The 256511-nt window shown below is 49.4% G+C and overlaps 12 protein-coding genes across 29 annotated transcripts in view; 6 read left to right on the top strand and 6 right to left on the bottom strand.

The window, feature by feature from the left end:
* Window positions 1-251: 251 nt before the first annotated feature.
* TWNK (twinkle mtDNA helicase) lies at window positions 252-3858 on the bottom strand. 2 transcript variants are annotated; one of them, XM_042818350.1, is made up of 5 exons: window positions 2604-3858; window positions 2043-2283; window positions 1688-1795; window positions 1206-1347; window positions 252-929 (listed from the first exon to the last, which is right to left on the bottom strand). In XM_042818350.1, exons 1-5 carry the CDS (start codon window positions 3856-3858, stop codon window positions 672-674), a joined length of 2004 nt encoding a protein of 667 aa, XP_042674284.1. In that variant the 3' UTR covers window positions 252-671. The 2 variants fall into 2 exon arrangements, with proteins under 2 accessions (XP_042674284.1, XP_042674285.1); XM_042818351.1 differs by having other exon boundaries at window positions 252-893; window positions 2604-3487.
* Window positions 3859-4005: 147 nt separating this feature from the next.
* On the top strand, window positions 4006-4660 carry MRPL43 (mitochondrial ribosomal protein L43). Its single transcript, XM_042818581.1, has 3 exons — window positions 4006-4151; window positions 4224-4330; window positions 4413-4660. Exons 1-3 carry the CDS (start codon window positions 4021-4023, stop codon window positions 4625-4627), a joined length of 453 nt encoding a protein of 150 aa, XP_042674515.1. The 5' UTR covers window positions 4006-4020; the 3' UTR covers window positions 4628-4660.
* SEMA4G (semaphorin 4G) lies at window positions 4649-13737 on the bottom strand. Of its 3 annotated transcripts, none has more exons than XM_042818580.1 (16): window positions 10047-13737; window positions 9816-9964; window positions 9670-9732; window positions 9487-9585; window positions 8960-9053; window positions 8647-8760; window positions 8345-8511; window positions 8001-8170; window positions 7788-7932; window positions 7481-7703; window positions 7292-7407; window positions 7058-7209; window positions 6924-6985; window positions 5433-6696; window positions 5254-5352; window positions 4649-5171 (listed from the first exon to the last, which is right to left on the bottom strand). In XM_042818580.1, exons 1-14 carry the CDS (start codon window positions 10165-10167, stop codon window positions 5843-5845), a joined length of 2529 nt encoding a protein of 842 aa, XP_042674514.1. In that variant the 5' UTR covers window positions 10168-13737; the 3' UTR covers window positions 4649-5171; window positions 5254-5352; window positions 5433-5842. The 3 variants fall into 3 exon arrangements, with proteins under 3 accessions (XP_042674514.1, XP_042674513.1, XP_042674512.1); XM_042818579.1 differs by having other exon boundaries at window positions 5254-6696; window positions 10047-10253; window positions 10913-13737; XM_042818578.1 differs by having other exon boundaries at window positions 5254-6696.
* Window positions 13738-23534: 9797 nt separating this feature from the next.
* SLF2 (SMC5-SMC6 complex localization factor 2) lies at window positions 23535-51122 on the bottom strand. Of its 2 annotated transcripts, XM_042818370.1 has the most exons (21): window positions 50926-51122; window positions 49776-49826; window positions 47895-47938; window positions 46723-47429; window positions 45734-45788; window positions 43236-44329; window positions 40737-40819; window positions 40031-40144; window positions 39590-39757; window positions 37280-37379; window positions 35817-35892; window positions 34381-34522; window positions 33978-34086; window positions 33476-33652; window positions 32833-32930; window positions 32087-32174; window positions 31460-31591; window positions 30920-30997; window positions 28389-28475; window positions 27011-27079; window positions 23535-26207 (listed from the first exon to the last, which is right to left on the bottom strand). In XM_042818370.1, the coding sequence occupies exons 1-21, from the start codon at window positions 51030-51032 to the stop codon at window positions 26172-26174; spliced, it is 3615 nt and encodes a 1204-aa protein (XP_042674304.1). In that variant the 5' UTR covers window positions 51033-51122; the 3' UTR covers window positions 23535-26171. The 2 variants fall into 2 exon arrangements, with proteins under 2 accessions (XP_042674304.1, XP_042674305.1); XM_042818371.1 differs by lacking the exon at window positions 49776-49826 and having other exon boundaries at window positions 50926-51121.
* A 9073-nt stretch (window positions 51123-60195) lies between these two features.
* On the bottom strand, window positions 60196-70457 carry CUNH10orf95 (chromosome unknown C10orf95 homolog). 4 transcript variants are annotated; one of them, XM_042818343.1, is made up of 2 exons: window positions 69910-70457; window positions 60196-61671 (listed from the first exon to the last, which is right to left on the bottom strand). In XM_042818343.1, the coding sequence occupies exon 2, from the start codon at window positions 61606-61608 to the stop codon at window positions 60937-60939; it is 672 nt and encodes a 223-aa protein (XP_042674277.1). In that variant the 5' UTR covers window positions 61609-61671; window positions 69910-70457; the 3' UTR covers window positions 60196-60936. The 4 variants fall into 4 exon arrangements, with proteins under 4 accessions (XP_042674277.1, XP_042674280.1, XP_042674278.1 ...); XM_042818346.1 differs by lacking the exon at window positions 69910-70457 and adding an exon at window positions 69565-69630; XM_042818344.1 differs by lacking the exon at window positions 69910-70457 and adding an exon at window positions 68167-68206.
* A 169-nt stretch (window positions 70458-70626) lies between these two features.
* On the top strand, window positions 70627-83045 carry MFSD13A (major facilitator superfamily domain containing 13A). 6 transcript variants are annotated; one of them, XM_042817799.1, is made up of 9 exons: window positions 70627-70695; window positions 75635-75704; window positions 76340-76419; window positions 76893-77342; window positions 78237-78354; window positions 79326-79422; window positions 80203-80374; window positions 80948-81141; window positions 81333-83045. In XM_042817799.1, the coding sequence occupies exons 2-9, from the start codon at window positions 75687-75689 to the stop codon at window positions 81572-81574; spliced, it is 1371 nt and encodes a 456-aa protein (XP_042673733.1). In that variant the 5' UTR covers window positions 70627-70695; window positions 75635-75686; the 3' UTR covers window positions 81575-83045. The 6 variants fall into 6 exon arrangements, with proteins under 6 accessions (XP_042673733.1, XP_042673729.1, XP_042673734.1 ...); XM_042817795.1 differs by having other exon boundaries at window positions 70667-70695; window positions 75635-75903; XM_042817800.1 differs by lacking the exon at window positions 70627-70695 and adding an exon at window positions 70765-70913.
* A 1864-nt stretch (window positions 83046-84909) lies between these two features.
* On the bottom strand, window positions 84910-98097 carry ACTR1A (actin related protein 1A). Its single transcript, XM_042817802.1, has 11 exons — window positions 97981-98097; window positions 93548-93612; window positions 92664-92739; window positions 91759-91884; window positions 90836-90960; window positions 90486-90702; window positions 88586-88678; window positions 87724-87898; window positions 87320-87381; window positions 86923-86963; window positions 84910-86266 (listed from the first exon to the last, which is right to left on the bottom strand). The coding sequence occupies exons 1-11, from the start codon at window positions 98026-98028 to the stop codon at window positions 86164-86166; spliced, it is 1131 nt and encodes a 376-aa protein (XP_042673736.1). The 5' UTR covers window positions 98029-98097; the 3' UTR covers window positions 84910-86163.
* A 622-nt stretch (window positions 98098-98719) lies between these two features.
* On the top strand, window positions 98720-180633 carry SUFU (SUFU negative regulator of hedgehog signaling). Its single transcript, XM_042818430.1, has 12 exons — window positions 98720-98895; window positions 103307-103441; window positions 121830-121966; window positions 141248-141390; window positions 143832-143917; window positions 145794-145866; window positions 150169-150322; window positions 151824-151935; window positions 162618-162752; window positions 164217-164355; window positions 176693-176761; window positions 180140-180633. The coding sequence occupies exons 1-12, from the start codon at window positions 98720-98722 to the stop codon at window positions 180227-180229; spliced, it is 1449 nt and encodes a 482-aa protein (XP_042674364.1). The 3' UTR covers window positions 180230-180633.
* An 11693-nt stretch (window positions 180634-192326) lies between these two features.
* TRIM8 (tripartite motif containing 8) lies at window positions 192327-212757 on the top strand. Its single transcript, XM_042818409.1, has 7 exons — window positions 192327-193225; window positions 193656-194304; window positions 209517-209612; window positions 209736-209969; window positions 210456-210487; window positions 210802-210917; window positions 211187-212757. The coding sequence occupies exons 2-7, from the start codon at window positions 193735-193737 to the stop codon at window positions 211792-211794; spliced, it is 1656 nt and encodes a 551-aa protein (XP_042674343.1). The 5' UTR covers window positions 192327-193225; window positions 193656-193734; the 3' UTR covers window positions 211795-212757.
* A 4776-nt stretch (window positions 212758-217533) lies between these two features.
* On the bottom strand, window positions 217534-245200 carry ARL3 (ADP ribosylation factor like GTPase 3). The gene is made up of 6 exons (XM_042818143.1): window positions 245104-245200; window positions 236375-236518; window positions 235445-235561; window positions 231011-231061; window positions 228828-229013; window positions 217534-220889 (listed from the first exon to the last, which is right to left on the bottom strand). Exons 1-6 carry the CDS (start codon window positions 245104-245106, stop codon window positions 220842-220844), a joined length of 549 nt encoding a protein of 182 aa, XP_042674077.1. The 5' UTR covers window positions 245107-245200; the 3' UTR covers window positions 217534-220841.
* A 237-nt stretch (window positions 245201-245437) lies between these two features.
* On the top strand, window positions 245438-249476 carry SFXN2 (sideroflexin 2). Its single transcript, XM_042818142.1, has 11 exons — window positions 245438-246296; window positions 246563-246733; window positions 247138-247236; window positions 247376-247451; window positions 247526-247611; window positions 247937-247997; window positions 248081-248147; window positions 248268-248317; window positions 248392-248441; window positions 248633-248680; window positions 248801-249476. Exons 1-11 carry the CDS (start codon window positions 246136-246138, stop codon window positions 248898-248900), a joined length of 969 nt encoding a protein of 322 aa, XP_042674076.1. The 5' UTR covers window positions 245438-246135; the 3' UTR covers window positions 248901-249476.
* Window positions 249477-251653: 2177 nt separating this feature from the next.
* WBP1L (WW domain binding protein 1 like) overlaps window positions 251654-256511 on the top strand; it is a 49384-nt gene continuing 44526 nt past the window's right edge. For 2 of the 6 annotated variants that reach the window (XM_042818038.1, XM_042818037.1), the window contains exon 1: window positions 251654-251756. In XM_042818038.1, the coding sequence (XP_042673972.1) occupies window positions 251670-251756 (87 nt within the window). In that variant the 5' untranslated portion in view covers window positions 251654-251669. The remainder of the gene's footprint in view (window positions 251757-256511) is intronic. The other 4 variants (XM_042818042.1, XM_042818043.1, XM_042818045.1 and 1 more) reach the window with 2 other exon arrangements.

The following is a 256511-nucleotide window of genomic DNA, read 5'->3' as shown; positions in this document are numbered from 1 at the left end:
CTTCTCCCGGCCCCACGCGTGTGGGGTGCGGGTGGCGAACCCGCGCGTGGGTGCCGTGGGGCGCGGTGGCGGGGAGGTGCCCGGCGCTGGGTCGGCGCTGGGGCGGGAGGTGTGTACGCGTGGGGCCGTGTGACCCGCAGTGCCGTCCTGCCCCGCAGCCCGAGCACGGTCAGAGCCCGTGGCAGAAGGGGACCCAAAGGTGGAGGGATGGGGAATGGGAGCGCGAGGTTAGCAGCGAAGGACAAACGGCATTCATACTTCTGCTTTAATAAAAGTGTAGAGAAAACAGCACGGGGCCAAAAGGCAACCCGGGGCTCCCCACGATGGGGAGGACGGGCTCAGACACAGTGTTTTGCCACGAGAGGCTCCGAGGAGCCCGGGGCTGAGACCCCGAGGCCTTGCTGCTGCTGGTGGTGGTACCCCATGGCTGGGGAGACTGTGGTCAGAGCTGGCAGAGCTGTACCAGCACCATACCATGTGAGAGGTAAACCTGGGCCGTAGCCTCCACTTAGCAACCATATAATGGCCTGCTCAGGGTCCAGAGACCCCAAAGTCTGCACATCTTCTCCCGCTCCTCTCATATTTCTGAGGAATGTGAGGATGCTCTGACAGGAGGAGCACAGCCGCATGGCACATGGTGTGCCCTAGTGCCAAGGCTGTCCCTGCCATGCTCAGGACTTGCTGGAGCCACCCACACCTCCATTGGGACCCTTCTTGGGTGAAGGCGCCTTCTCCTCCTTCACCTTCTTCAGCTTGGCCTTGCTTTTGCCATAGGAGGAGAAGGTGAGCGAGGCCTTGCTGAACTCCAGTGGGAAGACGCCTACATCGCCATCAAAGCGGTTCTTGGACACCTGCAGGTAGCGCTTCCCGGGACCCGTCGTGAGCTTGCGGTCCTGCAGGATGAGGACGTTGTCGGCCTCCTGGCTGGCCTGGGGGAGGAGAACATCTCCAGGGGGTGCTACAGGGCATGGGGCACCCCCACATCCAGCGAGCTGTGGGGAACCGAGCGCTCGGAGGGTGAACCCAGCATCCTCCACCCTACTCCCATGGAGCAACTCATGCCACATCCAACCCACAACCAATAAGCATCAATCAGCTGTGTGCCACCAGGTAACAGGGGACACCCAGCCCCACCACGGCACGTTTTGGGTCATGGTGTGCCGATGTCCCCACCCTGTCCCCGCCTGAGGGCCAGGAGGAGCCACCTTGGCAGAGCCGAAGATGGAGGCGGTCTGCAGCTCCTTCTCGTCGTCCTCCTTGCGCGGGTGGATGACCAGCGTGATGTGGCACGTGTTGTCGGTGGCAAACTTGCGGAAGGCGCCGATGATGAAGTCCTGTGCTGCCAACCTGCAGGGGACACCAAGGGGACACAATGGGGGCAGTGCCACAACCCCATGGGTGTCAGTGCTCCGTGGGGGTGACTGTCCCAAAATGGGGTAGGTTGGATATTAGGAAACATTCTTCTCAGAGAGCAGTGAGGGACTGGAACAGGCTGGTGGTGAACTGAACTCTCCATGGAGGTGTAAAAGAAAGATGTGGCACTGAGGGACGTGGCTTAGTGGGCACAGCAGGGCTTGGGGTTGGACTCAATGATCTTAGAGGTATTTTCCATTCTTAATGATTCTAATGTGTGTTCCCACACCAGACAGGACACCCAGATGATGTCAAACCCCTATAGAAGCATTACCTGTCTGCAGAGAGCTGCTCATGGCCCATCATGAATTGCAGGTTGTCCACCACCACGTGGGTGATGTCATACATGTAGACGGCGTGCTGCATGGTGTCGAGCACTGTCCTGCAAGGGGAACACCAGGAGCACTGGAAACACCCAGCCAGGTACAGGGGGAGCTGGCGGCACCACAGTGCCTGTTCCCCTCCCTCCTTTTTCCTCCACCCCTCTCCACCAGACGGATGCCACTGTGCAGCCCTGTGAGTCACACTTTGCAACCCCCACCACCACAGTGTGATCAGCCCCACATATACTCCATTGAGCCGCAGCACACAGGAGAACACCATTAAGGGACGAAGGGATGGTGCCATACTTGATGTTCTGTTGGCCATGGAAGGTCATGAAGTAGAGTGGCAGGTCCTCAAAGCGGTCGGCCCACTCGTCATACAGCTCCAGCTGGTCCTCCAGGCGCCGGGTGGCAAACTGGGTCAGCATGATCTTGGCCAGGCGGATGTTGTTGATCTCAAAGCTGCCCCACAGCGTGCACACCCCTTGTGTGCACAGGTCCAGTGCATACTCACTAATGAATGTCGTCTTTCCGCTGCCTGTCGGACCTGGAAGTAAACAGGGAAATGAGTGCAATGGTGACAATCATACTAAAGGGTAGTTGGAAAAGAATTCAACAGGAGCAATCCAAGCTTGGGATGAGCTGGGAAGCAAGCTGGGGAAGAATGCGCAATGGCAATGATCATACCAAGAAGAAGAACCAGAAGAAGAACCCAATGAGAGTAACCCAAGCTTGGGATGAACTGGGAAGCGAGCTGGGAGAGAATGCACAATGGCAATAGTCATACCAAAAAGAACAACCCAATAACAGCAACCCAAGCATGGGATGAGCAGCATCCCACGCCAGACTTTGGGTGGAGACCCTCACCGGTGAAGACGGTGAGCTCGCCTCTGCGGTGCCCCTTGAGCAGCTTGTTGAGCTCAGGGAAGCGCGCCCACTTGACACCAGCCACCTGCTCGCTGTTGGCCAGCTCCCCAAACACCTCCTCGCGCAGCTGTCGGAAGGAGACAATGGCTTTGTGTCCAGCAGGCAGGGCGGCACGCAGGATCTTGGTGAGGTTCAGCCCCCGGTTCAAAGCCTCCAAAGGCCGTGGCTGGAGGTCTCCGGGCTGCACCAGCGAGCAGCGCTTGGGGTTCAGCTTGCGGGCAAAGAGCTTGGCGGCTTCCCAGGAGCGCAGGTCGTCACCCAGCCACAGCGTAACACGCCTGAACTGCTCCAGGTAGGGCAGCAGGGCAGGCGGCAGGATGGTGGCCCCGCGCGGCAATGCCAGGCAGGGCACGCCAGTGGCCTGGTGCAGGGCCAGAGCGTCCAGCTCCCTTCCGGTCAGCACCACCTCGGTGTCACGACGGCCGATCAGCGGCAGCCCAAAGAGGTTGCGATAAGCGTCGAAGCGGGGAAACGTCTCCTCCGTGTAGCTCACGGCATCACCTTGCTGCTCTGCCACCAGCAGCTTCAGGCCCCGCAGCGCCGCATCGCGTGGGGCGAACCAAGGGAACACCAGGGCCTTGGCCGCCCGCAGGTAGCGCACCCCGAAGCGCTTCAGCGTGCTGTCAGCCAGCGGGACGATGCCGAAGGCCGCCTTGGTGGTCTGCGTCTCCTCTTCGTCCAGCAGCTCTCCCAGCGGCAGCGCCCGCTCCCAGATGCGCCGCGCATCCTCGCGCATCCTCCTTGCCTCTGCCTCCTCCTCGTGCTCTCCTTCCTCAAGGCCGGGTGCCGGGACCCCGCGGTGCCGCAGCTCCACGGCAGCCTGCAGGTCCTGCCAGCCGCCCTCGGCTAACGTGGCGGTGCAGAGGAAGCTGCCCGTCGTCTTGTCGATGAACAGCGTGAAGGGCGGCGCGGCGGCGGTCGGCAGCTCTGGCCCGAACAGGCTGGGGGCGTGCAGGCAGCTGTAGCCGTCCTGGAACGGGATGCCCTGCGCGCGGAGGTACCGCCGGATCTCGGTGACGGAAACGGCGGGCGCGGCGCCGCCGGGCTCAGGCAGCACGTCCTTCTTGTACCGCCGCTGCGCCACCCGGCCCGGCCCCGCCGCCCACGGGGAGGCCCCGCGGCTCCGCGCCCCGCCGCGCAGCAGCGGCAGGAACCGCCCGGAGGCCCTGCAGGGCCTCAGCGGCACCGCCGCCATCCCGCCCGCGCATCGGCCCGGCTCAGGCCGCCCCCCCCACGTGGAGCCCCGCGGGCGCCGCCATGTCTCCCGCGTTCGCCGTCACTACCGGCGCGCGGCGCAGCCGGACGCTCTCTCCCTTTCCCCTCCTCGCGGAGCGCCGTTCCGCTTCCGGGAGGCGAGATGACGAGCCGCGGGACGGCCAGCCGCTTCTTGACGGCCGTGCTGCACAACGGCGTGGGCCGCTACGTGCGGCAGCTGCAGCGGCTGCAGGTGGTGTTCAGCCCCGCCGCTCCCGACGCCCGCGGAGCCAGGTGAGCCCTCCGCCCGCCGCCCCGCCGCGTGGCCTCTGAGCCCTGACCTCGGATCCCTCCTCCGTCCCGCAGGCAGTTCGTGGAGGAGGAGGCGGTGGACTTCGCCCGGCGGCACCCGGACGTGGTGGTGTACGTGCGGCCGTGCGACTGCCCCGCGCCCGTGCTGCAGGCCGAGTACCGTGAGTCCGGGGCGGGGAGGGGAACGGCGGGAGGCGCCGCGGGGACGGCGTGGCCACACCGAGCGTCCGTCTTGTCCCGCAGTGAACGGCACGGTGCGGGAGGAGGTGATCGCCAGCAAGACGAGCGAGGAGATCGTGCAGCTGGCCGCCAAGCTGGCCTCCCAGTCCGGCCTGGACATCGTGCGCATCCGCAAACCCTTCCACACCGCCAACCCCAGCATACAGGGCCAGTGGCACCCCCTCACCAACAAACCCTCCGCCCTTACCGTGCGCGGCCCCCGCAGGGCACCGCAATAAAGCCGCACGCTGAAGCACCGCTGCTTCCACGCAGAGCCGTCGCCTTTATTGCCCTGGGGCCGTACCGGGGGAATGCGATGTGCCCTTGGGGTAGCTCGTCCACCCCAGAGAAGGAAGAGAATGCCCGGTGGGGAGGGGGCTGCGCTCTGGGCAATGCCCTCAGTCCAGGGGGTGACAGAGGGGGACATGGAGGGACAGAGCTGGGGTGCCCCTCTTGTTCCCAGGGTGAGGGAGCAGAGGTAGATGAGGGTGGAGAGAGTTAGGGCCAGCAGGGCCACAGGGAGCTGGAGGCCCCACAGGAAGAAAGCCTGGGGCAGGGCTCCTCAGCATGCGAGGGGACAGTCCGTGGCATGGGGGCAGTGGCCAAGATCCCAGCATCTGCTGGCAATGCATGAGGATGCAAAAGTGCATCGTGTCCACTCTGCAGGGCAAGGATGCCGAGAGGATGCTGGTCCAGTCCCACACTGCATGGCGAAGATGCAGACAAGCCAACTGGCGTGCATGGCCCTCACGCACGGAGAGCAGTCCTGCTGCCAGCAGCACCCTGTGGTGGGAAGGCAACATGCTGTCAGGGTCCGGCTCCCCACAGTGGTATCCCTCCCCATAGCACTCATCCCGCATCTCACCCTGGGCTGATGGCAGGCACAGGCAATTTCATCCCACTTACGGGGACAACTATCCTCTTCTTCGCTGTCCCTCGCTGAGCATCTGTCCTGCAGGCAGCCCTGGGGAGCAGATGTGCAGCAGGCAGCAGCTGGTGGCCCTGCAGCACAGCCCCAAGCCCACAGTCCCGCTCTGCACCCACCTCTCAGTGCCTGGGCACCCAGGGCTGGGGATGCCCAATGGGGTGGGCCAGGTCCACACATCCAGGGCAGGGTCTTGCCTGTCTGGATGGACAGATGGACATAAGCCCTCCCTCCCCATGTCCACCGTCAGCTGTGCTCCAGCTCCTGCCTCCAGCTTGTGGTCGCCATCGGTGGGTTTTATACATAAATAGAGCTCCCATATTTAAATAGATTCTTCTTTGGGGGATTTTTCCCTTTCTTTTCCCATTGTTTTTTTTTTTTTTCTGTACATCAAGTCTCAAAAGTGAGTGAAAAGCCAAAGGGATGGCCGAGCCCGGGCCCAGCCCGGCGCTGTGGTCCCAGAGGTAGTTTTGCTGAGTCTGTAACACTGCTGGCAGGGGTGGGAGAAAGGACTGGTGGGACCCCGGTCCTACACGGAACTCTCATCCAGCTTCTCCACTAGCTGCATGTGTTTCCGCTTCTCCAGGATCTTGCTGAGCTCCTCGGTGAAGGACGCGCTGTAGAGCGGTGAGGCCAGCGGCTCGTCCTGCTGCTGCAGCAGCATGTAGCTGTTGCCGTTCATCTTGCGGAGGACGCTGGGCAGGGAGCCCACCCCGTTGGTGAGCTCGGTGGGCAGCGGTGGCGGCGGAGGGGGGGGCACGGCCACCGGCAGCTCCTTGGCTGGGGACACGATGGCCGTGGGTGCTTCACCAGGGATGATGCGCAGGCAGGGATAAGCCAGATCCTCCTCATCCTCCTCCTCCTCATCCTCCCCGTGGGCCTTGCGCAGGCAGCTGGCCGACACCGTCTGCAGCTCAGGACTCACAGCCCGCGGCTCCCCCAGCACGTACTTCCCCCTGCGCTTCTCCAGGCAGGACACGTAGAGCAGGACGGTACCCAGCACAGCACACAGCACCACCAGCACCACGATAGCAGACACATAGACCACCTTGGTGTCTCCAGAAGCCTGGCTGGCCGCTATGGGCCCAGAGGTGGTGGTGATGGTGGCACGAGGCAGCTGGGGCAGCACGGTGAGGCTGTAGGCAGCCAGCAGCGTGCGCAGCCCACGCTCCTCACCATAGCAGCGGTACTCGCCGCTGTGTCCTGGCAGTGTGTTGGTCACCAGCAGCCCATCCACCCCAACGCGCAGCTGCTCCTGCCCAGTGCCTGGCACCTCGCTGCCATTCAGCAGCCAGACAGCCCGTGCCAAATTGGAGCGCTGGTCACAGGGCAGCAGCACATCATCCCCACGCAGCACCGTGCGGTTCTTCCACGGCAGGGAGCCTGGGGGGACAGATGTCAGAAGGAAATTCATCACTTGAGGGAGGTGAGGCCCTGGCACAGGCTGCCCCAGAGCGCTGCGGGTGTCCCCCACATGGAGGTGTTCAAGGCCAGGTTGGATGGGATCCTGGGCATCCTGACCTTCCAACTCCCCACGGCGGGGGTTGAAACTGGATGGGCTTTGGGGTCCCCTTCCAACCCAACCACTCTGTTATTCTTTGATGACTTACCACGCCCAGAGCCGCTCCGGCATCCCACATTGCCACTCTGCACATCCTGCACCAGCCCTGTGCTGTGAGACACTGGGGTTCAGCACGTGGCCCTGCTGCTGGCCCCACAGCCACCCCATCAGCACTGCCCCTACCTGTCCCCGCTGGCTGTGTCACGGCAGGCCCCGCCATCCCAGGCGCAGTAGGGGTCCCGGGCGAGGATGCAGTCATAGCAGGAGCTGTACCTGGCGCAGGAGGCCAGGGGCACCTGCAGGACTCCACTAGCAGCCCCCACATACAGGCTCCTCTGGGATGGAAAGGCCCGGCTCGCAGTGTTGCCCCACACATGGGGTACCCCGTGCCACCCCAGCCCCATAGCCACCCCTCACCTGTCTGCGGGACACCACCAGCGTCTCCACGGGCTGCGGGTCCTGGAACACCTGCACCTCCTCGATGATGTGGAGGCTGGAGCCCAGCACTACGGCCTTGTGCAGCCAGCCGTCCCCTGCAGACGGGGCAGTGAGGGGATGCGGGACACCCAGCAGCACGCAGGGACCCGTCCCATGTCCTAGACTCACCCGTCCCCATGAAGAGCACGTCGTAGGAGCGCCCATCGAGGGCTTGTACCCGGTCCACCGCCAGGCGGCTGTATGCCACACTTCTCTTTACCAGCAGCGGCTCACCACCCGCCGGCTGCACCTCCTCAAACATCAGCGGGTGCAGCTTGACAAAGTCCAGCACGCTGTTTGGCAGGTCCTGTGATGAGTTGTAGCCCCTTTGGCGGAAGCTGTCTGTGATGCACTGCCCAGGAGGAGGACATGGCTGTCAGTGGGGGCTCACCCACCTGCGCCCCCTCCCCAAAACCCACACATCCCCAGCACTCACAGAGCCCGGCCGAGGTTCAGGCACTGCTCCATCGTAGCGGGACCACTTGCGGGAGGAGTCCTGGTACTCCATGTAGGGCCCCTCGAAGGCACGCTGCACCTCGGAGATGTCGTAGCGGCACACAGCCGAGGCCTCCATCGTCCTCCTGGGTGCAGGACCTCCTGTTATCCCCCCCCACCACCTCCACCCAGCTCCACGCCTGGCCCCACTCACCACTGCGCTGAGAGCGTGAAGGCGGCGTAGAAGACGGTGCTGGCCCAGCCACCGCTGTCCAGGCTGCAGACGCTGCGCAGCACCTCATAGTAGGGGATGTAGCACACCAGGCGTGCCTTCATGAAGGACGTCCACTTGCGCTGCAGAATCTTCTTTCCCCCCAGATCACTCTGGGAAGGTGGGCAGGGGTTCTTCGTGGGTGCACTGAGCCCGGCACCCCCAGTGCAGAGCCAGTCCCCATCCTCACAGTCCCCATTCCCCATTAGGGGAACCCCTCAGAGCACACAACTAAGTCTGCCCCCAGGTGCATGCCTGGATCCCCTGCTCCTCAGGGACAGCCTTACCTTGCACACACGGGCCACCCGGGCCACCCGAGCCACCTGGCTCTTATCGAAGAAGGATGTGGTCTCCTCGCCTGCTCGCTCCATGAAGAAGTAATAGATTTTGTCATCGTCACCCACAGGACTGTCCTTGCTTTCCTGGACCAGCATGGAGGCCACAAACTCGGCATCTGGGGGAAATGGAGCGAGACGTAGCAATTGAGAACTCACCAGGTCCCCAGTCCCTCCCTGCCTCAGCTTTCCCCTGCAGTACAGCACTCTGGACAAGCCCAGACACCAATCCCAGGGGACAGAGACATCTTTACCATTCAGCCAGTGCAGAGGAGACTCCTCTGTCTTCAGCGGCCGCTGGTGCAGGTTCCTCCGGATATCAGGGAGGCTCCGAAACTCATAGCGTGTGGCTGTGTACAATCCACCATCTGCACAGGGCAGGCACCCGTCAGCATGGCCACCATACCCCAGGGACTGTGGGGACAGCCCCAAAAGCCACCACATCCACGTGCCCCAGGCAGAGGAGGAGGATACCCAATCTCACTGCACCCTCCACAAGCACAGTCCATGTGGTTGACCGCCCCCATAGTGGCCCAAAGTGTCCTGACCTGGTGAAGTATCACTTACCCACAATGAGGCCAGTGTAGCCACGGGAGGGGTCGTACGGACACTTCTCTTTGCCTTCCTCGAAGCGGGAGGGCAGTGTGAACTTGTCAGCATCCTGCAGGACCGGGGGCATCAGCACGGGGGACAGCCCTGTGCCCATTAGGGCAGGGACAAAGCCACACCCACGGCCATCCCCTCCAGGCAGGATGAGTTCCCAACAAAACACCACCACCCGATGCTGTCCTCAGCCGGGCTGGGTCCTCCCTGCAATATCTGTGTCCCCATAGGAGTTATTTTCTTTGAGGGTTGTAGTTCAAAGCACTTTAAATAATGATGGAGCCAAGTGTGGTGGCACCTCTAGTGGCTGGAGACAAACCAGGCTGGCAGTACAGCTGGGGACATGGGGACACACATCATGGCTGTGGGAGGGATGCGGGACATGCAGGAGCCCACATGGCCATCAGGGACCCGTGGCATCAGTGTGACAGCGACTGTGCCCAGGTAGCTGCCACCCCAAAGCCACGCCGGATGGGGACAGGAGGACTCACAATGGAAGCACAGAGCGGGTGAAAGGCGTAGGTGCCACAGGCGTAGAGGTGCGTGGTGTTTAGCCTCTGTAGGAGCCGCACGTGGTTGAAGCACTCGGTCTACGGTGGACAGGACGCACATTACTGCCTGGGGACACAGCCTCGGGACACCACGGGACCCTCACTGCCCGGTAATGGCCGTACCTTGTTGTTCCTGCCCTTCTGCAGGCAGTCCAGCCGCTTTTCCGGAGATGCTTCCCAACGGATCTGTACAGGGAGAAGTGCCATCACAGCATGAAACCCCACACCAAAAGCTTGGAGGCTGCTTGGGAATGGGGACAGCAGCTCACCATGCGGTGCGAGCCATCGGCCACATTGCTGGCATTGAGAGCAAAGATGGCCCCCCTGGCGCCCACATACAGCATACCCCGCTCGTCCTCCAGCAGCAGTGTGGTGTAGTTCAGGCTGTGCCCGCTGAACCGCCGCACACCTGACAGCTCTGTGGAGAAAAATGGTTTTCACAGTGAAACGCTCCCAAACAGAGTGAGCTTCCTTCCTGTTCCCTCCCCGAGCCCTCTTACCGTCAAAGGTGACTGTCATCCTGGGGGTGGCATCCAGGTCGGTGGCAGAGCGCCGGTTGGGGTAGCCCATGGCCGCGGCCACCAGCAGGGCGGTCAGCAGCCGCACCGCGTCTCCACACATCTTCAATCCCTGGTGCCCAGCAAGGGCAGCCCCTGGCTGGAGGAGCCGGCACAGCTGCTGCTGGGGATGGGCTGCCCCGGAACCTTCTGGAACAGAGAGCCAAGGTCAGAGGGGCTGCTGGGCACAAGAGTTCGGTGGTCCCCAGGTTACCCATGTGCAAAGAAGGCAACAGGGCAGCCGGTGTGACCTGAAAACCAAAGGGCTCTGTTCCTTCCCCAGAGCCAAGCCAGGAGCTGGCAGGAAGTAAAGGAAACCCCAAACGTGTAGAGAGCTGACTGGGACTGCTGAGGACAAAGGGCTGGGGGGGGGGTGCTCCAGGCACATGCAGCACAGGGTAAAGCGAAGGCAATACAAAGTCACTTGGTATCTCCACCATGTGTTTTCAAGCAAGACTGTGTTCTTTTCCCCCCAGTGTTTTTCCACTATATTTCAGTTTCCCTTTTATCAACAGCTGCCTCGAAGCTCAGCATCTTCAGCTCCCAGCCAAGAAGCAAATCCTGGCTAAGAAACCACCACAGGGAGGCATGGAGCTGAGTGGCCACACGGGGACACCAACGTCCACAGGGACTGAAACTGTGACAGGAGGATGGGGAGACATGGGGGAGATGAGGATAGGGATCCCAGCACCCCATAGCTGCCTGCCGAGGACAGAGACCATAGGATATCTCCACACAGGAGACCTCCCCGCAAAGCAGCTGGCATTAACCTGTTTGCTTAGGGCTTTTTTTATATATACACTAAATACCTGGCCCTCCAGCGAAGCTGTTCAAACACGCCTGCTGCAGACAGATTCCCTAAAGCAAATACCGCACCGGGCTTTGGGCAGAGGGGAGGGAGAAGGGAAACAACAGGAAACCAGCAGGGCACAGAAACGAGCAAGCAGGCACACAGCATCTCCTGCCCATGTCACATCTCAGCGCTACGAGCTCAGCACAGCCCAAACACCACCGGGAACAAACACAGCACGGCCACGCGCATGGACCGCACCTCCTGCGTGCACACCCTGCCCTCGTCACACCGCCGCCGGACTTTACCCGGGAGAGCCCAGGCAGTGCTGGGGCTGGGCACGTTGTGCCGTTCTAGCCCAGCGGCTGCGCCCATGTACGAAGGCTCCTTCACCCCCACGTCAGATCAACTTTGTCCTGAAGGAAATGAAGCAGCTCGCTCCAAGAGCTCGTTAATGTTTTACCCGAAGGAAAGAGCTGCTCTGAGCTTCTCTTTTCTATTTATTTATTTTTGTGTGTGGTTTTTTTTTTTAGTTTTGTTTTTTTTCTAATACCTACAGAATGGGGGAAGGAGCGGTAGGAAAATGAAAGCATCCCTAGTCCAACTCAGATCAGAGTACTGCTGTGCTCTCCATGCCACAATGACCTGGGCACTCCATGTCCACTCCCCACACTGCTCCCAGTCTGAACCCAGAGCATTGGACGAGCTGGGGAGCACCCAGAGCTCCCCCAGTTATCAGCATCCCTAAGCTGCGCTCTGCAAAGCTGTGCATGCACCTGAGCCACACAGCTATGGGCTTAGGGAGGCAGGGAGATGAGGGAAAGCCAAGCAAAATGACAATCCTCATTTAGGGTCATGCAGCTCCAGCAGCCCTCGGTTTTGGAAAGGCAGCGAAATCCTGCGAGATCCCGCGGTACCCAGCGAGCAGAGGTGGGATGAGGGTTGCCAGGCAACTTTCTGCAGCTTTTCCCCAACTTACAGCCCTCCCATGCCTCTGCTGCAGCAGATCATAAAACATCCATGGGTGCAGCGCCAGCGAACGGCCCCAAACGGGGCGCAGCAGGGACACCCAGCTCCATTCCCACACGCCTGCGGCTGCGACCCAGGGCAGGAGGCAATCCATTCCTCAGCCAGACAGGACTTTGCCGACAGCAGCAAGAAAAACGCCAACTTGGCAAAAGTCCTCCGGGAAAAGGGGATCTGTGATGCGCTGGGTGCTGGGCCGGGGAGGGAAGGAGCGCAGTGACCTCCACCAGCACCGCTCTGCGTTTATTTTTGTTCTTTAAACAAAACCCTGCTCGACCCCGAGGCGCTTCCCAGGAGATGCACGAGATAGCGCGGCTCACGCGATGCTTCTCCTTTCCCCAAATTTGGGATGTGGGCGCAGCAGAGGGAGAGCGCCATGGGAGCCAAACAGGAACTGAGAAGTGTGCTGAGACACCGCAGTGGGCGCCGAGCTCCCCCCACCAGCACACAGGGGGGGATGAGGATGCGAGGTGCTGGACCTCCATCTTCCTGGGGGCATCACAGGGATGAGCCATCTCCACATCCCACCTCCTCCATCCTCAGCATCGCTGCCCCAGCCCCACATTTCTACTGGGAGGGAGAGGCAGGCAGTGCTGGGAAAATCTCCACCGGAAAAAAAAAACAGTTTCTCTGCTTTTTTTTTTTTCCCTGCTGTGGCAAAACAAGACTGCGTGGCCAGATGGACAGACAGACAGGCATACAGCCTTCTGTGCCCAGCAGAGCTCCCAGCAGAGGTTCCCGTGCCGGTTCTCTTGCACGCCGTGGCTCATTGTGCAGCTCAGCCTTAAAAGGATTTGTGGTCAGAGCACACTGCTTCTACAGCAGAAGCAGGAGAATAATTTTAGAATTAAACCCCCAGGAACAATTAAAAATGAAAAAAAAACAACCCAACTCAAAGCCTCAACCCTAAATTTAAAGGGACGCTGCAGAGCCAGCAGCTGCCGGTGCAGCTTCGCTCAGATTTGGGGTTTGGGACAAACTCGGGCCCATTTGCTCATCCCCATGGACGCACTGCGCTCCATCTTGCTGGGCCATTGGTCACCACGGGATTTGCTCGGAGTTTTGCCACAGGGGTTCTCCCTGGTGCTCAGGTTTCAGGCACTACTCCCATGGCTGTAAGATACGGGAAGAGGGGCCCCGGCCCATGGGGCTGCGGGCGCTCCCTGCACGCCTGTTCCTTTATGCTTTATTTATTCCAAAGATAAACTGTTTCCTTATTTCTTTTTCCCCAAAGTCCAGCAAAACTAGATGATGGCAGCTCTCTTATTGGTTCCAGCTTAACGACCTCGTCTTGTTTGTTCCAGTTTCCCTCCAAAACAACTCCAGCTTTGGGGTCAAACTGCAGCTGATGCTCTTTAAGTCTGCATCCCACTCCTGTACACCCCACGAGTGTGGGACTCGGCCTTTCCCAATGTGGTTTGCATGCAGCCACGTTCACATCAGAGCCGGGTGGATTTGCATGGGTTTGGCAGCGGTGAGATGGAGTGATCCTCAGTCCCCAGAGGAGCAGCAATGGGGCTGAGCCCAGCCAGTACCAAAGGTGCCCCAAAACCTCACCTTCCTCCTGCTGCAGCCACCCGGCTGCCCTCACCCCAAATTCACTGCCGGTATTCCTGGCGGGGAAAGCAGGGAAAGGTTCCAACAGATGGACGTTGGAGGTGGGGGGAGGAAAAGCCGCGCAGCCCTCGCTCGTGGGAGCTGAAAGGGTTGGCACTGATTTTGTGTTTTTCTTTCCCCTCCGGTTGCAACACAAAAACAAAGCGCTGATAGGGATCGCAGCACGGCGGGGGCAGCTCTGCCCCGTACCCGTCGGGCACATCCCATGGGGGGCGGCGGCAGCGTCACCACGACCGTCGGGGTGGGGGCCGCAGCCACAGAGGGGGCCGGCAGCGGGCATCACTCACAGCAACAGATCCCTGCCTCTGGGGGAGTCTGTGCTCCTCGTCCATTTTGGGCAGCCTCTTTGTCTTCACAGACGGTGCCTTGGCACCACCGGATCCCTGCCGCATCCCCCATCCCCGCCTCAGGCTCCGGGATGGAGGAGCCGCGGGCCCACCTGGGCTGCGGGCGGGGCGAGCACAGCCCCAGTAGGAGCGGGAGCAGGGCGCAATGCACTGCCCCGGCACAAGCACGGTCCCCTGCACGATGCAACCCCCCTTGCTCGGGGCGTCCCCGAGCTCCAGCGGCGCAGCCCCAAACCCTGAGCGGAACGGGCCGGGAGGATGGGCTGCACCGCCACCAGACCCGCACGTCCCTTCCTCCTCCGCAGCTGTAGTCTCCCCAAAATCCCCGCCAGGCGTCCCCCGCCTCCATCCTGCCCCGGGCCCTGCTGCCGCCGGCACCGCTCTCAGTGCCCCCCGACCCCCTATCACCTCCGTCCCGAAGCCTCTCCGCAGCCCGGCCCGGCGCACAGAACCGCACCGGCACCGGACCCGGCACCGGACCGTACCTGTGCACGCAGTGCCAGACCCGACACTCGCAGCCAGCGCACCCGGCGCCCGCACCCAGCACCCCAAATCCTGCCCGGTGATGAGCCAGCACCCCGTGCTCAGCACTCGCACCCTACGCTGGGGCACGCAGCACCTCGTCTGCGGATCCAAAGCCCCAAATCCAGTACCCGAACCCCGCACCCCACCGGTAGCTGGCCCCGATCCCATCTCCCCGGCGCTTGCCTGCGGCTCGGCTCGGTCCGGTTCCGCCCGGCGCGGCGCGGCGCTGGCTGAGCTGCCCTCCGCAGGTCGCTGTGCGCGGCCCCGCCGTGGGCCGTGCCGCGCCGCCCGCACTACGGCGCCCCCTGCCGGCCGCCCTGCGCGCCGCGCTCCGCCCCGGGTCTGTGAGGGCCACGGACCTGCGGTGCTGCGGGGGCCGGATCGCGGAGCGGCGGGAGTGCCCTCCAAGTCCCGCAGCACCCCGGCTTGAGGCCACCCCGGTCCCCGAACCCGGTGGGTGGGTGCCTGGAGCACGGCCAGCAGCCAGGTGCAGGAGCCTACACGCCCAGCTGGGCACCGTGCCCGGCCTCGAGCTGTGTGAGGGCAAAGTCCTCAATGGGGGAAACAACAGCACAACCTCATCGCACCACGGCCAGCTTGCAGCCAAAGATCCCCTGGTGTGCTGCCCTGGGGGTGCTGGCACCCTGTGCGTGGGGCGTGCTGGGAGTGCTGAGCCCCTCAGAGCCTCCTCTGCCCCACGTGGCTGAGCCCTCCTTCCTCATCCGTCACTACGACGCGAAGCTCAAGCGCAACATGCAATCTGCAGGTCGCATCTAGGGCACTGGGAAGCCGGCTGGAGCGGGAGGTGGGTGCTGTGCCTCCCTGCCGTGTTGGCAGAGCCGTGCAGCACCGCTCCCAGCGCACTGCCCTCTCCCCAGGCTGCTGGCCGCTCTCCCGCCACGCCTGCACACTCCAGCGGCTCATTGCCATTTCCTCCCGTCCTCTCCTCCACACCTCGCCTTGCCTCCTGCCCACCCCATGGAAGACAGACACCTGCGCACCGGGTTCACCGCAGCCCTGCCTGGCACAGCCAACCAGACCCAGAGCAGAGCAGGGCAGCAGCGCTGCCCACACAGCTTTTTTGGGATGGAGAATTCAGAGCGTGTAGTCCCCTGGGTTGCATCCCGACTCCACTGTGGCATGGCAGGGGGGAAACCACCTGCATGCCAGCCGTCCCTACGGGGAGGTCAAGGAGGCTCTGCTGCCTGCAATTGCCTTCCTGGTACAAGGATGGGCACAGGAGAGCTGTTTGCAAGCACCAGCCATGGTTCAACCCCTTTCTCCCCAGGTCCCATCCCATCCCGTCCTGTCCTGCAGCAGCACTCCTGTCCGCCCACGTGGCCCCAAGCCCAAATTCAGGCTGTGCTAGCTCCTGGCCTTGGAGTGGGGTAATTAGTGCATGAGCAAAGAGCAAGCTGAGCACGGTGTGCTCCACACTGCCTATTTACAGGCCTGAGCTTGCGAGGCTTTAATTAATTAACGCGAGTCATCGGCAGCTGGAAACAGATCTATTTTCAGAGCTTCCGCTTGCTCTGCTGCCCCCATGAGATTCTCCGGAGCAATGGAGGGCCCTGCTGGTGCAGACGCCGGGCCTTGCCTGCCATGTGAGGCCTTCCTGGGGCTGCAGCTGGAGCTGGGGGCCCAACACAGTGCAGTTCTGCTCCAGCCGTGCGGCGCAGTGCAGCTGGGTGGGGAGGGAGAAGAGGAGCCGCTGCAGTGCCCAGCTGTCCAGCCCAGCCTGGCTGCTCCGTAATTGCCCTTTGTGCCACTCAGAACACCCAGCTGGTTCCCAGTGAGCCTGCCTGCAGCCCGCTTTGCCCCTCTGACACCCAGCCAGCATGGTGATGGTTTCCACATCACACCACACCCCCATCCCAAGCGACACCGCTAACAAGAACACAGCCACAGTGCTCCATTTACTGTTGGGATCATCTCACAACGTGGAGAGTGCCGCTGCCCTTGGCACACAGGGTGCTCTAGGCTGCCCCCAGTTTGCTGCCTTTGGTCAGAAAGCACTTGGTGGAGAGGCCAGGCTGCTCCTGGTGCTGCTCCTCCTTCGCTCCAAGCAAGAGCAGCAAGATGCAGCCCCATTGCAGGGATTTGGCTCAGCGCCGCCAGTTACAAAACCTCCTCATGCTGGGAGCTGGGGATTTATGAAACCCTGTGAAATCCATGCTAATCCAGCATGGTGCCCACTGGCTCGAGTCCCCAAGCCTGTACTGAAAGGGGTGCAGAAAGAGCCCCTTGGTTCTGGATGAACCCAGCGCAGGAACGGCAGCAGCACTCCCCCAGCTCCCCTGCATCCCTCCAGGCACAGCACAGAGCTGGACACACGGAGCCATTGGTGCTCAGGTCATCCTGACCCGGCACAGTTCTTGTGAGCCCCGCCAAGCGCATCGGCCCTGGGATGAATGCTCCAGTAGGCGCAGAGCATGAAAGGCACAGGATCCTCTTCCATTGAAGTGTTGAGCAAAGTTTCCGAACCACCGTTCCTTGGGGCCGGGAGCCAGCAAGGAAAATTACAATTGCAGGATTTGTCTGAGAAAGCTGTAATGTGCCAGAAGCCAGGGGCATGGCCAGCCCTTGCTGCTGTGGCTCCAGCGGGCACTTAGGGCTCAGTTTCTTTTATGGATGAGACTTTTCCCTGACTCCATTCAGCAGCGCATGTCACTGCCCCCAGCCCCTGCACAATTGGATGCCACACTCCCCCCAGCCGGTGCCGACGTTTACAAGTGGAAATGGGGATGCTTTGCCCAGGTGCCGGTTGGCTGCAGGGAGCAGCAGCTGAGTCACGGCAGCCTCCGCCTGCCCTCTCCTGCCCTGCTGCCCCAGGGAAAGGCAGGGGAAGCCTTCCCAGCCGGTCCGGATGGACAGACAGCACACGGCAAGGGCAGGTCAGCAGCAGTGGGACAGGAGGGAGCAGAAACACTCCAGGGGTGAGCAGCGATGGCAGGGACGCAGCCACACACTGCCAACTGAAGGGCTGCGACCTCTCCCTCCTGCACACGGAGCCCAGGCTGCCGCCATCCGCACGATTTAAGCAGCAGCCTCGGCAGCACCGTAAATAACCTGCAAGCGCTGGCAGCCGAAGCTGAGCGCGTACATCACTCTCACGGTTTTTCTTCGCCTCTGACACTTTGATAGGGGCGAGGGGGTGGGGGAAGGAGAGGAGCTTCCAAAATTTATGAGCTGGGATTTAAAAATACATCTGCTAGAGAAGCGCTGCAGAGATGGGGAGGAGGGCGGCTGCAAGGCTGCCTTCAGGAAGGCGCAGCAGGGAGCCGGCAGAGCTGGGAGAGCTGCGTGGCTGTGTCGAAAGCAGAGTGCCCTGGGGGGACTGCACTGCAAGTGGCGCCTGTCCGTGCCGTGCATGACAAGGCTCCTGTGAAACAAGAGGTAGGGGCAACAAATCAGGTGCTAAAATCCCTCCAGCCCTATGGCAACGTCAGCTGCCATTCAGAGCCGGTCGGGCTCTCAGCTCCTCTTGCCTGCAGCTTCTCCTCTCCATCCCCAAGACGACCATCCATCCACCCTCCCATGGCTCCCGGCCTCCACTGGGCACAGAGCCTTTGTTGAGGAGGGGCGTGCAGCTGGGATGTAGCCGAGACATCTCCTCGGTGGGGAATCATGGGTCAGAAAATGAAGCCAAGCGGACGTCAGGAAGAATCACTGTGATATCCGAGTGCTCGGCCTTACAGGCACTGCCCCAGTGGGGTGCTGCACAGTGAGCGGCTGAGAAAGGCTGCCCAATCCCAAGCAACATTTAAAAGTAATTTAGACTGAGCGACAATGATGCTCAAAGCAATTATTTGTCTGCTGAGACAAAATGAGCTATTTCAGTCTCGCCTCTGATTTTAGTTTTCTTTCCAAGTCAGAGGACTGGCAAAGGCTGAGCTGAGGCCTTCCTGCACAACCTGCAGCTCCCTCACTCCTCCAGAGCAATGCTGTGAGTGCACAGGATGGTCCCAAGGATCACAGCCCCACTGAGGGTGATGCTCTGCCATGGAAACATCTCCCTCCAAACAACACATCTATCAGCATGCATCTCAAAAGCAGCCCAGCCTCTGTGACGTGGTGAATTTTGCTTCCATCTGAGGAAGATGGCAGCTGTACCCTCTGAGTGCTGTTTGTTAAAGCTCTGGGGTAACCCATGGAAGGGATGTCAGAGGAGCCTTGGGCACATGCTGTGTGGATATGCAACTTCTCAAACATAGGCTTTGCAGCTCAGTGCAGTTTTTCTGCAGCCTTTGGTCTGCATCTCACCACTACCTCTGCTGCTCAACCAAGTTAATGTATTCCAAAGCCTGATGGATTTCCCCCTACGCAGTCAGATTTTGGGAAGTTACACCGAAATGCCTCACTCACAAACAGCCTTTGTCCTAAGGTGTTTATGGACTGGGCAACATTCATCACATCCTGGTGTTCTAGCACATCTCCTATTACATGACGGTGTAAATGGGGCTTCTTAAGAGTCAGCTGAATTCCTTTGATTCATGTCCATGCATATCCATACAGCTAATTTACCTTTATAAACAACAAGGAAAAAAAAAAAAGAAAAGAGAAGAGGAGGGAGCTATTAAAGCCAGTGTCAAAGCCAGCAAAGCGCACACCGCAGGGCTGGGTTAATGAGCAGCCGGCTGGCCGGAGCCGGGCCGCTGTCCCAGCAGGACTGACTCAGCCCAGCAGCCTGAGCACGCAGCTCTGGGCACCCGCAGCCCTGGCTGCACCGAGGTGCTGGGGGCTGTGGGGCTGCATGCAGCCTGTGACACCGGGGCTTCTCGCCGCCATCGCACACGGGTGGCCCGGCCAGCCCTCCCGCTGCACTTCAGGGGAAAGAAAGCCGACCACGGATGCATTGCTATGCATATAGGAGGCATCGATTTTGTACGGCACGCCAAGGCCGCTCCGTGCACATCGCGTGACCGGCCGAGCAAGCAGCGTCCCCCTGCCTGCCAGGCAATGTCACCAGCAGCTCCCTGCAAGGACACTTCCAAGGCGAGGGAGCGGGGATCTGCCAGACACCCGTCACCATCGTTTATTCTCGTCATTTCTGACCCTCGGGGTAGGAAGAACATCAGAGCACTGCGGGCACGAAACAACAAGCTTTGTAGGTCATATCAGCGTGCTAAGCCCCATTAGGAACCGCAGCACGAAGCATGAATAATACTCCTTTTATTCCACCGTATACCTCAACGCCCTTTAAATAAATGTAAATGGTTATTTACGGACAGGGTTTGTGTGGCACGTCTGCTCACAAACTCGGGACTCCAGCGGAGCTGGAGCAATAAGTTTGCTATCTCCCCTACGTACAAGTCAGGGTAACCACAGCGCTGATAGGATTAGCGATTGCCCAAGGGATCCCTGGCAAAAGAGCAGCGGGAGAGCGCCGTAAATCTTACAAGAGCGGATTTATGTGCTGCCCATTAGCCCGGAGCTGCAGAGCAGCAGTCCTCTCATGCCACCCTCTCCGAAGGACAGCGAGGCAGCGCAAACTTCGAAAGATTGCAAGGTTGGGACCTTCAAGAAGCAACTGGGTCATTTCTGAAAAGCAGTGAGCGGGCCAACCTAGACAGCTTCCCTTAAACCCCTTCAGCAAATAACTGCATCGATTGCCAAAAATTATCTGATAAAGCAAAGCCAGGGAGAGACGCAGTGAGTCATCCCCTCCCCAGCGCGTTAATTCCCTTTCGCCTTTGCCAAGGCTGGAGCAGGCCGAGGTTGCCCCCAAGAGGCAAACCCGACACAGCAGCTATAGACGGAAATACTGAATTCTGTCCCGAAGGTATCACATGGACAAGATTTAAAATCCAGCCTCACATTCCTTTGTTTCTGCTTCTCTGCTAGCCGACATCATCTATCGGATGGGGTGGGAGATGGGATTGGGTCCCCGTCCCACACCCTGCAGGATACAGCTTGGAAGATCTCAGCCAGGGATGGCCGCTTTCACTTCACAGAGCCTGATGGATTTTTCTGCCATTTAAACATTTTTTGAACATCCCTGCTTTCAGCCTCCACAACATCCTGAGGCAAGAAGATCCCCAGCTCCACCATCTCCTTTTGAGGCTTTGAGCCTTCGTGCTAATAAAAGAACTACAGAGTCTGAAGCCAAATTACAGAGCAGCACTGAGTAACTTCACTCTATTCACCCATTTTCAGGCCATTTGACTAGAGAGCTCTCCATCCATCTCACTTTCCAACATCACAACTATTATCTATTTCCCAGCCGATGAGATGCAGCCTGCAGACGATAGCAGCTTGCTTTGTTCCTCCCCTATACGAGCACACGGGCTCCATCCCAGAGGGCTGAACCCAGACAAGGCTGTAACCTTGGCTCTGATGCAGCTGGAGCTGCTCGATGAGAGGACATGGGCAGCTGGAGCGTCCCAGCTGTGAGGGATGGGGGTTACTTACTGCTCCGTGCTGGGCTCCTGGTGGGTCCCCCTGCACCACCCCGCATCCCCAGCTTACGGTCAGCTCCGTGCCAGAGGTGACATCTCCAGAACGGCCGCCGCGCTCGCTCCTGCCAGGCTCTTAATTACGAGGAAGGCTGACACAGTTTCTCAGCAAACAGCAGCCGCGTACTGCGGGGAAAAACAGAATGAGGGCAAAGGAAAAAAAATGGGCTGATAGGAAGAGAAAATCAACTGGAATGAAAAACACGTTGAGCTGTGCAAACTTTACCATAACAATGTAGGAGCCCAAATGCTGACAAAATAGGTTAGTACACAGGGGAGGCAGGCAGTGCTCCACGGCTGCATAAGAGAAGCGATATGCGACACAGCAACTGGGTGAGCAACACCTGCCAGGCCTCCCTCTGGATGGGTGTAGGGCAAGTGGATTGAAACTCAAGTGGATTGAGTTTCCAGCATGCAGATCAGTTCTGTGAGCCTGAGGAGCCCACAGCTGCCCCGCATGATTTATGCTGCCTTTTTAAAGCCTGCAGCGTGAAGAGAGCACCAAACTTACCTCCTAGCCTTCCTCTCCCCAGCACCGGGCCTGCCAGCCTTAAGCTGTTATTTTTATTCCGGTCAGCTAGGAGGAGATGGACCTCATGCTACTGAGCTGCAGCAGCCAGGACCTCCATCTCTAAGCAGGCTTTGAGAAAAGAGCTGGAATTAAGTGGCAAAGCCCTGGAGCCTTTAAGCTGTCCCCAGCAGTCACAACCCTGGTGAAGAACCCTCACCCAGCAGTCCCAAAGCAGCAGAGATCTTATTTACCCTGCAGGACGAAAGGAGCGTGGCTCACCCGGCTTCTAGCAGCTGCAGCAGTGAGCGTCAGCCCAAAGGAAAGCACGGGGAAAAGGGTGTGTGCCAGTGGCCCCATTTGCTACGGCCAGGAGCCCTCCTCCCCACATCACATGGGGTAAGCCACCTCAGGCAGCCCCGGGCCGGTGGCAGAGCCTGGGCCGTCCCGATGACGGACACAGGAAGGATTCCAGCTGAGCCGCCACCTCCTCCCCCGTTACCTCCCTGAAGGGAGCAGGGAGGGGGCGGGGAGGCTGGAGGAGATGAGGTGCTGCTCACCGGGCTGAAGGAGACGCGCAGAGAGCTGCAAGAGCAGCTGAATGCTGCTTAAAGCCCACCTGGAAACACATCTCGACAGGCAGCGCTCACAGCAGACGTGGGGACTCGCTTTCAGCACCCACGGCAAAGGATCAAGGCAGGCAGACGGGGATGTTTTCCCTCTCTCACCACCCAGCGCCGCTTCTGATAGCAGGTAAAGCGTTCCCTTTCAAATTCCGGACTACAAAGACGAAGAAATGCCGGCTGAAAGAAGTCAGACAGAACTAAAAGCGCCTGCTAAAGACCAGCCCTTCGAGGAATTTACTTTCCCTAGGAGCCTTCCCAGCAGCAGCCCGGGCCGTTCCCCAGCACGGAAAGTCCTTTTCAACACCAGATAAAGAGGGGCCCCATCAGTTAAGCCGGCAAAACATCCACGAGGCAGAACATCAAGGCATTTGGCAGCCCAGGGGAAGACGGGAAGAATCGCAATCCGAACGTCACTGAGAGCATTCGGCTAATATAAACCACAAGGCACGAGCTAAAGCCGTCCGCGGCCGCCTGACCTCCGGGCAGCCCCTTATCCACGCCGTGCTCCATAAGCGTGGCCCTGCCCTGCCCCCCAGCAGCCCCGCGGCCGGATCGCACCGTGCAGGCTCCTGCACGCCCTGCACACCGCCTTGCTGTGCTGCGGGCTGGCTCCCTGCACCGAGTCGATCCCAGGAGCCTTTTCCCTCGAGCAGGCCAAGCAATAACCCAGCGGGCCCCTCTGGCACGGCAGGGTGGTTCCCACCAGGGAACTTTGGGCTGGAAGGGTTTGTAAGCCCATGGAACGAGTTTGCAGAAGGAATGGGAGGGCTGCCTCCAGCGAACAGCCTCAGATGCCCTTTCCAGTAGAGAAAAAAAATAATGAAACACCAAACTTGCACAACTACTGAAAAAAAAACCAAAAAAAACCACCCAAACTCAGCCCAGGAATCACGTAGAACAAACATAGGTGAGCACTGCAATGTCACACCCTCAAGTACTGCATCCTGCAGGAGAATCCCCTCAGCCCAGTGCCTGGAAGCATCAGCCCAAGCCTCCCTCTGGAGGCTCAGCCGGTGAGGGCAGTGCTGCAGCACAAGGGCAGGCACAGCCCCGTGGCTGCAGGCAGAGCTCGCCTGCCTGTGCTCAGAAAGCTACCACTGCAGTATCCATCGCTCATGAGACAAAGGTCTTCCACGTGTAAATATCACCTCTCCAATCCTATCAGGCAGCCATCTCCCCAGCTGCTCTGCCATTTAGAGCAGTGTGTTTGTTCATCACCTTTTCCCAGAGGTATTCTCAGCTCAACTCCAGGCTTTGGGGACTTCAGAGAGCTCCTGCAGCCACTGCATCAATGATGCATCCGCATCCCACTGCCCTCCAGCCAGCCCTGCCTGCAGGCCGTTCAGCACTTTGAAATCCCCTTCCATTACCAAGTTTCACAACAGCTCTGGGAGGACACGAGATGTGCAAATAGCTTTGCAGGCAGGTTTCTTCAATTTAGGAACAAACTTTTTTTTTTTTTTTTTTTAAAGCCATGGAGAAGCTTGTCAGGAGGAAAAAAAAAAGAAAGAAAGAAAATAAATCAAAGCCACAAATGTATATTTTATAGTCCACTTTTAATTTTTATCTGTGATTACTGCAATGAAGTACACCCAATTGCCCATGAGACAAGATAACACGGTTCTTAGTACAACCAACATAATATCAAAAGATAAACCTCAGTGCAAAAACGTACATCTGAAGACAACCAAAGCAGTTAAGACATGTAGTGTGCAAACAGCCTTTTTCAATGCATGTAACTTCTGGCTGGGTGAAACAAGATGGCAGCAGGTTTGCCGGGCCGTTCCTCGCAGCCCTGGAGCAGCACTCAGCTCAGCAGCCCCATTCAAGACACTGCAGCAATGCTTTGGTTTCACCTCTGCCAGGGTACTGATGAGCTCCAATTCAACCAAAGTCCAGAAGGAGCAACCAAGGGTTGGAACTCAGCTACAGACAGATGGAAGGAAGTCCAGACAAAGAAGGAGGAGGGAAAAAGCCCGAATGTATACACAGGCATGAAGCATGAAAACACAGAACTGGCAGAGCTAAGAATTACTCCAAGACTTTCTCCATTTATAGTAAGCTAATCGGCTGTGAACCTAAGCACTGCAGGAAGACCCAAATAGGACCTGCAGCCGTATTTCTGCGCAGCGGTTGATGTGGTGACTTCGTGCACAGACATCGGATTAGAAAAGTCTGGTTTTATTTCTCACTGGTCTACTGAATAAAAGTAAGTAACAAAGTGGTTATTTTGTACAGAAAAACATCCCCAGCACTTTCAAGGTGCTCCAAACTGCAACACGAGGAACAAAGAAAGACGCCGATCTAAATCTCACCCCTTTCCTTCTCCAAAATATACAGGACCACAAATTCAATTTTACATGGTAAGAAAATATATACACGTTAAAGTAAGCGTACTTTTAAAAACCGTATACAACATTAGTGAGAAAAAGATAGGAACATTAATAAAATCACATACAATATATTCAAACATAAGAAGCAACTGCAACCAGATGGAATGTTGTCCCACAGGGAGCGCTGGGCAGAGCAGAGGGCAGTGCATACCTGCATACCGACACACCATTCCTACTTTCAGCCTCAGACAGTCCTGTTGTCGGAGATTCCCTTTGAGGTAGATTCAACCGATTCCGAAGAGACACGCTGGGATTAAAAAAGGGACTTCTTTCTGCCCTCAGATAACGATGTAACACTCACCGAGACAAAGAGAAGTTAACAGTCCTGTGAAGGGTGCAGAGACTGCAGACTTCGCCTACATTTGAAAGGCAAGACAAAACACCGATTCCCCAACAGAACCCCCTCCCTGGAGCCTGCGGCCCACTCACAGCAGCTCCTTTACACACAACATGCAGACTTCAGATTTAACTTTAACGTTAACCTTACTTTACATTCCTGTCAAGCGGTAGGAAGTTTACTGTACAGGAGAAGATAGGTCAATCTACACAAATTAAAAGGAAACAAGACTATAAAACACAACTGTAGCAGTATTAAAAAAATCTGGATTTCCCATTTGGTATTCTACCCACTGTGACTTCCTGTTCACACACACACACGCACCACAGAGCCCACAGTGTACGTTTAAATTACAGCATTCACACGGAAAGCACACACACAGGGATTACATCTTCCCCCCATTACTGCAAACAGCCCACGGAGCTCTGAGCTCACGCTGTGTATGCAGCAAGACTTTGCACAAAGGAATTCACTACTCATACAGCTTTCAGTTAACGTTCACATGCACTGGCCACCTCTCCTCCAATCCTCAAACTTGATATTTTAGGAACAGCATTTTCTCCATTTAGAGAAAGCGCTTAAAGGGATTTTTCTTTAAAGAGTAGCACAAGGCCACTCGTGTAAGGGAGCTTATTTACAATAGGATCTTACAAAATCACTTCCTGTGCAGTCACATTCACTGCATAAATAACATCTGAAGATGAGGAAGTTAAAACGAATGCACTGCAGTAACAGCAAATGCTACTGTGTTATTTGTATTAAGTTCTGCTTTGTTATTTGTTAGAAGACAACAGAGCAAAGCAGCATCCACTTACATTGTATGGGCACAGCCTCTCTTCAGCTGTCTCCACCCTCAAGTGAACAAAACACCCCATCACTTGTGCACACATCACTGCCATTTTATTATTTAGAGACTGGATGGTCAGACCAATTAATCTTGCTTTGCAGACCAAGATGTGTGGGCAGCTCTGCTATTCAGATCAGTAGCGAAGCACTTCCTCACCTGCTTACAACAGAGAAGGTATAATACTGTTTCTAGACTCATTTCACATCACAGGGCAGTTCTTTTCCAGCCATCCCAAAGCAATACTTATAGGTTATAGAAAACCAATACACACAGTTTCCAAAGACGTGTCACAATTAACAGCGGAAATAAAGCTTCCTTCAACTTTCAACATGATAAAATTCAATCTAGACAGAGCTACAGAAATAGCTGCTGCTTCAGTTCACCCACTTTCAGAAGTGCCACACTGTTCACAGTAAAAGCAATGCCAATCAAATTGGATCACTGTGTTTTTTGTATTTGCTTAAACCAAGCTCAGGTTCTAATTCAGGCGGCCAGTAATTCTTGCATTCTGATCAAGGTGAAGCTCCATTCCTTCTCTACATTCCTCGGTTTCAGATTGGGTTTTTTTGCTGTTATTTCCCTGATCTAGGCAAGATCTCATGAATCTGGCTCCCAGAAGTCATGTAGCTTTCCCTGAAGAGTAGAAACAAAATAGAAAACTCAAAACAAACCAACAAACATTGAAGTAAGGAGGAGAGCAGGCAACTGCTTAGTGTAAGATCACATCAGTTTGCACATCCCTACAGTGTTATTTGGAAACACCATCCCCATACGTGAATCAAATCCAAATGTCTCTAAGAGTTGTATCCTTACCAGCTTCCATCATCTGCTAAGTAACTTCTGCAACCACATCTGCCACCTAATTCACTTCCCTTCCTGTAGCAGGAAACCTTAGATACTACAAGTGAGGTCTTTTTCTGAATACTGCTTTGACTGATCAAATATGCTTTAGAGACAAACGTTAATTACACAGTTTTTAATTGAAATCAGTAGTAAGCATATACGTATAATTTAAACTTCCTGTTAGAAATTCACCAGATTACAAAGTATTAAAGGGTTTTCCTAATCATTGCACAGAATTAGACAGATTGGAGGGGCTATGTTCATCCAGAGCTGTTAAACAGATGTGCTTAGAGCACTGGATTGGAGTAGCCTCCAAGTCAAACTGCCAGACAACAGCAGGAAGTGCCTCGCTGCATTCCTGCCCCACTCAAAAGTCCCTTCTGAAGCATCTGCTAATGACTGTAATAAGAGACAGGCCCTGCAACTTGACTCAGTGTCAGCACTTCAGGGTGTTACATAAGCCATTGGAAAGAACAGCACTTTTGAGGATCCAGGTGATATCTCTGTTATACCCAAGCGAGCAAAGACGGAGTTTTAACTCAATATAAACGGCTCTGCAATATGAAAACAAATAGGAATGTTTCCTCAGTTACCTGAGTAAGCCGGCTGTTCTGTATCAGATCTTGCCATCTGCCGTATATCCTAGCAACTAAGTCTTTCACCTGCAAATTCAGAGCGATTAGTTTAGCCCTTCTGTTAAGAAAAGTCACAAATTACAATGCCACCACCCAAACCAAAAACCCAACGCTGGAGGCTTTCTGGGAGGGAACAGTTTGACAACAGGCAGAGAGCATCACTGCCTGCACTCCAACGACATCCCCAACTCAGGTATCTACACAAACACGTGATTTTCCATGTTTAGTGTCTGTCACCACACAAGTCTCTGGCCTCCAAAAACTCTCTCAGCTCCTTTTCAGTTAGGTTTGTGACATGGGGCTTGTTTCTAACTAGAAAAGGTGCCTGACAATGCAATCACAGAAACCAAGAATGCAGCACCACGATTCCAAAATGAATTCCTTATACAGAAACCTGGTGTGGTGCTGTTTTTTTGCTCTTTTTTTTCCTCCTCAGAGCCAACCACAAGCAGGTGTGAAATACAAGAGCTGAGATTTGCTCTGCGTTCAATGTAAAACCCAGCACAGTGGTCTCTTCTGGTAGCTGCTGCAGTGCTACAGTGAAAAAACAGAAGTAGCAATAAGGAAAAACAGAGCAAGGTTATCCTCTCCCAGTGCAAGGAAAACAAACAGAATAGGGAACTGAGATTCAAAAATTCAAGGCAAGATTCATTAACTCATTGATAGATCCATGCTCTAACCCATCTGGCTGAATAAAAAACCCACAGCCTTTTTGAGAGTTATGAACACAACTGCAAACATCTGACATAAAGCTGAAGAAGGCAATGCTTTTCAACGCTGAGATTCAGCTTGCTATGACAGCATGCAGAGCACGAAAGTCAGAGTTAGGACTACCATTAGCAAGCTACATGCCACAAAGCAAATGAAAGACAATTAGCCAAGCTTGATGCTACACCACATACAGTGTTGGCATAAATACACAACGTTTTAACAACCAACTTAACTACTTTGAAAATAAAGGACACACAAGACAGTCTGGCTGGTTTCTTCTGCTCTCTGTATCCAGCTTTGCATATTGCCTCCATTCCTGAAAGTACAAGACTGATTCCTGTCAGTTATCAGAGGTTGCCACGGGAGAGAAAAGGAGCAACTCTGTTGTCTGAAAGTTGAGATGCCTTCCTAAGAGGAAGACAAGCTCACATCTTAGTGTTGCCGGCATCCTGTTGTTAGCAAAGAGTATTTTCAGTGCATTAAAACAGACCTGCATTTATGCGTACAGACAGACAGCAAAACCAGGAAAAATAAATCCACGAGGAAGTCTTGGAACTTCCAGTGTTGAGAGGAGGGAACAGCACTAGAAAAGACCAAACAAAAGTAACAAGCAAAGGGGTCTTACCTTTGTTCGATAGAACAGCCTTGCATCTTCCCTAATATCACATTTTATGTGCTTATCCAAGGTACTACAAAACTTCAGTAAGTGTTGCTAAATAAAGATAAAAAAAGAGTATGGCTATTTAAATGACCATGTTGAAACTAAAATATTTACTTCAAATATTTCTTTCAGTGTGAAAAAATACATGCTTTAACCTGAAGTTTTCTGTAAACTAGGAAGAAGGAAGGGGGAAGAAGAAAGAAAACAAGACTACAAGATCCTGTATCAGCTGTTGATATGCACCTGACTTAAAAGTTCTATGAGCTTAAATAAGCAATTGTAAAGATTCATTAGAACACAGCTACACATCACAAATGTTGAAGTTCCTGCTAACTAATCTGTAAATCCCCTCTGTTCCCAAAGTAGCAAGAAAAATACAATTCAGGTCTTTCACTGATGGAAAAAGGTTCTGAAGTTACAAGAGCTACAAATAACCTCTTCAGTAACCACGATTCAGGTAATTTCCTTTGGCAGTCCATAGGAATTAGCTGAGAAGGTAAAACATGCACAAGGTTTAAGCACTGATCTTGATACTTCTCTCTATGCTCCTGATGGCTTTAATAACAGTTTTGTAACTCCACCATCCCCAGTAACAGCTCTAAGATCTGACGTTCTGAATTTCATGATAAAATTCCTGCTCTCAGTCTCTCACTGACTTGCTGCAAAGCAGCTGCACTCTCTAAGTGAAATGCAATGAAATTCCACTTATTAACATTTTCAGGTGCCTCAGTGACAGTTCACCCCATCCAACTGCAAGGTAAGTAGAACTGAAATGACAATACCAATTTCACCCAACGTCCAACCTGCATAATATCCAGCTACTGTCCAATTCCACCCCACATCTCACATTCAAGAACAGACTATTTCTTCATCAAGAAATTCAGAAATGCAAGTGGTTTGTGTATGTAGCTGCAGGGTTTTTGATTTTTGTTTTATTTTTTAACTGAATTTTAAATCCCCGTCATAAATCTTCAGGAAGGCAGTTATAAAGATCAAATTCCAAAAGGTCACTGCAAAACAAGTTTTCTCCATACCAAAGGTGGTTTGACTTCATATTACAGCACACAACCACCTCTCTGCAATCGAGTAGGAAACTGAAGCCCTACGGCCTTCAGGGGGAGACAGGATGGGAAGACAAGGGTGTGATGCTCTCTATGAGTAAAAGCAGCTGCCTGAGGATGGATAAAGACTCCACTGAGAACTTATGGGTTGGAATTAAAGAGAGGAAAGGTAAAGGTGACATTACAGCAGTACCTGCTGCAGGCCACCTGACTGGGAAGAACAAGCAGATGAGGCCCTCTACAGACAGAAGAGCAGCTTCACATTCACAAGCTTTGATCTTAAAACGGGACTCCAACCACCTGGCTGCTTGTCAGAAAGACAGTGCAGCAGGACATCAGCCAGAAGGCTGAGAGAGGTGATCCTTTCCTCCCTGCAGCGTGGTGCCCAGTCAACACAGAGTGACACTGCAGAGAGTACAATGAAAGGCCACCAAAGCGATTAAGGGGCTACAACACCTCTCCTTTGAGAAAAGGCTGGAGGAGTTGGGACTGTTCAGCCTAATGAGAAGGTTCAGGGAGATCTTATCAATGTCTAAAAATGTCTGATGGGAGGCTGCAAAGAGGCTGTTTTAAAATAGAGGCTCCTGTGACGGAGGGGATGAGGCACAAACTGAAACACAGGTTTCATTTGAATATGAGAAAACACTTCACTGTGGAGGTGGCTGAGTACTCAAACTGGTTGCAGGAAAGGTTAGGCAGCTTCACCCTTTGGAGATACTCAAAAGCTGTCTGGCCACAGTGTTAGGCAACCTGTTCTAGGCAGCACTGCTTGAACAGAGTGGTTGGATCAGATGACCTCCAGCGGTCACTAAACCATTCTATGACTCTGTAAAATGTAAGCAAACATAATGCTTTACCAGCATCTTCACGAGATCATATGACATTTCTTAAGAGCCAGGAGTGGTTCAGTGGGACAGAAGACTTGCACAAACACCATGAAGCAAGCAACTCACAGCAAATGCTTGCAGAAATCGGAATCAAGACTACCAGAAGGCCAAACAGAAGGTCTTGGTTAACAGATATTCACTCTTTGCAAGAAGGGAAATACTGCTACAGAGAGCAGAAGAGATACAGTCCTAGCCTTCACTTGCCACACGACTGCACCCCAACACAGCTGTTATATGTTTCAGCATATTTTACTGGTTATTTTCAAAGCGTTTTTCTTCTAGATTGAAAAATTTCAGCTTCACAATAAAGTTTACACAGGTTCACTGAAGTTCTGAGAATCTGTATTAATCTCCATTTATTCTGTGAAAATTAACACATCTGCTGATCTACAGCCTTCTCTTTTTCCATAATTCCACTTGGAAAAACGCAGAAGTTTTCCTTTGCATTTACTGCAGAGAAAAGCCCTTTGCTTTGCCTCTGAGCAGAAGTTTATTAATGATAATTACTATATCAAAATCTAAAGACCTGGTCACTGAAGTTACTCACCCTTTGGTCAGCGTTTACAGTGTCAAAGAAACTAGCTTCACTGACCAGATGGAGCAGGATGTAGATGAGGTAATATACCTGTAGAGAAACAAACAGAGCTGTAGCAGCCAAAACCATCTTAACACAGAGCATCCTCACTGCTTCAATAATTTGGTGTCATGACTTCAGTGGCACCTTCAACAAACAAATAAGAGGACAGACTTTTTTGTTCCTAAATAATTGGAAGTAATACATTCATATATCATAACATTTAAAAACAATATTATGCTGTTGTAAGTTACCTAGATAGCCCACAAAGCTTTCTGGGCCTTCAGTTACAGAAAATCAAATTCACATTTGGCATCATTTTCCCCATCACCTACATCCAGACCAAAATACTTGCTAATACATTTCATAGTCTCAAATAACCAAACCAATTCTGAATTTTCAGCTGAATGGAAGTTTTCCTAAATTAGTTTACAATAAAAGATTTGTTTTCAAAATTGCAGGTGTAAAAAACACAAATGCAAAAAAAAAAAAAAAGTCCTGTTGGCTACATACCTCCTGTTCCAGCTCTGTATTAATGTGCTCTTTAATATGTTCTTCACTGACATTCTGCTGCTCATCTTTTCTCATCTTCTCTAGCAGATTAGAAGGCTTCATGTACACCAGATACTGATGCAGAAGAGACATCTATAGATACATGTGCATTTACAAGTGGGATTGTTTTACTGGCAATGGAGAATGTGAAACAGAGCACCACTATCATATTATCTAAGACAAGAACATCTATAGCAGGGACTTAATTAACATTGATGCTTTTAAGCTCTGGTTTATGAATAGTCAAGAACTGCCAAAGTGTTTACATGTTTATAAAGTGTTCACATCCTCACCAGCAGATCCCTCCTATGAAAACAAAGTGACTCCACACAGATATGTAAGAGGAGGACTGAAGAGAAGTCTGCTCTTCTTTCAGTGTTCAAAGTGAACACTTAGGCACATAAGTAATATTGCACTTGAAGTGCAGAATATACTGGTTTCACATGTCAAACACTTCCATTAGTAATCTAAACAAAAGTCAGTGACAGGCCATTCTTAAACAGGAAACTAGGCCTATGGAACCACACAAAGTACAGTCGAGCACAACGACAACAACATGGATGTTTTCTACACCCAGACGTGCAGTACCTGCTGGTCACAGTCATCAGGTATCCTCGTGTGCTTTTTGTTAAGCAGCTTTGCAATTATCACAAGGCTCAGGCGCCGCCTTACTTCCCTGAAAAACAAGCACGGGATTTTTTAAAACTCATTTCCCAGGTAACATCTCACATTCACTGCTGCTACAAAGCCTAGCAAAGCTACATTACAGAATGTTACTAACCTAGAAAGGAGGCCATTAAGACATAAACATTCTTGCCTTAATGCAGCTTTTTATGCATAATAGTGCTACATACTTGCCTCCGAAAGCAAGGGGCAAAGTCACTGTCATCTCTCAGCTACACTACAATATTTATTTCAGCACACAGAACTCATAACAGACTGACACAAAAAAATCAGATACATCACCCAAAGAACATTTAACTTTTGGTCACTCAGACAAAAACGGTGATAGATGTTTGAATCTGAAGCTGTCAATCGTTTTTCTACCATAAAGCACCAGGAAGTCTGCAGTCCATGAAATGGAAAACAACCCTTTTTCACAGAAGAGGTGATAAAGAAACGATATTCAAACAAAAACTGCACATAGAACAACCAAAATACACAAGAAAACCCAAATACTTGGTTCAGTGTTGCTTTTGCTTGTTTGGTGTTTTGGCTTTTTGCTTGTTTTGAAGTATTAAGAAAAACAACCCGAACCACCACTTCTGTAACAGCTACTGCATTTCTCAGGCTTTGGGTTTACACAAAGAAATCAGCTGTTGTAGTGCCATTACCGTCCACGTGTTATCCAGCTGGGCACCAGCTGAACCAGCCACAGCAGATTATGGTGCTGACTGGAGAGTTCGCTCACCCCCAGGCAGAGCTCAGGCATCTGCAAAAGAACAAAAACAATTCAAGAAATCCCCAGATTACCGAGTTGTGCATACAGCAGGTGTTTGTTTTATTTGCTAAGAAATACACATCTGCTCCCAAGCAAAATACACAGCATAGATGTTAACAGAAATGGGGCTAGCAAGAGATGATGCCCATGAAGAGACTCCCACTGACTCCCACTCCCTGCTGAAGAGCATTTTGCAGTAGGCTGTGATCAGGTTGCTTTTGCTCCCTGCAATCATTGGCTTCATTCTGTCAAACAGCTGTCTTTAACCAGTATCCACCCAAATCACTGCCAGCTCAGTACAACAGCCCCATGCAGAAGAGACAGGCAGAGTGTTACTGGGCAAACACTCTCCTAGTACGACCAATCACCTCCCAAATCCCACAGAGCTAAAAAGCCCTCAGTTTGTTCATGTTACATTGTCAAGCAGTTCTTTTCTACTATGCCAAGGAACAAAAAAAAAAAAATTGAAACAAGCTTCTTAAAAATTAAATTGCACTTCCATAAACTTAATACCAGAAAATGAACTCCAAAGTTACCTTTGTATCCCAGTCTTTAATACTTATTAGAAGCTTTGTGAGAAGGCACTGGAAATCTATTAAAGAGACTTGCTTTAGCTGTTTGTCCAAGCTTATTTTAAAAAGCAACAGAAGCAGCAGCAATATTTCTTGATCTGTATATCCATCTTGAATTACTGTTGTGCAGAAGTCTAAAAACTTAAAAACAAAAATAACATTAAAATCTGAAATTAGGTTCTATTAAAGGGTAATGAGAACTTAAGTTTTGCACCATCACGTTAAAATTTCCTTCAAGCAACAACTTGTCACTGTAACACTTATGTATCCATAGCTTATCTCCTAGTAATTGCCTGCATTCTATTCCCCCCCAAGCAGCTCCTGAAGGATCACCTGCTGAACATGAAGCTAGATGCTATGCTAGGGTTTTATCTACTCCAAGGACCATGCTCAAAGCTAAATTAAAGTACCAGGGTTTTTGCTTGCAAATAAAAAACCCTGTGTGCATTAAGTGGGGTTTTCTCACCTTGATGACATTCATTAGATTGCTTTCTGGTAAACAGAAGAAGGCAGGACTGGCAGAGTCGGCAAATCCTCCCGGCTGCTCTTTGCTCACTGTTCCTTGCCTCTGACTTCTAATAAAAGAGACACTAATTGGAGCAATCAGCAATTCAAATGACCACAAAGCCTTATCCGCATCAAATTGAAGGAAAAAACCCCTCATGTTTTAAGCACCTTCAAATGACAACCGTCCCCAGCTACAGAGCACACACACCTTAAACTTGTAACTCATTATTTACAGGTAGGCTACAACTCTTGCAAACCCCCCTTAGGAAGCCGTAGGGCAACAAACGACACTGACTCCAAGCAGAAGACACCAAAGGGTCATGAAGGACCTAAGCAATAGATATCAAAATGAAAACACTTACAAAATATCCCGCTCATTAAAGTTGGGCTGAAGATGTTGCAATGGAAAGAGAGACCTGAACATAATACCCATATTGACAAAAACAGTTGTGACATCAGCTAGAGAAGGGATCCACGGTTTAGACTGCTCATCACTGATGGAGGCTACAAGTAAGAGATATGGGACATATTAGTTTGAGTTATTTGCATTAACTCCTTCCCAGAAGTTTAATCATTTTAGTAGCTCTGATCTCAGAAGAATTGCTGCTACTTGCAGAACCACAGCAGGGCTACAGTAGTCTAATGCAGTATTTTACACTAAATTCTACACCTCTGTAGAATCATTAAGTCTCGAAAGACCAGGAACATCATGAAGTTCAAGCATCAAACACCCATGATGGCTCTGACCACATCACTCAGTGTGACATCCAGCTATTACTTCAAGAAAAACATCCACAAATATAAACAAATAAAACTTGAGACATTGTAGTTTCAGATCTCAGTGTTCTACTCAGTTAAAAAAAAAAATGCATCTTTAGTTTAGCAACAGAACAGAATGCCTCAGAACATCCTGGAGACTCTACAGGAGGCAACACTGTAGTTTAACAAACTTCTCAGGAATAACTGCAGGTGACTTCGTCCTGTTTCAAGAGAGATACAGAGATGTGCTGAGACCCCTCTGAGTTCTCTGAGCACTCACTGATCAGTTTCAGTGACTCCTTCCAAAACAACCTGAGCACCAACAAAGCAATAAAAGAGGCTACAATCCCTCTCATACCAAACAAGTCCTGTTTCCAGTGACATTCAGAACACATAGAAAAATTTCAATAGATCTGACCAAGTGCTTCAAAAGTGAACTTGATTACTATAATGATGTTAACTGGCAAACCGTCACAGTGACTGTGATGGATCTAAATGAAGACATGGGGAACATACAAAGGATCTTGAGTAGCAACTCAAGAAGTTTTTAGAGTACAGATGAAGGAAGGCAGAACACACAAACAAGCAACCCTTCAAGGTGTTTCTGTGCATGTATACAGTTGTGCATGCATACAGCTTCTTTCATCATTAATTTGGAAAGTGAACTATGCAGTGTTGGGTGCCACTAGGTGAAAACCATCTTGTAGTCCCCCAAACTACAAAAAGCTTTTAATGTAGAAGACAGAAAGGACTTTTGATCAAACTGGACTCCTCCTCAGGTCAATCCCATTTGTGAAAGATAGAACAAGTGCAAAAGGTTCTGTACCACATGCACAGCTAGGCAAATATACACCAGGACGACATCTTGTGGTAAAGCTTGCACACCCTTACTGAGGACCAATTCAAGACATGAGCCAGAAACTTCTGTTGCTTATGTCAGAAACACAGAACAGAACCAGTGCTTTTTTCCTCCCCCTCTGTTTAGCAGAAGAGAGATGATTTTGTTCAGTGGTAAGTTCTCCATCTCTCAAATACTCACCATTGTTTAGTGTTATTTCTATCAACTTGTCTAAAATCTGGGTGGAAACACAATAGCTAGGATGAACAGACATCATCTGTGCAGGAGAAAAAGAGAGCTGTATGTCAAATACTGAGCTGCACGACCTCAGTTTTCTTTAGTAAAATAAAAACAACAAAACAGCAAATAAATACCAAGCCCTCTTCAGCAACGAAAACAGAATAATTATGGATCATTTCAAGCAGCACACATGTTCTGCGAATACATTAGAAGCAGTTGTTTGCAGTACCAGAATGCTACAACCCCAAGTTGAATCCATCTAGTCATAAGAAGGTATTGAGGAGTAAGAGAATGGAGGTATCACATATCCTTTTGGAACCCATTTCTACCTGGGATCAAATTGAACTCTTTAAACAGAAGCGAGGGCAACTGAGAATTGACTGCATCCTTTACCAATCACGGGTAAATTGAGCATCTTCAATACTCAGCCAAAACAACAAATGCCTGACTACAAAGATACAACGGAGAAATACACATCATGCTTCCTGGTGTCTTTCACCTCATTTTGCCCCCCATGTGTTAGACAATTTTGTGCTGGCTGAGCAAACTGAGCTGCCTCACACTCCCACCTTGTCTAAAGGATGTCAGAGCTCATATAAGCAGTGCAAGGCAATCTTTCCCCAGCTGGGGAAAATGAGGTAAGAGGACAAAAATGTTCCCCTTTTGCTAGAAGCAGAAAGTTAGTCAACTGACTGGCTGCAATCCTACAGGCAGTCCAGTTTTATTTTTCATTTTAGGAATGGTTGGCAAATAGTAATAGAATGAAGATAGGACAGGGGCATTTTTGAGAGTAACAGAATGATGCAAATTCCCAACACAGACGTCTAAAAAGAAAACTGCCACACTTCCTTCGAGTGTCTCTAGACTTTTTGAGCCAACGTTTCACAAATACAAAATGCAGTACTTAGATTTGCAAGGTGATGTCTGTACAAATTGCAGAGTGCACTTTTTTTTTTGAGGGTGGAAGGAAACAAATTAATGTTTGCTTCTGATTTGCCCCACACTTGACATCCTGAAATACCTCCTCACCCAGCATGGGTTGTGCCACTTTCACACGAAATACCGTGTACAAAGACAGGCAAGGTTAGGAGGTTTTGCAGTCACTCAGGAAACGGAAAGAAAAAAAAAAAAGCCATTGCCAGTGTTTCATTTCTAGTGACAAAATATTTCAGACTGCAGGGGAAAAAATATATATATCAGAACCCATAAAAAAAGTTGTTTTGGATTAAAGAATTGCTAACCTAATGCAACAGATTCACTGGTACCAGTTATCTGTACTGTGACCAGCCTTCAGGAAGAACAGTCTATCCAGACACAATTTCTTCTCACAATTTAAAAGCAAGATTCTCATAAATAGCTAAATGCCCAATCCATTTTTCAGTAAGGTTTTCAGAAATTCTCAGTGAGAGGTTGTATGGCCTTACCTGAAAAAGCCACTTCAGAATTGGAATGGGACACACACTGCAACTGTAAGAACTCAGAAAACCATGAACAGCCAAAAAAAGCTGCTGTGTTACATCAGAACTGCAAGACAAAGTGGAGAAGAGAACAATCCATTAGTGACTGCAGCAGCAATCTCACAAAAGCACTGAGAACTTCCCCACCCCTCAGATCACCAACAGCAGATGCAGATAAGTTCATCTTATCTTCATAGTTGACCCTTCATATGCTCTTACCTGCTGTGAGATGCTGTAGCAACTGAACTTTATTCTTGACAAAATTTTTAAGTGCTAAGTGGAGAACAGCTATCATTATCTCCAAAATGCCATACCACAAGATTTGGAAACATTTTTATTATTGGAGAACAATATTAGCAAACAAACACTGATTTATATCACTGTACTGTGAACTGTTATGCCTGTCTACACAGACAGGCTGCTGGATTCCATCAGGTCAGCAAGATTACCTTTTTTCCCTTCACTGTTCAATGAAACTTGCACATTCTTTTACAGGTAAAGAAAAGAATGTTTGAAGTTGAAACAACCTCAACTGTTTTTTTTTTTTTTTTAAAAAAAGAATCTTCATTTTCAGTAATCTGGAGGTAAAAATTAAGCTACTAAAATCAAATGGTCTCGTCTTTGCCTTGTTTTGCTGAAGTGCACAAATAACTGTTGGGAGAACAGAAAATCGGTAAGATTTTGTAGTAAACTATTTTAAACTTCCTTAGAAAGTAAAGTATGCCCTAAGCAGCTGAACTAATGATACCCAATTAACAACAGCCAATTTCCCACGTACACCTCTTTAGTCTCCCCTGTTCTCAGTAACTACTGGGACTGGGAGGTCTCCTGAGAAACCCAAGTCCTGACTTCTCCATAAACCATGCACCTATCTGACTGATGAGGTGGCTAGGAAGACCTCCATTTGTCAATTGGAGAGCCAGTATGTAACAGCTGGGTGGCTTCAAAACACCTAAGCAATTCAATCATCACTGCAACGGATGATTCATTTACTTCTCATTCCTCCAGTTACTGATTTACAAGATACTTCTTGAAGCTTATAACCCTGTGATCTTTAAATCATATTAACAGATAGGCCCCAATCCAGAAGAAGGCATCACAAACACAACATCCTCAGGAGGCAAACAGAAACCTCTCTCCTCCTCACACCCACAACAGCACACACACACACACACCAAATCCTCTAGCACGTTATCAATGCTCTCAGTCTGACAGAGCCAGCTGGCAGTAAATCACCAACTGAAATCAATGGAATTCTTCAGGATTTGCACTTGAGGTATTACAGAAGAATTTGTCCATCTACCTGCAGCCTGACAGCCTCAAGAACACACCTCTTAGCAGCGTGCTAACTGCTGTACATGCGCATTATTTGCACTTTGAGCTCAGTGACTGAATTTAACTGAATGCCATAAACTGACTTCCTGCAATCTTAACTATGAGGAATCTGAGGTCCCAGGCCCATTCAGCACAGGACATTCTTAAGCAGACATAATGCAACGTTGCATAACGCAACTTCATCACTGAGGTTCTCTTTCTGCCTTGGGACAGTTAAGCTTTTGTACCCAGCACAGTAGAATCGCAGAATCACTCAGATTGGAGAAGACCTTAAAGATCATCAAGTCCAACCATGACTGAGCATACTACCCTAACTAACTACCCTCCACTAAATCATGGCCCTGAGCACCACATCCAAACAGTTTTTAAACACATCCAAGGATGGTGACTCAACCAAGTCCCTGGGGAGCCCATTCCAGTGCTTAACAACCCTGTCTGTAAAGAAGTGTTTCCTGATATCCAACCTAAACCTCCCCTGATACAACTTCAGGCCATTTCCCCTCGTCCTGTCACCAGTGAGAAGAGACCAGCCCCACTCTTGCTGTAAGCACCTTTCAGATATTGGAAGAGAGCAATAAGGTCTCCCCTAACCTCATTTTCCCCAGACTGAACAGCCCCAGTTCCTTCAGTCTCTCCTCACAGGGCATATTCTCCAAGCCCTTCACAAGCCTTGCTGCCTTCAGTATAAGCACTGAAGAGGCCAGAGCACTTCCTCACACCTCATTTAAGATGTTTTCGTAAGAATCACTGAAGAGGAAAGAAGGAAGGGTCAAGCAGCTATTCACTGTTCCATATAACTAAGCTAGAAAGGACAATTTCAGGAAACGAGTCAATCTTGCCTACAGTTCATTTGCATGCCAAGATGCTGTTTTAACTTAAGAACTGCTAACACTTGTGAAAATCCTACAACTAAACACAACAGAACAAAGAGGTTATTCTTACCTAAGAAGAAGTTTTTCCATAGGATTTTGAGGGATGAAATGGAAATTCCTCAAGTCAAGGTCATGTTGATTGAAGATTTTCCCAGAGATTGATAAATCAAATACATCTTCTCCAGGATGGTAGTCAGGTATAGCATGAGCTACTACTGAAAATCTCTTTATAAATGCCCTGTAAAATCCAAAATTGCTTTTATGAATTTGAACAAGAGGCTATTTGCTGTCTGAGACAGTCATTTTCAGATGATGAACACATCAGCCTTATGTGAAAGCTGAGTTAGGTTAATGCACAGTGACATCTGAGAAAATCCACTCAGCCCCCAAAGACGACAGAAATGGCTCATGATAGACATATTAACAACAGCTGATGAACAAGGGGCAGATTTGAGAAAAAGACTAAGAAAAAAAAAGAACTGGATTTAATTGGCTTTGGAATAGGAAGGACCTGTGTTCTTCTGAGAGGTCTCCATTCTCCACAGCATTTTCATTTTCTCCATCTGAAGAATCAATTTCCTTTCTCTGTACGTCTTCTCGCAACCGCTTTTCCAGTTCACCCAGCCTGCAATACCAGTAACAGCAAAACATATCACCATTAAGCATCACTTACTAGACTCACACCACTTAAGAAAAAGCATTTATTAGCACATACACCTGCTTACCACCAGTGACTGCCATCAGCACACACACCACGTTACATTTTTGCCCTGAAAGAGCGCTCATTAGTTCTACCCACTGAACTGCGTACCTGCGTGCAAACTGACAGTCTACACAACTTTGGAAAACAAAACTGAGCTGCAGATGACTTTGAAGAAACTTGTGTAGTCAGCCCACAGAAACAGTTTTTATTTCATGCCCAACCAGCAGCCATTAGCTGGTAGGTGACCTACAGCAAAGGCAGCAGTAAATTTAATCCAGCTCTTGCGAGAGACAGATATGTCATATATCACTCACTACTGCTTGCAGAGAGCCTGTCACTTAGCTTCTCAAGTAAAGCCATGCTGGTAGGTCCTATCAGACCTATGGCAGTAGTGCCAGGAGGCAAAGCTTAACTTGCTGTCACTCAAATCCCATCATGTTTGGGGAGACAAGGTAAGTCTGAGCTTCTACAACTCCATATTAAACTTTTGAAAGTAGCTTTAAAAACAGCAAACCTTTTAGATTGCTCCTTCTCCTTCAAGAGATGTTCTAAGCTGTTCACATACGACACCTGGGTACCAACAGGAGGCTTAGAAAGCTGCAAAGGAAATAGTAAGACATTTTAAAACTACTGCAAACTACTCTATCAGTCGCCGTAATGCTATTATGGGTGATAACAGCAGGGTGGCAAAGTCTTCAGCTGCAGCAAATGAGAATAAGCCCAAATGCAGCAGCCATCGATACAGAAATGAAGGAAAAGAGCTGCTTATCTTTGGAAGGCCTCAGGTAGGCAGGGATCTGCACTAAGAGATGCCTCCAGCTCCACTGCCAACCCTTAAATGAGGTCTGGGAAGGGATGGATCCTGGCTCCACACAATCCAGTCACTCTGCATTGCCTGCACCTGACCTCTCCTGGGCTGGCCCTGCCTTCCCACCTCAATCACTGCTTCAGGCCATCGCTCAGCATTTCTGCTCTAATCACTATTAGCCTCTTCCAATTTTAAATACACTTGACCTGAAGGTAAAATTTCAAAAGAAACCCTGAAAAGCCAAACAATTAATAGTTGGATTTCTCAGTTCCTTGACAACTTTCTGTAGTCAAATCTCTCAGTGATTAATTCAGAAATGATCGTGCTTCACAATGAATCTGAAGAGCAAAGCAAGCCTCTGTTTCTCTCCCTAAAGCCAACCTGCAGCTAAGTCTTTGTGAACAACATTTGCATCAGAAGCCTTTACTGCACAGCTTCATTGCAATCCACAGAGGCTCCAGGAATCCCCCACTCCTGTGCACAACTCAACTGAAAATGATTCAGTGCATCTGTGTTACTTTCACCATTTCCTGAAGTGCAAAACATCTCTCTGTTACATCGCCTCCTAAGTCATCAGATAAGGGAAAGCTTCAGGTGAGAATCCTAACACAGAAACAAATCAGTGGGAAAACATGGGAATGTTGAAGTCCACTTTCCTTACTTCACAGCCATTTAACATGACCAAAGTGAACAATGAGAAATCAAGAGTGTACTCCAACTTGCACATGTGCTCCTTCTTACAAAAGACAAAAATGCCAGTACATGCTGAAACCATGGTCATGGAAATTCTGGGACAGTTCTCAGTTGTTTTGTCTGTGCTGGTCACCAGTTACACAGAAGGAGGATACACCAAACGATGCAGTCACATCCACAAACACTTGACCTGGGCTGTATCTGTTTATCATTCCTGACCATTAATTACACAGCCACGTCGATTAAGATTGTGGAATATGTATGTAACCATCAAAGTCCATTCTATAATTTGCTTGCTCCATTACTCGTAAGGACAAATAAAGCAATCTGGCTGCCTAACACTTGCTTATGGAAAAACATTTTAAAAGAAACTCAGCGAAAGAAACCATTCCAGAGATTTATAGATGGGAGATGAGTAGGACAAGAGTACAGCTATTCTGCCAACAAGTTTTTTTCCTGTGGTGTAAAACCGTGGTGGGTTTCCCCCAGTCAGCAGCTAGGCAACAGAACCTGCTCACTCTTCCCTCACCATGCAGCAGGGCAGGATGAGCAAAAGCGAGCACGTTCTTGGGGTTAGATAACAGTTAAATAAGAGAAGGGAAAACAAACCAACAAGTGATGCACCTGGCATTCCCTCACCATCAGCTCCCAGAAGCAAGCCACCACCTACCTTGTCTCCAAGCAGAGCCTTAAGAGCTGCCTGCCAGAAGCTCTGCAGCACCTTTCATTTCATGGCAGTGCATGACGACGTGCCAGGATATCCATGGGCCAGCTGCAGCCAGCTGCCCTGCCTGTGCCCCACTATGGCTTCTCTCCCCCTTCTGGCCTCCTCACTTCAGGGCCACAGCACGGAGAACAGAAAGAAGCCTTCACACTGTGCCAGTACTGCTCAGCAACAGCTGAAAAACCAACGGCTTACCAACAGTGTTCTGGTCACAAACACGAAGCACATCACACTGAAACACCCGCTGCTGGGCAGAAAGTTAACACCAGCCTTGCCAGACACACTTGAGTACAGCCATTCAAACCTACATCAGCTTTGTAGGAACGCTACACCCAGCACAGGTGCAAGACTTTGCTAATGAACATTACAGTAGAGCTGCAAAGCTACAATTTATTTGACACACTGCCACTGAATAGGGTAACTTTTAAAAGACAAATCAATTCATTGCCATAATACCCTGTCATTCATCCCTCGTGAGCAGAATTCATTCCATGTTTTGAAATCCTAAAGTATTTCAGTTTCCACAAAATTCAACCTCAAGGAAAACACCAGGCAGACCAAGTACTGGACACAGATTTTTGAACCCTCTCAAGGGCAAGAAGCACCCTTACACTGACTGCATTCTGCTGCACAGCACAGGACCCTCAAGTAAGCCAAGTCCCCAGCTTTGCAGGGAAATAACTGAGTTTACACACATCAAGAACAAAGGAAGACAGTCATTGAAAAAAAAGATACTAAAAAGATACTAAAAAAGCTGACAATGCTTTTTTTTTTTTAAATCCACTTACATGATTTGTCAGAGCCGTGGTGCCCTTGAGGAGATCATCAAAACTGTCTCCTTCCAGGGCTTCTGTCTGAGGCCTGCCACTTGAAGACAGGATTTCTTGCAATGGTATGAATGTTTCATCGTCATCATCATCATCTAGAATGCACTCTAAAGTCTCATCTTCACTATCAAAACTGCTTTTTGATTTGCCATTCATATGGCACATCTCTGTACGGGTGCTTCCAACTTTTAACTCTGAGAGTTCTGAAGATACACAATCGTTGTCCTCACATCCTTGTTTAAAAGGCAATGAACACTGAACCCTTTTATCACTCTCTTCCAAGACCGTAAGCTTTTTAGAACCTTCCACTGGACAAAAATCTGAAACATCTTCTAAAGCCTTTTCTTCTGTTCTTGAAGAAGTGCTGCTGGGTGAAATACCATCAGCTCTATTGAGCGTACATCTTTTTGGTATTACCTGAGAGAAGACAGCATTCTGGAGGTGAGATTTCACATCTTTTGTGAGTACAGTATTTGTTTGTTTTACATGGTGTGGAGAAGGCAAGAGAGCACTTTTCTCCTGAGAAGGCAGGGACACGTCCAAGTAGAAGTGTGAGTTGGCCACCTGCAATTGATTCTCTTTGGTGTCTACAACAGAAACCCGGCTATTTTCATTACGACGCTGTGCAGAACATGATGCCAAGCCCCCAGAAGAGCAATTATTTTTCTCATTTTCATGGCTTGAGTCAAGGCATTCCTCTGAGTGAGGAGAATCCCGTCTGGGCAGAGCAGCAGCCTCCACGAGCTGCAGCGCATCCACGCACGGAGACTTCAGCACAATGTTTTTAACCAAAGCAGACCTCTGATTTTTCCCAGTTGCAGAGGACCTTCTCAAAGCAGGGTCACTGGAACTTGCTTCTTCGCACTGATTCGAGCTGTTTGCATACACACTCATGACAGTGCGTTTTCTCTTCCCAGAAGACATCTGGGCTCTACGGCCGACTAATGGAGCAGACTGGCTTTTCCACACACTGGCAGCTTTCTCAGGGGACATTCTCAATGAATTTGGAGAGGATACATCATGTTTTGAGTCCTGCTTGGGTTGGGATGGGTCACCTGTGGAAAAACATTCAAGAAGAAATAAACCACTACTGCTGTTCAAGAAGCTGTCAAAACTGTAACAGTTTACTCTTAAAAAAAAGGAAAAACTCAAACCCCACAACTGACTTACAACAAGCATTTCTACATCAACTACAACTGAAGCTTTTTGACCAGGAACAACAGCACATCCATTCTCCTTGAACACAAAAGACCACGCTTCAGATTTACCTGGCCACTCATCTTAACTAACCTAGAAGTGAAATACTTTGATTTTAGAAGCAGCTCAGCTCCTACAGCAGAACACCACTTCTACAAACTGCCATCAGCTCCCAGCCAGATCCTTGCAGCACTGGCCAACCTCCAGTGCTAGCATAGGTGGAAGGGATTCATGGCAGCACAGGGCCCAGTAGGTTTGCACAGCCAAGGAACCACTCCATGGCAATCCCTGGATTTTTTAGCTTATTTTAAGAACAATCATCCTGGACTGGGCCAGTAACAACGGCGTGGTTGCTTGGCAATTATTAAATCGAGCGAGGTGGGCCATGCAAGTAGAGCAAGACCTGATCCTTTCTAAGAATAATGTTGCCATTCTCAGTTAGCATTACATAGTAGAAAAATGTAGAATTTGGCACATCAAACCACAGGAACATTGCTTCAGAGCGTTATTTTTATACAGTGAAGTTACTTCACTGATCTTATACTTGTTTTATCAATCCACCTCAAGCTTGATTCACATGAGCTTTACAAACCTACTTCTACCTACCCTAGAACAAAATAACTTGGCTACAAGCAGCAAAAATCAGCAAGGATACCAACTAAACCTTACTGTTCTGTTCAGTGGGTTTGTTCTGCTGCTTTTTGTTTGTTTAAGTCAAAAGACAAAATTTGTTAACCACCACAGTGAGTACAGATTTTCCAAATGAACCTCTGAATAGTTTTATGGCCTTTAACACAAAAAGGTAATCACTAACATATAAACAATTCATTCTTCACTAAAATCCCAAATTACTTTTAAGCCTCTTCAAGCTTGCCATATATTAGAAATAGCTTGGACTACACAGCAGCAGTGATTTTTGGCAGGGACTTGATTTATTCCTTACAGGAAACTCCTATCATTTCAATAAACATACCTTGAATCTGCTTCCTCTGATGAGTTACAAACTATTTTTAATGGCTGTCACTATCACTGACATCCATACAATTGTATGCAAATTGTCCCAATCACCTGAATCCCACTACCAAAACAACCCTCTTTCTGAGACAACTTCCACATTCATTTATCTTGCACTCAACTACCATAATACATATCACAAGCTAGAGAATCTATTTTAACTACATGCATGCAATAGAAAAACATAAAGACAGTAAGCGATGAACCTGGCAGCTTAATTAATCCCATCAGAGTAGCACTGCATCTACCTGAGGCAGCCTCCCTCGAAGCAGAACGTGATATTTTTCTTGAATATCCATTTCCCTAAAAATAAAGAGGGAGAGGATAAAATGTTAATTGCACACGTTTTAAAAACAGTGTTGATGTCCTGAGCTGAGCATCGGCTCCGGAATACGTTCAGTCTCACACACTCCCAGAAATACAATAATGTACTTCACGACAAGCTTAAAATGCAGCAGCAATGGTCTCATCAAAAGGACTCTTCATCCACACCCTATTTTTTTTTTTTTCCCCCCAACTTTTCTTCAGATTGACCTGTTTCTAAATCACTGTATTGCAGTAATAATTAAGGCCATTAGCCACCTGTCTCTCTGGGCCAGCTGACCTTCCTCAACAATCCACGAGGAACTTCAACTACAAAACTGCAGTAAGCACAGACAATCAGATGCAGAATGAATGGTGCTAAGGAGAAAAAAGACAAGCTTAATCTTCTTTGTGTTCATTCATACCTTGTGGAGGCACAGTGATTTCCTAAGTAAACACCTACTCTTTAAAGGACTTTCTTGCTTGTCCAAAACAAGAATATAACTCAATTTGTATTGAAATACCACATACTTGATACGGTTACTCCCAGCTCTATCCAACCCCTGTGGCTTAAGTTCATAAATCTGAATTGATATTCACCACAGCTTCTAAAGAGCAGAAATCTGCCAGGCTGTTCCCTATGTTACAACACAAGAAAACACAACACCACTCCCAGAAGGACATCTGCTCTACGAAATAACGACCATATCAATCACACTGCATTTGCATGCTTGCAGCTACATCAGCCTTTTTATTCTCAAGCCAGAATTTCTCATTTACTGAGAAACAATTATGAACCAGCTTACTAATGGCACAACGCAACGTTTACAGAGGAAGAAAAAGCTTTGTTGCACATGCAAAAGGCAGCACTCAGAATTTCAGCCGCATGCACAGCAGTCTCCAGTTTCAATCCTAACCACCTTTCTAAACACACCTGATGTGATACACTTGTTCTTGAAAATGGCTTTAAGTGATGTGCCTTAGATTGCTTCGTTCTGCGCGTCTTCTGCTTTCCTCCTCTGTGCAGAGTTCCCAGTGCTAACCTAAACTTGGAGTCAGGTGGAGTGCACGGCAACTTCAAGAGGAGCCCTGAGCTGTGGCACAGAGATGTGCTGTTTGCATTGCTGTTATTTCTGGCGCCAGCCTTCCAAGAATCAGCTTCTGCTAAAACCCATCCATCCGAGTCTGAGCTGGTCTCTTCTGTATCCATACAGTCAGTTTTCTGCTCCCAGCTGTTTTCACAAGACTGCAGTGTTCTTGTTACATCCAGATACTTCTCACTTCTTCCCTGCTCAGGCTTGACACCTTTATCTTTTTCAGCCAACATATTCCTGGGAGATGCTGCAGTAACAAAGAGTTTCCGAATCACAACCCTTGGCCATGCTGAACCCGGTGCCTTGCATACTGCGTTGTCCTCCAATAAGTTTACAGTGCCTTTTTTCTCAATTCCTTTCCAGAAGGCATCTAATATAGGACTTGTTTTTGGTGTTGGGTCTGGCATCTTTTTCCTTCTAACTTTCTTTGCAGGAGTCGTTTGCTTCTCAAAGCATCCAGCATGTAGAACAGACAGTTCAATTCCTGCATCTTTTACGTTTCCTGTGTCTGAGGAGCACAGCACACTTCTGTCTCTATGGCCAAGGTCTGAAAGAGCAAAAGAGAAGATTTATCATTCACAACCACAATACTGGGGGGAGGGGGAAAGAGTCTTCACCATTGCTTGGTATTTCACCTCTCTCCCACACAGCCTAAAGTGAATTTACTCAATCACTTAGCATTTGTTAGTACTACACAACCTGTTTCCCGTATCAAATCACAACTGCATGATTTTTCACATGGCTGTTGTTGTTATAACCACCCAGCCTAAGCGTGATAAAAGGACTTTACTAATTACATTGCTACTTAAACGTGCTCATTTTAGCAGGAAGTTATTTATTCAGTTATGTTTTTAAGGAAGAAAAAAAGTATAAATGTGCTCATTTAGACATATTTGGCAAATTGAAGTCATTGTGCCACTGCTCCAGATTGGAAAGAGTCAGGATTTATGCAGATCTAGATAATTAAAACTCTATATTTTTTATTTTGTTAGTGGAAGACATTTATATTTACCTTGTTTTAAAACTGGTTTGAAGAACTCTGTAATAGACTGGTTTCTGAAGAGAAAAGATAAATATTATCGTCTGAAAGAACAATACCTACATGCCCACATAGCCAATAAAGCAAAAAGCTGACATTTATTTTTAGAGGGGTTTTGTGGGTTTTTTTGTTTTGCTGTTAATGCCAGCAGCTCTTATTTCAACCTGGAGTTCAGCTTTTGGACAGATCAGAACAAGCAAACCTTTACTCCTCACTAACGAAGCCGTCCTGTCAGCTTCCTCTCAAACACCACTTCTGTTATCAACCCTGTGAGCCTTAACCACCCTCCCAGCTTAAAGCCAAAGAGACCTCACCAGCACCCGGTGCCATGGCATTAACAACCTCTCCATTGCTGCTGGCAGCTCTGGCTGAAAATGCTGTGCTTTAAGGTCAGAATCACACAGACTGCTTATCCCAAGAACAAATCAGCTGCTAATTCAACTCACTATCCCACCAAATGAGTTTTGCCGTCAGATTAATGCAGTGTGTTTGAGGAGAGGCCAGAGCCAGCAAGCAGGAAGGTGTAGAGAACAGGGCCCGTCCTGGCTGCAGCCCAGCTGCGCTCATCGTGCTGTGGCAGCTCCTCAGTGGGAACAGTCTCATCAGCAGCACGGCTTCCAGCAGGAGCTGCAGGCATCTCCTGGCTCCCAACAGGGACAGCCACCTGCAGCCATCTATTTTTACACGCACACAGATCAGCGAGCACTAGCTCACAGTTCTTGAGTGCAGAGCAGTATTTCAGTATTCAGACCATACCTCACTCAGACAATCTGGTCGCTGTTAGACATGGACACCCCCTCACGGGCAATTTCAACTCAACAGAAGAATCAAAAGGCTGAAATTCCCATTTGCTTGTGGCTGCGGCTTTGCTTCCAAGCAGGGAGCACTCAGCACTTGCCTGGGGCCACTCCTGCAGCTCAGAGGCCTCGCAGTGCTCACAGCTTCAGCACTGCCCAGCTTCCCAGAACGGTCCTGGCTCCTAACCAGGCTTATATCCTTATATCCTTGGTATGTGCAATACAAACCACTTGGGCAGACCGAATCTCATCTCTAGTTACTGCACAGATTCCTTCTCTGCACTTGAAGATAAACCAAAGCCAAAGACCTTTGCTCTGCTCATCCTCTCCCCAACCACATCCCTACCTCAGTGGAATCCTTTTGCTGCCCTTCAGTTGAATGCAAGTACTTTGTAACAAGCACCGTATTTGCACCATAATCACGCAGAGCCTTGTAAATCCACAGCTGAGAGACCAGAGGTGCTATCAATAAAAAGTGGATTGTTTGTTGGTTGGTTTTTCGTTTGTTTGTTTTGCTTGGGATAGAAATTGGACTTGACTGCATTGTGATGTGATGTCTCTTGGGCACAGAAACGTACCAGAAACTTCAAGCAAATAAATGAGTTGCGAGAAGAAAGCAAGCAAGCTCATGGTACAGCAGAAGAAAAAAGATGAAAAACCATCACGCTTTCCATTCTGATCTTCGTGCTTATGAAAATACACAACTTCCCAAGAGCACAGGGCTGTAACAAGCAGCTTTCCATTACTGCTTTAATAGAAGGACAAAAACCAGCCCTAAGAAGAGGAACAACTGATGAATCAACATTAATCACTATCTACTGCTTTTTTACCTAGCAACCTTATCTTGAAAAACCTTGAAAAGTACCATCTTAATGATAAAAAAAAGCTATACAGTCATGCATAAAACCTCACAATGTTCTTTTAGAGGACTGTCACACAGCAGAATGTATTTTTTTTTCTTAGATCAAAGTTGTTTTTAAATATTCATGAGCAGCCAAACTGAACCATGTGAGTACTTTCACTTTCACCAGCAGGCAACAACAGAAGAGGAACTGACCTTCTAGCTCCACCCTCTCTTCCAGCCTTCAGGGTTACCAAAACAGAGGATCTGTGTCAACAAACAAAATAAGGCTCTGCTAACAGTGTAAGACAATTGCCACTTGCCTCATACAGCTAGAAGCAAAACCTCCTTGATCTGGCAGCCTCTGAAAAGCCTTATCAAGTCTTTAGCAGAATTAAGACTTTCAGAACACGGGCAGATTCATCAGATCTGAAGACTAACTGTGCTATTAACAAAACTTCTATGAGAGCACATTTTACAATGGGGGGCACTACCAGCGGCAACCTAAGGCTTCTCTTTACAGTACAACTGCTGAAGCCTGCAGACAGGCTTGACAGCAAGCAGTGAGAGACACGACGGGCGTGCAGGCAGCTACAGGACTCACAGATTTTGAACGATGACCTGAAAACACCACCCAGCATCAACTCCTTTTGTCACTGCCAGGCTGCTTGCCCACCACAAGGCAGCTGAGGTGGAAGGGAGTGCTGGGGCTAACCTGGGCCCAACCTTTCTGTGCAACCAGAGCCAGCAGTCACACACACAGCAGAGAAAAATCACAGAACCACGTGTAGTCCCAAGCTGGAAGGGCCACACAAGGATCACAGAACGCGTAGGAGGGGATCTTAATGGTCACCCAGCTCCACTCCAATATAGGCTGCATGCCCCACCAGCCCAGCGCCATCCAACCCAGTACCAGCACCTCCAGCAACGGGCACCCATAGCTCCGGGCAGCGGTGCAGGTGCCTCACAGCCCTCTGACGATGGATTTCCTGCTGACATCCAACCCACATCTCCCCGTCAGCTCAGGGCCGCTCCCCCTTGCCCCGCCACCGTCACCCCGCACACGACGCCGCTTCCCTCCCGCCCGCCAGCTCCCCTCAAGCACTGCAGGGCCGCGCCGAGGTGCTCCGCAGCCGTTTCCTCCGAGCCCATCTCCCTCGCCCAGCCTCCACAGGGCTCCAGCTCTCCGCGCATCCCCGTACCCTCCTCCGGACCCGCCCCAACAGCTCCACGCCCTCCCCGCGCTGAGCGCTCCCGGCCGGCACGCAGCGTTCCGGACGTCGAGACCAACTCCCGGCTCCGCACAGAACCGGCCCCGCTGCCCCCATCTCTCCCTCCGTGCGGGACCGCCGCCCCTCACCCGTACCTGCAGTCCTGGGCCGACCCCCTGCCCGCTGTCGGCCTAAAATGGCGCCCGGAGCGGGTAGAGGCCGGACTCGGTGATGACGAGCCCACGCCGAGCGGACGGGTCATGGCGCGCGGCGGCCGAACGATCCTGCGAGGAGGGGTGGAGATGTGGGATCACCGCCCTACCCCGGCACCATAGCACGGTCGCGCCCGAGACCCTCACCCGGGAGCCGCAGGCGTGAGGCGGCGGCGGTGTTAGGCTAGCTCGCCGATTGGCCGAGCGCCTGAAGGACTCGCGCCTCGCATTGGTTCTTCACCTTCGCGGGCGGGACAGGGAGACAAAGCGTAGATACGATTGGCTGCGGCGAGAGCGGGAGGTGGGACCAGCCTTCCGCGCCGAAAGAAGGGGAGAGCGGTCACCGCTCCTCCCCGCTGTCCGGCGCTCTGATTGGTGCTTGCCTGGAGGGGGCGGGCCCAGTCCTTGGCGGGAACGCGGGGCGGTGCCCTCAGCTTGGCGCTCTGGGTGCGGATACAGCTTGTGTGCGCCCTTCAGAAGGCCTTGGTTGGTGGTACATGCGCAGCAGCACTCGCTGGGCGCGCAAGTACAGCTGTCAGAATATGAACGACTTTAAACTTCTCTTAATTAGAATAACTCTTACCCCTGCAGCTACTAATTGCACTCAGGAAAGGTGGAGCCTTACTTTCCCTTCATGTCATCTGTTTGCACCAAGCAAACCAAACACTGAGAAGCTGGAAAACAGAGCCGAATTCAGAATTGCTCCATGCTTATTTGGGTGTACCGCTCCTTTCACTGCTATCGCATTTCTTCTCATCAGTCTTTTTGATTACACGTGAGCTAATCGTGCTTTTAAGCTATGCCTGGCTCTTAGCTACCAGCGCTGCAGGCTGGCTGTCCCACAGCTGTGTTCACACCCATCTTTTACCACCCTGCGTGCTCAGTGCAGTTTGGTGCCTGCACCTGCCTGCTTCTCAGCCCTGCTTCTCCGTATCCCACCTGAGCAGCTGCAGAATGAGACTTCTTTTCCTTCGAGCTTGCCTAGGATTATTTTGCTATACCTATACAGCAGTAGCAGAGGGACGAGAAGCAAAGACCAGCTCCATCTCCTTGTATGTGGCATATACGAGGATGAAACAGCAGGTAAAAGAAAACAGGTGACAGATTTGCATGTGTATATGGCAAGGAATAGACAGGAGCAGGGAATGTTTAGATTTTCCTTCTCTTCTTTTAGTTATTACTTCCCCCTTCAACTCTGCTGCTATCAGGAATAAACATGAAATCCCAGCTGACTTTCAGAAGGAACATGATTACTCCAGTAGGATGATTCATTTAGGGACTTAGCAGGCTGGGAAAGCCAACAGTTTGCAGGTCTCTTACAGCTTGCCTGTGTGTCCATCTGGAGCTATGTTTTGTGTCTAAAACCAGGGCGGCAGCAACATTTGTGGAACAGGCTGTGGAATGACTGCTCCCACCCACTGGAGCTCTGGGAGTCATCTCACGCCCACAAAATGCAGAACATCCACCTGCCTATTCCAGGCACTCATAGAGCGACGCAGAGATTCATAGCAGAAAAGCTAAAGTTGTTGTAAGAGAACCAAAACAATTAAGCAAGGGCTGGTAAGAGGCCTGCCCCAAAACTGGTTCAAAAGCTGGGCTTGGGCTGTTCACAGGATCAGCAGCATCTCATCCACTGCATCACACGAGCATTGCTGGTCAGGTAGCTCTGGCCTTGCCTTGGCATCCATGAGTGTGGGAGGATGAGCGTATGAAGCTTGTGAAAATAGGAGTGAAATAAGTTTTCTTTAAAGTAAACTTCACCCTTCCTGAGAGTTCAAGTTAAATTGTTGCGTTCATTTCCTGCAGGCACAGGGCAGCAAGCGTAGCTCACTTCCCGCCTCGCATGCTTTTCTGCACCCTCCCAGTCTAGCACTCAAGCAAGCTTTCCCGTACTGCTGGCCCATACCACAGGGCTGAAATGAGTCATAGGCTTTTCTTGGATCTACAGCCAAATTGCTGCTAGAAATACACAAAATTGGGCAATATGCAGGGTTGGCTGGAACAATTCCCACTGGAACAATTCCCACCTAAGAAAAGTCAGGCATTTCTACAGCAGTCATTGATGTTCTTCATACTGAGGATTTTCAGGCATTACAAAGCATTGTCACTACACATTAGCTCCTCATGCGTTCAAGAAAGTCCATCCTTAACACCTTTATCCGAAGTTAGCAGTGGATATGCAACACCATGGGGCTGATGCTGTATGCTCAGCACTGGCAACCATGGCCTGTGTTAACAGCAAGTGTGATGCTCTTTTGCTGGGCAACTGAGTACAGCTATGTTAATTCAGTCGCACTGTATTAATGTGACCATGTTCAGGTTCCAAGAAGGGCAGTACTGAAGTTTTAGCGTGTTTCTCAGTTTTGGCTGCAGCACCAGTGGGGGTCTCTTCATGCTCTGTTGCACGTTTTCATCTCAGAGCAGCCTCTCTCTACCACAGCCTCCTGCTTCCAGCCAAACCTGACCTTCTCAATCTCAGAGTGAGTTTGGGCAGATACCCTCAGCCTCCCACAGCTGCAGATAAGCTACCAAAGAAAGACTGCTGCCTGTACACAAACAGCCTGTTCTGATCCGCACATCAAGCCTTGAGTTAAGGGCAACTGCTGCAGTGCAGATCCCACAGCTGAGGCTTAGGTGGCAGTTTTGATGTCCAAGGACCACTGCTGCAGCTGCATCCAGCACAGGACACCTTCCATCCCATCCCATGCTGGGTTCTGCACTGCACCTCCATAGGCAAGAGGAAAGCTTACACATTTCAGTAGAGTTCCCCAACCTGCTGCTTTGCTACAGGACTGCACTGGTGTGCACCCTGCACACAAACAGCTGCTGGAGGGGGCTGGGATCTGCAGCAACAACGTTTCCCCTAGCAGGGATTGCACCAAACCCTTGCATTGCAAGTAAGAAAAAAAACACAAAAACCCAACACACCAACAGGAGATTTAACTACCATACCATATCCTGCATTTCCAACAGAAAGCAGATGCTGTACCAGAGGGCGTTTTAATTTCCTCCTGATAACTGTAAGAGGAACTCATATTTAGGAAAAAAAGCCACCACCTCAGGTACGCAGTGGATGGTTTTCCGATGTTATGCTGCTCTCTCCATCGGGTCATCGAGCCCATAGCAGAACGGCCGCTCTCTGAGTTCCTCCGACAGCAACAGCAGGAGCGTGCAGCCCCCTAGTGCCCGCTGCCGGCGTGTTCCCGTGCCCCGATGAGCCACCACTCCGTGCCCATTGCCTCAGGGCGCCCTCCCAGCTCTGCGTCCTGGAGGCTCGGTGAAGCACCATATGGCATCCCCAGGGCTCCGTGCCATGCGTGTGGGCAGCTGCAGCAGAGAACTGCTTGTCACCTCCATCCTGCCAGCACGCAGCACAGGGCTGCCCTGTAGGGTGGTTGGGACAAGCTGGGTACCCCACAGGATGCTGAGTAGGATTCAGTCCCTCCACGCCCGGCTCCTGCTTCTTCTGTTTGCCTGGAAAGGTCTGAAAACCCCCAACGATTGGTGCGTTTTCCTACCATGCACAGATGATTCACTGAACTTTCCTCTGTAACCAGTGGGTGGATCCCCGCTGGATTTCCGGGAGCAGTGTTGACCCAGTTCCCGGTCTGGGGAGTTGCAGCCCGGCACCACCAAGCGCCTGCATCCCACTGCCCCGTGCAATGCTTACAGCGGTAAGAGTACGCCAGCTCTTACCTCTCAGTGTCCCCCACGTCTAAGGAAAGATTGCGATTTGCAAAGAGCGATGCTGGCCAATCCCCAAGCCTTTATATCGTGTTGATTGCAGTGCTAGCTGTAAGGATTTGCCTAGCGATGCTGACATTTCCCTTGGCATTTCTTGTCAGATGTTTGTGAGCATGGAGTGCTGTGGGAACTGGCACACTGCATGCCCCTAACCCAGCTGTGGGACCAGGGCTCAGCGCCCAACATCCCAATGTGAGGCTGCTGATGAAGGGTCCTCCGGACTCCAGCCCAGCTCAGGGGCTGTTGCCACTAGATTCGGGTGCAGGAGCTGAGAGCTGGCACTTGGGGCTCTGGCACTGGCTGGGTCGCAGATCTGAACCTGTTGTAGGTTGGCCACACAGAACTCCTGACCCTGCTGAGGCTTCTTTCAAGCAGAAACACGGCTTTGTCCATCAGGGAAAATACCAGCCCTTCCCAGCAGGGCTGGAGGGAAAACAGGAACCTGGAGGGGAAAAACAATCCCTGAGAAACTCCCTTCCCGCTGATTGTGCTTCCAGTGCAGCAAGCGTGAGGAGGCTGCTCGTTTCCTCTATCCTGTGTGTCCCCCCAGTCATTTCCATTTCTTTGCATTCCTGTGGGCTCACGAAATGTCCCCCAGTTTCTGTCTGTGTGGCCAAAAGTTCTCCAAGGATTTGAAAATGTGACATGGGAAAGAAGTGACTCTTCAGGTGGAGGGAAGCTTAGCCCAGAGGGCTGCAGTATGAGCAGAGCCATTGCTGTGCAGGCTCTCTGAATTGGAGATGCTGGCTGCATTAGGGATCGGTGTGGTAAATCCCTTGGCTCCATCTCATGCACTCAGGTGCAAAGCAGCTGCAGGAGCCCTGCCGCCAGCAGCTAAGTAATCTCAGCCCTGCAGCCTTCCGGGTGCTTCCTGCCCTGAAACACACAGCCCCCAAAGGCACAAACGTTTGGCAATTGTTAGCAGAGCTCACGGGCACTCACAGCCCAGGCAGATAGGAGCGCTGGTGCTGCTTTCCACCCGTGTACCCTTTTCCCATATTGACGTGTTTGCCCGTTGCTGTAGGAGCACAGGGAGTGTCGGCTCAGTGCTGCGGCCCCTGCCAGCATCACGCTCTCTCTTCCAACCCAGAGGGGAGCCCTGGGGGACCTGATGTCATGTCTGAGCAGAACAATGGCGCCCGGTGGTGCAAGGGGGCAGAACAGCAGTCAGTGTCACCTTGAGGAAAAGAAGTCCCTGCAGCCCTCCCTTACCCCGCCAAAGCCAGCAGTGGCTGCAAGGGCCGCACACATCTGTGGAGCTGGAGGTGTCCCAAGTGGGTTAAAAGGCACATGCATGCCCCAATGCAGCCAGCAGTCAGGCTGAGACCAGACACCGCTCACCACACGTGTGAGTGATTCGGGTGTCACCTACAGGCTGGGAGCAGTGGGAGAGGAGGTGGCTGACCCAAGGCCGGGTGATGCTAAGGTCCCATCTGAGTCCTAGAGGGAATACCTCGTCCCCAAAGGCACAGCTGAGTGTTTCCTGAGCAGTGCCAGGGGGGCAAAGTTCAGCCAGGGCAGGAGAAGCCCCTCAGCCCCATAGCACTGGTGGTTCCTGGCTGTGCCCAAGGCAGCAGCCCGTGTTCCCACATCTGCCCTTTTCCAGGGTGTCAGAGCCTCTTGGAGGCCGCATCTCCCCACAACTGGCTCCCTGGAACGGGGATGCCGGTCGCTCCCTCCCACGGCTTCCCCTTTTCTCAGAAAGCCTGGAAACCAAAGGTGAAAGAAGTGGGTGGGAACCCCGCACGCTGCCATCCAGGAAGAGAAGTGAGTAAGACGGCTGCAGTATTTAACGGTGCCTCTGCGGCTCGGCTCACAGTCCTGCTGCCAGAGAGACAGAGCCGGGAGCTGCCGGTGAGTGCTGGGGTCGAGTGCTGTGGGGGGGCTATGCCAGAGCCAGGGTGAGGGCTGCTCCCATGCTGCTGCTCTTCCAGGAGCTGAAGCCCAGCTGTGGCTGAGGGTGAGCAGCAAGGATGCATCTTGCTGCTGTCAGGCTGATTGCTCCAACACAGGCTGCAGGGAAGGAGATGGCAGATCCACAAGTTTGAGCTTCTCCAGCTTGGCTTCAGTTCTAGCTGCAGCTTTTGGAGCAATCTGTGGAACTGGAGCCATCCCACTGACATTTAACCATGGAGGGGGGTGTTTGTGCATAACTATTTCTGCAGACTTCCTGAGAAGACAAAGCAGGACCGTCTGGATGAATGTCCTGTGCCAAGGGTGTGCAACACCCATGTGATGCTGCTGCCTGGTCCCAGGAACATCCTTTCTAATCAGTAGCTCCCATACTAACTAGCTGGCACTGCCAACACCAGGGCAGAGCTTCCTTATTAGCCTGGAGATGGGACACCGAAAGGCAGAGCTCAGAGAGGAGCCTGGCACAGGCAGCACATGGGATGCACCAGTGTCTCAGCTCCCCAAAACCCCATGTAGGAACCAGTGTCTGCCAGACGAGCCCCTGCTTCCTGCAGGTGCCTGCGGTGCCATGCCTGCGGTAGAGCCTCAGGGATGCTGCACTGTGGGGATGCAGCTTGCAGGAATAGCCACAGGCAAAATGAAGCATCTGGAGCTGTTCGTGCTTCAGTTCCCACATGCTTCCCACCATGCTCAGGGCAAACTGCCCTAGTACTGTGGGAGATGCCCAGGCCCCACAGTCAGGATGCCAAAACCAGATTGGCTGGGGCTTGCCCTGCTCCATCCAGGCATGCCAGGGCACAGGATAGGTAAGAGGTAAGAGTACACCACTAGGCATACTGTGTGGCCCCACGGCCATCGCTTCCACAGACTGCACAGAGAGGGATGGGACATCTCTTGGGACATGACAGGGAGGACATGTCAAGGCTGACCTCCCTCCTGCTTTTCTGCCTGAAACCCTTCCCTTTCCTTTGGAAATCAGCACACAGTGGAAGCCTAGAGAAAGCTTTTCCCTCTCCTTTGCCTTTCAGTCTCACAAAGCAGTGGCTGCTCACAGTGGCTGAGAGCCGGAGACAGCCTGAAAGAGCATTGCCAGGGCCCTGAGCCACCTCTCCCAACCGACACAGTGGCAGCAGAAGGCACCCAGCCAGGATGGGGGATTTGCACTGCCCCAGTTGAACTTGGGTTCCCTGCAGGCAGACTTAAATAGATGCCCAGGCAGGCTGCTTAGCCACCGCAGAGCTTGCTCCTTGTGCCAAAACCTGCTGGGCGCTTCCTCACTGAAATCTCTGCTGGTGCTTCAAGGCCATGTGTCATTTCCCATCCCGAAGCTGAGCTGTCAGAGCTGGGGGCTCGACTCCCGCATGCACCCTCCCAGCTGTGCTCCTTCCCAGTGACCGTGAGCTGCTGCCGTCAGCACTGCGTTGAGCCACAGCTGAGCCAAAACATGTCTCCCGTGCATTCGGCTGCCAGCTCCTGGTTGGGCTGAAAACAAATGTCATTTAGTGAGGACAGGCTCTGCCCCGTCTGCTGGCAGCAGCTTGGTGCTGCTCACCAGGGTCCCCTTGTCTTCCCCTTCGCTGCCCACCTGTGGCATCAGCAGCAGCACAAGCTGCAAGCAGGTACATAGACAAAATTCCTAAGGCACCTGTTCCCAACATCCACATCTACAAGAGGCAGTAATTCTCCCAGCATAATGCAGAGCTCAGGGCTGACCTGAAGCTCTGCAGCAGCTCCAAATGACAGGGTGACATGTGGAAGCACTAGGAAAAAAAAAAAAAAAAGAGCCAACTTCAGCAACATTTCCAAATAAAGCTGCAGCTCCCTGTGCTGCACCTGGGGCAGAGCAGTGCCAGAGCCCCCTCCTCGCAGCAGCTCCCCAGTGCAAAATCTGTGTCAGCTCATTGCCTGCACTGCGTCATCGGCACTGTGAGCTCTTTGCTATTTTTTCCTCCTTGCAGACGGAGACCCAGCCGCACGGGGCAGTGGGAAGTCGGCGAGGACTGGCTGCTTGGCTTTGAGAACTGAATTCCATAGGCGTTAAAGCATCCGAAAATGCCCTATGGATTCAGTTCTGCAGTTGGGCAGCTAATAAGCCTCCAGCCTTCAGGAAGAGAGAGGAGCCGAGTGCTGTGTCTGCAGAAACACACACAGAGATCCCAGCAGGGATGGAGGTGAGTTATGACCACAGCGGAAAGCCCCGCACTCAGAGCTGCTCGAGGCAGCGGTCATTTGTTGCAGGCTTCCCCAAAGGGCTAAAAAGCCCTGCTATAAAATGGTTCTTCCATCTGGAAGTGGAATGGAACTTAAGGAAATAAACGTTACTGCCTCCTGATGGTTGTAAGCCTGTGCTAAAAATACTCATTGTCAACACAGCAGCCTGGGTGTGCCTAGAAATCAGATTCCGGGCAGCGTAACCCAATAAAACATGGAGAAGACAAACAGACCAGGCTAAAGCCATGGGCCATGCCTGCTCCCTGGGCTGTCCCCAGCAGGACAGGTCATGGCAGGCTGTGGGAGCAGAGACAGGCAGTGCTCCTGCCAAGTGTTCACACAGATCAGCAGCATTATTCCATAGAAAGCTTTTCTGGACACAACTGGCTCTTTCCACCCGTCCATAGTATGACTCTGGGAGGCTTTAGCCAAGTTTGGGGAACAATTTCCATTACACCATGTTACAAAACTGTCAGCAGAAACATCCTAAATGTCTCTCTCCCAGATAACTGATGCAGATCCTGGCAATTCATGCAGCATCTGACCACCATCAGGAGGCAACCCCCTGCTCCCCTTCTGTCCCTTAGATGTGCCGCCTGCACCTGCTGCAGGAACTCACCTAACACAGCCCAGCCTCACCTGCACCAGCTCTGTGATGCTGGAGAAAACCTGCAGCACCATATCTGACTGCTGCATCGCCACACAAGGATCTGAAGTGCAAGCTTTGGGATTACTGCTTAAACTGCTGCCCTTCAGAAGGGATAACTGCCAGCCATCGGCAGAGCCAACCTCTGCCCGCTCAGCAGGCCCCACTGCTCACAGCACAGCTAGGGAGCAGCAGCAGCTTGAAGTTTCTGTAGCAGCTTTTCTGGTTCAGAGCTTTCACTGCTTCATGTAGCAGCAGAGCTCACCCATTTCAGAGAAACAAATGGAAGTTACATTAAATAAAAAGAAAAAATCCACTTGCTTTTTCTCTATAGTAATTCAAAGCCAGCAAGGGTCTCCATATGCACTCTCAGAGGCTGTCTCCATCCACATGCTGACATGGAGCACTCCTTTCTTTCCTTCCATTGGGATGCTCATCTCCCATACAGCCTGTTGGAAGAAAATTACAGGGGGAAAAGAGCTACACTTCTGGGGCACCCCACTGTTGGGAGTGGGGCTCAATTACCAGCCATCAAGGCAAGGAGACTTACGCCTGAAGGGAGCAAACCATGCAGGTCAAAATCCTGAGTTTGTAGAAAGGTTCCAGAACAGGTTGAGAGACATTCACAGTTAAAAAGCAGAAACAACTATTTGTATTCTTTTTTGAATTGTTTATTTATAATCATTTAAAAAGCACAGGTTTACAAGCAAGTCATTCTCAGACCCAGGAGAGCAGCTGCAGAGGTGCCACAGGACACAGAGCTCTGCTATCTGCAGCAAGGCAGCACCCCCAGCCAGAGCTGGGTCAGACCCAGGAGAGAGCCTCAGGCAGCCACTTCAGCCAGGACACATGGCCAGGAGGATCAAGCACAAGGTTACCAAGTGTAAGAGGATCAGGACACGGAGATCTTCTGCCAGAGTGCAGCAAAGTGCTGTGTGCGGGCATCACACCATAAGTACATAAGTGCTACATCCATAAAACAGCAGTGATGATACACAGATATTCTTTACAGTTCCAGAGCACCCCTCTCCCCTCTGGGACTTGCACTGCCTTCAACTTGAAGGAAATCCAGTTTTATCTCCTCAGGTGAGTGCCAGAAAGGGATCCAGCTCCCAGGACCTCCCCCTGGACAGTGTATGAAGAGGGCCATCTCACCAGGGGCTGCTCTCTGGGAATCCCCTCCCAGCCCATGGCCACCCAACCAAACCAGTGGATTCCAAAACCAGGACCAAAGAGCTGATCTGACAGACAGACAAGTGCCAGGTGGTTTCTTCACAGGACGGGCATTGTGCATCAAACAGGAGAAGCTACCATAAGCTTGTGAGGGACAGAGGAGTTAAAAGCCATGGGGAGCAGTGGCACCCATTGCTTGAGCTGCTTCCTAGCTTCCAGCTGACTCCCTGGAGCTGCAGAGCATGTTTATTGTGTGACCAACTACATCAACGTCTCAGTTTCTTTTTCTTCTTCCTGTTCCGGTCCTCACTGCTGTCATCTGCTTCACTGGCACTGGGGGTCAGAGCCCTCTGGATGACATTTTTCTCCACTGTGTACTCCTGCTCTCCTACCTTGGGGTCCGCTTTGACTAAGAACTCCCCTTTCCGGTAGGTGATGGAGACATTGGTCCGTGGGTAGGTGCCGTAAACCCTCCGGAGATCATCCTTCACAAATTCTGGGAGGTCTTTCCTTGGTCCAAACACCTTTGCAAGCTTCCCCCACTGAAGCTCCCCTCTCATGGTGAAGCCATCTGGCCACGTGTCTCGATAGTGGTCTGACCTGTGGTAGGCAGCATAGGGATTGTAGTTTGCATAGGGATTATACAGTGGGAGAGGGACCACAGGGGGTAAATGCCAGGTATAGTACGGATGGAAGTAGGGGTTGGAAGCACTGTACAAGTGGTGGTACTCCACCTGACTGCCCACATAGTCAGGGTAGCTGCTTCTGTCTATCACAAAGGTCATGGGGCGGCTGTAGAAGTTGTGCATGTAGATGGGAGGGAACATCGTGGAGCTGCTTGGGTCTTCCGCTCTCGCAGGGCGCAGTGGCAGGTAGGTGTGAGGAGATGGGATCATGGCTGGACAGTAGTCCCGTGGTACAAAGCTGGGCTGGTACATGGTACAGGAGCTGGGGCTTTACCCGAGGAATACTTGGCCAGAGCAGTTGCTGAGTTTCAACAGCTGTGAGGACAGGAGTGGAAGAGAAAAACTTTACATTGTTACATGCTCCCAAAACAAGCTGAATAGGGGGGTGCACCTTGCACTGTAGGCAAACCAACAGATTAATCAAAGGATCTCCCCATTCATGCAGGTTATCACACAAACAGGTAGGTCTGTGTCCACATCCACAACTCCTCTGGCAAGTCCTCATGTAGAGGCTTTTCACTTTGGTCTCACTGGCTACCATTCATGTTCAAGGGTGCGTTTACCCTGAGGAACTCCGGCCCACAGCTCAATTTGTCCCAACCCTGCCCTCAGAGGACCAGATCACCCTCCAGGGTACTGAGCAATGTCCTCCCATGACTCATTCTCTCCCCCAAGAGCAGGAAGGGAATGCACACATACAACATGCTTAGGGTTTGTGTTTGTTTTAAACAGCTTGCTGCCAGACGGGGAGAGACCATGCACATAGCAACAAGTTTTTTTTCCCCCACTGCTCAGAACCTTCACCCTTAACTACAGAGCTGCCACATGCCAGCAACTCTCACCTGAGGCAAGAGGGTAAATGAAACTTATCCCTCTGTTCAGTGCTTTCCTCCAGTCCAGCAGGAGGTTTGACAGCCCCCAGGAAATTGCTAGAAGCAATGCTGGGTGCTACACAATGGCAGCTTTTCCTTTCTAAACCAGCACAAGGTGTTCCTGTTCCCGGAAGCCCACGATCAGCATTAGCTGAAGCCTGCTTTTGCCTCAGGGCAGAACCAAAGCCCAGCCCCTGAACAGCAGAGCAGTCCTGGACCAGGCTCTGCCCCTTTCACACAGCTGCAACCCAGGAGCCAGAGCTCACCACAACTGCCAAACTCCCCAAAAAGGAACACAGGAAAAGAAGTCTACAGTACTTTGTCATAGCCCTTTAAAAATAAAGGCTCAAGCTGCTTCAATACAATAACTCCTGTATCTGCCTTGACTGAGGTTTACCCAGCACAGTAGATGTCTGGGAAGAGGAGAGCAGGCACCAGGCTCCTGGGCCTCCTGCACAAAAAGCAGCCTGAGCACTGTGAGATGGTGCTGGCAACAGGCAGGACAGCTGACAAAAAGAAGCAAACTGAAGAGATAACAGGGAAAACAAGATGGGACTGAGAGCAGATGAGAAAGCTCCAGCACAGCAATCACATGCCCAACCACAGACTTGAGGACATATCCCTGGAAGCAGATCACCCTGAGCAGGGTGCTGACAGCTGACATAACCCAAAGAGTGCTCCAGCCCCAGGGGAACCTGCAAAGCTGCCTGGGCAAGTTGCAGGGGCTGTCAATAGCTCTGCTCCACAGCAACCCAGTGCTGTCCTGTTCCTGCTCCAGCCTGTCTGCAGCCTCACACCCTCAGGGGCTGAAAATGTGGCTCATCTCACCATTGCATCAGTGTATATTGCTCACATTGACCCTCATGCTGCTCCAGTTTCCAGAGGCTGGCTTAGAAAACACAGCTGGACCAAAGTCGTGCTGTACCCTATAGAGCTGAGTGAGAATACAACAGATCAAGTGCACTCAGAACCAGTGCCAGCCTGCCCAAAATTCTCCCACGTTCATAGGGAAGTTGAGCAAGTAAGACTTCAGGGAAGGCTAGACCACCTGTAGCCAGAAGGCACCAAAAGCCAGGTGCTGAAAACTGAAATATGAATTTAAGTAGCACTCCCTGGAAGAGGGGTCCAGCCCCTATCCATCCCTCCTCTTCCTCTTCGCTGTTTCTACTTCCATTGTTGGGAAAGCATTAACTGCGGGAAGGAAGCACCCAACAGCATGCACCTCTCTCCTCTGCTCTTCAGGAGCAGTGGTGGGAGAAAGGAAAGGCAAGAAGGCTGACCTGTCTCTTCAGGCTGCTACCTGTTCCCTTCCTTCACGTTTGTGTCAAGCTCTGCAGAACCTCAGTAGAACCCTCAGGCCTGTTCCCTGGGGTTTGGAGGTCCTAAGCATGAAAGGGCAAGCTGGGCTCAGCTCTCTACTCCTGAGCCAGGAGCAGCCAGCAGCGCTCACCAGCTTCCTGCTAGCGCAGGGGAGGTGTGGAGGGGCTGGCACTGCTGCGCCCAGGAGCTGCAGTCACCTGCAGGAAGCAACAAGGAACAAACCAGTAAGAAAGGTAGCAGCAAGAAACAAGGTTCTTCCCCCTTCGAGCCCTTCCAGCTCTTCTGACCTTGCTAGAAGAGGCTTCAGCCCCACTTAGCTGGAGCTGAATGAGAAGGTTCCCGAGAAGGTCGCAGCCAGATGAACACAACCACTCTCTGGGTTTGGAGAGAGCGCCCTACTTCCGACTCTTCCCGGCTTTGCCAGAGCTGACTCCAACAACTCCTGGTGCAGCTCAAAGAGCCCAACACAACACCACAGCTTCCAAAATACTTGGTCTGCCGAGCAAAGCTTGCTTCAGTGCCAGCTGACCCAGGCAGAGCCACAACGGGGAAATTGCAAAACATTCGCAGTACAGAGCCACAGAATGCTTGGTAGCTCAAGTGCGGAGAAAACTGTTTCACTGCTGTGTTACACAGTTACTTGCTACAGGTGATGAATCAACCACTAATAACACTGAACGGCCCTACCGGCCTGCGGCATTTCTGTGTTTGTAGCAGCAGCAGTTACCTCCTAGCACCAGAGAAGCCTATGGCTTTGCTGGGCACTCCCCACAGCAGAATTTCACTGTTACCAAAGCTCGCTTGAATTCAGGGAGCTGTTCGGCTTCTTGATTCTGGGGTACAAGAAAACACAACCGTGCGAGTTGTAGAAACCCGAGGAACACAGTCAAACCCATGCCGGACTGCACGGCCTCTGAGAGAAGCGAGCCTGACAGCAGCACTGACCAACATAGAGGTTGTGCCACTGTACCACCACAGGAGCATCTGTAGCATGTCTGCAGGTTGCTTTCATCAAGGCAGATCAGGAGATTCCCTTCAGCTGCTTTTTGTCCTCAGCTGTTCCAGCACCCCAACTTTCAGACCATTCTGGCTTTCTTCCTGCCTTGATCTCCTCTCCACTTCACCAAAAAAATAAAATAAAAAAATAAAAAAAAAAATCCACAGATCTGTCACCACTTCTCTGAGGCATCCCCCAAATGTACAGGGATGAGCACAGTAAGAGCAACATTTTCCCCTAACCAAGAGGATGAAGAAGTCGTAAGTTATTTCCAGTTAATCTCTATATTTTTGAGCAGACTCTGCAAAATCTTTGCCATCTGGCAAAGTCACAGAAGCCTTGCTTGGGAGAAAAAAAAAAAAGTGAGAAAACTTAAAGGAAGCTTCAGTGTCTCTGGAAAAGAGACATTACCATCAAACCTACTCATTAATTTCAAATAGACAAGTGAAGGTTGCCTACGTGCTCCCAGCCAACAGAGCCATGCATGTTAGCATGCACCAGGACCTGAGCACGGTGCACATCAATGCACACAGGTGCAGCAGGCACTTTGCTTTCAGACTGAGCACAGCTCCAGGCAGCAGGGGCAGAGCAATCCCCATCTCCCCAGCACCCCAGGATGGGCAGCTCTGCCCTGTCCCTACAAAAGACCCACTCTGCCCAAGTGTCAAGATCAATTCAGCATCCCAGCATGCTTGGTTTTTTCCACTCGAGGGTGATCATAGCAGCTTGTTCCTGCCCAGAGGAACAGTGCACCCAGCAAGTGGGCTCAGATTTGCACTCCAAAGCTCTGGTGACAGTCTCACATGCTTATCCTGGTAGCTAGAAATAGCTTGTGAGAAAGGATTAAAGCAATGAGTCGTCTTATTTTTCCCTTGTCATTTCCTTCTCCCGCCTGCCAGAAAAGATCACTCTCTCTGGTCAAGGTCTCAGAAGAAAATCTTACTCCAGGACAGGCCTCTTGGGTGCTTCTTAGTCAGAAAGAAAGGAGAGGAAGCAGCACAGAGCCCATGCAGCACATTGCAACACTTGGCTCCTCCATCAGCAGGACCAGTTGGCAGGACAGGGCACTTGGATATCTTCCCAGAGGGAATGCTCTCACTCAGCCAGACGTGCCTGGCAGCAACACAGGAATTCCAGTAAAGCACAACAGCTTGGTACAGAGCAGGCAAGCTGGCTCTTCTGGGTCTTAATTTTTAACTAGGAGCACAAATTCCCACGCTTTCTTCATCCTGTAAGCACTTTCATATTTTGCCCCTTTTCCCAAGAGGAAAAAAAACAGCATCACAGGTTTTTTCTACACTCTCCAAGACAACAGTAAACCCGCATGGTTCCAGCAAAGCCCTCCAAGGGGCAGTAAATACTTTCCCAAGAGGTTCCCACATCATCCCTGCGGCATCACGAAGATGTACTTCTGGAAGAGATGAACTCTTGTAGCATCTTGAAAGGAATTTGGTGCAGCAGGGGAGGCAGGCACCCCAGCTGATGCAGCGCAGCAGCTGAAACCAAGCAGGCAACTCAGGAGGAGCTTGCTGCTTCAAGCTTGTGCCCTGGATATCATGTGGGCATGCAGAAATATGCACAACACATTTCCTATAAAGCCACAGTGCATGTAGCAGCAATCAGCCTCCAGGCAGCTGTTACGCAGTGCCCCTCCACACCAATTACTGTAAGATATTTCTGGACGGAAACTTGGTGGGGCAGGAGAACACAGCCTTCACTTCTCAGAAGAGGGGTGAGGCTGTTTGACACACTCCCCTGTAGTATCTGGCAGTGATGTGGGAAGGAAGAGAATTGATACTGAAAGCAGTCTGAGAACAGCCGCCAGGCATGAAAGGGCTTTGCAGAGACACACAGGTACTTGGAATGAAAGCCTAACGTTTCCCCCAGAGAGCAGTAGATCTACAGAGTGGAAAAGGTTTGAAAGATTAGATGTGACATTATTACTAGAATCAGGAGAAACCCACCAGTTCAGGCAGTTTTGCACGTTTGTTCTGAGGACCTGATCAGGATATTTTACTGGAATCTGGGTTCAAGGAGGTGGGTATTGCTGCAGCCCCTCCTTATCTCATTTTCCAAGCTGGAAGGCAGCAGACACCTTCACCTTGTCTGCAGGACAGGCAACAAGGCAGAAGATTCCTCTGAGTTCTGACCAGAAAGAGGGCTGCACCACAAAGAGGGCTCCAGCTGGTGCTGGCGGCCATGGCAATAGCAGTGAAGATGTTGGTCATCCCTTGCAAAGACCTTCTGAAGAGGAAGCAGATCTGTTTCAGCTGTTCAGAGCAGCATTCCAAGAAACGCTGAAATCTAGTATAGATCTGGCCATCTGGAGTCTGTGCAAAGCCCAGGCTCCATATGAGATCAAAGCATCAGGAAAAGTCCTCGTCACTGCACAGCAAGCCTCTTCTTGACTCCGATGATACAAGAGCCACTCCCTTGCATACCTCTGCCCATGCTAGCAGTCAAAAGGCAGCTGACTGCAGGCTAAGGGAGGTTTGGAGCAGCCACCCCCTTCCTCCTCCTCTTGCTGCAGCTGCTGGATAACAGTGTCAGAACAGCTGTACTGCCAGCACTAGAAGAAGCAAGCCACACTTCAGGGTTGCACCAGCAGAGCTCCCAGTCAGCTCTGCTTACAACCAGAGCAGTCCTAAACACTACTGCCATTCATCCCTCCACACACACACACACACACACCAACCCACTTCTCCTTCTGCACAGCTCCTTTCCCCATGGCTTGGTTTCTGGGTGGCTATAAGTCCCACCAGCAGCTTCACCTTCCCTGTAGGCACCTTTGGCATCAAAGCCATTTTCCTCAGCTGAGTTCAGGTCTCTTCACATCTCAGGATCCCAGCCTGCCTTCCTAGAAGCCACCAGTTTCTTACCCAAACCCTCTCCCAGAGGCAGCCCTGTTTCTAAAAGCTGCTTTCAAGCACTGCTTTCTTTAATCTGCACTTCATTGCATTCTTGGTCCCAAGGGTCCCCTCCAGGTTAAAGAGCAGCTGGCACACAGCACACCATCCTCCTCCTCCTCCTCCCAAAGTTCATTGCATAAAGTTCGTTTGCTGCCCATCTCCTTCATCCGCACACCTCTTCAGATAGAAGGTCTCAACATCAGTTAGTTCAAGCTTCCAAGCTGAGAGATCCTGGATGAGCCCCTTGCTGTCCCTTCTACAGGTAGCTCTCCTCATTTAGATTACAGTGCCAATAAACTGATCCAATGGACTGACTTTTACGGATTGCTCACTCCAATAAGTCAGTTGAAGAATCAATAACCTCATCAACACACTACCAGTAACTCTTTGTTATTTGTATCGTCCTGTGCACAACTAAAGACTTTATCAGAAGCTTTAACAAACCACATACTACAGACACTGAATTACAGGTGCACCTCCCTTCCCTCCCACCATCACTCCTTTGCTCTGCCCTCCCACACCAAATCTTGCCGACTGGGGCCTGACTGAGTCCAACAGGCTGTTCAAGGAGCTGGGCTATTTCTTCATCCTAGCAGGTTTGGGTCCTCAGGCTCTTCCACCATTCATAGGTGTCTGCATTCCTGCATTTAGCCAATCCTACCTTCCTTAGTTCTTTCGTCTAAGATCCAGTTTCTCTCATTTCAGTACTCACATTTTTGCCCTGCTCATGCCTCCGCTCCTCCAGAAGATCTCCTCCCAAACAATCAATCCACCCCTAAGCACTCCTTCCCCATTGGTCTCAGTGTTGCTACATCCATAACCAAGCCTACTCCTCCTGATACCGTTACCTAGGCAATCTCAGCCTTATATGGCATTACTGATATGGTCTGGTTGGCCTTTCAAGGTTCTGCCCTCTAAGAGTTTCTTCAGACTCCCCTGTAATTATCCAACCACAGCTGTTGTCTTCACATACAGCAAAACAAATCTTTCAGCTTCAGCCTTGGCTCCCTTTCCTAGCTCCAGTTACTTACAGAACCTCTTTATTGTACGTAAACAGTTTGCATAGCAGAGCAATGTGCTTTAAACACTTTTCTTTGTACTTTTGCACCATCCTGCTCTCTCAGCTGTTTGATTATGAGATTTTACCCTATAAGTCTTCTTAGGGGAGCCTTCTGGCTTGCTACAAAGGCCTGAGTCTGTTTCTCCAGAGTGACTACATGCTCACAGTAGGTCTCTGCTGCTGCATTCTAGCAACCAACCACAGCAAGCCACTTGCACTTGAGCTATGTGTGTATTGACTGCACTTGGTATTGCATTCCCTGCTTCCTACGTAGGAGTAGCATTGTTGAGACAGAAGGAAAGAGAAACTCACAGTAATGGACCCTCCATAGCATCAGTGCCCAGACAGGGAGAGAAACAGATTATCTCCGGAATTTGGAGTTGTACAACATGTCATTCTTTTAGCTCATAAAACAAGTTTCTCTTACAGAAAGATGTTTTCAGACACCCATGATATGTTTCTAGCTTAACTTCAAGCTTCTGAGATAAAGTTAGCTGTGGGAATACTGCTGTTATTGCACCCTTAGGGCAAACAGCTACAGCTTCTGCTGACCTTGGGTTCTACAGAATATACATACACCTTTTCTAACTCCCTGTTGTAAGCCTTTGGACAACCAGAACACAGTTTACAAGTAGCGCTACTGATTTTTTTTTTTTTTTTTTTTTTTTTTAAATGGAAGAGAAAACGCAGCCCTGTTTGCAAGAATACAAACATTCAGAGAGATCTATGTTACTTTCCTTAACTGAAGGGCTCATATCCTATCGCTACAATAACTTAAAGTAGCATCTTCCACAACCAGGAGGTACTCAGAAAGTTACAGGCTGGAGCAGTACCATAAATCAACATCCCCAAGCCAGCTGTACCACTGCACATGGACTTGCTTCTATTAGAGAGCAGAGGGCACACAGAAGTGAAAGGGAAATGAAAGGCAAACAAAGCTCTGACCTGCTCACTTGTATGCTCATAGCAGCAGTACTGTTTTGCCACAACAACATACTGAAGTCTTTAGTATACAGATAAGTGCAGAAATGAGATTCTGAGTGTACTCACTCCCTCAGGGAAAAAAAAACCAGCCAAGATGATGCCTTTGCTTGAATCAAGAGCCAGGAAGAGCAGGATAACCTGACCTGGGGAAGGCAGCTTCCCTCCTGCAGCCTCCTCTTAGCAGCACACTCTGTGACACACCAGGTAGAGGACTCAGGCACAGCACCACACCTTGCTGAAGCACGCAGCCGTAGCCAGGGTTGAAGCACTTGCCCTCCTCCCACACTGCATGCCCAGGTGAGGAACAAAAGGAAGCCACGGGGCTGCTAAAGCTAACAGGAGGCACACAGCTTTAAGGGAAGACCTCTATAGGTAGAAAATGGAGAGCCAGGGCTCAGCACACGTTCGTACCTCTGCTGTCCTGCGGGCCAATCTCGAGCACCTGTGCTGCCTTCACGGGCTGCAGCTGGGCTGAGCGCCTCCATGCCCCTCCCTTAGTTACAAGAACCGCAGCTAACTGCCAGCTTCCACGAGTTTATAAAAGCCGTGCGGTTAGGAAGCTGCTGGTAATCCTACTGTACAAGAGCAGCAGGAAGTAACAGGGTGCGGTGGTGCTTCTGAAAGCAGAGACTGGGGTCCTGTCTCTGTTTCGTAGAAAACAGTGCTGGGTCAGAGCAAGGGCTGCAAGGAGAGGCCAAGGCAATGTTACACCTCCGGCTCCAGAGAAAGTGCTCAAAGTTGATCTGGAATTGTAGAAGACAATTGCAGACTCTTTTTCTCTTATGCTCTGGCCAACGCAATGTAAAACGAACGTTGGAAGGTGTTCCTATGCAGCTGATGACGAAGGCGATAGGAAGGACGCACTCAGGCCAGAGCTCGCCGTTTCCATGGCGACTGGAGGCCAGGCACGCCGCGTTCCGAGCAGACATAGAGCAAACAGCGTGCCTGGCTAGAAGGGCCCTACGGAGCCCGTCCCACCGTGGAAGCCACCTCCGGGGAGGGGCTAACGCAAATGCAGCAGCGAGGCGGTCATTTCCCACTCCCCTTCCTCGAGCTGCCCTCGAACAAGATGGCGGTGGCGGGAGGGGTGGCTTCGTTCGCCAGGGCACAAGATGGCGTCGGGGTGGGGTCGAGGAGCTGCTGGGTGCGCATGCGTGGGTGTGCGGTTCGGTGGGGCGGCGCCGGTACCGAGCGCAGGTAGGCGGGAGTGGGGGGTGGCTGTGGGGTGGGGAGTGGTGCCGTGCCGTGCAGCCCCTGGCTCGACCCCGGCCCGGTGCGTGCTCGTTTGCAGTGGAGCTGGGGGTTCTCACGTCTCGTTTCTTGGCCTGTGCTTTGCAACGCGGCCGGGCCTCGCTCGGCCTCTCCGGGAGCTGCGGGGGAGATGAGCTGTGGCCGGGGTCACCGTCCGGAAAAGGGTTGGTGTGGCACCGAGGGATGTGGTTATAGCGCCCGCGGGGGGGTGGGCTGATGGTTGGACTGGATGTCCTTAGTGGTCTTTCCAACCTTAATGATTCTACAGTTCTCTGCTTGAACACGGTGCTGCTGGAACTACCAGCTGGTTTGAGATGTTAATTATCTAATTATTGTCTGCAGGGTCGTTCTGTTTACATGCATGAACTCAGAAGGAGGGATGGAAGCATCTGATGGAGGCACACAATTGCCTGTAACAAGAAGGGTGTTGTCCAAACTGTGTGTGATGTTATCTGTCATTGTTGAATTGGTAAATAGTGCTGGGAAACACCCCCACGGGGCTCATCAGAGTGGTGAGTTTCCTTGTCAGGCCCAGGAGGTGGTGAATTTGTGGCTTCATTGCTTTACCCTTTGATACCAGGCTGTTAGGAGTCTGTTGTTGGTTGGTTCTACATATCACAGTATTTTGTGCCCCATAGAGACCCACTTCTAGCAAGTGGATTATCTGAGGAAACAAGTTATTAAAATTCTAGAAGTGCCGCTGACAAACTGGTGTTGCAGATAGACCCACCTGTAACAGGGGACCTGAGGTCAGTGCTCACCGAAAGAACTTGTCACTGGCTGGTCATCCTGTCCAGGTGAAGAAGTCCATAACTGTGCTGCTTCTGGATGAAGGTGTCACCTTTCATCCTGGGGGCCTGGAAGGAGTTAATGTACCTGATGCTGTGCAGTATCAGGGCAGGGAGCAGCAGCTCCTTCATCATTCTGGTTCCAGCCTGGCTTCTTTGGGAATGGGGTTGGACCACCACCAGCAGCAGCAACCCTGGCATGTCTGACCTTAAGGAATATCTAGAAATAGTCCCCCTGGAGTTGCTTATCCCATCCGAGGGTCTTTTGTGTTGTGGGTGTGGAAAGATAGAGCTGGTCTTAGCTAGTAAGCCTCCCAAACTCCAGAATATGCAGCAGAGGCACTGTGGTGACTGCTGGAGCAAGGGCAGGCTTATTGAGATATTTACTATATTCCTGTATTGCTCACATAGTGGAGAATGCATTGGAAAGTCTTGCTGTTGCTGTGGTCAGGTCTGCAGATGGCTACTTCAGTGTACAGGAATTGTCTGGCCCTGCTTCAAAGACTGGGCTGGGCCAAGATGCCCATGCATGGTTCTGCTGCCAACTCAGTACAAGTGGCTTCAGGTGTGGCATGTGTGGCTCCAGTGCTGGAGCTGGTCTGTTCCAAGCCCAAGGGTTGCTGTTGTGGTGGGGCACAATAGCTTGTGAACCCAGCTGTGAACTGACTAGGAAGCTAAAACAGATGTAACAGCCCCAAACTGCAATGTGTTTCCAGCTGCCCTTTGTCAGCACGCTCAAACAAATGCTTTCCTGGTAGATGGTGTTCAAACATCCTCCTCAAAAAAGATAAGATCTGCAGACGTCACTGGCAGGAGCAATGCCAGATGTCAGATGCGGAGGTGGAAGCGTTCTGAAGTAAAGGCTGGTTGCTTTCTAATTTACGAGCTTGTTCCTTTATGGCTGTGCATTATTACTCCCTCTTGCAACTCCTTTCCCCCTTACTTCTTAAAGCCTAATTCTGAAAAGTTCTGAAATACTCCATGACTAATGCTCTGCCCCAAGGAAAAAAGTTATGAAAATACCACTGTGGCAAGCTTAAATAACACAGTGCTTTGGATGTAGGGACAAAATCTGCTTTTTTATGGCTACTGTAATTTGTTTCTTTTCATCTGCATGTTTTCAGATGAGGGAGTTTAAAAAAAAAAAAGCTTTAACAACTATCTCAACAAAGTGAAATGACTTACACATGTCAGCTGGCTGTGGGGGTTGCACATCTGTGGGGGAGTTACTGGGGAAAAGGACGAGAAGAAGTGGAATGTAACCTTTTTCAAACAGCACTGCATGGTACCGATGAGAAAACAAGGTGTCTCTGGAAACTTGAGCAGCTGTGGTGCGTGCAGCTTGTGCTCAGTGAAGTGCCATTCAGATGGGATGTGTGCGGAGTGCAGTGCAAGTACTGAGCCTGGCTTTGCTTTCAGACAGGATTCGAGTAGCAAAGTCGAGTCCATGTTAGTGTGCAGGTAATGGCTGTGCCATCAGAGCTGGCCGTGCTGGATCTGATGTACCGCTCGCTGTCAGTAGCACTTGAGCTTTTAGCAGGTTTGTCATATCCTTTAGCCCTGCCTCTGTCCCAGCAACAAAGCAGCTAATCACTTCTGTAAGTGTGGAAGTAGAAGAGAGAGAGAACTTTTCAGGGCTGACCAGTGAGGAGCTCAGGCTCAGCTCTGGGTGTTCGTTTCCCTGTAGTTCTGGTGTGACTGCAGAGCAGCTCCCTGCTGTTACTTTGTGAGTCTCCTGGGTGTGCACGAGGTGTGCTGGGGCACCACCAGCATGCACAGTTCTCACATGAAGGTTGCTAGAGGGGATTTCCCTGACTGTTTCCTTCCATGTATTGCATACAGCTGTTTTCCAAGAATTTGTCTAATCCTTTCAACTTGCCACCCACCCCTGCAACCTCACTTGACAGCACATCTCAGACATTTGGTACCTGCCAGTATTTCCAGGTACTCAAAACTGATTTCCTGCTAATTACTTTATCCTGGCACAGATCTGTTCCACTTTCCCTCTACCCACTCTGCTTGGGACTCTGTGTCCTGAGCTTTTTGACCCTGCTTTGATGGCTCCCAGCTGTTTAGTCTTTCCTCCAGCAGTGGCTGCTGCATCACTTCAATTGGCCTCTTCTGCTCTCCTCTCTGCAGTAACCTCATAGCTGGCTTAGATATGCATACAGTGCTAGAGATCTGGGCACACTGAGTTTTCATACAGTCCAAAATGATGTTATGTGCCTTGTGCTCAATCCTGTTCTTGCAGGTGCCCAGAACATGCTGGCATGACGTGCCCTTGAGCCAGTCCCCTGCAGAAAGTTTGTGGTGAGAGGCACAGGGCTTACGGGTGGGTCTGCTGCCCCAGCTCTGTTCTTCTTAACCTTTATCCATCACAAATTCTTGATTCCTTTTCAATTCATGACCATATGGAATGCAACTTCCTTTTGATGCTCGTCAGCATGTCTGTCTTTAATTACACCTATAACTGTTCATTGTCTGGCTGAAGTCCCTCTGGAGCAGCGTCATCCTTTTATCTGGCTGTGGGTTTTGGTGTGGTGGGATGTGGTGTGATGGCTTAGTCCCATGAGAGCTCTGCAGTTGGATCCAATTGAGTCTGTCACTTTAGCAGGGTTGATGTGCCGTTTCAATCTAGTGATGTAATTGATTGGAACAACTGCTGTGCCTGCTCCTGCTGGGCTAATTATGAGGAATTCCTTGGACCGAGCAGAGCAGACAGATATCTTTTGTTTTTCTAATCTTGCCTAGAAGTGGTCAGACTCATGGCTTCTGGGAAATGCTTGAATGGAACTGGAGTTTCATCAGTTTTCATACCCAGCTGTTCTTCCCTTGATCTGCTGTTTCTGCATGGGCTTGCTGTGGCTGATGTTGCAAGCCCAGAGGATTGACTTGGTGCGTCATTTCCTGTTCCAGACACGCTGCGTTGTGAAACAGTTCTGTGATGTGTCTGAACAGGGTGCTTGGCTCTGGAGGGCTGCATTGGCAGTTGCAAGGGTCATCAGCTCCTTTATTTTGCTTCTGGCAGCATTGAGGCAGCGACCCTGTTGTCACCTGTCATGTGAACGGAGCTTTTTGGGATAGCCCAGGCTGGGAAGCTGACTGACGCTGATTTAAGAGCCCTTCACTTCTCACCAGATACTAAATGCATCCATCCAAAGAGGTGTCCTATGTTTTGCCTTAGGTCTGTAGCAGCTGGAGTGTGAGAGGGGGCTCAGTCTGAAGAGCATGGGCCTCTGTCATGGGAAGATGTCCTGCTGTGGGGATGGGCTTCCTAGCCATGAGCTGTGGCTGGTGCTGGCTGAGCAGTCCTTCCCTCCCTTCCCCTCCTGCCTCAGCCTTTTGTGAACATACAGTGGCTTCTTCCAGGACGTGACTACTGTTTCCACTTGCTTTGCTTCCATACATATTGCTGCCTAGCTGAAGCATCTCTATTTCAGCTTCAACATTCAGGGTGTCCCAAGATGTGCTGGACAGCTGCTACTTGACTTTGGGTAGCCCTTGTTGCATGATGGCACCGTGTCTGCCGTGTGCCATCAGATTCTGATTGTGTCTCTTCCTACCACAAAGCAGCAATGCTACTTGCCATAAATACCTCCTGTCTGAGTGAGTCCAGGTGCAGTCAGCTGTGACTGCCTGGGGACAGCAGCATGCATGTGTGCGATTACATCAGAGCTGTTGTCACTTTTATTTGGCTGAAAATTTACACGGTACCTAAAAACGTCAGTGGCCAGGTCTGTTTTCTGAAGGCTGCTTTGTTTGTGCCACGTAGCTTGATTGTTCCTGCAACCTTGCCTTTAAAGAGATGGAAGGAACTAATCAGCTGACAAAGAACATTAAAGTATAAAGGACAGGGCAGGGACAGTGTGCTCACAAAGAGACAGCTGCACCCTGAGCCTGGCCTCAGCTTAATGGGACAGCTTTAGTGCAGCAGACAGCTGCATTCATAAATCCCATCCAATCCACTTTTGAACAACTCCTCAAAGCAACACTAATTCTGATCTGTGCTGGCAAAGATTTATCAATTAATTTCATTCAACTAAGTTCATGTAATAAATTGAATCTGTATTGCTTATTTCTTTTTTCCTCTTTTACAGGAGCAACGATGGATTGGCCCCAGCAAAGATGTAGCAGGTGTTGTGAGAAGACATGCCATCTGAAATGGAGGTGATCCGTGGAGTTGGATGCTGACCCCATCGTCATGGGGTTGCGGCTGCTGGCTTGTCTCTTCCATCTGCCCACTGCAGTGATCTATGGGTCCTGTTCGCTGTTTGTTTCCATTTTGCACAATGTATTTCTCCTTTACTACGTGGACACCTTTGTCTCTGTTTACAAGATTGATAAACTGTCCTTTTGGATAGGAGAGGTTAGTCTTTTGCATGGATTCCTACTCTTGTAATGCTCTCTGAAGCTCAGACTGGTTCTTGTTGTGTGCAGGGCGTTTGTTGTGATAGTTGCATTCTTCTTTGAAAAGGAAACAAGGGAGTCCTCTGAGTGCTAATCTGGGCTTTGCAGTTTTTCCTGCTTACATAAACAGAAAACAAGCTGGGATAGGAAACCTGGGGACTTTGTTCCTATGGGTACATTGGAGTGTTTTACTGGTGTGAAAAACCACTGGGTTTGCTCTGATAGTGGCTGTTGTCACAGGGGAATTAAACAGTGGTGATGGTGCAGAGGAGGTGCACGAGAGGTTCCTGTGCTCTGTTCACTGTGCAAACTCAGCACTGCTCAATTCAGTAACAGAAGTGCATCTCTCCAGGAGCTGTCTTGTGGTTTGTTTCACTGTTCTGTTTCTTTCCTAGACGGTGTTTCTGATCTGGAACAGCCTCAATGACCCTCTGTTTGGCTGGCTGAGTGACAGGGTGTTCCTTAGTACACAGCAGTAAGTTATGTTCTAAATAAAAAAAATAAGCTTGGTGGTGGGAAAGGATAATTATTTCCACCTGGGGTGCCTCAAAGTTGTTCTCAAATTCTTTGCATTATGGACCTGTTGGCCATTAGCATTTCTCATGTGCTTACTTCAAGCTTTTAATGACAATCATGGTGTGGCTTCCTGCATCTCGTGACAGTGGTTTAAGTGTTGGTTGAAATAACGCAGCACCACCTGAATTATCAGGGAGCTCCTTACTCTCTAGAGGAGGGAAAAAAACCCCAGATATTTCCTTCATGCTTCCTGCACCCATACTTTTTGTGAGTTCACAGACTAGCTGAGAAGTTATCTGATGTGGGTACTTGTTCAATGAGCAAAAGCTGTATTGATGTCTGGGCATCATAAGCAGCTTTCTGAGAGAGAAAGGATGCATGATTGTGCTCGGTTTTGTTCAAGAGTCTAAAGCTTTTTGTCTTCTGTTACAGGCCAGGAGCAGAGATTTCCTCCCCAGAAGTAGTTCTGAAGAGGCTCAGGGCACTAAGCCACAATGGCCCCCTCTTTGCCATCTCTTTTCTGGCTTTCTGGGTTGCCTGGGCTCATCCTGGTTTGCAGTTCCTTCTCTGCCTTTGCATGTATGACAGCTTTCTCACCATGGTTGACCTCCATCACAATGCCTTGCTTGCAGACTTGGCTGTTTCAGCAAAAGACAGGACTAGCCTCAACTTCTACTGCTCCTTCTTCAGTGCCATAGGCTCGCTCTCTGTCTTCATGTCATATGCAGTATGGAACAAGGAAGACTTCTTTTCCTTTCGCATATTCTGCATCGTGCTGGCTGCCTTCTCCATCGTTGGCTTTACCTTGTCCACACAGCTGCTCCGCCTGCGATTCGAGACTGATGGGAAGGCAAAAGGGGACCAGGAATCAACCTTAAAAGAGTACGTGTCATCAATTCTCCAGCAGGTGATGAAGGCTTAACTTACGTCTTTAGAGTCCTGTTATGTACTGCAGCAAACTGTAGGAAGATCCAGGGCAAGGCAGACCATTATTATTTATCTGTGGTTCTTGTCTGTTGCTACAGTTTTCAGAATCACCTCTGGCTGAGGTCACTTTGGCTTCTAAGGCCCTCTGAAAACAGGACAAAACTATCTTGTGGCACCACCGGCCCAAACTGGAGGCAGAGCCCTGACCTGCTGTGTGGTCTATCCAGTGTTTGGAACATGAAATGAGTTAATATCTAGAGCACCCACTGAGGCCTGTGAGTGGCAATATGTCAGAAGCAGCTTATCATTAAAGTATTCCTGCTTGAGCATGAGACCACTTCAATGCCCATTTCCTGTGGAGTAGGACAAGCAGATACCTCTTACCTTCTTGCTCACTTTGCCTGCCTGGTTATATTGCTGAAACCAGCTGCATCATGACTTAGTTCAGCTCCTTTGCTTTTCTTTGGGCTGCCTCACTTGTAGCTTATAACAAGAGACTAGCACTGTGTTCTGCTAACACAGCAGATCCTGATGAGATCTGCCAGGTGAGCTAACTGCAGGGATCTGGAGTAGGAGTGTAGTGGCTGATGCACAAATGCTTTTATCAACAGAAATTGTAGGATTTAATGTTATTTGGAAGATCTCTAGAGTGTTGTCCTCACATTGTTGTGGACTCTGCTGTTTTGGTCCAAGGAGAGGGAAGGTTTGAATGAGAGCTGAGGAGGGACAGCTCTGCATCTCCACAGAGGCTTTTCTATGCTTGTGGTAAAGGATTCACAGCTGTGAATTTTAGTGTTTTGTTTTTTTGTTTTTTTTTTTTTTTACTTCCTCTCATCTTTCTCACTGTAGGCTATACATTGAGAAACCCTCTGTTCCCCAGGAGAAGAGGATCACCCTGGCTGAGTATCTCCAGCAGCTCTCTCGGCATCGCAACTTCCTCTGGTTTGTCTGCATGAATCTAATCCAGGTAGGTGCAGTGGTGACGTGCTGGGATTTGGAGGATGAAGACTGGTTATGGCTGTTGGGTGATTCAAATGCATGCCAGCTTTCCAGGAAGGACGGGGAGTTTCTGATGTCTGCTTGCTTTCAGAGCCTCCTGCCCTTGCACAGTATAATCCATCAGCTACCTGGTAGCCATTATCTCTGCTTGTTCAGGAACTGTCCTCAGGTCACATTTGTGTGGTGCTCCCTCCTCTGCAGTGCAGGCTCAGTTACAGGGGACTGGTTGAGCTCTGCACAGCCCATCTGGGATGCAGAAACACCAGGCCCGGCTTGTGATGGGAAGAGTTCAGACTACAGTTGGCTGGCTTGGCTTTCCCGAGGCTCATGTCGGTGTTCTCACTACATCCAGCTGGATCTACCTCCCATCTGGCTTTTGCAATTTCTATTTTTCATTCTCTTCATCGATTACTACCAAATGCTGTCAGCCTGCCCAGCTTTCCTGAGCTTAATGTGCTGAACTCAGAGCTCCATCTCCCCATGGGTAATCGGTTCCCCTCAGGCAAGCTCTTAATGCTGGTTTGCATCTTTGTGTTTGGGCCTTATAGCCTTCTTATGGTCTCCCTCTTGGCTGCTGCTCCCACTTGCTGTGCCACTGCCTCCTTCTCCAGCAAGGTGGCCACTGTCGTCGCCTCCTTGCTGTTGCTTGCCCCATCAGTGCTGTGTACTGCATGTGTGCTCTGTGAGCTTGCTAGTGAGGAATGCTTCAGCAGCTGGGATGTGGTATTGACCCCAGGCAGCCTTGTGGTCTCAAAGCCTACCATGCCATAACCTCCATAGCCAAGCTCTTGCTCTGCTAAAGTACTTGGGGCCCATCCTGCGTGATACTTTGGCATAAGGCTCATCTCTTAAGATGAGAGTCTAGGAGGCTGTTAGCTTTTTTTGTTCAGTCTTACTACTGTTGCTGCTTATCAGTTTGTTTGTGCACTGCTTTCACAGGTTTTTCATTGCCACTTTAACAGCAACTTCTTCCCCCTGTTCCTGGAGCACCTGCTGTCAGACCAGATCTCTGTATCTACTGGATCCTTCCTCCTTGGTGAGTCTCAGAAGGGACTGGAGGGAACAGCTGAGTTAGGGTCTGGCCTGAGTCTGGATTGTCTCTTTGTAAAATTCAGCTGGGGAGAAGCGTGCTCACAAACAGGTATTTGGGCTGTAAGATTCACACATGCATACACCTCATAAGCTTCCTTGGCACTTTTGAGTCTTCTTTCCTGGGCACAATAAAACTAATGTGGAGTCTTTTTCTAGTGGTGGAGAGCGTGAGGTGCTGGATCCTGCCTAGACTCTGCAACTCCACATAGATTTTGTTCTCAGTACGACATGTCTGCAGATACAGCTCAAAGATGAGCAGGGAGCACAGCTCCTAATTTAGTGCCTCTCTATGGCATATGGAGTGCATCCAGACTGCCTCAGGTCTGTGGCAGACATCCTGTAGGGCTGTTGTCACCCTGGGAAGTTTTTGTGCGGGCCAGTTCTGGTCACACTGTCCAAGTCTCATTGCTGCTCCAAGACAGAATCCCAGCCTGTGTATGACACTGGGCAAAAACTCTTGCTTGAGTTTGGTGAAGAGGGCCTCCCTCTATAGGAAGTGTATGTGCTGTGCCACAAAAACAATTGAATGCATCTGCTACCAGCACCCCTGCTTTCTCTCTGTGTGTGTGTGTGTGTGTGTGTAGGGGGGGTGGTGGTGGTGGTTAGGTATTCTGCATCACCTGTCCTCCCATGTTGGCAAGCTTTATCCTCTCTTGGTATGGGTCCTGGGGGGATAGTGGATACTAAAACTCTCTCAAGCTTCTGTGCTGCTGTCTCTATTCAGGTGTTTCCTACATTGCCCCCCATCTCAACAACCTCTACTTCCTGTCCCTCTGCCGCCGCTGGGGTGTTTATGCTGTAGTCCGAGGACTTTTCTTCCTGAAGCTGGCTCTCAGTGTTGTCATGCTCCTGGCAGGACCTGATCAGGTGTATCTGCTCTGCATCTTCATAGCGAGGTATGCACACAGCACTTGCTTCCCTTGCTCTCTGGCAGCTGGGAAGGGAAGTGACTTGTCCCCATTTCCCAGAGGGAAGAGTAACCAGGGTCACTGTGGCTTCCAGCTCTGGTGTCTCCTTCTAGCAGCTCCCAGCTCAGGATTAGTCAGTGCTGAATCTGCAGGCTGTGCAGGCAGCAGTGAGGGAGGCAGCAATGTTCGGGCTCTGCCATGTGAGAGGACAAAGACTTGGCAGGGCTGGTGGCTGCCTGGTAGCAGCCCATGCCAGCTGCTGAGCTGAGCTCCTGTTTTTTTTTTCTGCAGCCTGCATGGAGTGATTGCCCTCAGGATGTGCTGCAGCTGCCTCTTAGTCCCAGCCCAGTGTCTCATCCCCAGGCCTCTCTGTATGGCAGGTCCAAGGCATCACTAGAAGGCACACAAGGCTGTTATTGCTAGAAGCGTTCCTCTCCAGTAACCAGGATTTCTGAAAGTGTTATTTTAAGTGTTAGGGAACCTTTCTAATCTCTCTCTCCACTTTCTCTGATCTCCTACTTACTCCTCTAACTTCTTGGTGCTTTGCCTGTTGTCCTGCAGCAACCGGGTGTTCACAGAAGGGACCTGTAAGTTGCTCAACCTGGTGGTGACTGACTTGGTGGATGAGGATCTTGTACTGAACCGCAGAAAGCAGGCAGCTTCAGCGCTGCTTTTTGGGATGGTTGCTCTGGTCACCAAGCCAGGACAGACCTTCGCCCCCCTGATAGGCACCTGGCTGCTCTCTGTGTACACAGGTAAGTGCCCTTGAGAAAGCATTGCGGTAGGAGAGGGCAGACTTGTGAGCTCAATGCCCTCCACAGTGTTTTGGGTGGATGCAGAGTCTCACTTATGAGGCTGGGACCGGTCTCCGCATCTCCAAGCCCAGTCACTGGGAGAGAGGAGCATTCCCAGTGTCCCATCTCAACAGACTGTTCTTCTACCCCAGGCCATGACATCTTCCAGCGTAACCCCTTGAGCAACGTGGTGAGCGCCCAGCCGAAGCTGGAATCTGATACAGTCTTGGAGCCAACTCTCCGCCAGGGCTGCTTTTATCTCCTCGTCTTTGTTCCCATCACATGTGCACTGCTGCAGCTCTTCAGTTGGTCTCAGTTCAGCTTGCATGGGAAGCGTCTGCAGATGGTAAAGGCTCAGCGCCAAGGCCGAGCACCAGAAATCAAAATGATCTAGGGGTGTTTGTGCTCCTGGCGGTGCTTCTGGTTCCAGGCTGGTGTGGGACTGCTGGCACAGTGAAGGGATTGCTGGCTGGGAAAGCCCCCATGTTTACAATTTAACTGTGATGTGCTGTGATGCTGATGTTTACTCATCCCAGGAGGTGGCCACGGGGAAAGCAGAGGAGTGTTGAGCATGTACTGGGCTTGGGATAGGTCACTTGGCTACAGCAGTGAGAGCATTCCGGCCTTGCTGGTCCTAGAAAGCAGAATTCTAGGGCAGGTCTGCAGCACGTGCTAGAGAGGGTTGCATCCCAGGTGTGATATTCTAACCTGGGCATACCTCTGACCCACAGCCCCTCAGGCAGAGCAGAAAGGGGGGAGCAACTGGAAGCCTTTCCTGTAGAGCCCTGTAGTTTTTGGGAATGGAGGGAGAGGTTCTTCAGGGACCAGGTAACAAAGGAGGATTAACTTCAGAAGAAGAGGTGATATGGGAAGACCCTGAAGCCCCTTCTCAGTAGCTGGAAAGACCTCTCTCACATTCAATGCCAGGTTGTTTGACCAAATCTGCTCTTAGGCTTGTTTCTGGGACAATATCTTGCACAGAACACAAGGCTCCCTCCTACGAGGCCTTGCACAGGGAGGTGCTGGGCTCAGAACCTGGATGTCTCATGGCATCTTGTTGCTGGTGTTCATCCTTTCCCTCCTTAGCCCCTTGCAGTGAGCACTGTTACAGCAGTGCTTCCCATGTTAGCTGGTAGGTTCAGATCGGGGAAGGAGCCTGTAACACAGCGGACAAAACGCTTCCCCTCCCAAGGCTGACACTGCTGCCTGCGTGAAGCAGCTCAGTGCCTTCCCTTCTTGCAGGTGGAGACTCAGCCTGGAGACAGCAGGTCATGCTTTTGTGCCTTCTATTCCATTGAGAAGCCTGTTAGACATAACATAGAGCAGTCACAGGGCTGAGATTTTACTTGTCGAGGAGAGAGACATCTTCTGTGCTTCAAAAAGTTTTCACCAGCTTCACTGGTGATAAATTCTTCTGGTTGCTGAGTGATGGAGCCAAGGAGAGGGGAAAGTTTGGACTCCTCTGTCTGGGAGCAGATGGGGCAGATGGTTACCCAGAGATCTCAAAATGAGGGAGTGTCTCCTCAGTCTTAGGGTTGCTGTGGGCAGGCAGAAATGATGTGCTGAAGTAGGATGGGTAAGCACTGCCCCGTGCTTCCTGCAGGAGGTGGAGATTCGCTCACATTACTGCTGTTATCCATTCTGTCACCTCCCAGGCCTTCTGTACCAGGTTCCCTCTGCAGACGCAGCCCACAGATCTGCTATCTTGCCTCAGGACATGGCTGCCTCCTGTCTTGGACCAAGACATTTCTCTTGTGAGGCTCCTGTTGGTCTTACTGGTTCAATCATAAGTTATTTGTGTAGATTTTAACAAAGTTTGAGAATGATTATTCATTTCATAAATTAAATACGATTTTTTTCCTGTATTGCTGTGGTCTCATTTGAATTGGCAGCCACCCCATCTGGCCTGGTGTGGGCTCAGCTAACCACACAAGGCCCCAGGTGCAGTGTCCCTTGGTGGGGTGGGAGGGAAGTAGGAGCAATGGAGTTATTTCACGATGCTGCTTGACCCATTTGCAGCTGGTAGACAGTCAGGAATGTGCTATCTAATAGTGGCAGTGTAAGTCTTAAGACAGCAATGCATGGCAGTTTTACTCTGGCCTTTGCCAGTCCGTGGCTGAGGACCAGGTCTAATGTGTTCCTGCTCAGTGACTTTCTAGCAGGTGGATCTGACATTTCTGGGTTCATGCAGTGGTAGAGGGGTGCAATCTGTAGTGCATGGGAGAAAATGAGATTAATCAAAGGAGTGGAGGGTGAAGTAGGCATCCCTTTCCAGTGAGACTGGGTGCTGGGGCTAAATCAGTTACTGCCTTTGGAGGAAGGTAAGTCACTTGTCCCTGCTGCTCTTGAAGACCCTGGGTGACAAAGGTTGGGGGGAGGTGCAGACCTGCACACTGAACCACATACCCATTCCCTCAGGCCTGTCCTGGGAGCAAAGCTTGCTGATGAGTTCTCAGCAAGCACATAGGTTAGCCACCTCTGTCCATGCCAGCAGCATCACTCCTGTTGACCTGTGCTCACTAAGGGCAGCCCTCCTTACTCTCTTACAGTTTCTCTACCCTTCAACTGTTCTGTACCTGGCTGCAGTGACAAAGACTTTGAGAATAATGGTTGTTAAGGAGAGCAGCTTTGGACCGTAAGAGGGAGACCAGTTACAGGCCAGGAATGTCCTACCTCAGCACAACAGACTGCCAGGAAGGCAGTTTTGGATCATAGATGTATTTTCATGGAGGGATTAGGCAGCAAGTTCTGTACAGGCAAGAGAAATACACACTGTTACCTCATTAAAAATGCAAATGGGGGAATATGAGGCCAGCAGGCCTGAGGTTTGTATATGAATGACTTTATTTAAGTATGCTGGGCACCACCAGGCAACATGGTTTGGACAGGGTGCAAGGGAACAGTGAGGCAGATGAACGCTAGATTGGAGACGGCACCTTTCTGTCCGGTCACTGCAGTTTACAGAATGGAGCACTGCTGCTTCTGCAAGGCCAGCAGAGGAGCTGGGGAGGGGGAAGAGATCACTGGCACTGCCTGGGGCATGTGATAAGTGAATAGAGAGGATTTTTTTCTCTCTGCATGCTGCAGCTCATCAGCAAGACTGCCACGATCTTCTGTCGGAACAAGGCTGAGCATTGACAGCTCTTCTCTCTCTGACTTGTTCTTACTTAAATACAATCTGTTCTGACAGGAGGAGGAGAGCGAGCAGTGTGGCCTCAGCTGGGAACAGACCACCAAATCTGCCTACCTCCCTCCAACTTCTCCGAGCCCAGCAGTGAGCCCTGAGAATGTGCTTCCAGCTGGAGCAGCACGCTACCTGCTTACATTCATGCCTGATGGGGCAGTGCACAGGCTTCTGCCAGGCCTCTGGAGCAGGGCTGCTGCAGCCTTCCAGCTCTTTCCCTGTCTTGGCTCTGGAGAGCGACCCCAGGGTGATGTGTGGAAATGAGGAGAAAGGAGGGGAACACAGAGGAACTGCCACCAAGCAACTCCAGGCCCACTGCTAATGCCAGGTACTGCAGAAAATCAGTGGTGAAGCAAATGAGCACCAAGTAATGCATAAGAACACTCACAACTAACAGTGCTGCAACCCAACACAAGCTGCTCTGGAGGCCTTCCAATCTCTGTAGAAACAGCAGCTACAGACGAGCAGCCAGTAGATGAGCAGAAAGGCATAAGCAGCTCAGTGGGACAGCAGAACACAGCCACTGCAACAGCTTGCTGCTCACATCACTGTACACATACTGATACAATTTATTGTCCTCTCACGTAGTGTATTCATAGAGAACAGCAAAACTTCCTAAAAAACAGTTACTGAGTGCTGTAGCAGGGCTGACTAGTTATTATGCTAAGCATGTGTGCTGTAAACAGTGTTAACATAAAACAATGGACAGCTGGATAGCAGGTATTCAAAGAAGACCCAAAGAACAAGTCCCAGGTGCTATGGTCAGTATTTGAGATATCCTCAGAGATTTCAATAAATAAAACAATTCTTACATTACAATGCACCTTTCCAACTACTATTTTGCCCCCGAATGGATGAAGTACACAAGAGTTATGCCTGGCTGGAAATACACGATTCCGTTGCCCTGACGTGGCAGAGGAGGAGGGAAGCAGCCCCAACTCCTGCAGAGAAAGAACATGAAAGCTGTAAGTCTTGGCAGGCTGAGGGAGGACACTCAAGTGCCTTCACTCCCACTCCGGGGCGCTTGCTTCCAGAGAAGAAAAGGTATTTAAAAGAAGGAACAAGAGAATAACCGTCTAGCATAATGAAAGCCGATTAGAGATTGCTTTGTTCTACTCCATGCAATACAAACTAAGTCCTGTCACCATCTTCTCCAGCTGTGGCACAGAACCCCACATCAGTCTGAGAAGTTACACACTCACACACACACACTGAAAATAGTGGGGGCAAATGGGCTTAACTGTTCAGAATGTGCTTTCTTTCAATTTAAGAAAAAACAAAAGACATTAAAAACAACTTCAAAAGTCTACTGATGGTGGAGACACTGCTGAGGAAGAAAGTAGCTATGGAGCTTCAGCTACATATTTCCAGACAATCCAGGCATTGCAGTCAGGCTGACTAAAGCCTACGTGAGCAGTTTGCAGTGGTTAGCTCCTTTCTGACTTGCTAGGCAGATTCTAAGTTGTTCCCTTCTTTTTCCTTGCTTGTTTTACAGTGGCAAATGTGATCGTAACACAGAAACTAAGGAACTGAAATGAAAAAGGAAGGGGCCATTCTGAAGAAAAGCAGACTGGTATTTCATCCTTTCCATTAAAAAAAAAAACAACCAACAAAAATAAAAAAAAAAATAAGTAGTTAGTACTAATCCAACCCTCCTGCTGCTGTTGTCTTTGCTCAGTGACGTCGGGGCATGCTGGCGCACACACACACATACAGGCAGCTCTCAGACACTCGGACTCAGAAAAGCGAGTTTAGAACTGAAGTGAGTCTTCAGAGGAGACTGAGGATAGGTCCCAGGGCTAGAAGGTTTTCCGGTGGATGGCACGAGCTCCATCTTCTTCATACTCCTTTTTTGAAACCCACATTTTCTTAAAAGTATCCAGCGAGGCCAGAATAGAGCCCCTGGGGAGAGACAGACATGATAGATTAAAGGAGAACATTGGGGACACTGTCACTACATCTCTGCAGGGAAGAGCTGTTCCTGCTGTACAACTCTTCCACACTTAAAGGTGCCAATGCTCCTGGTTGCCTACAAAAGAAATGCTCCCTAGACAGTCACCTCTCCTCCTTTTAGCCTCAAATGTGCTGGTATTACAGAGCCTATCATAAGCCACAATCTCACAAACACCATGCTGACACTGCTGTAAACCAGCAAGCTCTCCTCACATGGGATCTCACTGGTCTCACTTCCTACAGTTCTGGAGCTGAGTTTAGTTCTGATGAGCAACAAAGATGTACACAAGAGGAAAAACATACCTACTGCCTCTGCCCTATGGAATGTGTTACCAATGAGCTTGTTCTATGTTAATGTTATGAGTTATGTTCTTTGTGGATGTTAGGACTGGTTAAGACACAGAAAACAGTCTCGCAGGTGTCTTAAGGATGAAAAGAGCTATGGGGCTGACAGCATGAATGGAGGCTCACTAACCAGGCTGGGTAGCACGTGGTTGAGGAGTAATGCCCTTCTGACACACCATAATAGCAGGAACAACAGTGAAAGTGCCAACAGGCTGCAATTCTCCAGCCCTCCTCCCACAGGAAGACCCACCACCACTTACCCAATCCACGTAGAATACAATCTCTCCTGAGGAGCTGATATCTAGGAGAAGAAGAGAGTCAGTCAGGACCACCTCAAACTACAGTCTGCTCCTCCTGGCATGCTGCCCTGAATTCCCAACAGCTAACACAGGTATGATCTCTCCCACTAAAAAGACACCCAGCAGGTCCCCCACAAAATAACCACTGTGGACCAGATCCTGAACAGAAATCATGCTGTGAGAGGAGCTACCTTCTCCACAATGAAAACAAACAACTGTTTATCACAATAAGGCTGTTACTGGTTTGAACCACGTGGCAGCTACACTCTTAGCATGGCTTTTTTTTTTTTTTTTTAAGAGGGCAAAGATCACATAGCAACACACAGTATGTGATAAACACCCAAGAGAATGCTCCTACCCTTATTTTGACATCCTTTGGAGCTAGTTTCTTCACTTCACTCAACAGCCTATCTCCAAAACCTGCACAAGACAAAAAAAGCAGCAGTTTGAACCCTTCAGCAAAATCCCGAGTTCCATCTGCTAACAGTGTGAACCCGTACAGCAGAGCAGGGTTTGAATGGGAAAACTAGGACCTATCTGGATTTGTCTGCCTGTGCTTAAGGGATACCTATGTCCATAGGGACCAGATGTATGCTGTTATGACTAGGGCTCAGAAAATTCGGGAGCAGGGGTCAGTCTCCTGCTTCTCACAGTAACTACCCTGAGAACAGAGTTGGACAAGTTGGATGTTATCTCCCCTGTTTCACACGAGATGAGAAAAAGATGTAAGTTACAACCCACTGAAAAACAAGAGACAGGAACCTTTGAAAAGCGTGGAGCCACCAGACAGCACAATGTTGGAGAAAAGTGTTCGCCTCAGATCCATGTCTGACTTTTGAATGGCAAAAACGAGCACCTCGTGGAGTCCTTCACATTCTTCCCCTATCAGGTCTGGCCGGAACAAGAGCTCCGGGGCACGAAAGCGGGCAGAGCCAATCTGCAAGGAGAGAAGTCAGCACAGAGGGGAGAAGACAGCAGTGTGCTACAGTTCACTGTCTACAGCCTCCAGGTTGTGTCTTTCTCTCTGAGATAAAACTTTAGAGGAACAAAGCTTTTTTGGACATTCATGCTACATCATTAGCTCTCAAATGACCACCATCTCGACCTACAGCTTCCAGCAAAGGTGCCATTTCTATTCTGCAGATGAAAGAGATGAAGAAATTTGCTCAGCTCCATACAGCTGGGCAATGGCTGAGAAGTAAACGGATCCACCTCTGGTACTGGAGGTAAGAATTGTATTTCCTCTCTTTCAACCATTCTACAGAAGGCTCAATCTATTAAAGAATATTCCCAAGTCACTCTTCAAACCAGTAGTTTCTGTTCATCTGGGCAGAAAAAAAGCCACATACAAAACCACAGCATAATTTGCAGATACCAACCCACGCTCCACACCTGATCCACATAAAGATGTACTAGATCAGAATCTGCACTCAAACAGTTCTCAGACTCCATGGTCATGCTTTACTCTTACCCAAGAATTCCAGTAGAATTAGTAACATTTCTAATAATGCTCTCTTTCCCTAAAAGTTCTAGTGCCCCAGCTCAACAACCTGGGATGCATTTTGGTCTTTAAAATTATCCTGTCTCACCCCACATTGCACTAAATCTCCCATCTTTTACAAACCTCAATAGTGCTTCCATCTGGCAGGTAGTACTGAGCCTTCTCAGTCTCCAGAGTCTCATCCTTCTGGGGGTTTATGGACAGATAGCAGGCACGCTGAAGAAGAAGCAGAGCCAGAAAGAATGAAATGAGGAGGGTAAAGCCAAAGACCTCTGATAAATACTTTTCTCACTACAGAGACACCAATTTCAGTACTATTTTGTGTTGAGGAAAAGACATTTTGGGTTCACATCAGGAAAAATACCTTATCTGCTCTTCAAACTACGGTTTGAAGTCACTACTTTTCTAGCTTTTGTTTTTGTCTCTCACTGCTGAAGAAGTAATCTCCCTCTGCACTGGTGGGATAATGACCTTGTGAGCACTTTCAACCTTTCATAGTACAAAGCAAAGCAGGCATCTAAAACACTTTTAATGGCATTAACTACCTACAGAGGTGGGTTTAGGCAATTTAGCAAGAGATTAGGAGCTTGAACAAAGTCCCTTGTTATGTTTCAGAGGAAACAATAACTAATAGCTAGCAGCAAAAATTTCCTAGCATAGCCCAAACAGCTCAATTCCTATTGTTCACCACATTCTAAGTTACAGGAAAAAGAAAACAAACCCTTTTACTTTTCAAACTGCTCCAGCAGCCCATAATTCTTCTTACATAGGTAAGCTTTTCTATTCGAAATTGTTACCTTTTGGGGATTTAAAGTGCATCTAACAGAATCATAGAACAGTTGAGGTTGGAAGACATCTCCCTACTGGAGCAGGATCAGCCTAGAACAGGTTATCCAAAACCACATCCAATCACACTAGGAGCAATTCCACTGGGAGACAGTCTGCATCCTCTATTCTGGACAACCTGTTCCACTGTTTGGTCTCCTTCAAAGAATCTGGGCAACAGGCAGAAGAGCTCTCATTCCCCTGCACAGCCACAGTGAGCTGCAGCCGTGCAGAACAAGCAAGCTTTTTCCATCACATTTTTTTTCCCATTAGGTCACAGGCTCAAGAACAGCTCATTGATGTTCTCCAGCCTTGGCTGCTGGCACAGCCCAGAGTTCTCTGCAGCAGTTAAAGCTTGTGATGGAGGCCAACAGCATGGCAGTAACTGACAGGCATCAGCAGTACTGATCTGAGCGTTGAAGGCACAAATGCATAGCTAGCCCTAAGCTACACAAAGCCTTGCTGAAATCAGAGCGCAACCTGTCTGTATGAGAACTGTGATGCCACAAAGCCACGGTGGGCAGTCACCAGCTGAGCTACTGGTCACTGTCCCACCTCTGCCCTCTTCTCTTGGAACACAGGAGAAGCCAAGGTAACTGCTGCGTAACTACAAGGCCACTAAACACTGCATTAAAAAAGAAAGCCTTTGTAAATATGAATACCGTGAGTGAATTATTTCCACAGAGAGAGAAGAACAGCAGCAATCCATTTGCGATCCCAAACTACCAAGGATTTTCTAAAGTCTTCGCTTGAAGAGTAGGCAAATACTAGTGAAGGATATCAGAGCTGATAAAATTGCTGCTCAGTCACCCTTACATTAAAAAAAAATAAAGCTTTCCTTTACATTCAGATGGAGCCTCCTGTGCATCAGCCTGTGCCTCCCATCCTGTCACCAGACATCACTGAAATGAGTCTGGCTCTGTTTTCTTTGCTCTCTCCCTTCAGATATTAATATACAATGATGAAATCCTCCCTGAACTTCTATTCTCCAGGCTCAAAAGCCCCAGCCCCCTCAATCCCTCCTCATATGAGGGATTTTCCAGTCCCTTAGTCATCTTACATCTAGCCTCCCTTCGGTAGATAAAGGAGCGAGTTTCAGAGCTAGGTAGGCTGGCACTTCCCACTACATTTTAGGGAGCGATGACTTCCAACAAACAGAAATCTTTGTGGATAAGCACAGAAACAGACACTATGTCACCTCCTTGATGGTCTTCACAATCTCAAACTCTGAGGTTGTGTGGAAGTCGTAGCCTTCCTTGCGGAGGTAGAGACGCAGGAAGCGCGAGACATCGCGGCCTGCAATGTCGATCCTCATGATGGAGTGAGGCATGGCAAAGCCTTCATAGATGGGTACCGCGTGGGTAACACCATCCCCAGAGTCCAGCACCACTCCTGTGGTCCTCCCAGTAGCATACCTGGCAAAGGGACACGAGACAGATGTTAACGTGGTCTTTCTCAGTTCGTTTTTTTCTGTTTGTTTGTGGGGGGAAAAAGAAAAGATTTCAAGAAACATTTTGCAAGTGCACATCGAAGATGAGAGGTACTTACAGACTGAGCACAGCCTGCATGGAGATAAATAGTGCTGGAACATTGAAGGTCTCAAAAAAAACTTCAGCAGCACGTTCTCTGTTCTTACGTGGGTTCAGTGGTGCTTCCGTCAACAGCACAGGATGCTGGTAAGGAAAAAGAACCAAGCTGTAATAACCAGGATGCAGCTAGATGTATGCTCTCAAGAATGGCTACTAATTTTTCCTCTTTAGGAACCATTAGTACAACAGGACACACAGTAGGGACTGACTGCAGCTGGTGAGCTGTATTACAGCATGCATAATCTCTACCAGGTTGGAGAAGCAATAGGGCTCTGGTCTAGCCATAAAGAAATTTTAGGGAGTCCACCCTGTGAGTGAGCCTTTGCTGGGAAGGATGATCAAAATCACTTCAAAAGGAAGACAATTTGCAACAAAAACAGCAGCCTTAGAAAGGGTGAAAGCATACAGTCCATATTTTATACAGGCAGAAATATTCCTACACCAATGACACAACCTATTGCTTTCAGTCTTTTACTAACTTTTTGGCCAGCTTCTTTCAGAATGCATGACTGTCTTTCTTCCTCTTTAGACCAGATTATGTCACTGCTGAGTGGATATGCCCGATGTACAGACATAACAAGAACAGTCAGCTGCACTTGGTGTAGAGCACAATCATTAGGGAGAGGGAGTGAATAACAATTGATTTTCGGCAAGTCAGATTTTGAGTCAGGCCAAATATACAGGAGACATGAGGAGAAATTCTGCTTGGACATTTCTTGTGTAGTATCTCATAAGAGGTGAAAAGAACATAATTGAACAACAGGTGAGTTTAGAAAGAAAAACAAAGGAAGAGCCCTAGATTGCCTCTTGGAGTTCAAAGGCTCCTGCTGTTATGCACACAAAGGAAACACACCGGTGCCTCTACACAGTGAGATATCTCACCTCCTCCGAGAAAGTCTGAAGCTGATCTTTTGAATAAACGTACTGCCAAATGCGCTCCATGTCGTTCCAGTCCTTCACTATGCCATGTTCCATCGGGTATCGGATTGACAGGAGACCTCTGTGCTCCTGAGCAAATGGAAACAATACAGCATACCTGTCACAAACTAACAACTCCATTTCTAAGCATTTCGACAACAAATTAATCTGACAGACTCAATTACTGTCTGTCCCACTAAAAAGCAACACGTCTCTAACATACACTACAAAGACTGAACAATAACCACAAGCACTTTTCCAGAGAAGTATTCATGAGATTTCAGTAGGCCTTTTTATAGAAAGGAGGAACACGTTTGCAGAGCACTTTCCTAACATGTTTTGAGCCACACAGACACCTATCAAACATTATCTTTGTTCTACCAGCTCTGCCATGATGTAAAACATAGCAGGGTGATAGCAGGGAATGTAGTTCCCTGGGCTCACTGCAATTATGAGACCATGCTGACAAAAAGAAGCACTGCAGATAGCAACCTTCTTGTCCACACCAGGGAGATAAAGGGCAACCAACTGGGGTCCATTTCTAAAGTTCCCAGTCAAGAAAGTGGAGATGTAACCATACAGACTTCAAAGTAGCCTACAAAAAAAGGATAAGTACAAAAAGACTTGGGTAAGTGGATTGAAACTAAGAGAAGAGGTCTGTGATCAGCAGGCTGACACAGGAATTTTGTGAAGCTTCCCACTTCAGCTTGGACACACTTAAAAGAAGTGACAGTCTAGTCTGCTCTTCTGACCAACCCTGATACCAAGGAAGCACAGCAGTTAACATGCTTAAAGTGCAACTGCTACAGCCCCTCTAACAGCAGCACAGCAAGATGCACGGAGAGGTGAAGTGATACAGGTTTTCTTACCTCTGCCTTTGGACCAATGAAAATATCTCCTTCTAAAGCACCAGCCATAACACGAACGTGCTTTGGTCTGCCCACACTGGAACAGAGACAAGAGTATAAATGCTTCTAGAGAGACAACTCTGATACATCCAACATTTTACTAGCTTTTCTTCCTGTCAGCCCCAGTCAGCACTTTCTAACAGCAGGAACAGAGCCTGAGGGCAGTACCAAGTGTGGACAGACTCAGGTTTGCTCTGTAAACTAATCTCAGAATCGGAAGCGAAGGGAGCAAATTGCAGACATTTCTGAAATAATGGGACATGCGCCAGTTGAGTCTGGCCACACTTTCCCTGGTGATTCAGGATTCCAACACTGCCTGGAGTAAACATGGCCAGATTGAGCAGTGGTCTGAGCAGACAGACCACTCAGGTTTGCTTGACCTTACGTAGGTCAGCTGAAACAACTAGAGTCCCACACCCCACCTCACTATACAGACAAGTCTGCATTGCTCTGAATAGCTCCTGATCCAGCAGTCCTTCCAATAAACCTGGCAGAAAACTTTCAAGGAAGAATGGCAAGAATCAAGACTTCAGCCGACATGTCAAAAGGAGAGATCCACACCTCAAGACCCAACTTGGTCTTTTTTGACCCCGTGTCTCAAGACTAAAGGATCCTACAGCTTTGGTTGGGGGATGACATAAAACACACTTTATGTTTCTTTTTTTTTCCCCCAGAAAAATCTCTATGTTTAACAGTGGAGACCTTTTCTCCATAATGCTTCTGTACAGCAGGCAGAAAAAGCTAAACTTCTTTCTCCTGCTATAAAATTGGACCACCCTTTCCCTCTACATATCTAAGAATGAGTAAATGGATTGAGAACTGATCAAGACCAGCAGAGTACTTACTAGTTTGGGAAGCAGTATTTCGGTATTTGATCACCAGCGAAACCTGCTTTAATCACGCCTGAACCCTGTAGGAGAAACAAACATATGAGCTTATCATTCATTCAGAAATCTTCATAAATTTTAACAGAACAGCATTGCCAGATCCTCTCCTTTTTACTAGGAATAAAGCTTGGATAATAAATTCTACAAGCGGGGCTGGGGATGGGAAGGTGTCAGCAGACCAGCTTAGCCACTAGAGGGGAGTAACCAGCACCTTCCTGGCAGCGAGGCATCACACAAGGCACCAAGTCCCAGGACGTCCTGGCAGTAGGCTGCATGAAACAAGCTGCAGTGGAAACAGGGAAGAGAAATTCAAGCAGGGGATAAGCTAGCTGGCACTAAGGTGGCAGGTCACAGAAACCTGACCAGTAAAGACACTAAACAGGGGGGAACTAAATGGGTCTCGAGTCTGAAAGCAACAAAGACACCAGTCAGACTGCAAAAGGAAAGGCTGGAGGCTGGGAAAGTGGCTGACAGGACAGGGTTTGTTTAAAAGGGACAAAGAAGAACTTGAGATCAGGCATGGCAGTCAGAAAGGAGCAAACCCAGAAGCCTTCTGTACCACACAAAGCAGTGCAGGCTGTGGGCACGGAGTGTTAAAGCAGCTGCAGGGAGGCCCTGGCAGAGACTCAGCACCGAGAATTCGGCACCACTGCTCCCGTCCCTGCTGGCAGCACCCATGCACATCCCAGAGACCAACTGCCAGCCTGGGGCCAGGCTGAGCCTCACCCACTCCATTTCCCACCCACTCCATGCACAACAATCTCACAGCAACAAGGAGCCTGCAGGAACACGCAAGTTTAGGTACGGAGCAGATTTCCATGGATAAGGCATTTCACTGCTAATCCCAGAGTACCACAGGAGCAAGCTCTTCTGTTCAATTTTTCTTGAAAGAAGAGCGTACTGGGAGCAATGCAGGCGTACTTGCACTGAAACCAGTGACAGAAGAAGTGCCCATTCACTCTCAAGGGCCCTGCAGCAGAACTGCTCTGTTTCTGAGGATATGTGTTTTAAAATGAACAGCAATGCATTTCCTCAACTGCTTCCCCCTTCCCACCTCTTCCACGTGGGTCAATATCACTCACACGCATGGAGCTGTGCAGCTAAGCTCTGGCTGCAGGGGATGCTGAAAGCCCCAGCCATCTGCTTCATGGTGAGAGGAGTCAGCAGCCAGCACAGGCTCAGCAGAAAGGAACGTGGGGCAGCCAGCCACTGCAGTACACAGTCTAGGGCCTAATTCTCAAGCTCCTTTTGTCAGCTGGTTCAGGTGAGGCGCCCAGCTTTGCAGAGAGCAGGCATACCCTGCCACCAGAGCACAGGTGCTCCTGCCTAAAGACAGCCAGAATCAGGTTTGCAGAGATGTATCTGCAAAAAGGAATACCAGGAAAACTGGCAACTGCACATGGCTGGTTATGAAAGATGTAACAGGGATGCAGTGCTGGGACCCCAAGCTGGCACCAGTCACAGCTCCCAGCATCAGCTTTAACAGGCACAGGTGAAACAAAGAGCACTGGCCATGGTAAGAAGCCGGCCCCCCAGGCAGACACTGCCTTCCAACCAGTCACCTCAAAGCAGAGCCAGGAACAAGACAAACAATATTGTGATTTTCCATGTCACAGCTTATAAATAACATCATGCCTGGGAAATAATATCATCATAATATCATCATGATATCATCACATAACTGTGTCAAGTCTCACAGCTAAAAAAATAAAAATAATGATAATGAATCAACTGCAATAAGATAGGCACTATCAGAATATTGTGCTCATTGAATATTTTATTCCAGCTAATGCTTGATCTTACAGCCAGCACAAGTCTGCTGCTGGGAAGTGGTTTCAGGAGAACAATGATGCTCCTGTTTTAATGCAGAGAGCAAAACTTCCTTATAATAGGCCAAAAATTACTCTGCACATCCTGGTGAGCTTCCCAGCAAGTTATGCATTTTAAAATTTAAGTACTGAAGTTCAAAGACACTGAGTATGTCAGGTGCTCCAAACTCCTTCCTGGAGTTGGAGATGAAGGCTGCTCTGAGAAGTGATGGGAGGGGATCTGAGCACTGTTGTGCCTCCCAATGCCTGCAGGCAAACCGAGCACAGACGTTTTCTATCTCTGCACTACAAAGACCCGACAGCATTTTCTGGCACAGCAGGCTGGGGCCCAGGCTTGTTCACCACCTCAGTCCCCCCAGCCCCATCCTCCCTTACACACACATACACGAGACAGGAGGGCGCTCAGCCTCAAGAAGCCGCCTGCAGCTCCCCAACATGCAGCCCTGCTGATGTAACAGAAGCAGCAGCATCTTTCTGAGCAGCTCCAATTCCTATCTTGCCTGAACTCCCAAGTATAAAAATGCAATGTCACCGCAAGGCTCGGCTTGCGAGCATTAAGGGCAGATCTCATAACCATTTCATTCTGCAGTTCATTCATGGAGAGGAAGGTTCATTTACAAAGGATGCAAGCAAAGCTTTTGTAAGACCAGCTGTTAAATTAAAAGATGCAGTCAGTCTCCAGCAGCACGAGCCCTTCTTCAGGCCTGAAGCGGGGAGGGGGAAGCAATCTTAGCAATACTTAGTAGTGCTAAGTAACTAAGTCAGGATGAAACGAGACAGACTGCTATTATGTGACCCTACCACAATAAACTCATCCTCACAGTGCCTGGAAGCAACTTCAGCAGCTAGCTGGTAACAGCACCACAGCAGGTCAGCATTACTCCCCTCATTTCTATCAACAATCAGCCCGAGTTCTTCCTTTCAGTTTCCAACAATCTCCCTGCTGTGATTCCAGAAGAAGAAACAAAACTAAAGCTCAGAGAGCTCAAGTTGTAGAGAAGAATCGGATCAATGATAAAGAGGTTAACTGACTTCACCTGAAAAGATCTACAAATCATACAGCTCACAACAAATGTAAGAGAATCATACAATGTTTTAGCTTGAAAGGGACACTATCAGCTCATTCTCTCTCCAACAGACAGGGTTACCACCAACCAGATCAGTGTCCCCAGGCCCCATCCAACCTGTCCCTAAACAACTCCAGGGACAGGACAGCCACAGTTTCTTTGGGCAGCCTCCGCCAGTGCCTCAGTTCCCTCTGAGTAAAGAATTTCCTCCTGGCATCTAACCCAAATCTCCTCTCTTTTAGTTTAGTCATTCACACTTGGCCCATCACTATCAGCCCACATAAAAAGTTGGTCTCCCTCCTGTTTGTAAGCTCCCCTTAAGTACTAAAAGGCCACAGCGAGGTCACCCTGGAGCCTTTCTTTATAACAGAGGTGCTCCATCCCTCTGAGCATCTTTGTGGCCCTCCTCTGGACCCACACCAACAGCTCCACATCCTTACTGTACTGGAGGCCCCAGACCCAGCTGCAGATGGGGCCTCATGAGGGCAGAGCAGAGAACAATCACCACAGAATTCCATAGTAAGGAAGGCGATGAAGGAAGCACAAACACCAGCCCTTTTACACAGCAGAATGTGAATCAGCACCAATGGGGCCAGAAGGGAGGAGCGGCAGCTTGTGGCTCGCCGTTGTGGAGGAGGCTCCTGGGGATGTTCCACCCCTTCCCTCCTCCCACTTCTTCTGTCACCCTTCCTCCCAGAGGCTGCTACAGGGCTGCTCACGAAGGGCCCCAGGACCCCACATAACCGCTCTCATCCACCTCAACCCTGCAGGCCTGCCCCGCGCTGAGGCAGCACGCTGTTAGCGGCGGCGGCCATCTGCACCACCACACCCTGCTGTCAGACCAGTGCTGACGCAACCCGCCCTGGGAGCGGCTCCTCCGGGCGCGCCACCGGCTCGGGGCGGGGCCTGCGAGGCCGCGAAGCACTGCGCGGTCACTGCGAGGAGAGCCGAGCACGCCCGGAGCATGCCGGGAGTCAGGTCAAGCGGGGCCCGCTGCACGCCGGGAAGCAGCCCCATTGTCCCCAGGGCACAAAGCGGGGCAGCGGAGCCAGGATGCAGCCGCTGTTGACGGACGGCTCTTCCAGCCAATGGGCGCAGGTGTTCCCCGCAAGGGCGTGCCGGGAAGGGCCCCGCTCCAGCAGGTAGTGGCGGGAAATCCCGCTGACTGACAGCCGCCCCAGCCAATGGGGGCGCGCCGCCCTTCACAGCCCGCACACACCCCGGCGGCGGCGGGGGCCGCTCCCCATCAGTGAGGGGCAGCGACCCTCTGGGGGTGACAGGTGGCCGTCCCAGCCAATCGCAGGCTGCTTAACTGTGCTGGCCCCACCCCGCCCAAGGAGGCAGCGCACGGCGCTGGGCGAGGGCCTAAGGCGGCGGCCAAGCCGGGTGGGGGGGGTGGCGGGCGGGGCGCGGCCGCCCCCGATGACAAAGGGATCGCGGTCGGCTGGCCCCCCCGCCCTTCCCGGCACCGGGACTCGCGACCGCCCACACTCACGTTGTCTATCACGACGGGCTGGTTCGCTATCACGTCGTAGGACTCCATGGCGAGGACCCGCCGCAGTCACCCGTCAGGGAGCAACAGCCCAACCGGCGGCGGCGCATGTGCAAAAGGGCGGTGCGAAGCCAGCTGGGTAATGTATTCCTGCGGCCGCGGTGCGCGCTGGGAAGTGCAGTCCCGGGCCAGAGGCGGGGAGCGGGGCATGCCGGGAAGTGTAGTGCGGCGCAAACGTAAACACGGCGCAGGCGGAAGCGGCGTGACGTCAGTGCGTGTCGGCCCTGTGTCCTCCCGCCAGGAAGCGCGGCGTGCTGGGGGCGGGGCGTGGGCCTGGCTTCACCGTTTCTCATTTTACCGACGGGGGTGGGTTCGAGGGCAGTCCTTGCTCGCTTGTCAGCTTCACGTTTGTACGCGACTGCAGGACGCCCCGTGCAGCCCCGTGGCTCTGTCGGGCTCCCTCACAGCCCCGCACCCCTTCACGTCCCTCGCGGTTCCCCCGCGGCCCCTCTCCCCTTGAAGCACTGCCACTTCTCCACCGCAAGGGGGCGCGCTCACAGCGCGGCGCGGAGGCGGGGGTAGAGAGGCGCGGCCGCCTTCCGCGCCGCGCTCTGCTATTGGCGGAGCCGCGCTGCTCATCACCGTCGCCCGGGCAGCGGGGCCTGCCCCCTTCCTCCCGCAGCGCCGTTTGGGCCGGGCCGGACCGGGAGAGGAGCGGGCCGGGAGCTGCCGCCGCCGGGCCATGGAGGGCACGCGGCCTGGCGGGGCTGCACCCGCGGGCGGGGCGGGCTCCGGCACGGGCTCCGGCTCCTTCCCGTCCCTCTTTCCGCCGGGCCTGCACGGGATCTACGGCGAGTGTCGCCGCCTGTACCCCGAGCAGCCCAACCCGCTGCAGGTCACCGCCATCCTCAAGTACTGGTGAGGCAGCCTGGGGCTGGCGGAGCGGCAGGGCCCGGGGCGTTGTGTGGGGTTGGGAGATCTTCGTGTGCAGATCTGAAGTCTCGCGTGGGGTTCGGGGGCCCTTGCGTGGGGCTGGTGGGGCCTTCCGAGGAGCCGGGGGCCTCGCGTGGGGCTGAAGGGAGCGGTGGGGCTTGAGGAGTGTTGGGGAAAACGGCGGAGTCGCGAGGAACCGTTGGGGCCGAGGGCCGTATGGGGAAGCGTTGGGCCCGGAGGGGTCACGGGCAAAGAGCATTGGAGCTGAGGGCTCCGTGTGGGGTTTCAGGGGGGTTGGGGGGAGTGGACGTTGCGTGGTGTCAGAGAGAAGCGCTGGGGCAGCAGAGGGTAGGAAGGTGAGGAGGCGGGGCGTTGGGTGCTGAATTTGGGAGGAGATGCGATAGGAAGGTTTGTGCGGGCCTGGGGGTGTGATGGAATTGAGGGTGCGAGGGGCAGCGTGCTGGGTGCAGGGAGGGCTATGCTGGAGAGCTGAGATTCAGAGAAGGAACTGGAGGTGGAGGAGGTATTTCTGGGATGGTGCGGCGCTTCTCTGAGTGGGGATGGAACGAGGTAGTGGGAGAATGGAGCGTGTTTCCTCATCTCGGCAGTTCATGGGGGGGGATGGGTTTTTTTCTCCTGGGCAGAAGGCTCAAACTGTGTCTGCTGACCTGGAGCTCGAGGTGCGTGTGTGGCCCAACGCGTGCTGTGTCTGCGCCTGCAAACCTGAGAAGCAGATGCAGCTTCTCTTGGCTGTGCGTTGCCACGTGTTACCGCAGACTGAGAATCTGTTGTTTCTTCCCATCCCCGCTGACACAGTGTCTGACACAGTAACAGCAGTTGTTTATGTGAGAGAGTGGCATGAAGGAAGTACTTGGATGTTTAGCTAGATAAGTGTCTAGTATCTAGTCCTGTGGGAAGTTGTTCCTTTTGATTTTGTCCTCATTCTCTGCTCAGCCCTCTCCTGGATCAGAGGAGCACGATCAGGTGAACTGATGTCTGAGTGTCTGTCTGGTGAACCATTGACTGGTTGCCAGTCCAGCACTTTGAAATAAATTTAGTTAAAGCTCAACTTGTACACTTACAGTTCATTTTAACCCGTGTGTCTTATTTGGCTGAATCCTGAGCAGCAGAATAATATCCTCTCTGTGCTCTGCTCCGACAGCTGCATTGTTGCTGTTGTTTTTTGAAGATGTGCTTTTAATGAGCTTCAAGCAAGAAATATGTATTGGTCCATGTTGCTTAGAGCATTTTTAGTTAATCACTTGAACTGGCAGAGTGAGCTGAGGTGATTTGTTAGTCATCTGCATTGGTCAATGCTGCAGCACTGCAGTGAGGGTCTGATCAGTTTTTTTACACCTGTTTCTACTCTGGGATGGGCGAGCTCAGTGAGTTTCTAATCACTGTGGTTTGAGAGTCAGTGCTTTTCTGTCACTGTCTTGGAGCAGTACTGGCCAGTGTGATGTCAGATTGGTGTGAGACAGAGAGATGGAGGTTTGTGACAGTGACCCCGCCTGTTTGTTCCTCTCCCTTGGCCAGCCCAGGGGGCAAAACCTGGAGTTTGATGTTCATGGAGCATGGGAAAAGGGCTTCTGCTGCAGCTTGATCTCCTTTGCCAGAGCTGCGAGATAAGGGCTGGTCTAGATGAAAAGAAACTGCTGAGCAAAGTTCTGTGCCTTGAGATAAATATTGTAACGCTAATCAGCTTTATAATTATAGCTATTGGTTTCTCTATTGTTAGCAGCAATTATTTCTGTTCAGGTAGCTGAAGCTGTGTTGTTGGCATGCACAGTAGATCCTTCCTTTGTACAGCTGGAGAACCTTCAGGATCACACACCCATGGAATGAGGGCGCTCAGCTGTGTGGGATTTTTCATAGAACTAGCCTTTTTTTTTTAACATGATTTCCAGATCTTTGGAGAAAATTCCTGATTGTCATTGAAACTTCTTGCACGAGCTCCTGGCTGTATGTATTTACCAGAAACGACCCCACGTAAAGCGTTCAGGGGAAATGAACTGGAATTTTATATATATATATATTTTTCTCTTTTGGAGCTGTTTCCTCTGCCTGCTTTGGGTTTCTCCTGGACAAACACTTCAGCAACTTCTAACAGCATCCAGAGAAAGCTCTGTATGCAGATGCAAATACCACTTTTCCCCTGAGGCTGCCCTTCTTTCTCCTGAATGAGCACAATGAATGGAGAATGCAACAAATTTGTACCATACCTGCAGCTTTGAAGTTGGGTTCTCTTTAATAAATTCCTCCAACGCTTGCAGCTCTTTTGTGTGAACCCGCATACTGATATGCAGATGTGAGATGAGGTGAAGCCCTGCAGGAGCACTGTGGGCGGCAGGGCAGGACGTACCTGGGCAGGAGTTGTTGGTGCAGCAGCAAAACCTGCCCCCAAATGGGGTAAGCTTGTGCCACAGCCCTTGTGGGGCTCTTCTGCCAGGGGTGAGATGCTGGCTGTGCTGTGGGGAGGGGGCTGCCTAAAGCCAGTGCAGGGTGCTCCTGTGCTTGTATGTGTGCTGTGCCATGAAGGACAGTTTAAGGGTTTGCCCGGTGTGTTGTCGGTGTCAGAACGTGTGTGTCAGCTCCCATCTGACTCATTTGACATCTGAGGTGTTACTAAGCCCAATTTAGGAGCAGGTTTTGTGGGAGAGGGGAATGCTTGTTGCTTAGCAGGTGGGGACGTTTTCCCTTTGTTTGGGAATCCTGTGTGTCAGCTCTGAGGAGTTGCTCATGTTTTGCACTCTGTTGACTGCTGCATTGAGCACTCTTGCTCTGAAGCCTTCCTTGCATGTAGCTTTGTTTGAGCACCTGTGTGGGTCTCTCCTCAAGGGATCTGCATGCTTGTGTTGCTTGTTTCCCTCAGAAGAATGGGGCCATGTGCCTCTGCCCAGCTTGAGAACAAGATTTTAGAACCAGGCACGGGAGGAAATCAACACTTGCAGTTTCCCAGGTAGGTTTCCTTGCAAGCACTGGGCTAGGAAGATGGCCTGGACCCCATTAGCACTTCATGGGGTGCAGGGGCTCTGAAATGTGTGTGAAGATGGACCCCATATGCCATGTTTCATGGGTACTGTGGCTGTGTCCAGGCTGGGATTCCTTTGGTCTTAGTCCCATTGCTCTGGGCAAAATGCTCACTGCTTCAACCCATGCTTCTCATGGCTGCATCACCAGCCAGTCCCAGGATGCCAGAGCTAGGCTGGTGTGACTTGCAAGGAAGGGAATTGTGAGGGGCTGTCGTGCTCTGTGCCCCTTCTGTCCAAAATCAGGAGAATTGCCATTAGTGCTTTGCTGTTTGATCACCTTAGAACTCCCTTGCAGGGCAGGGTGCCTGCGTCCAGATGAGGGCGGAAGCACTTCCAGGGTCCTGGAGCGTGCTGCTGTGACTATTTCTTCCCAAGCCTGCTGTTATTTGATATGAGGCAGTAGTACTTTAATCGTGGCAGCAAACTGAGGTGTTTGTATACTTTTCATGCAGTGGTTCTGGTCCGCAGAATGAAATGCAAACCTCCAGGGCAACAGAGGGAAGTTTAGGTATGCCTTGAAACCTGCAAATGGCAGCGCTGGGATCTGTGCAGGTGCTGCAGTTGATGGTAATTAAGCCAACAGGTAGTTTGAATGAAAGTGGTGTTCTTAGTTTAGAATTTCTCATTTTGAGCAGTTGGGAGTGTTTTACTCGAGGAGAATTGGGTACAGAAGGCAGTTTTGCTTCTCTCCTGTTCCATGGCTGCGGGGCACTGAGCAAGTCGAGCACTGGGCTTTGCTGGCAGGGCCACCACGTCCCCATGTCCCTGGGTAGCAGGTGGCTGCCAGGCTCTGCTGGTGGCCGAGTCACCAGCCTTGTGCTGCAGCAGAGCCTGCGCTCACCTTTTGCTCCTTGATTTACGCAGCTCACACATTATACAGGTGCTGGTACTGTCTCTAAATCAGTGTTTTCTCTGCTCTTTTAACTGCCGTGTCTGCGTTCAGAGCTATGGATTACTTTCTTCAGAACTTAGGTGTTTCAAATTGTGCTTTGAGGAATAGCGTGTTGTTTTTCAGTGAGGAATGTACCTCTGGCCTGAATTAAGAGCTTTCAGTGTACATACAGCTATTGCTCTTTTACTGCTATAATTTTGTGATTGTTTTGAGGAGGTTTTGCTATGATTTTCCAAAGGCTTTCATGCTTTAATGTTAAAAACATTGTAGTATGTTGCACACATGCACTTTGCCTTCCTGTACTTGGAGCTTTCTGGACTTAACCCAACCTTTTTTTTAAGAGTAATTTGACCATGCAAATCTTATTTTTGTCACTAGTTGTGATTTAAAGCAGGTCCCTTAGAGCACCTATGCAGACTTCTTTGTCTTGAATAAACTGATTTACCTAAGAATCTTTCTGATTTTAATGCAGGCTGGGGGGACCCGATCCTCTGGACTACGTTAGCATGTACAGAAACGTAGGAAACCCAGCGCTGAACGTTCCTGAGCACTGGCACTATGTCAGTTTTGGGTTAAGTGACTTGTATGGAGACAACAGAGTACATGAGTAAGTATTATCCGAGTTCTGTTGCTGTGCTGAGTTCTGTGTCACATTTGGGGAATGTAGGTAAAACCCTGGCCTGCTGTTTATATTATTTGAACAGCTGTTTTTCAGCTGAGAATACTGTAGGCCGTGGTAAGGGTGACGTGTGCCTGTTCTTGGATGTAGAAGAGTTACTGTGCTCCCCTCTCTGGACTTTGCATGCAATATATTTCCTTGTTAGTGTTAAAAAGTTGAGTGATTTCTGCATGTTTGTGTTGTTTCATTATTTTTTTTTTAATTCATAGGGAAGCTTTTTTTTTTTCCCCTTAAACTGAAAGTCTTGTGTTTTCCACTCTTGGTAACCTGCTATGTTTATATGCTTAAATTCTGCTCCCTCCCTGTGCATGCTTAATGACTTACTCTGCAAAACTGCTGTCAGGGCATTTTTCCTATTGCTGGCACAGCAGTGTTACTGTCAGCAAGTGAACTGCCACCCCAGTGGCTACTCTATGAAGTGTGAGTCTGTCATGACAGAAGTATAATCAAGTCATTATCTTAACCTGTTGATATGAGCCGTCTTTATCAGGTGTTCTGTGTTAGATCAAGCAGTCAACATGATCTAACCTTACCCCTGTCTTTCTTTTGCTGACTTTGCTCCTTAACTCCAGTAAAGTGAGTGGTAGTCACCATGCTTTTGCCGTCTCGGGCCATAACTTTTAACCAGGCAGAAATGTCAGAAGGTTTATTCTGTTAATGTTTAGTTAAACTGTCTTGTGCTGTTTGGCAGTTGCAGGCTGAATATCCACCTTAAATGGTGCAACGAAAGTCCAGATTTGTTCATCCAAGCTTTTCCTCTTCTGCTCATTTTAGTTAAGTTTCAGCCAGCAGGTTGTGTTCTGTTTACCTGGGTGCTTCTATTGCAACATAAACAGTCAAGCAGTTCTTTAACCATACCTATGTCCTCAAGGCAGTTTCTCCCATTTGTGGATACAGGTCTGCTTTTCAGAAATCAAGTCTTTTAAGACTGGAGTTCACACAGAAACCTTGTGTCACTGAGACCTTCGTGGGGCGTTTTAACCAAAACATCTGGCAACAAACTCCATTCGTTACTTTCTGGGGCGGAGAAAGGGTAGAGCAAATGAAAGAAATGAAGTTAAAGGTTTCCTTCCCTTGCTTTCACAAGAATGTAGCCATGAACATGCAGGCTTTCATGTGATGCCTTTGTTCTCAAGTTGTGAGATTTCATCTTTACCACTGAAAATGTGAGGTTGCCAAGATTAGGCAACCTGTGTTTTCCAGCCTCATTTTACTGGAAGTTAATTTTGGAGGGCGTAAGTGCTGTGCTGACTTCCTCTTTTTGGTGGCTTGTCAGCCTGAAGATTTCTCATCATGAGACTCTTCTCTTTGATCGGGCCGGGTTTGCAGAGAGAGCAGCAACAGGCCGTGGGAGTCTCTGCTGAAGGTATGAAGAGTGAGGAATGGCTTAATGTGTGTTTAGGAATGAGAAAGCAAGTTAGGTAAGGACATAGCCTCTTGTGGCACATGCTTTGGTTTCTCAGTCCCAGGCCGCTCTCTGCTGGACTATAGCCTGTTGTTCTGACGTGGAGGACTTGGGAGTGAAAGTGTTACACAGGTACGTAACAACCTTGAAAAGCTTATAGGAATGAGGCCACCAAACTCTTCATGCTGTTGTATAACTTGGTCTGGAAGTTCAGGCTGAGATAATGGAAGATGCCTTGTGCTGGTTGCAGTGTCTGGGAATTTAAAAAAAAAACAACTATTCTGGACATGGGTACCACGCTCCGTGCCAGGGGTGAGCTGGAGCTTTTCCCCCTGCTTTGGCAGGAGCCTGTCAAGCACAGAGCCACTGGTCACTGTCAGTGCTTTCTGTGCCCTGTGTACAACGAGTGCATTTCTGTTTTCTCTGTGGGCTGGAGAAAGGTGTCTTTGTGTCAGTTGTCCTGTGAGGTTCAGCTGGCTGCTGTTTGTCACCTTTAGTTTAGCCTCAATCTTGGAGCTAGGAAACTGGATGTTGCATGTGCTGTCAAGAAGACAGCCTCTGCCTTTGTTACAGACAATCTTACTGCACAATTATGGATGTGGTAAAGCTGTCGAAACCTACACATCTCTTGAATGCTGAGCCTGAAATTACCAGCTGGTGGGTGAGCACTGAGGGTGGATGAACAGAGCTCAGCACCCACCAGTAATTCTTGTTCCCAGCAGCAGTCTCTGCCACCTGCTCACAAAACACGACCGCTGCATGGACTGCATGCCACTCATGCCACTGATTACAGGACTGTGGTGGTTTTTGTGTGTGCTCAAGAAGCTCTCCTTTTTCAGGAGGAAATTTACTGAAGCCCATGTTTAAAACTGTGGGTAATGGTCTCTGTTGCTCAAAGGACTTTGGAGTTCTGCTGTCTCAGGTAAAAGCATCCTGCAGGATGGTTGGCAACAGAGCAAGGTGACAGGCACATCATTTTAGTCTTCACAGGATTTCTTTGAAAGCTGATGGGATGCTGAGCTCTGTTCAGCTGCACTGGCCACTGGAGATAGCTGATGGTTTGTGGCTCCTTATTTGTTTTCCAACTCTCTGAAAGAATGCTGGACCTGCTTACGACAGACAGAAGGACTGTGGCAACAGAGGCACGTTTCCATAACCTCACTGCCTTTCATCCTTTAGAAGGGGACAGATAGTGCACTGCCAAGTGCCTCGTTCTTCTCCTGCTTGACTTTGGATAACACATGGCTTCTTTCTTGTGGACCTCTTCTGGCAATACAGGACAATCTAAACCAATTACAGTGAGTGTTAAATGAGAACGACTTTCTGATGATTATTTTGAGTGAACTGGGGCTGAGTTGGAGGCCCCTATATTTTTATTTATAATGAAATAGCAAACAGATGTAGCGTGTAACATGAAAATGTTGACTTTAATTTATATTTTTAATAAGAACCTGAAAAGTCTGAAGTGGAGCTCTCCTTGTGCCTCCTTGTTGACAGATTTATTTTCAGTTAAAACAGCACTATTTCCTGCTCTGCTTAAATGTCAGCTATGCTCTGCTTATAGAACTCTGGCCTGTTCTTAAGAGTCCGCAGAATAGCATGGAAGAAATCTACAAATTTCAAGTGGGGGGAGCCTTTTTCATTTAAAAACACTCAGTGTTTCATGGTATAATGGCAACCATGACACCAGCTGTGCTGAGCTGATTGCTCTAAAAATCCTGAATCATGACATCATGACAGCACTGGGGAACTGCAGGCCTTACCGTGGGATTTCATGCCAAGCTGTCTGCATGGCAATAAGTCTCTCCATTCAAGCATGCTACACAAGTTGAGTGGCAGCAGAAATCCTTCTGGGATATTTCTGCAAGTTGTTTCTCTCTCTCTCTCTCTCTTTTTTTTTTTTTTTCTTCCCCGAAGTTCTTCTATCTACTTTAAAATCAAAACTGGGATGTAAGTTCTTGAATCCATTCAGCAGGGTTAGAGTACAGCTTTTGCTTTTTCCTGACTGTTTTTGCTTTCTGAAAGAGATCCTTCACTGCAGTGACCAGTGAGTGGGTAAGGTGTGAAGTCACAGATTGGCTGGGTCCTGCTCCGTTTGCATCCTGTCTGGCAGCAACTGCCCTGCAGCAGAGCTAACAGCAGGGGACCTGTCTCTGTGCATTGGGAACGTGGTGCTTCCCACAGCTTCCGATCCTGACAGTGACTTCTGGCTGTGTGGAGAACAGGCATCAGAGGAAATTGGCTTCAGTAATTGGAAGTGGATTCAGGCTCTATTGATGGCATCGCCAGCTTTGGCTGCTGTGGTGCCATGCCATGTGCTGGCAGAAGTTATCAGTGCATCCCAGGGAGCACAAAAGCTGTGTGTTTTTTCACCAGTCTGCCTTCTGTCTCTATTTTACAGGTCAAGGTTGAATCTCCAGTTAACTATTCCTGTAGTTCCACAAGCACTCATTCTTCTTGTTAATGATTTTTGAAGTGCACGGAATGTTAGAATCGCGATGATATGATGACTGAAAAACCTCAAATAGCCTTATTTGTATTAAAATTGCAAGGTTGTAACTCAGAGCCACAACAGAAAGCAAAACTGAAATTGTGGCTAGGTTATGAGATAAGGTTTGTACTTGCAGCCTTCCCACATCCTGGGAAGAAACATGCCAGCTGTGTTTTGATGTTCAGCCTTTTGTGTAAATCCCAATAATTGAGTTTCCTGATCTACACAAACTTCATATCGACACTGTGCTTTTTCTTTTTTTTTTCTTTCTGGCAGCTTGTTAGGAGGCTGAGTGCAGTGTTCCATTTGCATAAAGCCAGAAAGATTACAGCTGCCTTCATCTCTGATGCAGATGCGTGGTACCACCTGCCGAGACAACAGGTTCCAGCTTGCTGTGGCCCTTTTGATTTACGCTGCTTCCCGTTGGGATGGGGAAGGAGCGGTGCATGCCGGGGAGAGCGTGTTGTCTCTGTGGGTGGTGCCTCCCTATTAAAGGTAAGGGTAAGCATGAGCCTTTCATGATCTCCCATCCAGCTTGTGTTCTGCTGGCGTGTATAGATCCTCTGAATGACCTTAACTTGTAAAGGGGCAAGGATGCTTGTTAGAGCCGGGAGGAAGAAAAAGGAGTGCAAAACTGGATTGGGTAACAAATGCGAGGCTTGCAGAGGGGTGGATGTTTTCTGGAAGGCTTTTTCCAAGTATGAAAAGAGTTTGAAAAGAGTATTTAGAAAATAGCCTGAAAGTTGGAACGAGAGCTCTCTTTCTTTGAGTGCGTGCAGGCTTCTCTTTTGAGCCTGCATGAATATAGGATGGAGTGGTGCTGACAGCTGTCACTTTAGTGGCCTCTTAGTTCTGTAGCCTTTCATAAATCCAAAAGCTTACTGCCCCCAGCCTGCCAGCCTTTAGCCTTAAATTTTGGTATTTAATGGGCCCGTAAGTGCTTTATAAACCACGTGCCCAAAGCACCTCTGAAATATTACACCAAAGTCCGAGGTGACTGTGAACTTCTTAAAAATGGTGGAGATGACTCTGCCCTTCTTTGTTTTCATGAAAATGCAGTAAAATAAAGGACTTTTCAGAAGACAGTGAATTAGAGGTGGGTGGTGGTGGTTGTTATGCATTGGTATTTCAGAGAATGTTTTGAAGCAACTCTTGTAGGGTACAGCATATCTAAGAGGAGAAATAAAAGATCAGATCACACTGGGAGCTGAGCCTGAAATTCCAGGAAAATTATTAAAAACCCAAGGTTTTCTTCCATCTTTCATGACATCCAGTTTCTTTTCTGTGTGCATACTTCACATAGAGGAACCTCAGGACTTGTTCTGAAAAACAGCAGAGTGGTGCAAGCCCCCTCTCCTCATCCTCACCTTGCTTCCCTAGGCTGTTAGCTCTGAAGGAAAATGATACCTGCTCAGTAAGGGCTGACTGCTTGGTACCACTTCAGCACATGGAAGAGGGAAGCAAGATTGAGTTCTGGGGACAGATCTTCAAGTTGAGGACCTTCTGGGTACTGTTCCTGGAGATAGAGCATCTGCCCCAACTAAAGGGAGTGATGTGGGAGATGGCACTGGTAAGCTTCAGTGGAAGGAGCTACAAGAGTTAAGGCTGGAGGAGGGAGAGCTCAAGGTGGGCACTGAGCTCTTAGTGTTCTTTTTCTTCCTGATTCTGTTTGTCTGGCAGAGTCTGACCCCAGATGTAATGCTTGCTTTTCTGTTTAGTCGTCTTTCTGAGATAGCGGAGAGAGGAAGTTTCATGGCAGAGTAAGAAGGGAGAGGGCACAGAATTGCAGAGCTCTACGGCCAGCAAAAAAAATGTTTCCTTTTAGTAATAGCATCTTATATAAGATGCCATTAGAGTTGAAATGAGTAATTTGAGCTGCAGGGGGTCAATAAGTCCATATTTTGGTGAATTTGTCTTGTGCTCAGATTTTTTACATGCCCACAAACATATGAACTAGTCTGAGCTTTTTCCGGAATTCCAAAATACTTGTAGCAGCTCTCTCTCACTTTTGTGCATCTCAGGTGTGTGGACGTGTAGCTGTGCTTCCACTGCTGGATCTATAGATCCATTTTTCTGTTATTTCTGCCTGCACATGGTGGTATTGGGACATGTCTTATTTTGAAGAGCCTGGAGTGTGAGTAATGAGATGAACACTTGGGAGACGTGAAAATGCGCGAGTGTGACCATGAAGGGTTCAAATCCAGATCTCCCAGGCCAAAGCCAGTGAAACCAAGCCTGTTCACACATCCCATTGGCCACGTCCCTCTGATGGTGGAGGCAGTGCAGTAGGACGAGGAGTTGTTTTTCAGCTGGAGGCAGACCTCCCTTGAAGCAGCGGTCACCATGGGGAAACCTATTTTTCTCTCCTCCCAGGCGGAGTGCGCTTGGCTTCCAAATGCCGTTTGCTGGAGGTGGTCAGCAGCGTTAATAATGTGGATGATGCAGGCCACCTACAGAGAGGTCTGCTTTGTGCTGCTGTGTATCTGCGTGTGGAGCTCGTGGGACCAGAGCACGCTTGAACTGTGCTAGATTTGGAAATAGTTTTTTGAAGCATCGAAGGAAATTCGTTTAACGTTTACAGCAAAGTAGTTGAATTTACAAGGACGACTGTTTTCAATAAAAAAAGAAAAGGTTGGATGTAAGCTTACAGCTGCGCGTTGTTGAAGCCCAGTTTTCTGTGCAGTAGCACATCTGTGTGTGCATCCTGTGAAGCTGAGCCCCCGCTGCCATGTGGGGATGGGGCACAGTGCTGGAACGGGACGGCTCCTTGCTGTCAGCAGCACTGCATTTATGGGCTGGTGTATGGGAGGAGAGCTGGCCCCTCTCATCCCACAGCTGGCTTAGTGCGGAGCGCGGCAGGAGGGCTCTCGCGCTTGGCCTGCTGGGAAGGGGAGCGACTGGGGATCAAGCCTGGGTCTTCCTGTGTGAGATTGTTTAATTTGATAAGGATTGTTTTAGGATGTTCTAAAAAGCAGTAATTGAGAGATAGGCTTGTTTTTTCTCTGTGGGATGTGGAGGTAAAAGCGTTTCATAAACCGTGTGGCCAGTCCAGCTGTGAGATCAAAGGAATTTGACTTTTTTTTATCCTCTTGCTTGCTGGAATAATGATACCAACAAAACGAATGTTTGAAGAGATGCATCTAAACGTTGTTATTCAGACCTAATCCCCCTTTTTCCTCAGTGCAGACTCCACTTTGGGAACATGCGTTGCTAACTGCCACAATGCTAGGATATTCTGTCTGCATCCTGATGGGACAGTTTGATTACCAGATTTATTTTAGAAGTTGATCAGCATTTCTCTCCTCTAAGCTGCACAGTGGTTACTAAACTCGTCTGCTTTTCTACTGTCATCTCAATTTTGAATTGAGCCCCAACAGGCAGTGACACCAGGCTAACAAAAGCGGGCCGTAAATCTTTGGTGGTCTCCATTCACATGGCGTTCCCTTCCCTGGACAAAGGGGTGGCCGGGGCTCCCGAGTGCCACGCTGCCTCCAGGGATGGTGAACAAGGGCTGGATGTCTTGGGGGAGGCATCTGGGACAAAGCTATTTGGGTAGATGGGATGCCACCTGACAAAGGGGCTGAGGTTTAAAGAGGGATTCTGCTAGGGCTCTTAAGAACAAAAAGCACACCAAAAGAAACCACAACTGAAAACTATTTTTGCAGGATGTGACCAGGGTGGGAGGAGGTGAAGGGGGACTCGGCCATTCTAGGGGAGCTCTGATTTAAATCCAGAGGGCAGAAACAAGGGAAGGAGGGAAGGATGCACAGATGGCTCATTGTTTTGTCTCTCTTGGCATTCTTGCACTGCCAAAGCAAAGGGCAATTGTTTTAAAATCCCTGTTGTAAAGGAAGCTGTTTACTTTTCAGCTTTTGCTCATCCCTGAAGATACAAACTGTGAACCAGTGGGGCTAGACATTGTCACTCCCTTGTTTTGGAGGGCAGTGCTCTGGCCAAGGGCATGGAGCAGCTGTCAGGCAGCATCACTGTGGGGGATCAGTAAGGAGCTGCAGCAGCCAGGGAGTGCGCGGGGCGAGGGGATGCGCAACGGGGACTGGTGCAGAGCAGCACACCCAGCTGATGAAACGTATGTGGCATAAACCTGCAGCCATACCCAGCACACAGTATAGTCCTCTTACAGCATTGTATTTTCTGTAGCAGATGATTTGTTAGTGCAGAGCAGCATTCTGCCATTCCTGAACTGTTATTCTCTCTACTGGTGCTGCTCCTTCCCCCGCCTCCCCTGTGGATTGTTGTGGCCTTTCTGGAGCAGGGGCCTTTTTTGGCATAGTCGACAAAAATAAACCATAAAGGCTGCTGTTGTTATGAATAAGGCTCAACGGGGGAATTTTAGCAGTAGAACTACAGCAATATAATTATACTGGTAGACTGGTTACAGTAAATTTCCTCATGAAGACAAGCCTTAAGTTGACATTTCCTAGCTAAGTTGAATCCATATGTATAATGTTATTACACAAAAAATAATGTGTCTCTGGGCCTTGAATTCTTTTTTTACCCAGAAGAGTAACGTTAAGCAGAAAAGCAAAGAGGTTTGTGTTCAGAGATGGATGGGGATTTTCTGTAACAGAACTGCTGTGATGAGTTGGATGCTGAGCTTTGTTTTACTGAGTAGGTTATTCCTTGGAAATGAAGCAGGAGCATAAAGAGTGCTTGTGCATCTTGTACCAAAACCTAAGTGGTACTGAAGTATGCAGTAAGTTAATATCTCTCTCCTAGCTTCACTCCTGTTAGTAAGAGAAACTGATTCAGTGTGCAGTTTCCATAACTGGTTTGGCTGAGAGGCACAGTAGTTTACCTTTAGGTGTAATCCTGCACTCACTATGAAATGAGGAGGGGAAAAAATGTTTTTTTCTTCCCTTGCTTCTTTTAAAGAGGCCAAGATTTATTTTATCCTCTTGTGTTTGTTTTGGTTTTAATCTTGCAGCAGCTGGAGTATGTGTAGTATTTTTGTAAGTCAGGTATTTATTTCTAAAACTCAAAAATACCAGCCTTAAATGTCTGCCTCTGGAAGGTTCTGAGTTTCTAAACTTCCAAAGGAATGATGGTCTTTCAGGAGAAGCTTAACACTTAATGGCAGATTAATAAAAAAATAATAAGAATACAGTGGACTTTTCCTTGCAGCTGTCTCTTTTTTTCTTTTTTTCCCCCCTTTTGGGAACCTTTCATCAGTGATGTGGGATGTTCTTGTCCCTGGAATTACGGTTCATCCCCCAAGGTTGTTTCCATACTGTTGAGTTGGTTAAAACTTCTGATGGTGCTCATTAGTGTGATTTTTAATGCACTCTTTGCAATGAAGTAAGACCAGATACCACTTCAGCAAATAAGGAAGCATCTTAATTTCTGCAGCTAATGAAGTAAAGTATAAAGGCTTGGGTCTCAGATCCAGTAGGTAACGGCTATTTAATCTCCAGTTGAAATTTGGCCTTCAGTCTCCTCAGAGCTCCTGAATACCTTTTGTGCCTTAAGCTCGTTGGTTGCACTGCTGAGAACTTAATCGTACAGGAATCCTAAAATGTGCTGAGGGCTCTGATGAAGTTGTTTCCTGTGTTTTTCTTTTTACCTCTGCTCTTAAACCAGTGGCAAAGCAACGGGAGTAATGCTGTGGAATGTTTATACTCTACATAACCTGTTGGAGCCTGAGACTTCTAGGCAGCGCTACAAACAGCGAACTAGCTGTAGCTGTCAGTGTAGTTTCTAGCTTTGGGTTTTTCTCTTATTCTTTCCACCCTCCCGTACTGCTTTTGAAAGCCTCCTTTGTTATGCGAATGGATTCCTCCCAGCAGCTGCAGGACTTTCCACAGTAGGAGCTAGGAAGGAGCCAGCAGACGCTGCGAGGAAAGTCGGTGCCCTTTTTGCAGCTGCTCGCAGCAGTGCTGTCCTCCCCAGCCACGCTGACCAGCGCTGGCCTTTCACTTATGTCTTCTCAGAGCCCAGCCACTGGGTGAAGTTTTTGAGATGGTTTGCAGTTTATTTTTTTTTAGCTAGCTATTCTGCCCAGCCCTCTAATCACTTGATTTCATATGGGTATTTTTTTTGAATGCATGTTTTGGAAACAGAAGGGTGAAATGATTCGGTCTTATTAGTCCAACTGGTGGGGCAGCATCCTTGTGCCACAGTACAGAAAATAAGAAGAGTGCTGCCCTCACGTAGACATCTTTTTGCTGGGGTAAAGGGTGACGTATTCCACGCAGCCTCCTGTTTCATATTTTGGTGTTTTAGTCATTTCCCACTTTCAGTATTTGTTCGTGCTGTGTAGAATATGGAGTTAATTTCCCAGCTTTTCTGTGACCTTTACAGCCAGAATATACAAGCAGTTACTATATCATCAGTGTGTCACATTACCATCTGAAGTGGGGAAACAGTGTTATTTACTTTACATCTGAGAATGAAATTCTGAAGGAACTCAAAGGAACTTGTGGAGGATAACAGGGTGGTTGCACTACAGGAGGGATTCATACTTATATCACCCAGATGCTGTTTCTGGACTGCAGAAGTATTGTGCAGTTCCTTGCTTAGTGCTAATAACTAAGCAGATCTCTTTGGCACTGACAGAGCCATTACAGCCTTCTGCCCTTAATCTGCACGCATACTGTTTGTGCAGGTATGGCTGTGTGCTGGCACTCTCCAGAATGAGGGGATAATGCTTCCAAGCCCCTATGGCTCAAAGAGATTAACTCCAGCAGTGAAGCAGAATCTTGTCCTTCCTTCAGATACCACTGCTTTCATGGCAGGGACAGCTGAACCTCAAGAAGCAACCCCTAAGTTGCTTTCATTTGCAGCTGAGCACATTAAAGTGGACCTGAAAACTGACAGAGGTTTACTTTAACATGCTGGGCAGGAGACAGCCTAGTTCTGGGGCTGGTTCACATGTGAGTGGGTAGGAGCTGATAGCGGCAACTGCTTCTGTCACAACAAGTTTAGCATGTGTGTGAATTATCAACTGTGGGTCCTGTTGGTTTGGGTTTGGATGTGATGCCAGTAGTGAAAGTTCCTACCGGTGTTCTTGGCCGTGACGTTTTGCTTTATTGCTTTTTCTCTGGTTAACACCTGCTTGGAGGGGTGGCTTCCACAGCCTCGCAGCATCCAGCTCCTGGGTTTGATTGCTGTCATTGTTTTCCATCATACCACTGCTGAATGGTAGATCAATGAAGCAGAGCTGTGTTTTCATCCTCACCGGCAACAAAGCAATTCACAAACTTCCCTCAGAAAATGTGTACTTGGGTAGGTGTAAGTGGGTCCTACAGGAGTATTTCAGAAAGCTGAGAAACCTGCTTGCAAAGAGTTACACGTGTTTGGATTTAGATGTCAGAATAATTCTCTAAGAACAACTGCAGTTGTTGTTTCTAGAAAGGTTTTCCTTTTAACTGATGGCACACATTTGAAGGGGCTCACTGCGAAAGCCATCTCCAAACAGCAGCCCTGGGATAGCTGTTGCCGGACATCTTGAGCCATGTGTTGCTTACTGCCTGACCTTGATTTTACATTAATAGAAGTCTTTGAGTGTGTGTTCTTTTCGCATTCATGTTTTCCCTTTTTCTGTGGGAAGCATTTTCTTTAAGCAAGGTAGAAAAGAGTCCAGTAAAGCTCTCTGTGCGCAGGTTCAGGGCAGTGAAAACTTGTGGAATTTCCTGCTGAGCACTCTGAAGAGATAACCATCTGATGGCCAGATAAAAACATCTGACAAATGCAGGGACAATTGTTTTTCTTCAAAATTGATGCTTTCTTGATGCTAGGAGACAATCTGGGAGAATATGGGAATAAGCAGGTGTGTTTGGGCTGGAACTTTTCTGGGTGCTTTTTAAGCCTTTTGTGTTGGGGGGATGCTGTGCATACCATCAAGGCTCTCAAATGAAACTTTTATGTGGTTTGACAGCTGAATTAAAAACAACCATTTCCTGTTAGGCAAGATGGTGGAAGTACTGGGAGAATAGTTTCTTTTTCCCTTAAATTCTGGAATCTGTGAATGATTTGCTTGTGGTGGTGGGACATGGTGCAAGTGCCTGGGGTCTAAATTCAGGAGACTGAGTCTGAGCAATCTTACCTGGGGCACAGCAACCAGTGCCCTAGCCTGGAGATGAGATGTTGTTCCAGGCTTCTGCTTGGGTTTCAGGCAGAAGACCACCCTTTGTGATGCTGTTCATAGCCAGATGTGAGCAGCAGAAGAGAAGTGGCCTCTATTTTTCTCAGGCAAAACCTGTGAAGTCTGTCACGTCAGCTCACTTGTTAAATGCCCCGGTGCTTTTCTGTTGCTCCATGTTGCTAACAGTAATATCCTCACTGGCTGATAGGAGATCCCCTGGGATGGTGCTCTGCTGTCATAGAGCCATGGGCCTGTCTGCTTGGGTTTATCCAGCTTTTCCAATGACCCAATGCTCTGGCAGGGCTGATCCCTACTGCTCAGACCACAGAAGCACAATTGCTGGAACTTCGTTTTTGAGGTAGCTTTAGGACTACGATGAAAATAACAGCAGCTCTTACTGATATCAGAGTTAGAAATGTTAGCGGTATTGTATTTCTGCAGCCTTCAAAACAACAGCAGAGGGGCTCACAAACAGCAGAGCAGGAGGCTTTGTCTCAGTAGAAGATGTTAAGAAATGCAACGGAGGAGTCAAAGCCAGAGATAGCATGAGAGTTTCCCAAAAGTAGCCGTGATGGAGCTGAAAACTGAAGCTGGGCTCACTGAGTGGTGCACCGTGAGCCTGCCCTCACTTCCCTTCCCAGAGAAACACCTTCCATCTCACTGCAGTTGCTGGGAGCAGGGTTGTAACTTCTGAAAGCTCATTCCTAACTATTCTCACAGACTCTGAAAGAGCTTTCTTGTTGTTTCCTGGCTGAGATAAATGTAGAGAAGGGCCAGTGTTACCCTATGCAAACTCCCATTCTGGGGGCTTGTACGTGTAATATATTTATATATGCTTACTCTTACACTCTCGAAAAATAAACACTCAGTACACTCTGCTCCTTGTCCAGTGCTGTGTTGCTTTTCGAAGCAGCATTTCAGAAATACTGCCATTTCACACTGCAACAAAGCAAATCTTTTCTAGTTCCTTGCAAAGGAGAGAATGAAAATGCTTTGGCAAATAGCTTCGATTTAAACTGAAAAGCCTCTGGCTTTCAGATCTGCCTTTAAAGCAAAGGGCTAGTTTGGCTTTTGATCCTCTTAAGCTGGCTTATTTGATGTGAAAAATGCCCTGGGTACTGCTGCAGAGGGAAGTAGCCTTTCAGTTCTCTGTGTGTGGCTTCAGGAGGGGGCTGGCAGCGTGGAGGGGGGGGGGCTCGAGAGGCTGCTGGCGCAGCTCTGTAAATAAAGGGGCCTCTATTTCTTTGGATTCTTTTGCTGGAACTAAATATCATGGTCAGTGAAACTCTTACCTCATTAAAGGAACAAGCCAGACGTCTTCAGCCTGTGTGCAGCGCTGCACTGGGGTCTGTTCTGTAGATTTGCCGAATAGATAAAGAGTTCTAAACCAAAGAACGGCGTGCAATGTATATGACTTTGGCTTTCAAACGGTTTGTTTTTGTTCATGTGACAAAAAAAGGTTTTGATATTAAGTGTAGGGTTGGATTTGACTTGGCAGATACCAGAGCCTTCCATTACCACTGTAGCCATAATATAAAACTATCTGATGGGTGCAGTGGGCAGCAGCAAGCCAAGAATTTCTCCATCACTGTTTGTTTTTGTGAAAGCTCACATGGCTGCTGCAGAGCTGGGCTGTTGGTAGAGGTGATGCCCTCTCTTGTCGGAAGGGCAAAGCAGTGGCTGGCAGAACTCAACCCAGGCTGTCTCCTTGTGTTTAGTGTCTTTGGGGGAAGACGAGGATTTTTTTTCTCTTAGTGTTGGGGGATGGTTTAAAATAAAAAACAACAAAGCCCTTTCACTCGAAAGTGCAGGGCTCAGCAGAAGCCAGGCATAGAGCAAACTATGTGAAATATTCAGATGTGTTAGTGCAGAAACTCAATGCTGTGTTGCAACTTTCAGTTTATGTACCTGGGGCTATGCGTGAATACAAAACATGCTTTTTGAATTTTCTTTCTGGCACATGTGCTGTCAGTGCGTTGGTTGGTTTGGCACTGTGGTATTCCTGTAGAGCTGAGACACTTTGGGACTATTGTATTGAAACTGTATTGCTGAAGAAACGGTGCGTGATGCCCTTCAGGGTTGGGGTGGAGAACTGAGCTCCAGCCAAAGCTTAAATTGGCTGTTGGATGAACTGGACACCTTCAGATTCAGAAGGAGAAAAGCAATAATAATAAAAATGCAGAACCCAACCAAAATAAAGGAAAAGAAACTTCAAAACCAACCCCCCAGTTTCCATGTCCCTTGTTCACAGAGAAACCAGCAACAAGAGAACTGAGGGCTTGCCAATGTAGAGCCAAAGCCTGTAATAAAGAGGTATTACCTGCAGGGTTTACACAGGAGCTGGGGTCAGGCTAACCTGGGATCAGCATGGGTGCTTTCCTGTCCGCTTGGAAAGAAGAAACAAGGAGGGAGTGCTGTGCCTCTGGGTGAATGGGAAGGGCCGTGAGCACTGCTCACTTCTGTGTGCCCTAGCAGGATGCCTGGAGACTGTTTTGCAGGGCTGTGCATTCAAAACCACTGTGCACAACAGCTGGGAGGAGTGTTAATTACTTTTTGGGTTATCTTCTCCCCCTTCACCCCAATTTTCTGTGGGCTTGAGGCTTATTCAGTCTCTGTCTTTTGGAGGAACAATTTGTGTTTTTCTTGCTGGTTGATGGTGGCCAGCCTGAAGAAGCTCAGTGATGGAGTTTCTTGGAAGTTTTGTGAAAACTGGGAGCTGGGGTTTGGAACTTGAGTTTGAATATCTGCAAGATGCAATGCCTTTTAGCGTGGTTGCTCAACATCCTGCATGTCCCTGGGATACCCTGCGAGCAGGGGCAGTGCTGGGAGTCCTGCATTTCCATGTGGAAGTGATGCAGTGTCCTAGTGTGCATTAACTTGTTTATGGGTCTCACATGATGAGCTCCCCTGCTGCAGATAGGTTTTGTGTCTGGGATGGGTGCACCATTTGTCTCGTTGGTAAGGTTTGAACCAAAAGGAAAATGGGTGATTTGGGGAAAGAGCAGCTGCCCACTGTGCAGATAGGAAGGAACGGTCTTCTTACCTTTGTGTGGGATCAAATGCTGTTTCCTTGGCCTTCCGCTCTTAAGGTGCACATGTCTAATGGCCTTTAGCTTATAATAAGGCGTTCTGGGACCTGAGGCTGCTAGAGTATCCATCGTGTTGGATTCCTGCCATCCTCTTGTCTCAGCTTCTGGCGAATTCAGGATTTATTCCAGGCTGCTTTGTAATTGAACTGAGCTTCTGTAGGAAAGGCGACCCCAGAGTCAGCAGCTGGGCATAAAATTGACTTCATATATGGTGTGGCTGGATCCTGGGATTGAGGGATTTATGGACAGTTGTTCACTGAGAGATTTTATGATAGCTGTTTGAACTTTTTTTGACTAATTTTCAAATAATATACTTTTTTGGAAGAATAAAAGCAAAAGCTTTGGCAAAAAACACTGGCTGAAGTTGACTACCCTCGCTGCATTCTGAAGGTGAATATTTCATTCTGTGGAAGACTTGTCTGAGTTAAACAGAAATGATTTTTCTTTAAATGATCACAGGTTTTTAAAGTCACCTGCCACAAATTTTCAAAACCAAATAACTAAACTGAAATGGGCTCATATCGAAGGCTTTATTGATGAATTGCTTAGAACAACTGTACAATGCAGGGGAATTGCATGTATTTAAAATTTCGTCCTAACAAAGCAGTGTCATGTCAACAGCCTGTGACCACTGACTGTTCTAAAAACATTTAAAGCCAACTCTTCAGGGATTCTTAAGATCTTAGAAGGAAACTGATTTACTGTTCATTTACTTATCTTTTACTCTATGTATCTTCTTGCAGTTCTTCTCTTTTAAGGCTCTTGTGTTGTGTATGAAACAAAAATCTGTGTGAGTAACGTTGCCTGTCAATTTTGCCATTTTGCAGTTATTGGTGTGTTGCTGGCCAGCCTTGTTCCCGTAGCTCATTTTGCTTTAAATTTGCTGGAAACCCACCTGAACACCTCTATTACTCAGTAACTCGCTTATGGATCAATATAAAACACGTGTGGTCTTCTGTTAAGTGGTTATTTCTGCCTACCCCTGAAGCAGGGAATCTGTGGAGTTTAAAAAAACAAAACAAAACACAAAAGCAAAAGTTATTCAAAATGAGAGTGTTGTTTCAGAACTTGCCTTGAAAGGAGGAAATTCAATAGGGAGCCATCTTACTTTCCAAAAAAATTAACTGTGTAAGTTCAGCTGGAAGGCTTTTTGTTAACTTTGATCCTTTCAAAAACTGACCCATTCATAATGCATTGCAGTTTATGGTGAATGCTTTTTCCTGGAATCAGTCCCTGAATATTACCCGCTTTGAAGCATTTTTGTTTCTCCCTCTATGAAATACTTCTGTTTTTCTTTTGCTAACCGATACGTGAAACTAATAAAACACAACAGGGGTGCTTAATGTAAAAAGTACAGCTTTGAATTTACAAGGCCATCACCACCCTGTACCAATCTTCTTGGCACAGCTGCAAGCAGGATCGCAGCACGCAGGTTTTGCTGCCCATCCAAATTCCACTCTGAGATCCCTGGCAGTCCAGTTATTCAGTAAGCTCTTGTTTTATTGTAGAACCAAATGTAATTATTTGGCTTATTGCTTCAAAGTACGTTCGTTTCCTAGAAGAGGTTTTATGTGTACCAAATGACCACTATAAAATGTGTTACCTGCTGTATTTTTGGAGCGTTTGCTTCTGTAGTACATAAAATTCAAATTCTTTTTTGAGGATTATATACACAGAAACAAAAATAGGCACACTTGCATATATACACAAATCAGTCTTTATTCGCTATATTGTTTTCTTCCCCTTCTGTTGTGTCTGACTTTCCCTACCAGCCCTCTTGCTTCCAGGCACAGCTGTTCAGTTATCTCTGTGGGCTGTTCACAGCTGGGCTCTGTCCTTGGATGTATTACTTAACTTTCTTGCCTTATCTTCAAGTCTACCACAAAATTTTCCTTGAAGAGTCTTCATATTAAAGCTGCATTGAATCATGAAGGAGGTGCATTGATGCTTAAATTTGATCGATTTTAGCACTTGCCATTAGTCAGCGTTGCTATAAAGCACGTCTGCTCCAAACAGCCTTGTTGCTGTTGGAACGCTCCTCCCAGCACTTGGAAGCGGTCATGGCACTGCTAGTGATCTGTGTTTTTCAAATGGAAAATGCTCTCATCGCTTTTCTGACTGCTCCATTTGCCTGCTTTTACTGGAGGCACAATGTTAACACTTTTGTGCATTGTATCTTCTATGTGTGTCAGCAAGGTACCAGCATCCAAGACATTCACAGAGTTTCTCCAGAGAATTTGCCGATGCTGGACAAATAGATTTGAGTTTGTAGAACAATGCTGGCTTATGAAAGTTTCTGTGAGGTGTCTTTATGCCCAGCATAAATCCTTTTCTTTTTCAGATCTGCTTTCTTGGAACACTTACGACAAATGAGATGGGGGTGTGGTGACAGTGCTAAGAAGAAAACTGGTGTCCCTACCTTGCTTTTGAGTTTGTGAGCCTAGATATTTGCCCATGAAGTTTCTCATATTCACAGACTAAACGCAGTAGTTTTAGCTGTTGGGGACTTAGATCTTTCCTGTATGTAGGAATGTCAAATACTGGATTGTAAAGGACTAGATTTGTTGAAACAGAGTAATATGCAGCATCCTTTATTTGCTCCTTTTTTGTTGTTTTCCTGATGCTCCTAATATGAATTTATTCTCCTGGGGAGACCTTGTCAGACCAAACCAAATAAACTGACATCTGCCTCCATCAACTTGGGGAAATGGCCAAATGTCCTGATTTATGAGCTGTAGTTATCACGTTCAATGCTTTTCCTCTGTTGTCCTCCTAGATACAGAAAGAGAAGGTGTACAAGCATATTGGTTTTAAAATAAGGTTGCAGCCCACTTGTGAATATGCAGAAATTTGAGTTCAGGAGAATGGAATAGCATTTTCTGTTGGGTACTTTCTTTGGTGCTCCCATTTCAGCAAGTGTAATTAGGGCAGCTATCTGTGCAAATTTTGCAACTTTCTTTTAAAAACAAAATCAGGCTGCTAGAAATCACACTTGTCACCCAGAAGAAGTTAACATTTCACAACGTGATTCTGTCTGAAAACATTACTATGGTTGTTACCTTTGAAATTATTACGTCTGCTAAACTATCCATATTACGCCATTTGAGCTAGCGTAGACTGAAATAAGAGAACGTGAAAAGGACGTTCAGCCTTTTTCCACAGTGCTAATATTGTAGACTGTTCTCACTAACAAAAATATGTTCTGACTCTTCATTTTTCGCTCCTTGCAGGTTTACGGGAACAGACGGACCAAGTGGTTTTGGATTTGAGTTGACGTTTCGACTAAAGAGAGAAACGGGGGAGTCGGCTCCACCTACCTGGCCAGCAGAGTTAATGCAAGGCTTAGCGAGATACGTCTTCCAGTCAGGTACTGCAGGGTTCAATCTGTTACTGCACGTCTTGTTGCTTTCATTCAGAAGGACTGCATCTGTCATACGGTGCTACGGTCGGGTCTCCCGGTTGCTCTGTCAAATCTTGAGTTTTTTTTGTGTGTGAACATTTGGCCAAAAACATTGGGTTTCTTCCATCAAGCCCTCTTGTTGGGTACAAAATCCAGCTGCTGTTTGGATAACTTAAGGTCGTTGATATTGGGAAACTGAAGGTACAGAACAGTTAGTGATTATGGGAAAGGAACGGTACAGGGACTGGCACTCTTCTTATGGTGTTCATTTCAGCTCTCCCGTGGTGAGAGAGCATAATGTAAGTATCGCGCTTGTTTATCTTGAAATGGCTGAGGGGCACACATCTGATAAGGTCTCATTTCTCAGTAGAAGGGCTATAACTTCTGAAACAGTTGGTTTCACTGATCTGTGCAGCGGAGTAGTGCTAGTGTGTGTAAATAAGAAGATGGGAATGACATAAAAGTTATTATAGATGCCAGGGCTGGGAAGGCTAAAGAATTGGCACTGAAGAATCAGCTGTGCTTATGGAGACTTACCAGAAAGTTAAGAACCATCCAACTATTTTGTTGTGCCAGTCACTTGGATATTAGTTTGTATGGTGAGAAGGTGAAGATCTGTGGAGTGGCTGAGTGCATAATGTACTTGAAAGGCTGTCACAAAATCTGCATAAAAATATAAGAACTTTTTTTTTTTTTTTTTTTTTTTAACCGAGCTTGAGGTCCTTTACATTTAAAGTACCTTCCAAAGAAATGATTATTGAATTTGTAGCATTTGGCTGGTTAATAAATTGCTGAGTAACTCCTGATTCCACTGCTGGTTTTCAGCCAGCTGGCTGACTCTCAAAAGGGAGAGGTCCAGGCGCAAACGGGATTGCTCTGGTAACTTGTCATATACTGGTAAGGCAGGGGTAACTCTTGTGAGGTTTTTTTTCCAAATATTGACTGACAGAGACCAATGTCAGCATGGGTTATTGCTTGTCTTCGTACTGGGAATGTCTTTTGTTGAAGTTTAAAATAGTATAATAATTTTTGTAACCTTTGTGGTGCAGCTATCTTCTCCAATTGCCATTTATGTTTGGGCTCACCTGTTGTAGTGGTAATGCTGAGTCACGGCCTGAAGCAGTGATTGAGCACTTGGTGGGAAGGTGGGGCCAACCCAGAGAAGCTCAGGTGCAGGCAATGCAGCTGAGTGACTGGAAGGAGTGGAGCCAGGATCCACCCCTTCCCAGGCCCCATTTAAGGGTTGGCAGTGGAGGTGTGGGCATCTCTTGCTGGAGATCCCTGCCTACCTTAGGCCTTTCAAAGGTAAGCAGCTCTTTTCTTTCACTTCTGCATCTGTAGCTGCTGTACTTTGGCTTGTTCTCCTTTGCTGCAGCCAAAGACTTTGCCACCCTGCTATTATCGTGGTGCTTTCCACTCATCGTAGCATTACAGCTGTAATCTTTTCTGTCTTGGTTTTTTGCTGCTCTTCAGCATCTGAGTTCACATTACTTTAATGGCTCTTACCATTGTTTGAGGTTCTTATCCTGCCTAAATTGTTCAGGGCGTTAACTTTTTAGTACTTGACATGCATGCTCTTATTTTCTGTGTCTGGACTGTAGGATCTGGGCAAAAGCATCTGACTCTAAGGTTTCCCTTCAGGTATAGCATACAATAAGTTATGTATTAAACTGTATTACATATAGGACTCTTCATGTAGCCTTTAACGTTATCTGGTTTGGTATAGTCTCTGCTACGGTCACGTCAGCACCTCATATTTGCATGTTAAACAATCTCCAGTAGTGCAGTTGCTTGTCTCAACCTTTCTGTGAGAAGATGTGTGTGGAGTGAAATGAGATTTAGCAGGACAAAACGTAGGATGAAAGTCTCAGTCTGAGCTGGTGCTGAGGGCAGAAACTTCCCTGGTTTGTGCAGCAGCCCTGGAACAGCTCTTCCTGGTAGATGAGGTACCACTTTCTGCTTCTTGGTATTGTTGAGCCAGGGAAAGTGTTAAAATGCTGCTTAAAGGAGTTTTACCAAGCAAAGGATTGTTGTGCTGGAAGATTTCTCAAGTTTCCTGCACCAATGCTGTCTCTGCTTTCTGACCTCGAAGCAAACTGTTTTTAGACTGGAAGGAGCAATTGATTGTACCCATGTGTGTTAGGCTCTGTCATGAACTCTTAAGTGCCTTCAGTATTATTCTCTGCTTATCCATGCTGATTTTGATTATCTACTATGACTTTTTAAAGGCACTGCTCAAATATACTTAATAGTTTCTAGCCTCTGGGTATTTTGCTCTCAACTTACATTATTAAAAGAAACCCAGAGTATGTATGAATCATAAATCGACCCCTTTGAATATGAAATTGAGTATGAGCCAACAGTATGCTCATCATGCAGCAGGCAAACCACATACTGGGTTACACTGAGAAGAGCGTGACCAGCAGAATGGGGGAAGTTATTACCTCTTCCACTTGGCACTTGGAAGGCCTGGCTTAAAATACTGGGTCTGGTTTGGGGCCTCGCAGTGTGAGGGGTTGAGAAACCAGAGTCCTGTAGAGCAGGGAGGCAAGAGTGTGTAAGCTGGGAGGAGTGCTGGCTTGGCATGGGAAGGTGATGGTTGGTCTAGCAGGATCAACAGCTGTTGGAAAGGTAGTTACAAGATGGAGGGCTCATTTTTGGTTTTAGCTTGGTCTTTCACACGACTTCATTGCTCAGGTGTTAAAACTTGAATGCTGCCAGGTGGTTGGAGGGGTGGTGTTTCCAAAACCCAATCAGCATTAAGCAGGGTGCAGTGCTATTGCACTGTTTAATTTGATGAAAGGTACTTTTTGCTCAAGTTCTTCCGGCGGTGCCATTTGGAGCAATTGTCAAATGCAACATCAACAAGCACTGTTTGACTCCAGTGTACCTATACCTCATTGGTCACTTGTTTAAAAATCTGTGGTGACTCTTTAGTGCTTCAGATAGCCTTAAAAATACTTGATGAACCAACACAACTTGAGTAATGCTTGTTAATCCACTCATAACAAGCAAGAAAAAAAACAACAACAACAACAACAAAAACTGGCAGGAACTTTTTGGGTAGTTTCCAGGCACTTTGGCTTGTCAAAGGGTTGTTTACTTTGAATGCTGAGAGCTTAACTCTTATCTCTTGTGTAACAAGCCAACATTTTGGTTATCATAGATGTGCTTTGCTGAGTCCAGTTGTAGTTATGGGAGGATAAGATGTAGTTAAGCTCTTGCTGAGCCTGAGCATTTTCAGCTGGTGGTGATTGAGCTGAAGACTAATCTAGCAGCTACTGCTGTCTTAAACCTTGTTACTGTGAACTAGCATTTCAAAATGTATGTGGTTGCAGGCGATGTATTTTTGTTACAAAGGCTGTTAAGCAAATGAATGTTATTTAGTTGTTTCCATCTCTCCCTCTCTGTGGCTGTACTTGAGTGTCTTCTGCACTGGATTTCAGATCTCCTTGAGCCTTGGCTGCCCTGTTCACTGTAAGGAACACTTGATGCTTTGTGCTTTTGATTAAATGGCAGTTTCTCCTCCTTCAAGAAAACCAAGTTTGCAAATCTCAAAAGTTTTTGTGGCTTTATCTGTTCTTAATTTTATCACTGTTTGACCATGACCACAAATTCCAACTCTGTTATTTTTAGTTTGCAAAAAGAAACAATCCTACAAACCTTGAAAATGAAACTTTGCACAATTCAGTGACCTTAACTTGTCATGGTTTGTGAGTATACCGGGAATGTCTGTTGGTGGAACCAATTATGCTTACACTTGTTAACTCTTTAGGCCCTGCAGAATTAGAGTGCTTGATTGGTATAGAATGGCCTTGGGTTTTATTTCCCTGAAATTGAAATCTATGAATTTTTTCTCTCTGTGGTGAAGTTTGTTCTCAAATGTATGCATTGTGAGGGCAAAACACGGATGATGCGTGGAAACAAATGCATTGTTTGTATGAGATCTTGCTGCTGTTGTGTTTCCTCGGCTGAAAGAGAAATCTACTGCTGTAAGGTACGGATTTTGGAGAACTTGTCCAAAAAACAAAGGCACGAGATTTATTATTGGTCAATTAGACTTTAGCACCTAAGCAACCAGTAGGAAGACATTAAGGGAATAATGGAAGTTCCTGTCTGGATTTATCAAGAATAAGTGGAAATAAACTAATTTGTATCATAGTAATGGGTGCTATAGGAAACAAAGAATGTTAGTTACCTTGGGAGCAGTGAGACTTCAGACATAGTCTCATGTAACAGGTACGTGAGCAAGCCAAGAAAACATGATCTTGATAAAAAGAAGGGGATGCAATACTGATTAGATGTCTTGACTTAAGTAGTTGTCTATGCGTTGTCATCAACCACAGAAGGTAGGTAGATTTGGGATTCCTCTGAAGTCTGTACGAGGGCTGATGCAATTTGGGATTGACCAGGATGGTAAGGTCATAGAAGTGCAAAGTATCCTGACAAAACTTGCAGCAAAGCACTGTATTGCTTGGGGTGGAGTTCAGAGTGAACTTAGCAAAGTGAGGAGACGATCTGGAATGCGTGTGTGCAGGAAGCTCAGTAGGGTGCAACAAGTGCAAGTTCCCATGCTTCTTCAGGAATAACCCAGTGCAGTTACTGGCTGGGGACAGACAGGGTAGGGCAGCAGTTTTGCAAGGAGAAGAAAACAATTCGGAGTTGGTTCACCAATGAGCTGTACCTAAACCACCACTGTTCAGTCTGAGAGGGAGGCAGAACTGTCCTAATGCATGAATAGAACTGTTCTGTATTTTGCTTGGGGTACGTACAATACACTGCTGTCAGCACATCAAGAGGAAACATACAACATTGGCTCCAGTTCGGGGCAAAAGGCTTCAATTCAGATACATCCCAGTAAAGTTTGCAAGAGGACAGTAAGAATGATCTGGAAGTCTGGAAAATATGACCTAAGGAGGAATGATCAAAAGAACTGCATTTGTTTAGTCTAGGGAAGAGAAAATGGAGGGAAGATGGGAGAACAGTCTTCAAATATGCAAAAGACTGCTGTAGGGAACGAAGTAATATTTTTCTCTGTGTGCCAGCAGGATAGGAGACACCTGTCACTGCTGATGTTTCTGTAAGGTAGGCTCACAGCTTGTCGTTAGGAAAATCTTTCACTAGGTCTGTAGTAGGGAGTTGCTCGTGTCTGGGGAACTGCAGAATGTAGTAACGAAATATACAGGCAAAGGAAGTGTGTCAGGTGCAGTTTCCATTTAGATGATGATTTAATGGAGATTTCAGCCAATTACTTCTGGAGAAAGTTGCTTACATGCAGTAGAGGCAGTTGTCAGACCTTAGATAACCTTGACTAAACTATTCCCTAGCAAAGCTTATTACACCTTTTGAAAAGTGTGTTGGACAGATCTGATTCCAGCAGATGCACGGCAAGTTACACGTGTTGATAGCAGTGTGTCAGCACAGTGACCGAACCAGCAATAGATTATGGGTTATTTTCTTTACAAGCACCTCTCTTGGCATGGCTGACTCTCTGCACTTCACTATGAGGGATTCTCTTTCCAAAGGATTAGGTATGAAATGTCTTGTCCTCAATTTATTACTGTGAAACCTGTAGGAACTCAGTATCTCTGAACTCCTGTCCTGTTCTTTGTGGTTCGAGTCCGTGGGTCAACTTTCCAAAGTTACTAGAAGGGGAAGGATGCACAAAAGCACCCAATGCACTGCAGGTTTATAAGCCTTCAGAAGCCAGGCTGCAAAGCAAGCCCACACTGAGGTATATCTAGCTTTCTGTAGTTACCTCTGACAGACAGTGATTTTTTTCAGGTAGAAATTCCTGTCTGATGGATAGTTTGTAGTTTGAGGAAACCCATATGCTGTTCCTGCCTGTCATTATTGCACTGAATCAATGTGAGTGTATTATACCAGCTTCGCTGCCTCAGTTTCCCTTCTGGCAAATGAGCATGATTATGAGAGCGGTAAGGACTGCAGCTGAAGATGCTCAGATTCAAGTTAGTTTAATCCCAGCCACAGAGGCACTTTGCACTTGACAGGCAGTATAACTTTTACACTGAAAATGAGACTCAGTAGGATTAAGTGATTTGGCTGAGGTCGTGGACCTGAAGCCATTACACTAGCGAATGCTTTGACACCTGTTGCCCTTGCTTAACCACTAAACCTCATCTTCAGCTCTTCAGGGGTTTAGCAGGCTTCAATGCATAGCCTCAATGACTCTTTCCTTGCTGACATGTTTTCAAACACTCTCAACGCTGGCCAATTTCTGTGTGTAAAAACAAAACAAACTCCTCGCTTCCTTGAATACAAATGAGGCTTGTTTAGCTTGTTTGTCCAAGTTTATTTCTTCCCAATAGGGTAACTAAAGCCAAATAAAATCTTCCAGTAATTCATAGATTTTTTTATTATTTTTTCCCCCCTTGACTGTGCCTTTATATGTTTTTAATCCTAGGCTGATTTATTGTTCTCTTCTGGTTGCTATGGCTCTGTAAAATATATATATTTTTTTATCATCTGTTTGTAATATTGACCAGTTTCCAGTGTGGAGCTGGCCTTGGTTTCTCTCTTGTATTCCAGGATTTTAGATTAAAAATGGGCGGATTAACTGTGTTTTTTACTCCACAAAGTAGTATAAATCAACATGAATTTCATTTCAGCAGAACCCATTGCACAATGAACTCTGTGCAGACACAGCAGTGCAGTGCCATTGTAGAGCAGCACCCAGCCTGCTGCTGCCCATTGGTGAGTAGAACACAGCTGGGCACGCAGGTTGTGTGCCTTGGTTCTGCACTGGGGCATGGAAACATGCTGTTCCTGGTTCCAATTTAACCTAAGTTTGTTGTGGCCAAAAGCTCTCATCATCTGATAGTTATTCAGTGGTCCATGAGAAATTGGTTGGGTTTTAGCCTAATTCCTCTTAGACGTTTCCCATAAAACAAGCTGTTCTGTGAGCAAAGCGCACATCCTTTACGTATTTGCATCCTCGCTCCTCCCTGTCCCGCAGCGCTGCAATAAATCCAGTTCTCTGTGTGCTGCTGCCCATGAGCTCACCTCCCCGATATTTCCCACTCCCTATCTCCAAAACTAAGCCCAGCACGTCCCCCATCCTCCAGCTGGGAGCTGCGTGCTGTGGCCGGCACCGTGCACTGTGCTGACTGCTGGGACCAGGCAGCCCCGCGCGAGTCCTCAGCAAGGTGCCTGGTGGGATGGGCAGAGTTTTGTCCTGCTGGGTGTCACAGCAAAGCACTGGCTGTAGAGCGACCCAGACTCTTAACAGCAACTCTGCTGTTAAGCCAGAGAAGCAGCTGATCAGTCACTTCACTCTGAATAGACCTCATGGAAAATAGTTTAATCTGTAGAAAAGATACCTCTAAGAGGAGACAGTGTGTAGGAGTGTAAGTACATGTTCTTTTGAAATACTGTCCCAGGATTGCACAGAGAAAACATTAAAGCTGAGACCACATTTATTCTTACCTTCTTATTTCTCTTCCTGCTCAGGTTGTTCAAGGTCTGAAATGTGTGGGCTGGCACTTAAGTGTTCACTGTGCCCAGCAGCCAAACAGTGCAGTACAGGTGCTGCCAGACACAGCTGGTAGAACTCGCTCCCTTTGCCTGTGTGCTCCCATTAACTGGCCCAGAGCAGCGCCAACTGCAGGAAACCCTCCTTCTGCTGCCTGTGAGACATCAGCTTGCCCTGACTGCGCTCAGCCTGTGCATGCAGTTGTAAGCCACCAGAATTTGTACCTGAGCTCTTGGAGCCAGGCACCTGCCCGCTTTCCTGATACGGCATCTCTCCAGCAAATTCCAAGAAGCCTTCTCACTAATCAGACTTTGGCATCAAACTTCTTTCTCTGATCTGTTTTGGCTGGTTTTTTTTTTGTTTGTTTGTTTTTGTGACTATTCTGGGTTCGATCCAGCAGGATCTATTGAAACTGTAGTATAGCTGCTCTTTTCCATTCTCAAAGAAATATCCAGTACCCTTGGTTGCTTTTTCTTAATGTCATGAATCTTGCCATCTAGCAGGACTGTAGAGGAAGTGTAGTGGCACTAATTGCACAGTGTCTGTGATGTTCAGTACAGGAAAAGAGGAAGAGGATGGATCCTGGCATTGAGGCTGGCACATGGGTCAGCATGCAGAGGTGCATCCTTCTCTAACAGATCTAAGTGTAATTTCCTCTTTCCAGACTTCCACAGCTTAATGTTGTTTGTCATTTTGTGTGGCTGTGATTTTGGGCACCTTTTGAGCGCAGCGCCTTTCCCCCTGCTTGTGAGGCATGGTGCTGCTGAGTGCTGAGGGAGGAAGGAGGCTGCAGCTGTTATGGAGGAGCTGTGGTGCCTACCTGGCAGTGAGCTGACATGCACCTGGCTGCCAGTTGTTCCTGCAAGTCTTGTCTGGGCCAGAGAAGTGGTTTCAGATCTTGGTGTTAAATTTCAGATCTTGGAGAGCAGGAAGTGATGAAGCAGAGCTGCTGGTGTGACAGCTGTGCAGCGCTGCTGTCACCACATGGCTGGTATGCTCACTTGCACACTGCCCTACTCTCATTCTTCTTACAGCATAAACGGAACGGCCTGACCTCAGGTTTTGGATGGCTGACTGTACTTGACTTCTCTTTTCTGCTCAGAATGGCAGGATGCTGCCTCTGTGCAGTACTGCAGATGTCACAGCACAGGGCTCCATCCTGCCTATTGCCACTCCTCCCACTGCTGCTGGGACCAAGCAACGCTTCCATTTAGTGCTTGCTGCTTTTGTTGAGTAACATCTCCCTGTGCTTTGCTTGGAAGTTGCACCAAATTGCTTTTTTTGCACTGATGCAAAACTCCCAGTAACCCTCTAGCCAGGTTTGAAAAGCGCTGTATGCTTTCTCATGGACTAGAAGGAGGGGATCTGCAGCACTGCTGTGTGATACTGCTTTTTGCTTTGTCAGCACAGGGGGAGATCAGCCTGGGCTGGGCAGGAGGATCAACAACTTCCTCACAAGATCAGGAAGGGTCCTTCTGAGCCTTGCCAGGGAGCTGTTGTTGTCTCAGTGTGTAAATCCCAGCTGAACACAGGTCTATGACCTTCCTGTGCCCTAAAGGCTGCACTGACACTAAAGCATGGGGAGACTTTGTGCCAGGAGCAGAGGCACAGAAACTCTTTGTTCCTTATAAAAGACTGTTGAAATAGAGGAAAAGCAATCTTCCTTCTGCCTGTGTAGCATTTCCAGGCAGTAAGCAAGGGATCTCAGCAGCGTGTGAAAGGAGAGGCTTGTTTTTAGCTAATGCTGCAATTTAGATAAAGCAGGTTTAGGCCCAGTTTGTGTTGGCTGGATTTCAGCTGGTGCTGTCCCTTTTAATTCTGTCAACCCCTGTACCCCTGTCCTGTTGCAGCCTGGGGATTGAACTTGGCTCATTACTTTTCAGCTGTTCAATACAGTTCATTCAGCTGGTTTATTTAAAAAAAAAAAAAAAAAAAAAAAAAAGTTAAAAGGATCTGTCTTCTCTGTGCTCTGCATCAATCCATGTGTTATAGACTGCTCTCAAATGTCATGGATAGACAGAGCAGTGGCACTTATAAATGCAACCATACATCAGATTTGCAAGTGCATGAGTTACTTCAGCCTGTGTACTGCAAGTGGGCTCCCTCTGGAAGGGGAGGGGGGGGGGGGAAAGAAACAGGAGTGGATACCCAGAGAAGCCTTGATGCGTCTTGTGACAGCTGAAGAATGGAAGGGCAGCCAGCAAGCTTCATGCCCTGGGGACCCCAGGATGCTGGCTTCTGGCAATTGTTTATCAAGAGAGGTCATAGTTCAGGATCAGAACCAATCTCGCCTGTTTTCTAGGTAGAGGGAAGCCTTTTCTCCATTCTACACAGAGCATCCCTGCTACAAAAGGCTGAAAAGCACAGGTACTGGGGACCAGAAGAGTAGTTCTGACTCCTGGGGTAAGGAAGCAAGGCAGAAGCTGCACATGTTCCATCCAGCCTTGGACAAAGGCTCTAACCCTGTGCTGTGGCAGGAATGCGAGACAAAGGGCATGGCTCAGGGAATGCAGAAAACCCCCTCCTGCTGATGTGAGGTCCTCTGGCCTCTTACATATGAGGTCTTTGTCCCACTCAGCCTTTTCTGGGAAACGGAAGCAGCCACTCTAATAGTTAAGGGCTTCTGCATAGAATAGTGCTGCCTCCCCCTGTCAAGGAGCTGAAAGCCACAAAACAGGGATTGTTTTGCAGTCGTAGGAGCATCCTCTTTTACTGCCTGTACAGTCATTTGGGATGCACAGAGGAGAGAGTGAAGATTGCACAAACTGAGTAGTCTTACAAAAAGGACTCATTTTTTTTCCTTGACAGCTACCAGCCTACGTTAGATGAAACTGCAGAGGAGAGCAGGCAGAGCTGGAAGTTGGCTTTGCTGTTACATATATCCTTCTTACACTTTCTATTGAAGATCTGTGAAGCAAGTGGTACTGAAATGGTGTGCTCTGCCTAACCTGCTCTGCACTCTGTCTGCCAGTGCTGTGATATGCTGGGCTCATTACAGACCATCTTCTGACAGCTTTACATGCAAAGAACCTTTACAGCAGCCCACTCAGCCAGGAGGCAGCAAATGGGCGCAGCAGGGAAAGTGTTTTGTTCTTGGTGGGGAAGGGAACTGGGAGAGTGGATTCAGAGACTGCAGGCAGCCCAGAGCCTGTGGGAAGTGGACTCTTTTCCTTTTTCTTTGAAAACCTGAGGCTTAAAGGAATTGTATTGGAACATGTGGAATGGAGTTTCAAAAGGCGATCCAGAAACAGGCTAATCATTTTGCATCTGAACCGTAATTATAGCTCTTGGACAGAGTTTGTGTTTCTCTTGCGTTATTGTAATGAGCTTGTGGAGCTCATCTAATATTTCTAATACTTTGTATAAATGTGTGTGAATGCAAGGTTCCTTTGCTTCCCACCTTTCAGCCTCCTGCTTTGCCAAAATTAAAAGAAAGGTTTGGTCCATGCAAGCTTTAAATTTCTGAAAAGTTAAAAGCAACCACTGAGAAACAGCACCATGGTGCTCTCTAAGCTGTCCCATTGCTTTCCATTAGGAGACTCACAACCAGTGTCAGGATAACTGAGTAACTTTTCCTGGGAGATTGATGTGATTACTGTACAGGTGTTTGTGCACAGGCTATCCTCCCTTTCCTGCCTTTTCTGTTGAGTAACTTTTACTTAAAGAGAAATCTTGGAGCAGTCTTGCAGTCTGTATGTGAGACCTCTTTCAGGCTGGGCGTTAAAGCTGTGTGTGTCATCTTTGGCTCCTTCAGAGCAGGATAGTGCCTTAGTTTTTCAAACCCTTAAAAAGTTCTTTAACAGAAATCTCTGAAGTACCTAGGGATGATCACGAGTGGCAGCAGTCTTGTAGTGCTCCTGTATCCACCTAAATGTACACTCATCTTGAGAGCTTCCACATGCATGAATGTGTAAAAGGTCCCACAACACAGAGTGTTTCTCTCGCACTGCATTTCTCCTCCCTTGCAGAGGACACCTGAGAGGTTGTTAGGTGCTGTTGTACATGTATTTGTTCTAGCTGCACCTAGCTGAAGCATTCATGTGGTTGTAAAATATTCTGACTTTTGTCTGTCCCAACACAGGATAGCGTCCTTAAATAACAGGCAAGCTTCTCTTCCAATTGGCTCTGTGTGGGACCATGCAATCTGTAAATAAATTGTCATTAAATACCTATTTTGAGCCAGCCCTTAATCTGCAGAAAACCCTGCTGTATAACATCCTCTCTTGCCTGGGTCTCCACCCCATCCTGAGGCTATTCTATTACAGAAGCTACTGAAGGCGTAATTGTGATCCTTTGAAGAACTACTGTAAAACACATCTTGCTCAGGTGAGAGATGCAGGAAGCTGGTGACAGCTCTGCTGGGCAGAGCTAGTAGGGTCCATCTGGTAAAAATGTGTGCAAGGAGTGGGCTCTGGGAGGCTGCTGCCACAGGGTCTCTGGGCTTCTCCTCACAGGCAGGAATGATGCTAAGGGGGAGGCTTTATCCACAGGGTTGGGACTGTCCCCCCAGGTTCAGTGCTTGGCAGGTGCATCAGTCCTGCTCCTCTGGGGATGCTTGGCTGGGAGATGCAGGAGGCAGGATGCGGGTGTGCCACTAGTGTTGGAGAAAAGGAGAGCACACCAGCCATGCAGAACCTGGGGCAGATGGTCATGGGTGATGAGGTGTAGAGAAATAAGAGCTTGAAGCAGGAGAGTTCTGTGGGGCTGTGAAAGAGCAGTTCACGCATGTTTGTTTTCTTTCTCTTTACGATGCCATGCAGCCATACATTGCCTCCCTGTAGGTGAACACCATGCAGACAGATCAGGCAGGTAAGAGCTGTGCTGTTCTGAAAGCATCACTAGGAATGCATCTGCTACAGTGTTTCTGCAGCGAGGTGCCCGTGTGCTGCAGGAGGCTGCAAGGAGCAATGGGCAGCTTGGAGCTGGGGGAGGCTGCAGGAAGGCGTAGGAGAAGGGGGCTGGAAGAAGTCAGAGAGAGGATGGGGCCCCCAGCTCCCAGAGGGTGGGAGTGTGCCCTGGGCATGGGAGTCACTAGCTGGGAGCCTGTGAGAAATTCTCAGAGGCTGCAGTAATGGAAACTGTGCGTGTAGAGTTGGGCAGGGAGAGGGAGCCAGGCACACAGATGTGGAGGGGATGGGAAAGAATTGTCCTGGGAAACAGAAGGGGTAGAGGAGGCCCAGAGTTGTTGCATGATAATAATTTAGCTGCTAAAATACTGTGCTCTCCAGTGTCACGTAAAGCATATGGGATCTGCATTGTGATATGAAAACTGGTGTTTGTAACTCCATCAGGGGAAACTGTGGCACAAAGAGACGCGTTTGCCACCACCTCGGTGTGAGGGGATGGGTGGCAGTTCTGAGCAGTGAGGGGATGGGTGGCAGTTTGAGCAGTGAGGGGATGGGTAGCAGTTTGAGCAGTGAGGAGTCCTCTTTGTTCTGCTGGGATTACGGTGGGTTCTGCTTCTGGCCCCTCCACCTGACTTTCAGTCCAGGACTCTAAAGGGATCAGATAAGTTATATCCAAGTGTGTAAATTGATGAGTGCTTTTCAGAGGATCATTCCTTTTCCATATTTAACCACCAGGATTTAAAAAATAATGAAATACTTTCCACCTGCTGATCAACTTAAAAAAATAAAAACGAAAAATCTGCTTTGCTCTTCTGTTTTCTGAACTCAGTCTTCAAACTTCAGAGGTCAAGGAGTCCTTACAGGGCTGATAATCTGTTTTTTCTCCTCACCCTTTTTTAAAGAACCGTTTGCCTAGGCCCCTTGTTTATAAAAGCCCAATTTGAATCCCTGCAGTGGAGCCATTGTTTAATTGTGCTCCGGGGATTGAATTCTTCCCAAGGCATCTTGTCTGTGCTGTATGTCTGCAGCAGGCAGCAGCCCCGTGTGAATCTGTGCTGGGGCTGTTCTTCTTTCCCAGGCAGAGATAAGGGGCAGCAAAACTGAACTGTGCAGCACAAACTTGGAAAAAGGGCTTTTTTTTTTTTTTTTAATGTAGTACAAATATATCATGGCTTGGACTCGAATAATTTCTTCTGTGTTCTTGAAACATTCTGCCTGAGCTAAAAATGAAATTACAAACTAATACTGCCAGCTGGTACCCCAGATTATATCACAGTTGTTTTTCTCCTTTACCAATCTATTTGTGCAATCCTCTGTAGGTTAGGAAAGGAAGCAGACACTGAATTTAGCATTAATTTGGTTTTCACTGGATTATCTTAATTTAACATGACTGGTAAATGAGTCTGAATGAGCTCTTTCTTTATATGCTGTTTTTTGTGCTTTTTTTTTGAATTTGTGTCTGTATGATGAGTTGCAATAGCAGTATTGCTTTGAGATTTTTAGACTCTTTTCATGTTTAGTCTCATGCAGCTACATATTTGCACGCATAGTCGTATCCATTAGCGAGCTAATTAGAAATATATTAAGTAGCTCTGGTGAAAAGCATAGCTAATGCATTTCGACATTGGACTCTGTGTTTGCCCCTTGTTTCTCGTAATTAATTTTAGCTGTTCCATCTGCAAGGTGGTACTGAAATGCAGCATCAAATCTTTCTTGTGACAGATTGCCAGACTACCTTCAAAAAAAAAAAAAACCAAAAAAAACCCACCAGACTGAATATTAAAAATGTGTTGGGGAAAATGCACTTACAATAAATTATACGAGCTGTGCATGGGCTAACGGCAATGCAATAAATTACATGATTTCTGCAAGTATTGGATAAGCTGTATTCAATTTAAATGTCTAGCTGCATCACTGTCTTGCTGGTCAGGAGCTCACTGAGGGCCTCTGTAGCATTCCTGTTCCCAACGCTTTGGACTCGAAATCTTTCTCTGCTTTGCTTTGCCCTCAGCTACAGAATTTCTGAGTGCTGCTGTCTGTTTGTTGCTGCCGACAGCTCAGCTGAGCAGTTGCTGTTGGACACAACCTGAAAGCTCATGTAAGTGTTCAAGCTGCTGAGCAGTGCAGGTAGCATAAGGTCTGCCTTGCGTGAGGAATGTGGTCACCTTGCTTGCGTGCCAGTGTACCCACTGCCATGCTCTGCTGTGAATTTATTAGATGTGTTTTTTAGACCAAGCTAGCACAGAAGTGACAGGAGTTGTGCCAAGCATCATGAAAGCTTGGAGGGCAGCGACCCAGGTAACTGCTGCTGTCACAGGAGGACAAGCAGGATTGTTCCTTTTAGGAGCATCTCACACAGCTCAGAAAAAAAGGGACCTTGTAACCACAGCCTGGCTTTCTGCAGAGATGAGAGGAATGCAGAGACTTGCTTTAGAAGAATACGAGTGCAGCAGAACAGCTGTTTGCCCCAAATCAAGCCAGCTTAAAGTCAAAGGACCAGGCTCAGGCTGTGTGCCAGGCTGGGCATGGGCAGAAGAGGTGCTCTGAGTTCCCTTTCTGTCTCCTCGCTGGTGGAACAGCCTTAGCTCTGTTTTCCTCCATGCTGTTCCCTGTGTGCATTCAGGAGGAGATATTTGCCTCCCAGGTGCCCAAACCTGCTATGTGTACAGGGCAGCAAGCTGGTGGGGAGCATCTCTTGGGCTAGGTTCAGCCTGGGGCAGCTTTGAGATGGAGCGCTGTTAGCTCCCAGTGCTTGTCTCAGTGTGCTGTCTTTTTCCACTTTCTCCCTGCAGTTATTCAGGGGATTTAGGGCTCTTAAACAGATGTAAAAATGGCAGATTTAAAAAAGACATGGAAAATATAATGGGAAAAAAGCTGTTTCTCTGCAGAGCTAGCCAATGCCTCCTGAGCATGGATTGCACGCTCTATGCTGTTCATAAAGCATCTTGAGGCCAGGAATATGACTTGTATTTATTTCTTTAGGCATTAACTGTGTTTAGTCAAATTGAATACAGGGGAAGTGCACTTTAAGAAAATACATGAGCACTGCTGCACAAAGAATTTACTGGTCCACAGTGGGGTGGTTCTCTGAGTTATTTCCCCAGTTCTCATTATGGAGCAATTGGGGAGTAAAGCTGGGAGAGATCGCACAGCTGAGTTATGGCCATGGCTGCAGGAAGGAGCTTCACCTGCTTTGTGCAGCCTGTTAAAGAGAATGGATAATGACATTTTAAAGACTTCAAAATATGGGAGGCTTTATAGAGTAGAGTGGTGTAGCTGTCTTATGGATGCTGCTTTTGCATATTAGAATGACACAAGAGCTGGTCTGTGGGAAATTTAGTCTCCTCAGTTCTGTGGAGCTAGAGTGATGCTTCTGATTTGCTGTTATAAAATACGAAGGAAAGCAGTAAATTTGAAATGAAATGTTTTAATGATTTCCTTGTTGAGCCCTTAAGAAATCAATACCTGCCTGTGGTGTGTTTCAATTCTGTGGCATTGGAGTTCCCTGCAGAATGGAATAATTCAGGAGTTTTTGTTAAAACACCGTTCTATAAATTTGTGCAGGTGGGTGACATTACCACATTAGGTTTAAATCCCAGACTGATTGCTGCCTTATTTGATGATAGGGAAGTGCTGGGTCATGAACAGCCCCACAGCTGTGGCAGAAAGCCATCTTACCTTCTCCTGGATTCAGGGCTGAAGTGCTGCTGAGACTATGAAGTTTCAGGTTTACTAAACCAAGATGAATTGCAAAGGAACATTCTTATCTGAAAGGAGAGTTGTGGTTTGTCCTAATCCTAGCAATTGCTTTGGGATGCAGATGGCATTGTGGACATTAGGAATCTTGGACTCAATCACTGTCCTGTGGGCTTGAGCTCCTTCCTGTAATCTTTTGATTTTTTTTTTTTTTTTTTTTTTTTTTTTACATCAAACTTTTATTTCACATTATTAAAATACCCATTTTCATGTCTACATTTTCGAGTTTTTCACATCTGAGTGGCTTCCAGCACAAGTACAGGTGTCTCATTTGATCTCTGCAGTAAGAGAAGCTTTGGACCCGTATTGTTGTCATCACTGAAGGTTCTGATTCTATCCTGCGTTGTCAGCAGTGCAGAACAGCTCCTAGATATTAATCTGGAGGTGGAAGACTGCTTCTACAGGCAGTCTGCATAGTTTGGGAGAAGTGGGAACACTGTGGGCACATCTCAGAGAAGTATGTTGCTCAAAAGGTGTTTGTGCCTTTGCTGTACCTGGGATAAGTGCGTGCATCCTGCTCTGACTCCCCTTGTTTTTATGGAAATAAATAGAATCATAGAATGGCTTAGATTGGAGGGGACCTTGAAGATCATCTAGTTCCTGCCCCCTGTGGTGGGCTAGGGGCCCCACTCCAGCTCAGGGCTCGGGGCTCCATCCAACCTGGCACTGGGACGTCTAAGAGTGGGGTACCCACCACTTTGGGCAGCAATGCCAGTGCCTCGCCTCCCTGTGAGTGGTGAATTTCTTCCTGACATCTAACATACATCTCCCCTCTTTTAGTTTAAAGTCCTATCTCTGTTAGACCATGTAATCAGTCAGTCCCCCTCCTGCTTAGAAACTTCCTTTAAATACTGGAGGGCCACACTGAGGTCATCCTGGAGCCTCCTCTTTTCCAGGGCAAACAAGCCCAACTTCCTCAACCTGTCTTCATAGGAGAGGTGCTCCAGCCCTCTGAGCATCTTTGTGGCTCTCCTCTAGATGCACTCCAACTGCTCCACAAATATGTACACGTAGGAGATATTAGCATGCTGTACATGTCTTTAGAGTTTATCCAGTGTTGTACATTCTAACTCAGCATTCATCAAAACCAGAAACGTAGCTGTAAATTTACATTTATGGGAACTTCAGCACTTTGGATAAAAACATAAAGATTTTGGTGGGTTGGTTTGCAAGCCAGGTGTGAGAGGTGGGAATGGAGGATCTGCATCCCAGTTTCTGCATGGGTGCAAGTGGCTATCCAGTGCTTTGTTCCTGCAATTCCTCAGCTCAAACCCTGCACTTCGAGCTCTCCTCCGTGTTGCAATGGTCTCTATGCAGGGGCTGATCTTACATTCTGGTTGGGTTACAATAAGTGAGCATAGAGCTGAGTTTCAAGCTGTAATTCTGATTTTTCTGCACTCTTACAGATTTTAATTGGACTCTGTCTTATTTGCAGAATGTTTTGTGTGTGTGTGTGTGTGTGTGTGTGTGTTCGTGATTTAATTGAATAGGCAGTGTGAATTTTGTGGCATTCGTGTGCATGCAAGAAAGAGGGAGATTTTCTAAGTGTTCAGTGTTCACATGGTCAGAAACAGGTGGATTTCCAGCAGAGACATTTGCATTTGAAAACCTGCTCTAAACGGGCTGGGATTTCCCAGGAGAAGCAGCAGCAGCAGTGAAATGCAGCGATCGATCAGCATAGAATTGTGTGAGCATTTGATGGGCAAAATGTTGTGGTATAGAGACAGGAGCCAAGAATAAGTTCTTTGTGGTTTTGTTTCATTCCTAAAAACTGTGACTGAGGGGCTTTTATCATTTAAAAAACAAAACTAATCAGCCACGTTTTGGCTAACCTGCAGAATACCAGCAAGATCCTTTGCAGTTCTGCCTGTTTTGTCTATTTGTTTAATCCCATTTTGATATAAGAAAACTTTAAAATCATATTTTTCATTTGTCTCTTTCATTGTATGTCCCAACTCTGAAAGCAAAGTAATACTACGAGCTGTTCCTCTCAGTCACACTGCTGGAAGTGTGTAATTCATTGTACGTACAGATAAACTTTTTTTCTTTGAGCAGCTCCATTTGACGTGTTTCTGTTGTTGTATCTTAGTTGTAACGAAATCTTAGTTGTAACGAAGGAAAACGTTTCCTTACTTATCGCAACACTTCTGTCCCGTTCCTCGTTTTTGGGGCTAAGCTTCTTATGGAATTTGGAGTTATTTTAATTCTTCCTTAATCTACTGAGCTGTCAGAGAAATTTGTCTGAAAACCCGTGTGTAGTAAGTGTTCAAACCAACGCCGATGGGGACACCTGGTGGAGGAACCGTGAGTTGCCCAAGGTGCTGTGGTTTAAACCCCCAGTGGTGTAGGTGTAGGTTAGCTCATCACTGGGGTGACTTTTCAGATGCGCTGTGCTGCAACCAGAGTGAAAATGGTTGCTTTACTTCTAGTTCATCCACAGAGCAAGTATTGGGGGCAGTGCTATGTGTAGAGTTTCTGCTGTACCCTCTGGTTTGCAGTTGGGATGCAGGGTTGTCTGGGGACGGTTTGTCTTTCTGAGGAGAAGGAAGAGAATGGAATTCTTACAGTTGTGAAGAAGGAAGAATAATTTCTATCTCTTTGTTTAGATGGAGGCCGTTCTGACTTAAAATGAAATTTATAGCCAACTGGTTTTCTTATTGTTTGAGGAAGAAGGAACATATTATAATTCTTCACCAGAGCCAGCAGACAATTGGAAGAGAAAGTGACTGACATAGAATGTCACAAGTTGGGTAGCAGACTGGAGATTTTTATTAGATAGAGTAAAGTATTATTTAAGTCTAATTTACATTTCAGAATCTCTTTTTTGTGGCAAATCAAGAATAAATTGTCATATAGGCATGGCATTTGGCCCACAGGCTAACTGTGCCCTCTCACAAAATGAGACTAACAGTAAATTGGAGAGGGACTAATCTAACTTGATGGTACTAATAGCTAACCTTTTTTCTTTTTTTTTTCTTTCTTTTTTTTTGCCACAGGATTAACTCAGGATTGTGCACTATGAGCAGCAACAGGGCTGTGCTGGTCCTGACCAGAGGTTCCATTTGACAGTGATTAGGAGCAGATAGATGCTAACAGAAGCATTCTTCTGGCATGTTTTCTGGTCTAAATATTTCTTGTTTGTCTTCCTTGTAGAAAACACCTTCTGCAGTGGTGACCATGTGTCCTGGCACAGCCCTTTGGACAACAGTGAGTCCAGAATCCAGCATATGTTGCTGACAGAAGACCCTCAGATGCAGCCTGTGCAGACTCCTTTTGGAGTTGTTACTTTCCTACAGGTATGGCACAGCAGAGGTGACAGCTCTAGCATCTCTCAGGCATGGGATGCACTTAGCTCTACATTTTATTCAGCTCTGATAAGTAAGGTGCTTATTCCCTTGTCTTTGTCTTTTCTGTCTTGATTACTATGGATCTCATCTTTGAGTTGTTATTCTGGGGATATTCAGTAAGGATTTTACTGGGATTGGGCAATGGCACATGCAGTTCTCAATGTAGAAGCCTACCTCACACAGAAAAGGTGTACACCCCCAAACAGACCTGGAGCTGAGTATTACCTTACTGCTTTGAAATTTCAAACATAAAGAAAAGGTAAAAAAGCAGAGAGAAATGCCTGATGTTGCTATTTTAATGTAGAACTAACTTCAAATTAATGCTATGGCAATGTTAGTGGGGGATTCTCCATTGATTTCATTTCTAGGAGAAGAGATGTTTGCAGTAGGACTCAGTGTTGCATTAGTATTATATAGCAAACGAAACATAGCTTGCCACGTAAAGATTCTTTAGAGGCTCTTTGACTTTACCTGCACTGATCTACCATCTAAGGTAGGTTGTTTTGTGAAAGAGGCATCCCTTGTATGTTAACCTTACTCTTCAGTGAGCAGAGCTTCCTTAGCTAAACAGATTTGCTTGCTATCAGAGACTCCATTTTCTCAAGTCCCTTGGATAAGGGCTACTTCAAATACTTTTAAACTACATATGCAGTTACTAATCATATTGACAGAACTAACATAGTTCCCCATGCTCTTTAGAAAAGCTCCTGCCACATGGGTGAACACTCCATTATTTTGGAGTTTTAAGTTTCGTGTTGCTTTTATTAGTCCTTGGCTGTAGTTGCAACACATAAGGGGAAGCTCCAACATCATAGACCTGCACAAGGCAACTGCTGTGCAAGGGCAAAGACTTTCCTGAGCCTTCTCTTCTCCCCAGAAGTCTGTGTTTTACCAACAGGAAAGAGATGAGAGGTGGGGTTAATAAGTAAAAAGTGAACTGTGGGATGTGGAAGCAAAAAGAGAGAGTCGAGCTAAGCAGGGTGATTCCTGGCTGACTCCCCAGTTACTGCTGCATTAGTTCTCATCCTTTCTTTAGTATCCAGCTGCTTGGGATCAAAGAGCAGCCAGCTTGTTGCATCCTGAGACTTTTGGACTCTAATCTCTCACAGTACAAACGGTTGTCTTAATTTCCCCTTTGTTTGTTTGATGCTCATTGTTAAGGATTTATTTTGACCAATGAGGATGAATGGTTGCGAAAAGCAAAGAATAAACATGAAATAATTTCCTGTTTAGAGTCTCACAGTTTGTGTGCAGTTAGTGAGTAAAGGCTCAGGGAGGGGAGTGCTGAATTGAGGGTGATTCAGGCTGTGCATGGAGGAACATGGGTGGGGATGGAATGCATTCCCAAGGCTAGGTCCTGAAAGATTGAGAGGAGCAGAGGAGTTAAGGTGTGCAGAAGTGGGTGCATGCTGACGTGGATGGTTTTCCACCCAGATTTCTATCAGAGCACATGTTTGTGGTAAAGGCATGCCGTGATACTTTTGGTTACTTCTCTACAGAGCTTAGTTTTCTTCTTCTGTGACAGTACACCAGCTGAACAGATTCTGACTGAAAATTTGATGTCATTGGAAAAAGTTTAGCATCTTGAGAGAGAAAATAGAAGTCTGTGTCTAAAGTCTTTTTTTGTCTCGGGGATGAATCAATCATTGGGCTCCAAGGCACAAGCTGATGGATCAGGGGGAAAAAAAAAAAAGCCACTGGTTGCCTTCATTTGAAGTATCTGATCTCAGCTGCTATGAGAAGGATGTCTGGTATTGCTCAGTAAGGCAGATCCCAAGCTGAAAAGCAAACACATCTTGCCTTGCACGGGAAGGCAGAAGTCTGGTTGTATGCACTGAAGAGTGGATGATGCGATGTGTTAGGAGCCTTACTTCATGGTGGTGGGTAAGATTAAACCAGTCAGCAAACAGAGTTGGTCAAGAATTTATGAGCACCAAAGCGTTCCTTTGTGGCAGTGTATCTTTTACGTGATGGAAGCTGCTGGTTTGTTCTCACACTTGCTCCTAGCGATTGGCCAGCAGCACTGTGTTTGCCATGTGCTTAGACCCTGACCTGTCCCAGCTTGGTCTGTCTTATGTGGACTGGTTTAGGGTGTGAGAACAGACCAGTGGATCTTCAGTAACTAATTCTTCATCAGGCCCTGCTCTTATTTAAGTTCACACACTTTGAGCAAGATTAAATGTTACGTGCCAGGGCACTTCACATGGCTTATTGAGAGCGGGCAGAATCTCCCTGTTGTCTTAGGCGCCATTTGTCCTCGCTTATCTACTTAGTTGAAAGGGATGATGCTTCTCTGTATCTACAGTTTGATCCAGCAGCATGTGGCCCGTGTTCCCTACAGTTCTCACAGTTTCCATCTGGTTTAGTATCTCTGTTTTTATTTATTTCAGATTGTTGGGGTTTGCACTGAGGAACTGCATGCAGCTCAGCAATGGAACGGGCAAGGGATCTTGGAGCTGCTTCGGACTGTCCCAGTGTAAGTGCTCATATAGCTCCAGTCAGAGGAGTGTTTTGACAGAGAACAATTCAGTTGTTTGTTTTTATTAACAATCTTTAACTTGTTGATGGAGCCTTTGCTGTAGCCAGAGATGGGAATTTATTGCAAATCTGTTCTCACGCACAGACATTTAGATGGCAAATTAATGCATGTGGAAGTCCACGTGTTCAGGGTGGAAATGAATGAGCTCTTGAAAGCTTAATTTCCTTCCTCTTTTGCCTGCAGCGTGTTCTCATTGGTTCTCCCTGAAAGAGTCAGGGCTGCTCTGACTGGTGACCTCTCCATAGCTCTAAAGAGAGGAAAGTGAGGATCTGCTTTACCATGCCTAGGGAAGCTTGGGTGCTGTTTGAAAGTAAGGAAATCAATCTCCAAGAGGCCCCACTTGTCAGACCAATTTGCAGAAGGAGGAGTATTTGACATAACAAAATGAACTTCACTATCTCCCCTTGCAAAACAAAGATAGCATTATGTTAAGGAGGAGACAGATTTTTAAATTTTAAACGTATGTTGATACTTTATTTGCTGTCAGGTTGCAGACAAACTTTTTTGACTTGCAAATGTGTGGGTTAAATGTTTTTCTGTATATTTTGAGGAGATTATTGCACTGTGATAGTACCTCAGAAGATTTTAGAGAAAATGAATTTTGTATATCTGTAGTCTCAGTGGGCTGCCACAAGGGGTTGTAATTGGTGATTTGGAGGAGTCCAGCCTTTGCTGCTGGATTTCTTAAACTTGAACTCTCCCATTTAGGTATAAATGCTGGTAATTTGTGTAAACACTCAAGTGAATTTGTCCAGCTGCAAACTTTGTTTCTGGGGCCCTGAAGCAATGAACAGTCCATAGGTCCCTTAACTCCTATGTCAATAGAGACATAGCACCCTTCTCCCCAGTCTGTTCTCATATTGGTTTTTTTTTGTTTTTTTTTTTTTGCTTTTGAGCTGTACTGTAAGCACCTTTCCAAGGATAAAATGAAATCCAGAGATGTGCCAGGTTCAAAGACAAAGCTGAAAGCTGCTCATATGGAGTCAGGGTGAAAGACTTGCATCCCAGGGAGGAACTGAAACAGATGGCACTTCTGCAGTTAACAGCTTCGAAAGTGATGTGAAAAAGAGTAGATACTGATGCATCTGAAAAACCTATAAAACATTAACTTTTATTGGTCTGACTGCAAGTGCTTTTGGAGACTGTAACACAGACAGGGCCAGAGGAGGGGGCTTTTAACTGCAGTAACAAAGTGTCTCATGAAATAAAGAAAATTTCTATGGTGATTTCAAAAGACTTCAAGCGAGAAGTGCAATCTGAGGCTGATTTCTACAGACTGTGTGTGCTGTGACCCAAAGTAAAGTCACTGAGTAGTTCATCTTCACAGTAATCTGTCTTTTATCACCTTTGTTGGGAAACATCTTGACTCTTCCAACTTTCATTGGTAGCGAAAAACAAAGATTTCCCTGAAACATCCGAGTATTCAGACAAAATGTCTGTTGTGAGATATTCATCAGAGCAAGCAAGAAGCTTTGTATGGTACTGAACATGATTGCTCATCTCTTAAAAAGAAAACAAAGTTCCGTTGGGATCCCGTTGCATCTTTAAATACATAATAGAGGTGTAAATCTTGACCCTATGCCATGCTCATCTTTCATGTACTTAGGCTGCACCAGACTTCTCAGTCCCATTTCACTTACCTATAAAACACAGTTCAGTCTTATGTGAGTAAGTGCATCTACACAAGGGGCAGCCTATGTCAGACTCAACTGCATTGCAAGATTTGCCAAATGCTAGGCAGGTAACAGGTCACTGAGGGTTTTCATTATTAGCACAGGTCCTTGTGTGGTTCATTACTTTTCTTTCTTTGTAGAGCTGGAGGCCCCTGGCTGATAACAGACATGCGAAGAGGAGAAACAATATTTGAAATTGACCCACATCTGCAAGTATGTCTTTAGTTAATAAAACATCATGTCTTTTGTAGTAGCCAAAAGGGACTGGCTTAGTGGTACAAAATGGTTCTGCTTTTTTTTTTTCCTGAAGAAGTTCTGTGAACATCTCAATTTCTGTAGTAATCTCAGAACAGTCCTAGAGACTCCCTTTGCCCTCTCAGAAGTACTTTGAGAGTGCGCATGTCCCACCCCAGCTGTATGGCAGCTCTAGGAAAACACTTAGAGAAGGTACAACTGGAAAACAGTGTCATATACAAGACAAATTGGTAAGATTTGGACTGTGTGTTTTAAGCTATAAAGGATATGTAACAGTACCTGATTTAGAAATGACAGATCTGGATCTTCTTCCTTTGCTTTATATGTAAGGACAAGGAAAAATAACATGCAGAAAAATTTAAATCAATTAAGTATTTTTTTTCCCATAGCCAATGTGACAGTGTAGGTCATTCCTGTAGGATGTCACGTGAGGCCAAATAGTGTGATCTGAGAAATAATGGCAAGCTGCAAGTATTTCTTGCTACTGTTAGTAATATGTGCAGGAGGATATATTAAACCCTCTCCATCAGAGCTCAGTTTAATTTCTGAAGTTAAAAGATTGGGATAAGACCTTTCTAGAGGGGTTACTGTCCCATGGCCTACCTCCATTTGTATGTCTGGGAGGCAGTTCTGCATCCCTTCAGCAGAGATGTGGTACTGCAGTACGGGATTCCTGGGCAAATCCAGTGTGGTTCTGATCCTATTTCAGCGAATTGCTGAGTGTTCCTTTAACTGAGAACTTATGGCTTAGGCTGGTAGGGCATGTGCATGTGTGTGCGTTCTGTACTGTTGTGTTTGCTTCTGGTCTGCATGTCTGTATCTGATTACCTTCCATTGCCTCACAGCATCTTTTATTTTGAAAGCTTAGGAAGGAAACCAAATTCTACTTTTACTGTTCCTAAGGATTTGTTCGTCTAAAATAACAACCCCAATCCGAGAGAAAAAAGTGTTCCATAAACGTCCCACAGCGTGGGAGTGAACACAACTGCAAGTCCTATAAAGTTTTTGGGCTTTTCACAGTATTGCCTGTGTGTCCTCTCCCCTCCTGGAGGGTGTTGTCTGTTCTCCACAACGCTGGTGATTCCTGACGATAACAGGGGTTTCTTCAATTTACTGTAAATGAGAAGTAGCTCAGATTACTGGAATGTGAGTCAGCCAAGACAAGTTAAGGCACATGGAGAGTGCTTCTGCCTCACAGTGTGTCCTGCCACCAACAGCTGCTGTGTCTGTGGTCTTTCCGGACTTCCTCACGCTAAAACATTCCTGTTTTCTGTTCTCTCTTGCCCCTCCAACGATCAATATGTGCAGGTGTGTGCGCTTCTCCTTTCTGCTAGGCTCTTGAAGAAGCCTAAAACCTGCGTAGGGCTGCAGTCAGCCCTCACCGTGCATCTCCTGCTCTGCATTAGTGGGCAAAGAATAACATGTCTTTCATTCACCTGGCACTTTCAGTGGTGGTGGGGGAGATAGGGATGTGAAATGGGAGAGAAAATGGTTGGATTGCTTGGAACAGGCAAGCACATTGGCAGCCCAGGGAGTGGGTAGAGATTGTTTTGAGGCTGCATTGTCTCTTGTAGGAACTGCTGAGGCCTAACCCCAGCCCTGGCAACAGAAGCTGTACTTTCTGTTCGAAGTTGCTGAGAAAGGATCCCAACTAAGATGTCATCCCAGGATGTCAGCAATTAACACTGTGGCAGCACTGGCTGTTCTCTGTGTAGTCAGGCTTTCCTGTAGGCCGCTTGCATTTCCCTGGCGGCACTGTCACACCATCCCTGTTGGTCCCCAGCTCCGTGCTGATGTGCTGTCTTAGCAGATATCTCAGAAGAGAATAAAGCTGATTTGAATTTCCTGAGTTGTGGTTGCTGCTCTGTGGGTCACACTGCAGTGCTCTGGCTCATTTAGAAAAGGATCAATGACTTAGAAGAGCCTCAGAGCATCCCTCCCACATGCTGAGAGGAAAATGGACAGAAACATCCTTTCTTTGAGGAAGGAAAAAGCTGAACCTCCTTTGCCCTAGGCTCCTCCTGCTCTGCTTTGCTGCCCTTTCTTGGGAGGAGGAGCAGCCCCTCACCCATGCACATCTTTACTGGCTAAGGATGGGGTGAAGTTACTAAAACCAACTGAACATTGGTTGGTTTTTCTTGGTTTTTTTTTTTTTTTTTTTTTTTCCTCCCTTGGACATCTATGTTTGCAAACACAAGCATGCAAATCAGGCTACCTTAGGCCAGCTTGTTTCCATCAGATCCCTTTGATCTCCTAGGGATGCCAATAGAGCAGCTCTTCTTTCCCTGAGGAAGCGCTCTGGGAGCCAGCTGAGACTCAGACAAAGGGCTGCACCCCTCTCCCCTCCTCAAGGCTCTGTGCCTGGAGTGGGGCCTCCAGCTGTGGGGATGAAGCAGCACGTCCCATGGATTCTCCATCCGGCTGCAGTCCTCAGGGCCCTTTCTCTCCCTGCTCGGGGCCAGTTGGTGGCTCTCCCATGCTTTCTCAATGAGTGGAATGAAAAACAACTGTGCTGACAAGCTGAACCTCCCCATGCTGACTGCTTTGGGTCGTCACAGAGCTCCCTAAAGAGTCACATGGTAAATCTCATTTAAAGCTTCGTTAGCATATGTAGCATCAGATGTATTTGTTTTTCACAACTTCTATTTCTGTGTTTGGGATATAACAAAAGAAAATCCCAGCAGATGAATTATTTGTCAGATTTTCCTATTACTTTTTTGAGGAAGCTGCTTTCCTGTGATGCCAGAGGAAGGTCCCAGGCAGTAGTCTTCTCTGGGGGAGAGAAGCAGAAGGAGGCAGTCTCTTGAATGCTTAAATCTAAGCCAGGACAGCTGTGGTCTTATCCTGAGCTGCAAGTTTCTGCCTCCCTTTTGGGGCCAGAGAGCCAGTGTAGGAAGGTGACCAAGTTTTAAAGAAGTCACACTTGTCAGACAGGAAGGGGCAGGGGGACGTGGAGGAGGGTGGGACAGCAGCCAGGTGGATTCCATCATTTTAAGCTGCAACACAACCACACCCCCAAGCACTATGCTTATCTTTGAGCTTCTCAAATCCTCTCTTGAACGGTCACAAGAACAAGTAAAGCTCTTTATAGAGTACAGCAGATAGAGCTGGGCAAGGGGAGGAGTGTATATGGGTTTTAGTATGGAAACTGCTTCTTGGGGAACAGATTTTGCAAAGCACTGAATGCTCCCACGGTCTCTTGACTCCGGTGGCAAGGTCATAGCAGAGGCCAGGAATAATGATCTGCTCCTGTTGTGTGACACAGCTCTGCTCTGCCCTCAAATCTAAAGAGTTTCTGTCCTGCAAGCAGTGGGACTTAGCGCGTATTTGGAGTTGACCCAAACGTGTAGTGAAATGGAGATCACTGAATGGAACTAGGAGTGACATCCCTGCAAACTTCAAAGAGGAGCCTGGTTTGTTCAGTGCCAGTGGAGAGGGTTGGGGTTAGGGTACTAGTGTTCTGAGCAGCCCTAAGTTTGTTCAGCTCGACATTACCCCCTTGTGGGAAATAGGTGGAAAATCAAAGTAACAGCAGTTCCCATTCGCAGGTAGGTGTCCTCTGGCTGAAACTTGGAGTGCAGTCTTGCTGGCAGCAGATGTGGGTGTCCTTGGAGGAAAAAAAAAAAAAAAAAGTGTGGTGTCTAAGAACATCCAGTTGCTTGTTGTTGGTGTGAGACACCAAACAGTGGTTACGTGCTTGGAAAGTATTTTGCCAAGACTTCTGACACTTGCATACAGGCCAATGTCTCCTTACCAATTTGTCCTCAGCTGAATGTTCCAGCACATTAAAAAGCAGTGGTTGTATGAGCAGTCTGCAAATGATGATCTTCTGTGATTGAGAAATCACTCTGTGCACTTTTCATTGGGGACTTGGAAAGGGATCTTTGTTATAGTTATTCAGGAGTTTGTTATTGATGGCATATGATAAGTAGACTGCCAAGTTGTGCTGCATGTAGGAGTACGTAACAGCTTGGAGTTGTTGTAAACTGGAGTTAACGTTGAAGGAAACAACCCTGTATACCTCAGGTTTCTCATTTCCACCTCTGTCTTGTGCCTGTGAGCACCAAGCAGTGAAGCAGTGAGGAAAGAACAGAAGCTCATTCCAGCCTGTCCTGGTTTGTTCCTGTTCAGATCAGCTTCTGATTTGACTCATGCAGGCACACTTAGCTGGTACATCAAAACATGGATGGAAGGCTGGGTTTCAGCTCAGGGTCAAGCCACGTCCAAAAAAGTTGTGGGGTTTTGGATCTTTTCAAGCAGGAGAGAGTCGACAAAGGGATTGAGACAGATGGCTCAAACCTAAGTGGAGTGAGTGCCAAATGTGCCTGGGATGATCTCAGCCGGCCCCCTGAGGATGATGAAGACAGCAGGAGCATTTGCATCGGAACCCAGCCGCGGCGGCTCTCTGGGAAAGGTAAGAGGTCCTGGGCTGTGGCACTGCCCTGGCCCTTAGGGCACTGGTGAGTCTGGGCAGTGCCGCGGGGTTCCGTGGAAACAGCACACGTGCTAGAAGGAGTGATATGCCTCAGAAGAAAATGAAATTTTGGAGTGGCTTCTTTAAGAAGGGCAGGAGAAGGAGATCTTTGTTTTTTTCTAAATATATCTTTCAGGTTTTAGGCTGTTTCTCATCTAAATCTGCAAAGTTAAACTGAGCACTGGGTGAAACCAGGACTGTAAACACCTGCAAGGTGATGCAATTGCATTTTCCTAGGTTGTGTTTCCTTTTTAACACTGCCACTTGTTGGGTGGTGCACTGAACTGACATTGCATGTTGATGTAGCTGAACTCGAGTGATTCTTGCAGATATGGAACTCTGGGAGGAAGAAATTGAATGTGGTAGAGTTGCCCTTTGCAGTGAGATGCCACTTTAGGGTACAGATGTCGTGAACACTAAGCGTGCTTGAAAGTATCCACACTAACTTTCAAACGGGTGAAGTAATGAAATGTGACTGTCTGAGATTTCTTGGAAGGAATGATGTTTTCCATGGGAATTTATATCATATTTGTTTTAAGCCTGTGATTTAAAAAAAAACTAAAAGCAAATGTATACGTACATAGGGTTCTGCCTGGCCTCTGTGGAAATATTTTGAACCACACTGGATCTAAAAAGACTAGACTCTATTACCCCTCAGCCCTGCAAATGAAAAGTCCAAGGCAGATATAAATGGTGATATTTGCATGCTGTGTCCTTCAAGAGATTCTGAAATCATTTTAATATCTTCTTCTCTAGTCACTCATTTTAAAAAAAAAAAAAAAAAAAAAAGAGGGAAACTTCTAAGCAAATTAAGAAAGCATCCCCTTAAAATATGTGGCCACTTGATGTTGTAGGAAAATGAAAATTAAGAACGCTGCATCTGAACTGTGTAATTTGCAGTTTATTGTCAGATGTGAGCTTGAGGATGAAGTTTATTCGCTAAAAGATTTTTCTGTTTATGAATTTGGTAGTTAATTAATAACAGATTTTCAAAGCCAATTGCAGAAACTCCAGGACCTCCTTGCACTTGTTTGGTAAAGGAATAAGCTCCCGTTATACCTAATGGGAAAAGTGACTTCCAGCACAAAGGCTGGATGTGTCAGGAGGTTCTGCAAGAGCTGCAGGAAGAGCAAACACATCCTTTATGAAAGCATACAAATCTACTCAGAATTTCTACACTGGGGGCATAGTACCAACAGTTCCAGTTCTTGCCTGACATAACATTATAGCCCAGGGAATTCAAGCTTACTTTGTTAAGTGGTTAACTCTTATGGTGCAGGAAGTGTTGTTATGAACTCACCCTTAGTGTCTCTTCATTTCTTCCTGAAGGATTTAGATGAAACATACCATAGAAACAGGCCTTTTAAGAAAAGCTGTTGTCTCCTTGTGTTTGTGATGTTTCTGGGGATTCTGAGTCATGTTAAAAAAATTCTCTTTGCAGATACAGAGCAAATCAGGGAGACTTTGCGAAGAGGGCTGGAGATTAACAGCAAACCTGTTCTACCTCCAATAAATGCACAAAGACAGAATGGGTTGAACCATGACCGAGCACCGTAAGTGCATTCTTCAGTGGTGGGAGGGTATAAGTGCACAGAGTGGAAAACTAAGTTAAAGCTGGCTGAGAAAAAGGCTTGGCAAGAAGGGAAAGCTAACAGCAAATGCTTACAAAGCCCAAAGACAGAGGAAGAAGAGTTGTTCAAGTTAGGTTAATAGGCTACTACACAGGAGGGCAGATTTTGAGAGGAATTTTGCACAAACTTGCTAACACGGGGTGACAGACAGTGTCCTTTAGGATTTGTTGCTCATGGGGTACAGTGTTTGTAATCAGGCTGGACTGAGCCCTGTAAAATTTGTCATACCGTGTTGTGGTATCCAAAGAGCTAGATGGCACAGGTGAGCGTTTGCTGATGTTTCTGCATGCGCATTTTGTGTCAAAGTTCATGATTAGAAACCTTTTGGTTAAAATGTTGATTTTTTTCTAAAATCATCTTTGATCTTGCCTGAGAAGGAACCTGCTGGCATTAATCAATGCCAGTGTTGCCCTGGTGTCGTACAGTCTGTAGACTAACAGGTGAGTAAAGTAGGACAAGGTGGGCCTGTAGATCTGTCCTCATTTGTAAATTTTGGCTTCAGTAAGTCTATAGGAAGTTACCTGTGGTTTCAAGCCATCTGCAGTATCTGCATTTCAGTCTTACGGATTTCTTTCTTTCAATCTTAGGCTTATTTCAGTTACTAATTAAATCTTTTCCATCAATTGTAACTGTTTCATCTAAGTGGTGAAGAAAGGCGTGCATCTTTGCACTCTCTCATTTTGGTATTTCCTTTGGTTTCCTAGTCTCCTATGAGCACTGTGTTCCAAGAGTAAAGATAGTAATGATACCAGTTCTTTACTATAGTGCTAGGCAGCATCCTGCTCTATTTCAATTCTGTTTTCATTCCTAATTCAAAATATTCCTTGAATAGAACCCTGATGTCCTTTCTTGTTTCATTTTCTGGGTGACGTCTGATTTAGTTTGTGTATGAGTATTTCTGATTTGCCTAGTACTCGGGGGGAAGCATTAAGTTAACTGCTGATGCTGTGTACTAATAAGTGAGATGATATATTGGTGCTTATAAAAAAAATAATAATAAACAAGCAAAATCTCAGGTGGCTTTATTACTGCTTTAGGAATAACCTTATTTTTTATACATAGTAATTATATGGAGCCAGATCCTGACCTGACTCAGATTCTGAATGTTTTGCCTTGTGTGAGGGTTGGTCCCATTAGACCATTGGTTGGTCCCATTGGCCCTGCTGAAGAAATAAAATGACGCCATCTGATTTGCAAGCATCACAGCCAGCCTTAGAAGGCTGAAAAGTACTGTGCAGGATTTCTCACAGATGCTGGGCTCTGCATTCCCAGGTTTGCAATGGCTGGGGGAGACCAGAAACACTTGGGTGCTCACCAGGTCAGAGTGGCAGCTGATGGGTAAGTTGCAATGCTGGCTGGCAGTCATTGCTTAGATAAGAAGGCTGTACGTTATCCAAGGTATGATAAGCACAGATACACTCAAGGCAGAGTGCTGAAATGTTAAGGTGGAGCACACTGAGTTTTCAACTGTGCAGAGACAGAGAGGAAGGCTGGTCGAATTCAGAGCTTCATATCCTTAGTAGTAACCTTTGTAGCAAAGTTGTCTTACGTTGTAGCACACAGCTACACACACACCTTCCCTGAAGCCCAAACAGTAGGAGAGGCTGGTTCCCTGTGTTTGTTTCCTAAAAGATCAGTGCATTACTCTGAGGTCTGTGGCTACTGCTGAAGAAGCTGATAGCTAGCCTGTTTCCTCATAATAGCAATGCAGTTAACAAAAAAGAGCTATCAGACAGACTACTGTGTGTTTTGCCAGTGTCACTGGTGATAGTTATCATCTGAGTGATGGAGGAAATCTCCTCAATTTAAAGAGCTGTGTGTCTTCATATTTCCTTCCTCCATTCTTACCCACTGCTTTGAGAGGAGTTTGGAAAGGAGCCTTTTCAACTTGTGCTGTGTTTCTTCCTTTCCAGTTCATGTAATTTGATGCATTGACAGTATGGTACAGCTGCAGTAGCACAGGAAGCTTTTACTAAGTGTGAGCCTTTCTCAGTTCTTCTTTTCTCTCTCAGCACGTCTTAAGCATTCGAGCAAGGTTGGACAACCTGCCTCTTAGTACATGGGCATGGTCCAAAATCTCTCAGTTCCTACTGCTGTAGAGAGATGTAGCACAGGAATTCAGTTTTTGCATGTAATAGTTTATCTGCATCCACATTCCCTGTAGGTACCTGCAGTAGCAAAGGCTGAGACATGAAAGATGCACAACGCAATGTAGATAATTTCGTAAGACCTACGGGCACCTGATGTGGACAACTGCCCACAGATCTAGTCCTTCTTATACAAGAGTCTGCACAAGGTGCCTTGCTTTGGGCCTGTTTGGGCTGGCCTTCAGTTCTGCCCTTCACAAGTCATCTAGCTATTGAGCTTCAATTCTAAATCTATAAAATGAGACTAATAACAATGTCATCTTCTTGAGGCACCACCAGGATAAATATGTTAACAATTACGAGGTGCTGGCTGATGAGAACCAGGCTTGTGTGTAATCATATCCTCCACTGTACACACCAGACCATAAAATATCAAAGCCATGGTTCATTGCAAGGGTCCTGTGAATAACTGGAGCGTTAGGGGCTCCTCAGGAACTTGACAGAAACACTCTACTGGGGCATGGCAAAGTGTTCCAAATCTGCTTTCCATAGGGAGCACTGCAGAGCCCTGGCCATCAAATTTGCACTCAGCTGACATTAGGATGTTAAAGGCTGACATAGACTTTAATGGCTTTGTGCAGAAGAGGAATTCGCTGTTTATTTATCATAGATTTGCAGCCACTGACTGCTTTCCTAGTAGCAATCTCCTCTTTCTTTTCTCTGGCCCCTACCACCCACACACAGTACTCTGTCAGGGTTTAGAGTAGACAGTGTATTCCACATTCAGTGTCATTAAGTGCATCAGAACACTCACATTTTTGAACATTTATTTGTATGAAATGTCGGGATCCAGATCCATATTCATTTCCCCAACACTGTGTTGTTACAGTTTTCAGTGCTTGTGCAAAATCCTCACATTGTTTGGTAGCAGATAGGGCTCGATTCAGTGTTCTGGCTCCAGCAAAGCACGTACTTACATGTTAAGCATGCATATTACCAGTTGTTCACTGTCCCAGAGTCCTAAAAAAAGTTCCTTTGAGGAAAAAAAGCTGGTTTCTGTCAAAGCCCTTTTGGGTAGCTGTAGTACTTTGATTCATTAGTGTTATTACTGTAGACTGTGTAGCCATTTTTCTGCTATGGATATGAATAAAGGCAGTCTTAATGCTCAAAACTGCGTCAGACATCTGTTTCTCAAAATGACTGTTAGCTCAGTTCATAAGCAGCCATTAAATCAGTTTGTATGCATTTAAGGAAAAAAAAAAAAAAAAAAAACAACAAAAACTAAATTAATCTTTGGAAACACGTCTAATCATTTTGACCATAGGTAACATAATACTACACCTTGGAAAAATGAGGCGTGTATGAATACAAATGTACCCTACAGTGGAACATAATTTATTTCTTAGGACCCATTGGCTTGGTAGGTGCTGCTCAGGCACACAGAAGAGCCAGGCTCCCCATCTCCTTAACTGCAGATTCCCTGTGATTGGAAGCTGAGCTGTTCCATTCAGATGTCAGACTAAATGCTGCTGCTGCTGCTATGGCCTCTGTGGGCTGGAGGCTCCAGATGTCAGAGATCAGTGACAACTTGTTGAGTCTCGCTTATTTTGCTGTTTAATTTCTTGATGCTGTAAACTCTGGAGCTGTCTTTGTGCTGTTCTGTGAGGTGGGTAAGTAGTAGCCCCACTTCATAGATGAGGACAGAGGAGCTAATTTGCCACAGTTGCAGTGAGAGCCAGGGTGGGGATGGGGGTGTTCTTGACTTTTTTCACCCCTCAAGGGTCCCCTTGATCAGCAGCACTGCTGGAAGTGATGCTTTTCTGCCCTTGGCTGATTCAGTCATACTGCTCCTGTTAGCTGAGGCTGGAATAGAAACCCAGAGCTAGCAAACTGCATTACTGCCTGAGCTGGAGCTAAAATTATCAGTAATTGCTACACTTCATTGTTCTAGGTTTCAAGTAATGCCCATGCACATCTCTAGTGTCTCAAGGTGAGGTTTGATAGCAGAAAAAGGTCCCCAGGGCTGTGTTACTTGGACAAAACGCAAGGCTGAACCAAAATCTGTCTGCTGTTTATCACCCTCCCTTTTCTCAAGAAGGATAAAGCAGCATGGTTCAACTTGTGCATGGTTCCCATATTTCTGGCTGGGATTTATTTCCCAGGGAGTGGCGTGGTTCCTTGCCCACTTGTGCACAGTGGTCATTTGTCCAGGAGCCCACAGCAGATGCCCCAAAGACCTCAAATCCCACCTGCATTCGATTTCCAAGCAGAAAAACAGGCAGAGTCTAGGGATCCCTGAACATATGGTAGCTCTATGCCCATGTGCTAATTCCATCCAGCCCTGAACAATTTCCAGCTGTGTAGGGAAATGAAGACAGGCTCCCGGCAAATGGAGCAGGGAACAAGCCTCTGGCAGGTGGGGCTGGCAGGGCTGTCCTGGCCTTGACCTTCTGATGCAGGGCACCCCAAGCATCCCAGGTTGTTGCCCTTCCTTTATGGGAAGTTGTGTCACTCCTGAAATCACTCCTGGTGATTTCAGTTCCTTGCTGTGATTTAGGATCAGGTTTGGAGCATGTGAATGACAGTGCAAGCTTGCGGGACTGGAGTCCTCTCTCTATGTAGTCCACTTGATAGGTAAATAGGGCACCCTGATAACTGCTTTTGTTAAGTGCTGGTTGTAGCATTGGGTTAATGCAAATCAAAAGGCTCCATTTGAGTAACATTTCTGAGGAAGTTCTTAGAGTAGGATCAAGATGTAGGATTTTCTTTGAGGAGAGTGTGCACTTTGCTTTGCCCAGTTGCACTAGATTTTACTTGCTGCTTTCCTTGGGCGGAGGGGAGCTGTTGTCTGTGTAGCTGGTTTCCTGTCTTCAGTTCTTGGAGGCAAAGTTTTACATAAAGGAGAGCATTTCAGCATTCTCTGAAAATGTCTCGTTTTGGCTAGACTTTCTGATTCTGCAACCACTAAGCAGTAAGTTTCCAACCCAGGCCTGCTTATTTAGGCATGCTCCCTCATCGAGACACATTCAGTGGTGTCTTGCTTGAGTAAGGAATGCTGAATGGGGGAGGCAGTGTGCTTTAGGGAGTGTCTCTCAGTGTGAGCCTGAGTGCTGGGTGACAAGCCTGTGAACTAGAAAAGCAAATGTCTGGAAAACCAGTGTCAGGAGAAGTGCAGTGGTTACCGTGCTAATAATTTGCATTTCTGCATAGTTTTCCTCAGATGAGAATCAAAAAGTGCTCTGCAAACATTGACTTAATCCTTGCAACACTCCTACATGGAAAAACGTCTCAGTTTTACAGATGGGGAATGTGCTGCATAAAAGGGTGGTTTGGGTCTTCAGAGTGCCGGTGGCACAGCTTGAATCTCTCAGTCTTAGTTCAGCTGTAGGTCTGCAACAGTCTGGGCCCTGCAATCACTAACAGTAGTAACTATGCAGCTTTCCAAAAGGGCAAGAAGATTGTTGCTGCTGGCATTGTCCTTGGAGCCTTTCTGCATCAGGAAACACACACAGAACCTCTTTACCATCTGGTTGAACCAGGATGATGAGCCTCCAGGTTGGAACGCTTGAGCAAGCCTCGTCTCAGCATGACCACAGCAGGATCCATGCAGCAGCCTCCTCACTGGTTCTGCACTTGCCTCTGTGCCTCCATGACGTGTCCTGTAACGCTGAGTGCCAAGATGCTTTGGGCTCTTTCCCACAACTGCTGGTTTGTCCTTCAGGGGAAACTGTGGGAAAGACACTGGAAGACTGCTGGCACTTAAGTGATCTTTGACCGTATCTTCATTAAGAGAGTGACGAATTTTGAAATAGCCCCAGCTGGGAAGAAAAAGGAAAAAGTGGGGCAGCCTTTTTCTCCCAGCTGTGTAAGCCTGCTCTAATTGTCTGCATCTGCTAAGTCATGGCACTGACGCTTGTACCAGGAAGCAGGCATCAGTGATGTAAGTCAGGTTAGCGATGTGGTGGGCACCCACCCTCACAGAGGCACTGCTGTGGCCAGTTTCTAAGAGTCTGTCCTTCGTGATGTCAGTACCTGGATAATGGCTTGGAAATGCAGAGAAATGGTGTTCTGTGTTGGTGATGGAGCTTGGAAGGGAATTGTGACCTCCTCCAGTAACAAATCTGTGAGATCAAACACCCCGATCATAAAGCAGGATGTGTATGCAAGGATAAATAAACCTTTCTTAATCCGATCAACCAGGTTATTCTAGAATCCCATAAAATAACTGCCATTGGGACTGCTTGAGAGAAGTTGCCATAAACATGACTTACAAGGAGGGGACATCCAAACTTTGCGCAACCTGGTGATTGCATTGGCGGTTTTCCAGGATCCCCCAAGGGCTGCTGCTAATTGGCATAAAATTAAGCAGATTGCAGCTACTCTCATCCTTAATACAAAGAGAGGGCCCCCGGGAGGCTACAGGTTGCAGCGTGTGGCTGCTTCCATCGTGGAGCACAGTGCGTGGGGATGTTTCGCTCCTCGGGCTCTTTCTCCCTATTGAGGGAGGTCTGGGGAGGATGCAGTCCCAGCAGAGCCCTTTGCAACAGCTTGACCACCCTTCTTTCAAAAACAGTGCTTTCAACGTCAAATATGGCTTTGATTAAGATCATGGACTGTTAATCAGCATTTGCAAGATTACAAAAATAATAATAATAATTTCCTCCTCTCCTCCGCCCAGAAGCAGACTACTGGTGGAAACTGAAGCTGGAAAAAATACTTGAAAGTCAGCGAAAGTCACCTTGGTAACTGCAGCAATACACTTGCTCAGAATAGGAGACATCAAACCCAACTACAAACAGCTTTAAAGAAACAAAAAGAATGTAATCATCTAAAGAATTAATCTGACAACTGCCCACATTTACACCTCCCACAAGCTCCCAATCAGAGGGAAATGCGCTTTAATCTCCTCCAACCCCCCTCCAGTTTCACAAAACACTAGATGCTCAGTCCTTAAACTGGGACATTTCCGGTGTGCTGCTTCCATTTAAATCTACTGCCTTTCCAAATGCAGCAGCCGTAGCTGCTGCAGACTTGTTTTTTCTGGGCACAGAGAAACATGGCTTTTTTGTGTGGGTTGGATGAAGTATTAAATCTGGAATAGACAAAGTTTGTGGCGTTTTACGTGATAGTCAGCTAGAGCTTAGTCATAACAAATAAAACTCCACCGGTTTCTGCTGCTGGTTTATTTGGTGATGGGGTGGAGGAAGCAAGGGCTTACGGGTAGCTGACAGTCATAAAACCAGATATGTTAGTGTTAGAAAGCAAACTTTTTCTAAATTTTCTTCTGCGACTGAAAAGTACAAGCTGTGGACGGCAGTGTGTGTTATGATGTGAACTTCTCATTGACAGCACCATAGATGTCCTGGTGACCCTCCATCTGGGCTGTCACCCTTTGGAAGAATAAGCACAAGTGTTTCTGTTCCCAGTGGGAGTATATTGATGGGTATTTAAGAGCTGCTGCACGTGTTCCAGAGATGAAAGTCACGTTCACTTTGTGGCTTTCCTCGAGCACCTTGCACTTCGACATCTCCAAGCATAATGCAGAGCTGTAGGATGCACCATGTCCTGTTCATGTGCTTAGTCCACCACGTGGCCACAAGTTCCCAACCATACAGAGCTCTTGATGAGAAACATAAAGCTTAGATGGCAGGGTTCTGCTACTGGAGTTTCACCCTCAGCTTCAAATAGCTGGAATTGTGTGAGCCCCACTAAGGTGGAACAAGAACACTGAAACCGTGACTATCTTGGAAAAGTTTCGTGGAAAGGATTAGTTATTTCATGTCATTCAAAGTATAAACTACCATTTTGCTTCACTCCTTCACCTTTTTGACAGAAGGACTGGTTACTTATTAATGTGAAGTCATAATTATTGACAGCCTTAAAGTCGCAGCAGTTCCGTTTGATAGTTATACATTAGTCAACATCTTCTCTCGAGTGTATAATGACAAACAGCATTTGCTGTTTCTAATAAGATTTAGAAAGCTTTGCCCCTTTTCTGCAGAATATTGTCGTCATTGCTATTATTGCATTAACAACCGGAGGCTGTTTCCCCTCAGGACTGCAGCCCCATTGTGCTAGCAGCTGTACTGGCTCATGTGGTGGAAACTGAAAAACCCACCTTCATTACAGGGGGTTTGGAGCCTGGGGTTGCTGGGATCCACCCTCTGGCAGTCTGTCCTTCCAAAACGTGGACCTACAGCACCGGCTGTGGGACGCCGTGGTGGGAGACATAGAATCACACAGAATCACAGAATCACCCGGGTTGAAGGGACCTCAAGGATCAAGTAGTTCCAACCCCCCTGCCTAGCAGGGCCACCAAACACACACATTCAGATCAGGTTGCCCAGGACCCTGTCCAACCTGGCCTTAAACACGTCCAAGGACGGGGCATCCACAACCTCCCTGGGCAGCCCGTTCCAGGGCCTAACCACTCTCCTTGTATAGAACTTCCCCCTAACATCCAACCTAAATCTTCCCTCCATGTCTGGCACTTGAACGATCCAGGTGAGAAGGGGACAATCTCCTGTCTGCAGCAGTAACACTGCTGTGTAAATCCCGATCCCCTCCAGGGTGCCTAAACTCTGGAGCTGCATTTAACAAGTGCAAGCTTATGGCCTGCTTGAAAACCATGCGTTGCTAATGGCTGACCCTTTTGGAAGGGATTGATAAATTAATGATTGGAAGCGGTAGACCACTGGCTGACTTTCCCACAGTTCACTGTGTGTATACAATCTGATAAGGAAGTTCAGGCAAAGCTTAGCTTAAGGTCAACTGATCATTAATCAACTGTGCACTTCTCAGGTAATCAGCCTGCAAAATGCTGTCCCACTCCACTCTTTGAAGACCCCACCTACAAAGAGCTGTAAAATGTTTGCCCAAGTAAATTAAACACAGCTTTAAGTGCCACCTATAGACTACAAAGCATGTTGTGTCTTTGCTTCAGGGTTAACCCTCCGGACTATCACTTGGCTGACTGACAGACCATCAGCCCACCCCATGCATAAACTGTATCCTGACCTACCCTGTCCTTGCTGCGTCCATTACTCTTTGTGTGTGGCTAATGCACAACACGAAACACATTTCATCTTGCAAGGAGATGAGCTGGGCTACTCTGTTTCTGTTTTGTTTTCTCTGCATGTTCCTGCCCTGGACATGCAGGGTATTTGCAGGCCCTCCTGAGACTGAAGCTGAGCTTGTACCTTTGTATTGGAGTGAGCAGCTCAGCAGTCTGAGTGCAAAGCTCTCCTAGGCCTGGATGCCAGGGCAGAGGCAAAAGATGGAGCTGCTTTGGAAGCTGTTCTGAACTGTATTGCTACGTGTGTGGTTGATGGAAGTAATTTTGGGACAGCACTCAAATGTAAAGTCAAGTAGAGGTGTGATGGGTCGTGAGAGCTCGTGAGGGTCAAGCTGTTTCTTTACATTCTTTTCGAGATGTATGTTCAAGATGGCTCAGCTTGCATGGAGGAAGGATCTGAACGTGTTTTGACAGTGTTCCCAAATGCAAACTACTTAGCCTGGGAGTGCTGTTTGGTTTTTAATTTGGCAAAACAGAACCACATTACAATATGGTATCTTTCAGCTCCCTGCTTTCCATCTCCTCCTCTGCTGGTGATTCTGCAGTATAGGAATTATCTAAACTTAACATAAGTCTGACTTGTATTATTTACACCAAGTGACAAAAATATAAATCACTTGTCAGACTCATCACATCAATTCATGTCATTCTCAAAAACTGTAAACTCCGTGTCCTTCCTTCTTTGTTCTGGACTATCATGTAACTGCTCTTTGAACACATAAAGTGTTTATGGTCAAGTATTTTGAGATACACCTGCTTGATTATCTGGAGGATTCTATCTGGCAAAGTTCCTAATCATGTAAAAACATAACCTTTAGTCATGGCTTCACGACATGCTGGCCTTGCAGAAATGAAAAAAATGCAAAGCTGCACTGCCTGAAAGCACCCCCACTTCAAAGAGAAGGCAATCTGTGTATGTCCTGTTCATTATGAGCAGAATCCATCTTTGGCTCTTGCACTTGATGCTGATGGTAAAGAGTTCTCAAAACCTTTCAGCTGAGCTATGGAAATAAGTGATTTGGATATAATAGTAGGAATGCCTCAGACCTGAAAGATAGGCCACTCTTTCTTGCAGGTCACTGCATAAAATATCCTGAAGACACAGCAAAAGGGAGAGGGAAGGCATACCTGCTAATGTTCCTAAGCTATTTTTCAGTGGTTTGGGCAGGGAGTGCAGGTTTTCTCCAATTCTTCCCAGAAATTCTATTTCTTGTGTGCTGGGGAAGAATGCAGCATGTGTCTTCACCAGTTCTGATCCTAGGTCATCAAACAAAGGCAGCAGCACACTGGGACTGATAGTCTGCGGGAGGCTGAGTGGGAACTCAGATGTGTCTTCATAACAGTTTGGTCTTGTGTTCCTCAGTATTGACACAATTGATCTGAATCACGAGAAGCAGCACGCAGTGCTAGGATCCTAAGTGTGCACGTTTTGTCTCTCTTAGAAGCCGGAAGGACAGTTTAGAAAGCGAGAGCTCAGCAGCTATCATTCCTCATGAGCTAATCCGCACGAGACAGCTGGAAAGCGTACACCTGAAGTTTAACCAGGAGTCTGGAGCGCTGATTCCCCTCTGTCTAAGGTGAGTGGGGCCATCCTTCCTCCTCAGCTTCTGCAGCTTTTGTCTTATGGCACTGTTTCACCATACAGACGTGCATGCAATGGTTCTTTAAAGGCCAGAGCTCAGATAATTTTGCCAAACACACTGGAAACAGATGATTCTTTGCATGTGTTTTCATCGTGGTAAGACTGTTTCTCATTCTTTTTTGCTGTCCTCCAGTATATTTTAGTGTACTGAAACAGGACAGGATTAGTATGCTTTTATTATTAATGGTCTAATGCTGGCGACTCTGATAAAGAAGGGATGTCTTATCATACTCTGTCAAAGAAATCCCTTGAGTTGTTAACCATGGCTTATGGACTCAGACACAAATATTTGTGCAAAGCCTGTTTGCAGTCAGTTTATGCATGCAAGTGTGTTTTCTAGTCAAATTCTCTCACTTACATGAGTGAACGAACAGAACATTGTGTGTACCCTATGCATTATCTTCTGAAAGTTAGGCTATGCATACCACTGTATGTGACATTCTAGATACTCACAGTTTCAGTCAGTCACTCTTTTAAAAGATACATGTGGCAAATGTAGTCGTTAACATAAGACAAATGATTGCAGGTGATTGAATTACTTTGGCTTAATGAATTACCTGCCTGTGGTATCAGAGTTATCAGCAGCAGGTGCACACTCGCCTGTGCCTGTTGAGAAACCAATGGGATAGCTGACATGAACATATTTTATTTTACATTATAAATGTGTAAACGCTCTGTCCTGATCAGTTAGCACAGCTCAACTTGACTGGCAGTAACTCATCAATCAGCTGTGACCCTGTCATTGGGTGCTATATATCTTACCTTATGTTTTCCCAATTGCATATTGGAAGCCATGCTTGCATGCAGAGGCACTCAGTCTAAGTACCACAGGTATGACTTTCCCTGTGGAAAGCACTGAATGAAGAAAAGGGTATTGATACTATAAATGGTTCTGCATATGTATCCTCTAGGTATTTTATTGAAATGTATAAGTAGTGCAGGTTACATTTGTCAGGCACCAGGGCACTGAATTACATTGTCACTGTAAGTAAGTTTGATCCCACTGATGGTCCTGCTTAGAAAAGCATCATCTCACTGCCACATGATGCGGAGTCTGGATCCTCCCCTGCAGCTTTCTTGTTTCTGAAAGACTGACAGTCCCCTGCCTGTACATGCATCATCATGAGCTTCATCGTGGGGGCACCCCCACAACGGGATCCAGTTAGGCTATTCTAGCTCTGAAGCAAGGCCCCGCATTATATAGGGGAGAATGAAAGAGAACTTGCCTCAAAAGGAGACTTGTGATGGACTAATCAGTCATATATTCCTAAAAAGTTAATAGTTGCTACCTTCAGGTGGCTTCACATGCTGATGGCAGAAGCTGCAGTGATGCATCTTCATCGATCTGTTGAATGCTGCTCGCAGCCTTTCAGTTCACACACGTGTGTTTTATTCCCAGGGGAAGGCTCTTACATGGACGGCACTTTACATATAAAAGTATTACAGGGGACACAGCAATCACGTTTGTATCAACGGGAGTAGAAGGAGCATTTGCCACAGAGGAGCACCCCTATGCAGCACATGGACCTTGGTTACAAGTGAGAGAACCTTTTTCCTTCCCCCTTTACACTGTCCTAAGTATGATCCTATGTTAAGGGCTTAAAAGTGTAACAAACCTGTTTAGTATCTCTTACAGTTTATGCAGAATATTTTCAATGATTATGAACTCAAAAAATAATGGTAAACTGTTACTGTTTATGTTAATGGAGCTCAAATTGATGAACAGTGGCTGGAAAGTTATAAAATTATCTGTGAATACAGAAGTATCCATTTCCTGGAGTCAGCAAACACTTTGAAGACTGTATTTGCTCTTTATTTCCTCCAGAAAGGAATTTGGGGAGGCAGAGTGGAATGACCTAAACAACAATGGAGCCAGGCTCCAGCATGCTGATCTCTAGAGAAGGCTGTGGGACTTCGATCCTACAGAGCCAGGATCTCAGTTTTACATCACCCTTAACAGGAGGGCAGCACAGTGGGTACAGCCTCTCAGTTTTACCTCTTTCTTAATGATTCTATGACAAAACTGTGTTCCTTGAAGCACCCACACATCTTCTGCACCAGATTGTTTCTGTGTCACAGATTTTCCTTGGAAGCTCCCCATCTGCTTATTGTTGAGGGTCAGCCCTTTAGAGCCAGGGATGCACGAATTATATGATGGCATAGCATTATTCTAACCTTGAATCATGGTTATAAACACATTGCAAACACAAAAAAAAGCTTTGAGGAATATGTTTATACAGAAAAACACATCTCTGAGAGGCTATGTATGTGCAGTACATCTCTGCCTTCACTGTTGCTGTGGCATTCCTGCCTCCCCTTCTGTTTTTAAGGCAGAGGTTTGTTTTTGCGTTGCAGTGTTGTGGTTAACCTTCCAGTGACTTGTTTCCAAGGCATTCCAGTGCGTGTGTTCATACGTCTGGAGGACATCATACCTTGAAATCTGTATGACTTGTAAAGGAGCTGATCTTGGCTGGAATCATCTCGTGTAGGGATTTCAAAGAACTTGCATGCTTTGATTGTACTGACTGGAAAGTGCAACACTCCTGTAATGATTAACAGCAAACGGTCAGGCTTAAGGGTGGGTCATTTGCTGTTGGTTCCTGTGCTTGCCAGCATATGATACATGGGATCTTGTGACTGTGTTAACTCCAAACATAAGAGTATTTGTCTGCATTTACATCACATCTTGAAATGTATTGATGTGTGGAGTAGTCAGGTAACCTCTAAGAGTGAGGAATGGCAGTATTTAGGTCACCATTCAGGCAAGTAACCAATATTAACCCTTGAGCCCAGTTGCTTCTGTGCCTATTACTGTGGTGCTGAAGATTAAGCAAGTTTTTTGGAGTACATGGAAGGGAAAGGTGAAGAGCTTCTGTCTCCTAAGGGATTAGGAGAAGCAAGTTCCCTTGCTTGTTTCCTGCACAAGGTCATTGTATTGGATCTTCTCTTCTGACATGACTGACTTTGTGCTGGCTCCTGCCCAGTCCTGTGATAGGAATGAGGGAGGACAGCCTGGTTGGGAGGGGAAAGGAAGCTAAAAGCAGCCTGGGACAAGAGGAGGAGGACCTGGTTGTGTGAGATAGATGTGGGAGTGTCTGAGGCTCCTGGCTTAATATGCAGTGCAGGGCTTCTTCTGTGCTCAGCAGTCCCTTGTGGTGTTGGGAGTGGAGGAGGGAGGTTCGTGTGGCTTTGCTTCAGAAGTAAAAGACATTGTGGTGCGCAGAATTATCAAGGAGGCGAGTCATGTTAGTTTAGACCTTTGCAGCCTGAGTAGGCAGAGTTGGCAGCCCCGCAGAGCTTTCACAATGAGGCCCAGGGGCCTTTCCTCCTCCTTCGCCTGGGACCCTGGGCACTGCAATGCAGAGGCTTGTTGCAAAGGCGTGCAAACAGAGGGATTATGGAGTGGAAGAGAGATGGCAGGCCTCTTTTCCTGCAGGTTTTTCTCCTATCTCAGGAAACAGAGCCTGAAAAATCCGGGCCTCCACTCTGTGCAGCAGCCAGGGACTGACTCCTTTTGGGCCTGAGTGCTGGTGCAGCGAAAGCCCAAACCTGCAGACTAAACACAGCACCTCCTGTTTACATGTAGTGGGCTGGAGTGGAGCGCGTCCAAGGTGGGTCAGGCCGAGCTGAGCAATGAGCTGAGAGTCGCTGGCAGTGGCGGGTGCTTAATGGGTGACAGGAGTTTGGCAGGTCCTGCGCTGTTCCTAGCAGACAGGTGTCCGCATCGCTGCCACAGCTCGTGGCAGGAGCCCTTTTAGCAGTCTCAGCAGAAAAGGCAAGGAATCATTAGACTACGACGATTGTGTGTCCCATTTCTGTCAACAGTCTTTCCAGGTCACGTTTGAGGTGTTCTACTGGGGAAAGCCTGTCCTGCTGCTGCCCATGCTCAAGGGATGATTAGATTATTTAATTCTGCTGTCAAATTGGCACCTTTCCCATATTCGGATTTTTTTTTTCATTTAAGTAACACTTAATTAGTTCTAAGAAGCTAAATTCTATTAAAGGTCTAAGCATGTCAGGCTGGTTTATTTCTGAACTTCTTCCACTGTGTCATGTATTGTTGAATAGGGAAATTGCTTTGACTCAGAAATGTACAAACATATTCAAGAAGTCCTCCTTGTTAACACTAGACTCCTGTTTATATGCTAGTTACCGTGGCAAAGTCTCTGATGTGTAACACTTGCATTAACATTACACATGATCAAAGGCTTCCGTCCTTCTTTCTTCCGTTCCCCCTTCCCCCAGCACCGTGACAGCAGTATCCCCATGCCTCCTGAGCACCCCTCATCTCCTCTCCTTCCCGAAGGGCAGATGTTCCAGATGCACAGAGAAAGGCTGGGCAGGAGCTGTCTGTCCCGGTGTCAGAGCGTTAAGGATGCTGGTCATATAAACAGGCTCTGACATTAACTGCCCCACAGAGACATTCATATTCGTGGTGGAGTGCCCGAGCTTCTCGGTCTGAGAATGCCAAACATGCAGTTCATCACAGATCAACCTTGTTTGTCTGTATGCCTACCCGAAGCAAGGTGAGGTTGTGCGTGTGTTCTCCTTCCCTCCCTTACTTGTGTTCAGGCAGATGATAGAGACGCTCTGTTGAAATGTCTTACTGATCAAACCCGACCCAATAAAGTTGCCTGAGCCTTTAATACATATTAATATTATCCTGGGGTAGTTTGTGTCAAAGCCTGTCAGCATGCATCATCCTTTGGGAATTACCATCATTAAGTCTTCGGTGATGGGAGTCAGGACATGCTTCTGCAAAGCTCCTCTGCTTTTATGTGTATGTCTAGCACAAAGCAGACTGTTCTCCCCTCCTACCTTGCTCACCTGGACTGCTTACTCTCCCAGAGGGGAGAAGGAGGTTTGTTTAACACTACCTTCAGATAATTTCTACTCCTGCTGCTTTAGGCAGTCATTGTTCTAGGGAAGAAGATGACATTCAAGTCTTTGATCATGTGCAACGTACATGTTACGCATCAGATATTGCTGCAAACTCTGACATACGAGTCCATACAGTGCAGTGAAAACAAACTTAAATAGTCCTCGTTAACTGCAAAATCAAGCATACAGAATTTAAGAACTATCCAAAAAACAGTCTCTGCAACTTAACCTTGCCCTTTGTGTGTGTATTTCAATGTCATATCTAATTGAATGTTCAGATGTATTTTTTACAAAGTATGCCACCTCATTCAGTGCAGAAGGATGCAACATGTTTTGGGAAATAAGGTAGACTCTCGCCTATAGGACATCCACTTTGTTTGTTTGTCAAAATCAGAACATGTATAGTGAATGAGGCAAGTAATCGCAAAAAGATCGGAATAGTCCCATGGTGAAGCCTGTTAAGTGTTACCCTGGAGAACTGAATCCTGTCCCTACCTCTATTATTCTGTTCTTTCTCAATATTATTTCCTGATTCTCAAGCTAAACTATTCACAGGTGGCAAATGAATTTGTGTTCCTCATTTTCTGGATGGCCAGCTTGAGAGCTGAGGTCTCATCCATGTTCCCAGCAGCACCAAAGGCCAGGAGGAATTCTGCTGCAGATCCCCTGTGCTCCACAGTGCAGAGTTGGCTGGAAAAGAGGGAGCTGTGAATCTTGGGAGAGGCATCTGCAAGAAGTAGCCATTTGGACTCAATTTCCTCTTCACTTGTTTTCCTATGTCTGTTAAGGAAAACCTTCTTCCAGTCATCCTGTGAAGATTAATTTAGTTCTTGCAAAGCATTCCAGCACCATAGATGAATACTAGAAGCAATTTCAGGAAGATATTAAAATTCATTCTTGCAAGTCAGGAGAGAGAAAAGAATTCCGTGGAGTAGGGGGCCAAGCTGAGAGTCAAGACTCACACTGAAACCCCTCTGCTCTTACAGGTTTTCTCTGAGATTTTGTTAGGTCTCAGCTTCTTTAGCTCCCTCCCCCATCTGCTGCATGGAAAGGAGTGCTCCCTGCCTTGCAGAAATGTGAGGCTGAGCACGTCAGAGGCTGTGAGAGCAGTAGAGACAGTAAGATTAGGTACTTCCAGTGTAATCCATGCTGGCAGTAGTCGGATGGAGAGTACTAAATAAAGGGGAAGAGAGTAGGAGGAAACGGGCAAACAACTTGAATGATAATGAAAAGAAATGATGACTAATGCTGCATTCAGTGAGCAGAACCATCCTGAGGACCAAGCAGGGCAGAGGTCTTGTGGGAGAAAAACTGCAGGCAGTCTTGTGATTACAGATTTGTTTCGCGAGGCAGACATTCACTGGGGCTGAATTAACATTGCACAGGCAGTCTCTATTCAGCCATTTCCAAAGTTTCACGTGCCCAGTATTGCTGGTCTCTGTAGAGGTTTTTTCCAGGTAGTTTACTCAGTTTCAAAACAAATGCTGTTAGGCTGATGGAGGCTACGGATCATTTGCAGTTGGCACCCTGTGATCCTCAGCACAAGGTCTCTGTCTCCACGTGAGCTCTGCTTGCCTTCCATGCCAGCAGGTTTGCAGCATCCAGCAGACATGGTGTGGATGCTGAGGCTGTGGAAAAGGGGCTCCCCTCCCGTCTCCCTACCCTTTGTGTCACCTCCGGCTTTGGCCTCTGGTCTGCCCTCCATCCTGTTTTTCTATGTCTTTGTCTTCCCCTCATCCTCTGCTTTTCTCTCCTCCCCTTCATTCAAGCTGGCAAATTCCTTCACCTCCTCCTCCACATCGCCTGACTTCCAGCAGAAATGCTGAGAGCACTGGAGAGTTTCCTGCTTTGCGTCCTGATGTGCCTGGTGCCATAGCAATCCCTCGTCGCTCAGAGGAATGATCAAAGGGGAAAGTCCTACTTAGCAGCCTCTGCCCTGTGTCTGGGAGTGAGCTGCCTTGGGCTGGGGCATGTTCAATGAATAATGGACCTTCAGTGCATTTTTCTGCCCTTCTCTGAAAGGCTGCAGGCAAATCGTCACTTTCAGAGGCTTCTGGCTTGGCAAAGCATTCTCTAAGATAGGGAGAAAGACTTTCCCTTGACCTTCGGAGCTCCTCCTGAGGGCTAGTTCCAGTGCTCTGCAATAAAATGATTATCCACATTTGTTAGCACTGCCGGAAACTACTTTTTCCAAAATACCTCTCTGAGATAACTTGATTCCTTTTCCCCTAAAAGCCCTTAAAAACCTAAAACAAGACATCCAGCATGGAAAAATAAGTAGAGGCGTAGGACAGCAAGGTCAAACTACTGGTAGAAAACGTTAGACAAGCATGTCTGTAGGCAAGGTAGGTACATGGAGCCCGTGGGAAGCATCCAGCTTTCAGGAGCTATCAACACGCACTATCTATGTTGGCAATTGCAGGGTGGGGGGAGATTACTGTGAGCAGGGTCATAGGGGACAATCCATTCTTTTGGTTTGGCAACCTAAGTGAAAAATCTGGGAAAGAAGAGCAGACCAAGCTCAATCTTTAAATATTCTCAGTTTTTCTTGCTGAAACAAAAGCCTTAAAGAAACCAAAAGCAGAAGAAAATCCTTTTGTGTTGAATGAAACCAGAAATAGAAGGTTTTTTTCAATAAAAACAGACCAAAGGGAAAAAAAAAAAAAAAAAAAAAAAGCAAGTTTTGCAGAATGGAGTTTGATGTTGTTAGAAGTTTTGTCTTCTCTAATCAACATTTGAAGGATAAAGCACTCACCCAGGATATGAAAAACTCATGTTTTATTCCTTTGCTTTTATTTCAACCACTATTTCTACTTCTTAGCTTTATGGCCACCACAGCTATAGGGTATTTTGGTTGTTCCTCAGCTCATCCAATTGGAGTTGTTCCACATCATATAAAACACTGAATTAGTCACAGAGACAGAGAGCACAAGAGAATGACTCTGTTCCGGTAGAGTTAGGACATTCCCCTGGAAATGAGCACATCTGGTTCTTCTCTCTGCTCTACCACATGTTAAATCATTTATGCACATTGGCATAATGGCAGCAGTAGAGGTTCAAAGCAACCTTTGTAACGGCTACTCTGGTGCTTGAGCTGCTCGCCCATTAAGTGGCGGCTATGGGTTGCATCCAAGGGGTTGGTTTCTGGTCTCCCCAGACCAGAGTAGCTGTGTCGTGCCTGGCCTGGTGAATTTAAGGACAGTGTCCACAAACTGCCCGAAATCACATACAACTACAGCCTACTCTTCCCCAGATGCATCTGTCCCAAGACAAACATTTTCTAAATCTTTTAGGTGGCTTCCCCCACATTCTTGGTCAAGCCTAGGGCAATCTAAATTATCACTTTCCAGTAAGTTTATCACCTTCCCACAACACTCCCCCAAATCCCTTTCTGTTCTTTTTTCTCACAGCCTCATTTCATGAGACACCAGGAGAAACTTAACATTAGAAGTTAAAGCATCCCATTAGGTCATCATGATCCATTCTTCAATAGCGTGTTTCCTAGCTCTTTGTCTAGGCTAGCTTTGGACAAGTCAAGTTCTCCCATCCTTCAACCAACTGACTATCCTTTGGCCTAACGCTCCTCCCTTGCTACTTGAACTACATTTTGGCTACTCTTTGTAACTTTCCTCTCACCTGCTTGGACCATTTGCTGAAGTGGCTGTTCTGCCTTAGCATTTTCACTCTGAAAGAATTGTGTTGCTTGGCTCCCTTGCCAGCTCTCTTCAGCTCAGCCAAACTTTGTGTTTGCTGGAAGCAGCCCTGTCTACAAGGTGGATCTCATCAGGCTGGACCTAGGACTAGCCTTGTAGCTGGGAATGTCATAGGAGATCCCACAAGGTCAAAATCTTTCAGCATTGTCATATACTTCCTCTTCTGGAATTGTAACATCACAGTGTGAAGCAATAGGGTCCCTCAGGCATCTGTGAGTGGATGTTTTTCCAGCACAAGGAGAGTTACGAATCTCCTGGAAGAGCAACAATGGAATTTCCCATCAAAGGTGTTTGTTGCAATGCTGGTACCTTGGAGGCTGTACTGAGATGGTACAGGCCTCTTCAGGCAGTGTCAGGGCTGGGCATGACGTAGAAAGACATAATGACAAGGCCGGAACCATCAAAGCAAGGCAACGTGAAGAAGGCCAAGCCAAGGGAAAGCCAGGAGATGGGCAGGGGATGCTCATGGCACAAAACACAAGTCAAGGGGTGTATTGAGAATGTCTACTTTCAGTGGGAAATGCTGACACACCTTAGCTGCATTTTCTCTGTACTGTCAACAGGAATTAATCTGAAACATTTTTAAGGCAAAGGGCTCCTAAATGCTGCTGGGTATTTGCAGAAGTAACAGATGACATGCGGCTTAGGGTACAGCTGCTCCACCCAGCCTAGGCATAGCACCTGTATGGATGAGCAGTGTCTGAGGAGTGCTGGTGTGATTTACATAGGGGTTTATTGCAATACATCTCCACCTTCTCTGCCTGAGCTGTACAAGCCAGCTCTGTACTAAGTCCAGATCTAATAAAACCTTTATTTTCTTTGACAAACCTGTTAGAAAAGCAAGTGGCAATGTTTAATGCAAACAAAGCACTAGGACAAAGTGTGGGATCATTTGGTTTTGTTTCTAGGTAGGCAAGAAAGTGAGTATTACCAGTAAAAGCATCCATGCTGATTTGTCCCTGGGCCAATTGCTTGTATTTTGCCCTGAACAAAACACATTCCCCGAAGCTAGACAAAGCTGCAGCTTAATTCCTAGCTCAGCTTCTAAGGGTCTTCCAAATCAAAGGTGTGCCAGCTGTCCTAGGCTGTCAGAATCAGCGTGAACTGTGGTCCACAGCAACCTCTCCTATGCTAAGAATTTCCAGTCCTCATTGAATTCTAATGTGCAAGAGAGATGGGGTGTTAGGTGTGGAATGGTACCCATAAGCTGACTGTGAAATCTTTAATGTTTTACTAAGCACAAGTTGATTTCAAAGTCAGCTGAACTAGCCTAGAGCCCCATGACCTTGTGAACGTCTTTAGATCTCACCTGTTTTCCTGCATTTGCAGCTGCGTACCTGTAACAAGTCACAGTACAGGTTTCTCAACTGTCTGCGGGTATGGAGGCTTCGACACAAGCTCCTTCACTTGACCTGTAGCTAAGTCCTGTAGGTAAGAAGTAGGTTTCAGACAAGCTCAGGTGGGATTTACCACGAGAGGGAGACATCATGCTTACAGCATTCCCTGAACACATCCACCTGAGCGGGGCTGCCTAGCACGGTGTTTTGTAATGTGTCAGCAGATGCAGCTACCAGTGAGGCAGAGGGAAATGTGGACCTTGATTGTTGCAGTAGGTGCCTCTGATAGACAACAGATACTTCTCTTGTGGGTAGTCATCATCTTCCGAGCTTCTGCAGCATTACTGACATTCACAGAGCCACAGAGCACATGGGAAATTGAAGAGTGAATCTGCTAGCAACAGGATGGCATCTGTCTGGGCCTCTCTGGGTCAGGTCACAGAGATCCCAGTGTAAGCAGAACTGTATAGCGCCAAAGGGAACGTCCCAGATAGCCCCAGCTGCTTGGCAAGGCCATTCTCTGTGCATACTGCAAACAGCCATGACAAAGGCTGAGTTACACCCTGCAACCAGCTTCAGCAGGCCAGGAAGGCGGGAATGTTTGCACAGAGCTGTGAAAACACAGAGCTGTGAGCAGCCGACCGCTATGGCTCCAGGAGAGCTCGGACGCCTCCTCAGCACTGCCCAAGAGATGTCATGGGAGGAAAGGCTGAGTCTGTGTTTTGGATGACTTCATTTGTCCTCCAGATTGCAAAGACTCTTCCCCTAGCTGGAGCTCTGTTTTCGTTGGGGGAGTGAAAAAGCTGCTTCATCATTATGATCTCTGTGCAGCGTCCTGTTGATAAGATCAGCTAACAGCACTGAAGGAAAACTCTAGATTCAGGCCTGAAATATAAAGTGAACAGGGCCTATTTGTTTAATTTGAGCTTCTAAGGTTTAAATCCCAAAGGAAATTAAATTAGGTGCCTAGAGCAATGGCAGTCTGTCATGTTTATTTGCTGGGAATGTCACCTTTAATATCATGCACATATAACGTGTGTGCGTTAATGTAATGGGGTATCATACTGTGCAGGAGCAGGCATGCTACAAGAGCTGGAAATGTGAGATATTGTGAGCGAGGGAAGCTGAGATGGGATCAGATTTATTCTCATCCTTCTCCACAGGAGCAAACACCAGCATGAAGCTGTTCTGCTGACTGCAGGTGTGAATGTCATCCTGATCTATGAGCAGACCTTAGTGTTCTTGGGTCATTTAAATTGGGCTACTTCTAAAAGGAGAAATGTTGTCTGGATGCAAATCCAGGATTGCCGTGCTTCTTACTTCAAAGCAGCTGGTGTGCTGGGAACGTGTGCCTTCTGCATCCTCAAGAGAGTTCTGGAGTGCTGCATGTTCCCTGAGCTGAGGGATCCTTTAGCTTACCAATTTGGTTGCACCCGTGCTTTAGAGATTCCCTTCTATTCCAGGAAGGAGGACAAGTTTCCCCAGCTGCATGGGGCTATATAGGAGGCTTTGGGGTGGTTTGTTTCTGACTCAGACTGCTGCAAGTTGCTGAGGATGGGCTGTGTGTCACACACTGTTTGAATGTCACTGCAGCAGTTTGTCACTGCAGCCAGAGACACTTGCCCTCCACCAAAGTTAACTATCTATGCAGGGCTTGCAGAACAGCACTGCAATCTTTTCTCAGCCTGCTCCAAAGCACAAGCTGCCGCCGCTTCGATCTCACAGCCGCAGTCCATGAGACAGCTGAGCTGCTGACTGCTGTCCCACTCTGCCTGTCAGACCCTTCAGGGAGCCAGTTCAGCTCACTAAATCAGTGGAAGTTGTTGTTTGGTTGCTGGGTTTTTTTTCAGCTGGATTAACAAAATCCACTGAGAGGGGATGGTGAGCTGCAGATGGGCTTGGCTCCGGGGATCACACCCCACACTGGTGCTTGTCGCAGTGCTCCACATAGGCTTGTCTTCACGCTGCAAGTCTGTGGCTTAGCCAAGACCTGACTGGTCCCCCATTTGCTCCCTCGAGCCCTTGCTGCTCACCCCTGCTCACCCTGTGTTGTTTTCCAGCAGCAGAAGAGCAGCTGGCTGCCTCCACATGTGGTTCCCATTTCTTCCCTGCCTCTGGCACCTTGGGAGCGCCCAAGGGTCTTCCTGCTGCGCTTCTCTTCCAGTCCCCCTGCCAAAGATGTGACTCCTCATTCCTGCTCTCTCACCCATCCCAACCTCTGGCATTTTTGCTCATCCGTGGAGGGCTGAATATTCATTTCCTCTTTGCCTGATTGCTGTGAATACCAATTCCTCCTCCTTTTTCCGGCTGCTCTGTACATTTTGATGTCTGCCAAATTGTTTTCATTCCCTCGCCCCATTGCAGGCTGCACCTCCGCAGAAACTGATCTGCTCTACTCAGAGCCCCAGCTCCCCACCCAGCTATCCCTCCTGGGCTGAGCGATCAGGTTGCCCTCCTGTCTCTGACACGGACAGTCAGCTTCCTCATTCTGCAAGCAGCCAACAAACGAGTGTCTCCAGTTCAACAGGCAGAAAGTTACAGCCTCCTGCAAGGAGACTGCAGCAGTTTGCAGTGGCACTGCGTGTTTCAGTGCAGTGTTTCTCAGCTTGCCAGTCTGCATATTGGTGCCAGGTTGCAGAGTTCTGTCCAAAGCAGCAAGCTCCTGGCTGCTAGCTGAAGCAGAGCTTTTTCCAGGCTCAAGGTATGAACAGAAAGTCCTGATGGGCTACCTGCATCCAGGCTGAGCAGCTCAGTCATAAACCCTGGCCTGAAGTCTGCTGCAGGTTGGAGCTAAATGAGGAGGGAAATTAGTGGAGAATGGAGGCCACAGTTCCCTCGTTCCCCAGGAAAACAGTGTACAGTGTTGGCAGGGCAGCAGGGGTGAATGGAAGAGAATTCAGATACATCATAGCTCTTGAATCTGTATTTGGTGTTTTCAGATCAAGTTTCTTACTACCGAAGGAAGAAAGGGAGATCAGAGTACTCCCTTTCTTCTAGCCAACAGTCCTGCTGGTATGACCAAAACACAAGCCAGCAGCTTCAGCTAAGTAGTCCACGTTGTCCAGGCAGTCATGCACTCCCTGCTCCCATTCCTGGCTCCAAGGAGCTAGAAGTGGTTTCCTGCAGGGCCATGCGACAGCCAGGCCAACCCTCTTCCAGCCCAGAGCAGGAAGAGACAGGATAAGGAAGGGGTCTGAGTATGATGACTGCTTTGGGGATGGAGAGCAGTGCCAGAAACAGAGGAAAGAGGGGAGCGAAGGAGGGAAGGGAGATGCAGAGGGAAAGAAGCAAACCTGTAGGTTGAAATAGGAATAACATGCTGGGTTCTCTGTAACTCAACTCCCAGGAATGCCACTCCAACACACTCGCGTTGCGTGGGGATGTTGTCCCCATCCCACACTGCATTTCCATTCCCATTCCAAATTTGCTGACTGCTGGGGACTCCAGCCTTTGCATCTGCTGCAAAAAGAGGCAGAACATGTCTGTTTTGGCTATTATGTGCCTTCCTAAAGAGAGTGCAGGTTTTTCTCCCCATGAGTGCAGGGTTTGCTCCCCAGTGTTCCTCTGCTTTATATAACTTGTGGTCTTCATGGAGCTCCACTTCCAGAAATCAGATGAAAGCAGCACTGTCTCTTATTGCCTCTCTAGCAGTTGTTATCTTGACCCCTTTTCCTTCTTCCCTACTCTGTCTTTCTAAAGCTGGGCCTCTAATTTTAGTCTTAGGAAGATAATTGAGGGTCGAAAAAGATTGCCATATAATTTTAACATTTTTAGTGTGGTTGAGGCAGGAGGCAAAGTTAGGAGCTCCTTGCCCTTAAGCCGATGTGTTGCAGGAATGAAGAACATTCCTGGTGCAGCTTGCTCAGTGGAAAAGTCATTCTGTTGCTTGGCAGTTAGCTAAAACTAGGAGTGAGAAGACATAAACCACTGTATTTCCTTTGCAGATCCTATTGACCGAAGAGTTCGTAGAGAGAATGCTGGAAGATTTAGAAGATCTGAACTCTCCAGAGGAAGTAAGGCTGCTTCGTTCCTGCATCCCCACTGTATGCCCCAAAGAGCCTCACAGAACCTCTGAAGGCTTTGTGAGACGTTTACCTCTTCTATGGGATAGGGCACTGAGAGAAAGGATTGCAAGAAAAGCAGAGCAGTTTTGGGTATGAAGGGAGATGCTGCACATCCTCTCCTTCAGCATCATTCCCCACTCTCTGTCTGGGCACTCTGACCCAAAGCAGCGCAGCCCCTGGGCCAGGTGTCAGGGTTTGCCTTCATGTTGTGGGTAACCTCCTCAGGAGCTCACCTCCTCCCCACTGCCAGAGCAGCTGAACGCAGTGGCAGCACATTTACTACTGAACAGTCTGTCCTTGGGGGCCTCCTTTTGGTTTGAGAACATTTTCATGTCTGTTCTTGGCCCTCACCTGCTGCCCCTGCAAGTCGGTGCACAGCGTGCAAAAGACCATCCCCAGCCTGAAAATGTTACAGCAGCGGCTGAAGGAGCTTTATAAAGCTTTGCTGTGTGGTGCTAAACTTCCCCTTGCCATGTGATCTCTTCCTGGGGAACATTTAACACCCTGTCTCCCATGCATGCCATATAAATATTCTGACTGACTTCAAAGAGCAGTGGCAAAAATGACATGTAATATTTTTAATCCCATTTTTTACAGCTCCCTGCAGACTCTAAAGAAACTTTCCTTGGCTTGTTGAGCAGCACTCCTATCCCTCGCCCCACTCCCCTCCCCCCCAGGAAAATCTCAGGGCTCTAATTGTTTAATCCAGAGTTGATTTAATGCCAGGGTGTTCTTCGCTGTGAGAGTGAGGAGAGCACACTGCTGGCTGTGCAGGGACTTTCAGGCCAGCTTTTATCCAGTTAAACCTAATCCAAAGCTCATTTTGTGGCCAGTGACATGGAAGCCCAGGAGCGCTTGGTCGGAAGGCCCTTTAGTAGGGCTCTGGATTGCTCGTGTTCCTCTGTGCCCTGCAGCGAGGTAAAGGCAGTGGGCATGGCAGCTTCTGGCACGGCAGCTGGCCTCTGAGTTACTGTGACTTTACTAAATTAAAAAGTGAAAAGCAAACAAATGCAAAGGATGACTTCTCCGAGAGGATTGCTTTGGAACCACTCCTGCTTATGAAAAGGAAAATACTTGAGATGAAATGTGATCTTTCAGCGTTCAGATCCCTCCGAGGATTTGTATGTTACAGGATCCCAGTTTGGGCCAACTTAACACATTCCTCACAGCTCTGGCTGATGGTATTCATGCGATTGACCAAAGCTCTGTCCGTGCTGCAAGGAGAGTCTTCCTTTCGCTACGTAACAAGGCTCCCAGATTAAGTAAAATATCTTTGTCTGAGTATCTTTAGCATGTTTTTTACATACTCTCGACCTTGCACTCAGGAGGATTCCCTAGGCTATACAGAACCACTGGATTACATGGTCCAAGCTATGCACAGGGACTGAGTTAAAGAAAGAAAAACTGAACAGTACTAAGTGGAATTTGGACTGTTTGTGTTTACTAGAGAAGGAAAAAGTAAAAGTTCTGGCGAGCCATTACCCTGAATGATCCTTCTGCCTTCCCTCAGATCACGGGTCAGGCCCAGAACCACCAGCCTGGCACATTAAGGTCAGTGGGTCCCAACTGCAAGTTACCCGTGTACAGAAGCTGTGCATGGAGCAAGGTCAGGAGCAAGTTCATAGCCCACTGCAGCCATCCTTCCTGTGGAGCAGATGTCTGCAGGGGAACTTCTCTAACAAGAACCTACCACTGAGCAGGTGTTGATGTCCTTCAGAATGGGGCTCTTATGGGAAGAAAGACAACTCACTGGATAAAGATGGATAATTGCAGGTTGTTTTCCCTTGCACAAGCTCTCTGTGTACGTAATAGCCCCTGTGCAGCTTCCAGCACTGCTGGCCTTGTACAGAGGGCTCACACAGGAAAGGATGGCTGTGTCTGGGGCAGTTCTGAAACAGCTGCCTCCATGTCCTGTGACTGCAAGTGGGGTAGGATCCTGGTGAGATTCCTCCCTGAGGATGCTGTAGAGGCATCAGGGATGAAAACTGAGTGCAGCAGAGATTTCAAAACAAAATCACCCTGCAAACTGATTTCCAGCCTTGTGTTCTGGCCTCTCAGAAGAGTCAGTGGGATTGCTTGGAATGCTGGGCCAGAAGTGGCTGTTCTGCTGCCATGTTGTCACATACAAGCTTGAAGCCTTTATTAGTGCTGCATCTAGGATGTTTGCCTTTTTTTTTTACTTCTTGCACTCTTAGACGTGGCTTTGGCAGCTCAGCAGCAACAGCAAAATTCTAGTGACACAGAGGGGGAGCTTTTCTTGCTCCAGGATTGCACTTGTCAGCCCACAGATGCCCCACAAGCTTCCCCTGCTAAGCAGCACATCTTTAAGTGCCTGCCCTTTGAACAAGAAGGCGATGGGAGGGTCTGGTCCATGTTAACCCCTGCATGACTGTCAGTGCCAGGAAACAGCTATTATTGTTCCACTCTGTGATGGTTCAGTGCTGCCCTGAATCTCCTGCACTGTCTGTGGCCCTGGTCAAATATGCTTCTCATGGGAACTCCTTGGACTTCTGTCCCTAAACAGTCATGTTTGGGATCCGGGATGTTCAGGTGCCTTCCCAGCCACAGGCTGGGTGTCCTGCAGCAGCATTAGGACAGGAGCCTTGCATTGTTTAGGAAACATCTGCCAGAAACACTGATGTGTAAACCAGGCTGGGGCAAAAATCTCCATTCCCTGTGCTTCAGTCAGTGTTTGCAAAACAGCCCAAGCAGCTGAGTGCGAATACGAGGCATTGTGCGGGCGCTGTGCAAAGCCTTTGTGCAGGGGGTCAGGCTGGAGCAGAATTGCTGCTCAGGCATGCTGACCTCCCAGCCAGGGCTCCCTCCATGGACGGCCATTTGCAAACCCTCTCAGTTCTGCCCTCAGCAGGGCTCATGCACACCCCACCCTGTGCGGGCAGGGCCCCACGAGCTGCCAGAATGCTTCCTCTGATGAAAAGTGGGGCTCTGGAGAGGAGGTGGAGGGAAAGGGACATAGCCAAGTGGAAGGGGAGAAAAAATGCACTTGTGCTGTGAATTTTCAGCAGATCGGGAAGGGGAGATGGTGATGGGAGCAGAAACCCTCCGGAATCCATCTGATGAAATAAACAATGCTTGGGCTGAAATCTCATAACTTTACTTTGGCAGCTGAGGCACAGGCCACATTATCTAATGTCCACTGCTGTCCAAAACATACTGATGGGGAAATGTTTTCTTAGTGGCCTCTTGTTTTAAGTAATAATAATAACACAGGGCCGCCTGCCTTTGTACCCATTTTGTGGGCTTTTTTTTTTCTGTGGGTTAGATTGCAGTGATATACATTAACTGGTTCTCTGTATTGTCTTACAGTTTAAACTTCCAAAGGAGTACAGCTGGCCTGAAAAGAAACTGAAAGTCTCCATCTTGCCAGATGCTGTGTTCGACAACCCACTGCATTAGAGCTGAATTTCACCCTTCTAACAACTGAGAGAGCCAAGTTACTGTCCATTACCCAGTGACTCACAGGATAATTAATGCAGTAAAAACTCTGCCTGCAAATAAAAGAGTTTGCTGCACAACCACTGCAAACAGAAGAGGAGCAACTCAGCACCAGCCCAGACCGAACTGAGCCTTTTCTTTTATCCTTCCCAAGGCTGAGCTCTCTGGGAACAGCCTGCGTATGTGTGAGTGCGAGTGAGAAATATTTAACTATGAAAATTAGTCGTAAGAATCCTTTCTCTCTCTTAGCTACAGAACTTCCCTCTGCCTTAGCCCAGGGTGTAGGCGCTCTGCACGCCTGTATTTACACATGCATTCTGCCAGGTGCAAGCCTATAATCCATGGATTAAATGTTCTTTACGTGACTCTGGAGTCCTTTTGTTAGCCAAACTTTTACTGACTGCAGAACTGTTCTTCCATGTGCTATTTTTTTTTTCTTTTCAGAAACAGAATGGTATTTCCCCTGTTTAAAGGAGGCCAAAAGCTCACATGCTTGAAGCTGAACAGATTTAAAGATGAACTTTCTAGTTCAGTCAAGAAAAACAAACCCAGATACTCCCTGCCCTCAAATTAGGCATGTTTTAAGTGTTAGTGTTGGTGCTATTAGCTATGGTATCACTGCAAACAGAGGCAACTTTATTCTCACGCATCCTGTCCTTGTGCCTGAACCCCAGGGAAGGTCACAACCTCTGGTTTTGCACAAGCAGGAGGAAGAAAGCTACCGGGGCGGGGGAGATCTCCTGTTTACAGTGTGTTTATCTTTAAAGAGATACTGTCAAGTATTTTTTCTTTGCTATTGTACAGTATTGGAGAAGCTAGAAAGAGCCGTTTGTTCACAGGGCAACTTCAGCAGCTCTGCAGGATCCATTGGGGAGGCTCAGCCTCAGTAAATCCAACTATTCTTGTCACTATGGGGGTTGTGCCCTATCGCAGCTCCGCTTTCCCCTCCAGCCTTGCAGTGATGGCTTTCATTGCAGCTGGTGTCCCTCCTTTTGGGTAGATTTGGACTGAAAAGCATCAAAAGCAGCTTGAAAAAGCCCCCTCCTCTAGATCCGTATGGCCTCTCGCCCAGAGCCAAATGTGGTGTGCAGAGAACACAGTCTGTTCGGTCATGTTGTGTCTCTGCATCGCGATGCTGGCCCCTGTGTTTATGCTGAAGCAGTCAACCACAGGCTTCACCCCCTGCTGCTGCTGCAGGTTGTTCCTGATGCATATTCCCCCAACCCTTCTTTGCCCATTGTCTTTCAGTGGCAACTTTTCTCTCCTTGTCAGAGGAGATGCAGCTTTCTCTTCCACCCTTTTCTGCCAATTTAGCTTGGCTGTTTCTTCTTCCCAAGTTGTGCACAATTGCCAGTTGCTGTGTGATCTTAATACAAGTGTAACAGTAGCTTTTAACACTTAACTCACCTGATCAAACAGCAAAGTCCAGGAGGCCTCTTGGTACCCCAGGCTTGGATTTCTGTTTGTTTTTTCTTCCTGGCACAGACGGCTTTAATGTTTTTTTGCATATATTTGAGGCTGGTTAATGCTGGTCAAGAAGCAAAGCTAGGAGCCGCAAAGCTTTCCTTGGACTTGCTACAGAAATCCTCTGTGGCCTCAGGCAAGTCACTCAATGTGTCTCTTTGCAAAGAGGGTGATTATTGACTAGAGGGCTGTAGGACCTACCGAAGCATGCCAGGGTTTGCAGGGGAGGGCGTGCTTTGTGTACAAAGTAGTATTTGTATTATTATAATTGTTGTTATATTATAATTTAAGGCAGGCCAAATGCAGGGTCCAACACTGCTCAGCAGAACCTTCCTTTCTGCAAAGCTACGAAAGCAATTTACATGTAAATGAGTTTGTCATTTTGTCTGAACTCAGCGGATCATCTTAAAATCCTGCTGTGAAAGAACAAACTTTCAGATATCTGCATGTACCAGCCAGAGTGATTTCTGTGCTGTGGCAGACTGCATTCATCCATGGGATCTATTGGCCAGTATTCATTGTCCTGGTTCACACTAAGCCTGCACAAGCCTTCTGCACTCAAGATGCATATCCAGGGCTGCAGAACATGGGAATCTACCAGTCCAGCTTCAGAAATGGTATCCCCAAGCATCCTGCCACAAGATAATGAACAAACAGACAATTGTGATGGTCAGAAAAAGGGCAGGGAGACTACTAGAATACTGTCCCAAAGCCATCTACCAGCAGTAGCCCATGGACTGCTCTGGTATGGGCTTGCTGAGGGTGCTTGAAGCAGCACTGGCCCGTCACCATGAGGCTGACTGCTCTTCCTTTTCTCCAGATGCTAGCTCTCATTACAAGGAGCTTAAAGTCCACATCTTAGTGGAGAAGGGGTGTTTGGAAGGTCAGCTGTTGCTCTTCCTGCAGAGATCGGCACAGGGCAGAGAGAGGTCCATCAGAGCTCTCTGGGTCTCACACATCTGGAAGGCTGAGGACCTCCTGTCCTTTGACCTCTGGGAGCCTTTGCAGCAGGGCAGGTGGCTCCTCCAGGCTGCCTTGTGCTCCAGTTCTGCCTATGCATATGTTTTCCTCACCATATTTACTCTCATCAGACGCTCTGGGTTGGGTTTTCATTGACTTCAGAGGGAGCACACTGAATGCATTTGAAAATCCACCCAGTATACTTTGTGTGTGTGGTTTTTTTTTGTTCCGTGTCATGTATTTATATATAGTTCTGTGTATTGAGTTATGAACAGGTGGCATGCCAGAAATCTCTATTTCTGCAACATTTTCTCAACAGATCTTTGCCAGTATCCGGATAACAATTATGGAGAAGATTTCAGGGGAAGGAAGTGAAATCTTCCCTTTTAGCTAAGGGGGAAAATACTAGACAAAAGTTAACTGCTAAAATAGAAGATACTCTTGCCGTTAGACCAACTAAATGAGAGAAACTGGTGAAAGTCGACCCTTCAGCTGCAAGGCTGTGCTGCTGCCTCTCAACAGTTTTCAAGTAAAAGAAAGTTGCATGTTGTTTGGCGCTGTGAGGAGCTGTGCACCCACAGGACCTCCCCTCCCCCGGTTCGCTTCAAGTTTGCAACCATGCCAGAGGCTTACTCATTGGCAAGTAAATGAGATCTCGAGTTTGGATATTTTCATCTTGGGGCAAGAGGACATGCCTGTGTGTGAAGGAACTGGAAAAGAAACCTTTGTATTTTAGTGAGCGAATAGTTTTAAAAAGGAAAGTGCATCAGTGTTCATAAATGCCATGCTATTTTCTAGCCCCAACCTGCTGAGGTAGTAGGTCTACTGGTGCTGATTTTTCTTCTAGATTGTGTAAAAGGTCTGAAGCAGGATTATATGAAGCCAAAACCCATGAGGCGTCTGTTGTCTAGAGATAGTGATCTGGATATAAATGTCAGTTTAAAATAAGTGGGTACAAGTTTTCTCTCTCCTGGAGAAATCTCATGATGCAGTGAGGTAGGGGTATTTCCAAAGATGAAGAACCTTGTGGCCGATCTGCAATGCCTTGAAAATGCAACATGTGACAGCAGTTCTGGAACAAGGGAAGTCCCAAAACCCAGGACTGCTTTCCTCTCAACTTGTGATTAAAAACAGAAGAAAGATTGTATAGTTTCAGCATGTGGGATGTGACCTGGGCAGAGCAGTCGGTCTTGTAGCTGGAGTGACCTACAGTGATATTTTCAGTGGCTTCGTTAGGTGGTGCCTGCTGTGTGTAATATCTTTGAGGATGGTGATATATTGGTTTTACTGTACGTAGATATGCCAGCAGTGATTTGAAGTGATATTCTGAAGCTCCTCGCTTCAAATATTCAGTTGCTCTTGGATGACTTTTGAAATGACACCATTGGGTCATCAAATGGTCTTTGAAGAAGTGGGGATTTTGTTTTTCATCTGCGACCAGTAGAAATATTTAGGAGGTGTAGCTTAAAAAAAAAAAAAGTCGAAAGCAGAGCTTGGCTAGGAGAGAATGGATTGCCGGGGAGAGGCTGCGTGCTGGAGGCAGGTTAGCAGCCTCCCTTGCACCCACAGCTGGGGCTTCTTTGAGGCAGCACAATCCTTTGTGCCATCTCAGCGGGATGCAGGGAAGCCAGAAACCAAAGGGAGCGTCACTGAGCTGCCGTGGTCCCTGCGGACCAGTCCTCGTGTCCACACCACTACCTACTGAAGTCCTGTGTGGGGTGAGGACCTGGCTGTGCGCATCCCACTGCATGTTCACACCTTGGCCTGTGCCCATTGCAGAGGGTGTGGGCTGTGAATGACTGTGTTAGCTCAGAGATGGGGAATGGCGATGCAGCTGCTTCTGAATCATTTGGTTTTTTAATGAGCGTGGGGCAGGGAGTGGAGCTCTCGCTCCGCTGCCCCCCACGGGAGCCCCCAGGCTGGTCACTGGGCGAGCATTATTGCTCACCCAGCATCCGTTCGCTTCATCAAATGTTCCCCAGCTCCTCACAAAAACCTCTCTGAGATGCTTCACTGAGGATGTTGGCTGGCTGCATGCTTCTCATGCTGGTTGGAGGACGCGTCTGCTTGGAGACGCAGCTGCTTGAGTGTCTGTCTGCCCTGTGGTCATCACCTCCTAGGCAGGCATCCAGAGCTTGTGGACTGCTTTGCAGGCTTGTATCTGGCTGAGGCAAGGCAGCACCACACCAGTGCAGGGACATTCAAGGTCAAGCTGGACAGGGCTCTGAGCACCTGATGGAGCTGTAGGTGTTGCTGTTCACTGCAGGGGAGTTGGACCAAATGACCTTTAAGGGTCCTTTCCAACTCAAACCATTCTATGAGAACCTTGAGGCCTGATGGGCCCAAAGACCCATGCGCCTCATTTTGTCCTAGCCTGGCCACAGCCCCGCAGTGCTGCTGGGTGGAATCCTGGGCTTCAGTTCGTGTGCTGCTCCTGGGTGAGCTGGGGTCACTGCTGGCACCAGGACAACCGCCACGCTCAGGAGGTGATCCTGTGCAAGGGTCCTCCTTCACATCCCATATTGTGCCTTAATTCTCCCTTCAAGTGACGCTGTGAGGGCAGATGAGCTGTCGAGCAACTGGGAATCCCTCTCAGTGCATCTGTCCCCATCGATAAAAGCAGGCTTGCCCAGAAGCCAGACTGCATCTAAAACAAGCTCTACATGTGCGCATCCCGAGATGTTAAAGCTGAACTTAGGTCTCTGGGACCAGTTTTGAACAAGCTCTGTAGCAACCTACTATTTTTGTAACATTTTTTTTCTGTTGTGCAGTGCCTGCTTGTCCTCTTAAACAGAAAAAAAAAAAAAAAAAAAAAAAAAAAAAGCAAAACAAACCAGCTTGTGCTCGACACCAGTCCAACATTTCAAGCAGAGAAGCCCGAGATTGCGCAGGCTGTGGACCTGCCCGAGGGGCTCCCCTAAAGCTGGGGCAAGCGCCAGCACTGCCGACAGGCCCCATGGCCCTCAGCTTGCCATGAAGGGAGCCCGGCCCCTCGTGGGCTCAGCGGCCCTGGGCTCAGCTGCACACGTGAGGCCTACTGCAGCCTACGAGCACCGCTGCTGCTGTTTATACTCCAGCCATAACGCTGCGTCTCCTCTCTGTTAATAAAAAAGAGGAAGAGAGAGGAAAAGAAACAGCCTGTCAAAGCTGGAGGAAAATTCCCTGCCGATTGTTGTGTTTTGCAAACACTGCTCTTTTCTCTCGGCCTGTCCCTCCTCTCCCCGGCGAAGCTGGAGATCAAAATGGCTCCTTTGTTCCTGTCCCTGGGGCCCAACCGCAACGAAAGAGCAGCTCCGGAAACACTGCGCTGCACGCACAGCGCACGGCGGCGAGGGTGGGAGGGACGGCGCCGTGCTGCAGGTCCTACAGCAACGCGGTGTGCTTGGCTGGGTGCGGCAGCCCCGTGCCCGCCCTGCTGTCTGTGCTGCCCAGATTCCACAGCCCCGGGGCCGTGGGTGCTTCCCGGCCTCGCTCCGGCCCCACGGGGGATTTCAGCCCTTCACACCCCTCTCCTTCCCACCCGTGCTGGGCACAACGGTGTTTCTTACAGCGGTGCGGGGTGCAGGCTTTGCTGGTCGGCGCGGTGCTTTGCATTTCAGAGGGTTTCTGCACAACTTCCCGGGGGGACCCGGGGACACATGTTGGGACCTTGGAGATGGCCTTTCTCCTCCACCCCACCCCCTTTTTTCTTTTTTTCTTCCTTTTTTTTTTTTTAAAAATAAAAGACAAAACAGAAAGCTAAACTAGCAGAGGTTTTTAAATATTTTATATTAGTTTCTAATGTAAATTCTTACATTGTTATTTCAGTGCTGGGTATGTTTCACCTGCACGTGACTTTTGTAATATTTTTGTGAATCACTAAACGTTTTCTCCTCCCGTGTATCCTAAGTGCATTAAAGGTATTTGCATACTTCTCGGTGTCCTTCTCTGTGGGGGCTGTGATGAAACAGACCTTTGCTAACGTTATGATGATTTCCCAGTAACACTGAGCAGTTTTGCTGTAATCTTTCTACACTCCTCTGTGATAATTTTTTTTAAGGCCAGAGAGGGGAAGGGTGGAAGTTTGATGTGGGGAAGGGAAGAGATGTGCAGGGAGCTGGATGGGTTTTGCTCTTGTTCATCCCAGGACATTGTCTTGGCCATCCCTGTGTCAAATAGAAGCAATGAGCGGATGGCTGCAGCCGGTTTCGTTGCCCCAAACTCCATGTGCCATCTGCCTCCCAGGCCTCGAAGCACTGTTCATTCAGACGGCCCGGCAAGGACAGCACTGGGAACCTCCCCTCTGGCACCCAGTTAATCATTGCAATGCATCAAGGCTGTGCAGGAGATAAGCAGAGCGGGAGGGGAGCTCTGGACCCCACAGCACCGGGATCAGAGAGAACCTACAATGTCCCTTTGCACGGCACATCCTGGCCGATGCCGTGTCCTGCCCCGAATCCCATGGAGCCAGACCTCCTGCCCACAGCCCTCGCCCAGCCCCGTGCCCCACTGTGCTGTGCTGCCCAGCCAAAAGCACCTTCGGGCGGTGAATTTAATTAAGGTTTGTGAAAAGCGGTGTCTGGGAGCCCCTCCTGGATCTGCGGCTCTGAACTTCATTAGGAGTGGTTTGTTGCTAATAACGCCGGCAGCTCCTCTAATTAATAATGGAAGGGCTGTGAGCAGATGCCAAGCCAGGAGAGGGAAGGGATTTGTTTGTTTATTTCCTTTTTTTTTTTTTTTTTTTTTTTCCTTCTTCCACAGTGTGCAGGGAGGGCTGGGGCATGTTTCCCAAAGTGAACGGCAGCACCGGGGACCCTGACATGCAGGAGGATGCAGAATAGGGAATGGGGTCCCCATGGCAAGGGGCTCGTGGCCACAGTGCTGCTCCTTGCGCACCGATTCCCCTCCAGTGCTGATGTCACCACGGGGAAAATGAAAAAGAGGGGTTCAGGCTCAGGAATTGTGATGGGGCTGCCTGCAGGCTGCAGCCCGACAGCATTGCGAGGTGGTGGGAATCCCAGTCATTGCCTTAAAAGGAGATTTCGGAGACTTATTTGAAATTGTTTCCTTGTTATTCAGCTTATTGAGAGTTTAATTTCATTATTTGCAATATGACGTGAGGGGCTGTAGATGTGCTACCCGCACAACTAACAGCTATGGCCAAGGATGTTTCTGTGGATTTGGGGCCAGAGGGACCACTAAATCATCCCATCTGACCTCCTGTATTCGGAATTTCACCCAATTACTTGCGTTGGGCCCAACAACTTGTGTTTTTGATTCAGGCATGCGTTCCAGCAAGACATCCTGTCTTCATTTGGTGACTTCAAGCGATGAAGAATCCACCACTCACTTCCCCTCATTGTTTGTCCCAGTGGTAAAAACACACAAGGAAAAAACCCCACTGCCGACTTATTCTGGATTTGGATGTGTCTGGCTCACACCAAACCAGGGTCATTCCATTCCCTTTCATCATCACAAAGTGACAAGGACAAGGGGACACCACGGCACCCGCATTGCCCTCAGCTGCCCACACGTAGGTGTGCAGCTGAGCAGCAATGAACCCTGGCAGCCCTATTGGTCTGCTGTTGGCGAGCAGCTCAAGAGTTAACCATCTTCCACCAGATGTGACCAACATGTCAAGACACGAGAAGTACGTGGTATGGATGTTTATAAGTACATCGACAGAAGGCATTCATAAAAGGTTATAAACCGTGGTAATAAGCAACCCATCAACTTGTTTGGACTCTAACACTTGATTAACCATTTATTAAAACACGCAGTAATCATTTATAAGCCGTAAGTGGGACCAAATGCAATGCACGACTCTCTCTGTGTTCATGGATGCCTCCACAATTCCCTTTACCCTGTGCTGTGTGTCCATGGCTAAAGGCTCACCGCCGCCACCAGGCACTCCGTCCCCACTGCCCCCTCTGTGCAAGAGCCTCCAGGCATCCCTGTCCCCATCAGGCACAGGATGGGACCCCAGGAATGGTGGCAGTAGGGGACCCAGTTTGGGGACCTGAGCCCTAGGTGAGGGGCAGAGCCCCACTCCCTGCAGTCCTGACCCAGTGGTATGGTGAGGGAACTCAGACACCGCAATGGCTTCATCCTTCTCTCAACAGGACCCTCCTCGTTGTTTGCCATCGCACTCCTGCTGCCCTCAGAGCAGCCATGTTTTCCTTCTCGGTGTCCTAACGAGACCTAAACCCATAATTGCTCCCATTACACAACCAGGATTGACATTTTATTAGCAATGCTTCCTGACCTAATTTACGCTGATACCGTCGTGCTCTTCCCATGGCTGTGGGCAAACAAAAGCAGTGCTTTTGAGCACTGCAGATGCATGGGCTGTAGGCGAGCACCTGCCTCAGTTTCCCCGCACCAAGCAGGGACATGGGTTTGCACGACAGCAGATGCTGCCTGCAGCCCTAGGAACAACACATGGCTGTTCAAAGGAAGCTCAGTAGCGGCCCAGCGGGGGGCTTTTTAGCATGCGTGTGGTGCCGGGTCATTTGGCTGTAGCCTGCTTTAATTGCATGGAGCATGCAGAAAAGGAAGAGGGAGGATGAGAACTGCTCAGGAGCAAAGGTTTGCCTTGGCTTGGATGGGATCCTGCCCTGCTCCTGCTCTTACCATCCCACAGGGGCAAGGCAGCCTTGTGTCGCAGAGATCGAGGTGTGCAGAAAAGGCTGCAGGGAGGGATGCTGGGGCCACAGTCCTGACCAATCTATGTCAGTCCCATGGCTTCTGGGGACGTGGCACAGCTCAGCCCTGGGCAGCCACCAAGGATCACAGAACTCCATGTGAGCAGAGCTGCTGTCCAGAGAGCTTCATTTTGGGGGAAGCAAGGAGGAGCCTGCCTGGCCACCCGCCTCACTCGCTCTCGGAAAAGAGGGAAAGAAAATCGTTCTGTCTTTTTTTATTGTTGTTTGTTTGGATTTTTTTTGGGGGGGGGGGGGCGGGGAGAGGGGGGAGGTTTGTGGTTTTGACGCAGTTTCCTGAAAATCCTGCCTCATCCTGCCAGGGGCTGAGCAAATGCACATCCCAGGCCTCTGCGGTGGGGGAGAGAAGGAGAGAAAAGCAGCGAGGGAGAGAAAAAAGCCTTTGCCAAACTGGCCTGACCAGAATGTGACACAAGAGCAGGAAATGAGTCACTCGGCAGGGCAGCTGCTCGCAGGCATTTCCATAGAAAGAAACCCCACCAGGCAGGGGAGCCGTGCTGCCCTGTTCCTAGCAACCCCAAGCTTGGATAGAGCACTGAGCATCAGTGGCATCCCCATGTGGATGGGCTGCCCCACATCTAGTTGGGCAACCTGAGCTCCAACTCCAGGCTTGGTTTTTCCACTTGGAGTTGGACATTCCACCCTGGATCTACCTCAGCATGAATGAGATCTCCAGTGTTTTCTTTCCACCATTCTTCAGCAGAGCAGAGGGGTCCACAGCCCAACATAATTTCTGTACATCCCATGCCTCTGACTCTCTGTGGGGTGACCTCAGCCACCTCCTGCGGGCTTCAGGTGTTGGGTTCCCCTCCCAGAACATTTTTGTTCCTCCCACCTTCCCCTCACCTTGCTGTCTGCTGCCTCGGGAAGGGGCAGTCCACAAGATGTGCAGCACACCAATCAGGTCCAGCTCAGCCCCAGGAGCAGGGCTAGGTTTTGTCATTCACAATGTTGGTTTTTATCGTGGCTCAGAGGAAATCTCAGGAGTGCGGTGTGTAGGCATATTGTAAACCTAGGTAGGGATGTTCCCCATCCCAAAATGTTTCCCATCAGCATGAGAGGAGAAAGAGATAGGCAGAGAAATAGGACAGGAGACCCCAAATCTAAATAAAGCTGAGGGGAGCTGATACCCATCACTCTGCCTCTTGGCAGAGGCATCCTGAAAAGGAAAGCACAGAAAAACTCCGACCATCTGAGCCGGGGTGTACTGCAGGATGCTCACTATGCAGCAGGGAGAGGGTTGATTCATCACTGGGGCCATTGAGATCTGAGAGCTCTAGACAGGTCCATGGGTCCATGGCTGCAGTTAGGAAGTCCTGCTCTATCCCTGCCAACCAGTTTGAAGTCTTTTGTGACCTCCTCACCGGTGGGAAATGGGTTAACACCAGCCACATGCTTTATTCCCTGCGCGTTTGGGGCCGGATACACCACATCCCGCACAACAGCTGCAGAGCCATTTGGTGAGAGAGCTGTCAGGGGGACAGCCGGCTGCAGAGGGACCCCATGGGACAAATGGCTGCTGCTGGCATCGGGAGCACCCGGCCCCAACCTGACAAGCGGTGGGACCCCTCCCTGGAGCCCAACTACCCATGCACTAAGCAGTAGGGCCAGGGTATGTGCCAGCTGGGCCCTGGTCTGCATTGCTGATTGCTGCTTGGGATGTCCTGCATGTCACCAGGGGTGGGACTGGGAGTCTCTGGGATGAGGGTGGTGTTGAGGGTGTGCAGCTCGGTGCAACAGCGGCAGGGACAGCCTTCACTTTGGAAGAGCAAAAGGACAGGCCCCAGTGAGCTGTCCTCCCTTGAGGCAGCTGTTACCCACATCTGCATCTCTGAGTGTATCTCTGTACACTGTGTGCGTCTGTATCCCCATCTCCATTCGCATTTCCATCTCCGTATTATCCCCAACCCTATGTCATTCCCACTCTATTTCCATCTCATCACCATCCCCACCCAAATCCCATTCTCATCTCCATCCCGTTGCATCTGCATCTCAATCCAAACACCATTCCTCTCTCCACCTCCATTCCCTCCCATCCCATCTGTATCCCCATTCCAACACCATCTCCCCTTGTCTCCCGTTTTCTCATCCTCATCCCCATTCCCTTCTCCCCTCACCCTTCCCACTCTTATTTCCATTCCTGTCTGAACCCCATTCCTATCTCCGTCCGATTCCCATCTCAATCCTAACCGAATACCCATTCCCGTGCCCACCTCCATCCCGACCCACCTGTACTTCCACGCCGACCCAATTATCACCTCTATTCCCACCCCCACCACGGCCTCCGTCCCCGCACACCGCGGTGGGCCCCGCACGGCCACGGCCGCTTTAAGGCAGCGCCGCCCAGCGTCGGGGCGGAGCGCGGTGACGCGTGGCTGGGCGGGCCGGGCCGGGCCGGCTCCCACCGCAGCGCAGCGCGGGGCGGCTCCGAGGCGGTGGCGGCGGCGCCCGGCGGCTCCACCGGCACTCAGCGGCTGCGGCTCCGGGGCGGGACGCGCCCGCCTCCCCCCGCCCCCGGTCGCTCTCTCCCCGCGGCCGCCGCCCCCATGGCCGCCCCTCCGGGCCCCCAGCGCCGGGGCTGAGCCGCGCAGCTCCGAGGCGCCGCCCCGCTCTCCCCCCCCCCCCCCACCCCCCCCCCCCACCCCCCCCAACCCCGCAGCTCCCGGGGATCCGGGCCCCCCCCGGCCGCGGCCGCCTCCCGGGGGCGGCGGGAGGAAGGCCGGGCGTGGGGCCGCCGGGCAGCGCAAGATGGCAGGAGGCGGCGGGGGCGGCCGCGGGGGGCTCTGCTGAGCGGCCCCGACGGGACGCGGGGACACGGGGACGGAGCCCGCAGCCCCCGGCGGGGCGGGGGCAGAGCGCGGCGGAGAGGCGACATTCTTCCGACAGGAGGGGGGGCCGGGTGGGGGGGGGCGGGCCCTGGCTTTTTTTTTTGTTTTGTTTTTCTTCGTGTTTTTTTTTTTTGCGTTTCCCTGCGCCTCCGCTCCGCTCTCCAATAGGGCAGCGCAAAATGGCTGAGGGCTGACTCGCCCGGAACCGCACGCTCCGGCCCCGCTCCGCTCCGCTCAGCCCCCGGCCCCGCCGCGACCCCCGCCCGCTCGGCGCATTGTTCCGGGGCGGGGGAGCAGGGCAGCCCCGCTCGGAGCCCCTCCGGTCTTTTTTTGCCTCTCTCCGAAGAGGACGCGGCCCCCCGTGAGAACCCCGGCAGGTTGATTTGGGGCTCTCCCCTCCCTCCCTTTGCGAAACCCATTTTCTTTTTCATTCCTATTTATGAACGGAGGCAGCGCCTGAATGGTTGGCCTGTCCTCCGCTCAGCTCTCCCATTCACCACCTCACAATTCCGAAGCAGCCGAGAGGGTTTTTTCCCCTCGTTTTTTATCCTCTCTTGTCTTTTTGCCCCCTCTTCTTATTATTTTTCCTTATTTTTGCTGCAAACCTTTGGGGCTGCGGAGAGAATTCGTGGGTTTTTGTTGGCTTTTTTTTTAATTATTGTTATTTCACCGTCGTCATCGTCGCTGTTATTTTTTTTTTCTCAATTTGCTCAGTCTTCCTCCTTTTCCCGTTTTGGATCTTAACCCTTTGATCTGTCTCCTTTAAAAGACTCCGATTCTGAGCTCGCATCGCGGAGAAAGCCGGGATAAAGCCCGGAGGCAGCCCAGCCGCTCTGCTGTAGTCAGCTGGGGGGGGGTGGGGGCGACAGAAGTCCCTTTAAAATATTGAATGTCGGCGGCGAACCCAAGGAACGAAAAATCAAACCCGGAGCGCTGAATTTCGGAGCTTTATATGGAACGCGGAGCCCGGCGCTGGATTTTGTATGGATTTCTTTCAACCTTCGGTAAGTTTTGATTCACCCTGCATACAGCTGAGAGGAGACCCATTGCTGCTGGGGGCTCTTAAGACTTTGGGCTGTAAATCCTCCAATATTGCATTGCTGGCTTGTTGGCTTTTTTTTTTTCTTTTTTTTTTTTTTTTTTTTAAACTGTTTGCGTTTTTAACCGAACGCCACAGATATGGCCCCGTCCCCGGAGGCGTTCAAGGCCGGCTTGGATCGGGTCCTGGTCCCTGATCTGCTGGTCGGCACCCAGCCCGCAGCAGGGGCTTGGAGCTGGATGAGCTCTGGGGTCCCCCCCGACTGAAGCCATTCCGTGGTGTTTTCTCGCTCGAGATTCCTCGAGTGCTGCCCCGTGGCTCCTCGTGCCCTCGGTTTTGAGCTCCGTGGGGCGGAGGGGCAGCCTGGCCGTTCACCCCAACGCTTCCCATTGCAGGGCGACGCGACCCCGGTGCCCGTCTGTAGACCCAACTGAGACATTTGGTGGGGAGAGCCGCCAGCGAGCGCCGGCAGCGATGGCCGAGAACTGGAAGAACTGTTTTGAGGAGGAGCTCATCTGCCCCATCTGCCTGCACGTCTTCGTGGAGCCCGTCCAGCTCCCCTGCAAGCACAACTTCTGCCGGGGCTGCATCGGTGAGGCGTGGGCCAAGGAGACGGGCTTGGTGCGCTGTCCGGAGTGCAACCAGGCGTACAACCAGAAGCCCAACCTGGAGAAGAACCTGAAGCTCACCAACATCGTGGAGAAGTTCAACTCTCTCAACCTGGAGAAGCCTCCCTCTGTCTTGCACTGCGTCTTCTGCCGCCGGGGCCCGCCGCTGCCTGCACAGAAGATCTGCTTGAGGTGCGAGGCCCCGTGCTGCCAGTCCCACGTCCAGACCCACCTGCAGCAGCCCTCCACGGCCCGTGGGCACCTCCTGGTGGAGGCGGACGACGTGCGGGCCTGGAGCTGCCCCCAGCACAATGCCTACCGCCTGTACCACTGCGAGGCCGAGCAGGTGGCCGTCTGCCAGTTCTGCTGCTACTACAGCGGGGCCCACCAGGGACACTCGGTCTGCGATGTGGAGATCCGGCGCAATGAGATCAGGGTGAGTCCCATGTCCGCTGAGGCCCATGAGATGTCGCCATGATCTCCGCCCAGTGGAGCGTCCGTGGGTGGGATGCACGTCTCGGAGGTTGGTTGGCCACCACGCTTGAGATCGTGGTCCTCGTGCGAGACGTGGTGGCGGTCTCCACCCTGTGGAGCAGCCACGGTGGGTGCACTGGATGGTCATTTGACCGCCGTGCTCGAGGTCTGGCCACTGCGCTCCATAGGAGGTGCTGGGGTAGTGGTCCGGAGCCCACTGTGCTATGCGGCCACCTTGGGAGGGTTGAGGAGGTGCTGGGTGTTCTGAGCCCACCGTGCTGCGAGACCGCTGGGGAGAGCTTGAGGAGGTTCCCCACCATTGTAGAGGCTGTGTTGGGCAGGAGCCTCTTCATGGTGGTTCTCAGCTGGGGATTCTTCCTCTGCCTCCTGGATCTGTGGTGTGCCATGTTTGTTTCCCAACAGGCTCATGTGTGCATAGCATCTACCCAAAAGCCATCCTCCTGGCCAACGCCGCGGCCTGTTGTTGTAGAGCTTTGCCAGTGCCCTCTGCAGCACTGGGGCAGCCAGGAGGAAGTCGGCAGGAGCAGACATGTTAGATCGTGGCTTGGCTGGGCACGGCGGGGAAGGCCAAATTGCAAGGATGGGGCCTCCCGTGGGGGTCTGCTGGGCCCTTGGTGTCCCCTTGGTACTGGGTGGGGGTCCCGGTACTGAGGAGGAGGCGACTGGAGATTTCAGCCCTGCTGTGGTTCAGTGTCAGCTGGCGGCTGTTTGGTGACATGCATTAAAATTTGACAGTGGGTGGTGGTGTGTGTAGGGGGGGCAGGGGGTGAGGAGCCCCGAAATGCGGATCCAGGCACCCGACTCCGGGATGACAAAGCCGCTGTGCGACAGGGACGTGGTCCTGGCCATTGTAAGGCTGGTGAATGTCAGAGCCCGGCTCTTCCCACCGTCCTCCCCTTCCTCCTGTATGGCCGGCACCGGATGAGCTCCGTGTTAGGCATTCAGCAGAGATGTGGCTTCTTGCTCCGGGGGGCCCAGGGTTGGGTTTTGGCCAAATAGTGCTTTTTCTAATCGGGATAAAGAGGCGGCGGGGGCCTGCCCCCAGTCCCTGCGGCAGCGGGAGGCGTTGGGTTTGGGGAAAGTGAGTCGGCCGTGCCTGTGGCTGGGCCATCTGGCAGAGGCTTTCACCACGGCTCCACACCCTGAGGGGTATCACACAGCCTCGCTGTCACCCTGGTGCCCCCCGCCCACCTCGACCCTTCTGGAGGGCCCCGGCACTCGTCCGACAAATAAATATTTAACAATGAATTGAATGGTGATTACTGTAAAATGGGGATGATTTCCTGTGTATTTTAATGTTGCCAAAATGAGTCACCATTTAGCAATAAAAAAAAAAAAAAAAGGAGTCATAAATAAAAATTGCAGTATAATTACTTTCCAATTGGATGGCCAGGCCTGCGGGGGGGTGGGGGAGCGGCTCCCAGCCTGAGCTCACAGGAAGGTTATTTTCCTCTCAAGGTTTTTTGGGGGAAAACCAGAGACCTCCGTGGAGGTGCCACACGCGCTGGGAGGGGAAGGACCCAGGCAGGCTGACGGAGAAGGGCTGTTCTGCTTCTATTTATAGGGAATGGTTTTGGTCTCCCTGGCAGGGTGGGGGATCCACCCCGGCGGGCAGGGATGGGGACCTGGAGTGTTTTTCCAGGTCCTTTTCCAGGACGCTTTGATCTCATCGATCCTTGCTTTCTGCATTTTCCTGTTGCTGTGCCGTCGTTAGGGCTGGATGTTGGTGTTCCAAACGACCTGGCAGAAAGCAAGGCCAGATTTTGGCCCTGCTGTAAAATCTGAGGATGTGCGGCTGGGTGGTGAAGGGTCTGTGTAGTAAAGCCACAGACTTACGGTGTGACCTTGGCCAAATCCCTTAGAACCTCCATTACTGCCTTATCTTTATTTCCCATCCCCGCAGTGATCAGCTTGTCTCTTCTCACCGTTGGGTGTTCAGCCCCGAGCTGGGGAATAGGGTAGCAGTAGTGTCCCTGCTATGGCTCCCTATTCTCATGGACCAAGAGTGTAGCTACATCAGCCCCAAACTGGGCCACGTGCGTGTCCCCATCCCTTGTGCGCTCAGCGGCGATGGCTGCCTGTGCGCCGATGTCGGCATGAGATTCCGGGCTGCTGGCTGGCTCCACACTGGGGGATGCACTCCTGGAGCATCGCGCGTCCCTGCCAGCAAGTGGCCCTGAGAGATTTGTTCCGTGTGCGCCTCTGGGAAGCTCGTAACTGAGAAGTGAGTCAAAGTTTGGAGGCTCAGAGCCTCATCCTCCGCCCGGTGTCTGGCACGCGGGTTACGGGCGTGGGATTGACCCAGTGGCAGAGGCGGCCCCGGGGGCCAGGAGGCTGCAGTGCCCTCTGCCGTCATTGTTTCCTGCAGCCCACCTCAGGGGGCTTTGTGCCGGGCAGGCGGGGGCTTGGAGCCCTTTGGGGAGCAGACCCAGTGCTTCCTGAGCTCGCGTGGCGCCCAGCATCGTGGATCCGCCGAGCCCTGGCTCACAGCTGGGTGAACCCAAAGGTGCAAGCGTAACGCAAGCAGTAAATAAAATATGTGGTTAATCTTGCTTTTGTGGGCGTATCAGCGCCTACCTCCCCTCCCCCCCCCCCCGTGAGATGTTTTCTCCTTTGTTTCCTGTTTTTGTAGTGCTTAAAGAGGAAAAAAAAAAACCCATGCTGACAACCCACCCTCTTTTTGTGCTTCTTGACGTGGTGTTTGTGTCGAGGTCTTGAAACGAAACATTTTTTCCTTCCATCTTTGCTGCAGAAGCCATTTACCTCCCAAACCAGGGCATGGGGGACCTTCTCCTGGATTGAAATTGGGAAGTTCCCCCAGTCGGAGGAGGGTGCCCCCTAAGTATTTTTGTTTGCCCAGCACCAAGACAGGAGCACAAGTGGGAAGGCAGCAGCCAAAGAAGGACGTGTGAAAGGGGCTTACCTGAATGTTTGCTGGGTACCACTGCGATTGTCCCACCGTTGTGTGGGATGTGGTTGGTTATACTGCTGCTGGAGGTGCTGGAGGTGGAAGGGATTGGCTGGGGGCTCTGCTCCTGCTTTGGTAACATTTCAAGGCTCAGAGGCAGCTTCCCCCTGACCTTGCTTCTTGCACCGTGTGGGAAGTCGGGAGAAAATCCCGCTGCCTTCTGAAAACTCCAGCACGTCAGAACGAAGAGGAGGCGGACGCGCCATGACCTGCGGGAGGTTTGGGAGCCAGCTCTGCAGGGTGTCTGGCTCTGACACCAGAGGCACCTGGCAGTGTGCGTGTCCCTTGTCCCATCCCCATGCTCCCCTCTGTGCCATGGGTGCGGAGATGGCACCCAGCAAGCCCTAGTGCTGGGGCCGTGTGGTTGGCTCCGCCGCAGGCTTGAGCTGCTGTAGGTCGATTTACTCCGGAACAGGTTTGGTGACTTGCTATGGGGTGGATTTTTATGGGCTCACTTATTTTCCAGATGAGTTGTTTATGAGGAGCGTGGCATGCAGCCCACGGAGGCACTGTGAGTGCAAGGACCCGAGTTCTCTGGTGTGAATTGAGTGTTGTGGTGCCTGGCAGGCACTCCTCAGAGCTCTCTGAACATACCCGGTCCCCATGGTAGGCCCTGCTGAATAGGGGCTGTGCAGGTCTTTGAGGTGAAACCAGCATTTGCCTCTCCTGGGGTCTGGATGCAGGGCTTTTTCTTGCTGAGCTCGAGCACTTCCCTTGCCTGTAGCCTGTCAAGTCCCCAGCAGTTGCTTGCTTTAGACCCGCAGCCACAAGTTGTCTGCACAGTCACCCAAGAACTGGCAGAGGAGGTGGGGGACACAGGCATCCACTGCCTGCAGTGGGAGGAAGGAGGTGAAGAGGAGGAGGGGCCGTGCCAAAGGATGCTGTCTTCCCACAGTGGAAAGTGCTGTGTGGATGGGTGCTGATGAGGAGCGGGGTAGGAGGGGGAAGGAGGCAGTCATCTGAAGGGCTCGAGCCAAGGGTGCAGGGGTAGAGATGTAGCACTGGGGGACATGGCTTGGTGGCCATGGGGTGGGTTGATGGTTGATCTTAGAGGTCTTTTCCGATGAATGATTCTATGGTTCTTCCCATTCCTCAGCCTCTTGGGAGCCAGGGAACACGGGGAACCTCCTCTTCCCCTCCCGTGGCTCTGCTAAAGCACTGACCGCAAGCCGTCCCAGAGGCGCGGTGGTGCCCAGGAGCCCGTGCTGACAGGCCCCTGCCCCTTCCCGAGGGGAGCAGAGCTCCGGGGGGCCGGAGGAGGAGGAGGCAGATTTCCATGGCTCACAAAGGGCACAAGCGATCTGATCCATGCAACTGCCCAAGAATAAAGAAGCTCTTACATTGCTGGCTGCCCTGACCTCTCTGCGCTCTGTTTGAGGGGACAGCGTGTGACCACACAGGGATTTCTCCGCTACGCTTTGCAGGAAGGCGACGGGCTTCAGTCCCCAGCTCTGCCTGCACGCTGCTGTATTTTTGCTATTTTTGCTGGTTACCTATCTGTTTGCTGGAAATCTTGGTCTGCTGGAGTAATTTTTCTTTCCTTCTCTTTAATTTCTTGTAGTTTTTTTTTATTTTAAATCTGACCCTGAAATGGGGCTGAGAGCAGCAGTGCTTCCAGAGCAGGGACAAAAGTAACCAGGAAACACAGGGCAAGAGAGGAGGGATCGACACCGAAACAATGAAATAGCCAAGCAAGGGAAGGCTGAATGCTCAATAGCACAGGGCTTTGCAGAAATGCCTGGCTAGTGCAGTATTTTATAATCAGCTTCTGTGCTGGGCTGGCCTGCAACAGTAGTGTGATGGGGGAGGAATGCTTTGAATTAGCTGGATGCCAGAATTAATTCTGTCAGAATTCAAATGTACATGTATGTACAGATTTATAAATAAGCACTTGGAGCTAGATGCTGCTTTGCCACGCAGGCTCTGGGGCAGAATCTGGTCTGGCCTTGCTTTTTTCTTGGGGGGAAAAACTGAAATGCTGCAGATCTGTAGCAGTGGCTGGTGACTTTGTCAAGTTGCTGCGTTCATCGCAGCCTGCAGGCTTGGGAGGTGCTGGCTTGTTGCAGGAAGGGGGTGGCTTGATGAAGCCAGAGCTTGGGTTTGTGTGAGCTTCAATTGCGGTACACAATTGAAGCTCCATTTGCTGGTAGGGAGGATGGGGCAGATGCTACAGGGAGCTGTGGGGTTTGTGGGACACGGGCAAGGGATGTCCTCCCCTTCCCATCATCCGTAGGAGGAGGTCTGGTAGAGGCACCCAGCTCTTCCCTGCCCAGGAGGGCTGAAGGCACCGTGGTTGGGAACGGGAGGAGATGCCTGCTCCCAAACGTGGAGGGATGGGTGGTTGTTTGCAAGCACGAGATGCTGGATGCACGCAAGAGATGTTACATCTGTCCTCCAGATGAACTCCGGGAAGAGGATCCCAGTGCTGGATCCTTCCTGATAAGGGCAGCTCTGGCCCCTTCTCACCAGGGGACCATGCCTGCCTGCTCTCTGCCTTGTGATGTGCCTGTGGTGGTGACAGGAGCAAAGTCTCTGTCTCAGAGCAGCGCCCTGCTGTTCTGGAGCCGTTGCTCCTGCATACCACGCTCTCAAAACGCTCCATTTGCTGGTCCGGTGCACCACAACTGCCAGAAAATACATAAATTAGCAGCAAGTGATTTAATTCCTCTGCCTTTTCTCCCCCTCTCCGCACTCTCTCTCTCCCTGTACCTCTCCTGTCTCAGCTCCCTGCTCTGTGCCTGCTCTGGGGGGGTGGCTCCGGCGCGGGTTGCAAACAAGAGAGCTGCGGATGGCTCCAGATGAGGCAGTTGGCAGGGAGTGACGTTCCGGATGGCTGTGTCTCTCTGAAATACGAGTGCACGCTGTCAGGCCAGCCGGCTGCAGGACGCGGTGCTGGGCTGCCCCTCTCCCCCCTCCCCATTGCACTGCATCCCCCTGGTCCTAGTCTCGTGGTGGGTGACCTGGGAGCTCCGTCCCAGTGCTGGAGGCCCGTATCCCAATGGAGGGGCAGTTTCCCTGCTGTACAGCAGCTTCAGCTGGTTATTGTGTGGCTCCAACCCCCGCAGCCCCGCTGTTGCTCCCAGTGCTGGAGCTGAGCTCTGGGCTTTGGTGCTGGGCCACACGCAGACCAGTATCGATCATTCTGGGGGTGGGCAGCTATTTCTGTGGCAGCACTGCAGGCTCTTGGGTTTTTGCTCCTGGATGCTGGGAGAGGTGGGGGGGGCCTGGAAGGAGCTTTCACGTATACGCTGCCATGTCCTTGGGCTCCGTACCCTCCTGCTGGAGGGGGCTGCATCCCTTTCCCCACCCGTATCTGTTGGCTGCTGGGTGGGAGCAGGCTTTCCCTGCAGGTGAAACTCCTCTGCGCTCAGACAAAGGGATGGGGGTGCGGGTGCCTCCCTTTGTTCTCTGTCCTGGTACACCCAGCTCTGCCAGCAGAAGCCCCTCCATGCATGGCTCTTGGTGGATGGAGTGGAAGAAATATGCCATGCAGTCCCCAGCTCTGTGTTGTCCCTTTGGGGAGGGGGCTGCGCCCCCCCATCCCTCCTTCCCTTGATGCCGTGGGGCCCCATGATGGTGGGGGTGGCTGGATCTGGGGGGGATTACTGCAGCTCTCCTTCTGTGAGCTGTGTGTCTGTCACAGAGGGGCGCGATGTGGGATAGGGGCAGGATCTGCCCCGAGATGGAATGGGGACACCTTCTGGGGTTGTGTTCTGTTCCTGTCTCAGCTTGCTGGGGCATCCAGGCAGGGGACTGGAAGTGAAGCCCTGTGCATCCTGCAAAGGCCACCCCTCTCCAAACCCATCATCTATCAAGGCTGTGAGTCCAATGGGCAAAACTATGGACAGTCCTTGAGCCCTGGCTTTTGTAGCCTTTTGGTGGGATGGAAATTGCTCCTACTCACCGCCCTAAGCATATGCACAGCCCGCAGGACCTTGCTGGGCAGGGACCCCATGGGCTGCCCTTACCCCAGTGCTTCTGTCCTTGGTTCTCCCTGAGATCTGCTTGTGGCTCCTGGTATCTGCTAGCACGTGCAGCGTTGATCACTGTTTATTGAGGTGCTTTTGCAGTCATCTAATAAATAATGCCGAGGCAACAAGCAGAAGCAAAACTGTCATCTACGTGTTCGAGCTGGAGCTTCCTTGGAAAACATTCCTCCTTCCCAGAATGCAAGGCTGAGCTTTGCTGGAGAGAACGACGAGAAGTATCCGAGCAGACAACCTTCACACTGCCCGCAGTCATGTGTCATCACAGCACAGGAATTTGAGGGAGGCATTCTGGGAGCTGGAGGATGTGCGGTAGTGGGAGCCCATAGGGTGTGGACCCTGAGTTGTGGTATGCAGGTAAGGAGAAGCTGTCACATACCCCAAGCAGTGCATGGGTTTTCTAGTGGGCACAAGATCTTGGGGCTGGACCTGCCTCTCTAGAAAATGGCAGCACAGCCCCAGCTGGAAATGGCTCCTCTGGCTGCACGCTGTGCACTGCCCATCCTGCGTGGCTCCGGCACATCCCTTAACCTTTGTGCTCCACTGCATCCCCTTTAAAAGAGGATAATGAAAGTGAAAGAGAGAAGCGGCGGGTGCTGGAGGCACCTTGGGCTGCCAGGCTTGATAAAGTGCTGCTGATGTGCTGGGGACATGAGGAGCAAGGCTTTGAGTCTGCAGATCAAATGCCAGGTCCATCTGCCCTCAGATTTCCTCAGGGCTGCTCTGCTTTGTCCAGCTCTGCAGCGCTTACATGGAGAGAGGGCAGCCAGCAAAATCCCTCTTGTTTGGGGCTGGAGGCTGGGCGTCTCGCACAGCTCGTGCAGGCTGGCGACACTGGCAGGGAGCAGAGCAGGTCCTTGCTCCTGGGAAGAATGGAGCTGGCCGAGTCCGAGCTGCCAGGCTCTCATCTCCCATCAGATCTGGAAGATAGATGACACCTTGGGGGCCAGAGATCGATAATGTCAGAGGCTGGCCCGTAATCAGGCGAGATTAAAAACCAATGACAGGCATCCTCCCAGGAGCAGCAGTCAGCATGTTGAAGGAGCACAGTGGGGGCTGCATCCAAGCCCCCTCCCCAGCAATGCATCTGACATCGAGCAGGTCCCCTGTGGCACCCTGTCCCCTAGCCCTGTGAGCTGGGCATGTGGGGAAGACAAAAGCAAGCCAGCATGGGGCTGGTGCGTGGGGCTGTTAGGTGCTGGGGTGGATTGGGGCTGCAGGGAAAGGGGTAGCAAGGCTGCGTGGTGAGGCTCTGGGTGCCTCCTTGTAAAGACGCGTGGTTTTGAGGATGGAATCAGAGAGAGGAATTTGGAAGTGCTGGTGGCTAGTGACTTTGCGTGGATCCGTTGGTTTTACCTGCTTTTGTTTATTAACCAAGGCCAGATGCACATGGGCAGTGATGGGCATTCAGAACACATGGTCACATTTCGAGGCACTGGTTTTGGGGTCACCTTCCCATGTGGGCAGCAGCTCACCACAGTGGAGGAGGCTGAATTCATTTATTTGCAAGAATAGATTGCTATAAACTCCTGGCCCTTTTTCCTGTGCGTCCTTCAATGGGTGTGCAATCCTTTGCCATGCTCAGGCTCGGAAATAGGATGTTTCTATTCCTTCCCAAAGTCAAGGGCAATGAAAGGAGAAGGGGCTGTGCTGCCCTGCACGCTGGGAGCTGGAGGTGCCAGCTGCCTTTGCCCTGGGCTCCTCTTCCCCTTCCTCCCACTCCCCGCCAGGAAGCCTGGTGCTGTGAAGTAATGCCTGCTGACACCGTGCTGTGCCGGGGGCGAAACAGGGAGCGCAGGGAGCTGGGGAGTGGGCTGTGTGCTGAGGGAGCCAGGGGCTTGCCTCTCCTTGGGCTGCCCCAGGGCTCCATGCATCTCTTTGGTTACAGTCGTGTCACGTGCACACAAGGCTCAGCTGGCTGGGTGCTCCCCAAGGGGAGTGTGGGGCTGTGGGATGTGTGGTCCCCTCTGGTCCGGCATCACTGTGCTGCAGAGCCCAGGTCCCTGCCTCTTGCTCCAGACTGGATACAAGGATCAGTCTTTTACAGTAAGGACGGTGAGGCACTGGCAGAAGTTGCCCAGAGAGGTACTGGCTGCCCCAACCCTGGAGACACCCAGGGTCAGACTGGAGGGGCTCTGAGCACCTGATGGAGCTGTAGGTGTCCCTGTTCACTGCAGGGGAATGGGACTGGATACAGGTCCCTTCCTACTCAAATGGTTCTATGCTTTTCTGCTCCGCCAGCCCGCAGCTCGGCCCTTCTGTGTCACCGAGCCGGGGAGGGGATTTGGTCCTATTCTTACTCATTTGCAATGTAAATATTTTGATCCCGAGGACGTTGCTGGGAGCTGGGTGTCACGTCGAGGAGCGTGATTCATTCATGCTGCCGCAGCTCGGAGCACAATGAGGCGGCGCTGGGACTGATCCCATGGATTTCCTGCGAGCGCGGCTGGCGGGGAGATGGGACGTCACGTTTGGCTGAGCCTTCTTTGCTCCATCCCTGCGAGCCACGAGGGCTGAGCCCTGCCCAGGCCCTGCCAGCTCCTGTGTCCACAGACTTTGTGCTCTGTCCGTCCATCCCTCGCTTTCCTCGCGGGGGCTCTGCTCCCTGTGCTGGGATGACGGCAGGGTGCGAGGGCAGGCGGTGCCGGGGCCGATCCCTGCATCCCTCGCTCGTCTGCATCGCGTGCAGTGAGCGCTGCCCCGTCCCCGCTGCGCTCACAGCCAGGTGCGGCTCTGGATTCATTCTGGCACCCTTCGTTAGTCCGTGTTTGTTCACGCCGCATTTTTCTTTCTGCTGGCTTGTTTGGACACGCACTGGTACATTCACGGCACTCAGGCAGTAACGTGAGGCTCTTTCCCATTAGGAAAGGGGCCAGGATTTGGGGGGCTGGGAGGGCGGCTTAAGCAGTAGTTTCTGAGATATTTCCTCCCGCTGCCACACCCTGCGTGAAAGAGCAATATCCGCGGCTTCAGCTGCTATCGCCCGGCTCCGAATGTCTCTCTTTTAATATAGATTGGTATCATTTTGCATTTTAAAGTAAAAACACGCTGCAAGCTGCAGACAGCTGTCGGTTGGCAGCTTTGTTTGAACATCTGGTGTTGCTGGGCTGCTGTTCAGCACGCTCTGACTACGGGATTCATAAAGACTAGAATCCGGGCTCTCAGATTCTCAACAGCCACCGCCTTGCAAAGATGGGGTAGGGGGAGAAAACTCAGTGGCTTCCCTGCGAGGAGGCAACGTGGGGGTGTCTGGGGTGTCACACCGCAATGCTCAGCACACGGAGCCCAGCAGTGGGGTGCTGCAGAGGTGCCTGTTCGGACGCCTCGTTTCCAGGAGAAATGGGGTCCTCCTCCTTGACCCAGCCACTGAGATCGCCACGGCCGTACGCCCAGCCCGTCCCCGTGCTCTCCCGTGGGCACCTCGCAGCACTAAGCAGCCTCTAAGCCCCTAACAGGTTTTGTAGATCTTGTTAGTTGATCTGCATTTTTGCAGAGCTCTCCGGACGCAGCCCATCGGCGCATAAGTCACCTTGACTTGCCGCAAGGCGTTGACTCCCAAGTCACTTTCAGTCTCCATTTCTCAGTCGGAGGTGCACAAAAGAAATAAGTGCCCTCTTATCTTTATTAGAAAAAAAAAAAAAAGCTGCCTGGAGAAACGTAGCTGTGCTCTGGTTGGTGCAAGCCAGTAACCGAGGTGCACGTAAACCTGTTCTGCCCTTGTTGGTGTTGATTTAACTCACCAGTACAAATTAGAATAGCCTTGAGCAGTTGGAAGTTTAACTGCATCGGTTAGGAGGAAAAAAGTCACTGCCTTGGAATGAAAGTGGAGATCTCTCCCTCATGCTGCCCTGAGCCCAGAGAGGAGCTCTGTGCCACGTGCACAACCAGGCCCCTCGGTTCCAGGACCCCAGACTGGGCAGTGATGGAGCACGTGGCCATGGGTTGTCACCTCCACACAATGGCGGGACACATGGCTGTGGGTTGTCACCTCTGTTCCAGTGGACGATGGTGGGGCATGTGGCCATGGGTTGTCATTAATGGACATCCGTGCAGCTGGGACATGGGAGCCACCTGCCCGATGGCTAGCATTGCAGGAGGTACCTGAGTGCTTTCCATCTGGGTCCAAGTCCTTGGCTGGTCCCAGGGAGCAGGGTCAGCCCCTGCCTGCCTCACTGAGCCACAGGACAAGAGGAGGACCAGGGGCTGTGGCTGAGGGCTCAGACCTTGCAGGCTTACATCGAGCAGAGGTCTTTGGGCAGGGGAGAGGCAGCTCAGCCTTCAGCAGGAGGGAGGGAGAGGCTGGCTGCATTTCAGTCCTGCGGGGAGAATGCTCTGAGATCACACAGGCCAGCTGGATCTTGAATCCGAGATGTTTATTTGGAAGAAGGAGTGCGGGTTTCTCAATTGTACAGGGGCTGCAGATGGGGTAGGCTGGCTGCTGGGCAATGGCAGTAGGTTTACATGGGGTGGTTGCATTGGAAGGCAAAGGCATCGCACCAGGACAGCCTGGGACAGCGCTGGGCTGCAGCACACAGCAGCCTGGAGGGTGTTGGGATCCACTGGGGGCGAGTGGGATGGCAGCAGATGGAGGCAGGACTGGGGGTGCTGCCAAAGCCTGCTAGTTTCTTCATGGCGATTATGGAAGGAACAACTCGTGGATGATACAGCACAGAAGCGTGATAGAGGGCTGGTGTGAAGGGCAGGGCTTTGTGATATGACCAAGTTACAACCTCCTGTTGGAGCTGCCTCTATGAAATGGGAAACTGAAGAGGGAAAAAAGAAGGTTAGGGCCCCCACAACTTCCATCTGAACTGATAGAAACTTTCATCCCGGAGGATGCTTGCTGCATGCTTGGAGGAAGCTGGGGTCTAAAGGAGTGGAAGCAGGAGCTGGGAGCTGCGCTGCATGGCCAGGAGCTGGACTGTCCCCACCCTCTGACACCAGGGAAGTGTCACCTGGCTCCCTGCTGGTGTGGCTGGACAGAAGGCAGAGCCCCAAATAATCCCTGCAGCAGGAGGAAGCAGGGGCTGGGGAGGCAAATGGATGGCCTCAAGGTCCTTCTGAAGGTCGCTACTGGACTGAGAATAGGTCCCCATTTCCCAGCGTCCAGTATCTTGCTGCCAGCCTCTGCTGTGCTAGGCCTCCTGGTTTCCCCCTGCTCACAAGCTTTTCCTTGCAGCACCTATAAACAGGGGGAAGAGCATTCTGTAGGACAGGCTCAGCCCCAGGGCCAGGGACACCAGCATGTCCCCACACCAGTGGGTTGTGGCTGGGGAGAGCACCTGGCTGCAGCCCCTGCAGGAGTGGGCAGTGGGGATGGGGCATGGAGTGCTGGGGTGATTACAGGAGATAGGAACTGGGGTTCTGTCCTCTGTTTTCTCCTCCCGAAGTGCTAAGGGCCTTGCAAGGAGGTGGCATGGGATTGCTTGGTGTGAGCAAAGGGCTCTCTGGTGCTCCCAGCTCTGGATATCCCAGGCAGCTCTTCTGCCCTACCAGAGATCAAGCAGCCCCAGTTCTACACAGGGAGCAGCACGAGAAAAGCAAAACCCCACACTCAGGGCAGAGACCTGGTGCTCCATCCTGAGCCCCCTCACCCCACTTACTGTAAGTGTATGCAAGATGAAACCCCAGCAGCAAACATTTCCTTCCTGTCTCTGTAAGGCAATCAGCTCCTGAGAGTGCTGTGGGGCTTTGCAAGAGCTGTGTGTGCCCAGCAATCAGCGTGAGACTCCCGGGGTCTGTGAGGTTCCCAGATCTGGGGGGGGGCTCCCTCTGCTTGGCTGGATTTGAAGGATCTCCTTTTTTTGGGAGATGTGTGGGCTCTGCCCATGATGCTTCAGCGCCAGGGGACATCCTCAGGATGGACCAGAATAGCTCTGCATGTGGGTTTTTCTTAGAAAATCAGTCAGTGGGTGTGAGGCCGGGTGACTGTGTCTGCGCGTCCCTCCCTGCCGCCGGCTCTTTGCCCATTAGCATTCAGCAGTGCGACCTCAGGCCCAGCTCCAGCCCCGCGCAGCTCCGTGCCGGGATGCTCCTCAATGGGCGCCCTTGATGCAGGTCCTGCGCTCTGCTGCAGGTGGCTGGAGCAATTCCTGAGGAAAGCGTTTGTCCTCCTCCGCTCCAGTCCCACCTTCCTCCTCCTCCTCCTCCTCACCCGTCCTGCCCCACTCCCACCGTCCCGTCCTTCCGGTGGCGGCGCACAATGTCCCCATTCAGGCGGTGGCTGCGCTTTGGTGGTGGGGGGACAGCCCAGGGCCACGGGAGGGGGATGCTGGGAGGGATGTGCCTGGCCCCAGGCAGCTGCAGGGTTTCTGCTCCCTCCCACACCCTAACCTCCGCAGGCTGGGGCTTTAGAAGTATTCCTTACTTATTTCCTGGCTGTGGCCTGGAGCCACGCGGTGACCCTACATCATCGGAACTGTCACCATGGCACAAGCTCTGCCCCGGCCTTAATTTCTTGCTGCACCTTTGTTGATTCTGCTCTTGGGTCTCAGCTGTTTCTGCTGTTTTTTTGTTTTTTTTTTTCCATGAGAAAGGGGCGAGATCCCATATAATTCTGTCAGAACAAGCTGGCATCCAGCGGCCAGCACTGCCTCACTTGGAACCTATTGGACTGGGGTAGAACAGCCCGACCACAAATTAATACATTAATTAATTTGTCACATTACTTCACATCTGTTGACACTGAAATACAATATTCCTCCATTCTGGGGAATTCCATTTATAACTGTGGTTGGAGATAACAGATTTGTGATTGAGGAAGGCCAATCCTCATGGGTCTGAAAGGCTCCTCCAAACCCCACAGCCGGAGGGCCCCTGGCACCTTCCGTGCCTCAGAACGTGAGTTGGAGCTGCTTGGAGCCTGGGAAGGGCTCGTGCGGGGAGAATGTGCACAGAGAGAGCTGCAGCCATCCCAGCACCAAGGTCATGCATGAAATATGAGAAATTACCCTGAGAAATTCTGATCCTGGAGGAGGAGTTCATGACTTCAGAAATACCAGATTTGGGAGGGGATGGAAGGGAAAGGGATATATTTTCCTTTTCAAAATATTGAAGGAATTCGGCCTGTGCTGCAGAGACAATGAGATTTCACCCCTCAGTGCCAAAAGGGCAATTTGTACCCGCGTGTCCTGGTTGAGTTTCAGTGGCTGTGGGTGAGAAGCTCCCAATCCCAGGCACAGGTGGGATGGAGCTGACAGTGCGCGCCAAGTGCAGCTCGGTCCATCAGTCCCTGCAGCATCATCACATCCTGGGGCTGGCAGTGTCCCCATGGCCACATCCATGCGTCTGTCTGCGCAGTGTGGGATCACACACACGGGCACTGTGGCACACAGCTGTGAGCAGGAGGATGGGGGTTTTTTTAGCTCCTCATTGTTATTAGCAGCGAGCGCTGCTTTTGGGGCGATGGCTCTGCCATGTGGCCAGGGTGGAGGTGCCTCAGCCCTTAAGGAAAACAACAGGATGGAGAAGGCTTCCAGTTCCTGCTCCGAGCGGAGTTGGAGGTGACAGCGTTTCCCCACAACGCAATTAATCCCGGCAGCGCTTCTGCCGCCCTCCCCCTCCCACCTCGTCCAGGAATTAATTACTTGATTATAAATCCCCGAGTGGCGGTTTATAATAGCAATAATCCCCTCGAAACTCATCCTTGCTGCCGCTTTCTGCCCGTCTCACCCCCCACTGCCAGAGCCCCTCTGTGCTGGGGGTCAGGATCCTTCATGGGGCCGGGGCTCACCCCGATGGCGTTCTGTCCCAGTTCTTTGGTCCTTGCTGGGGCCCAGCCCCGGGGTAACGCAGCTCGGTGCCTCCTCTCTCTGTCCCTCCTGATTACACTGACACTGGCTCTGAGGCTTGTCACAGCAGTGGGGATGGGAGAAACGATGTGGCGTGGCATGGGGTGTGCGGGAGGGATGAGGATGGCTCACGGCGGACGCTGGGGGTGGGTGATGGGCATCCAAGTGGTACCTTCCATAGCGGGAGATGAATCCTTCCATGTGTGCCCCCAGGACTTGGCTGGGACTAAAACGAGTGCTGAAATGTACTCATGGGGCTGCCTTTATCCAGGGGACACAAATCAAGGTTCCCAGCCCTTAGAGCTTCATGTGGGCATCCTGGGGTGAGAGCCCAGGAGGAGTTCAGCTTTGCTCTGATATGATCCCAGAGCTCGGCTCTGATGGCTGCTCCTCCTTTCTTCCCCTGCAGAAGATGCTGATGAAGCAGCAGGACCGGCTGGAGGAGCGGGAGCAGGACATTGAGGAGCAGCTCTACAAGCTGGAGTCTGACAAGCGGCTGGTGGAGGTAACGGGGCCAGCACCAAGGCCGGCACCCCGTGGGAGTGGGGTGGCGATGGGGAAGGATCTGGGTCCTGCAGGGTCACAGGGGTTTGGGGCTGCCAAGGGGCTGACTGCTGCCATCCCCCAGGAGAAAGTGAGCCAGCTGAAGGATGAGGTGCGCCTGCAGTATGAGAAGATGCACCAGATCTTGGACGAAGACTTGCGGAAGACCATGGAGATCCTGGACAAGGCCCAGGCCAAATTCTGCAATGAGAACGCAGCCCAGGTCCTGCATCTCAATGAGCGCATGCAGGAGGCCAAGAAGCTCCTCAGCTCTGTCCAGGTCATGTTTGACAAAACTGAGGATATCAATTTCATGAAGGTGAGAACCCTGTGCTGGGATGGGAGGTGGCCACGGGCCAGGTTTGGTGGTGGGGAGGCCTGGCTCACAATGAGAGATTGGGGACGCTGGTCTGGTGGAGCAGCCAACATCTCTAGAGGGTTCAGTGGCGCCCAGTGGGATTGGTGCAGAGGGTACAAAAGGGGTTTGGGACTCAGTGCCCCTCCTGGGCCCAGCGAAATCTGTGGTCACCCAGATGGGGAAGGTGGTGGGATGCCCAAGGACCAGGTGGCTCTACCACCTCCTGGTCCCTTGCTGGCTCTGGTGTGTCTACCAGGAGTGTAAGACGGTCAGGAACACTCTGCACATCTTGCATCCATGGGATGCGGAGGCATCCTCTTGCCCTGGCCACAGACACCTGGGCCCTGTGTCCCCTCCTGGGGAGATATGGAAATTGACATCAGTAGGGAGATGGATGCTGGGATGAGGACTGTCCTCACTGACCAGGGCTTCTCCTTCCCTTCCTAGAACACCAAGTCCGTGAAAATCCTAATGGACAGGTGAGTGCAGCGAGCGCGTTTGGAGAAGGGGGCTGTTTGAGGTGCAGCAGCATGACCTATGGAGATAGAGCAGAGCTGGGGGTGCTGCAGGGCCTCTGTTTCCCTCTCCATCTCCAGAGTGAGCTGGGCTGGCAGTGCTGGAGTTGCCCTGACAGGCCACTGGGGAGGGGCCTAGGGATAATGGATGGGAGCAGCTCCTGGGGAAGAAATCCAGCTCCGGAGAGGGTGGGGAAAGGAGCCTGGTGGGGGGAAGGTGGACACACACCGCTGTGTGTGTTTTGTCCCTCACCTCTTCTCTGCCTCTGTCTCAACAGGACCCAGAACTGTACTGGTGGCAGCCTGCCTCCACCCAAAATTGGCCACCTCAACTCTAAGCTCTTCTTGAACGAGATCGCCAAGAAGGAGAAGCAGCTCAGGAAGCTGCTGGAAGGTGGGTGAGGTTGAAGCACTGGGGAAAAGGGCTTGGCTGCCTCCCGCATCCAGCACTGGGCATCCTGTAGGTCCCAGCAAGAGATGGTGGGGAGAACTGTTGGGCTGCAGGGACCGTCTGTGGTCCGGATTAAGACACGGAGATGCTGTGAAGGCACGCTGTGGCTTGTGGGAAGGATGCAGGCTGGGGTGATGCCTTGCTTTGCCTGCGGATCCAGGGCTGTCGGGATGGCGTCCTGACGTGGTCCCACCCTCCTGTTCCCTCCGCAGGTCCCCTGAGCACCCCCGTCCCCTTCCTGCAGAGCATCCCCATGTACCCGTGCACCGTCAGCAACTCCGGCGCGGAGAAGCGCAAGCACTCCACTGCCTTCCCCGAGGGCAGCTTCCTCGAGCCATCGTCCGGGACTGTGGCCAGCCAGTACATGAGCCAGGGCGCGTCGGCCGGCGAGGGGCAGTCCGCACAAGCCATGGTGCCTTGTAGCTCCACGCAGCACATTGTAGGACTTCCCAGCGGCCCGCAGCCGGTGCACTCGGGCTCCGTCTTCAACCCATCTCACTACCCCAACACCACGTCATCTCAGCAGTCCGTGCTCTCGCAGTACGGCGGGCGCAAAATCCTCGTCTGCTCGGTGGACAACTGTTACTGTTCCTCGGTGTCCAACCACAGCGGGCATCAGCCCTACCCACGCTCGGGGCACTTCCCCTGGACAGTCTCCTCACAGGAGTACTCCCACCCGCTGCCGCCCGCGCCCGCCGTGCCCCAGTCGCTGCCGGGACTTGCCGTGCGGGATTGGATTGATGCGTCCCAGCAGCACGGCCGGCAGGATTTCTATAGGGTGTACGGCCAGCCCTCGGCCAAACACTACGTCACCAGTTAACCCGGCGGACGGCGCGTCCGAGAGAGGAGTTGTGCTTCGTTTGGGCTTTTTGTTGGTTTTCTTTGCTTTCGAATCAAACCCAGCGTCCTTCCGCCTCGCGCCCCTCCAGGATTTTGGGGAGGGTTTGTCTCTCATCTCCTTTATATTTTCATTTTTAAAAGAAATAATAATGCTTATTTCCTTTCCATTCTTTTTAATTTAATTTCGGAACGTCCCTCCTGCCCCTTGCCAGAAAAGATGAGGGGGGAATTAAGGAGAAGCAGTGGATGGGGATCTGCGTTGGGCGCGTTGCCCTCGCTCGCTGCCGACACTCCGAAGGGACAATGGCACCTTCTCTGCTCCCGCTCCTTGCAGTTATTCTTTTGGTTTGGTTCACTTTCCCCCTTTTCCTGACCTTTCTTTTTCCCTTTTCAAAATGAAAGAAAAGAAAAAAAAAAAACCTATCATTGATTCAGTATGAAATGATACGTGTAGATTTTGGGTTTGTTTCTTTTATTTTTTTTTTTAAAGGCTGATTTTTTTTGCGTTAAAGGCCACCACCTCTCACACGTCTCGGCGTTGGTTGGTTTTGGTTTGATTTGTTGTTTTTTTTTTTCCCCTCTCCTTTCAGAGATTTGTAAATACACAATGGCAGGAAATTTAATGCACAAAAAACAAACAAACAAACAAACAAAAACAAAAAAAAAAAAAGGGAAAAGAAAAAAAACCACGAATAAATAATAATAATTAATAAAACAACAAGAACAACAAAAACTGTTCTAGTTTTCAGGAGGGGAAGCGTTGCCAAACGCACCCCCCCGCGTATCGCTGATGCAACTTCCTGTAACAAGCACTTTGTATAAAAAAAAGTGGACTTCCTGCTATAAGGCACAGGTATTTATTCTGTAACCAATTTTAGAACACACACACACGCACACACACACACACACAAATATTCAAATAAATGTGATCACTTAGTGCAACCGCCTCGCTCTGCTGCGCTCTGCCCGGTGCGGCTCCGCGGGGCTCCGGGTTCTGGGGAGGAGCAGCACTGGGCTTGGGATGCGAGACCCCGAGGCAGCCCAGACCCCAACGTGCCCCGCAGCGCCGCGGGTTCCCTTCTGGGTTCATCTCCCAGGGGGATGCTGGAGGGGCGACCCTCCCAGCCCGTGAGGATGTGAGTCAGGCGCGGGGCCGCGTCCTGCCCGCGGCCTCTGGAACAATCGCCATTGTGGCGGCACAGGGACGAGGATGGGGACGGCGGCTTTGCTGCCTGCGGCAGGAATGGGCACGGCACAGCCCCAGCCCTGTGGGAAGGATGAGGAAATGATGTCGTGAGGGGCTGAGCTGCTCTTTCAGGGCAGTGGAGGCTGGTGGAGGGGAATGGAAGCCAGTGGGGCCAATCCAGGGGAAACCTGGGGCAATATAGGGGAATGGAAGCCAACAGAGGGGAATGGATCCAATGGGGCTAATTCAGGGGAAAAAGAGGAGCAGCCTCTGTTGGGGCAATAGAGGGGAATGGAAGCCAGCAGAGGGGAATGAAGGCCACTGAGGCCAATACAGGGGAAAATTAGGGCAATAGAGGGAAATGGAGGCCAACAGAGGGGAATAGAGTCCAACAGAGGGAGATGGAGGCCAATGGGGCTAATCCAGGGGAAAACTGGGGTAATAGAAGGGAATGGAGGCCAATAGAGGGAAATGGAGGCCAGCAGAGGGGAATGGAGGTCAATGGGGCCAACAGAGAGGGATGGAGAGGCCACTGCAGCCAATGGAGTGGAATGGAGGCCAAAGGGGCCTATCCAGGGAAAAATGGGGCTTTCTGGAGGCATTCAGGGATTTCTGCCATTCTTTTCAGGATTGGGTTTCTCTGCTTTCTTTTTTTTTTTACTCTCCCAGCTGTCCTCATCCTCCTCCTCTGTGCAGCTGTGGGCATTAAGGCACCTGTTGCCTATAGACGGGGCTCTGGGACATGTCCCCACCTGTCCGCATGCCTCGTTGGAGCCCCAAACACAGCACTGAGCCTCAGTACAAACCCCCTGCCTCTGACAAAACCCCAGCACTGGAACTGTTTGATGGTATGTGGGGACGTGGTGGCCTCGTGGAGGCAGTGGGACCAAAGGGGTAAGTCCAGTGCTGAGAGGTTCTGCTGATGAATGGCTCTATCTGAGGGGGAGAGGAGGAGGGGGTGAGTGGGGGCCATCCATAAACAGCTCAAGTTGTGAATGGAAGGAGATGGATTGGGAGCTGGGTGAAAACATGTGACACGGCAGAAAGAAAAATGAGCAGCTGGACCGGACCAAATTGGTGTCTGATGAAGGACATGGGGCTGGGTGGAGAAAGGATCATGGGGCCGGGGGAGGCTGATGAGAAACAGCTGGGGCCAGGCACACACATCTGGTGGAGTGGTGAGGGGAGAGGTGGCACCAACGCTTGGGTTGTCCCCTGTCCGTTGGCACATCATGGGGTCAGTGCTTCATTTCCAGCTCAGCCCCAGGAAGGGTGCAGTTCTGGGGCTGTGGTAGCGATGGGGTCAGGTCCCCAGCAACGCTTCCTCCAGCTTTAGGGACATACCCCCACTGGGGCTCCACTGTGTCAATGGGAGCCTCCTCCACCTTTTGCATACAACTGAATGACAATCAGCATAATGAGAGTGAATGCACAGCAAGCTCCCCATTTGCCACTAATTCCTTTTTTTTAACCTTTAAAAGGATTTCAGCACAACCATGCTCTGGCATCCATAGTCCAGTGGGTTGGGGACTCCAGACCCAGCCCAGGTGCAGCACTCAATGCCATCAGATGGAAACCCCTTATCCCCGTGGAAGGACAGGTGCCACCATATCACAGTGTGGCTTCCAGGAGCCTTTTTGAGCTGAGGACCCCCCAAAACCCCCCATCGCCCCTGGGAACATGGCCCCATGCTTAAACATGAGGAGTATATTTAGACGCCGTCAATTTAAGTTTGCGCATCAACCTTATAAATATGAAAGCCCATCTTGGAGAGATGTTTTTAAGATACCTCATCAGTCCTTGGAAAATATGCAGGAATATTAATTAGCCAGATCTGGATATTATCTCATAATGAATAAATGAAGAGACGCGCTGTGGAAGATAAAGAGCTGTCGGCTCACTGGGTTTTCTAAGAGCAGTGCAGTTTCGGGGTCGTTCCCCCTTCACCATGCCCACACCGGGGCCACGCAGTGCTCCTTCTGCCCTCAGAACCTTTTTTCTGTCTCCCCCCACCCTGACTCCCCCTCGGCCACTTCATGCCCTCCATCCGGGCCAGGACAGGAACTTCCCAGTTGCTGTAGAAACAGGGATGAAGGATGCTCATCCAGTGGAAAAGCCAACAAATAATGGCTTTGTGCATTCCTGGCCAGGCGATCCTCCACGCTGGGATGTGGCCACTGTAGGGCCCCTCTCTGGGGGGTGGCCAAGGGGGTCCACAGGGCTGTGGGAGGCTCCTGCTGGACTCCAAAGCCCACACTGAGATGGGACTGGTGGCCGGTCCTGGGGAACGGGCTTTGAGGGACCCCATTGCCTGGAGGGTGCTGAGAGCATTGCTGCAATGACATATGTGCGGTCCTTGGCGCCAAGAGTCCCTGTCTCCACATCAAGGAAGGTCAAAATAGGGCCCCATCTCCACGCCAATGGGGCTCACCACAGGTACTCACCTCCACGCCAATGGAGGTCATCACAGGTACCTACCTCCACACCAAGGGATGTCACCATGGGGCCCAGTCTCCACACCGAGGAAAGCCAGCTTCGTTTGCAGATTTTGGGGCTGGCAGGTGAGAAGGGGCTGGGGGCCAAGCAAGTGACATCTGGGAGGTAGCAGGAGATGGGGACACCAGGTGCGGGGGCCTGCTGGGCTCAAGGAGGGGGCAGCATAGGAGTTGTGACAGGAGTCTACTTCTCTGGAGATGTTCAAGACCTGCCTGGATGCCCACCTGTGTGACCTGGTGTAGGGAACCTGCTTTGGCAGGGGGGTTGGACTCGATGATCTCTGGAGGTCCCTTCCAACCCCTACAATTCTGTGATTCTGTAAAATGGCTGCTGGGGAGCGTCCTCTTGTCCCATCCCAAGTCCCAGCTGTCTCTATGTCCCCAGTGTCCCCTTGTCCCGTCTCTCATCCCCTGGATCCCCATGTCGCCCACATCCCCTTGTCATATCCCACATCCCATGTCTCCACATCCCCAATGTCCTCAGTGTACACTTGTCCCATCCCCTGTCCCGGAATCCCAGATGTCCCCTCGTCCTGTCCCACGTCCCCATGTCCCCATGATGGTCCCCATGCTGTCCCCATGCTGTCCCCATGGTCCCCAGCGTGGCGGCTGCCAGGGCGGCGCGTGGGTGCGGGGCGCTGCCGGCTGCCGGAGCTGCCATTGTTTGCCTTCAATCAAGATGTTTCAGGCGGAATCAAAAGCACCAACTGGGGAAATCATCATCACAAAAAATCTTGCGCCTGCAAAATAGGTCAAGTAAGACTCCAAAGAGAGAGAGCGTCTGATCTGCATTGCAAGGAAGAATAGCAACAGCTGTGATCTCCAGTATATATGGATGGGCTTGGGGGGGGATAAATATATATATCCATGCATATGTATAACCGCTTACAGCTGTTGGGCCGTATGTTCATTAGGGCCAACTGTTTTGGAGGCAGAGGGATCAACGCTAATCGGGAAAGGGAGTTTATCACCACATTCAGAGGCAAAAGTGTCAGGAGCAACTGCGGCCCCCTCACCCCCCCGCACCAGCTGTGCTGCTCAATGCCCCATTCAGCAGCACAGGGCACCGCGGGGCGGCTCCCCCACACGCAGCACCCCGTGGGGCGCCGTCCCCATTGCAGTCTGGGTGCGGGGACCCCCTGCCCCAAGGCACACCGCAGAGCTGAGCTGTCCTGCGGCCCATCCTCGGGTCGGGCCCCAGCAGCTCCCCGCGATGGGGCCGTCCTGGCGCAGTGAGTCACATCGGTTGGAAAGAAGTGGAGCCGGAACTCGCCTCACTCTCAAAACTCCCTCTGAACTCGGTCACGCTGAACCAAAACCAAACTGTTCTCTGCTTTGCTTTTTTCCCTGCTAATTTTCCTGCCAGATCAGCAGGGAGCGAGTTCCATGACACACACACTTTTTTTAACCTACAAAATGACTTTGGAGACAATATGCTGCTCTCGAAGCGCACCATCCTCGCTTCCTCGCTGCTATGATAGTTTTTGGATGAACAAAAATCCGATGGAAAAAGTGTTCTTCCAAAATCTGAGTGGTTCCAGCACAGGCAGCTGCCTCATTCCTCTTGTGAGATGGAGGGAAAGCAGAGGAGGCAGTACATGGACAGACGGATGGACAGACAGAGGGGTGGACAGACAGGCAGACTGACGGGTGGACAGGCAGATAGAGGGACAGATAGCTGGAACAGACAGACAGTCAGATGGATGGATGGATGGATGGCCTGACAGACGGACAGGCAGACAGGCAGACATACGGACTGCTGCCGGGAGAATGAAGCCCGCGGAAGGGAAAGGATCACCTCGAGACACCATGTGTCTTTCTACTAAATTTTAATGATTTACTTTTTTTGACAAAGACATCTAAACCATACACCGAGTACCAACACGAGCAGGTATTGCAAACACCCCTTTTTGGTGGAATTCAGAAAGGGAACATAAAAGAAAGAGCTTGTGTGGGCCTGGCCACAGCAGGACCACGATGGAAGAGGCAGTGCTGGAGAGGCCTCACCCCACTGCGGTCAGCCAACGCCGTCTGCTGATCAGGTACAGTTCTGATGGAGAAAAACGCCTCTAGCACATGAGGGGTGGCACTGGGGTGTGGGGAACAACGCGAGGGAAGGAGAGAAATTCTCCATCGGAGCCAACTGGGGAGCTGGGGTTTGAGCACGAGTTCCCGCTGCAAACATCAGAGCCTCATTTCCTGCTGTGCCCTTGGAGAATTTCACTTCTCCATCATCTTTCCCCTCCAGAGAACACCAATGGGCAGGAGAGGCGTCTTTAATCTATCACAAAGGTAAAACCAGATTTAATGATGTGAAAGTGAAGCACGACAGCCTCCCCCCGGGAAGGGAATTAACCCCTGCGACAGACTCCTCGTGCCTGGGCTGGGGTCGGCCGTCACTCGGAGCCTTAAATCAGGCTGCTGCCTGCCTGGCAGAGGGGCTCTCATTCAAGCGAAGGCATCGAGCTTGCAGCGAGCCTGGCTGGGTGGAATTTAATGGGCTGTGTTATGCGGGAGGTCAGGAGAGAGGAACATAATGGTCCCTTCTGGCTTTAAAAATCTATGAATCGATGCAATGTGCGGCAGAGCTCCACCCATACCAATGAGATGGTTTGCTTTGCTCGGATCTCACTTCAAAGAGGGCAAAGCAGAGTTGGAAGGACAAAGCCTCCTCAGGACATTAGCATGAAGCACGTGGGTCAGGAGGCAGAGGGGCAGCGTTTGTGTTCCCAGCTTCACAGGTGGTACTGAGCCGGGTGCTGCTGGGGGCAGAGTGGCAGGTGAGCAGGACCCCACATCCCTTTACATTTCTACCGGGTCAATACACAGAGCTTACAGTACAGAGAGCATTTATGGCCATTGCTGCAAGATGATTTACTTCAGTCGTTGTAACCCTCCACCTCCATCCTCCCAGGTAGACCACATTCATCTACCAGATGACAGGCGAAGCTCTGGCTGGAGCAGGACCAAGCAACCAGCAAACATAAGGAATGAGCCAGCAAACGCTTCTGGATCCTGAGTTCAGTAAGGCAATTTTTCCTTCCAAACTGGAGCAAGAGTAAATTTACAGCATTTTATACACATTTTCCAAGTATAACTGATGGGAGCCTACAGAAGTAGCAGAGAGCAGGGCAGCACTTAGCTCTGCAGTTCTGCAGGTGAGGAGGGTTCCCTTCTGCCCCCAGGGGGGTTTTGTTCTGATGGGGCAGAGGAGAGAAGCCAAAGCACTTCACTCAGCACCCAGTGCCAGCCTAAAGCTTGGGACTGTTTCCCACAGAGCAAAGAGTGCCTTCCAGAAGCGGCTGCAATGCTTTACAGCACTTTCATCAGGCATATGTGCGGATATGGAGAAAAAGGGGATCTCTCATACACGTGCTGGGATACATTTCTCCTCCTTTGGCTCCAGAAACATGAGGGTTCAGCTTCCTGAGGCTCCCCTTAAGCTAACACAGTTGCTCTGTTTAAATGAACATCTCTCCTCACGACTCCTTGCTCAATGCACGCCAACTGGAAGCGTGTCACTTCTTTGTGTCATTAGCTATTGCCTAACAGCTCGATGGAGCCTCCGCTCCCCTCCCAGCCCTGCTTTTTGCAGCAGGCTGCATCGCTCCGTCTGCACGTCCCGCCTGGGCTGCAGACAGATGCACTCAGGGTGCTGACTCACAGACGCAGGCAGATTACACTTGGATCGCTGCAGCAGTTGCTGTCCCAGCTGTCCCTCTGCCCCCAGCCACAGCAATGACAGCTGAACTAGGCGCAGCCCAACCCCTGAACCATCCCCATGTACGGGGGGACCTGGAAGCGGCCCCAGACAATTTCAATCTGCCGGGCTCTAACACGGAGGCGGCTTCACGCACAGTGCAGATGTTTGTGCCGTGAGCTGGAGATGTCCAGGGGAAGGGACGAGCGAGGCGTGGAGCTCCAGGGGTGTCAGCTGGCCGCCTGGCTCCATGAGTCAGCTCGCTGGTGCGTGGTGAAGCCACATGCCGCAGGACACACAGCTCGCCCCGTGCCGCCCGCCTGCAAGAGGTGGAAGGGGTAGGGCGGTCCCCAGCCAGCCCTGGCCTTTCGCAGGCAGGCGGCAAACAAAGCTGGCAAGCAGGGCAGCGGGATTATTTTACCATCTGTGCGTTAGAAACTGGCCCAGGAGTCACCACGCTCGCTTCAACAGGACGTGGCTGCTTTGGCGCGCCAAGTGACTCCTGCCCGCTGTCAGCTGGGGATAGATTTGAATCGCGGACAAGGAGGTGGAAAACGCATTCGCGTTTCTATCTCAGCAACCGCATCCTTCTGCAGGAAAGGCAGTTCAGGGGAGAACAAACCCTCGCTATAAAGAGCGTTTCCCATCTGCCGGGCTCCTCACCTCCACCCGGCTGAGCTGCAGCTGGCAGCGGGCTGGGGGCACCTCCATGCGGGGCTGCTGAGGAGGGCGGGAGAATGGGTTTTGCACACTGCAGAGAGGAAGCCTGGGACCTGGTATCTCATTCTAGAAAGTAATCACGGACTTAATTGCATTTTGCTGCGGAGTTGCCTTAACATCAAGGGAAAATCAACAGGGATTGTTCAACATCAAGACTAATCTCACATATGGAGCTTACTGAACACAGGAACCACGTTTTTGCTGGCTCAAGGTGAAACGCCGGGCTAAATTCTCCTTCAGCTGCGAGAAAAGCCCCAGGCACGCTCATCCTGCATTATTCCAATTGTAAAGAGCTTCAATTATACACACATAACCCTCTTCCTTCTACGGCGTCGTCGCAATGTAGCAGTGTCTCGTTATGATCAAACTCCTCTTTTATGGCTATAGGAATATGCTGAAGTCTTCTACCCTCATTACACAAATGACTCCTTATCAGTTTTTTTTAAGAAACTACCCACAATTGGTAACAAAACCACGTTTTATCTGTCACTGAGGAAAAGCTGTGACTGACACCTGAGCGTGTCCTCAGCAACTGCAAGCCTGCACAGATAGGGCAGCTCCTATGCATTTAAGCAACTACAGTAACTCACCACTCCCTCTGCTTCACACTGAATCAGTCTTGCTTCTGCTTACAAACTTGCTGGCTAATCAGACATTTACTACTATTTATGCATAGGGAGGAAATATATAATTCCTTTATTGGGATAAAAAACGATACTAAAGAGCAGGTCAAGTTCCAAATCCAGCAGTAGGTTTTAACCGATGGTGTTCCCTTTTTTTTCCTCTCTCTCTTTTTTTTTTTTTTCTTTTAACAGCTGTAGCTGTGCACAGATGGAAAAACATTTGGTCAGAAAGCAGCAAATTAGTGTTTTCAGGCTAGAATTCTGCTCCCACCGCTCCTCCATTTCCATGCAGCTCAGAGTGCTTTATTTCTTCTTTGCATTGACATTTTTGCACACCCAATTCATGCCGTCCTTTAGACAGAGAAAGGCAGTGTTAGTTGAGGGAAGGGAAAGGGAATCTCCAGTCCTCCTCTGCCCCATGCCTGCACTCTGTGCCCAAAACCACCGTGCATAAAAGCAAGCGTTTCATTGCTCAGTTATTAAATCCTTCTTCTGACCATAAAAAGTATCATCATCTCATCGTGTCACTATGCCTCGGTCCTGCAAGGAAGGATCACTTTGCAGTTAAGGTATGTCAGCAGCAGATCGAGGCTCAATTCTAGGTTCAGATCATTTGTGCAACCTTGGCCATGCCACCTTGTCTTTGAGACTGTGCATTTTAAGCTGTTTGTTACACAGCCAGCTCCACATTCAGAGCGTGCCTCTAATTCTCTGCACAGCTGCGTGCCTCCTGTGTGTCCCCAGGCAAATCACATCAGCTCAGATGGACGAAAGTCCCTTTAATCATGGCATGTAGACTCTGTGCCTCTGAGAAACAGGCACTGTGGGATAACACAGTGAGAATAGAGGTGGTCATGTTTTACGATGCCGATACACTCGTTAGGGTACTTGTGTAAAAACGAGTGCAGCTACTACTTCTTGCTATTGCAAGCAATAGGGCAGCTCTTCAGTTGTGAATAACTGAGCATGAGTTTCTTGCTGAGGTCCCAGAACGGGATATGCCACTGAAGGACAAAGCGACACTTTATCCCACTCCTGATGCTTCTCTGATGTGAGGTGCAGAGAATGGAGTGCAGGATGCACAGTTCTCGTATTTGTGTCCCATCAAACCCACCCCTACCCTACCTACAAGGCATTGCTGGTGCCACGGGCAGAAAGAAGGCAGGTGGGATGGGACATGGTTGTGCTTGTAAACTGGGTGAAAGCCACTCTGGAGCTCTGGGAGGATTTTGGTGCATTATGTTCAACGGTCAACATGCTGTGTTAAAGAATAAGCAAGCCCAGTTTGGCTGGCTGCATGTGTGGGGCCAGGTACTAATAACACTGCTACCTCGAACCTCGGGGAGGGCTGCTGCCTCCAGTTTCATTTATTTATCTCCACAGCAGAGATCCGCGTAAAACAAATTGTCTGAAATCCTCAGAGCAAATGGGGAAAGACGAGAGGTAGATTCATTTTAAGGCCCAGTAGCTTTGTGTCTTCCCCTTTCAATAACACCGATAACCTAGGTGTAAAACATGTAACGCCTTAAGCAATCAATAGCATGGTTTAAAGCTTATCGCTTTAGAGAGAGAGGGAGCCAGCCTTCCCAGCCAGCGGAATGCCAGGGCTTAACAATGGGGCAGGGAAGAGAGGTGTCAAGCCTTTGGCTCCATTGTGTGCTTTAGAAATGCGCGTGATTGCCTGCAAAGAGTGAAAATAAATAAATAACTAAAAACGCTCCCACAACGATTCCAGCTTCCCCTGCCTCGGAAGCAATAATCACATTTGCACACATCATGGCATACAAGGCAAGCAGAGCTCCTCATTCATTTTGAATGTAGGTTTATTTGCTGAACCAGAACAGCTGAGACAGCTTTAAGTAATAAATATCAGCTGACACCCTCTGCTATTCAGCACAGTAATCCCAGAAACAATACATCACTGCAAAACAACAAACACGCATCCTATCTTCTACCTAATCTGACCACAACCTGAATTCACAGTGATTAAAACTCTGCCTGCTGCCATCAGGGAGCTCAGGAAGGGGAAAGACAGACCGTTTTAGCACCGGTGTGGTGAGGGTCATAAAGCAGAGTTTATGATGGGATTTACCATGGCTGGGAGCCTGGCTGCATCAAGCATATAATGAGGGCAAAAGAATGACATAGCAAAATGCAAGAGGAAAGGTGAACTCCAAACAGGCTTGAAATTCGTAAGTAGGTCGCTGAACTTTTAAAGCAGGAATTGATTTTAAAACTCTCTTCTGGCACGAGATAATTGACAGGAAAAATCACATTTAATTGTAAGTATCTCCCTGCCTGACAGTGATAAAGAGAAAACGAATGCAGCCAGCTCTACATGCAATGTATCTTCCTCATCTTCAGCCATGCTGCAGCTTCTGGTGCAACTTTGTCAGGGCACGTTTTCTGCAGTGCCCTGAGTGCAACAGCAAATGCAACGGAAGGCAAAGGAAACAAGAAGGTACGTTTGCAGTTTTTCTACCTAAAGTCTGAAGTGGGACAAGGGGTTGTTAAGACAGAGAAATGGAGAGAAGCTGTTACAAACACAAAGAGCTCTGTGGGGAAAGCACAGGGGAAGGAGGAAAAGATGCTTGAAAGAGTCAAGTCCACAAGGAGTCAGCTGCAGTCATCCTTTGTCCCTGCATTTTCTGTCCCTATATCTGCATGCTTAAAAGATGGCTCTGTGCAGAAAGTACAGTCCCTACAGTAACATTTAGATCTTGATAGATGTCCTTGGGCTGCTTTGTTGAGACAGAGACGTAGGCAGATATGCTGAGGATGGAGACGGATACAATATTAGTATTCCAGCCTCAAGTCAACCATGGGAAAACTTAGCCAGGGAAAGACTTCAGATCTTTCGGCTTCAGCTCTCTTAGCTCCTTAACAAGCAGCTAGTAAACTTTACCAAAGCAAAGAGAGAGAACTCCAGGGAAGAGGATAATGCTCCTTGCAGAGAAACGCTGCTTAGCGCAACCCCGCCTCGCTGCAGTCACGTCTGCTGTTGTGCCAGGGGAGTTGTGCTGTGACACCCTTTGGGAAAGAACTGCTAGAGCCTCCCCCAGGAGGAATGCAAAGTCCTGTTTGAGATTAGCCCACTGCTTGCTTATTCTCTGCATTATCAGCTTTGTGGCTGAGGGAGTGAAGTAATCTGACTTCAAACGCAGTGAATGAGTCCCTTCCACCCCATAAAAAAGCATCCTGATTTCTGCTCCCCTGCAAGCCAGGGATCAGGCAAGGCCACACACTTGTGACCCCTAATGTGACCTTAAGGACAGCAAAGCTTAATCCTTTCATGTAATCTTCTGTCTGCCATAACAAATTGGGTCATGCAAGTACAAAATTCTCCATCTCTAGCATTTTTGGTGTATGTTATTTTAACTGCCGCTTTCTTCTCCCTCTGCAAGCTGTAAGTGTGGCTTCATTATCTGTCATTTCTTTGCACCTCTGCTCAGCATACAGGCAGGCTTTATAGGCTCCCACAAGTATATCATCCTTGCCTTTGCCTGGGTGCACGCTTTTTTGTCCTCTGAGAGCTTGTATCCCCAACGCAACTTTGTAGAGTCTCTTTTTACCCTGCTTAAAAATCACAAGACTTTGCCCTGTAGTCTGGAAATACTGCTGCTTTTCCTCATCACAACTGGCTCTGCCTGCCCCAGGAGAGCTGCAGTAGTCAAAATTGGTTTAAAATCACATTCACAAGTAGCCTCAGAACCTTCTTAAGATGTGGGAGATATCTGGCCAGCCTGCTGTGGCTTAGACATCTTTTAGACAAAACCTAGCTCAGAGGATATAACACAAAAGATTGCTGGGAGTCCTGCTCTGAATCTTGCCCCTGTCAGAGTGGTGAACTGCAGTACCAGCAACATGTAGGTCTTGGGCTCCATTCTCCCAGTGGAGAATAGAGCCCAACAGGGAGAAGTAAGCAGTTCAGCTCAGACTGGCTCTGGCATAAATTAGAGTTTAGTGGCTACTCTCATTTCCACTGGCTTTTAATAGTCTCCTGGGTGCTATTATGCTTGGGAGACTTTGGACACAATATGCTGCAGCATCGCCCTGGAGGAGATTCCTCAGGGCAGGCTGAGCTCCTGCTGCCTTGATCCAAGATTCTTGCTTCAAACAAGAAATGAGCTGCAGAGCACAGACTGATCCAAAGTCTTGAGTCGTGTTTAATACGTACTGCCCCCTGAGAAGCATCTCCAGCAAAAGCAGGGGACTCCCTTTAGCTTTCACCTCATCCCAGCTGGCCAGGATGGAACATGCATAGCTTCTGCACAGCAATTAGAGACGTGGTCACAACCCCAGGAGAGCCCACGTGGCAATGGAGAGCTGCTGTGAGGCAAGGTCTCCCTTGTGTTTCTCTGCTGGAATTGGTGATCACCTCCCCCATTTGTTGTATCACACACAGGGGTCTCAGTATAAGCTGGAACAGGACGCTGCTGCTCTAGAGGCAGAGTCCAAACAGTCGTGGCAGGGAGATGAGGCTTTCCCGACTGATAACTAGTCAGAAGGTTAAAATCATATGCAAGCAGAAAGCTTGTTTGAAATAGCTTCTAAGGTGAGGGATGTCGCTCCTCTTGCAATGATATTATGAAGGGTGATTGAGCAGACAAGTGTTGCCCATGATTTCACTCTGGAGGTAAAGAAGTCTTCAGCTGGCACAATGCAAGATGGCCAGCTGGCTTCCAGAGGGCTTCCTGTATGGGGTTTCCAGTTAACCCAGCCACCTTTCTCCTGAGCCTGCCCAGAACATTGCTGGGCCCTTCTTCCTGAGTCCCTGATGGTTAATTTTAAAAGAGAAGATGACAATATGGATTCCCTCCTTAATTAACAGTTTTATTAAATAACCCAATTCAAATAATAGTTAAATTCTCTAAATTTGTATCATTCTATTAACCATAATCTAATCTCATTAACCTTGAAATCCCCAGTCTTAACTACCCAATTCTATACACCATGGTGCTAGCAGCTAAACTAATTAAATGACCTTCAAACTATTTCTCCTTCATGTATCGGCATTATTTATCTTTGCTCATTGCTCTTCCTTCAAGCTATCACAAAAATCTTCTCCTATGAACTCTGTACCTCTGTGTGCTGAGTACTAGATATGCTACCACCCTTCCCTGCAAAATCCATCAGTGACGTCTGTGATTTTACTCCAGCTAATGTATTCCATCAGCAGTGATGGTTAGTGTGATTGCTCTTCGCCTTTCATCTGAATACCTGATGCTTCCACATCTTCATTTATTTTTCTGTCACTCATTGTCATTTCTCAAAGAAGTCCTTAAACCAGTGACCTGATCACTAACTACACATAGATGGCCTCCTTCTGAGCCACTGGTAGAGATAGTGTACCACAATTCTCAAAATCTTCTCTCTTCATCTCGTGCTCTCAACAAGTTTTTATTTGATTCCTCTACATTTTGAGCATGTTGTCTTCTGAGAGTCCCAGGGATGAAGACATTCTTTATTTCTGGGCTGACCCAATTGCACCTAAGATCCTTTAGTTTAAAAGCCATCTTGGAAAACATTCTGTTCAATGAACTGCCAAGAGAAGGAGAGCTTGGCATCCTTGCTGCCTGATTTGACAGGGCTGGAATTATGGCACAAGAGAAATACAAGGGCTCTTACTATAAGCTGCAGAGAATTTGTGACTTGCCTTTTTGCAACAATCACTTATGGAATAAGCTGCAGTATTTAGGGCAATGAGACTGGGGACAACAGCACGTTATCTGCCCTGCATCTAAATTAATTTGTCTAGATAAGCATAATGAACAAAATCTATAGGGCTGCAAATACTTTAATTTAGCTCTCGTCTTCTGTTTTCTGCAAGTAAGTACAGAACTGGATTTAATTTCTCTGGGTGAGAACATTGGGCTTATATTCTGGTCAACTGAATGCATGCGAAGATGCACTACTCTTCAAGGAGAGGGCACAGAAAGGAAGACTGAGCAACAAAAAAGTGCGCAGAGCGCTTCAGAGAGCCTGCAGATCAGCTTGGAAAAGAGGCATTCTTCATAGCTCATCAACAGAAAGTGCCACCTCCTGTCATGTAGCTCTTCCACATCCAGCACTCCTCCCAGAAACTCATCTGCCATTCTACTGCCCTTAAGAGCTGGACTTAGATAAAACAGAGGAGGGCCTGAAGGAAGGAAGCAGGTAGCCTGATTTGTCTGCAACCTTTTGAAACTGCAATCTCACTTTATCTTAAATCACGATCACGTTTCTTCGGACTTCAACATACACTGCCACTGAGGAATGTATTTCCCTTTTAAGACCACTGCTTCAAAATAAAGATTGCAGAGTTGAAGCTTTTCACAAGGGTGGTTACAACATAGCTCAATTTGTATTTTAGCTAAGGGCCTTTGAAGGACACCATCTGAAACATTTAGGTCTAAATGTGAGGTTAAGAAATTCAAAGCTAAATAACTACTGTAAGGGATCAGGTCAATGGACGCCAAGGGAAAGAACAAGTGGGAACTGGGTTCTTTCTCCTAGTCTATGGCCCAGGCTGCTCCTCGCCCAAAAGTTATCCCCAGATCTTGTCTGAGGAGCTCTTTAGAAATTCGCTTAATATTTTTCTGAGCCAACCAATTCCTTTGGTCTCCCCAGCATCTTCAGCCAAAGAGATCCACAACTCAATTATGCAACTAGCGAAGAAGCAGCTTTTACTTGTTTTAAATTGTTGCTTCACTAGGAACCTCCTTCCTCTAGCAATGTGGAAAAAACAACATATAGTCTGTCACTTGTATCCCATAAACCCCAAAGACATTCTCGCTTTTTGTCCGTGCTCTCTCTCTTCTAAGCTGCAAGTCCCAATCTATTTATTCTCCTCGTTTACAGATGTCACTCTGTACTGCTGATCATTCTCAAAATAATCTCAAAAAAAGATCCTCAAATCTCTCATACTTCTGAGCAGGTATTTGGACAATATTTTTCTTGATGGGAGCAGTTAAGTGCTGGAAAGTACTGTGTAGAGAGATGGGGGAATTTCCATGCTTGGAGATGCTTACAGCTTGAATGGACAAGGCCCTCAGCAACCTCCTTTGTACTTTTAGTTGGCCATGTTTTAAGCGTAAGACCCTTCAACACAATTTCTTGGACTCTGATTTTACTGCTGCTGAAGTCTTTTTAGATAGGAATAAAGGCAGAAATTAATGTCGTGTTCAAGGCTGGTGCCTACCATGCCTTTATTCTGTTACAGAAGAGAGTTTTCTAGAAATTCCTTTTCTAGTTACTGGCAACTCCCTAGCATTTGGTTTTCCCTTTTTGGCCCTTGCTGAGCACTAAGCTGCTGTTCCCAGTGATCTGCTCTGAGTAATGGCAGCTAATTTAGAGTCCATCATCATATATGTCTAGTTAGAGTTGTTGTTCCTCACGTGCATTATTTTGCACTTGTCAGCACTGAATTTCATCTGCCATTTTATTGCCCACTCAGTACTGTGGGCTTCTGCTCTGACTCTTCGTACTCAGCTTGAGATCTGGCTATCTTGAGCAGCCCTGTAGCATCTGCAAATAAGGAATTCACTGAATTTGCAGTGGAGATAAATGGCTTCATGATTTTGTTTCTTTAAGTATCAGTGAAGGGAATAATCCTGACTGCTTGGATTGGGAGCGCTGCAAATATTTAATTCAGGAAAGCCTAAGAGTGAAATAAACAAACCCAGGTCCCATTTACATTACAAAGAGCTGCTATGCTGCAGGAACTGGCTACAAGGCGCAGCTATTACAGTTCAGCTCAGGAACACAGCTCAGCCCCCTGTGAGGGTTTGTGCTGCCCCACATGCTGCCATTAGAAGTGGTCTTTGCCCCATATGCTGCTCTCGTGTTTCTCAGATCAGAAAAATTGATCGGCTGTTCTCTGGCGCCTGGGTTGAGCAAAACGCCAAATGACATTAGTAGTGAAGGTAAATCAGATTTCTAAAGTGCACACTTGTAACAGTCAAAGGGGTTAATAGTAGAAGGCGATTTGTTTTGTGAAAATGATTAACCTGACAGCAGTCTCTTTAAAATAAATCAATGTCTTCATCTGGCCCGGTCAAGGGGTCCCGGGTGGGGAGGCGAAGGCTCCCCTTTTCCAGGGACAGAGAGATCCCCAGGGCCCACAGCTGCCCCTCCCCTGCACACAGGAGGTGAGTGAGATACGTGACCCGTGCTGCGAGCAGTGAGGGCTTGGCCGTGCTGACCCTCTTTCGCCATGCAGCCAGCGCTGCCCCACCCTGCAGATCGCAGACAAGGATCTCTGTCTCGCAGATGGCCTGCTGGCACAGCAAGCCCTCTCCAGTGCCTCACCTGTACTCCCTCTCCTGAAAGAGCCGAACAAGACTGGATCTGCCAGACTCTGTCACGGATTGTGTGTAGGTTCAGTCCCTCGGCAATCTCTGAAGCAGGGGCAGCCGTCAGCAAATCCTGCTTGTTAGCGAATATGAGCACGGGGACTCCACCAAGCTTTTCTTCATCCAAAAGCTCAGCCAGCTCCTATATCATTTACAAGAGAGTAGGGTGAGGGGAAGGCGGAGGGAGGCAAGGGAAGAAAACCTTCAACCACCAGTGGTTGTCTCTAATTAGAAATATATTTAGGGCAAATGCTGGAAGAGCGTGTTCCAGTGTTCTTATTATAAGAGAAGAAAAATGTATACAATCATCCGAGCCCAAGGTTCAAAAGCTATTTCTTCCAATTACAGGTTACAAAAATCTTCATCTTAGTCTGAAATTAGCAGTTGCCTTAAAGGCTACAGCTCTGTGTTTTACCAGTCGCTGCTCCCCAGAGACCAAAATTGATGAAACAGCAAAAAACATGTAAATTGGCAGGATGAGGAATCTGTTTTAAGTTACTGCCTGACTGGCATTTGTACCTGAGCAGCCGCTGACACCAGCCCTGATATCTTCACTAATAATGACTTTCAGGGGTTTGTTCCAAGTTCTATAAACTGCAACTTGAGCAGCAGAGGACTTTTTTCTTTTTTTTTTTTTTTTTTCCTTTTTCCACCAGAAATGGAAATCCCACAAGAAAGTGGCAATGCTTTTGAAGGCACTGGCTAGCTGAAGACAAGCTAGGTCAGCCCTGCTAGCTGGATTTTGGCTCCATATGCAGAGTACACATTGGGTGGCATCCTGAGAAATGGGTTTGTCCATTCTAAACTGAATGACTCAAAGAGAGTCTTTTAATAGCCCAAATCTGAATCTACAGTAGATCAACGATGGCTGAAATACTTCATGTCTAGGGTTGTGCAATGGCCTCACATGAAACAAGCAGTCTCAAGTCACTTCCCTATGCAGCATATGGCAAACCCAGCAGAACTTCAACCTGCAGGGACTGCTGGTATTGCAGAGAGATGAGTAGATGAGATTTTTTTTGTGGGCTCCTTATTTAGCTGGAAAGGTTTTTCTCTCAGATGCTGTCCTGATATCTTTCATTCACTAGCCAGACACTTTTGGATTAAAGGAGCACAGTCAGGGAGATGCTAAACTGCAGTGGAAATCTGATTCCATCCCCTGAAAAGCAATGTTTGGTTTGGAAACCAGGGCGAGAGAACAGAGTTATAAACAGAGCTGGCCAGGAATTTTTCAACAAAATCGGTCTTTCATCTGACACAGCTGATTTACTGAAATCAAATTATTTGTGGAAATGTGAGGGGTCCAGTCTGAGTTCACCTGACTCAGGCAAGTGCTCTACACTTCTGCTTCTTCCCCCTCTCTTTTGCCTAATGAATATTTAATTGCTGATTATAAAACAAAACAGCATCAACAGGAGAGAAATTTCCCCTGCTCCTAAAATAACCAACAGTCCTTCTGTGAGGGTGTGCCCTTCAGATTAGAGAGACAAAAGATCAAGTGCCTCCTTCAAAACAGGCAGAACAGAGGGCTTTAGGTTAAATCCCTCCTTTCTGACTCCCATTTCAGGGGCAAATCTGCTGTTAGATATTTTGAGACACTGTCACTTTCCAATTTTTGTAACAAAGTTCAAGAGTCCTATTTTTGTTCCATCCTAAAACACAAAACATTACAAAACATCAAAACTTTGCAGAACGGAAATCTTATTTTCTAGCCAGTCCTAGTTACAAAGTTCCTGGGTTGGTTTTTTTTTTTTTTCAATTACATCCAAAAGACAATCAAGTCAATATGATTTCCATTTCAACTTCGTAAATAAGAAAATAAGATTCCTAAGGGTCTTGGTTTGGCAAGGTTTAAAGGACTTAGAAAAGTTTTTTTTTGTTTTTTTTCTTCTAGTATGGGGCTCTGTTTGCTATTCTTGTATAGTTTTAATGAAAACCGTTCTATTTAAACGGAATTAGGCTACCTATTTTCCTTGTTTCACATCTACCAAAATAATCTGCATTGATGTTGAAAGGCAGGTCTCTCTTGAAATGCAAATTTTCCTCATAAACAACAAAATCATCTCTCTAAGTTTTGTGAGCAAGGGGCACTCAGAAGCACTCTGTTACTTCAAAGGAAGCTGGGCATAAGTAACTCACCTGACCCGTTTCTTCAAACCTCTTCCTATCTGCACTGTCAATGACATAGATCTGAAAAAGAAATGAGGGGAAAAAGTTACTTTTCCCAGAAGACACTCTTCCTTAGTATCATATAAATGAGCTAAGCCTAATAATTATGGTTTTGGGCACAAAGATACTTAGTATTATTTATATACCCAGTGTTGGGAAAACATCATGACGTTTAGACAGGAACCTCCTTTTTTAAAACCCAAGGGAGTGGACAGCCATGTGGTAAGGATCAGAAAGTTGCTTGTGGCAGTACTGGGGATGCTCTTACCAGTTCCATGTTATCTGAAGAGAACTGGAGACTGCCTGGCATCATTGCAAATGGCCAGCTTACAGGCTGGAGCTGAGTACAGGATGGCAAAACATGGGGATCCAGATATGGTCATACACCGTAGCAAACAGCGCCCAAGCTCTGCAGAGCTGTGAATAGACCAAGCTGCTTTCTAGCAGAACATGTCACCTTCTCATAAGCCAACAAGGCACATAATAGCACTCAGGGGACAGATGAAGTTTGAATATATTGGTGACATTGAGTTTCTGTCCTACCATGACCTCCTGGGACAGGTGGCTGGATCCAGATTGCAAGACTCTGTCTTCAGCTGTCAGCTTGTCCTTAAGGTGGCAGAGGAGACAGGCAGAAGCTGGCTCCCAAAGTCTGACTGCAGAGCTCTTCCATCTCCTCAGAGCTGGGCACTACATGTCAGTCTGTGAGGAGGTCCCAGGCAGACATCTGTCCCTGGGTGAGAGTGGTTCTCCAGCCTGCAGGCTCCCTGCCTTTGCAGAGGGTCCCTGCCCTCTCCAGCAGCATGCCGTGTCCTGCTTTCCTTTTTTTAAATGCCTTCTGCACAGGCTAAAAGGCTCCTCAAAGACCCCACAAGGTGAGGGATTAGTAAATCCAGTCACCCCTCCTCCTTCCCTCCAGCAGTGCTACCACAATTCAGAAAGCACGCATAGCAAACTACACCTAAAGAAACTGGGGAACCTCTGTATAACATCCAGGCAAGAATCACCTCATCTTATAGGAAGGGGAAGGCTGCTGGGGCAGCAGACAGGGACAGGACTGGTGATAAACACTGAGTCTTTCGCTTCCAGCCCCTGCCATTCTTCATCAGTGCTGACTGAAGCTGCTAGGATGTCATATGCACGCTCTTGGGTGGCTACAGGGAGCAAGTGTCAGCATGGTTTTGAGGGAATAGATGAGCACAGCACCCTGCCATCAAGATAAATGGCATCCTTGCAGGCAGTTTCAGCGCAAGACTCCATGCTTCCAGGATAATTCTGACCAAACAGTAGGGGGAGGGAAGATCTCTAGCAGCACTGTCTACTAAACTGTAGGTACGCCCTTAGCGAGCAGTGCTAGGGCTGTTTAAAATGGGACCAGATGAATGGTAGGAGAATCTGTGTGCCAGCCTTGAGAAGGAGGAATCTCTGCAGGCTCACTGGCCTGTTAGTTGATCAGCTGGGATCTGTGGTCCTCCCTGTGGCTGATGCACACTGAGAGAGCCTATGGATACATAGCAGGGCTGGACACAGCTGTGCAGGGACACGGCAGTAACGCACGTGCCTGGTGCCACGTGATGGGGAAAGGCCCACGGGCATGCGTGACACAGCCTCTCCCTGCAATGTGATCCCAAAAGTACTGCTTCAGCTACACCTGTCCTCTCTGTCCGAAGCACCCACCCCTGTGCATCCCATTTGAGGTAGAAAGCGTGGTCTAGAAAGAAAGAAGGAAGATGTGGAGTGGTGGTTGTGAAACTTGATTATCATCTTTCCCCCTTCAAGACATCTCAGGGGAAGCTTAGCAACGCATGAATGCAATAGTAGAGCGCTATTTCTTAGATAAAAGGTTACACCTTGCATATTATGGTGCTTTTCTAACTGGCAAGGAAGAGCCCCATTGCCACAGCCAGCCAGGCTTTCTCCTGCACCACTCTGTTTCTTGCTAGGGAGCCACCTTGCAAGATGAGAACTGGAGACACAGCGCTCAGGGCAAAAGCCACAAAAGCACAGCAGAGAAGATAAAGTATGTGCAGAGTGCCTACTTCCAAACCAGAAACCACTGTGCCAAATAGCTGCAGGTGCCTGTCTGAATATGCAATCAGCCAGATATCCACACCTTATTTGCCTGGGTTAAGCTTCCAAATATCACAGGTGTGTGATGCAAGACCTAGCTCTCATTCAAAGGCACCTGCATGGATTTGAATTTGCAATCACTTCCTGCTTTTTAATACTTCTTAAAGGGTCCTTTCTACTTTGTGCAATATATTTTAGGAGAAGAGAGAAGCAAGGGGTCCTGGGAACTGTGGCATATCTTATTTCCATCTTTCTTCTGAAGCGAGGCCCACACAAGGCTTGCTTCTGGCTCTAGTGTTCTGTAACATGGTTCGCTAGTTTGAGCAGCCCTCAAGTAGCGCATTGGAGCTTGAGAAAGAAACACATGTGAGGTGTCTCCTTTGAGGAGCAGGCCTAAACAAAACCTGGAGTAAGTGAGCTGGGCAAAAATTGCAAGTGATGGGGCTGGATGAGGGAATAATACAAAGGATAAGTTAGCTCAATTTACAGAGGCATGACCTGCATCAGGTTTGCAAGAGGAGATGAATTACTGACTGTAAGGGGTGCAAGAGCTGGTAAAAGAACTTGATCTTACCTTTTTTCTATCCCAGTTTTGGTGCGTATGGACGTGGCAAAGCACTGCACTAACATGGAGACAGCTCTCAGTCCAGGACTGGCTGCTAGCTGGCCAGTAGGGAGTGCAGGCTCATGTCCACATATGCATCAGTTACTCCCTCCCTGAATTCACACTGCTGCTTCCCTCCAAACTGACTCTGGTTCTACCAACTATCTTATTCGTATAAAAAGAAAGGTTTTCTCTGCACGTTGCTTTAGCTAGAGTGGGAGGAGGACTGGGAACACAGCTGTATTCATCTCCTGTCTTTGAATTCACCTTTATTTCCACACCTCTCATGCAGCACACCCTGGGAAGGGGGGAAGACCACAGACCAAGATAGCTCATTGCTTTGCCAGCAGAGCCTCACAGGCACTGTTTTGCAGTTGTACAGCCTCTGCAGTCTGAACAGCGGCTGTAGCAAAGATTCCCTAGCTGCTGCTTTGCAGTGTTGACTTTGATTTGCAAATCTACATTCACCTCACCAGCAACTGCAGAGCTCAGATCCAGTGGGCATGATAGCCCTGCAGCCATGCCATGTTTTCTTGATGGCCACAGAAGAGTATGTGTTCTTTGTCCTGCTAGTTTTTTCAAACACAGATTTTCTCTTTTTAAGATTACACCATTACCCCCTGAAAAAGCAACCACTCAGGTTTACGCCCCTTCAAACATCAGACTGCAAATTAACACTGGAAGAAGAGAATCTGGAGAAGAGACTAGGGGACTTTTTAGACCTATTTAAATAACATATTCATTTGGACAATGTTTTCTAAGCGTGCAGGTACAGCCAGACCCTTCAGGACCCAGTGAGCCTCGGAGCAAAAAGCTCTACTTCTAGTTGCACTGATCCTACTATGGAAGTGAACTGAAGCTCCCAGCAAGTCAGTGAGTATGGATGTGTGTGATACAGAAGGGAGGAAGGGCGTCTTTCAGAGAGAGCTTCCTGCTTTCCCATGGGAGCCTGTAGACCTTGCTTAGAATGGCTTTTTCTCTGCTCTCACTGGCAGTGCTGCTTGGCAGGGGGGTGGGCCTGGAGCCCCCAGACTGTCTCCATCCTGCCACGTGTGACTGCATGTTAGAGGTACTCTTTGAAACTAGTCAGGACAGCACTTAGAAGGTCCTGGGGTAACGTGCTCTGGCATGGTCCCACAGTGTAATTATAATGGTAGTCAACTGTAGCTAATTGTAAGGTAACTGCAGCTAAGATGTCAAAAACATTAAAGGACGGTGTAATGATGAAAGGACCAAAGGAAAAGACAAGGGGTCTCTCTGTGCCCCTCAGCCAGAAGCCTTCCTATCTGATGCCAGACACAACATTTAACTCTTCTGTGCTTCAGTTTCCCCAACCATAAAGAAGGCACCATTCTGACCCACCTCCATACATGAGGCTTAAGTCGCTCGAACCCATGACGGGCTTTTGGGAGTCTCCAGTGAAAGGAGCCATAGATGGGCAAACTACAAGTAACTGATGTTCACTTTTTTGAAAGAGCCTGAGATGAGAGGAAAGGAACTGGCCACAGCCAGCACCATCCCATGGAAGTAAAAACATACAACTGAACGATTTCTCCAAACATCACTGCATTTTTCTTAGTGCACCCAACCAATCTTGCCATTTCACTCGGAATAACTCCTGTTACAATGGCAATGGTGTTGCTGAGAACTGGGACATTACACTGCTTGTTCCTTTCTGGCCAAGACCATGGATTATATGAACACAGCATTCAACTGCAGCCAGTACTTACAAGGATATCAGTGTTTTCAAAATAGTTCCTCCAGTACGGCCTGATCTTCCTCTGTCCGCCTATGTCCCATACGTTCAGCTTGAAGCCTTGAGACTGAACGCTTTTGATGTTAAAGCCCTGGAAAGAGCAGAAACAAAGGCACATAGAGCATAAACCTGAACGGCTGGATCAGATTCACAGGCAGACATTAGCACCTTATATATCCTGTGCCTGCACCATGCTGTGAGATGGGCCAGGCAGCCACAAAGATGGATCGGCTGCGGGAGAGGCACTGGTAAAAATGAACACAGCCACTAAACCATCAGCTTGCCTGTGTTCCTGGGTCAAGGGTTGACGCTGTCATGGCTACGGAAACATATGATGCAGTTAGTACCCTGGAAAGGCTCAGCAGGGTGGGTGCAGGAAGAGGTGGGAGAGCTGCAGATAAGGAGAAAACAAGGGCACTGTGAGAAGCAGGACTGAGCTTGTGAAAGCTGAGTAGAGAGTCCCAGCTAACGCGAAGCCAGAGGTCTCAGCTCAATTCGACACAACGCAACTAATGCCGGGCTTAAAAGAGCAACAGCTGCATGTCTGAAGGGTCCATTTCATCAATTAAAGCACCAACTGAAAGGGCATTCAAGTAGAAAAACAGGATGTGGTGTGGGCTGGCAACGTGCTGCCGCAAGACCCAGGGGACTGGGACTTGGAATTAGGGTGTTGGAGCTGGGAGCTTTGCAAGGCAACTACAGGGTGGGGGGAAGCATCTCCCATAGCTCTCTAGCAACCTCCTCTGGTCAACACAGGAGCAGTGCTGCAGTATTTCTGATGGGTGACTTCTCTCTCCCCAACCTTCATGCTTCACGAAAGGGGGCTGGAGGTACCAGAGGGGGAACGATGGAATATACAGGATGTCTGGAGTTGTCTGGTTGTAAGACAAATGGCCTTCCTCACCTGTGTTGGTGTGATGTGGCTTATGTCCTCAGACGCCAACTGTTTCAGGAGTGTAGTCTTGCCTGCATTATCCAGTCCCAAGAGGAGGATCCTCACCTCCTGGTCTGGGGTGCTTTTCAGTTTACGCAGGATTGACAGTAAACCCTAAATTAGCAAGAGAGACTGTAGTTGTTATTTCCCCTCTGACTTTCCCCGCCAGGCCGTGCTCCCCAGGTTCTGTTCAGTGCTGGATCCCAGGACAGGCTGAATCCCTTCCCTCTTCCCGTTTCCTCTCCTACTCTTCCCCCTCCCCACAATTCTCCTTCATCTCCAAGAGCATCAGTGAGGTCTCAAACAGCACAAATGCCACTCAGTGGGGTGCACCACTGGCTGCATCGCTCATGTCACACAGCTGTTTGGCACTGCCTGTGCCAGGAAGACAGTGCCTAAGGATATTACATATAGGAGCTGCAAACCAAGTCCTTGCGAGCTCTTCATTATCTTTATCAGAGGGAAAACCCCATTAATTTAATCTCCCTTCTGATTAACTGTAGGTTACGGCATACCTGACATCAGTTCTTTTCATAGTAACTCCCTGATCATCTCAAACCCCGTTTATCTGTCTAAAACATGCCGGACCCATGGGGCACGTGCAGTTCTGATTCTCAGGATGTAGCACTTAACAGCTATCTCAGATCACCACACGTCCTCGCTAAGAAAAGCACAGTGGATTTCAGTCATTAGCCAGGCTCAGCTCTCTGAGCTGACAGTATCACTCAGGATTAGGAAACAGAATATGCAGGTCAGCTCATTTACAACTGTGCACGTTACAGCAGCACACCCAAGCTTTTGTCAGAGACCTGCACCTCTCTGAAATGGATGAAAAATGGTCCAGATCCTGATGTGTAACCAAGAGGAGCAAATCACTCTGCTTCCATCTGGACCTCAGCCCCGCAGGAGAAGGGCTGAGATACATGGATGCTCCTGCAACTTGTTTGCCTGGGCAAACCCCAAGGAAAAATGCACCCACAGCTCCTTCTGGAGCCTTCGGGATCCTGCTCAGCCTCCCACAGACAATTTCCATGTCTCGAAGGGCAATCATGAAAATGAAGTTCAGATATCAGCACAAACCCAGGCCATGGGGGCCCGCGTCTCAAGCAGTTTTGTTCGCCCATTTGCAAAACGGAGACGACAATTGTTGTCAACCTGCAAGGGCAAATTAGCTAAATGTCACAAAGTGCTTTGTTGCTAAGAGGAACTACGCCCTCTAAATATTCCTGCTGGGAGCCGAGGACTATCTGAGCCATAAGGGTTGCTCCTTATCCCCTCCTGATCAAGCAATCAGAAACCTGTCCTTAGGATGAAGGGCTGCAGGACTGCTGTCGCAGCGCTGTGCTGCTGCAGCACAAAGGGCAGTTTGGAAAGGACGTGGCACTACCCATCATGATGTCAAAGCTTTCGTTGCACGGTGTGAAAATATACCCACATCCAAACATAGGTTAGATTTGATCCATCCCCTTCAAGCATTTCGGATTTGGAAGTAATTTGTTGGCTACCCATTTAATTAGCAGATGCAGCTCACAAATACACAATTCGAAAGAAGAGGAGGAACTTACTGAAACTGTGTTTGATGGATATTTGTAGGATGCTGCATGGCTGCCATTGTGACTGCGCTTTTGTGGAAAGCTGAGGGTCAGAAATTCAGAGCTCATGCACAGAACCACAGCAGCAGAAGTTGAAATCTTACCCTTGGGCTGTATCACCTGCACCATAAACAGGCTGCTAAACACCTGGGAAGCCGGGCCCAGCTCAAGGTGCTAATCAGGAGCAGGCTCTGCTTGCCGGCGGTCAATGCCCGCACGCACTGCCTGCAGCCTGGGCTGTGACACCCTGTGCTAGGCTGGGTGCCCACAGCTGGCTCTGTGCAGCCACAGCGGGCGGACGGGCCATGCTGTGTGGGTGCAGGAAGCTCCCCCAGCCCGGCAATGCCGGGGCGGAGGGCAGGGAAAATGCCCAGCAATGGGATGGGCTCCAGTGCTTGTATGCACTTGACGTCATTACAACATGCAAGCTGTAATTGCCCGACTTGCACCGCACGTTTTTTCACCTGCAGTCAGATTTATGGCTGTATTTGTTGGCTTTTAAATACGCAGAGCCAAGCTCCCCACGAGAGCAGGAACTCTAAAATTCACACATTTTACCCCCTTCCCAGGAAAGGCTGTGAATTTCCCATTCCTACAGGCTGACCCAAGCCAACACAGACCCATCAAAGAGCTGCTGCTGACTTCAGAGGGCTCTGAACCAGGCCCCATTATTTCAGTTTATTGCTCGTGGTTAAAAAAAGAAGTTGTTGCAATGCTAATCCTATTCTCAGCGCTGCTAAGAGTGGAGCGGTGCAGCCCAGAGCAGATCAGGATTAGGAGATGCTACGTTTCAGAATTCAACTCCGAAACAGCGAGCGCAAAGCAATGTATTACCAAGTGTTGCTTATCTACCAGGGAGCAATTCCCAGGGGTCGGGAAGAGGAACTGTTATAAATGTTAATAGAGCTGCTCCCATTGTAGACAGATGCTATTTCTGGGCCAGTATGACAGCCTACGAGAGAACGATCAGCATCGCTCCATATTCTGCTCGAGTGACACCGCGGCACGGCTGATCGCAGGATTATCTGGGGTAGCCAATGGATGGGAGGATATTTATAGAAATAAAAGTATTCTCTAAGGTATAAAGTAAGCTGATTTAAAAGGCTGGAAGACAAGCAGGCCAACACAGAGAGGTGGACTCTATCTCAGTAGCCGCCAGCGTAGGTTACATGGTTTGTGTACACAGCTTGAATCAAGAGCCAAGTAATAGCCCAGGCCACTGTGATTAGTAGTATTTTGTAAATATTATTAAAAACCGGCACTCAGTATTTTCTCTGTAGTTAGTGAATGCTTAAGGTTAAGTAAAGCTAGGCACAGACTGGTTTCTAATACACTTACTATTTTTTTTTTAATTGGTGTTATGAGCATACTAGTTAGGAAGACAGAAAGCATTTCCTGACAGCTTGGTAGACTGGAAAAAATAACTCAGCTGAGTTCCTTGCAGCATGTAGGCACTACAAGGGACAAGCAACCCTCCCAGCACACATGCTGCTGGATTAGCACCTCCATGCTTGCAGACACAGTGCTGAAACCAACTTGGTCCAATGAGAGACAAGAAACAACTACTTGGTATCCATGGTGGACATCAGGTAGAAAAGCCAGCAAATGGTGGTGCAAAGGGGAGACTCAAATGCCAAGGGAGAGGAGCAGGGCCTTGAGGCAGTGCAGCAAGCAAACGTACCCTGAGCAAGGAGGGAGCACATGTGGGGCGAGGAGCAAGACGGGTCCTGGCAGAGGAGCTGTGGGGATGGCTGCAGGAGTGCAAGGGCAGCACGGCATTTGCACAAACTAAGCAGGCTGCAATATCCGTAACACAGAAGGGAACTGCAGATGCTGTTTGGGTAATGAGCAGCACAGCATGGCAGCGCATGCAGCCTTTGTAGAAGGGCAGCCATAGGGAGCAACTCAAGGCAGGGCACGGCCAGCCAGCGACAGCCGCTTGGTCACCTCAGAGTTAAGCAAACTATGTGTTCTATGTCAGGTCGGCTTGTTTAAAAACATCATTATCCTTGGTGGAGAGGGCTTTCTTTACAAGCACTGTGAGGAGACAGACTGATGGGGTCAGCAACAAGAAGGCGGCATTATCCAGACAGTGAGTGGGGACATACGAAAAGAAAAAATGACTCCTGACAATTACTGTGAAATCAGAGCGGGGCATTAAATTCAGAGATGCAACTAAATGGGTAAGTGCACTCATAAACACGTTGAGCATGAAAGGGAAGCTAACCATCTTATTAGCATCCCTCTGAAAACGGGGATGTGCGGTTTTATGAAAGCCTATCATTGCTAGGTTTAAAATACCCACTGAATTATCGAAGGACGTTCAGTTATAGCTGCATGCAGTAATCCTGTTCTCCTTAAAAAAAGAAAATACAGACATATATAAAAATACGGTGACATTTATAGTCCTAGCTAAGGGTTTTGTGGGTTTATTCAGCTTTAAATCCAGGCTGTAGATGGGCCTTTTGAACTAGTTGATGCATGTAACTACATCCTGTACCACAGAAGCCGCCGAAAGGAAGATTCGCTTTATAGGCCAAAACAAAAATTGGTTTGGGACAAACAGAGCATTGAGATAATCTGTTTAAATATTGTATCAGATTGGCAATATAAGACCATAATGGAAAGAGCAATTTCCCCTCGTACTGAGGGCAGGATACACAGGGCATGGATAAAGCTCGGCCCGCAAGCCACGGCACAGCACAGTTGATTCCTATTAGGCAAGAGAAGCAAATGTATTCTGTTTAACTTTATTAACCACAAAGCTCAGATAATGAATTTTAAACAAAACCACCCTCCGTCACCAGCAATCTCTTATCTCATGCATGTGGACATTCAGCTGAAATGGAATTCACTCACCAAGACGCACCATGGCCACAAGCCCTGTGCCTCTCTGGCCGCTGTGACCGCATCGCCCACCCCTCCCTGCCCCTGCTCCCCTGCTGCCACGGCCGTGGGTTGGACCTTCACCTCCTGGCCCTTTCTAGCCAGCTCATGAGCTGCAGAGGTGGTGGTTCCATTTCCCAGCAGCGCACAGTGCCTCGCTCTGTCCTCCAGCCGCTCCTTTGTGCCTTCCCCACAGCCGTGGGAGAAACTTCACACAACACCCGCAAACCGGCCCGCGATTCTCCTGCTAATTCTGCCTCTGCCACACCTACAGTCCTCCAGGAGGTTTCGGCGGTGAAGGGGCCAAGTTTGAACCTGCCTCAAATTCTCTCCTATCGCTCTGTTATCTCTCACCACGGAGGGGGAACATCTCCTTGTTCTGCGCCTGAGCACAGCCCAGCCCTGCTCACTGCTGACTTTCAGCAAGCAATGCAGCAGCAATTCACCATTTCTAACTAGTCAGATGAAGGCAGCGGGGCAAGTGATGCTCGCAGGCGGTCACACATGAGTCATGCACCTGGGGAAGCACAAGAGGTTTTGCTGAGCCCAATCTCCTGCTTTCAGCAGAGGATGTTTGAGGCTCCATTTGCCGTCCAGCGTGCGGTTCTGCACACACACAGCTGGAGGAGGGGAGCCGGCCTGACAACTGCGCTGATTAGCTGGTGCCCTGAAGAATGACGTTTGATTACCTTTATCTTCGGCTGCAGAACTGCAAATGTCACTAATGGTCATAAAATCACCCAGTCTTTTTCAAAACACAACCGAAGTAAATTAATCTATTGAGCACGGTTTATTCAATACTTCTTACTCTGGCAGAACTCCCAACAAAATCATTTGCTTGCTGCATGTCTCCACCATATGGTGTCATTCAATGCAGACTTTCTTTTCTCTGCTGAAATCCCACATTTAATGGAGCCGAGTCACCTACAGAGCTCTTCCAGCTCGAACCTACTAACACAGTTTTCTGTCAAAGAGGTCACACGGCACTCTGTGTTTTGGTGCATTAACCAACACCAGCATGAATTCTCCTTTCATAATTAAAATCAAACTCCTCTGCTCTTTGCAGACTTCAAGGAAGCACTCTGCCCTGTGCAGGGGATTGCTGATGCCTGCCGCTTTGTCTCCCCTCCAGCGGTGCAGTACTTGGAAACCTCCTCCAGTTGTTGATATACTGCACTCCCTGCACATCGTTTCCCATAAAACCATCGCACAAACAGTAAATAAATGAAAAATGTGTGATGTGCAACTCTGCTTGGAAACTAGAGCAGCGGAGCACTGCTAAAGCTTTGGAAAATGTTTTGTTTTAATGGAGTCAGTTTGGTACAGCCTCCATGTCAGACAAGAGGCAAAGGGAAAATTCTGAGGACTAGATACGCCTACAGCAGGCAACGATACTTGCTGCTTTTATTAAAAATGGGAGCTTAAGGCCAGGAGGAAGACGTTTGACTACACGTTCTGCTATGTCGGTACTGCATTCTCTGCACAACATCTGCCTGGTGTCATCCAAGCGCTCCATGACTCAGTTTCCTCAGCTGTACAATGGGGTCACACTTTGACAGACCTGGTTTTGATGCAGTGATGTCATCTTCAGTCAACAGCTTTAGAAAAACTTAGGTCATCCCCCAGCCCTGTTATCCATCAGTTGCATACCATCTCACTTGGTGAAGACAAGCCGCAAGCTCTGCTTCGCACAGTACTTCCAGAGCTTTTGAAGGCTGCTTACCCTTTCATGTAACATCTCCCTTCACCCTTGCTGTGAGCCCAGCACACGTGCTGCTCAACCGCGCCAAAGCCTTCAGCACCACGCATCTCTCGTGCTATGCATTTTTATGGCTCAAGTTTCCCTCCGTGCTCCACCTATGACCTTCCAGCATCCCTGCCTCACAGCTGTGAGAAATGCTGGTATGCTCTGCAGAACAAGACACTTCCCCTCTGCACTTACTCAGTTGGATGAGCACTGAAATAATTTAAACATCAGCATTAACCCCATTATCACTGGAGCAGGAGCAAGCAGAACTGAAGAGGGTTTCAGTGCTTACCAGTGCAATCGTGATGGGTCAGAAACATGCTCATGGGCAGCTCAGATGGCAAGCAGTGCGTTGTTATGTCAGGCTGTCTGGATCAGTTCTGACTGCTGCTCCATACCCCCCGGGCAGCAGAGCTGTCCTGGATGTATGTGCTGATGTTCCAGAGTTTCTGCCACTGAGGGTTATTCAGTTTTAGGGAAAGTTGAGACTCCAGAGAGCTGGTAACAGAGCTCCCCAGCTTGCCACCCAGCCCAGCCAGTCCATGGTCTGAGAGGCTGCTGCTCCAAAACAACTCCCAGAAATGGAAAATAGACTAGGAAGCATTAAAATGCTGCACCAAATAACACAAGCACTGGAAAACACCCAGTCCACCCTCCCCATGCACAAAAACACTCACTTAACAACAGCCAGATCCCAGACTACACCAGTTTATCAGGAATCACAAAGCAGAAGAGCAGATTTGGCTGATAGCAGCTGCAGGCCAAATGCGTCCCACAAAGCACGGTGCTGCTGGAGGCAGCTGCCTTCATCTCCACAGCAGATGTCCATCCTGTGATGGCTTTGGTGCCTGGTGTGACAAGCTCCATCATCACCTGATCTAAAATAGAGCAGGTCTCATAGACTTTATCTCAATCTCTTTCTCTGTGGTACAGCAGGTGGGGATGCAGCCAGAATTAACTCAGCAAAGATGAGGAGCTGCCTTTGCTGTTCTCACTTATGCCTCCTCCTGTGCATTAATCCAGCTTGAATCCAGAGGGCTTCTGGACAAAACACAGCTTTGCCCTACAGAAGCTCTTTCTCTCAGTCTGGGCTCTCTGCACACGCTGCACCCCAGTAGCAGCTCCCCAACCACCACAGCTGTTTCCCACCCCTCTGTTGATGCCCACTCATTCTTTCCTGACAGTCCTTGATGGACTCCACCAGCACCATCCCGTTCCACCCCAAATACTGCAGCATCCAGCACCCAAGTCTATAATTCAGCCTCGCCCTAACATGATGCAGGCAACATTTCACCATCACCACACATTTGTCTCCCAGTAATGCCCTCTGTCCTTACCAAAACCTTTGCAGTGAGGCTCCAATTCCTCTCCTCAATGAACCCTGCTCCCCATCAAATAATTTGTTTCTACACTTGAGCATTCCTCTCCTCCCTAGATCATCTCTTTCTCTCACTAGCACCAAAACTCCTCCATTCCTTCCCATGGTGAGTCTTCTCTCTTCAGCCCACGCTATCCCCATTTCCCCAGCCCATGGCAGAAAACCCAAGAGCACCCAAATCCCAGCAGCCTATCCTAGCCAGCCAACAGTGACTGGCACAGCACAGTGATTCCCCAAACTGTTCATCCCACCCAGGTCTCTCCCAGTCCCCAGGTAATGTCTCAGCTCTATCCATGCCCAAACCCCCAGCTCCTACACCCAGGCTTCTCTGCCAAGACTGAGCTCCCCTTTTATCAAGGCCATTTATCAACAGCCCTTCCAACTCTGCAAGCTCTCCCGGAGCTCCCCCGACTTTTGCAGCTGACTTTCGCACAGAATGGATGGGTTGGAATGGATCTCAAAGCTCCCCAAGGCCCCATCCAAGCTGGCCTCCAGGGATGGGGAACGCACATCTTCTCAGGGAAGGTATCCCCACAGCCTTCTCTTCTCCAGGCTGAACACACCCAGCCCCTCAGCCCGTCTCCATAAGACGAGTGCTCCGGCCCTCTGAGCATCCTTGTGGTCCGCTCTGGACCCGCTCCAACAGCTCCATGTCTTGTGCTGGGGTCACCACCACTATCACCACCACCTCTTCCCCCTGGCTGCCCCGTCCATGGTCTTTCCACGCAGATGCCCCCAGGCTCTCCCCAGCACTCCGTGTTTGAACGCTGCCCCCATCATTGCCAGGTCCTTTCTGTCAATCCTCCCTTCTGCCTCTCCTCGGGCCAAGCGGGCCTCTGCGGCTCTGCTTCCCACCCGCATCGAGGATCCACCAATCCCCATGCAAACACAGCCCCCAGGACCCGATCCTCGGGCCGGACACCCCAAATTAACACCACCCCAAGGCCGAGCGATCTCCTCCGACATGGCCCACGCGGCCCCCCCCCCGGGCCTCCCGATGGGCACCCCGGCACCCCCGACGCCCCGATCTCCCGCCGGACCCCCGCAGGGCCCCGATCTCCCGCCGGGCCCGGCCCGCCGCCCCCGCCCCGCTCACCATCCTCTGCGCGGCAGCGGGGTTACCATGGGCAACTGCGTCACACACACGCCGCCGCTACGTCCCGCGTCACCGCTTCCCGCCGGACGTACGGAACGCGCTCACGGCCCGCGGGAGGGGGCGGAGCCCATTCCAGCTCCGCTCCCATCCACAGAGCGCTCGCTCCCCTCCCGCCGCCGGGAGGTGGGCGCGGCTTCTCAGCTCGCTCTGATTGGCTGAAGGCGGCCACGCGGCGCGCCGAGGGTCTGTGGGCCGCGCAGGTAGGGCCACGTGGGGTTGGGGCGCGCGGGTTGAGTGGGGCTGCGAGGGCGGTGTGATGCGTTGCTGCGCGATGCAATGCGGAGAAGTGCTTTGCACAGCAGTACTATGCACAGCAATGCTGTGCACAGTAGTGCTATGCACGTCACGAGGTCTCTGTGCGGCTCTACGGATGTGCAGTCAGCGGTGCGCTGCGAGGCGGTGTCAAGGGGGGGGGAGTGTGACGTAGCACCGTTGGAAGCATGCAGTGCTGATGGGGTGCAGGGTAGAGTAACGTGGAGCATGCCGTGGGGGTGTGTGCAGTGGTCAGGGTGCAGTGCAGTGTAGTGCAGTGCAGTGCCGTGGGGGGGTGCACTATGTTGTTGAGCTGCCTGTACGGCTGTGCAGTGCGGGCACCGGAGGGTGCAATGCCACGAGAGGTGCAGGAGGTGCTCTGGGGCTTGCAGTGTGGGCATGGGAGGGTGCAATGTACTACCAGCGACATGCAGTGCTGCAGGGACAGGAGCATAGTGCAGTACCGCGGGGATGAGTGTGCACGTGGAGGGTATGCCGTGCAGTGACCCAGATGGAAACACTTGCAGGGCAGTGTGATGCAGTCCCACTGAGGGCTGCCTCGTGCAGGGAGAATGCAGTGCATTGCAGCAGCACTGTTGGAGGCTGGTGGTGGCAGTGCCTTGGGTACGGGGCCGCTGAAAGTCCAACCCAGATGTTAAATATAAACCCGCAGCAGTTCACCCAGTGCAACGCTCCACGGCAACGCAGCACTATCCTGAAATGGCTGCTGTGCCCCTCGGCTTCGACATTGACGCCCCGCGCTGGGACCAGAGCACCTTCGTGGGGCGGCTGTGGCACTTCTTCAACATCACTGACCCGCGCACCGTGCTGGTGCCGGAGCGGGAGCTGGACAGGGCACAGGCCGTGGTGGCAGGCTGCAGGTGAGTGTGTGCTGGTGGCACCGGCGCGGTGCTGGAGGTGTGCCTGTGTCCTGCCCGAGTGCTGGTGCAGCATCTGAGCACCCTGATCGATCTGTAGATGTCTCTGTTCATTGCAGGGGAGTTGGACTAGATGACCTTTAAGGGTCATTTCTATGAGACATATAAGACAATTCTATGGTCTGTCAGAGATGGTTTTGTGGATGTTTATTGGGTTTCTGGGAGCCCTGAGCTATCATGGCTGAACTCCCGCGGCTCCGGGCTTGCAGGGCTGGGATGGTACCGCCGGGGAGCAGCCAGGAACAGCTGCTGTATGCCAAGAAGCTGTACGACTCGGCTTTCCACCCCGACAGCGGTGAGAAGATGAACCTCATTGGCAGGATGTCCTTCCAGGTGCCAGGTGGCATGGCCATCACTGGCTGCATGTTGCAGTTCTACCGGTGAGAGCTGGGGACACAAGTTGGGACACAGCCCGGACAGCCCTCAGCTCTTCCAGGGGCACTAATGTCTATCCTTGGTATCCCTGAGACAGTGCTAGGAGCCCAGGAGTGGGTCACCCTCAGATACCTCTGTCCTCATGTGCTTGCTGCTCCCATCACTGAGGGCCTACCTCAGCCCTGGATCTCATCCCCATCCCAAACCCCTCAGGGCTGTGCCACCTCCTGTGCTGTCTGCAGTACCCTCTCAGACACATTTCATTTCCCAGCCCTGCCCCTGCCACATTCCTGACCTCAGGCTGCAGTGCCTCAGTTTCCCCCGGCAGACACCAGGACAAGGGTATGGAGGGCATCTTGTCTGTCCCCTGATGGCCCCCGGGCACTCTCCGTGCCCTTTCCCTCTGCAGGACAGTGCCAGCTGTGGTGTTCTGGCAGTGGGTGAACCAGTCCTTCAATGCCATTGTCAACTACACCAACCGCAATGCTGCGTCCCCCATCTCTCTGGCGTGAGTGTGCCCCCGGGATGGGACCCCTGATGCCTGTGGGATGTGCCAAAAAAGATGTTCAGGCACCAAAAGAGCAGGATCTCTGTGTCAAAGACAGCGTTTTGTTTTATATTCCCATGCATCTGTTGCAAATCACCAGGCAAATAGGAGTGGCTTACGTCACGGCCACCACGGCAGCCCTGGCCACTGCTGTGGGACTCAACCTCTACACCAAGGTATGTAGAGACGGGGTTGCAGCAGCATCTGGCCACATCCTATCCCCATGCTCATCCCATCCTCCATCTTGCAGCGTGCTCCTCCCTTGCTTGCCCGTTGGGTCCCTTTTGCAGCTGTAGCTGCTGCCAACTGCGTGAACATCCCAATGATGAGGCAGCAGTGAGTGCACCTGGGGTCTGCCTCCGCTCCCCGGCCCCGAGGGAGGACGGAGGAGGTGGGATGGGTTCTGTGTGATCACCACCCTGCATCTGGGAGAGCGTCTCTGGTGGGATGGCCCAGCATCAACAAAGCAGGAGGGCGGTTTTGGGGTGAAGATGTCCATTTTGGAGTTTTTGATGTCCTGGTGCTGAGGGAGGTTGTTGGAGCTGAAGGAGTTTTGAAGTGTTCCACGGGGTGGGGGTCCCTGTGTCAGCCATACCCTGAAGGTGGCAGCATCAGCCCAGGGGTGGCACAGCCCAGGGCCACTGTGTTGCTGTTCCCACAGGGAGATCATCCATGGGATATCAGTGACTGATGAGGACAACAATGAGCTTGGGCACTCCAGGGTGAGTGTTCTGGGAGGGAGAGCAGACATGGGAATAGGGACATGTGTACAGCAGCAAGGCTGAGCAGCCATTTTTCCTTGCAGAGAGCAGCAGTGAAAGGCATTGCGCAGGTTGTGGTCTCCAGGATCACTATGGCAGCTCCAGGCATGAGTGAGTGCGGCATGAGGGTGGGGGCCAGATCCACACTGCAACCCTGCAGCTCCCAGCTTGGCCAGAGCTGATGGAGCTGCATGGGCTGGTGGAATCCTTCACTCTTCTCCCCACATGCAGTCATTCTGCCCATCATCATGGAGCGGCTGGAGATGTTCCCCTTCATGCAGGTGAGCTCCTGCTGCTGCTCTGGGCATGGGATTGTGGCAGTCAGCTGGGGACTGACCCTGCTCATCCCTTGCAGCGGATCCGGGTTCTCCACGGGCCACTGCAGGTGCTGCTGTGTGGTGGGTTGTGAGTATCTCAAAAAACCAGTGTGGCTCCGGAGGATGCCTGAAGTCACCCTGGAAAAAGACCCCACCCAGCAGAGATGGCAAAACTGCTTTCCTTCCAACCTGAGCTCTGTTAAATTGGGTCCTGGGCTGGGACCTTGCAGCTCGGGGTATGCAGCCCCAGCGCTAACACCCACTCTCCTTTGCTCACAGCCTGCTGTTCATGGTGCCGGCAGCCTGTGCCCTGTTCCCTCAGAGATGGTACCTGTCCATGGCTTTCCATGGGAGCCTTTCTCTTTCCCTCACTCCCCACAGCCCGTCCTGATGGGCTCCCAAGAGGAACAGGATGATGGCTTCAGTGTCTGTCCCCTCTCCCCACAGCTCTCTTGCGCTGGCTGACCTTGAGCCGGAGCTGCGGGACAGCATCGTGACCAAGCACGGGGACAAAGTGCCATTTGTCTACTTTAACAAAGGGCTGTGAATAGAGGCTACCTTGGGAGCCATTGAAGCCCTCCAGCCCCCAACACTGCCAGCCCTGTGCCAGTGCAGGGCTTGGATGCATGGTGCAGCCCCCACTAACCCAGTCTGGAAGTGGAGCTGGGATCATCTCCCATTTCCCCCACCCCAAACCACATTGCTGCCTTTAACTGCTGCAGGAGCCTCTTTGCAAGAGCTGGAGCCCCCACAGTGAGTGGGAAAGACTTGTCCCCTGTGTAGGGGAACACATCAAAGTCCTGGGACCAGTGCTAGGACTGTGCCTTCCTTGCTCTCTGGTTCAGATCTTATTCACTTTGCGATTGTCACAATCCCAAAGACAAATAGCTAATTGTTTTTAAGCTCTGAATTTTGCAATCAGCTCATTGCATTAAGTATGACAGCCAGGCATCACCTTGCCATTTTGTGCCTCACTGTTCCTGTGGTAGGACCAAGGACTTGGGAAACACTTGATTCTGGCCCCTCTCACACGGAGAGGGTCACTAAGCCATTGGGTTTTGAACTAAGGCTTTAAATGACAGAGATGGGGGTTGGCAAATAAAACATGGTGATTTTTAAAACAGCTGTGGGCTTTGCTTTTGGCTGGTCTTTGGGTGCCTGCTTCCCTGGACAGGGCTGGTACATAGGTCATACCTGTCTTGGAAAAAGGGAAGGTGTGGGCTCTGTGCTTGCATCTGAAACAAACCATGTCTCTCTGGTTGAGTGCCATAGGAAGACATCACTGCTCTCTGAACTCCTACACTGAGATTGCTCCTGTCCTACACCCCAAATTTCTGTGAGCACATTCAGGAAGGTACATTCAGCAACCTGGAATGGAGCTGGGTCCAAGGTGTGTTCAGTGTGCTTGCAAATGCAGAGACAGTTATAATGCAAAGTCCCACAGAAAGCATGCTTTGGAGAGCTGTTGCTACCTCCTGCCCTCTCCTCTTAGTCCTGGGCAGCAGGATGGGGTGCACACAATGCACTGGGCAAGAAGAGGGTTGGTCTGTGCTGGGGCGAGTATGAGGCTGACCAGCACTGTCCTCAAGCCAGAAACCAAGCTGATAGCAATGGATTCCCTCTTCAGACCTGCACAGGTTGATGCTGGCCAAGAGCAGCACAGCAGGGTGTCTAGGTTTTTAAGCTACAGCAGGAGCCTCCACGGGAGGATTCCTGCCATCTCTGCCACTCACAGCTCCAGAACAATGTGGAGGGCGGCAGGTGGTTGCAGACTGTGTTCCTGTGCTGCCAGATTCCATCCAGATCGGCTCTGCATCACACTGCTGCAATAGGAAGGAAACTTCACTGCCAGAAGTCAGTGCCGGACTCAGCCCTATTTGTGAAGAGCTGCGGATGCTAATTACGCTCCAGTGATGAGTCACTCCCAATCTGGGCTTGTCCCATGCTCTGGCTTTTGCCTCCTTCCTACTTGTAATTTCAGGGCAGGATTGGAAAAGGAGCGAAGCTCTGCATGGCTGAAATGGTGCTGCAGCATGTTTACAACCTTCTTTTAATAACAACCAGACCAAAGACATTCTGTTGGGCTGCAGCAGGGCTGGTGAGTCACAGAAGACCAAAATTTCTTTCGATGAATGATCAGCAGCCCCAGATCCTTGCCCAAGTGCTGCTGGAGGTGCTTAACCCAGGTTAAGCATGCAGGGTGTGTGCCCAATGGGTTAACTGCTGCCAGCCCACGCTCGCAGGGGTGCAGGGTTAGGTGTGCCCTAAGTATCGCCCTGACTGAAAAATCCCAGGGGCAGGAGATAAGCTGCTCAGTTGATTATTTTTCTTTTCTGAGTATGTTATCAGAGCATCTCACAAGCATCACCGTGCCAATCCCCTGTGGGGGCTGCCTGGCACTCAGGGATTGGCATGGCACAAAGCCTGCACGCTACCCACGAGCTGTGAGTGATCCCCAAGTGCTGCCACCTGCACCTGGGACAAGCCCAGGCAGGGGATGGCTGTGCTGGGACACGTCCGTGGTGGGACATCCATTCCAGGTGCCACTCCTCTCCCATTGTGGCTCCCTACAGCCGCCCCAGCAGCCCTCACCAAGCTGCTGGATTTTGGAGACCCAAGCGTGGCAGTTGGGTACAGCTGACTGGGAGCACAGCACTGCCGCAGCCTGGCACCATGGTGGGGAAGAAGTGGCTTTGCAGTCTGCTGCCCCATCCTCAGGGCCTGGTGTGGGGCTAGCAGCGTTGTTGACATCATCAGCAGCTGACAGCAAACACTGCTTCTGCCTGCTGCTACTGCGGCCATTTATCTGCCATCCTACACACGTTCCCTGGTGAACCCCCAGGCTTGGGTGGGCTGCTTGGCTTTGGGGCTCCCTGAGTGCATTGCAGACAGGCTGAGCAAGGTTTAAAGCCACCACAAGACATGGCCAGCAGATGGGGACAGGCGCTCTAGGGCCACCAGACAGGCCCTGACAGGCGTGAGACAGCTGCTGCACGCCACGTCGGGGCACAGGCACAAGGGGCAGCGCCCACATCCCCCTTCCAGCCAGTTCCGCCACTCACAACATGGCGGCCATCACACTACCCCGGGCCCCCTCTCCGCAGCGCCACACTCAAGATGGCAGCTCCCTGCAAGCGGACCCCGCCCCTCCCCGTTCTGCCCTGAACGATAGCGTGTCGAGCCAATAGCAGTCCAAATAGCGCGCCGTCTGCCCAGTCAGAGATCGGATGGGGCGGGACGAGGTGCGGGGTGCCCCCTCGGCTCCCGTCCCGGGCCGCAGTCGGGCTGGGGAGGCGGGGAGCGGGGGGTGGGGGGGATGGCGAGGAGGTTTCGCGCCGCCATGGCCCTGATGTTGTTTCAGGCGCTACCCGAGGGGCTGCCCGCCAGCGTGGAGCCCGCCCAGGTAGGAGGCAGCCCGGGGGGCGCCGGTCGGAGGGTTCAGTGTGTGCTGGGGGGTCCTGAGCGACAGCTGGCTGCGAGGGGCGAGGGTTGTCAGCGGGCGAATCGTGGGCTGGGGGCAGCGTCTGGGGGGTCTGCCGAGGTTTGGGACTGAAATGGAGCTGGGGGTGCAGGGAGCGGGGTTTGGGACCGTGCTGGGGCTGGAGGAGCAGCATGGGTCGGGGCTGCTGTAGGCTGCAGGAGGGGCTGCAGAGGGAACGGCAGCCGCGGTGAGGGCACCCGCCTGCGACGCTGGCAGGTGCGGGTGTCATCTGGGAGGTGACAGGGCAAGGGTGGCTGGCCCAGGGAGCAGGGCTTGCCCGGGCAAAGGAGGTTGGTGTTGCATAGGAAGTGTGGGGTGAGCCTCAGCTTTGGGGAATCATAGAGTCATTAAGGTTGGAAAAGGCCTCTAAGATCATCTAGTCCAACGCATCAGCCCGTCACCACCATGCCCACAAAACCGTGTTCCTCAAGGGAAGGAAGGAGGGAGAGTGTTTCAGCCAGGATGATGGGAAGCAGCCCTTATCTCTGTAGGCTCTGATTGCCTTCTTCATGCCTATAGGGTTCTGAAGAAGTTCATTCGCTCTCCTTCATCACTTTACTCAATATTGTGCCTGTGCTATGATGTTCTCCAGCAGTGTTCTTAGACTGCCCTTTGCAGAATCCATAGACCTTCACCTTGCTCAGTGTTGCTCATAGACAACTGTGCTGGGCCAGGTGTCCCATGCACAACCTGAAACCTGCTGTTCATGCAGTCATTATGTCTTTTTCATTCTCTGCACAGCATAAATTGAGCAGGATGCCTTCAGATTTGATGGTCTGCTTAGGAGGCAGGAACTGCGTTTTGTATTTGTTGAAGATCTAGACCTTCACAGATTATATGAATGAATTTACTGAAGTTCTAAGTCTTCCTGGATACTGATCTGTGCCTGCAGACCACAGGTGCTGTGGTTACTCGGTGTGTAGTTTCTCTGGGACACTGGTGTGGAGTGTTCTTTCTGGGAAAGGCGTCCATTGGAAATCTTTCTGACTTCTGTTGTGAGTAGAGAGGTGAGGAGTTTGACTACAGATGTTTTAAATCTTATTTTTTCAGGGCACTGGGAGTACCAGACAGACTTTAAAGGCTCTGTAATTAGAATCATAGAAGCATTAAGGTTGGAAATGGTCTCTAAGATCATTCAGTCCAACCATCCAATTGGTAGTGCCATCCGAAATTTTCTTGCTGTGATTTGGCCTTTGCTGCAGTAGAGAGCTGCAAGGTTGTGCTGAACCGTGTGTTTTCCATGTTGTCTCAACTGCCCTGAGCTGGTGGAAGTCCCAGCGCTTGCTCTGCTCCACCATCAAACCAACATATACCAACTGAGTGTATATAGGCACAAGGTGTTGTGGTGTTCCAGCTGTGAGCGGCAGCCAGGTGCTAGGATTGTCTAGACAAAAGCTGCGAAGGTCTTCAACCCTCTAAATGCTAATAAGAACAATATACCTGCCTTGAAGGTTGTGAAAGACACTCCCTGTACAGCTTGTGCACTAGTCAAGGAACAGGTAGAGGAAAGGAAATGGAAGTAGAAAAGGAAGAAGTATTCATACACGTATCTGACTTGTAGGTATCCTCTCCAATCAGTGCACCAGAAGTAGTCCTAAAATAGTAAGTCTTGGGTAGTACAGTACGTGATGGTGAGAGAGAGAGCTTTGGCTGCCTGTGTTTTCTTTAGAGCATTTAGATATGGATGTGTCTCTTACTCGTTTTCTTTTCATAGTTTGTCTATATAAAACTCATGTGGTTTATTTTAGATCTTAGACTGTCTGTCAAAGAGCTGGTATTATCTCACAGCATACTACAGATTGACAGCAACCCACTCAAAAACTGTCGTTTTTGAGTAATGTGGGATATGTATATATATATATTTGAATAATGTGTGATCTGGGAAATGAGAATGTAACTAAACTTTGTCTGCTTTCATGTTGCCTTAGAGTATGATTTCCTTGGAGGTGATGCGCTTGTAGTGGTGAGCAGTGCTGGCCTGGGAAGATCTCTGCACCAAGGGTTCCTATGGTTTTAGCTAGACCTCTGACAGCATTCAGCTCTTGGTCTCTGCAGACCATGGCTGCCCTCACTGCCCGTGGTGGCTGCTGCCTGCTGCCACCTCCATCTCAGACAGTTGCAATGCCCTGCTTGCTTCTGCTGCTGGGGAGGGCTTGTTGACGGTTTGTGCTTCTCTGAGCTGGAGGTCTGAGGCTGGGAGGTGCTGCAGGAAATGTGTCCTCTAAATAATTCAGGAGGTGGAGCTGTGCTGCCTGGCCACACTGAGCAAACATTGCTGAGAACATGCTGTACTGTGCAGGAGGGTCTGATTTTTTTCAGGTTAAAATAAGTCCAGGCTGCTGAGGATCTTAGAAGACCTTTCTTTTAATGAAGTCTTGTTTTGGGTGGCAGGTGGAAGAGAATGAAGATAATTAGCGCAGACCAATCCTGAGTCCAAGTTCTTTACCTGCCCCTGTGACTGTTCCACCGTGGAGCACAAAGCTCCCCGTTAACAAGAATTGGAGCATTTATCTGCAGATTAAGGGAAGATACGTTGCAGTTGTGTAACAAAAATAAGATCAGAGTAAACACAGGAAAAAGAAACCTGGCCATGCCCCGTTATGGCTGCACTTGTATAGCATTAGCTGTGCGCTGTCCTCGCGGCTTGAGGGAGAGGGAAGTGGGGAAGTAAGAAATGAATTAGAATGTCTTTTAAAATAAATATCTTTAAAAAACAAGCTTGATCAAATTTGTAGTGTTAAACTTTGAGCATTAATAATTATTCTATTGCGGATTCTATTGCAGTACATCCCTACAGGGCAGACTAAAGGTTATTTGACCAGCCATCTGCTTCCCACTGCAAGCAGCTTAATTATCACATCGTTTTCTCAACTGTTGTTTTCTTTAAAAACAAGAGATTTAAGTGAATGTTAACTATGTGGCAAGCCTGAGGAATCTGTCTTTCTCTAATAAGATGGTTTTGAGCCAAAATCTGACAGAAGCACGGATCTCTTTAAAGGCCCATTTCATTCCAAATGGAAGAGTTCTTGAAATGCTGTGACTTGAGAGATGATTCATCTGGGTGGCAGAGAGGAGCCTTGTGTCCAGGACAGGCCTGACGTGACTTGGTGCATCTGACACCCCTTTAGCAGTGTTTGTGCTCAGGGCTGTGCTGGCTGTGACCACACATGAAGTTACCAGGCTTGATCCAGACCTGCCAGCGCTTGGGACCTTTTAGGAGCGTCACTTCAGGTGGTGTGTAAGCAGCAAAGCTTCAGTTATCCACGTCTAAGAGAGACCCATCTCAAATTATGCCAGCTTTTTCAGTTAATGTATAGGTAATTAGTTACAGTAGCACTTTGGTGCCTCCTGAAATGCTGTGGGTCCTTCAAGAGAAGAACTGCTTATACAACCCCAGAGCTGTATTTTGCCTGCTGGAGTATCTTTGTGACTCTTGCTTTTTGGCTTGCTGATTTCCCCAGTTTTGGCAGGAGGCAGCAGAGATCAAAGTACGGCCTGTACTTCCTCAGAGCAGAGCCACTAAGTAACTGAGCAGATTGAATTAAGGACTGCTCATACCACCGTGGTTATACCTCCTTGTGCTCCAGTGTCTCATCTGGATAGCATGCTTCCACACTGATTAACATTCTTCCATTTGTGAGCTGCCCTCACGATCGCACACAATGCTGTAAGAATTTCTCTTTGCATCTCAACAGCTGTGCAGCAGATGGAAGGCCTGCTTCGAAAGTGTCCTGTGTGCCCTAGGCGAGAGCAGGGTGTTTGTTTAGGCCAAAAGATGGGCTCATCTTCTGGCCTCATCCTCTGTCCCACAGTGTCTGTGCTGTGCCCTTTGGTCCCAGCTGTGCCTGTGCAGATCTGTCCTTGTCAGACGTATCCTGGAGTGTTGGTAACACATTGCTGCAGGTGGCCCTTTGTTCTGTCTCCTGACAGCATGCAGGTTTGGAGGTGTTCCTGTGACTCGCATTGCCCTGTTCTGCAGGGGACAAGAGGTAACCAGGTAACCTTTCCCGGTTAGTTGCATAAGAACCTTGGTAATGTGTTTAACTAGTGACTTTATGGCTGTACACGCTCCTGTCTGGCGTTTGTTTTTGTGGGTTCATGAATCCCTGAAGACTGGGCAGACTACTGATGGGGCTGTGAGGACCCAGCATATCAGGGACATCTCAGAAGCAGTTCCTTGAATCCAGGCTGGTGACAGACAACCATGGAAGGGCAGTTGTTCATAAATGGGCAATGTGCTAGTTGTGTGATGCAGCCAACCTGATGGCCAGGTTTTGGTCTGTGCTTACAAGGCAGAAGAAAACAAGCATGCAGCATGGAATGTTGGGATGATTTCAGGAAACTTCTGCCATTTCACATACTGCCAATCTCCTGATGTTGATGGGCTGCAAAAAGGCAGGCAGGTATGGTGAGCTACAACCGATGTTTACAAGGAATGGGGTGTTGGGTTTGGGGAAGTGCTGGAAAGCCCCTTGTGAGGATCATAGATACAGTCCTTAGGACAAGCAGAGGAAAGCTTTTACCTCAAGAAATTCTCCTTTCATTCCTCTTTATTCTTTTGCATTGCTCTAAGATGGAAGGTTCATCACTAGTGGTGATGCGGTTTTTATCATAGAATGTTTAGAGTTGAGACCTTAAAGGCCATCTGGTCCCACTCCCCTGCAATGAACAGGGACA

This window comes from Centrocercus urophasianus, unplaced genomic scaffold, assembly GCF_019232065.1.
Source record: "Centrocercus urophasianus isolate 14NV4802_14NV808 unplaced genomic scaffold, USGS_Curo_1.0 seq_17, whole genome shotgun sequence".
Taxonomy (NCBI): Eukaryota; Metazoa; Chordata; class Aves; order Galliformes; family Phasianidae; genus Centrocercus; species Centrocercus urophasianus.
Note: the sequence above shows the minus strand (reverse complement) of the source record. Positions and strands in the feature narration are given on the sequence as shown.

Coding starts and splice junctions, on each gene's coding strand:
- TWNK (XM_042818350.1), bottom strand. CDS start 3,858: ATGGCGGCGGTGCCGCTGAGGCCCTGCAGGGCCTCCGGGCGGTTCCTG. Junction 1,348..1,687: donor GAGCAGCTCTCTGCAGACAG/GTAATGCTTCTA, acceptor TGTCCCCTGCAG/GTTGGCAGCACAGGACTTCA. Junction 930..1,205: donor CCATCTTCGGCTCTGCCAAG/GTGGCTCCTCCT, acceptor CTCCTCCCCCAG/GCCAGCCAGGAGGCCGACAA.
- MRPL43 (XM_042818581.1), top strand. CDS start 4,021: ATGACGAGCCGCGGGACGGCCAGCCGCTTCTTGACGGCCGTGCTGCAC. Junction 4,152..4,223: donor CCCGACGCCCGCGGAGCCAG/GTGAGCCCTCCG, acceptor TCCGTCCCGCAG/GCAGTTCGTGGAGGAGGAGG. Junction 4,331..4,412: donor CGTGCTGCAGGCCGAGTACC/GTGAGTCCGGGG, acceptor CTTGTCCCGCAG/TGAACGGCACGGTGCGGGAG.
- SEMA4G (XM_042818578.1), bottom strand. CDS start 10,167: ATGTGTGGAGACGCGGTGCGGCTGCTGACCGCCCTGCTGGTGGCCGCG. Junction 9,733..9,815: donor CCGATGGCTCGCACCGCATG/GTGAGCTGCTGT, acceptor CTCCCTGTACAG/ATCCGTTGGGAAGCATCTCC. Junction 8,171..8,344: donor GGGTGGCCCGTGTGTGCAAG/GTAAGGCTGTCC, acceptor CCACCTTCCCAG/AGTGATCTGGGGGGAAAGAA.
- SLF2 (XM_042818370.1), bottom strand. CDS start 51,032: ATGACCCGTCCGCTCGGCGTGGGCTCGTCATCACCGAGTCCGGCCTCT. Junction 37,380..39,589: donor ATGGAAAAACTTCTTCTTAG/GTAAGAATAACC, acceptor TTTGTCTTGCAG/TTCTGATGTAACACAGCAGC. Junction 27,080..28,388: donor GGCTGTTCTATCGAACAAAG/GTAAGACCCCTT, acceptor CTGAATTTGCAG/GTGAAAGACTTAGTTGCTAG.
- CUNH10orf95 (XM_042818343.1), bottom strand. CDS start 61,608: ATGTACCAGCCCAGCTTTGTACCACGGGACTACTGTCCAGCCATGATC.
- MFSD13A (XM_042817795.1), top strand. CDS start 75,739: ATGGGGTTGCGGCTGCTGGCTTGTCTCTTCCATCTGCCCACTGCAGTG. Junction 77,343..78,236: donor CAGGAATCAACCTTAAAAGA/GTACGTGTCATC, acceptor TTCTCACTGTAG/GCTATACATTGAGAAACCCT. Junction 80,375..80,947: donor CTCTGCATCTTCATAGCGAG/GTATGCACACAG, acceptor GTTGTCCTGCAG/CAACCGGGTGTTCACAGAAG.
- ACTR1A (XM_042817802.1), bottom strand. CDS start 98,028: ATGGAGTCCTACGACGTGATAGCGAACCAGCCCGTCGTGATAGACAAC. Junction 90,961..91,758: donor TTCAGACTTTCTCGGAGGAG/GTGAGATATCTC, acceptor TTTCCTTACCAG/CATCCTGTGCTGTTGACGGA. Junction 87,382..87,723: donor TGGCTCCACGCTTTTCAAAG/GTTCCTGTCTCT, acceptor TGTCTTGTGCAG/GTTTTGGAGATAGGCTGTTG.
- SUFU (XM_042818430.1), top strand. CDS start 98,720: ATGGAGGGCACGCGGCCTGGCGGGGCTGCACCCGCGGGCGGGGCGGGC. Junction 143,918..145,793: donor CTGCTTCGGACTGTCCCAGT/GTAAGTGCTCAT, acceptor CTTTCTTTGTAG/AGCTGGAGGCCCCTGGCTGA. Junction 145,867..150,168: donor AAATTGACCCACATCTGCAA/GTATGTCTTTAG, acceptor CTTTTCAAGCAG/GAGAGAGTCGACAAAGGGAT.
- TRIM8 (XM_042818409.1), top strand. CDS start 193,735: ATGGCCGAGAACTGGAAGAACTGTTTTGAGGAGGAGCTCATCTGCCCC. Junction 209,613..209,735: donor CTGACAAGCGGCTGGTGGAG/GTAACGGGGCCA, acceptor GCCATCCCCCAG/GAGAAAGTGAGCCAGCTGAA. Junction 210,918..211,186: donor GCTCAGGAAGCTGCTGGAAG/GTGGGTGAGGTT, acceptor TTCCCTCCGCAG/GTCCCCTGAGCACCCCCGTC.
- ARL3 (XM_042818143.1), bottom strand. Junction 229,014..231,010: donor GGTTTGAAGAAACGGGTCAG/GTGAGTTACTTA, acceptor TAAATGATATAG/GAGCTGGCTGAGCTTTTGGA. Junction 220,890..228,827: donor TTTCAGGAGAGGGAGTACAG/GTGAGGCACTGG, acceptor CTCTGTCTAAAG/GACGGCATGAATTGGGTGTG.
- SFXN2 (XM_042818142.1), top strand. CDS start 246,136: ATGGCTGCTGTGCCCCTCGGCTTCGACATTGACGCCCCGCGCTGGGAC. Junction 247,237..247,375: donor GCGTCCCCCATCTCTCTGGC/GTGAGTGTGCCC, acceptor GCAAATCACCAG/GCAAATAGGAGTGGCTTACG. Junction 248,681..248,800: donor GCCCTGTTCCCTCAGAGATG/GTACCTGTCCAT, acceptor CTCTCCCCACAG/CTCTCTTGCGCTGGCTGACC.